General features: G+C 35.8%; 6 protein-coding genes, 1 long non-coding RNA gene and 3 pseudogenes across 7 annotated transcripts; 7 read left to right on the top strand and 3 right to left on the bottom strand.

Moving 5' to 3' along the window:
- The first annotated feature begins 3,427 nt into the window (after positions 1–3,427).
- On the top strand, positions 3,428–5,595 carry LOC143628525 (4-coumarate--CoA ligase 1-like). Its single transcript, XM_077098095.1, has 4 exons — positions 3,428–3,617; positions 3,905–4,118; positions 4,847–4,949; positions 5,432–5,595. Exons 1-4 carry the CDS (start codon positions 3,428–3,430, stop codon positions 5,549–5,551), a joined length of 627 nt encoding a protein of 208 aa, XP_076954210.1. The 3' UTR covers positions 5,552–5,595.
- Positions 5,596–8,233: 2,638 nt separating this feature from the next.
- LOC143628524 (mitogen-activated protein kinase kinase kinase 20-like) lies at positions 8,234–9,479 on the bottom strand. Its single transcript, XM_077098094.1, has one exon. The coding sequence runs from the start codon at positions 9,470–9,472 to the stop codon at positions 8,336–8,338; it is 1,137 nt and encodes a 378-aa protein (XP_076954209.1). The 5' UTR covers positions 9,473–9,479; the 3' UTR covers positions 8,234–8,335.
- Positions 9,480–36,181: 26,702 nt separating this feature from the next.
- Positions 36,182–38,423, top strand: LOC143628523 (pathogenesis-related thaumatin-like protein 3.5). Its single transcript, XM_077098093.1, has 3 exons — positions 36,182–36,272; positions 36,655–37,318; positions 38,291–38,423. The coding sequence occupies exons 1-3, from the start codon at positions 36,197–36,199 to the stop codon at positions 38,415–38,417; spliced, it is 867 nt and encodes a 288-aa protein (XP_076954208.1). The 5' UTR covers positions 36,182–36,196; the 3' UTR covers positions 38,418–38,423.
- A 30,239-nt stretch (positions 38,424–68,662) lies between these two features.
- LOC143628521 (uncharacterized) lies at positions 68,663–286,535 on the top strand. The gene is made up of 5 exons (XM_077098092.1): positions 68,663–68,670; positions 284,153–284,436; positions 285,207–285,311; positions 285,385–285,432; positions 286,236–286,535. The coding sequence occupies exons 2-5, from the start codon at positions 284,173–284,175 to the stop codon at positions 286,473–286,475; spliced, it is 657 nt and encodes a 218-aa protein (XP_076954207.1). The 5' UTR covers positions 68,663–68,670; positions 284,153–284,172; the 3' UTR covers positions 286,476–286,535.
- Positions 152,898–153,263, bottom strand: LOC143628536 (uncharacterized). The gene has a single exon (XM_077098101.1). The coding sequence runs from the start codon at positions 153,261–153,263 to the stop codon at positions 152,898–152,900; it is 366 nt and encodes a 121-aa protein (XP_076954216.1).
- LOC143628535 (receptor-like protein EIX2) lies at positions 218,183–221,230 on the top strand (annotated as a pseudogene).
- Positions 258,834–261,880, top strand: LOC143628534 (receptor-like protein EIX1; annotated as a pseudogene).
- On the top strand, positions 265,266–268,541 carry LOC143628533 (receptor-like protein EIX2; annotated as a pseudogene).
- Positions 270,665–271,214, bottom strand: LOC143628520 (uncharacterized). Its single transcript, XR_013152763.1, has 3 exons — positions 271,127–271,214; positions 270,941–271,033; positions 270,665–270,725 (listed from the first exon to the last, which is right to left on the bottom strand). It is a non-coding gene; the product is annotated as an uncharacterized LOC143628520 (long non-coding RNA).
- On the top strand, positions 274,290–279,851 carry LOC143628539 (protein NETWORKED 1A-like). The gene is made up of 3 exons (XM_077098103.1): positions 274,290–274,475; positions 276,005–278,055; positions 278,665–279,851. Exons 1-3 carry the CDS (start codon positions 274,373–274,375, stop codon positions 279,718–279,720), a joined length of 3,210 nt encoding a protein of 1,069 aa, XP_076954218.1. The 5' UTR covers positions 274,290–274,372; the 3' UTR covers positions 279,721–279,851.
- Positions 286,536–288,358: the final 1,823 nt, after the last annotated feature.

Raw genomic sequence — 288,358 nt, 5'->3', positions numbered from 1 at the left:
ATTCCAGGACACTGGAAGCATATAGGGTTCGTCTGTCTGAGGGGCATTGGGTGTGGAGGAAGGTGTTTTCTATTTTCTCAAGCCACTGGAGCATCACGGTGGCTCCTTCAAGACCTGTGAACTTTGGGGGGTTACCCGCGTTAAAGGATTTAATGTTGTAACCAGAGGTGTTGGTATTGTTTTGGCTCAAAGCTTGGGCTATTGCGGCGGCCATTTCCTGGGAACGTTGCTGTCTACGCATGCGCGAGGCTTCTCTTCTCTGAAATCGGCGAGATAGCGGAGGCATTCTATAAAAGTTTTAATTTTAGTTAATATCTTGGTTTTAGCGCAAAGTATAACCTCGAAAAGCTTGGTTTCACGGAGTCAGTTACTGTCAAAAGTTAAAGTAAAATAAATGACCCTAAATGCAGACTTAATAAAGGTAACAAATTCGAATCAAGAACCGACAATTCATGTATCACCATGACTTTCCGAATTCCCAATTTAAAATATACGAGCAACGAGTATTGGAGATTGACGATTCATGTATCACCATGACTTTTCAATCTTCAATATAAAATATACAAGAAAATGAGTATTGGAAGTTGACAATTCATGTATCACCATGACTTTTCAAGTCTCCAACCTCAGAACATAATCGTAAATGGAAATTGAAAATCAACTATTCATGTATCACCATGACTTTTCGGATTTTCAAATCCAACAAACGAGTATGTAAGTAAAATCAATAAAAATCGAAATTCAACAAAAATCGAAATATCGCGGAATAAAACATAAAATCATATACTGCGCAAGCGCGAGCATATTCATAAATAACGAGTAATTAACAATAAGCGTGCAAACATGAGATTTCTCTCATGCGCGAGAAGGGACTCTTAGGTATTCTAGGCCGTTACGTCTAACCACCTATCCTAAAGTCACGGAGCTCTGATACCAATCTGTAACACCCCGACCAAAGGCGGATTATACATCGGGGCGCCACATATTGTTTCATTACTCGTGACACTATTGGGTGTCAATATTTATTAAATACGTTCATTCGCGCACGCGCAAGGTAAACACAAGATAACAAATCATCATAAATCAATATATCATAAATCATAATATTCGAACAGTAAAAACTTGTCTTGATACATTTTAATCTAGGTCCAAAATAAAGAAACTTCCTATGTGTCCACAAGCTCCAAAACAGCTACTGCAAACCTGAACATGTGTTAAAATAAACGTCAAACACTTGCGTGTTGGTGAGAAATCAAGTTTAATATAATACATAGATAACAATAAATCTGCGCGCAACATGTGTATGTCTGGTTTTCAACAAGGGTGTAATCCGATCGGGACCAACTCTAAGATTCATAAGACTGCCAGTGCTCACAATTGAGCTCACAAACAAGACAAACTGTGCATGTGTAAACAAAAGAGAAAATCATAAACGATAGTTCTCCCGTGTTCATCTAATGGTACCATGAGAACTGCGGAATAGACCGACAAGACGGTTAATGATCCACACATACAAATAAACAGCCAAGTCTACGTCCTCAACACATGGGATACTGCGCGACTAAAGTTCATAAACAGTTTAAGACTAAGTTTGTATGAACACATGAACATCCCAAAACATTAAAAATAAAAGGGATTAGGTACGGGATTACTCACTTGATAAACGATGCGGTATAAGATAAAGCAAGAACCAACTTTAAACAAGCACAAGTTAACCTATAAATAAGATTATCGTTTTAATGATTTGTTTTAAGTCTTGATTACAAGTTAGCATAATTAATAAGTAAATTATTATATATAATATATATATTACCGGAAAAGCAGGGCAGAATAGAAAGGAAGACGGAGGCAGAGAGGAAGGCGGCAGAGAGAGCAAGGAGGAGGTTAAATTAAGTGTTTGTGTGTGATGTGTTAGGAAAAATAATATTATTATTTATAGAGAAACCCTAGGGAACACAATCCCTAGAAAAGGGGAAAAAGATCTCAAAAAGCAAAAGATTCCAAAAGCAAAAGATATCAAAAGATATGGCAGCTGCAGGGGGCAAGATAAAGCTGACAGGCTAACAGTAAAAAGGCATGGGCAGATCAGATAAAGGTACTGGTCAAGCATGGCAAAAGCAGATCTCAAAAGATAATGTCAGTCACTTTATCTGCCAACCAATGGGGTTGGTGCGCATGCTGCGCCAAAAGTGGCTTTTCAGACATAAAGCAGATTAGGTCAACAGCACAAAAGATAAGACAACACAAAAGCAACGGCTAGATTAAACAGAAGAAAACTCAAAGGGTTTAGCGCGAGAAAGCTCGAGCGCGAAGGCAGACACAGAAGGTCAAGAGAGCGCGAGCGCGAAGGCAGACAGAACCAACCTTAACGCGTCGCGGAAAGAAATACATTTCTAAGCGCGCCGCGGGAAGAATCACATTTCTTAGCGCGCCGCGGGAGGAACTAAAATTCCTAGCGCGCCGCGGGAAGAACTATAATTCTTCGCGCGTCGAGGGATGAACTACGATTCTTAGCGCGCTGCGAGAACTACAAATCCTTAGCGCGTCGCGGGAAGAACTACCGTTCTTAGCGCGCTGCGAGAAGAATTACAATTCTTAGCGCGCTGCGAGAAGAGTTCGTCTCGCGTATCGCTGAAACAGGTGGTCTTCACGCAGGATTCCTTGTAAGGGGTCTGGCGCGTGGAGCTGCGCAGACATCCTTAGGCGGGAAGGAACAAAGGACAAGCAAAGAGAGGGAAACAAGGCGGAAAGAGAGAAGGAGAGGGACGGGACGGCGGAAAGAAAGAGAGAGAAAGAGGCGGGAAGGAAAATATATATTATTAGTAAAAGTAAAATATAAGTATAAATATTAAATCATAAAAGAAAGAGATCGGGTCAGAGAAACGGGTACCTGGGTCGGATCGGGGCAGATGTTACACAGATTGTTCACGAAAACTCTACCAAACGAAAATTTGTGTCCGTATCCGTTTATTAAGGAATTGAGTTTGTCCGTGTCCGTTTGTGTCCATCCGTTGATATTGTAAACGGACGGTAGTAGGCACTGATAGACAAACGAACACTAATAGACACTAATGGACAAACGAACACTAACGGACACTAATGAACATTAATGGACAACGAACATAAACTGTTACATATTAATTCCAAAAACAAAAACAAAAAATCATAAATCCACGTAAGTTCACCAACAAATTCGAAATTACAGCACATAACATCCAAAAACACTTAACACCGGACATATAACCAAGACACAATCATATCAAAATAACACTTTAACATGTTACCGGACGTACGTTACCGAACACTATTGAACGAACTCGGCTTATATCCGTGTTCGTCCGTTAAGCTTACCGAATGCAACTTTTTTGTTCATATCTGGTTCGTTTAATAATGAGGTTGACATGAACGATCATGACAGGGTTATGGTATGACTGTGGCCGGATCAGTGATAGCCATGTGCTTATCCTTTGCTAAGGAGCCTTATGCGATCAAGTCTGGATTATGTGGCACAGTGGTTCGTAACGCCGAGATGAAGATCGTTGATCCCGAGTCATGTGTATCTCTCCCCAGAAACCAACGAGGCGAGATTTGTATCCGTGGTGATCAAATCATGAAAGGTATTTTACTTATTTGTCACATTTTTTTTCAAACTAGCAAGACGTTAGAAGCTTATAAACTATAAACATCAATTAAAAATAAAAATTACACCAGTCATTCCAACTTAAAGATTTAAATGGAGACCGATTTTACTTATGTTTATTTTTCTTTTCTATTTTTATCCATAGATAAACAACATTTTGTGAATCAATTGATTGCTACATCTTCATATGTATCCGATATGTCCTGCATATGCTAATTATGTATTATTAATTAATTATGGTTTCATGTTTAAAAATCTTTATAGGCTACCTTAATGATCTGAAAGCCACAAAAGCAACAATAGACTCGAACGGGTGGCTACACACGGGTGATATGGGGTTTATTGATGATGATGATGAGTTATTCATAGTGGATCGACTCAAGGAGTTGATTAGATACAAAGGATTTCAAGTAGCACCAGCTGAGCTTGAAGCGTTGTTACTAACTCATACCGATATTTCGGATGTTGCCGTGGTCCCGTAAGTCCATTCTACTAGTATATTGTTATGTATGTTATATACGTTGGAACTGAATTAAAATATTTTAATAAATATGATAATTAGATGTAATAAAAATGAGGGGCCGTAACATCAAATAATAAAAGTGTGATTACTAAGCTAGCTCTACCGGTACTTTTATTAAATGCCTAAAGTCCCTAACTAGCTCTCATGTAGTTAAGTAATTTAGGCATTAAGAAAACGTACTGGTAGAGTTAGTGTGGTTATTACACTTTCTTTATTCGATGAATTAGTTGATGCTAAAATTAATTAACATGTATCAACATTTAACCGATTTCAATAAACATTATTGAGTATAATTAGCAAAAGAAACATTGTTATTGTATAACATATTCACATTACTTAGCCTAAAAATACAGGGTAAACTTAATGAACATGTATCAACATTTACATGAGCTATTGTTGTATGTGTTATACTTTAAACTGAATTTTTGATGTATACGAATTTTTATAACATGTAGACTACTAGGTAAAATGTTTACCTTTTTTATATGCATTAAATTGTTGTATATATTGTTAGGTAAAATGTAATAAAAATAACGTTTACTACATTTTGAAGATAATAGATCAAATAGTTTGTTCTTCTATAAGATGTGTTGATGCGGGTTTACCATTTCTCAATAGACGATTTCAACTTAGAACATGATTTTGATTTGAATGTTGACTATATGTCTATATGTTTATCTCAGTATGGTAAATGAAGTAGCAGGAGAGGTCCCGGTTGCTTTTGTGGTGAAAAGCAACGGCTCAAGTGTGACTGAGGATGACATCAAGCAATTTGTATCCAAACAGGTAACGTATTTCAAAAACTTGATCAAATAGAGAGTTTGTGAACAATCGTTCATTTTTACTAAGCATGCATTACAAGAAATGAAAGGTATAAGTAACTAACCAACTAATTAACAATCACAATAATAAGTTATTAACAAATAAACTTAACAAAGATGCTGACGTGGCATAGCTGAGCCACGTGTTTCAACAAATTTTCACGTAAAACCTGAATAATGCATGAGTTTATATCCAAAAGAATAAAATCTTAATAATGCGTGTATTTGGAAAATTCCATATACATTGCAATCGAATTAATCACTATTAATCCCGATAATCATTAATTCCTGCCCTACCACCTAGTGAAATCTACAACAGTGGCCGTACATGACCACCTCCTTTTTCTCTTTCTCAACTTATCTTGCGAGCAATGTGTAAGTGTTTATGCGACTCTTGTACATGTATATATATCTTACCAAGATTATATACTATTTATTACATTGCAGGTGGTTTTCTACAAGAGAATTAACCGCGTATTCTTCATCGACACAATTCCAAAATCACCAGTAGGGAAAATTCTTCGCAAAGAGTTGAAAGCCAAGCTTGCAGCTGGGTTTCCAAATTAATTTTCTTTGCATACATCATAAAAGTTTTATTGCTGAATAATGTTTTTTTTGCTAGTGTGGGTAAAAAACCATAATATTCTTTTGACTTTTTTTTATGATTGTATCTCTTAAATAAATAGGTTGATACAAGTATTTGTGTTGCCTACCTACTACTTAGTATTCAACTATTAATTTCAATCTCTTGATACAAGTATTGTGCATTGCCTATTTGAGTATTTGGTATGCAACTAATAATTTCAAATCTGTGTTAATTGTTAGACAAACTTTCACCATATAAGGGTGACGAAACACAAGCGGGATGGGTGATGTGTCATTCGGTACAGGCAGGAACACCGCCCCTCCCCCACCTGGTATTGAGAAACATGATCTTGATTGGCATGTTTGTTTATGTGTCAACCGGAAAAATAAAAGGTATTTTAATATTCGATAAATTAATTTAAGATGTGTTTAGACTTAGTTTAACCGGAAAAGTGGAAAACGCCTAGTTGCCATCCAAACCCCACAACGACCTTAAGGCGAGATTCCGGCCTGATACCGTTGCAAGATTCCGGTAAAATCCTAAAAACGAAATTTTGTAAATTTTAGGAAAACTAACCTAAAGTATCCAAAAATGGCTGGCTTGGAACTAGCCTAAACATGGTTAAAGCCTAAATATAATATGTTTATGTTATGCGTTCCTTATCATAGGCTCAAACTTTTTAGGCGCCTTGGGCCTAGGCCCGTTGCTCACTCTTTGTGGCTTGAGTGTTGCTTAACCTTTAAAATCATGGACTTGTTAAATATTTAACACGAGCGTATTGTTATACAATAGAAGCTTTACATAACTGAATTGCTTTACATATTAACTAGGATATTGGCCCGTGTTACACACGGTTAAAACATATTTTAAACATTATATATATGTAGATACCATAAGAATTCTATACTGTGTTCTTTGCAAAACCACAAGATGCAGGAAAAGTATGTATTAATGGTGGAATGAGAAACTGTATAAATATACAAATTATTGAATTGCTAAAATAATAGTCATACTAAAAAAAACACAAAATCAGTTATAAATAATTAATTGTGGTCAAAATCAGTTTTTAAATTATTTGAAAGGATATAGTTGGTTATGATTATAAAAAGCATCAATTAGTGGGGTTATTATTCTAGAAAACAATAATTAGTTAATTATGTGGAAATTTTATATATGGAAATCGGATGACTTGGAAGCCTATGTGGAGAACATGTTAGTTGAAGGTCATGTAGATATCTTGTATTCTTTAATAGCATATAAGATGGCTCGTAAAGTGATTAAACGATACTTTCCAGACACAAGGACTGAAATTTAAATCCATCATAATATAAGGGTGGTTTATGAAACATTTCCGTTTTAAGTATTCATGTTAGTTTTAGGCTTTTAGATTTCGAAAGGACTAATAAGGAATGACATCTCCTGTTTGGTTAACTAAGTATATCTAGTACCACCATGTTGGATTCCTCGTATAATGTTGTTTTTGACAAACTCATGTTTTTAGGTTTGGTTTCATAACTTTCATTAAAAAGAATTTTGCTACCATGGAAGTTGACAAGAAGAATAATGTGCACCGTACTAAACCTATAATAACAATATTCATGAACAAAATAGTTGTTTGTTTATTTTTTAATGTGACAATTAAATAGATGATAATACCACGGCCAGACAACTAGGTGTGTAAAGTCAGTTGGGTTCGTTTATGAAAGATTGCTTACCCATAACCATAACCGAAAGTCGATCGGTTAACCATCAGTTATGGGTCGGTTTTAGTTAAGTTTGATTAATTGTCCAATGCGTTTTTTTTTCCTTTGTTCTAGTTGAAATTGGTTCAGTTACGTTATGTTAGTTTTGAAGCTGAAATTTGTCGGTTCCAGACTTTGTTACGGTATTCTAAGCTATGTTATAAACAGTTGCAACTTAAATATAAATGTTCAAACTTCAAAGCTAGAAATGGAAGTATAAAAGATGAAAATAAAGGTATGAAATTTGGTCACACACAAGCATACACGGTTCGGTTTCGGTTTCGGTTTCGGTTAAAGTCAGTTAACGAACACACATTAACTGTAACCATAACCGAATGGTCTGTTGCAACATAAATGTTGTCTTTGGTTAATTTTTGGTTAACAGTTCGGTTTTCTATTATGATTCGATTTTTGCTCACCCCTTCAGGCTGGTGTAACCGCCAGCCCAGCAATGATCTTGCTGGTGTATCTTCATGGTGCTGTCATGCGGATTTAATCTGTGTTTATAATAATGTGCATGCCATAAAAGCTTAGATATTTGGAAACCCATAAGTGGGTGTAATCTTATCAATTGCTTGGGGTTGAAGCAATGGGATTGTTTGATTTGGGGGCAAGGGTTTGTGTGAACAAATGTTTATACTTTATATTATAGTTGGTTACAAGTTCTTTTAAGGAATATATCTGTCAATACTCCTTACAAAGCAACACAATATTTATGTCATATCCTATCTTGCAAGACTCAATTTTCTCATTCATTCAATTACATCATGCTTCTAACAATAATAAAAGTATCAACTTTTAATTAATAACAATTATCCATGAATAAGTTTATTAAATTTCAACAATTCAACATTAATAATCTCACTAAATACAACTATGTGGTGTATGTACCATAATACAACTATTGACTCTATGACCACTTGCAAATAATGATCCCTACAACTTGTAAATGGTTAATGTTATAGAATCTCTATGCTTGTAATCTAGAATCTATACTTTCTTCTTTTCCATACCATTCACATCTCATTCGGACCACGACGATAAGTTATAGCGTGATTCTTCTGAACAAGATGACACCCACAAACCACCACCACTATCATCATCGTCGTCGTCAGAGAACGACGACGATGAAGTGATGGCATTTATGTCAAAAACCTCAATCTCATTAACATTAACATTATCCTCATCTAAACCTTCTAAAAACGGATGGTTTAGCAACATTTTAGCGGTTAACCTAAACATAACTTTTCTCGATAAACAACCCTTCAAGAAACTAACCGCGTCGTTAGACAACCCGCAATTAACAAAAGGCAAATCATTTACATCACATATCCGACTTAACACCTCGTCTACCCCCAAATCCTGACTTTCCAACCAAAGTTGTTTCCCCGTCAACATATGAAACACAATACACCCGACCGCCCAAATATCAGCAGGCGGTTCTTGAACACCTTGAATCACCGCTTCGGGCGATAAGTACAAAGGCGTACCTCTCCAATAACCATATTCATTATTATTATTATTATTATTATTATTATTATTCTTACCTACCCGTTTCGCTAACCCTAAATCCCCAATTTTAGCAATAAACCCGACATTTCTACAATCCGATACAAGCAACACATTCTCGGGTTTTAAATCACAATGAACATACCCGCGCTTATGCACATGACTCAACCCGATTAAAATCGACCTAGCATACCGTTTCACCTCAATTTCCCGCAACCCGTTATCCACACTCCTAATCCGATCCGCCAACGTCCCGCCCGACCCATACTCCAACAACAAATTATAAACCATTAACCCATTCTCCCCATCAGTAATCTCTTCCCCAAAACATTTAATCACATTCGGGCACCCGCGAATATTATCCAACACCTCTTTCTCCTTCTGGATCGAACCCGAAACCGACACCTCAGCCGATTTCACCGCCATCACACGCGGGTACAACCCGTTCCTCGGCTTCGAATTTTTCAAATTGGCAATGAACACACAACCAAAATTGCCTTTGCCAATCATGTCACCACGGAACCAAGCAACACCGTCTCCGAACCGGGTGTTTCGGGTTTTCGGAAGGTGTGATTCTTGCTGCTTAGTTCGTTTCAGTTGGTGCAAATTGCGTGCGTCAAATGAGCTTCTTTTGTTGGTGTTGGAGTTCATAATTGTGCTAATTTGAGATGGGTTTTGGATGTAATTGGAATATGGGTAATTGGGTGTAATGAATTGGGATTAATTACAATTAGGGTTAGGGTTTAGAAGAATGAAATGGGTTGATAATGATAATGATGATGGTGGTGATGATTATGGAATGAAAGTTATATAAACAAACGAATGTGTTTTTTTATTTATATATATATATATATATATATATGAATGTATATATGTGTGTATATGTATTATTTATTTAACGGAATAACGGGCAGTTGCGTTTGTAAAGTGAAAGTGACGAAATGTTAAGTTTCACGTGGAGTTTCTATATTTGGTTCCTGTAATTGAAAAACATGTATATATGTTACAAGATATTAGAAACATACATAATACATAATATTAGGTGCATTGACCGGTTTAAAATTTAAAAAATCAGTTTGGGTTGAAACAGATTTAGTTTGGTCAACTAAAGTCAAAACAGGTTCATGATCGGTTTCGGTTTGAGGTTGAAACTGGTTTCTCGACCAGGTTACGAGCGGTTTCGGTCCGGGTTTTGGCCGGTTAACCGGTCTTGGTGGAGAAAATTACGGTTCTGAACCTATGGGTTCAATTGGTTCCAAACCTCTACATAACTGGTTTCAAACTGGTTCGATTTTCGAGACAGTTCGGTTAACCTGTTTATTTGTTGATCTCTACACAATACATTTGGTTCTAACCTTCCATAAAAGAGTGTAGGTTGTTATTGAAATGATGTAAGCTATGTAGGGATGCAAATTAGTTGAGCTGTTAGCGAGCTACGTGAACACGGATTGATGAAAAATTCGAAACAGTCAAGCTTACTTTTCCAAGCTTGAGCTGGGCCCGAGCCTTAAATAAAACTCGTTTAATTATTGAGTCCATGTTGGTGCCTTGTGAGGGAATCTTGTTTGGCTCATTGAGTGTAAACGAGACTTTGTTTTTTAAGTTTTACATCTTTTAGGCTTTTATGCAATAATTTTACACCAAAAAGTTGAGCCCGAGCTGAGTTTTGGCTCTTTTAAGGTACTACACGAGCTTAAGTCTAGCATAGGCTCGTATAAGGTTTTTCTCAAAATATATAGCAATAATTAAAAAAAACGTATAAAGTTGATTGATGAATAATAAACGAGCTAAACTAAAGTTTGAAAAAATAACTCCCGAGCCGAGCTCAAACTTTAAAAGAAAAACTTGAAACAAATTGACCTCTAGTCTAATTAAGTTTGGGTTTGGCTAGTCTCATTTACACCCCTAAATCAATGTAATTTAGTATTTTTGTTATGCATTGGTTTTATTACAAAGTAATCATACCCCTAAATCCAGGTAATTTATATCTATGTCATGCATTGTAAAAAACTGCACTCAAGTTAAATTTTATTTTACATTTATTAAAAGTAAAACAGGTGTGACTCTTGGGCCAGCTACTCATCCCACCGCTTGTTGGCTCACGGCCACTCATAACCTTTGTATTATTGTTTGCTACTTTTTTTAATGTTTGTATATTGCAAAATTCAAATTCAAAAATTGATCTTTTTGAACAGGTGCTCACTATTATTACCTTGTCATCAGTCACAAATATATATATACTAGTTTTTACCCTTGTATTACGGGGTTATTTTATAATGTTTGTTTTAATATTTATTTATTTTTTAAATTTATATTTTTTTTATTGTATGAAAGTTAATAATATACTTATGGTTTGATAATAAATTGTTTTACAAATAAATGAGATGTTATAACCCGATTTAAAAGCTATATGGTTTTGATTAAACCCAAAATTCGTTTATTTTTTTTACTATAAAATTGGTTTTTTAATTATAATTAATAATAAATAATAGTTATGAAAGTTAATAATATACTTATGGTTTGATGAGACCCAAAACCAGTTTATTTTTTTTACTATAAAATTGGTTTTTTTAATTTAAATAATATATATATCTTTTTTTAAAATAAATAACATGTTAATTTTTAGTATATCCTATTTTATAGGATTTTTACATCAATAATTTGGTGAGAATAATTTTTAGTTTAATGAGATGTTATAACCCGTTTAAGGAATATCTGGGTTTGGTAAGACCCATATCCATTAATTCGGGTCAAATGCATGAGAAGCCTCCATTTAAAAATCAAGCAAATCTGGTGACTCCAAAAAAATGGAGAGCGACCACATCACGACACGTAGGATTTTTATGTTTTCGTTTATATATATTATAGATAACCCCCCAAAAAACCCAATTATGGGTTATGAAAAAATTATAGTTACAAAAAATAAAACCCAAAGAAAGGATAAATAAATTTATCTTTTTAATAAACATAAATGTATTGTTTTTTTATCTTTGTTATTATTATTGTTTAATTATTTATGCTACTTGGAGAGAAACCATATATGTTTATTGTAACTTATATACCCTTTTCATTTATTGTAACTTCGACATGATTGTTGAACCTATGAATGATTTTTAGTTTTTTACTACTTTGCTTCTATAAACTTGTCAAAAAAAAAAATTAAGACATGATTGGTTATTAAAACCTATGAATGATTTTTAGTTTTTTACTACTTTGCCTCTATACACCGGTAAAAGAAAATTAAGACATGATTGGTTTGTAAAATTTAATAAAATTAAAATAAATGTTAACTTTTTCCAAAACACAGGCGTGACTCTTTTGTCTAGTCCCACAATACTCAGCCCTCCACTTGTTGACTCGCGGATACTCTTATCACCTTTGTATTGTTGTTTGCTACAATTTTTTTTTAATGTTTGTATCATGTGAAATTTAAATTCAAAAATATTTGATCTTCTTGAACAGGGTGGTCACTACTGTCTACTCCTATTATTATTATCATTCCATAACCCATAAGTGTAGATTATGAAAAACAAACACAATTGTAGGATATGGAAAAAGACAAAGTATAGTTTATGAAAGAAAAATTATACTTGTTTAAAATGAAATCTAAAGAGTGTAGAAATGGATTATAAATATAAAATTATTGTTTTTTTATTTTGTTTTTTTTTTTGAATGAACAACTAAGTAACGCCGGGTACTCCGTACACGGCCCCCATTGGCTAAAGATAGCCCGAGCCGGCCACTAGTCCGGACGGACGGAGCCCCTAACGGTCCACCTATTGAGGGATTCACCTGTAAGGCCCCGTACCCGGTAGCCCAAACTTTATTTTTACGCATGTTACAGGATTCGTTAGTCGAGGATTTGAAAGATGAGAAGATATTAGTTTGACTCTTAAGTTATCAAAAAAAAAGCTAGTTTCTATGATGGATTGGTTTCGTTGTATTATGATATACTTCGATTTATGAAATAAATTAATTAGTTATCATGATGATTATTAATAGTGTCTTGTGAACTATCGTGCAATTGGTCGTGCCCTGACATATTCCGCCATAGGTTGGGGTGTGACAGATTGGTATTAGAGCCGAAGGCTATAGGACTATAGGATAGGTTGTTATACGTAATGACCGAGTAGCATACTTAGGGTCCCGTAAGTGCTTATCTGTACTAATTGTTTATATTTGATTGCTCGTAGCTTGCTTGTTTAATTAATTAATTAATTTATTTTTATATAATTGAAGTACACAACCCACATTACTCCAAGTACCTCACTCTCAAAATTTATTTTTAACCTTAGTTGTCATTTCAATTTGGCAAATTCCTTAATTACTCTTCTCTACTGAGGTTGATACGTAGAACGGATTATACAGTAGCTGGAATGGGGACAACACCTGCAATTCAACCCTTGAAACCAAGGCTTTAAACACAATGCATATAAATCTTCAATCAGTCGTGAGATCCGGTTGCTTTACTAGAGGTGTTTGGTGAGCTTGGTGAAACCTATTAGCCAAATCATACCACACCAAACGCTAATGAATCGACAAGGCTCAAGGTTACAATGTAATCATGTTTAATGGTAACACTCCTCTTTATAGTCGAATCCATTGTGATACATGAAAAATTCAATTTCCTTTTATAATTTTTTTTTGTGTTTGGATATTTCAACTATTCGTTTTCAAATTTTCAAATTGTTTTCATGATTTTGTTGGGATAGTCGACGGTGAATCATGGATATCTGAACGACCCATTTTCATTTTTATTATTATTTAATTGAATTTTCATTATTATTGAATTTCTTTGGTGATTCATGGTGTTCCGATTTTCGAATAAAATTTTATATTTCATTTTCCTCACAAGTGCTACAATCTTTACATAAACTTTTCTACATTAAGTATTGCTTTAAGGCAATTTTATATTTCAAGTTTTCAACCTTAGCCTCAAGTATAACTTGTTAAAATTCATGGTTCATTTGTTTTACTATGCATGTAATTCCATAAATTCACAAATCACTCCTCTATCTTATAAACGTTTGCATATCTTGTCCTTGTAGTATGTGTTTTGGTTGTTACGTTCGTGCTACTATGTTCACACCCTTAAATTTGACTAACGGAGTTTTACTATGAGGCGCGCGGCATACCACGGTTCAGCTCATTTGTTATACCAATTAATATTTAAAAATATTTAAACACCATTTAAGTCTCATCCATATATGAGAAAATGAAAGCAAAAGAAATAGTTTAAACTTTAGCAGAAGCGTACAAGTATATTATTTAAAATAATAAACCATGTACTTAAACATGCTCAACCCATCAAATGCAAAACAAATTGAAATAAAAGTCCATACAATAAGTATGACTCCAAAACTATGCAATACAACCCCGCTTCTTAGCACATCTAGCAACCTGGGTAAGTATAAATACTCAAGGGTCAACACGAGCTTGGTGAGTTCATAAGTGATAGTAAAAAGTAGTAAAAGTAGTAATATGTAGTTTTTGTTGGGTTTCTATGGAAATTTTAAACTTAGTTAACCATTTAACTAGTCATTAATTAAGGCGGAAGCGTGATAATCACAAACTTAAACATATGTATCCATATATATATATAATATATATATATATATATATATATATATATATATTACAAGTTTATATGATATGTTAATCTATGAATAACCCTTTATTCTTGTTTCAAGATTACCATTAATCTTAAGATTAGAACCCGAGACAAAAGATCAAATAATACGGGAAAAAAACTAAACTATCAAAATTGTAAAACTTACATTCTTAAACCTTTAAGAGATTGTAGTTGATGGTTGAAGAAGATGATGATGTTGATGCTAGAACTTTCAAAGGGAAGATCCTCAAACGGAAGATACCCCGAGCCTCCAACACACACCGAGCTATGTAGGGAGTTTGAACACGAGAAAAACGAGACCCGAACCTCTTCTTTTCTTGTCTTCGGCCGAACCAAAAGCAAGAGAGAAAAGGTATTGTATATTTCTTCTTACTTGAAAGTATTTTGGGGATGCTATTTAAAATGAGATCATATCTCAATCAAATCCTTTGTTAGGTCTTGGTCAAGTAAGTCTTACTCAACCTACATCAACTCTTTTTACCAACTTTGACCAAGGTGTATGGAGTGTATGTGACTCATGTTTTAAATGATATATATATTTTATACTTATAAAATATATAAACACCCCTTCTTTTATAAACTATTATATAAAAGAACACATGTTTAAATAATCATTACAATAATAATTATTTGAATAAATAAATTAACCAATTAATTTATTTAACACTTTCAAGTAATTATTCAGAAACCACCCGATTTCTGAATGTGTCGTGTTCTGTATTTGTTTTATACATCATATCTCAACAAATACATAATTGGTGTGTGTCTAACTCGTTATTGGGTATGACCCGACTTGGATCAAACACGACTAGCCACATTAACCTAATTATGTGTCTCGGGCATACGGTATTCCAACAATCTCCCACTTGCACGAGACTCATAGGAAGTTAAATGCTAATGGTGAATACCGCCTAACAACAGGTCACCATCCCTAGTGTGTTTGACTAAGTGCCATTCAATAACATCATCCCCTTCACGTCCATACTTGATATGATATAGGTAAGTCTTATCACTACATCCCTTTGTTACTAGATGTCCTGTCAAATCGAAGAGACACAGAGTGATCATTCTCTCAATGATTTAACTTAACAGGCCTTAACATCTAAACTCTCAACACATAGAGGAACAAATCCCATCTTGACTGCATACATCTCGTTGACCATCTCGTATGATATCTGAGCTCTTCTTTTACGTCATCGTGTTTACCGAAATAACAAAGAAGAGAGTCAAGTTATCAGACTTGATGAAAAACCAGATCCAATATGCATCTCAGGTCAAAGGACACAATGATACTCGCCTTTACTCAAGGATTACTTATGATTAGTTACACTAACTCCATGCAGTGATCCTTGAGAGCGGGTCAGTCCAATATTTGTATCCCCACAAATATCTATGAACTTTGGTGGCAAACCTATGCCCTATATTCATCACATGAATATCAACCAATACGGGTTCATAATAGTCTTACCTTCATACTTGTTCCCACAAGTATGATCGACTACGGACGTTTAGAATAACATAAGTCATTCATGGATTAAACATGCAAATATAGAACATAACTCATTGAATAATTAAAACATAATTAATTTTCATGAGATACCCATTACATTCGTTCTTATATAAACACTAAACACAGATTAAATCCACTCACTAGAATACCGAAGTCCTAATGCACAAACATGACCCTCATGCTTTGGCCTATCGAGGAGCTTCGTGAGTGGGTCCGCAATATTTGATCGGTATGAACTTTATGAATACATATCTTTCCCTTTTCAACTTCATCCCTTATGTAGTTGAATCTGCGCTCAATGTGCCTCGTTTTCTGATGAGCACGAGGCTCCTTGATCTGTGCAATAGCACTCCTCATTTTCACAGAATATCTCTAGGGGCTCCTAAATGGTAGAGATAATCCCTAGATCCATGATGAACTTTTTCATCCATGCAGCCTCTTGGGCTGCCATTGTAAGCGGCGATGTACTCAGATTCTGTAGTGGATAACGCGACAACATCCTGCTTCGAACTCTTCCAAGAGACAAGCGCCTCCATTCAAAATGAAGACATATCCCAGACTGTGACCGAGAATCATCTCGGTCAGTTTGGAAACTCGCATCCACGTAACCCTTTACGACGAGTTCCTCCTCACCAGACCCATATATTAAAAACATATCCTTAGTCCCTTCTAAGGTATTTTAATATATTCTTGACAGCCATCCAATGACTGTCACCTGGGTTTGTGCTGGTATCTACTCGTTATGCTTAAAGCATACGAGACGTCTGGTCTGGTGCACATCATTGCATACATAATAGATCCTATTGCCGAAGCATAAGGGAACATGTTTCATCCTATCCTGCTCTTCCTTAGAGCTAGGACTTTGGGATGAGCTTAACACGGTTCCTCTAGGAATAGGTACCAAACCTTTCTTAGAGTTTTCCATCCTGAACCTTTTTTAGGATTTTATCAATGTACGCACTTTGATTGAGTCCGATCAATTTCCTTTGTCTATCCCTATAGACCTTTATTCCCAAGATATATGTCGCTCTCTCCAAGATCCTTAATTGATAAACGACTACTTAACCACGCTTTAACGTTTTCCATACTTGGTATATCATTTCCAAATAAAAGTATATCATCGACATACAAAATAAGGAACATGATTATACTCCCACTAGCCCATTTATACACACGCCTCATCACCGTTTTGGACGAAACCAAACGCTTTGATTTCTTCATTAAAACGATTATTCCACATCCGTGATGCTTGTTTCAACCCGTAGATTGATTTCCTTAACTTACATACTTTATCAGGATTAGATGGATCGACAAAACCTTCAGGCTGAACCATATGGACATCTTCCTCAAGATATCCATTAAGAAAAGCGGTCTTGACATCCATTTGCCATATCTCATAATCAAAATGAGCTGCAATGGCAAATAATATCCTGATCGACTTAAGCATTGCGACCGGCGAGAAGGTTTCATCATAATCAATCCCTTGAGTTGCGTGAAACCTTTTGCTACAAGTCGTGCTTTGTAAGTATCTAAATTTCATGCATATCGGTCTTCTTCTTGAAGACCCACTTACATCCAACCATTTTGGAGTTAAGTGTGACATCTGCCCTGATCCGACCCGACCCAGGTACCCCGTTCTCTTGACCCGATCTCTTTCTTTTATGATTTAATATTTATTTATACTTATATTTTACTTTTAATAATAAAAATATATATTTCCTTCCCGCCTTTTTCTCTCTCTTTCTTTCCGCCGTCCCCTCCCTCTTCCTTCTCTCTTTCGCCTTCTTTTCCCTCTTGTCGCCGTCCCGCCCTTAAGCCTTGTTTCCCTCTAACTCTTTGCTTGTCCTTTGGTTCTTCCCGCCTAAGGATGTCTGCAGCTCCACGCGCCAGATCCCTTACATGGAAGCCTGCGTGAAGACATCTTGTTCCTCGCGATGCGTGAAGAGAACTCTTCTCGCAGCGCGCTAAGAATGCATGTTCTTCCCGCAATGCGCTAAGAATGTATGTTCTTCCCGCGATGCGCTTAGAATTCTAGTTCACACTAGCACGCTAAGGATGTGATTCTTCCCGCAGTGCGCTAAGGATTGTTGTGCCAGCCTTCGCGCTCGCGCACTCAGCCTTCCCGCGCTTAACCCTGTATCTTCTGTTTAAGTCTAGCCGTTTGCTTTTGTGTTGTCTTATCTTTTGAGCCGTTGACCTAACCCATCTAATGTCTGAATAGTTACTTCGGCGCAGCATGCGCACCAACCCCATTGGTTGACAGATAAAGTGACTGACATAATCTTTGAGATCTGCTTTTGCCATGCTTGACCAGTACCTTTATCTGATCCGCCCATGCTTTTTACTGTTCCCTGTCAGCTTTATCTTGCCCCCTGCAGCTGCCATATCTTTTGATATCTTTACTTTTCAGAAACTTTTTACCGTTGATATCTTTTCTTTTACTTTTTGAGATCTTTTCCCCTTTTTCTAGGGTTTGTGTCTCCTAGGGTTTTCCTATATATAATAATAATATTTCATAACACATCACACACAAACACTTAATCTCTCCTGTTCTCTTGCTCCTTGCTCTCTCTGCCGTCTTCCTCTCTGCCTCCGTCTTCCTCCCTGTTCTGCCCTGCTTTTCCGGTAATATATATATATTATATAATAATTTACTTATTAATTATGCTAACTTATTATCAAGACTTAAAACAGATCGTTAAAACAATAATCTTAATTATAGGTTAACTTTGCTTGTTTAAGAGTTGATTCTGGCTTATCTTTCACCGCTTCGTTTATCAAGTGAGTTATCTCGTATCTAATCCCTTTTTATTTTAAATGCTTTGGGATGTTCATGTGTTCATACAAAACTTGAGTCTTAAACTGTTTATGAACTTTAGTCGCGCAGTATCCCATGTGTTGAGGACGTAGACTTGGCTGTTTATTTGTATGTGTGGATCATTAACCGTATGGAACGGTCTATTCCGCAGTTTTCCATGGTACCATTAGATGAACACGGGAGAACATTCGTTTATGATTTTCTCTTTTGTTACACATGCACAGTTAGTCTTGTTTGTGAGCTCAATTGTGAGCACTGGCAGTCTTGTCTCTTAGAGTTGGTCCCGATCAGATTACACCCTTGTTGAAAACCAGACATACACATGTTGCGCGCAGATTTATTGTTATCTATGTATTGTATTAAACTTGATTTCTCACCAACACGCAAGTGTTTGACGTTTATTTTAACACATGTTTAGGTTTGCAGTAGCTGTTTTGGAGCTTGTGGACACGTAGGACGTTTTTACTTTTGGACCTAGAATTAAAATGTATCAGGACAAGTTAATGATGTTTGAATGTTATAATTTATAATATATTGATTTATGTTTGATTTATGTTCTTTATTTTCCCCGCTGCGCGTGCGTGATAAAATGTGTATTAATAAATATTGACACCAATAGTGTCACGAGTAATGAAACAATATGTGGCGCCCCGATGTATAATCCGCCTTTGGTCGGGGTGTTACAGATTGGTATCAGAGCTCGTTGACTTTAGGATAGGTGGTTAGACGTAACGGCCTAGATACCTAAGAGTCCCTTCTCGCGCATGAGAGAAATCTCATGTTTGCGCGCTTATTGTTAATTACTCGTTATTTATGAATATGCTCGCACTTGCGCAGTATATGATTTATGTTCTATTTCGCGATATTTCGATTTTGGTTGAATTTCGATTTTTATTGATTTTACTTACATATTCGTTTGTGGGATTTGAAAATCCGAAAAGTCATGGTGATACATGAATAGTTGATTTTCAATTTCCCATTTACGATTATGTTCTGAGGTTGGAGACTTGAAAAGTCATGGTGATACATGAATTGTCAACCTCCAATACTCATTTTCTTGTATATTTTATATTGAAGATTGGAAAGTCATGGTGATACATGAATCGTCAATCTCCAATACTCGTTTACTCGTATATTTTAAATTGGGAATTCGGAAAGTCATGGTGATGCATGAATTGTCGATTTCTGATTCGAATTTGTTACCTTTATTAAGTCTGCATATTGGGTCATTTATTTTACTTTAACTTTTGATAGCATCTAACTCCGTGAAACCAAGCTTTATAAAGTTATACTTTGCGATAAAACCAAGATATTAACTAAAATTAAACTTTTATAGAATGGCCTCCGCTATCTCGCCGATTTCAGAGGAGAGAAGCCTCGCGCATGCGTAGACAGCAACGTTCCCAGGAAATGGCCGCCGCAATAGCCCAAGCTTTGAGCCAAAACAATACCAACACCTCGAGTTATAACATTAAGACATTTAATGCGGGTAACCCTCCAAAGTTCACAGGTCTCGAAGGAGCACCGTGATGCTCCAGTGGCTGGAGAAGATAGAAAACACTTTCCTTCACACCCAATGCCCCTCAGACAGACGAACCCTATATGCTTCCAGTGTCCTGAATCCAGAGCGCTTACATGGTGGAATGGAGTAGCCCATGCGCGTGGCGCAGAGGCTGCTTCTAGCATGACATGGAGGAATTCAAGGAAATTCCTTACGCGAGAATTCTGCCCTCCCAACGAAGTTAAGCGCCTGGAGGAAGAATTCTGGAACTTGAAGCAATACAGCGGTGAAGCGCGCGAGTACGCGACGCGCTTCCACGAGCTAAGCTTACTGGTCCCTCACCTTGTTACCCCTTCACGCCGAGCAATCGAGAAATTCCTTGGGGGTCTCCCCATGGAAATTCAAGATTCTGTATGGGCCAGAAACCCAGTTACCCTCTCTGACGCCATTGAGTTGGCCGCTGTGCTCAGCGACAACCATGTCAGAGCAGGAACTCTGTTCCTGCGGGGAACTGAGAAGACCAAAACCACCAAAACTGTCCCTGAACCCGCAGAAACCAAACCAGAACCCTCAAACCGTAACAACCTCAAGCGCAGGCGCAAGGCCTATGCGCTTACCAACCCGCCCATTGTCCAGCAACCCGTTTACCAACCCCCAGTTTACGCGCCTAACCCACTGTCAACCTACCCAGCACCTCCTGTAGTCCATAACTATGCCTTAACCAATCCAGCACTCCCTGCCCCGCCAACTAAGAAACCTTACACAGGAAACCATCCCTTTTGCCCAACCTGTAGATTTCACCACCCAACCCAAACCCCGTGTCGACTTTGTAACCGATGTGGCCGTACTGGTCACACTGCTGAGAACTGTAGAGTCCTTCTCGCCAATCCAATTGCGCCAACACCACCAGTCTACCCGCAGAATCCACAACCAACCTACCAAAACCCACGACCCAGATCGTGCTTTAACTGCGGTGATCCCAGTCATTTCCGGAACGCGTGCCCGAGACTGCAAGTGCAAATCACACAAGCGAATCCGGTGAACCAGATTTCGAACCAAGTGACGCGTGGACGAGCTTTTAACATAACCGCGCACCAAGCGCAAGCGAATAATGACGTAGTTAATGGTACATTTTTACTTAACGGATTTTATGCTTCTGTACTTTTTGATACTGGCGCCGATCGAAGCTTTATCTCTCGCGCCTTCGAGCAGAAGCTTGCGCGACCGCGCAACGATTTAAAAGAAGATTTTTCAGTTGAATTGGCTAATGGTGAAATTATTTTAATTAACTCAGTGATTAAAGATTGTACGCTTAATCTTAACGAAAACGATTTTCTGATCGACCTCATCCCTATGCCTCTTGGAAGCTTTGATGTTATTATTGGTATGGACTGGCTCTCGCATAATCGCGCCGAAGTTATTTGCGCCAAGAAATTGATTCGCATACCTCGAGAAAATGGTGATCTTTACATTTACGGCGAAAAACCCTCCAGTGGTCTTAAACTTATGTCTTGCGCCGAAGCCCAAAGACTCATGCGGAAGAAGTGTATTGCATTTCTAGCCCATGTGGTTAAGCCTGCTGAAGAGAAGAAGCTTCGCGATATCCCTGTTGTGCGTGATTTCCCTGAAGTTTTTCCTGATGATCTTCCTGGTATCCCTCCCGCTCGTGAAGTCGAGTTCCGTATTGATCTTGTCCCTGGTGCTTCCCCCGTAGCTAAATCTCCTTATCGTCTTGCACCCGCTGAGATGCAAGAATTGGCCAGCCAACTTCAAGAGTTGACTGCTAAAGGATTCATTCGCCCTAGCTCTTCGCCCTGGGGTGCTCCGGTGTTGTTCGTTAAAAAGAAAGATGGATCGTTTCGCATGTGTATTGATTACCGCGAGTTGAACAAACTCACCATTAAAAACCGGTATCCCTTACCGCGTATTGACGACCTCTTTGATCAACTCCAAGGTGCCTCTTGTTTCTCGAAGATTGATCTCCGCTCTGGCTATCACCAGTTGCGCATCCGCGATGATGATGTTCCGAAGACTGCTTTTCGAACTCGTTATGGCCATTTTGAATTCTTGGTCATGTCCTTCGGTCTAACCAACGCACCCGCCGTTTTCATGGATCTAATGAATCGGGTGTGTAGGCCTTTCTTGGATAAATTCGTGATCGTGTTTATCGATGATGTTCTGGTGTATTCTAAGACCAAGGCCGAGCATGAGCAACATCTTCGGTTGGTGTTGCAGAAGCTTCGAACCGAGCAGCTCTATGCTAAGCTTTCCAAGTGTGAATTCTGGTCTGATGAAGTACAGTTTCTTGGTCATGTTGTAAACAAGATGGGTATTCATGTCGACCCATCCAAGATTGAAGCAATCAAGAACTGGATTACGCCATCCTCTCCTTCTGAGATCCGTTCCTTTCTAGGCTTAGCTGGTTATTACCGGCGCTTTATTTCGAACTTCTCGAATATCGCTTTGCCTTTAACAGCTCTGACGCACAAAGGTAAACCGTATATTTGGGGCTCGAAGCAAGAAGAAGCCTTTCTGACGCTCAAGCGTTTGTTGTGTAAAGCTCCTGTTCTTGCGCTACCTGAGGGTAATGATGATTTTGTCGTGTATTGCGATGCATCCAACCAAGGTCTTGGTTGTGTTCTTATGCAACGAGGCAAGGTTATCGCTTACGCATCGAGGCAACTTAAGGTTCATGAAAAGAATTATACAACTCACGACCTCGAACTTGGTGCAGTTGTTTTTGCCTTGAAGATCTGGAGACACTACCTTTATGGTACTAAGTGTATCCTCTACACTGACCATAAAAGCCTTCAGCACATCTTTGATCAGAAGGAACTTAACATGAGGCAACGCCGATGGAACGAACTCATCAGCGATTACGATTGTGAGATCCGGTATCATCCTGGTAAGGCTAATGTGGTAGCCGATGCGCTCAGCCGAAAACCCTGCCAACTTAACTGTATCTTGCCGCGCACGCATCTTCACTTTGCGCCGATTCAAAGCAACCTTGAATCGCGTATTCGTGACGCGCAGCGCGCATCCATCAGTAACGGTAACCTTCGCGCCGAGTTAGCGTGTGGCGCGGAAGCGCACTTTGTCCCTAATCTGAGTGGAATTCTCTGCTATCTTAATCGCATCTGGATTCCCTTTGATGAGAATCTTCGCGCTGATATCCTGAGTGAAGCGCACAAATCTCGGTATTCTATTCATCCTGGCGCTGATAAGATGTACAAGGATTTGCGCATAACTTATTGGTGGCCCGGTATGAAAAAGGATATTGCTGTGTTCGTAGCTAAATGCCTGACTTGTTCTAAAGTGAAAGCTGAACACCAACGCCCATCTGGTTTGCTCGAACAACCAGAAATTCCTACGTGGAAATGGGAAGGTATAGCGATGGACTTTATTACCAAGTTACCTTTGACAGCAAGCAAACATGATAGCATTTGGGTAATAGTGGATCGATTGACTAAATCTGCTCACTTTCTGCCCATTCGTGAAAACTACCGTGTTGAGCATCTCGCGCAGCTTTATGTCAAGGAAATCGTCTGCCGCCATGGTACTCCTTTGAGCATCATATCCGATCGCGATGGCCGTTTTATATCTCGCTTTTGGAAATCTCTCCAATCTGCGCTAGGAACTCGCTTGGACATGAGTACGGCATATCATCCTCAGACTGACGGTCAGTCTGAGCGAACTATTCAAACTCTTGAGGATATGCTCCGATCTTGTGTTCTTGATTTTGGAGGTAATTGGGATTCGCACCTGCCTTTGATTGAATTCTCTTATAATAACAGCTATCATTCCAGTATCGGTATGGCCCCATTTGAAGCACTTTACGGTCGTAAGTGCCGCTCCCCGATTTGTTGGAGCGAAGTGGGTGAAGCTCAAATCACAGGACCCGAACTTGTTCAAGAGACAACCGATAAAATCGCCAAGATCCGTGATCATCTGCTGACTGCCAGAAGCCGACAGAAGAGTTACGCAGATCGTAGGCGAAAGCCTCTCGAATTTCAAGTTGGTGATCTTGTTCTCCTCAAAGTGTCGCCCTGGAAAGGTGTTGTCCGCTTTGGGAAGAAGGGTAAGCTTGCTCCTCGTTATGTTGGTCCATTCAAGATTCTCGCGCGTGTGGGAAAAGTTGCCTACAGACTTGACCTGCCGCCCGCGCTCAGTAATGTGCATCCAACGTTCCATGTATCCAATCTCAAGAAGTGTTTAGCTGACGAGAACCTTCACATTTCACTCGATGAAGTTCAAGTTGATGAATCTATGCATTTCGTTGAGAAGCCTGTTGAGATTATGGATCGCGAGGTTAAGCAAACCAAGCGCAGTCGTATCCCTATCGTGAAAGTTCGTTGGGAGTCCAAGCGCGGAGCCGAGTTTACATGGGAAAGGGAAGATCAAATGAAGATCAAGTACCCGCACCTGTTCTCTGCGCAACCTACTTCGAGATAAATTTCGGGACGAAATTTCTTAAAGTAGGGGAGACTGTGACATCTGCCCTGATCCGACCCGACCCAGGTACCCGTTTCTCTGACCCGATCTCTTTCTTTTATGATTTAATATTTATTTATACTTATATTTTACTTTTAATAATAAAAATATATATTTCCTTCCCGCCTTTTTCTCTCTCTTTCTTTCCGCCGTCCCCTCCCTCTTCCTTCTCTCTTTCCGCCTTCTTTTCCCTCTTGTCGCCGTCCCGCCCTTAAGCCTTGTTTCCCTCTAACTCTTTGCTTGTCCTTTGGTTCTTCCCGCCTAAGGATGTCTGCAGCTCCACGCGCCAGACTCCTTACATGGAAGCCTGCGTGAAGACATCTTGTTCCTGCGATGCGTGAAGAGAACTCTTCTCGCAGCGCGCTAAGAATGCATGTTCTTCCCGCAATGCGCTAAGAATGTATGTTCTTCCCGCGATGCGCTTAGAATTCTAGTTCACACAGCACGCTAAGGATGTGATTCTTCCCGCAGTGCGCTAAGGATTGTTGTGCCAGCCTTCGCGCTCGCGCACTCAGCCTTCCCGCGCTTAACCCTTGTATCTTCTGTTTAAGTCTAGCCGTTTGCTTTTGTGTTGTCTTATCTTTTGAGCCGTTGACCAAACCCATCTAATGTCTGAATAGTTACTTTCGGCGCAGCATGCGCACCAACCCCATTGGTTGACAGATAAAGTGACTGACATAATCTTTTGAGATCTGCTTTTGCCATGCTTGACCAGTACCTTTATCTGATCCGCCCATGCTTTTTACTGTTCCCTGTCAGCTTTATCTTGCCCCCTGCAGCTGCCATATCTTTTGATATCTTTACTTTTCAGAACTTTTTACCGTTGATATCTTTTCTTTTACTTTTTGAGATCTTTTCCCCTTTTTCTAGGGTTTGTGTCTCCTAGGGTTTTCCTATATATAATAATAATATTTTCATAACACATCACACACAAACACTTAATCTCTCCTGTTCTCTTGCTCCTTGCTCTCTCTGCCGTCTTCCTCTCTGCCTCCGTCTTCCTCCCTGTTCTGCCCTGCTTTTCCGGTAATATATATATATCATATAATAATTTACTTATTAATTATGCTAACTTATTATCAAGACTTAAAACAGATCGTTAAAACAATAATCTTAATTATAGGTTAACTTTGCTTGTTTAAGAGTTGATTCTTGCATATCTTTCACCGCATCGTTTATCAAGTGAGTTATCTCGTATCTAATCCCTTTTTATTTTAAATGCTTTGGGATGTTCATGTGTTCATACAAAACTTGAGTCTTAAACTGTTTATGAACTTTAGTCGCGCAGTATCCCATGTGTTGAGGACGTAGACTTGGCTGTTTATTTGTATGTGTGGATCATTAACCGTATGGACGGTCTATTCCGCAGTTTTCATGGTACCATTAGATGAACACGGGAGAACATTCGTTTATGATTTTCTCTTTTGTTTACACATGCACAGTTAGTCTTGTTTGTGAGCTCAATTGTGAGCACTGGCAGTCTTGTCTCTTAGAGTTGGTCCCGATCAGATTACACCCTTGTTGAAAACCAGACATACACATGTTGCACGCAGATTTATTGTTATCTATGTATTGTATTAAACTTGATTTCTCACCAACACGCAAGTGTTTGACGTTTATTTTAACACATGTTCAGGTTTGCAGTAGCTGTTTTGGAGCTTGTGGACACGTAGGACGTTTTTACTTTTGGACCTAGAATTAAAATGTATCAGGACAAGTTAATGATGTTTGAATGTTATAATTTATAATATATTGATTTATGTTTGATTTATGTTCTTTATTTTCCCCGCTGCGCGTGCGCGATAAAATGTGTATTAATAAATATTGACACCAATAGTGTCACGAGTAATGAAACAATATGTGGCGCCCCGATGTATAATCCGCCTTTGGTCGGGGTGTTACATTAAGTGGACGATTAACCAATTCCCAAACTTGGTTATCGTGCATGGATTGCATCTCGGCGCTCATGGCTTCAAGCCACTTGTCACAATCAGGTTGTGACATAGCATCTTTGTAGGAGATCGGTTCATCCAAATCGACCAAGTAGCAATCATCCACGAGAAATCCATATTTCTTGGGAGGTCGACTAATCCTACTAGATATGCGAGCAACGTGTGTATGATCAACCATTTGATCACCTTCAACATCCTCGTGTTGAAAACTAGTATCGACCAACTGTGTATCATCCAGTGATTCTTGAACCTCTTCAAGTTCCACTCTCTTTTCACTAGGTCCTTCCATAAGGAACTTAGTTTCTAAGAAGTATCCTTTGCGTGAAATAAACACTTTTTGTTCACTAGGATCATAGAATATATATATCCTATATTATCCTTTGGGTATCCTATGAAGATACACCTGATGGATCGAGCCTCAAGCTTATTTGGGGTGTCACGTTTAACATAAACTATGCATCCCCATACCCTTAAATATGAAAAGGATGGAACCTTTCCATGCCACACTTCATAGGGTATTCGATCCACCTTTTTGGTCGGGGCCATATTCAAAATACGAGCCGCTGTAAGTAGCGCATATCCCCAAAATGATGGCGGTAGTGAGCTTCGTGCCATCATTGATCGAACCATGTCCAACAGTGTTCTATTCCTCCTCTCGGATACTCCGTTATGTTGAGGAGTTCCAGGAGGAGTGAACTGTGAAATAATTCCACAATCTCTAAGATGACATTGAAAAGCATCACTTAGGTATTCGCCTCCTCTATCGGAGCGGAGTACCTTGATTGTTCGGTCGAGCTGATTTTGTACTTCATTTTGAAATTCCTTGAACATTTCAAAGGCTTCATGTTTGTGTTTCATTAGATACACATACCCATATCGACTAAAATCGTCGGTAAAGGTAATGAAGTACCTTTCACTATTCCTACTAGTGGGCTTGAGAGGTCCGCATACATCCGTATGTATGATACCTAACAAGTCCTTAGCCCTTTCATTTGTACCTTTAAAAGGTTCTTTGGTCATCTTGCCTTGAATACAAGATTCACACTCATCAAACGAACCTTACTCATTTGTTTTCAAAAGACCATTCTTTTGGAGAGTATTTACACGATTCTTGTTTATGTGTCCAAGACGACAATGCCAAATGTAGGAATCACTCAAATCCTTTTTGAGTCTTTTAGTGGAAGTTTGATATAATGAGCTATTTGAGGTATTGTCATGAACCAATTCATAAATACCGTTGTTTGGTACAGCTTTAAAATAAAAGATACCATTAGATAATACATGCATTTCTGATTTTACAAATTTAAAGTCAAAGTTACATTGTCTAAGAAGGTGCACGGAAATAATGTTCCTAGTCAAACTAGGAGCATACAAAACATTTCTCAAAACAACTTCCAAACCACTTGGAAGCGATAAAGTGAAGTCTCCTCTAGCGACCACGTGCACCCTTGCACCGTTGCCCATGAAAAGACTCACTTCGCCCTTCTTTAAGTCTTCATTCCTTTTGAACCCCTGCAACCAATTGCAAATATGAGTTCCACATCCGGTATCCAATACCCATGTGTTAGAAGAAATAAGATTTAGCTCAATATTAATCATAAAGACATTACCCGAGGCATGCCCCGCATTCCTCTTGTCTCTTAGCTCTTTTAGGTAGACCGGGCAATTGCGTTTCCAATGTCCGGTCTCCCCACAACCAAAACAAGGATCATCCTTATGACCCCTCGGTTCCACAACCTTTTGTTTCTTTGCCATAACCGGTGATTTGCCCTTACCCTTAAGATGCACAGGAGGACCCTTTCTTTTTGCTACCTTAGCCTTAGAATTGGGTTGAGATCGATTCTTGGATTTACCTTCATTGATCGTAAACACGGGTAAAACCCTTTTACCCATGCTCGCCTCGGCTGTTTTAAGCATTGAGTGAAGTTCTCCAATGTTTTTGTCCCACCCGTTCATGTTATAATTTAACACGAAAGTGTCGAACCTTTTCGACAAAGAGTTAAGGATCAAATCCGTTGCTAACTCTTTTGAGATGGGACAATTGAGCTTGGCGAGGCGATCAATGTAACTTTTCATCTTAAGTACATAAGTTGAAACTGGTTGATTATCATCCATTCTACATGCATGCAAGGCTCGAACCGTTTCGAACCTTTCAACCCTCGATTGCTTAAGGAACATTTCCTTAAGTTGAGTAATCATGTCGTACGCATTATGGTTTTCGAAATCCTTTTGGATTTCGGGAACCATAGTCGCCAACATGAGGCATGACACTTGAATGGAATCTTCCGTGTGTTTGACCCAATTCATGTATTCGACCTCACTTCCCTCTTCCGGTTCGTTGGGGATAGGTGTTTCCAAAACATGATATAATTTTTCTTGTTTTAGAACAATCCTTAAATTTCGGAACCAATCCGAAAAGTTATTGTGGTTAAGACGGTCTTTAGCGAGAATAGATCGGAGAGATACATTTTGGACGTTAGGGTTTATGTTGTCGTCGACGTGTGCGGCCATCTGCAGAATTTTAATTAAGTTCATTTAAGTGTTTTACCTTTTTAATTATTAATACCCTTTTATATATACCAAATATAATTAATAATTAAAATCTAGAATCCAACGATAAACACGACTCCGGTTAGGTGACCTTTTTCCCATTGTCGGTTTATCAAGGTAGTTATTCATAACAATTGCAAACCCTTTTGCAACTTCTAGAGTTTATGGGACCGGTTCGAAATCATATTTCGTGTCGGCATGTTTATCCCATCAACACCTATTAGACCCCATGCTTGGGTGACCCTCTTCACATGGTTCTAATTTAAGTCGTCCTACTTGTATCAACTTGTAATATCAACATACAAACAGTTAGGTGACCTTTTTCCCATTTATATGCCAATATTACCTCAACATATTAATTTACTCTACGCGGTTAGGTGACCTTTTTCCCACTAAGAGCTTACTAATCTGTTAAGCGTTATACAAAAGGATGGTGTTTAACTTGTTATCCTTAATTTTAAAAGGGATTTTTAGTTTTAATAATTCTAGTTGTAAAACTTTAAATCATGTTCTAACATGCATTTAGTAACATGATATTTTGAAACCATTTTCAAAATTCTAATTTATAATAAAACCATTTTATTATGGGCGTGAGACGGCTAGTTAATAAATCCATTTTATTAAACTACGTGTCACGTAATTACCGATAATTATTAGAACCCGTTTTATGCTTTGTTAATTAATTCTATGTGACGAAGTTGATATCCTAATATCTAACAACCACACAATCAAACAATCAATTAACAAGCATACACAATTATACTAGACACGAGCCACTAAGTTAGACCACACTTGTTAGCCGAAACAAGTGTGTGTCTTAGGTCCGATCCTAAGGGACACACGATACATGGATGTTGTAGCTCCCACTTGATCCCGCATCCAAATGCGTCAAGCATCTTCTTCAACCCCGTTGTAATCCATTGGGCTTGAACTTGGGCCTTAGCTTCCATAAGCTTCCATTTGGGCTCAATTGGTGGGCTTAGGTCCTTTTGGGCTTGAATCCCCTTAATGGGCTTGTGAGGCCCATTATCACCATACCCGGCCCAATAAGGCCCAAACTTCCAATTTTGCAATCTTCTTTAAATTTACAAAACAAATGTCCTAATACATTTTTTCTATAAAATAAAGATATTACAAATAATCTATTTATTACATACCCATATGAATAAATAATTACAAAACTGCCCCTAATTAATTATTACAAACCGAAACTTTGAATAATTAATAACAATCACAACAAACATCCATTTGGTCTACGGCTCGGTCTAGTTTTAACAAACATAACCCGTTATGTCTTAGGAACCCGTTCCAAAACCCCTTGACCTTATCGGGCCTAGTCCAACCCAATAATTTGATTATGGGCTTCGGCCCACATGTGCAAAACACATGGGCTTCGGCCCAATAGGAAGTCTCATGGGCTTCGGCCCATTTAACCAAAAATGGGCTTCGGCCCATATCACTTTCTCCTCCTCTTTTTTTTTCGGTTAGCCCAATAACCAAAACAAGTGGGCTTCGGCCCAATATCACCCGAATTGGGCTTCGGCCCATTTACTCGGTTTTATATATATATATATATATATATATATATATATATATATATTTGAACAAAGCCAAAAAAATATAACAAGATTAAATACAAAAAATCATGCATGTTAATTTTTTGTATAAAATCTTTCAAGGGGAAAATTTAAAACCGAAAACCCGAAGCTTAGTTTCCCGTATCCCGGCTCTTGATGCCATTTGTTGGGTTTCTATGGAAATTTTAAACTTAGTTAACCATTTAACTAGTCATTAATTAAGGCGGAAGCGTGATAATCACAAACTTAAACATATGTATCCATATATATATATATATATTACAAGTTTATATGATATGTTAATCTATGAATAACCCTTTATTCTTGTTTCAAGATTACCATTAATCTTAAGATTAGAAACCCGAGACAAAAGATCAAATAATACGGGAAAAAAACTAAACTATCAAAATTGTAAAACTTACATTCTTAAACCTTTAAGAGATGTAGTTGATGGTTGAAGAAGATGATGATGTTGATGCTAGACTTTCAAAGGGAAGATCCTCAAACGGAAGATACCCCGAGCCTCCAACACACACCGAGCTATGTTAGGGAGTTTGAACACGAGAAAAACGAGACCCGAACCTCTTCTTTTCTTGTCTTCGGCCGAACCAAAAGCAAGAGAGAAAAGGTATTGTATATTTCTTCTTACTTGAAAGTATGTTGATGCTATTTAAAATGAGATCATATCTCAATCAAATCCTTGGTTAGGTCTTGGTCAAGTAAGTCTTACTCAACCTACATCAACTCTTTTTACCAACTTTGACCAAGTGTATGGAGTGTATGTGACTCATGTTTTAAATGATATATATATTTTATACCTTATAAAATATATAAACACCCCTTCTTTTATAAACTATTTTATAAAAGAACACATGTTTAAATAATCATTCCAATAATAATTATTTGAATAAATAAATTAACCAATTAATTTATTTAACACTTTCAAGTAATTATTCAGAAACCCGATTTCTGAATGTGTCGTGTTCTGTATTAGTTTTATAGATCATATCTCAACAAATACATAATTGGTGTGTGTCTAACTCGTTATTGGGTATGACCCGACTTGGATCAAACACGACTAGCCACATTAACCTAATTATGTGTCTCGGGCATACGGTATTCCAACAGTTTTAGCAGTTTGCAAACATACCAATGTAGCAAACCCATTTACAAGCTACTAGATGTTTGAACCGAAGCTGACTGTAGGCCTTCTTACTGGTTCTATCACAAACACTGGCGCATGTATGTTAGGACAAATTAAACCCGTCCAAACCCCAGTAGAGTTTTAGCAGGTAGGGTTTGTCAAACCCAGTAGTACTACTTAAATTTTCCTGTGATCTCATCCTAACGGTTCAAGGTATGTAAGGACTTTTGTGATATAGAGGGCGTCAAGTATAAACTTGTGATTTATAAGAAATTACATAAATCTAAAACGAGTCACAGTGTTTCCTCCAGAAAACCATTATATAAGTATGTATGTGTTTTCTCCCCGAAAACAAGTATATGCCAATGTTTTGTGTATTCTTCCCAAAAACAAGTAGGAAAATGTTTTGTGTTTTATCTCCAGCAAATAAGTATATGAAAATGTTTTGTGTTTTCTCTCCAGAAAACAAATAAGAAAAAGCATGAACTCACCAGGTGACGCGTGTAATGGACATTTCTCTAACCAAATGAATGCACATGACTTACCTAGTACAAGTGTTAAACTTATGATAGTGTGTTCAACGCCACATGAATTAAGACTCGCGTATGGACTCAAACAAATACACAAAATGGATCTGACGACTCGTTGGTGATAATAACTAATTTCAACTGTACCAAAAATGCCTAGCAAGTATACACACATCATATCATGGCTAATCAATCAAGCACTCCTCATACAACCTAACTTATTATCATTTAGTTCATGAGACAGGTTCTGGCATGTATAAATGGATTTAATTCACTAAGCAAAACTTAGAAATAAGTTCTACAAAATTTAGCACATTAGAGTATGTGAATTAGGTTTCTCAAACTATTTTTGTTGTATTTTTATGATGTATACAAAACTCAAAATAATTCAGTCATTGCATATAGATACAAACTGTTCAGCAGATTACACACAAAACCTATAGACTTGTTTAAAACACTAAACTAAACCAATTCAAGCAAGGCGAATTGGGTTAGAATAATAACTCAGAGTGTGAAGTTTCAGAAGTGGAACCAACCCATTTGGCTTTGTCAATATGAAGTTGTGATGTCGGGGAAATAGGTCAGAAATCAACTTTCGAAATCAGATTTGACCTTCAGTTTTAAAAAATCATAAGAACTATTAAGAACTCGTCCAAAAATTATAACCTATAACTTTCTGAAAACTAGACTCAAAGTTAAATGTCATAAAATTAAGAATCGATCAAAACCAAGCACTCTTCATCAGGTTACAAACAAAACTATAAGCGAGTTCAATTCTGTCAACAATCTGATTTCAATCAAACATTGGCGCATGTGTGCTTTAAACCATAAGCGAGTTCAATCAAACCCTAACAAACATCATATATACATAAGCCCTAATGCTCTAAATCATCAACAAACGATTTTACAACTTTACTAACATCATATTACATCCATATTACAGAAAGACCATCACATCAGGTAGTGTTTATCATCAAGAATAAAGAGAAAAGCAAGAAATCAAAACTCTAACGATTAAGCACTTACAAGAACGATTGATTGATGATATGGATTAACTCTAAGCTTCCATTCACCCACTAGAACCCGAAAAACACCCAAGAACTCAATGAAATCGCATAGAAGACGACTAGAATGGTTATGAGGCATTTAAGGTTTCAAAAATGGTTTTAAAACAATTTTTCCTATCAGCTTTGTCCCCCGCGCGTCGTGACAGCCGTGGCTAGGCACGTCGTGTAGCGCAACGCGGTTAATTTTTTTAATATTTAGTAAGATATGCATACAGATAACACATACAATCACATAACACACATACAACAATTATAATCGTATTCAGGTTTGACATTATCACCAACCGGTACAGACTGACTTGTGTGTAACTCGTTATTGACTTGTGTAAATGTTATGCATGTCGTGTAAGATAATAGAGTTTGTGTTAATGGAGTTAACGTGAAAATGTGGGGTGTCATATGCTGGAAACCAGAAGAACTCCATGAAAATAATGGCTTCCTACTTTGCCAAGAAGATGGCTACAATGCTCCCCGAACTCATGATTCGAATGCAAACCATCAATGCCACCACCACAACCGCTAATCTCAATGCTTGTTCATACAAGCAATTCACCTCTGCTAACTCACCCAAGTTTTTTAGAGAGAATGATGCTATTGTTCTCCTTCAATGGTTTGAACGCATGGAGAGCATTTTCCTCCACTGCTAATGTCTCGATGATAAGAAAACCGCGTATGCTTCAGGTGTCTTTAAATTGAGAGCCCTTACTTGGTGGAACAATGAGAAGTACTCTCATGGAGCCAAAATCACCATGGCTATGTCATGGGATGACCTCAAGGAACTTATGCTCACGAAGTTCTACCTTACAAAGGTTGGAAGGTAAATTTTGGTTACTCAAGCCAGATAGTGGCGATAATGACACTTACAATAACAGTTTCCATAAGCTTAGTCTGTTGGTTCCCACTTGGTTACTTCTCTTTCTCGTGCTATCAACAAATACATTGTCGGTCTGTCCATGCAAATTCAAGACTCCGTCTTGAGTAGTAATCTGTAAACCCTACATATTGTCATCACCCTTGTTGCTACTCTCACTGAAAACCATGTTAATACCAGGACCCTGTCGAGGAAAAACTCAAAGAAACCCACAAAAAAAAACCTTTGAGACGGCCAAGACCGAACCTCCAAAGGAGTTCAAGGATGAATCATCATCAAATCCTATCCACACCAAAAACTATCAAGCCTCGAAACGTAAGAACTATGCCCTAACCAACTCAACTCCCATACAAGCTCCCGACCCTCAAACCCAAACCAACAAGAAGCCTCACACCGGACCGTGTCATGTTCGTATGTTTTATGTTTGTATTTGTGTTTTGGACATGTGGGATCCGAATTTGACCTCAAATAAACAACCCGGTAGAACACGTACCGAACACTCGCTTAAAAACAAACTATCAGTTTTTTCGCTTAAAAATATCATATTTGGTTAATTATTCTATCTAGCTATCATTATTCTTATTTATTTATGATTTTTGGCCTCATGTTAGGGACTTTTCGTTGAGTTCGGTTGCCAGCTCATTTATCTTGTAATTCAAGTTATTTGCTATATATCACTCCATTTGCCTACTTTCAAGGTGAGTAATTCACATCCCTTTTTCATCTTTTACTTTTGAGGGTAACATGCGTGCGTATCACACACATCAAAATTTATTATATACATCTATATCTCATTAACCACAATTCGATATTATGTGTTTATGGATTTATTGCTCATCAATGACATGCTATATGGTTATATGTTTATTTTTATTGTTTGGTGGTTGAGCTATCTCATCCTCATTATTACCCCAGTAAGCTGGCTTTGTGCTAGACCAAAAGGGTCCACATCCTATTTTATTTTATATAAGTGTTATGTATCATTAGTGTTGTAATTGTTCATATTCATATACGAATTGTTTGTTTTACAATATAACTATATATATAAAACTATGATTTTCTCACCAACTTTATGTTGATGAAACTTTATTTTTACGCATGTTACAAGATTCGTTAGTTGAAGATTTGCAAGACGAGAACACATTTGTTTAACTCTAGTTTATCAAATAAAAAGCTAGTGTAAATATGGATTGTTTTCGTTGTATTGTGATGTACTTCGATTTATGAAATAAATTAATTAGTAATTTTCATGATTATTAATAGTGTCTTGTGAGTTGTGAGCTAACGTGCAATCCGTCGTTTCCCGGAATATTTCACCGTAAATTGGGATTGGACAGTTAACGCCCGCCACCATTATTGAGTTTAATATATGATAACCTTCCGCAAACCGAAACGTTAACCTCAATCATAAAAAGTTGTTCAATCCAAATATTAACCTTCAAAATCATTTATGCATTTACTTGAATTTAAATACTTTTTGTTATAACTTTCGTCAACTCTTTTTTAGCTCAAGTTACTTAATATTATCATTTAATCTCTTATGGAAGCTTAGAATCGAATCTACCAAGCTTGAGACTTGAGACAAGGGGTTAGAATTGGACATAAAGTTGTTTTGTAAACTTAAAATCATAAAGATATTCCAGTTTTATAACCACAAGCCAAACCGCTTGCATGTAGTTTACGTTTTACCCCCCTAATAATTAGCATATATCCTTTCATTTCATCTTCTCTAAACATGCTCATGACCATGGCACCACTAGTTTCAAGCTCTATGCATGTCTTCTTCCTGTGGATCTTGCTACTTTCCTCAGGTACAATCACTAAACCACATTTACAAATTTCTAACGAATTTACACAAATGCTAAATATAGGTCATGTAATTAGATCGATTACGACGTTATATGTGTCAACATGGATTGGCAACGTTTATCGGTCACACAACATGATTTAGTTGTTTGAGATCAAGTTTAACTTAAATGGTGATGATTGAATTAACCCATAAAAGTTATAAACTGATATATACTACTTTAATAATAATAATAATAATAACAATAATAATAATAATAATACCTAAGTTTCTTGTGTAAATTAGTTTTGAATAAATAGCGTAAAGTGTAAAGTATCACCTGTTAACAAATATCTTTTAAGGTTTATGGAACAGATATTTATAACCTTTAAATGCTATATTTACAGGAAATATATTGTCGGATTGTGCAAGAGTCTTCACCATAATTAACGATTGTGACGAGACAATTTGGCCCGCGATCACTCCCGGGGCGGACTTCGGTGGTGGAGGATACGCGTTGCGAGCCAAAGAATCACGGGTCCACATCGCACCCGATGGCTGGTCGGGTCGAATATGGGGTCGAACCAAGTGCAACTTCGATTCCAACGGCAATGGAACATGTCTAACCGGCCGATGTGGCTCGTCGCTCCAATGTACCGCCTCGGGTGAAACCCCAGCTACACTTGCCGAATTTACCCTCACAACATTGGAATTTTACGATGTTAGCCTTGTCGATGGCTTCAATTTACCAATGTCCGTTAGACCGGTTAATGGAAAGGGAAATTGTAGCGTTGCGGGTTGCGTGGGTGACTTACGGAAAAACTGCCCGTCAGAACTTTCGGTTAAGGCGGGTGGTAAGGTGGCCGCTTGTCGAAGCGCGTGTGATGTGTTTAATACGGATGTATATTGTTGTCGCGGTGTTTATGGAAACGCCGCGACATGCCAACCAACGTATTACTCCAAAAAGTTTAAAGAAGCATGCCCGACCTCGTATAGTTATGCTTATGATGATCCGACAAGCATTTTCACTTGTTCCGGGGCTGATTATATTATCACGTTTTGCGGAGCAAAGTATGTTTTTCTTCCTTGTTTTATTTGATATAGTTTTATTAGTCCAATTACGCAGGTTTATAACAGAAGTTTGGGTTGAAACTAGTTGTTTTTAGACTATTAGTGATCTTTTGATTGGATTAAGAAATTATAAAGAAAAGAAAACGTCACCAAAAACGGTGACCCGGTTGATGCACCGATATTGGTTGATTTAGGTTGTGAGATTTTTAATATTAGATAATGACGCATGACGGACACCTATTGGTCCATATTAAACTTTCATTTACTTTCTAACAATTAATTTCACACATGAATTGACTTTTTAGTAAGTTATCATATTTAACTTTTAAAAAAATCTAAAACACAGTTTTTTTATGAAAATTCTGATATAAATTTTATTAAAAATAGACTTATTTCAAGATATCTATGATTTTTTTAATATGGTTTCAATACTAAACTTATTATACTAAAAAATGTATTTTTATATATATTTCAAAGAATCACAAAGCATATTTATTTAATAGAAAACTGATTTATGTGGGGTTGCGAGTGGAGTAAAAAGTTGAGTTATGCTGTAGTTTATAGATTTAGATTGAAGAGAGAAAAATTAGATTTTTATTAAATGTTGTGTTGGTTTAGGTTGGGTTGGGTTGGGTTAGGAACTTAGGAATAAAGGTGGTGTAGTGTATTAGGCCCGGTTGACAAAGGAAACAATTTTTTATTTCGTTATTTATAAATAGTTAATTGGTGAAATATTGTTACCATTATTAATAATAATCTTTTCTAAAACATTTTGGAGTTTCTAAGTATTAAAATGAAAATTTACATTATGGGTAACAATAAACATTGATTTTATTAATTTGACCCGACAGTATTATAATCATATCTCACAAAGCAAGCTGACCATTCTAGTAAAAACGAGTGTAGACAAAACAAGCATTTATCTATAATTTTGTTATGCTGGTTGGACTCATGTTTTGCTTTATGTTTCAGGAACCGGACTCAATGCACGTATCACAACAACAGGTTGCATTGTAGCGGGTCCACAATGGGGTTATCAAAGAGCTTGACGTTAACTTTGATGGTCGTTCTAATAGTTTGTTTATCAATGTTGTTGTAAACATGTCGGTTTTATATATATTCTTTTATTTTGTTATCACAATAAAAATAATAAAAATATTTAAAAACTGACGTGACATGACAACGATAAACGCCACTTTTACCATTAATATTACAAGTTCTAATAGGTCAAAAGTGTTGTATGACCCTATATGACTCGTATAGCATGACGAAATTATTCACAAAAGCCCGTGTGATGTGTTATACAAGTTTGTATAATTTAGCGGCACTAAATGTGACGATGTGTTATGTCTAAAGTCATACAAACAATATGATGGTTGTATGACGTTATACGACATGTATGGCATTTGCAAACCACATACATCTATCTATTTTTACTACTAAAAAAATTGGTTTTTTTTTGACAAATGGCCACTTGCTATTGGTTCAATTCACTTTTTTCCATATATAACATCTAATAAATCAAAAATAAATTAAAAAAATCACCACCCATTTCAATTCTCTTGACCAGTTTTAATGTTATAAGTTACTATTCTACAAAGCCCGTTAACTCTCCTCAAAAAATTACTCCTCCTATTGATTAATAAAAGTCAACAAGTTTCATTCTTCACCGTCTGTTGACATCGGCCATTCCTAATACTCTTTAACCTAGAAATATATATGAATCATTCTTCACCATTTTTGCATACAGATTGCTTCACTGATCGGCCATTTCTAATATTCTTCATCAACCTCTGATTTTGTTCAGGTATGAATCATGCTGCACAATTACTGCCTACAGATTGCTTCTTTTATGTAATTCTATGGATAGATGATATAAATTGATTTTAGGGATTTAGTTTAAGTTGAATCCCGCCAACTGTTAGATGAAATGCTATGTCCGAAGTTGGTTTTTTTTATCCATAATATTATATATGGTATTTAAATATATGATTGATTATGTCTATAATTTGATTGGGTTGCATGTTATATTGATTGGTTGAAGATTAAATTTTTCAAACCATTATGTTTGTTGTGTTTTACGATCCATGTTTTTGTTAGATTTTCAAACAGGCAATCTTTCTTATTATTTTCAACTTTTCATAATATATTTTGGTAGTAATAGCCAGTTTCCTATTTTTTTCACATAAGTTTTAATAATTATGTGAAGTCAGTTTCAAATATACCATTGATTTTGGAAATGATGCCACAAATATATCGTCCTAATATAAGAATTAATTTATCACAAGCGTTTCATAATTAATTAAAATCACTAATAAGATACTTAAATACATAGCAGGAATGACTAATATGAAATCATTTCTATGACCCCCCAAGCTTATTAATAGGAAGTTTGGAACGAAATTAAAATGAATATGCATTACTGTGCCTATGCGCTATTTTTGGGCGTGGCAATAATTTAGCGATTCAAAATATGAAATACGCAATTATTTTACCATATAATTATATGCATTTGAGTTTGATTTTATAATCAACTATGACTTTTACTATTATAGGTGAAAACAAAGTGATAATAATTTAGTGATTCAAAATATGAAATGCGAAATAATTTTACTATTTAATTGTAGTCAACTATGACTACAAATGAGTGATAATAATTTTATAGTCAACTATGGCTTTTACTATTTAAGTAAAATCAAAGTGATAATAATTTAGTGATTCAAAATATGAAATGCGCAATAATTTGACCACTACAAATCAGCAATCCAATGTGTATTTTGGTCCAAAACTTTGAGCACCGCCAGAATCACTTTGTTTTTACTTAAATATGATGGTTGTTTGCATTATACATCTCAAGGCACACAAAATATACGGATAATTATATGCATTTGAGTTTGATTTTATAGTCAACTAACAATATATTTCATCCATTTTATACGTTGTATGTGTTATCATTTATTTTTCTTCTTCAAGTGTGTTATTTCAATTTTTATTATGAAAATGGGTCATTTTAGAAATGTTTCGATTTGCTTTGGCTCGGGTCAACAAGTCAATATAAAAAGGTATCCATTTCTTTCGGGTTTCAACGGGTCTTTTTAAAATCGTGTCGATTTGGTTTGGGTCATAACGTGTCAATTTTAGAAGATATCGATTTAGTTTGGGTTAAAATGGGTCATTCTCAAAACGTAACGATTTATTTTGGTCAAAGCATGTCATTTTAAAAAGCTTTCGATTTGGTTCTGGTTCTTAAATACACTTTGGGCGTGCTTTAGTTTATTAGGGTAGAAGAGTTTTCACATGAAGTGTAAAAACAGATTTCGTAGTCAATTAGTCACTATGTTTGTTAGATTGGTGTATGAATGTTTATGCTATCAATTGTGTTCCCAATCCATGAAGAAAAGAAGCCCTGATCGTTCTTGGATGCTTATCGGGAATCTTTCCTTGATACTTATTTTTTGATTTGCTTGCTTTCCAGACTAATGTTAGTGAAGTTTGTTTGTTTTGTGTTAATATTATTTTTTAAAGTTTATGAAGTTTATGTTTAAAAGTTTTAAATTTTCTTCGTAAAGCATTCTATTATGTAAAGTCATTCTTTGTAAATTTATACATTTCAATACTTTGTGTATGAATATGAATTACAATTAAAAATTATGTTGTTGTCTCAAAAAATATATTAAAAAATAACTTGTCGTTTGAAATTATATATGTATTTACTTGACGATTTCTATATTTCCGTCCGTGTCGCGCATGGGTCAGTAACCTAGTTATATATATAATGATATGGCATGCCTGCCTGTATGTAGAGTTGAGGAAGATGTATGTACAGGAATACCAATTTTAATATTGTAAAAAAACATAACGTTACTAGACATAAAGATGCATATAGCAGTCACATTATTAAGAAAATGTGGCATCCAAAGTTTTACTCGAATATCATATTGTCTTAACTAAAAGCAAGGAGAAATGTTCAAAAGAAATTGCAGCGCTTAAAAAGAAAAAAGAAAATGCAAGAGAAGAAACAATTATTTATGAAAATTGGAAAGAGAAGGTTATCTAAGTTTTCTCGACGTAGGATAAATAAACCTAATATTGTATTTTAATAATTCAAATTTTGTTTATGGCAGCAAAATGGAAAAAAGAAGGTTATCTAAATAAACCACCTACAACACATTCCAAAACATATACCTACATATCTATTCTAATAAAGTAAAATTAACGTGGACATTTGTCATATTTTGGTTAATTCTTACAATTTTTTCCCTTCAAAACTAATATACCCTAATATATGTAATAAATCAATAATGATTCACTTTCCTGTTACACTATATTTATATAATATCTATATATTTTTATAAATATAAATATTAATATATTATTTTACTAATATATTTCAAAATACTTGGTGAATTTCAAAAATCCACAACAAATCATGTTTCTCAAACGAAAATTGTTTCGGGTTTTTTGTGGAACTTAAATTTGATTTTATGGGTTAAAATTTGGTAAATAGATTGTTTGGTACAAGTTAGCTGCATTTAGGTTAAAATTTGTAACGGGTCAAAAATAAAAATTTTGAGTATTTTTAAAAGTTTAAGGATGCAAAATAGATTTATCGTCAAATTTGTTATGGATTCAAAGTATTGAATTTAAAATGTCAAAATTATGAAAGTTAGAAGTTTAAACATGATTTGTGTTTCAAATTTATTTTTAAGGGCATTTTTTGAAATAATCAAAAGGTTCGGGATTTGACAAACTTACTATTTTCCCTCAACTATTAAAATATAAGAAAATATTACGAACACTTTCGACGTGCCACCCCCATGCCTATCAATGCTTCTAACTTTTATCAAATTTGAAATATTTATGTCAACATTAATTTTTCCTTCAATGGTGATCAGAACGTTGCATGAGAAACATGTCATGCAAAACTATGCTCAAATGAATATTCACAAAATTGAATGGGTTAACATGTTATTTTTTATGTTGTCATTATGGGAAAGTCAAGAAGCCCTCTAAAACTTATCAAAATCTTTTTCATGGTGTAGCTAAGAAAAACATGGCTCTTGAAGAGCATCTATTGTTACAATTTAATGTTCTACTTTCCTTTTATGGATAGTAAATTGATAAATATATCAATAAAGGTAACCTCCTTTTGTATTTAGGCTGAGTGGTTAGAACTATTATCGTATGAGAAGTTTTATTTCCAAAATTGGTTCATAACCAAAAGTCTTTCAATTATACATATATGGCACCGAGAATGAATTTTTCAATAAAAAGAAGCATTCTCGGGTATGTTTTTGCACGGACATTTTTTTATTAAGTTCATTTAAAAAAATCATTTTGTGATATATATAAATAAAATCAATTTATATACACATTGTATAGATACAAGTATAGATGTAATACATTTTTTTCATATACGATATGCAATTATTTTTTTTACTTATAATTTTATAATTTGAATTATCCCGTGTATGACACGGGCTCTAAAATTAGTATTCTACTAAAGTAAAATAAATGCAGACACTCGTCATATTTTGATTAATTCTCACAATTTTTTTCGCGTCAAAAATAATATACCATAATATATATAATAAATCAATAATTATTCACTTTCCTTTTACATTATATTTATATAATATCTATATATTTTTATAAATATAAATATTAATATATTATTTTACTATATATTTCAAAATACTTGGTGAGTTCCAAAAATAAATAACAAATCATGTTTCTCAAATGAAAATTGTTTCGGGTTTTTTTGTGGAAGTTAAATTTGATTTTATAGATCAAAAGTTGGTAAATAGTTTGTTTGGTACAAGTTAACTACATTTAGGTCAAAATTTGTTACGGGTCAAAAATGAAAATTTTGAGTATTTTTAAAAGTTTGAGAATGCAAAATAGATTATTGTCAAATTTGTTATGGGTTCAAAGTGTTAACTTTAAAATGTCAAAAATATGAAAGTAAGAATTTTAAACATGATTCGGGTTTCAAGTTTATTTTTAAGGGCATTTTTGAAATAATCAAAAGCTTTGAGATTTGGCAAATTGACTATTTTTCCCTCAACTATTATAATTTAAGAAAAGATTGCGAACACTTTCGACATGCCACCCCCATGCTTCTAACTTTCATCAATTTTGAAATATTTATGTCAACATTAATTTTTCTTTCAATGGTGTTTAGAACATTGTATGGGAAGCATGTCATGCAAAAATATGCTCAAATGAAACAAAATATTCACAAAATTGAATGGTTAACATGTATTTTTTATGTTGTCGTTATGATAAAGTCGAGTAGCCCTCTGAAACTTATCAAAATCTTTTTTATGGTGTAGCTCAGAAAAACAAAGTTCTTGAAGAACATCCATTGCTACAATTTAATATCCTATTTTCCTTTGATGGGTGGTAAATTGATAAATATATCAATAAAGGTAACGCCTTTTTGTATTTAGCCTGAGTGGTTAGAACTACTATCGTATTAGAAGTCTTATTTTCGAAATTGGTTCATAACCAAAATTCTTTCAATTATACATATATGACACCGATAATGAATTTTTCAATAGAAAGAAGCATTCTCGGGTACGATTTTGCACGGACATTTTTTATTAAGTTTTAAAAAAATCATTTTGTGATATAAATAAAATCAATTTATGTTCACATTGTATAGATACAAGCATATATGTAATACATATTTTTTCATATACGCTATTTAATTATTTGTTTTACTTATAATTTTATAATTTGAATTATCCCATGTGTGACACGGGCTCTAAAACTAGTTAACCTAATATTGTATTTTAATATTAATAATTCAAATTTTGTTTCTAGCCCTAAATCAAACTTGAAATGTATCACAAAAGTCCTAAGCTTCAAGATATTGGTCGCCAACGAGTTTTTCACTAACGGGGATAGATTCCGTTAGTTTTTATGGCGTGGATGATTACGTGTGCGATGATGTGGACTGCTTATGTGATAAAAAATTGTTTTTAACTTACTATTAAATTTTTAACCAAAATAAACAAACCGAACCACTTAACAAAAATAATCCAACCAAACTGTTTTTTTTAACAAAAATAAACCACTTTATTAACTAAATAAATGATCCGAACCTTTTTTTTAACAAAAGTCAACGAACCGAATCACTTTTTTTTAACGAAATTCAACGAACCAAATCACATTTTTTAACGAAAATCAACAAACCGAACTACATTTTTAAGAAAGATAAAGGCAGGTCGAGAGAGTTCGGGTCAGAACACATCTCGTGTCGGAAGTGGTTCATGTTAGAGCAGTGGTGGCGGTGGTTCGTTCGTTTATTTTTGTTAGAAAAAAGTGGTTCCGTTCATTTATATTTTTAGAAAAGTTCGGCTCGTTAATTTTGTTAAAAAAAATTGGTTCAGTTCGTTTAATTTGGTTAGAAAAGTAGTTCGGTTCATCTGTTTTTGTTAAAAAAATGGTTCGGTTCGTTTATTTTGGTTAGAAATGTAGTTCGTTTATTTTTGTTAAAAAAGTGATTCAATTCTTTATTTCGTTTAGAAAAATTTAATTTTAATTTACAAAAAAAAAATACCAGATTAGTAGTCCACATCAATATTTTTGCCACCTCATCATCGTATACGTTGTAAAAAATTAACGGAATCTAACCTCGTTAATTAAAAGCTCGTTGCCGGTCAATAAGTCGAAACTTAGCACTATTCTTAAAGTTTGGTATAGCCCCAGCCAATGAAACAAAATTTAGATTATTAAAATCCAATAATCCTAACCTCAAGCATACAATTAATGGAATGATTATAAATTAATAACTTAGAGCATTCCCAACCCATCCTGTAAATATTTGTGAGACGATTTTGTAAATTATAGGACAGGGTTAATAGTGGTTGTGGGTAGAAGGCAAAGAAAAGTTAGTGATTTTTTTTATAAATTTGGGAAAAGTTTGTTTGTCCCTGTCTATTTTTTTAATATTTGCTTAAATTGGTTGTGAGTAGATGAAAGTTTTTAAGGATAAATGTATAAAAATATTATTTAATTGAACATTAGAGAAATATAATATTTTTTAGTGTAATTAAAGAAAATTGGGATAGAGGACGCGCAAGGAATGCTCTTATTTATACTATGTATAATGCTTGAGACAGTGGTAAATTAAGACACTTGATCTTAATAGCTTTACATATTTTAATGCACAATGTACATGTGTAAAAAATGGTAAACTTGTCTTTTAAACACAATTTAATTAACTTACAAGTTTGCCCTTTAATCTTTATTCGAATTATATTTTTTAAAGTCACTTTTAAACCAACCACCCCCACCACTTTTAAATGACTATAACTTTTTCATACGCTAATATTTTTGTACAAAGATTGCATCCTAAAAACAAGATTTTTATTCTCTTAAATTGAGTATGATATTATTATAGCCTTTTCAATTAAAAAAATTAATATGTTACGCAGAAGTGTTCAAGGTCGGTTTTAATGTTTTTCAAGTAAAAATGTGAGCCCAACCATTAGTAGCGAATTTTCTATTGTCGAATACTAAAACTGGACCGTTGAAATTGAAACCGAACCATTACTAAAAGGTTGATTCTAGTTTGGTTTCATGGTTTAAGCTTTAATAATAAATTTAGTTTAAAGTAATTTTAATCTAATTGTACCATCAGTTATATCTTAGCACCAACTAAATATGATGCTTATTAGAAACATAATATGAATATTGAAAATTTTTGTCACATAAAATGTAAACATTGATGAAAGACATAAGAAGAACACATATTACAGTACCGAAAAATATACTGGAATTGAGTAAATTTAAATTTGTAATAGTTAAGCTTACTTGTGTTAAAAAGACTTTGTTCATATCTAATATATATAACAAAACATATCTAATACTTAACAATTAAAAAGATTAAAATGCATTAAGCATTACAGTTTGGTCCAGTTTCATATGGAAATTTTCCGATATAAACCACAAACCAAACCGTTCACTACAATTTGAAAAAAAAAATTAGAGCAGGCCAACTGACTGAAAGTAAATGCAAAATAACCAACCGTGAAACCAAAATGATGACAGGTTTATACGTTTTCAAGATATTAAACCTATGAACATTCATAATTGTTATGTGATTTCCAAAACATGTGTTCAAACACCCGTTATATCATGCTGACACATGTCTAGTTTATGATGATAAAGCCCTAATTTTACTTAATAAAACAATTTATACATTTTCTTTTCTTGAATTTAAACTTTTTTAGCTCAATTTATTTAACACTGTCATTTAATCTATTAAATGTAAAATGCAAACTTAATAGGTACTCCTATGTTTGAACTATGGAAGCATGGAATCGAATCTACCAAACTTTGAGACAAGGGGTAACATATGGTTGTTTACTAAATTAAAAAATATAAAGACATTCCAGCTTTATAACCACAAGGCAAACCGCTTGTATTTTACATTTTTTAGGCTGTAATAATTAACATATGTCCTTTCATTTCATCCTTTGTAAACATGATCATGGATCTTGCTTCTTTCCTCACGTACAACCACTATATGGAAAAAGTCAACATCTAGCTGGTTGTACATAGGGGCGGACCCACGTAGTAGCGGCCGGATCCCATGACACCAATGTATTTTAAAAAATTCTTAGAAGCGATATATTAAATTTTTGAAGGACCCCATAAAATTTAATACTTGGACCCCATAATATTATTATTTGATCTAGTCTGGTGAAAAGTTCCTTGTTAAGCGTTAGGAATGTCTCGGTTTCAAGCCTTGCTAGGCTCCAGTTTCAATCTTTTTATGTTTTTTATTTAAAATCTACTCAATATTTGTTTAGGGTTTTAATAAACTCAAAAGTCATCCCTTATTTGTGTCCTAGCGGTAAGAGGCTTGGGTTCTCCAGTGGAGACCCAAGTTCGAATCCCACCTGTGTCATATTTGGATGAATATTGGCAATGAAGGATTTGAGCTAGGCCTTGTGCAAAGGTTATCAGTTCGAATCCTGAGCCCATCTGGGTTTTCGTCCCACCGTGTGTTACACCAAAAAGTTTTGCTCTTGTGGTGGCACAACAGCTGTCAAGTGGCAGTCGGCGGTATGGTTTCCCGATGGAACGCCCAAGCCAAACTCTGAAGCCAGCGTGAGGCCGGTTAAGACAATATAGTCTGGCCAGAGTGGGACATCGGGGTTCTCCAAATTTGAAGAGTGCGGTAGTCTAAATATAAGAAAGTCGTCGTTCTAAAAAAAAATAAACTCAAAAGTCAACACAAAGAAGGTAGAATAAGCACATCTCAACACACATCTGAAGCACGTTTTGTCTCAACCCTCAACACTCACGCCCCCAGCTAACCCTCTTAGATTGTCCGGCCAGCCCTCCGACCACCCTTCTTCCCTCTCAGCTCTGTAATTTTCTTTTCATGTAATTTCAAGGCTACTTAGTTGATTGATTTTATGTAATTATATACTTATTTTGTAATGTTTTTTTATCGTTTCGAATGAAATCGTATTTTGTGTGTTTTATTATGATATTTTTATTATGTTTCTCATCTTGACCCGACCCGAACAACGACCTACCTAAAAAATTTAAACACCAAAAAAGATGGAACCCTATTGTCAAAAAATACTGGATCCACCACTGGTTGTACAGCAAACAACTTGTTCTCACTAGTAATGTGTTTTTATCACTTGTTATTTTGTCTTCTAGTGGCTAGTTAATTTCATGTTTCTATGTTTAAGTAATGGTCATGAGTTAGTGGGTTCGTGGTGTCATTTGTTTCCTATTTATTTCCTTTTGAGTCGTAGTAATTTCGAGCAAAGTATTAGTATACGTCAATACTCTATAAAGTAGCCTTTTTCCATTTGAATGTGATTTCCAACTTTGTGTTTGACACACTATACCACATTTATAAATTATAAATTTCTGCTTAAATGTAGTTAAATGTTGAAGTTGAACATGGGTACGTAATTAGATCGATTGTGAGTTTTACATATGTGTCACCATGGATTGGTGACTACTACGTAATTAGAACGATTGTGAGTTTTAAATATGTGTCACAATAGATTGGTGACTACTACGTAATTAAAACGATTGTGAGTTTTAAATATGTGTCATTGTGAGTTTTAAATATGTGTCACAATAGATTGGTGCCTACTACGTAATTAGATCGATTGTGAGTTTTAAATACGTGTCACCAAGGATTGGTGACTACTGCCGCTCGCAAAAACATGATTATTCGTTAAGGATATGTGTGACCGCCTTTTCTAACGCAACTAGCAGGTGTTGATTCATTTGCTATTTCGAGATCAGATTTAACCTAAATGAAAATGATTAGATGAATCCATGAATATGTTCTATGTTAGGTCCATTTTTGTTTATTTAGTCTTTTGTATTGAACTTTTGTATGTATTGGGCTTTAGTTATTTACTTTGTATGTATTAGGCCCAAGGGAAACATGTAAACAAGCCCATTGGGCATTTGATAATGACATGTTTCTCATGCATGCTCCTCTATAAATAGGAAGCATGACATGAGAAATAAAAAAACCTTTTTGCCAAACTCACTAACTTCTTATACTCTTACTTTCTCTCCTCTCTCTCACTCTTCCTCATTCTCTCTTTACCCGAAATAAACTCTCAAGATCCGAGACCTCTTAGGTGACTTGGTGTGATTTCCGCTAGCACTAAGTTCGGTTGATCCAAGAAACGTTGTTAGATCCACCCGTCTCGGAACCTACAATTGGTATCAGAGCTTCGGCTCACTAGTTGAAGTTTTTGGATCACAACCTTGGGTTTTGATCTTGAGAAAAAGAAAAAGACAAAGTGCTCTTACAAAAAAAAAAAAAATACAAAAAGAATCGGTCTCAAGTTGACAATCATATCTTAGAATGTGTTCTTGGTGAAAAAAACAAGTATACTAGCTTTAGATCTTAAAGATTTGGGTTTAAAAGTGTTAAAAATCAAGGATTTGGGTTTTTAAATTGTTAAAAATTGACAAGTTAAAAATTCGCATCGCTTGGCATGAAAATCAGTGTACCAACTTTTGACCAGAACTGACAAGTTAGGTGAAAGAGATCCCTAGAAAGATTGTTTCTAGAAAACTGAACGTTTTCGCATCGCACAGATTTTTCGCTTCGCTTGAAATTGTGTTTAGCTTCGCTTCACTGTTTCGCTTCGCTTCACTGTTTCGCTTCGCTTGAAGCAGTTTCACTTCGCATTTCATAATTTCGCTTCGCATACCCTTTTTCGCTTTGCATTACTATTCATCATTTCGCTTTTCTTGGATCAAACTTTTCGCTTGGCTTGGCTTGATTTTTTCGCTTCACTTAAAGACTGTTTCGCGCGAAAAACCTGTTCTGCTTAGAATTTGAACTGTTTAAAGACTGTTTGTGTTTAAGATTGTGATAACCATGGCTAGTACTGATTCTGAGTTGTTGATGGGGTATTTGTTGTTAGAGAACCAAGTGGGAACACCTACAAAGCCTCCAAAGTATATGACCCTGGATGATAACTTTGCTGATTTCAAATGGAGGTTTATGAACTTTATCTTGTTGACTGACTCTGAGTTGATGAGATGCTTTGAAGTAGGTCCTCATGTTCCCATGATAGTCACTGCAAATGGGGAACGAGCAAAACCCATTGAAGACTTGATCAAAATGACAGAACATTAATTGAGCAAGATAAGAAGGCGTATCTCACTTTAACCGTTTGTCTTTCCAATGAAATCACTGAGACCCTATGAGAACATAGAAGTGCAAAAGGTTTGTGGGAAGCACTTGTAGATAAAGTTGAGGGAAACGCTGAAATTAGGGAAAACAAGAAGGCATTGTTGAAAGAAGAGTTCAATATGTTCAACCATCGTCAGGGTGAAGCTGTGTTGGACTTGGTTAAGAGGTTTGAAAAGATGATGGTTAGAATGAGAGCTGCCAGTGTCAACATCACAAACTCTGAAGTCAACCACAAGTTGACGAATTCTTTGCCGTATAGTTGGAGTACTAACACAATCACGATCAAGAGAACTACCAACTTGAATGCTATGACAAACACTGATTTGATTTCAACTATCAAGTCATTTGAAATGGATGAGCAAATGAGAATGAACAATCATCTGAGTTCTCTTAATCAAGCAGGGATGAGTACTGCATCAACAATGCCAATTGCTTTTATAAGCAAAACCCAGCAGAATGTGTACCCTGTGACCACTCCAAAATACTCCTCAAGTGTGCCATCACAGACTACAACATTTATTTCAACGGGAAGTCAATCCGGGTCATCTGATTCTAGCTTGTTTCAGAAAGCAGTTGATAGTGCGGTTGAACAAGCTTTGAAGGCCCAAAGAATTTCATCTTCGTCAAAGAATCAGCCAAGCAAAAGTTCAAGCTACTGTGAAGCCCTTCCAATGCTAAATGATACAAATGTAATTCTGGTTCATGCATTTCTTTCAAGTCATGAAGAATTGATGCAAGGAAAGTTGTTGCCGCCTCAATTTGAAACAGGAGATCTAAAAGATATCAATCAAAAGGATCTCGAGAAAATGGACATCAAGTACCAGATGGCTATGGCCGTGCACAGAGCCACCAACTTCATGAAGACATATGGGAAAGACATCTTCAAGGATTCTGATCGTAAGAGAATTGGTTTTGATAAGGACAAGCTTCGGTGCTACAACTGTGGTGAGATGGGTCACTTTGCAAGGGAGTGCACAAATCCTCCCAAACTAGCAAAAGACATTCGAGTGACTGAGGTGACCGATGAAGAAAACAACAAGACAGCTGGGAAGTAGCATGAAGTGCACAAGCCAAGCAGTTCAACTCCAAGAATTCGAGGTCATCCACACAAGGGCAATCAAGGATCAAACTCAAGAGCCATTGTCTCTCAAACCGAGGTCCGAATTGTGGATTGGGAAGATCAATTTCAGGAGCTAAGCAATCCTCTAAACATGGCAGGAATGGCTTTCACTTCCAACAACGAAGCGTCTTCGTCTTCAGCTGCAAGTTCTGATGCATTACTAGTAGATGAGGTAAATCACAATCTCTGTTCTGAAGCTTGCATTAATAAGGTTACATATTATAGATATCATCAGAACGAAGTTTTGAAAGAAAAAGCAAAACTTCATGAATTAAATGCTGAGTATGTAAAAGCTTAGAAGATTTATGTTGAAAAGATTAAAACTCATCATGATGATGTGGCAAATCTTAGGGTTAAAATTTTTCAAAAAGATGAAGAAGTAATTTATTATAAAAACATAGTTTCTGAATTAAAAGAAGAGATTGAGAATTTAAAACTTGATGCTTCTGATAAAAGGGAAAACGAAAAGATAGTCGAAAGATTTGAAACATCATTTGACTTATTGGAGCCCAGAGAAGTACTAAAGTTAAAGCAGGGCTGGGGTACGATTATACTAATGTACCTCCACCTTTGAATGACAACTAAACCTGTCTGCCCCACTTTAGCTATAATACTTCTCCCGAGGAGGAAATGGCATATAGGATTGGTAGAATACCAAAACCAGTGAAATTTGTTCCTGCAGCATCAAAAACTGCTGCTCCAATTCAATCATTTGATAAGTCTAACGTCAATATGTCTTGTGTAGCAGGTGATGTAATTGATGGTGATTGTGGGAAGGTTAACCAGGGTTGTAAGCAAAATGGAGAGTTAGAACCCCGTTTTGAGTCTTGTGTGGGTCTAACAAAGTCAATTAACAATCCTGTTTGTAATAAAGTTTGTGAATCTATGTTGGGAAGTCTAATGTCAGGATCAAAAGCTGTATTTTGTGAAACTTCTAGTGATGAAAGTTGTAAAGATGTTTGTAATGAAACTGAATGTTCTTCATCTGATTCAGAGTGTGAAACAATTTTTGACGAAACAATCGAAGCTAAGTTTGATGACCAGACTAGTCCTAGTTGCTCATTAATTGATCATGATATTGAGAATATGAGAAAACAAGAATCAAATTTTGAAAATGAAAAACCAAGCACTTCCTATAAATATATGCCACCTAAGAAAATCTCATTTTCTCAAAATACAAATTATTACAATAGTTCTCAATTTTATGATCAATTTGATAGTGCCTATTACTACTCTCGACAGAAACCTAGGCAATCAAATTATTTTGTAACTCATCATTCAAATGTTTACAATTATCAGTCAGATAAAGGTTATCAACATGTTAACCAGACCACATCACCCTATCCTACATATCTCAGTGATTATGATGTCTATAAATGCAACCAAAGAAAGTGTTGCTTTGTTTGTGGAAATCCTTCTCATCTTGCGAGACACTGCAAGAATTGGCACAAGCAAATAAAGGACTTAAACAGTGCGTTTGGTCAGGCATTTCCTATGGTTAAACTCAATGCTAAGAAAATGTCTAACCAAACTCACTCCACTACTAGTGAGTCGGATTTCAAGACTAAAAATGTTAAGAAAATAAAGAAACCATTTTGGCTAACCCAGAGGGAAAGAAAAAGGTTAGCAAAGGGTTCGGAAGCTGAAAAGCCAAAGAGCCCTTAAAATGTTTTCACAAAAGCCAATTCAGAGGACTTTGTTGTCAAGACCAAACCCAAGCGAAGGCAATCCAGAAAACCTTTCCAAAACCAGGGAAATCATAACTCAAGTTCCTAGAGGGATTGTTCTTCTGATTTCGATTCTCCAAAAGATTATATTTTTAGGAATCATAAAATTAAACTGGGTGATTTTTTGTTTAATTTTCCCGGGACAAGTACGTCTCGGGAAACCCTCTACTAACTTGTTGTTCATGTGTGTAGGGTCAGCCTGGAAGGCCTGTCAATAGTATTTGGTACTAGGACAGTGGCTGCACCTGACATATGACAGTAGATGAGTCCCTGTTGTTTGACATAAAACCATTCGACGGTGGACATGTCTCTTTTTCCGATGACGTAGGAGGAGAGATTACAAAACAAGGCAAGGTCTCCAATGGTACACTGACCTTTGATGAAGTCAACCTGGTCTAACAGCTCAATTACAACCTTCTCAGCGTGTCACAAATCTACGATAAGCATTACTCTACCCTTTTCACAGAAAATGTGTGTCTTATTCTTAAACTTGGTTTTAAAGTCCCTGAAGAATGGATTATGTTATGTACTCCGAGGCACAATGATGCTTACATTCTGGACATGAGAAGTAATTATTCCATGCGTGCTACTTCTTGTTTGATGTCCAAGGCCTCGGAGAATGATTCATCCTTATGGCATCGACGTTTGGGTCACGTCAACTTTCAAAACTTGAATAAGTTAGTTAAAGGTGACCATGTGAGGGGTTTGCCTGTAAAATCCTTTCATTGTGTTGAAAAATGTTTATCTTGCTCAAAATGCAAACAACACAAACTCCCTCACAGACCCAAGACTGTCAATTCCATAAGCTCCACTCTTCAACTGTTACATATGGACCTCTTCGGTCCCATTCAACCAATGGCAATAGGTCGAAAAGCCTATTGTCTGGTTATTACTGATGATTTTTCGCGTTTCAGTTGGACTTTTCTGCTAGGACACAAGGATGAGACAACTCAGTTTCTGCTCAGGTTCATCATTCTGGTTGAGAACCAAACATAAAAAGAGTGAAGTGCATAAGAAGTGATAACAGAACAGAATTCTGCAACAAAACCGTCAATGACTTCTGTCACAACAACGGAATCGTTCGTCAGTTCAGCGCACCTTACACTCCCAAACAAAATGGGGTGGCTGAAAGATGAAACCGCACATTGGTTGAAGCTGCTAGAACCATGCTGTCATACTCCAAACTTCCTTTGTTTTTCTGGGGTGAAGCTATCAATACTGCCTGCTTTACCCAGAACCGTGTGTTGCTAAATAAAAGACTGAATAAGACACCTTATGAAGTATTTTATGGAAACAAGCCAAGGGTCAATTTCTTCAGGACGTTTGAATGTCCTTGCACCATGCTCCAAACAAACGTCGCTACAAATTCCAAGTTTGCTGAAAAAGAAGATGAGTGCTACTTAGTTGGTTATTCTACTAACAAAAGTGCTTATCGCGTCTACAACAAGAAAACACGAGTGATCTTGGAATCGTAAAACATTGATTGGTAAGAATTGAACCCTACCAATGCATACACTGGTCCAAATCGGATGTTTGACTATGAAGGACTGTTCAAGCAGCTTCGAGGAATGTATGCAGCACCGGTTGTTTCTCCTGTTCCCACTGTCGTGACAACGCAAGCTCAATTTGAAGACGATCAGTCAATACTAATGCGTGCTGTTTTGAGAGACTTGGAAGATGTTCAAATAGCTGCACCTGCACCTGTACTTAATGTTCCACCCGTGGCTAACCAACCAGCCCCGGTGATTGAAGTGCAGCCTTCTGCAGTCTCTACAGAGATGCCCGTTGTTGAAGACACCACTGATTCAGATATGGATTCATACGTGTCTGCTGAAAATGTGGAAGATCATGTTGAAAATGTCCAGACTGATCAAGTAGTGGATCCTCCAGTAAAACCAAATGTAGTTGAATCTGTTCCTACACCTCCCTCTGGAAGAAAATCATAGTAATGCTGAGGAGACTGATCAAGCTAACGTGCAGAATGAACCTATTCAGAATGGAGCTTCTGGAAGCACCGACTCAACATCAGTTCCGTCCACAGTGGTGCCTTTCTATGATAACCTATGGGAAGGTCCCATTGCTCAATAACACTTGGTTGATCAAGAAGAAGGTGCAAGTGATCCTCAACCAAATGCTCCTGTCAATGTGACTACAGTCTTTTATCCCATAGAGAGTCTGACCATTCAGCTTGAGGCAACACTAGTCGAGCATGTCGACCAAATTCCATAGTTGCCAATTCATCGTCGACATCCGACTGAGAACATCATTGGAGATCCTTCCGCTGGCATTCAAACATGCAGCACCTCTGGTACTATTAACAATGTCTTTTTGCTTGTTTTATTACACCGGTAGAGCCCAAGGACTACAAAGTTGCATTAAAAGAGAATTCATGGGTTGAAGCAATGTAAAAAAAGCTGTTACAGTTCAACAAGTTGAATGTTTGGAGGCTAGTGAAGAAGCCAGAGCATAAGAAGCCAATCGGAATGAAATGGGTGTTCCGAAATAAGAAAGATGACAAGGGGGTAATCATTAGAAATAAATCCTGGCTTCTTGTGCAAGGCTTTTGGAAACGTGAAGGACTTGATTACGATGAGGTCTATGCACCGGTAGCTAGATTAGAAGCAATTCGTATCTTTCTGGCATACGCCTCGTACATGAACTTCAAAGTGTATCAAATGGATGTGAAGACTGCTTTCTTGTACGGGAAGGTAAAAGAAGAGATCTACGTCAGTTAACCTCCAGGTTTTGAAGACCTAGATCATCCTAATCTTGTTTACTGACTTGACAAGTCACTTTATGGTCTTCACCAAGCACCTCGTGCATGGTATGCCACACTGGTTGATCATTTAGTGAAGAACGGATACAAGAGAGGTATTGTCGATCAAACTCTCTTTGTCAAGAAGGTTAAGGGTGATTTGATTCTCGTTCAAGTGTATGTTGATGACATTATCTTCGGGTCCACGAATGAGGATCTGTGCAAGGAGTTTTCGAAGGTTATACAACAGCGATTTGAGATGAGTTCCTTAGGGGAGATGACATTCTTCCTGGGCTTACAAGTGAACAAAGGAAGGACGAGACTTTAATTCATCAGGAAAAGTATGTTCATGACATTGTTCAAAAATTTGGATTCAAGGACTCAACGGCCTTCATGACACCAATCGCCACGCGACCTGTTCTCGCTCCTGATCCATCGGGAAAGCCAGTCGATCAACACTTATATAGATCAATGATTGGTTTCCTGATGTATCTCACGTCAAGTAGACCGGACATCATGTTCCCTGTTTTTCAGTGTCCCAGATATCAGTCAGACCTGAGAGAATCCCACATGACGGCTGTCAAGCATATTTTCAGATACTTGAAGGGAAGACCACATTTGGGACTTTGGTATCCAAAAGAGTCATCCTTCGAACTTCATGCTTACACCGACAGTGAATATGGGGGATGCAACTTGGACAGAAAATCAACATCGGGTGGATGTCAATTCCTGGGGGACTGGTTGATTTCTTGGCAGTGCAAGAAGCAAGTTACTGTATCCACCTCCATAGCAGAAGCCGAGTACATTGCCGCATCCAGCTGCTGCTCTCAAGTGATATGGATCCAGCGTCAACTGCTGGATTACGGTTTGAATTTCTATGATACAATGATCAAATGGGATAATGAGGCTGCCGTTGCTATTGTTAAAAACCCGGTCCATCACTCAAAGACAAAGCACACTGACATCGGAATACATTTTATTCGTGATTGTTTTGATCGTAAGCTTGTCAATATAAATAGTCCATACTGATTATAACTTTGCAGATCTCTTTACCAAAGCTTTTAGTCGTGCCCGATTTTAGTTTCTCGTTGAATCGTTGGGCATGTTTTCCATTGAGTAAATTTTATCTTTTGTTTTAAAATTGTAAATATTTTTCAAATATGTCACAATTTTAGAGGGATAAAATGAGTTATCTTTAACTCACCAAAAATAAATAAATAAATAAATAAAAATAAAAATAAAAATAAAAATAAAAATAAAAAAGATTTTCAATTTACTTCAAGAAAAACCAAAATCAAGTCACTTGACTTTACAAAAAGATTTTATTTTTATATTTAATATTAATTTCATTTTTACTCCTATTTAAGAAAATTTTAAGAAAACTCTAAAAGACTTATCCCGTTTAGAGGGAGCTCCTTCGTAGAGGGAGTCAGAAATTTTAAATTTTCAATTAAGAATTGATCCGACCATGTGGAAAGTGATAGTACATTGGTATGTAATAATTCTAGCGCGTCAAAATATTAGATCAAAAGGCTACAAGGTCATTCATCGATGTGTAGATAGGCTTGACAAACAAGTAAGTGCTGGGTGATATAAACTTAAACTATTGCCGATACTAGTGGCTATACGTTATGAAGCGGTTGCATGATTCCATTAAAGTCATATCAATGAAGGAAGAAATGTAATTACACATGTCATACACAAGCCTCTCTTTACCTGATCACAGTTGTCTTATGAAATATGTGTCAATTTTTAATTTCTATTTCAGTCAAGTAAAGCCTCATAGAAAGGCAAGAAAAAGAAAACCAAAAGAGTCAAAAAAAAAAAAAAAACAAAATGAAAAATCAATAAAAAAGAGTCATTTAGGATTTTAAATTCTGCTTTATTTCTTCATTTATTTTGATTCAAGCCTTGGACTTTCTCTGTTTGTAGTCATACAAGATATGATTGTTAAGGCCTTGAATCTTCTGCTTTATTTTAACTTTTCTAGATCGAGTCAAGTGTGCAAAGCACAAAATGTCGAGTGTACAATGTACAAAGCGTCAAGTATGATAATAAGAGTACCGTGATCAACTAAGAAAGGTTTAAGTCAAGTTGAGGTTATATGTCAACACAAATTAGGCCCGAGATATGATGGAATCAGTAACATGTCTGATTAAGTGGGGACCAAATAAGTACCGTGCCAAATTGAACCTTAAATGTATCACGTTAACATCAAAACACTTGTCAAGTTAAAGAGGTGGAAAATATTTATAATCGATGATGAACTTGTGTCACAATAATATCAAAATGAAAACGCGATCTAGGGCTTTACAAATCAATATGATTCCATATTGTGATCGTTCTTAACGATATTATGTAAATTAATTAAATATCTATTTTATATTAATCCCTCTAAATAGTTACTTCTAAATTTTAAAATTTTAAAAGGCTTATTATTTTAATTTTAGTTTATTTTATTTTTAACATTATTTTTACTTTTATTTTTAAACTTTTGTTTTGTAAAATACTATGTATATAAATATTTTAATTTTATTTTATTTTTAGTTTTTAATTTTTATTTTATTTTTTTTATTTTTTATTTTTATTTTCATTTTATTTTTATTTTTAATTTTAAACAAATTTTACTTTATTCTATTTTGTTTTGCTAAAGAGATCATCCGTGCAAACGTTAACAGTTACGGACCAACAAAAGAAAATTAAGAAAAATAAACAAGTGCTTGGATTCGGTGGGTAAATGTTTTTCGGGTTTGAATATACAAATGTTTTTAAAGACTGAGGACCGAGAGTGTAATTTTCGATGAATACTCGTGATGTTTTGACCTTATCGCGAGATAGGCAGACCCTATATATGAGGACAACCTAAAATCTCTTTCACTATTGACCAACAACCTTTCATCTTATTCTCTCTCTTCCCTTTACTCTCAAACCCTAACTTTTCACTTAAACATTCAAGATCTGGCAAATCTTTATCGTTTTGATCATGATTCTAGATCCCACACCCTCAGTATAACATCATCAACATCATATCCATCTGTTCTTCTTGTTATCTGGTTCTCGTGGATCTAGACGGCGGTTGAGATGAACCGTTGGCTTGATCTATGACAAGATCTTCCAATTGATGTTGTTTTAATGATTATCACATATAGATTTGGTTTTAGTTCGTGTTTATCATCATTGTTTATTAGTTTTTAGGTTTGTTTTGCATAGTTTGTAGAACTAGGTTTTGTTCAAAGTTTTAAGGGTTCGATTAACCAAGTAAACCAAAGGGGTTTTGGTTCAAACTTTCCAGAAACTCAATTCGTGTCTAGGCGACACCCAAGGATGAAAAAGGATGAAATATTTTCCAAGTTTAGTTTTTTCGCATTCAAAGGGTTTCACTTCGCGTGCTCATGCGAAGCAAAACATCTTTCTGTTTCGCTTCGCGTGCCCATACGAAGCGAAACATCTTTCTGTTCCGCTTCGCGTGCTTATGCGAAGCGAAACATCTTTCTGTTTCGTTTCGCGTGCTCATGCGAAGCGAAATAGAGACCATGCGAAAAAGTCATACTTAGAAAATTTTTCAAACTATTGGACTGATAGCTACTGGACTGTTATGGACTGATGGACTGTTTGGACTCTTGGACTGCTATGGACTGTTAAATCTTGTATATAAAGGACTAATTAGCTTGTATATATACTGAAATCAACTTATTAACTTATTTATATATAAGTAATCAACCGTATGTAAATAACTATGTCAAATAATTTGTACATACTTAAGGACTTTGTGCATAATATAACTTATCTTGTTTAATTTTCCTTAATGATGATTCTTATGATCTAAATGAATGATTTCAGGGTCATAATCAATTTTGTGCTCTCGAGCTTCCAAAGGCCAAAGCTGACAAGGCTTTCACATCCATGGTCAAGGGGCTAAAGCAATCACCCCTCGCACATGCCATCACTGCCAACCCAGCTATTTATTCCAAATGGGTTTTGGACTTCTGGGCCTTTGCAAAGGTTGCTGATGATGCCTTGTCGATTACTACTAAAGTTGTTGGAAAGGAGTTGACTATCACAGAAGGAGATATCAGACGGGTATTACAGATCAAATATGAGCCAGATTACAAGTATGAGAAGGGAGACAGAGCCACGTTGAATGAATTTGTGACTCAGATGGGGTATGATACGGATTGGAAAAGTTTGAAGAAGAAACACCTCGCACCATACTGGAGGTTCCTATTCCACATTGTGACTCACTGCTTTGCAGATATTCGTGGAGGATTTGATAGTATGAGGGTTGACTGGGTGGGGATTATGTTTGCTTTGACCACTCGGGAGAAGTTCAACTACTCTCGGAGGATATTTTTGTGCATGATGGCGAATGTGAGGAATGACCCTACATGGCTCATGTACCCGAGGCTTGTGCAGATGCTACTAGACGATATGATGCCTGAGGTACCCAGGCCACCTCACAAGAAGGCCAAAGACAAGAAGTCACTTCCTGAGCCATATCATGTTAATGAGATCAAGTTGTCGATCTTTGGGGTATTGTTGAGCACAAAAGGCAAGGGATATCAGTACCAAGGACCAAGACCAGGTCCTAAGTTCGGTTTGTTTGAGGAAACAGAGCCTGCTGGGGATGATGCGTCTGTTGAAAGTGGAGAGATTTCTGAGCCAGAAGTTGAGGCTGAACAAGCTGACTCGTCTGATGAGCCAGCTGAAGACAGGACGAAGGCCAAGCATGATCTCAAGCGGAAGGCCACTGACACGCCTTTCGTTGGTGGTTCTTCTGGCAAAGGAAAGGCGGTTGAAGAAGAGGAAACGGAGGAGCAGCCACCCTTGAAGCGTATACGGAGACTTGGAGACTCCAAGAAGCCTCCCAAGCTCATTGTCAAGCTTCCCTCTAAAGGTAAACCTTCTGACCCACCCGTAGTTTCACCTAAGACCCTAGCCAAGACACTTAAGGACCTAGATGTAGCCAAGATCCAAATTCCCTCCTATAGAAAACCCAAAACCTGAACCAAGTCCAAAGCCAAGAAAACCAAAACCCTTTTACATAACTCACCCGACTCCTCACCTGAACCCTCACCAACAGACCAACCTATCTTAACCTTCCTACCACAAATACCACCTTCACCACCACAAGCACAAGCACAACCTACAACTCCACCCGAAAAACCAACCCAAACCGAGCCCGAGCCATCTCAAACCACAACACCACCCACACAACCTACCACTGAGCCCACATCCACCTCAATATTCACATCCTCCATATTCAGCTCACCAATACAAACTACAAGCCTTTGGAGCAAAACTGTTATCTCCTCACCACCGCCAAAACCATATCAACCACCTTTGAACCCAGACCCTACATACCTTTCTTTTCTACACCACTCATTACAACATCACCTGTTCAAACAACCTCACCTCCACCAACCCAATCCATTATCCTACCTGTACAAACAACCTCACCACCCATCCTGTCCATGACCCCACCTTCCACAGTATTCTCACCAAAATCCATCACCAAGGGGAAGTATTTGACGCCTCCAGTCTATGCTGATCCTATTCTTGATAGGATTATCGCGCTGGAGGAATCGAACACCAAAAGGGCCGAACGTGAGATTGTGCTCCTAACCTTTATCAAAGATATGAAGAAAAAGGATCTTGAAGATGAAAAAGTGAAAGGAGAATTGAAGGTAAGGGTACAGGTTTTGGAGGAGGAGAAGGAGTTAAACGAGGCTAAATTTGAAAGTCAACGCCTCCTGATAACACACTCCATACACGAATCCAGAATCAACATGTACTGATGAACCATGAATCTTCTCAAAATGATAACCTGAGGGCAGACCACTCGAGGCTTGGTGATAGAGTGGCTACACTTGAGAGGAACTTACCAGCTGCCAATGCTCTTGAAGAATGCTTAAAGAAGATGATTGAGGATGCTACAATAAAGTGGGATGTTGAGAAAGAGGCAACAAACTCCAGAGTCTCCATGTTGGAAAGTCAGTTAGCATCATCTGCCTCTCTCGATACACTGGTTGATGAAAATGCTAAATTCCGAACTACGATGGAGGCCGTTCAAGCCAAGGTCAAGGAGCATGACTGTCTAAATGAGCTGCGGGTGAAGACAAATGAGGATCTGGTGAGCAAGTATCAAGCTGCCTCTGATCTTATGGGCATGTGTGATGATGACTTTCATGGCCTGGAGGACAGACTTGATACGGTGTTCAGGAGTTGTAAAAGGTCTGGTGAGACCTCTAGGATTGGGGGATCACAACCTACCGCTGGACCAAGTGTGGCCTTGCGAGGAACTCAGGTTGTGGGACGGAGGGCGAGGCAACTGTTGGTCGGGTTGTACAACATGTTGGTCAAGCCGGTGGTGGAGTTAGTACCAGCTTGGGTCCTGAACATGTAATTCAACCTCAGGTCCAAGTTGGTGGTGGTGAAGAAGGAGATGTTGCTGACAATGAAGATGATAGTGATGATGATGAAGATGAAGACGAGGACGATAACGTCCATGACAGTTTCGATGAAGACGATAATGATGGTGATGATGATGGAGGAAATGGTGGAGACAGAGGAGCCGGTGCAGCATGAGGTGGAGGTGGAGTTAACACTCAATCACCTCTATACACTCAGGAACACGTACAAGACCCTGCCGCACATGACTCTGCAAGCAAAGTCAGAGAACACGACTCGCAGATTGACAGTATGTATAAAGAGTTGTTTCCTTATGATGATTTTGCAGGTATTATGGATGATTTCAGTCAAGCAGGGAAAAGCCTGAAGCACGTGATTACACACAATGCGGAGGAGGCAGTAGGAAAAGACTACATCAACTACTCGCCAAATCTAGACACTCCACAAGCTCAAGCTTCAGAGGCTTCTGCAACAGATCCAGTTTCCAATCCAGCTGCCGAATTGACTCAAGCAACACTGCAGAAGAAACGAAAGACTCATATCATGTCAAGTCGTGTCAGCATCCACAGCCTCAACTACTCCTATCACGACGATACTCTGATTGTGTATGCCAAATACAATCAGGAGAACGGGTGTTCGGCGATCAGAAGATTCAGTGGAGATCTCATTTACCTGACCCATCACGAGCTGAAGACTCTGCCTGAACTCGACATCAACTACCTTCGTAAAGCTCTGGGTATAGGTGAACATGAAGATTCATTGGAGGGCTGGGTCAAAACCCACTTACATCATCAATCGAAAGTTGAATACAAAGATTTTGAAGTAAATAAGGGTCGGAAGTTCAAGAACCCAAAGGATATCGATCCAGCCACCGGAGAGCCGCGAACCATGTGGAGATACAGGGCACCAAAGGACTATCACATTATATACCATGGTGAGCCTTACATTCCTAACATTCTCCCAGACTTCATTGGTTGGGAATTTGATAACATTACAGGGGAGGCCGTCATATGCTGCAAAAACATGCAAGAATTCGTATATTTGACGAGCACGAGTTAATGGGGCTGCATATAAAAGACATCAAGAAGCTATACAACTCGCCCCTGCGAACGGTCATGGACATTGGACATCAGAACACTGATCGGATAGTTGAAGCATTCAACAAGTTCGTCAGAAGACTTGTTGAACTTCCACTCTCTGAGGACGAATGGCTGGAATACGACATTGACGGATTTCAATACTAAAGACTAGAGGGAGATTGTTAGGTTCCCTTTTGTTTATTTAGTCTTTTGTATTGAACTTTTGTATGTATTGGGCTTTAGTTATTTACTTTTTATGTATTAGGCCCAAGGGAAACATGTAAACAAGCCCATTGGGCATTTGATAATGACATGTTTCTCATGCATGCTCCTCTATAAATAGGGAGCATGGCATGAGAAATAAAAAAACCTTTTTGCCAAACTCACTAACTTCTTATACTCTTACTTTCTCTCCTCTCTCTCACTCCTCCTCTTTCTCTCTCTACCCGAAATAAACTCTCAAGATCCGAGACCTCTTAGGTGACTTGGTGTGATTTCCGCTAGCACTAAGCTCGGTTGATCCAAGAAACGTTGTTAGATCCACCCGTCTCGGGACCTACATTCTACAAATTTGGGTGGAGAATATGATAAGACTAGTTAGACAACTTTATTAAAATAATAATAATAATAACAAGAAAATAAATTATGTAGTATTTAATCATTTTTTAACAAGTTTATTTTCGTTTTAAATCCTTCTTTTGAATGGGTGAACACGATAGCATTAGACCATTAGATAGTTAGTATGTAGTAGTTAACTGTAAGCGTAATTTATAATCAAATAAGCGAACTTTTACAGTACCATAAAAGGGGCGGACCTACTGCTACCATGTGGGGGTCGGTTGTGAAAAAAATAATATTTAGTTGCATGTATATGTAAAAATCCTAATCAACCTGTGTGAAATTTGGACACCGACCCCTGTAAGACATTGAAAAAGGAAGATAAAAAAAACATAGCTGAAGAAGGTAAGAAAAGAGAAGTGTGATCGTGAATATTTTTTCGGCCAACATTACCAGAGGATATAGCCGGAAAAAGTATCAAGTATATAAGGGTTTTTATTATTATTATTATTCTTTTTCTATTATGTTTATTGACAATGGAGAAAGTACAATTACCACCCTAACTATAGAGTTTCAGTCAAGTTTCTTCAATCTCTATTATATGAAACTGGTTCTCCTGTGCTTTGCAGCGGACATTTGTTTTTGTATCAGCTCAATTCAAAACGTAGATAAAAAAACATGTTGTGTGGTATCTTCAACAGTCACAAAAAGTTTACATTGTTGTATCATGCCCAATAAATCAACACATCATGGACCAAACAGGAAATTTTTATGTAATAATGGGCTAAAGTTAGAAAACATCAAAATATACTATACCAATGAGGGGCCAAACATGAAATTGTTATATAATGATAATCTAAAGTTGGAAAGCATCAAAATATACTATGTATACCAATTCATTAATGAGTGTTAAAAGGAAATGACTAATAAAACAAAAGAAATTACAAAGATGTCATGGTAATGTAGCGATTCGGTTTGCAATAATTTATAGCATAATATTGTGTTTTAATTAGGGTGGTGCTAGGGACACCAAAGTGAATTAGGAGACACCCTCGCAATACGCCTCAAATAGACTATACGCGACGGATGGAAGGGTTTTGTATTTCGTTGTCCCTTTATGTTGTACCAATCTGCCGCATATAGACATATATGTGGCGTATACGATACACGCCAACCTGTGACAATCAAATCAGACTGTAACCTCGTACCTCATACTCCTCGTATAGATCTATACACGGTGTATTGGGTCAATATTGAATTATTGAGCCTTCCATCTCCCCTCCTTTATCTCTATATATATATCACAAACAAAACACACATCACACATATACACAACACATTTATCCCATTAGAAAAAAAGCTATATTTTTGCTTGGCAATTTCATCGTAGAACCAAAAAATTGTCGTGGTTTGATCATTTATTTCAAACTCGAACGAGGAGCAGTCGGGCCATGTATATAATGATTAGTCGGAGCAGTCGGGCTTACCAAATTCGAACAAGGGTTGGTTGTATATTTATATAATATAATAGTAGTCGCTGGTTATTTTTTTACATAAGATATGTTGCCATTATATTTGTCAGGGGTATATCATATACGGTGGTAGTCACCCTTCATGGCCGGAGGATAATAACATGTTAAATACATACGAAGTCCAACCTGCAGAACAGCCTTACGGTTAGTCGTTGTACCGGTTACTGGTAGAAGGGTCGTATTATGGAACCCAGTCTTCGTACGAGCTACCGGTAGAGGGTTCGTTACAGAACCCAGTCTTTTTACCAGTTACTAGTAAAAGAGCCACCGTACCTGACACGACCAGTACCGAATGTTTATGATACCATTCAAGATGTTGACGAATCTGATGGAGAAGAAGGCGAATATGATGATGATGATGGTGGTGGTGGTTGTGGTGGTGGTGATGGTGAATACACACACAAGGCTAGTTTCGTTGGTAATGGATAATGTATGACACAATATGTTTTGTCAAACTTATTATTATTCGTTTTGTACAAACTTTAAAAATGATCTTATACTTGTTTTAGTTTTTTAATTCTCGTAATTAGATGGAGGGTTGGGCTAAGAAGAGAGGATGGGAGCGTGGTTATGTTATCGTGGTCTAACGGTTATGGAAAAAAAGCGTGGACCTTGCATGAAATCGTGGAGGGGAAACCAAACTCAAGTCCATGGTGAGGCATACCTAGAGTATTAAAGTGTTTCCCATTTAAACTCGTCGGGAGCTACAACGTGGGAGTTGATTGTTGGAAGCTGGAGGTGGTCAACGATACGCACAACCACGGTCCGGTTGTCTTTGAGGAAGTGCACGCGCCTCTAAGGAAAATGATTGACGAAGAATTTGATCTGGTTGCGACGCTACACCGGCAGGGGGTGAGGTCGAGTAAAATTAAGTCAGCCTTACGGGTTAGTTTCCCAATAACATATGTTATATTAAGGGCATATACAACGTCGTGAGGCTCATTAAAGAGGAAAATAAAATTGGTGATACCCCCTTGAAGGTCGTTAAAAATCATCTGAATTTGACTATTTAAAACGAATATTTGTAATATTTATTAACGTTTATTAAACCCAATACAGGTACTTGAAACCTTCTCCATAACAATGAATTCGTGTTTAAAACCCAGGAGAATCATCCCACCAGCAGGACGAAGGATGTTTTCTTCTGTCATCAGAAGTTGTATACAATGTGGCGTGCATTCCCAATGGTTTGGATCAAGGTATTCCACCATTCAAGAGCTTCTCCTTTGAACATCTGAGATGAATATTGGATAGCTTCCTCACCTCTAGGACCCGATTTTACCCTTTTTGTAGGTTTTGGGTCGTACCAACTTTGTCTACCCGTGCTTTACAAAGTCCGAACATCAGCTTCTCTTCCTATAACCACCCGTTTGGTCATGACTCACCAAGTTTGTGTTTTTCCTTACATCCCATAGCCCGATCTACCATTATATCAGTTTGCATGTTGAAATCGACCTTAAAACATAACCTTTTTAACCAAAACTCACCTTATGGTCTCGGGTTTGGGTTCGGTTCTGAACAACCGTGGATCTTAGAAGTTTTTCTTGTGTTGGGTGATACTAGCTCACGAAATCTCCTTGTTTCTCTTAGTTATTAGAAGAATATGAGAGGATGAGAGTTTGTGTGTGTTCTTGAGGTTGAGAGTGTTTGGGTGGAAAATAGGGTGATGGAAATGAGTGGAAGGAAGATTTTAGAGTTTATATACTCCTAGTCTAGGGCCTTAAGGGCCCATACCCATTCCCACGCCCAATCTTATATCCAAACCAATCTAATACTAACACATCAGTAGAAAAACGAAATTTCCTAGATTACTTATAAATTAAATAACGACACATATGTAATAATAAAGTTTCCTTTTATTTATTATTCTCAGAAATACGGATGTTACATGTAGAAAGGCTCATTCGCTAAGCATGCTTAGCGAGTGAGGCCCATTCGTTAAAGACTAGGGCTATTCGTTAATGTAAGAGCCGTTCGTTACTACAGTGTAACGAATGAAGGCTCATTCATTAAGCTATGCCCATTCGTTAAGGGTGTTTTGAGAATGGGAGGATATTCGCTATGGGGAAGCCTCATTCGTTAGTACTATTCTAACGAATGAGAGATCTCATTCGTTACTATAGTATAACGAATGAGACATGCCTATATATAGGCCTACCATAGAGAATTTCCTTGAGATCCGTGCCATAATTTATCCTTCTACTGTTACCATGCCGGATTTCCCTCAGACTATCATGTATATTCATCCTCATGTAATGCATTGATTAACGTATTAATGTATGAACACGATCTTGTTTGAATAGGCTAGGGGTAGTTTAGTCTTTACACTTAATGTAAAATGGCTCATTCGCTAAGCATGTTTAGTGAATGAGGTCCATTCGTCAAAGACTAGACTCATTCGTTAATGTAAGAGTCCATTCATTACTATAGTGTAACGAATGATGGCTCATTCGTTAATGTATTACTCATTCATTAACGGAGGTTAGCGAATGAGAGGCCAATCGCTAATGGAAAGGTTCATTCGTTAGTATGTCTAACGAATGAGCTCTGACGAATGTGTCTAGCCTATATATAGGTTAACTTAGTTTTCCTAGAGATCCGTGCCATAATTTATCCTCCTACTGTTACCATGCCGGATTTATGTAACACCCCAGCTAAAGCGGAAACGCCTGAGTGTGACATACAGATTGCTCAAACACACGTGACACTATTAGGTGACCATAATAACATTATTTCATTTAAATCATCATGTAACACAAGTTTATCAAATAATACAAGTTGTAAACAAATAAATAAATGAAACGATAAATTGTTCTTTGAATATCCTATAAGCATGCTATGTGTCTTCTAACCTTCATCCTTGTATCTCTATACCTGTAGCATATGTATAAAATAAAGTCAGCTATGAACATAGCTGGGGAGAATCCCATAGTTTGATATAATACGTAAAAGTCATACAATTCCATGAAACTTGTGAAATGAGCACATAAGGGTTCTTTACACTCTATGCAATGGACCTGAGTGTAAAGAGCAAACGAAGGTCATTTCCAGTTGGGGCTACCAACGTACTCGGATATGAGGTCCCTTTTCCACTCGATACAAATGGACCTGAGTGCAAAGGGGGGCGTATGATCATACTTATTGAGGCAACCACTTGAAATTCTCGTATAAAACATATAAGAAAGTAAGCACACAAGTCCATGATATAAATTGTAGTTTGTAGGCAAAAATTGTAATTCTTGATATTTGATAGGATACATATACTACCCCAAAATATGAAAACGTTTAAAAAAGGGGGCGTGAGAAACACACTTTATGAGATATTATTGATAACCGAAAGCGTCTAAAAGATTGTAACAGCGCCGAAAGCATCACAAAGCCGACTTGAATGATCCACACTAGTTAGGATAAATAATACGAGATTTTAATCGAGAATCTAACGGGATTATATATTTATAAGTTATGTTGAGGTTTTGATATTATAAAACAAGTTTTACCAATTCTGGTTATTGTATTATTATTTAAGTTAACGAAAATTGCGATTATAATATTATATTATTATTTTATAGGCGACGACTTGAAGAATAATAAGTTCGAAATTCTTGAATTAATAATTATTATTTAGAAATTTATTTAACGTATTAACGGAATGGGTTTTAATATTTTAAACGTTACGATATAGATTGTTTACGATTTTTAAATTAACGTTTTACGAGAGAGGAAGTTCAGTTTTTAAGTGAAAATGGTGAGATATAATTTTATACTTAATTTACATATTTTTTATTTAATTTAAACTGATTTTTATAATTTTATTATGATTTAAAAAGGTTTAAAATGATTTAATAATATAAAATATTTATTAAAAACATTTAATAAAATAAAGGGGTTTACCCGGTTTTCGAACCTGGGTCTGCTTGTTACAAGACCACGAAGTTAACTAGTTGAGCTAATATTCGTTTTAAGTATTGGTTTTTATTAAATATATCAATTAATAGAAAACAGGTTATATGTTATTAATATACAAAATAAAGACTGACCCGGGTTCCGAACCCGAGTCTGGCAGTTTGCACACGAGGGTTCCAACCACTGGACCAATACATCATTCAGTTTATATCACGAAAACGATTATATAAGTAAACATTCTGGATCATCTTCTTTACTCAAAACCCTAGATTATCAATTATCTTAAATGGATCCATGTACGTTTAAATTAGGCTAGGGATTTGATTTCATTGATGTTTGCGAATTAAAACCATGTAACAATTACGTCAGGTGTTTCTGGAATGTTTATGAATGATGACGACCGGAAAAACGATTGGAAAAATCTTCATTACGGCTTCTAAATGCATATTTGATGTTAATTGATGTTAAGTGTGAGTTTAGCTGTGCAAGAAGGATCTATTTATACTACGAATTGAGTCCATGACGTGTTAATTGTATTAGTTCGATTAAGCTTGATATCCAGCGATGGTTACGGGATTTAATAATGATTCTAGGTCGTTATATTACAATTAATCTATTAGTTAACGTACAATATTGAAGTCTAAAGTCGTTGGGCTAAATTAACGAGTCAAAGGGAGGGACGAAGATGGAGGGTTTGGAGATGGCCGGAGTGTAACACCCCGGCTTAAGCGGAAACGCCCGAGTGTGACGTACAGATTGCTCAAACACACGTGGCACTATTAAGTGACCATAATAACATTAATTCATTTAATAAGCCAAGTAACACAAGTTCGAAAGTAACAATACAAGTTCAAACCAAAACATAACCATAACAATAGTTCTTTTATTGAAATCCCTAAGTAATCTAAGTGTCTTCAATACTTCAACCTCTAATCACGGTACCTGTAACATATGTATAAAATATGGTCAGCTATAAATATAGCTGGTGAGTTTCCACAGTTTAAATACGTACATAAAACCTTAAAATTCATAGACATGTGATAAACGAGCAAGTAAGTCCTTTCCAGTTGGTACAACCAACGTACTTGGATAATCGCGCAAGTAAGGTCCTTTCCAATTGGTAACAACCAACGTACTTGGATAATGAGGCCCTTTTCCACTCGATACAAATGGACCAGAGTGCAAAGGGGGGCGTATAATCATACTTAATGAGGCTTCCAAATCGTGCAAGTAATATTCGTGCAAGTAATACAAGTAACACACAAGTCCATGTACGAATTGTAGTTTTGTAATAGAAGAAATAATACTTGAATCTTTATAAGGATACATATGCTACCCCAAAACATTAAAACATTAAAAAGGGGTGGTGAAAAACTCACCTTAGTAGTTGTAGTGAAAAACGAATAAGAATAACTTGAAGGCGTCAAAGGAAACCGAAGCGGTCAATCCGTACGAACTATAAATAAGAATAAACACGACTTTTAACGGCTATTCTAACGGGATTCTAAAGTTGATTAATTGCACGAATAATTTTTAGAATTTAGTTATTATTTTATAATTTTATTACGAATCTTATGGCTCTTAGATTATTATATTATTATTTATGTTTTAACGACGACTTGGTTATTAATACAATTTAAGCACTTTAATGGCGAGAAAACAAAGTTTATATGTTCGAAAAGCTTGAACTATTGTTTACAAGTCGAAAATATAATTGTTGCTTTAACAAAACGATTTTTAGAGAATTAAAGTTTACTTTGCGATTATTAAATGATTTTTAATAGCGGCTTATGAAAACGAGAAACTTGGTTTTTAAGGGTGAGATGGTGAGTTATATTTTATAGTTAATTTACGTAATTTTTATTTAATTTAAAAAGACTTTTATGATTTTTAATTGATTAAGAATTATTTAATATTAATAAACTGAATTTAATTAATACAAAAAAAAACATGACTGACCCGGGTTTCGAACCCGGGTCTTGGAGTTATAATCCTTGTTTTCAACCAGCTGCTCTAGACTGCATATTCGTTTATGGTTTAGTTCTTAATATATAAATATAATGACTGTTTCAAAGGAATTTTATTAATAATAATATTAACAGGGCCAGTTTATTAAACCAAAAAAAATGTGCGTGACCCGGGTTTCGAACCCCGGTCTCATGGTTGCGAGGAATTGAGTTTAACCAGTTGAACTAGAAGGATATTCGTTTAAGAGTTAAGAATCATTAAATATATATAATACTTCAGGTTCATCTTCTTCACATGAAGAACATAAACCCTAATAATTCAATCTCAGTTTCTGTTTCATGTGTGTTTAAATTAGTATAGGGTTTTTGTTTATTGGATCAAAACTAATCAAAAACATGTTACAATTACCTCAAAAGGTGTTGATTTCGTGAAGAACAAGAACTCGCCGGAGCCGAAGCTTTGCCGGATTATTACGACTATTGTAGAGAGAATTAGAGGGAATGAAGGTTATGAGCGAGTTGTAACAAGGCTTAGGTCCCTATTTATACAACTAATCGGAGCGTATACGCGTCAATGCATTAATGTGATTTACCCGGATTTTCCGACGACGATTACGGGGTGATTTACGCATGTTAAACGCAATTAAATAGTTGGTTAATGTTTTATATTGACGGAGAAACGCGTTTGCATATTTATTTGGTTAAAACGACGAAGTTTTGTGGTGTTTGGGTCACCTCCGGCGGCCGGAGGGTGGCCGGAAAAACGGGGGTGGGGGGGAGGCGGGTAGGGTTTTATTTTAATATAAATTGAATTAAAAATGTTACACTATTAGCCCCTGAAGTTTAAAGAACCTTTAAATGATAATATAAATATCTTTTAAGTTAAATAAAGTTTTCAAGTTTACATTTTTTAACCCTAAACTTTATAATTAAATTAAATAGTTTTCGGTTTTACGTGTTTAACCCGTACGGCTTGATTACTTTAAGGCTCGGGAATTTATAAATACTTGAATGACAACGAACATCGAATAATTAATATTAAATGTCGCGAATCACTTTATTAATATATTTAGTACATCGAAACGACCCAACGGGTCGGGTTTACAAATACGAAAACGAATCGAAAAACTGACGAATGTCACACGGAGCCATTTTCTGGTGGCTGGAAAACCGGGCCAGAAAAACGGGGTAGCGGAAAGGGTTGGGTAGGGTTTTATATAATAATAATAATAATAATAATAATAATAATAATAATAATAATAATAATAATAATAATAATAATAACAATAATAATAATAATATAATTTAAATATAGTTTCATTTAGGCCCTTGAAGTTTAATAATCTTTTCAAATCTAAAACTTAATATAAATTGCATAACGGTCCTTCAACTATGAGATGCTATTTAACCAAAATTAAATAATATATTTTGGGTATTAACCCTTGAACTTTGAAGGTGTATCCGATTTTGGATGATTACGTATTTAACCTGAAAGTTGATTAACGATAACGCTAGAGGTTTTGTAAACGAATCAATGAAATAATATTCGAATGCACATTGAACATCAAACGTTGGGAATATAAATGATGAACAAAATACATTGAACGAAAACTGAGTCGAACGTCAAACGAATCTTGGGGATTTAATAATACATCTAAATATACCTATATATATATATATCTATATATAACTATTTCAAAACAAAAAATCCGAAAATTCGAAGCGGGTCGGGTTTTCGGGTTAACGAATGTTACAATTTCCCTTAGTCCATTAATGTATTTCCTCCATAATTAATGTATTCTTCCTTTAACGTATTGATTGATCACGAACTAAACGTATTGGTGTTGCGACTAGATCCATAGGCTCATACAAGCGTTTTACAAGATGAGACGGTCGATATCATCTTAGTTTGACCCATTAACTGAATCTTTGTTGTAACGGGTTTCAAATTATGTTGTACGGTCCATTTAAATGAGACGAACCATATTATATTGAGACGGTCTGTGTAAAGTTGTGATAGGCCATCCATTTTTTTATGTTGACCCGTATAAAGAGTGGGTTGAAACAGGCCGTCACATGATTTGACGGCCCGTCTAACCTTTTGTTTTGACCAGTTAATGCTAAAAATGATTTGGACATCATTTCGACGTCCGTTTATATGTTTTGAGACTCTATGCATGATTAAGTACCTAACATAACTTCTTTGATTTACCATGCTCGAGGTTTGATCGGTAATAGCTTAAATACTGCTTAAATATAATAAACGAACTTAAACGAGTTTAGGTCTACAACTTTGATCAGAACTGCCTTACTTCACTTGTTCTTTGCTTATGAACTTCAAAATACTCGCTCAATAGTGTTTGGAATTGATTTGGGATGTTGTGTGATTAAAGGAGTCAAGCCCACCCTTCCTTTTATAGCCCAAAAAGTGTATGATGAGTCACAAAATCAAGCTGACACGTTAGAGTCGGTTTCGACATATTTTTGCTGACTTAGCTGATGAGGCGGTCCGAATAACAGGGCCGTCACAAAATTGTAGGTGGATGAGACACCTAATATAATACTAAACATATGTATTTCCCGTGTATATTTTATATATTATTTTATTAGTTTTTGATCGGTTTTATGAAGAATTTGTATACTGCTAACATATTTGTATAATGTAGGTTCCGGGACTTGATCGTGGCTAAAAAGGGCAAAAAAAGAGCTAAAACAAGCCAAAACGAGAACAGGAGGGATCATGAACGAACTGGAACGGTCAGCATCACCTATTTTTGGGACGCCGTGCCGCGCGATTACAACCCTATTTTATGGCCGCGTGGTGCCCAGACAACTTTTTTTCCAGAAAGTTCTACGAAATTGTCAGTTTTTAGGCCTTGTGCACTATATAAACACCCTTTAACCTTAAACTTGATATACCTTGCGAACCATAACCGAATTTAGAGTTTCTTGGAGTTTAGGATTGCGTGTTTTGGCGATTTTGATGTTGGGTTTTAACAAGATTATCAAAGTCATAAAATCCCAATTTTATGAAAATCGCAGTGGAAATTAGTTTTAAATCTTGTTAATTTGATATATATAAAACCTATTTTACACATGTAAAACCCAAGCCCAGATCCAAATACGAAATACATACTATCAAACACATGCATGTCACTAAAAGTCCATGCATGTTAAAGCTACCTTTCAAATCCAAGGAAGAGGAAAGAGATGATGATATGGAAGGCAAGAACTTGAATATGAAGCTCCTCAAGCTAGCATATCCCAAGCTTTCCAACAAACACCACTTGTAGCTAGGATTTAGTAACACTTGACAACTTCTCCTTGTTCTTGTTCTTGGCCGTCCAAGAGAAAGAAGAGAGGGAGAGAGTGTAGAGGATTTTTCCTCTCTTGTGTTGTGTTGTTACTTGTGTGTTGTATTGTTTTGTTAGAGAGAAAAATGAAAGAAAGAAAGACAATAAGTCTTTCAAAGTGGCACCACCCAAGTCCACCATTCACAATCCCTGCACGTCTCCACTACCTTGGAAATAATAATAAAATATTGAAGAGAGAAAGGGGGGGGGGGGCGGCCACCTCTCCCTTTCTTGTTCAAAATTTCCAAAAACTTTTGTAACATAAAACTTTTGTTATAAAATTGTTATGTAAACTTTTATAATTAAAAGTTACACAACTTAATAAACATGCAAGATTAATTATGTTTACATATTGCTATTTAACTAACTTAAATAACACTATGTAATGTTCTCTCATAAAATATAAATCATCCATATGATTTATTTATTACACAAGTACATTGTATTTAGAAACTCCTTTCTAAATAACTTAAGTGTTAATATTTATTTGTTATGATCATATCAAATATAAACAAATATTATTGGCGTTTGTCTAGCTTGTTATTGGGTATGACCTGACTTGGATCATGACGTACTAGCCACATCAATTATAATATGTGTTTGGGCATACCGAGTCCAACAATCTCCCACTTGCACAAGATACATAGAAGATTGATGCAAGTAGAAAATACCGCCTAACTACGGTTTACTACCCCTAATACGCATGACTAAGTGCCATTCAATAACATCATCCCCTTCAAGTCCCTTACTTGAAATGATTTAGGTACATCTATCATTTATCCTTTTGCCTCAGATGTCATGTCAAATCCAGAGACACAGAGTGATCATTCTCTGTTGATTTAACTTTTAGGCCTTAGACATCTCATTCTCAACGAATAAGAGGGACAAATCCCCTCTTGACTACATATGTCCCTCCCAATCACCTTGTACCATGCCTGATCTTACACTTATGTACTGTCATGATTCAGAGCAACAAATAACTAAGTCAAAGTTCAATATTCGGTGAATATCAAGACCCAATATGTATCTCAGGTCGGCGGCTACTATGATATTCTCCTTTACTCAAATTTACTTACGATCAATCATAAGGATTCCATGTAGTACATTTGAGAGCGGGTCAGTCCAATATTTATAACCCATAAATATCTATGAACCTTGGCAGCAACCCTTGCTCTATATTCATATCCCATGAATATCCACCAATCCATGTTCATAATAGTCTTACCTTCATATTTGTTCCTACAAATATGAGCAACTACGGAAATTTAGAATAAGTAATTTATTCATGGATTTAAACATGCTAAAATGGAACATAACTTAAAATGTCATATCATAAACGATAATCATATGAATGAGTCAAAATAACAATTGTTCCGATATCCAAATACAAAATTCGATCATATCCAATCACTAGAATATCGAAGTCCTAAGGCACAAGTATGACCCTCATGCCTTGGCCTTTCAAGGAGCTTCGTGAGTGCATCCGCAACGTTTTGATCGGTGTGAACTTTGCGAATACATATATTTCCTTTTTCAACTTCATCCCTTATATAGTTAAACGTCCGCTCAATGTGCCTCGTCTTTTGATGTGCACGAGGTTCCTTGATTTGAGAAATACCCTAGGTCGGCAATGAATTTTCTAATCCATGCAGCTCTTTGGGCTGCCAATGAGGCAGCGATGTATTCCGATTATGTGGTGGACAAAGCTATCACATCTTGTTTTGAGCTCTTCTAAGAGACTGCCCCACCATTCATAACGAAAACATATCCCGATTGTGATCTAGAATCATCTCGATCGGTTTGGAAACTCGCATCCGTGTAACCCTATACAACGAGTTCCTCCTCACCCGAACCGTATATTAAAAACATGTCCTTAGTCCTTCTAAGGTATTTCAATATACTTTTAACCGCCATCAAATGGCTACTTCCCAGATTATGTTAGAATCTACTTGTCATGCTTAAAGCGTATGACACATCCGGTCTAGTGCATACCATTGCATACATGATGGATCCAATAGCCGATGCGTATGGGATTCCATTCATTTTCTCTTGCTCATCCCTTGAGCTTGGACATTGAGATGCACTCAATATTGTTCCTCTTTGAATAGGTACCAAACCTTTCTTAGAGTTCTCCATCTTGAACCTTTTCAAGATTTTGTCAAAGAATGCACTTTGGTTTAAACCGATCAACCGCCTTGATCTATCCCTATAGATCTTTATTCCCAAAACATAGGCGGCTTCACCAATATCCTTGATAGAAAAACAACTTCCAAGCCATGCCTCAACATAGTAGTATGTCATCAACATACAATACTAAGAAGGTAATGATGCTCCCACTAGCTTTCTTATACACATAAGCTTCATCACCATTCTTGATGAATCCAAATTTCTTAACTTCTTCATCAAATCGATGATTCTAACTTCTAGATGCTTGTTTCAATCCATAGATTGATTTCTTTAACTTGCATACTTTGTTAGGATGTTGTGGATCGACAAAACCTTCGGGTTGAACCATATAGATATCTTCCTCAAGATGCCCATTTAGAAAAGCGGTTTTGACATCCATTTGCTATTTCTCATTGTCATAATATGCGGCTATGGCAACGATATCCTAATAGACTTTAGCATTGCTACGGGAGAAAAAGTTTCATCATAATCAACCCCTTGAGTTTGAGTGAAACCTTTTGCTACAAGTCTTGCATTATAAGTATCCAAGTTTCCATGCATATCGGTTTTCTTCTTGAAAACCCACTTACTTCCAACCGTTTTGGAATTAAAAGGTGGTACAGCCAAATCCCATACTTGGTTGTCATGCATGGATTGCATCTCTACGTTCATGGCTTCTAGCCATTTGTCACAATCGGATTGTGACATTGCATCACGGTATGTGCTGGGTTCATCCGAATCTACCACATAGCATCCATCCATGAAAAATCCATATCTTTCGGGTGGATGACTAATTCTACCGGACTTGCGAATGTTTTGTGTGTCTTAATCAACCATTTGATCATTTTCAACAACCTCTTGTTGATTGCTAGTATCAACCAAACGTGTATTGGCTTATGGTTCTCGATCCTCCTCGAGTTCCACCATTCTACTAGTACCTTCCATAAGGAACTTAGTTTCCATGAACTCGGCCTTTTGAGCAACAAATACCTTTTGCTCGGTTGGGTTGTAGAAATAATATCCCATGGAGTCCTTGGGATATCCTACAAAGATACACTTAGTGGATCGACTTTCAAGTTTTTTTGAGTGTTGTTCTTGACATAAGCCTCACAACCCCATAACTTTAAATATGATAATGATGGAACCCTTCCATTCCATATTTCAAAAGGTGTCTTGTCCACTTTCTTGATTGGGGCCATATTTAGAATACGGGTCACGGAGAGCAAAGAGAAACTGCAAAATGATAGAGGCAATGTGCTTCTAGCCATCATAGATCGAACCATATCCAATAGAGTTCGATTCCTCCTTTCGGACACACTATTATGGTGTAGTGTTCCTGGTGGAGTAAGTTGTGAGATGATCCCACAACTCCTAAGATGATCTTGGAAAGCATCACTTAGGTATTCACCTCCTCTATCCGAACGAAGTACTTTGATGGTTTTATCGAGTTGATTTTGTACTTCATTTTGGAAGACTTTGAACATTTCAAAGGCTTCATCTTTGTGTCTTAACAAGTACACATACTCATAACGACTATAATCATCGATAAAGGTAACGAAGTATCTTTCACCATTCCTTGTCATTGCCTTAAAGGGACCACATACATCTGAATGTATGATACCCAATAAGTCTTTTGCCCTTTCCTTTGTTCCACTAACGGGGTCCTCGGTCATCTTCCGTAGTAAACAAGACTCACACTAATCAAATGAATCATCTTCACTTGATTCCAAAAGACCATTCTTTTGAAGTGTATGTATGCGATCTTTATTTATGTGACCAAGTCGACAATGCCAAAGATAAGTCTTACTCAAATCCATTTTGAGTCTCTTGGTGCTTGATTGGTACAACATGCTATCAAAGGATGTGTTATCATGAACTAATTCATAAATGCCATTAGACGGCATTGCTTTAAAATAAAAGACATTATTCATGAAAACACAAATACCATTGTCCAAAAATTTAAAATCATACCCATATTGTCTTAACAAAGAAATGGAGATAATGTTCCTAGTCAAACTAGGAGCATACAAAATGTCTTTCAAAATAACTTCCAAACCATTTGGAAGCTTTAATGTGTAGTCTCCTTGGGCTTCGACAACAACCTTTGCTCCGTTGCCCATGAAGAGACTAATATCTCCTTTCTTGAATCCTTTATTTCCCTTGAACCCCTGCAATAAATTGCAAATATGAGTTCCACATCCGGTATCCAATACCCATGTGTTAGAGGAGATAAGATTAAGATCAATATGAATCATGAAATTTGTACCCGAGGTTTGCCCTGCATCCCTCTTAGCTTTCAACTCTTTTAGACAGGTTGGACAATTCCTCATCCAATGCCCAACTTCCCCACATCCAAAGCATGGATCCTCCAAGCTAACCTTTAGCTTCTTAGGTTTGGGTGGTTCCACTTTAGCCTTTCCCTTGAACTTGCCCTTGACTTGTCCCTTACCCTTGGCAACCTTTTCCTTGGGTTCTGGGTGATGCCTCTTCTTGTTGCTTCCCTCATTGATCGTGAGAATGGGTAAAACCTTTTAACCCATTCCCGACTCGGTCGTTTTGAGCATTGTGTGAAGCTCACCAATGCTCTTGTCCCACCCATTCTTATTATAATTCATAACAAATGTCTCAAACCTCTTTGTTAGCCCATTTAGGATCAAATCCATGGCCAACTCTTTTGAGATGGGACAATTAAGGCGCTCGAGACGATCAATGCGGCTTTTCATCTTAAATACATAAGATGAGACCGATTGGGTTTCTTCCATACGACATGCATGAAGCGCTCGAACCGTTTCGAAGCGTTCTACCGTAGCTTGTGTAAGGAACATTTCCTTAAGTTATGTGATCATGTCATATGCCCCATGAAGTTCAAAATCCTTCTGAATCTCGGGAATCATAGTTCCCAACATGAGGTAAGAAACTTGCACCGAATCCTCATTGTGCTTAACCCAATCTTTATGGTCTTAGACATCGTTAACACTAGGTTCACCGGGAATAGGATCCTCTAATACGTAGTATTTCTTTTCTTGCTTGAGAACGATTCTCAAGTTTTGATACCAATTCATAAAGTTGGTATAGTTTAGACGATCCTTGTCAAGAATAGATCTTAGTGATAGGTTATTTACTGGTGGAATAATAACATTTGGTGGATTGTTGATTGCGGCCATCTACAAAGATAACAAAACTCAATTTTAGTATTTTCAATCTCAATAATTTTAGTCTTTAATACCCTTTATGTCTCCAAGACAATTAATGATTAAAATCTAGAACCCAACGTTACATTCAAATAGTAGTTAGGTGACGTTTATCCTACTATTTTAATTAACAAGGTAGTCAACGTTTGACGATTGTAACCCTTTGCAACTTCTAGTTTTATGGGATCGGTTAAACATCTTATGTTTAGTCGGCATGTTTAATCCCATCAACACCATTGTACACCATGATTTAGTGACCCTATTCACATGGTTTCCAATTTAAGTCGTCTCATAATATCTGAGATGTTAGGGACCAGACCCTTATAATATCTGAGATGTTTAAGATAGAATAGCTTATGGTATACCATAGGGTGTTATGAAAGAAAGTATGTAAGTACGTATGCATGTAAATAAAGTATGTATGAAAGAAGTGATAGTAAGTAAGGTACGTATACGTATCTTCAGACACGTATGAGTAAAGATGTGAATGTAATGTATGTTAATTGATTATCTAGAACTCACTCAGCGTAGCTGACTTTTAGTATACACAACGTGGAAAATAGGTTGAGGCAGCTGGCTTGAGGAGGGACACAAGGCATGAGCTAGAGAGACTGGCATCTAGGAAGAAGTGTCATGACTGTCTTAATTAAAGTTTATTGAAAGACAATTTGTATGCTAAGACAAAAATGAATGTTTTGTAATGTGATGTTTGAAGTTTTAAATTATTCCGCAAAAGTTGTAATTAACTCTGATTTTAGAACTGTGTTAATGAGTAAATCCAACACCAAAGTAGGGTTACCGGGAACGGGGCCTTACAAGTTGGTATCAGAGCATAAGTTCGAGAGAATAAGCATCCTTCATGCTTAGACTCGAATAGAGAATGGGACTTAAGGAATAAAAGAAAGAAAGATGCCAGTCCGAGAATGCCATGTGTCACCTGAGCAAGCTTAGTAAGTTGATTGTGTTGTGTATATTAAAAGAATTAGTAAGAAAGTTAGCTTAATTTCTAGAAGTAGAATCAATTGTTGATATGTGATGTTGTGGATTGTATGATGGTTTAACTGTTATAAGTAGAACCTAGCACAAGTGGACTCACAAAGGGAAGTGTAAAGGACATGGAGAGTAACGTGATCAGCTAATCACAACTGGCCATTGTTATTACCTGTTAGCCTTACTATCCTTGTACTAAATAGTTCCTAAAGTGATGACTTTTGTGTTTTGCTATAGAATACGAATGGCGGGTTCTAAGAAGACTACGGGACAAGGAAGTCGCACAAGTCGACGTGGTAGACCACGTGTTACCCAAGTACCCCCCGAGCAACCGATTATCAAGTCTGATGGAGAGAGAAGTGTGACTGTGCGAGATGAAGGGAATCAGCTCGACCCGGCGATTCAAGCTGCTATTACTCAGGCTGTAGCTGCTACAATGCAAAATCACCAACAAGAAAATCCAACCGCAAGCCGTACAGGAACTGTCGAGAAGATTGGGGAAGGTAGTAAAAAGGATGAAGAGACTGAAGTAGAGGAGTCAAGTGAAGTTCGGTCTATGAAGGTCAATGCTGGTAAGAGGGGCCGAGGTGGGTGTAGCTACAGGTTGTTCAAAGGTTGCGACCCACCGAAGTTTTCTGGTACAGGGGATGCAATCGCTACTCTCCAATGGATAACCGCAATGGACAAGGTTATCCGAATTAGCGGTGTCGCCCCAACCAAGCAGTGGGTTTTGCTACCCAGTCATTTGGGGAAGAAGCTATGTTTTGGTGGGAGACGGTAGAGCAAAAGAAGACTGCTGCTATGATCAAAACTTTGAAGTGGGAAGATTTGAAGAAGATTGTTATGAAGAAGTTCTGTGCAGATGCCGAAGTTGAGAGGGCGGAGATGAAGTTCTTGAATTTAAAGGCGGGGAAAATGACGCATCGCGAGTACACAACTGAGTTCAATCGTATGTCCAGACTTGTCCCTGACATGGTAAACACTGAGGCAAAGAGGATCAAGTGCTACATAAGGGGACTACCAAAAAATATCCGCACCTTTGTCCGGGCTAGTAAACCTGCTACCTTTGATTCTGCTGTCGAACTTGCAGAAATGGTTTACGATGACCTGGCTGTGGATGATGTGGTGGTGGAAGAGCAGAAAGAAAAGAAGTGGGTTGCTCCTGCTAAGCGACCTGGTACTCAAGTGTGGAACCCCAAAGATAAGAAGCAGAAGGTGTGGGAGAAAAAGCCATGCAAGACTTGTGGAAAAATGCACGGTGGTGAGTGCAAGTGGGGTAAGGGTAGTGAGGTGTGCAACAAGTGTGGGAAGACCAATGGAGGGGAATGCAGGCAAGGGTCGAATGCCTGTTACAAATGTGGAAAGGTGGGGCATTACGCTAACGAATGCAACGCGAAACCCGCCTGCTACAAATGTGGAAAGATGGGTCATATGGCAAGGGAGTGCACTGAAGGTAAAGCTGGGGGAAGCGGTAAGAAAGATGCTGAGCAGGCTAGGCCAAGGACCAGAGCCTACATGTTGACACAAGAGCAAGCCAAACAAATCCCAGATGTCGTGACAAGTACATTTCTAGTAAACGGTATTTCCACTTCCGTATTGTTTGACTCAGGTGCGACCAGGAGTTTTGTAGCTACCCAGTTTTGTAAAACAGCTAAGATGAAATGTTGTCGTGTGCCTGAAAATTTTATGGTAGAGACCGCTAATGAGACCTCAGTTAAAATTATGAGATTGGTTAAAAATTGTAAGATAGAATTGGAAGGACACGAATTCCCTGCTACCCTGTATGTTTTAACCTTAGGACGATTCGATGTAGTATTGGGGATGGATTGGCTGTCTGAATTCGAAGCTCAGATAGTATACAGGAGTAGATTGGTGAAACTGAGGTCTTCGGATGGTGGTACAGTAACGGTTTATGGTGATAGAGAAAGTTCAGGGCGTAACGTCATTTCGATGATAAAAGCGGAAGGTTTGTTAAGGCGAGGATGCAATGCTTACCTGGCGTATGTTGTCAAAGCTACGGCCGAGACGAAGGAAGTGAAAGATGTTCCTGTAGTGTGTGACTACCCAGAAGTATTCCCTGAGGACCTTCCGGGGTTACCACCGGAACGAGAAGTAGAATTCCAGATAGAATTGATACTAGGAGCACCGCCCGTCACGAAAGCACCTTACCGTTTGGTGCCGTCTGAGATAAAGGAATTGATGTCCAAACTGCAAGAACTCATCGAAAAAGGTTTTATAAGGCCGAGTGTCTCTCCATGGGGCGCACCGGTGTTGTTCGTTAAAAAAGAAAGATGGAAGCATGAGGATGTGTATTGACTACAGGGAGTTGAATAAGCTTACGGTGAAGAATAGATATCCGTTGCCACAGATTGAAAACTTGTTTGATCAGCTTCAAGGTGCAAGCTGGTTCTCGCGAATAGATCTCAGAGCAGGTTATCATCAGCTGAAGGTAAAAGAGGTGGACATCCCTAAGACAGCGTTTCGGACGCGGTATAGACACTACAAGTTCCTCGTGATGTCGTTTGGTCTCACTAATGCTCCCGCATCATTCATGGATATGATGAATAGGGTATGTCGGCCGATGTTGGATAAGTCGGTTATCGTTTTCATAGACGATATCTTAATTTATTCAAAGAGCGAGGCTGACCACGCCAAGCATCTGAGAGAGGTATTAGAAGTGCTGAAAAAGGAGAAGTTGTATGCAAAGTTCTCGAAATGTGCATTTTGGTTGCGAGAGGTACAGTTTCTAGGTCACATAATCAATCCTGAGGGGATTACTGTGGACCCAGCCAAGATTGAAGCAATAAGGAATTGGAAGACTCCGCGAAACCCAGCTGAGATACGTAGCTTCTTAGGGTTAGCTGGCTATTATAGGAGATTCATTCCGGGATTCTCTAAGATAGCCGCACCATTGATAGATATGACCTGAAAGACTATGGTGTTCGATTGGGGTAGGTTCCAGGAAGAGGCGTTTGAAGAATTGAAGAAAAGACTCACTCAGGCTCCAATCCTTGTTCTGCCAGATGAAGAAGAAGATTTGGTAGTTTGCACTGATGCCTCATATCAGGGGTTAGGTTGCGTGTTGATGCAACGAGGGAAGGTCATAGCTTATGCGTCTAGGCAATTGAAAGTTCACGAATGTACGTACCCGACGCATGACCTAGAGTTATCAGCTGTGATGCATGCTCTTAAGATTTGGAGACATTACTTGTACGGTACTAAGTGTATCACAAGAGTCTGAAGTACTTCTTCGAGAAGAAAGAGCTGAATATGAGGCAGAGAAGGTGGTTAGAACTGATAAAGGATTATGACTGTGATATCAAGTATTACCCGAGAAATGCTAATGTGGTTGCTGACGCCTTGAGCCAGAAGAACGCAAAAGTTATCGCGACAGTGAAGTCTTATAAGCTGATAATCAACTCAGATTTCTTTGAAAAGATCAGCAAGGTCCAGTCGGAAGTGTTGGTAGATGAAGGGTTGATGAAGAAAGAAAGGATTTTTGGGTAGCAGAACGAGTTGAAAGACAATACTCATGGCATAAAGACCAGATTTGATCGGATGTGGATTCCTCGTCATGGGAATCTTAGAGATCGGGTACTAGACAAGGCCCATAAGTCTCGGTACTCGATTCATCCAAGATCCACCAAGATGTATCAAGACTTGAAGAAGGACTACTGGTGGCCGGGTATGAAGAATGAAGTAGTAGATTATGTCAGTAAGTGTTTAACTTGCCAACAGGTTAAGGCCGAACACCAGAAACCGTATGGAAAGATGCAGCCGTTGGAGATACCGGAATGGAAATGGGAACACATCACCATGGATTTCATAACTAAGCTACCGCGTATAGCTAGAAATCATGATACCATATGGGTGATTGTGGACCGTTTGACAAAGACTGCTCACTTTCTGCCTATACGAAAGGCTATCTCTTCAGAAACATGGGCAAACGTGTTCGTGAAGGAAGTGGTTACAAAGCATGGGGTGTCGTTATCGATTGTGTCAGACAGGGATACCCGCTTTACTTCAATATTCTGGAAGAAGTTCCACGAAGCCATGGGAACAAGACTGAACATCAGCACGGCGTATCATCCTCAAGCAGATAGGCAGTCTGAAAGGACTATCGAAACCCTTAAGGATATGCTACATGCTTGCGTGGTAGACTTTGGAGGAAGTTGGGATGATCATTTTCACTTGGCAGAATTCTCTTACAACAACAGCTATCACTCAAGTATTGGCATGCCTCCTTTCGATATGTTGTATGGTAGACGATGTAACTCCTGTTTGTTGGGGAGAAATTGGTCAAAAGGAGAATGGCAGCCTAGAAGTCATGAAAGAAACATCTTCAAGGTTTGATCAGATTAAGGCCAGAATGAAAGCTGCTCAAGATCGTCAAAAGTCTTATGCCGATAAGCGGAGACGGCCGATTGAGTTTAATGTTGGGGACCATGTGATGCTCAAAGTCTCGCCTTGGAAGGGAATCATACGTTTTAGAAAGAGGGGAAAGTTGAGTCCAAGGTACATAGGACCATTCAATATTGTGGCTCGTGTGGGCGTAGTGGCTTACAAACTTGATCTACTCGACGAGCTGGAAGGAATTCACTCTATGTTTCACGTCTCTCACTTGATAAAGTGTCTCGCTGATGATACGTCTCACGTACCTCTTCTAGACATTAAGGTAGACGAGCAGCTGAATTATGTTGAGCAACCTATTGAGATAGTTGACCGCAAGGAAAATCAGCTTCGTCGTAAGGTTATTCCCTTGGTGAAAGTGATATGGAAGCATCGTAAGGGATCGGATGCCACTTGGGAAGTTGAATAAGAGATGCACAAGTTTTACCTGCATTTGTTTAGTAGTAATAGTTAGGTTTCGGGGACGAAACCTCTTTTAAGGAGGGTAGACTTATAACATTCAACTTTTGTTAAATAATAAATAACAGAAAGTTTTGTTATTAACTGTGTGTCGTTAAGTTAGTCGTGTGTTAAGTGTTTGGATAATATTTGGATTTGGAATTGTGAGTGGGTTGTGGGGCCTATAACCCTCCTATATAAGCCCAACCCCTCCACCCTTTCACCATTTTGTTTTCTTTCACCACACACACACACTCAAACACACGCTTTCTCTCTACATTCCGGATCCAAATCCGTGCAAAAAGGAAGAACGATCCTCGTGTGTGAACGTCATCAAACACCAAGAATCACGTCCAGATCCTCGAGTTGTTTCAGATCTGAACCGAACCCGAGAATCGAAGGTCGGTTTCGACATGCAAACTGATAGAATGGTAGATCGGGATGTAAAATGTAAGAAAAACATAAACTTGGTAAGTTATAACCTCTTGGGTGCATTTTAAGCTAAAAAGGTGACGGTTGGACTATGAGAAACACGGGTATACAAAGATGGTACAACCCGAAACCCATAAAAAGGGCTAAGACGGGTTCTAAGGAAGAGTCTCGGGGTAAAATGGCTCTAAATTAACAAAATAAGGTGAATCGGGTCTATTTCGCACGAAAAGGGTTTCGCATCGCATGCCATGCGAAATCTAAGAATTTCGCATCGTATGCCATGCCAAGCGAAATGGTCCATGCGAAGCGAAATTGTCCATGCGAAGCGAAATGGCCATGCAAAGCGAAATGGGCTAAGCGAAGCGAAATTCCATGCTAAGCGAAACCCCAGCTAGGAGCTCTGCCCCTTGGACCCTGCTAAGGGCTGCCACCCCTAGACCCCGCTACCAGGGGCGCTGCCCCCGGACCTCCGTTAGTTGAGGGCTTGATTAAATTAGATGTAGGAAGTAGTAGTAATGGATAATGGACACGCGTAATGTATTGTACAGTTAGCCATGCACAACTAAGGAGGGACATTACCATTAACGGCGAGAGAAATCGACTCCAGGTGAGTTCTAGCCCCGTGTATCTGTAATGTTTCCGAGGTTGGGTGCATACTCCTATGTGGTAGATAATACACTTACTTGATTAGTAAGTTTGTGATACGTGTATGATTGTGCATTGAATGTGTTATTACATAATGATTGTATGAACGAGTATGGATACATATATACTAGAAGAGATGTAAAGTACTCACGTATGATAAATGTATGGTTATTCGAGACAGAAGGGACCAGACCCTTATAATATCTGAGATGATAGGGACCAGACCCTTATAATATCTGAGATGATAGGGACCAGACCCTCATAATATCTGAGTTGATAAGGACCAGACCCTTATAATATCTGAGATGATAGGGACTAGACCCTCATAATATCTGAGATGTTAGGGACCAGACCCTTATAATATCTGAGATGTCTAAGATAGAATAGCTTATGGTATACCATAGGGTGTTATGAAAGAAAGTATGTAAGTATGTATGCATGTAAATAAAGTATGTATGAAAGAAGTGATAGTAAGTAAGGTACGAATACGTATCTTCAGACACGTATGAGTAAAGATGTGAATGTAATGTATGTTAATTGATTATCTAGAACTCACTCAGCGTAGCTAACTTTTAGTATGCACAACATGGCAAATAGGTTGAGACAGCTGGCTTGAGGAGGGACACATGGCATGAGCTAGAGAGACTGACATCTACAAAGAAGTGTCATGACTGTCTTAATTAATGTTTATGGAAAGACAATTTGTATGCTAAGACAAAAATGAATGTTTTGTAATGTGATGTTTGAAGTTTTAAATTATTCCGCGAAAGGTTTAATTAACTCTGATTTTAGAACTGTGTTTATGAGTAAATCCAACACCAAAGTAGGGTTACCGGGAATGGGGCCTTACATAACAACAAATCTTAAAATGAGTAATGACATGTGAAACCTTTAAACATCGTAAACATTAGGAATGAAATTCTTAAGACCTAGAGTATAAATTTGAACAAAGTTAACGAAGATTTTGATGAATCGAGTTGGTTAGATGAGAAACTTATGAGATTTAAAAAGAAATTGATATAAAATTATAGCATTGCAAGTTGTGCATGTGAGATGAGATGAATTCAAATTACAAAATTAAAGTATTAAAATAAATGGTAAATAGTAATTGAAATATTAATGAAAATACGAAAATAGACGTATTCAAACAAATCATTAATAGATTAAATTGGGAAACAGATATTCCCGAATCACCGAGATAGTCTTGTTCCAAATAAATATTTAAAATTAAAGATAATATAAAGTGTGTCATTGGAGTATCCACTAGTTACGAGGGATCTTCCTATTTCCACAAAATGTAACCGACCGGTCATGTTGACCGCTTAAGGTTCCGGTCGTATGACGTTTGTTCCGCTTTGGCCTATAGGATCGAGTATTGTGGTCAGGTTATCCTCCAGGTAAGAATTAGCGTCTTACCTTGGGTTCTCGGAACCATTTTGCCAAAGCCCAACTCATAGTTCTCTCCCCCTTACTGTTACTACAAGAACATGCCATACTCCCATGCTTTAAGGTGCGGGAGTAAAAACAAAAACAAGAAATTCTTAAGGAATTCCCCAAAATAAAATCAATCTACTAAATTTATTAAATGAAGGAATTTAAAAATATTTTAAGAGTGAGGCATAGCCTCGGAATTTGTGTGTGCATAACATTAAAATAATAAAATAAATAAATAATTTAAGTATGCTGTAAACACATAATAATAAGCACATAAGGCAATCAAGTAGACCCTGATAGGGTCCTAAGCATATTACTAGCACTTTTCTGACCACCATTCTTATAACCTTCGGCTCTGATACCAATTTGTCACACCCCAACCTAAGTCAGAAATGCCGGGGTGCGAACCGTGGTTCACAACTCACAAGGTACTACCATGCAATATAAAATATGACAATATCTAATTAATTTATTTATTTCAAAATTCAAATAAAGTGCACAAGTTTCAAGATATGACAATAATAATCCAAAGTAAAGTAAAATGCAAATATCCATTGTTTTAATATCTGATGGTCTCTCTATGTGTCCTTCATTTTAGCTTTAAATCAACTAACAACCTGTATATGCGTACAAAATGATAGAGATTTGTCAACAACACATGTTGAGTGAGATAATCACCAGTTTTGACACTAAAAATAATATATAATATAAGATAGATAATAATTGCGCAAACAAAATAATGAGAGTAATAATCAATTAAACCGTAAACAAATAGTGTGTCAGTTGACCATGCCTCACGAACACGGGTTATGGCTACTATGACTACATATAACTGTGATTGTTGGTTTACCATCGCCAAGAGAATCGGGCTTTGGTTACTAAGACGGCGTATGATCATACTGACATGCTAGACTTCTGATGGACCTCTCCGAATATGATAGAATGTAAACACATAAGCAAGTAACAAATAACATTTGATTGAATACACACAATCATTCGTCTGCTAGTTTTGTATGTAATATAAAAGTACGTGTTAGTAATAGTACTAGTATGCATATGTCCCCAAAATGTTTGAAAACAGTAAATAGAGGGGAATGATATGTCTCACCTTATTGCTTAAGCAAGTGTGCGAGAAATAAGAATAAAGACACGATTAAACGAACGAACCATCATTTAACGTGCTAACTGAGATCAACTGAACATACCTGAAACTTAGAGATAATAAACTATGATTAAAACCAAGAACATAGCTGCTGGAATCGATCTAAACGGATGTCTAGAACTCCTGTTATGAGATATTTAACGTTAAGCTAGGAGGCACTGACTAGAATCCGAGCAGTGATTCGGAAGTCGGGTTTTGGTCAGTAGCCTTAAAGTATCAAGACAAAAATAAAATTCTTCTGGACCAATAGCTAATTCCGATCTATAGATAGAGGATTCAGATAGTCAAATCTTTTGACTATTATGCCCTAAAACGGGCCGGAGAGCAATTGACCGACAAAACCTCATCAGACAGTAAAATTTATTGAGGGCTTTTGTTAGTTAATAAAAACCAACGTTTTTCATGAAAACAACTTACCCAGAAAGATAAAGGAGAGATGGGAAAAGACGAGTCAAAGGGTCTTGAAACTTGAAAGTCAAACCGTAAGATGAAAGTTCTTGAAGAAACCGAGAAAAAGGGGAAAGGAATTCGAGATTATAGAGATGGTGGCTGGTATTAAAGTAATAATTTAGGGTTTAATGATATGCCTTGTTTAAATATTAAGGTTAAGGCTTGTTTATTAGGAAATAGCTCGTTTAGGAGACCGAATAATCAATTAATGACAAAATCAGGTATAATAACTTAAGGATTTCGGTTTAGACAACAAGAAAACAACGTGGGATCTGCAATAACATTTCCTGGAGTTTAAGTTTCGTTAATTTAATCAAAAATAGGAAAGAATTGGCAAAATTAGTCCCTGTAGTTCCCGAAAATACGATGTTTAGCCGTTTTAAGCGATTTTAAAAGTTTTTAAGGGCTATTTGACTTGATTGAAAGTTATGAAATTCTAAAATAAGTTAAACCAAGTTAAATACCAATAAATACAAGTTTTAAATAGTTCGAACGATCCGATTACATTCCCGAATCGGTTTAAACATAAACGAATACAAATACGAAAAATCCGAGTTGTTACAGAGAAAATGGCAAAACCTTCCTTTAGGAAGAAGTAAATACATTTTCCCTATCAATCTAAAACAAAACTTGATCAAATTTCAGTTGAAACAAATAAAAACACAAACTTTATCTAAAACCCAATAAATAAACATACCCACTTGAAAATAAGTGAAGAGCAACATACCTTAGGGCAGAAAGTAAGGTTCTTGATCCGGGTTTGTACGTCCTTAGCGTACTTAACTTTTGGATGCACTACCAGCATCGTCAATGTCATCGCGACCAAGACTCCGGCAAGGAAGACGGAACGGTGGGTCTGTAAAAGCAACAACACTGCTACAGTAGCCGATGACTACCTCAGGCTGCCTTGTTGAAACAGATTGGCGAAAACGACGAAAGTTCTGATTGAGATGGCGGTGGTGGGGGAACGAAGAGGAAGAGGTTGTGGTTGTGGTGAATGAGGAACATAATGGAAGCAGGCAGAAAGAGACATATAACATTCTCTCAAAAAGAAATAAATGATTCCAACAAAGAGTTGTCAATCAACTATGGTCAAACACATATGATGTGTGATCGAAATGAAATGGAAAATATTTATGGTATATTTTCTTATTCCGTAGCAAGTGATATCATGGAAGAAGATTATGATCCTGAACCAAAATCTGTAGATGATTGTCAAAATTGACAAGATTGGAACAAATGGAAAGATGCCATGCAAGCTTAATTAAATTCACTAAGCAATCGAAAGGTTTTTGGACCTATTGTCATAACGCCAAAGTCAATAAAGCATGTAGGATATAAATGGGTTTTTGTGAGAAAACGTAATGAGAAAAATGAAGTTACAAGATATAAAGCTAGACTTGTAGCTCAAGGTTTTTCTCAGAGGCCAGGAATTGACTATGAAGAAACGTATTCTCCTGTTATGGATGCTATTATGTTTACATATTTAATCAGCTTGGTAGTTTCTAAAAACTTAGAAATGCTTCTTATGGATGTTGTTACAGCTTACTTATAACTTGATAGTTACATTATGAAAATTCCAAAAGGATTTAAAATACCTAAAGCATTAGGCTCAAAACCTAAAGAAATGTATTACAAAGATCTTTATATGGGTTGAAACAATCTGGAAGGATGTGGTACAGTCATTTGAGTGATTATCTAATAAGCAAAGGCTATATAAATAATCTTATTTGTCCATGTGTTTTTATTAAGAAGACAACATCAGGATTTTTGATCATAGTCGTATATGTTGATGATCTAAATATAACTGGGACTCATAACAAAATCCATGAAACGATCATTCATTTAAAGAAAGAATTTGAAATGAAAGACCTTGGAAAAACCAAATATTATCTTGGCTTACAGATTGAGCACATGAATAATGGAATACTTGTCCACCAGTCGAATTATATTGACAAGCTCTTAAAACGTTTCAGTATAGATAAGGAAAATCCTTTAAGTACCCCGATGGTTGTTAGATCACTCAATGTCAACAATGATCCATTCCACCCTTGTGAAGAGAACGAGGAGGTTCTTGATCCAGAAGTACCATACCTCAGTGCAATTGGAGCGCTAATGTATCTTACTAACTGTACAAGACCTGACATTTCTTTTGCAGTTAATTTGTTGGCAACATTCAGTTCATCCCCTACTAAAAGGCATTGGAATGGCATTAAACATATTTTTCGGTATCTAAAAGGAACTGTTGATTTAGGTTTATTTTATTCTAATGACTCAAAAGAATAGTTAGTTGGTTATACAGATGCAGGTTATTTATTAGATCCCCATAAGGCAAAATCTCAAACTGGATACGTATTTAAGAATGGAGGAATTGCAATTTCGTGAGGCTCTCAGAAGCAAACACTTGTTGCAACGTACTCAAATCATGCTGAAGTCATTGCACTACATGAGGCTTCTAGAGAGTGTGTTTGATTAAGATCTATGACACAACTCATAGTATCCTCTTGTGGACTAGAAAAAGATGCAAGTCCAACACCAATCAACGAAACAATTTAGGCTGTGTCTCATAAATGAAAGAAGGATATATCAAAACTGATAAAACATAACATATACCTCCAAGATTCTTCTCATATATTCAAGACCTTATCAAAGATAAACAAGTTGAAATAAGATATGTCAATCTAGCAACAATTTAGCTGATCTATTCACAAAGGCACTCCCTACAGCGACTTTCAGGAAACATATTCATGATATTGGCATGCGACACGTACGGACAATGTAATGGTCTATAACTTGAGGGGGGGCAATTTACTGCACTCTTTTTTCCTAAGCTAAAATTTTTTCTCACTGGGTTTTCTTTAGCAAGGTTTTTAATGAGGCAATACTTCAAAGTCCTAGAATTTGAAATATGTCATCCAAGGGAGAGTGTTATAAACGTGTGGATAACATATGCATGTGCAATGCACCAAAATTTCAACTCCAAACATTGAAAATTGTATAATAAATAGTGTTTTTAACAATTGTTTTAATAGTATAAATATTTACCTATGTAACAGATGATTGATACGAACAAAAGTAAAAAAGGAAACTTTGATATCTACTCATTATCTTCTTTCTTCCTTAGAATCAAAAGATTATAACATTATAATTTATTTAAAAAAATGATTTAAAAGTTGGTGACTATTAAATCATACCAATCGTACAATTTAACTCATTCAACCGTACTACCTTCCATTTGATTTTATTAACTCGGACTGATAACATAACCATATGCCACAAACATCTATCCAAGGCTTCTATAATGTAGGTTGGACTCGGGTTTTGGTGGTGATGAGCGATGACTGATAACTGTTAACTTGTTTTGCTTTATGCTTCAGAGAAGAGAATGAATGCACGTATTGTAGAGGATCTGCGTGATGCGGTTTTTGAAGAGCTTTACTTTGATGGTCGTCTTAACACTTGTTTGTTATCGATGTTGTTTTAAACATGTCAAGTTTTATACGATCTACTCTTTAGTTGCCGACTTTTTCAATTGAAATTTATAAGGTGTTATATGTTCTTACTTTTATAATACGAGCTCTACAAGTAGAATCATTTTGTGTGTAACTTTTACAGTTTTACTAGAATAATATGGATTGAGTCCAACATAACAGTACAACAATATGAAGACAAAGGCGATGCTAAAGAATCACCAATGAAACACTATTGACACACTGGCGATAACATTTATAGATGCCGTTTGAGTTGGTGTTCGCCCAAAAACATACGGACCATATGATGTAATAGATTGCCATTGAGAAAGTTATCTAGCCAGCCCGTATGACCATTTTTCACAAGTCATGGGGTTGTATGATAACATCAGGTGGTGTACCAGTGATCGGAAATGAAGCATCAGGTGGTGTACCAGTGCACAAATCGGGTTCAACTGGAAAACCCGAACCGGTTCGAAACCGGTTTTTTCACACCGGGTTGTAAAATGGAACCGGTTCCAATCAAGAACCGGTTCGGTTCCCGACCCGAACCGATGCCCAGATATGCTAACTTTTAAGAACCGGGTAGGGTATGAACCGGAACCGGTTTTTACGTAAAAACCGGTTCCACCGGTTTTTTTTGAAATTTAAATATTGTAGCCGTTAGGAACCGGTTCCAACGGCTATATAGCCGTTTTTGACCGTTGGAACCGGTTTTTTAACTACAAATAGGTTATTTTCTTACTATAAATAGCAAGGTTTGTTTGTGTACTTGTTAAACCAATTCCAAAACTATAAAACACACTCCAAACCACAATTAACCTTAAACCGACAACAAATGGCAACTAATGATGACGTTGTTATGGTGATCGAAACAACAAGATGCCCCGATGTTGGGTTCATTACGATTTGTGTCTCATGACCGACTCACATGAGTTGGCACGTTGTAAATATTGCTCGAAGTTTCTTAAAGCAGGGTCCAACTCGACATTACGAAAACATACGAATAAGTATTGTTGAGAGAAAAGAAGGTTGGAAGCTAAAAAAACGGAAGTGGGAGAGTCGTCCGGCTCTACAACCCAAAAATAAGTATTCCCGGATTAAAACGACGGACTTTGTTTTTTATGTTTTAGTTATTATGTTTAGTATCGTTTTGTAATAGTTATTTTTTAATAATGTTTGTAATATTATTTTTTAAATAATATTTAGTTGGATGGTCGGGTAAAGGAAGGGTTTGCTAAAGGAGTAGTATTTTAGTTTGTTTTTGAGTTTGGTGGTAAAACAAGTGGCGGAAACAAGTTATATATAGGTTTGGGCATCAAAAACCGGTTCCAACGGCTATATTACCGTTGGAACCGGTTCCAACGGATCTATTGTCTCAAAAACCGGTTCCAACGGCTATATTACCGTTGGAATCGGTTCCAACGGCTAATTGGTGTCTAAAAAACCGGTTCCAACGGCTATATTACCGTTGGAACCGGTTCCAACGGCTAGTTTGACTTTTGTTTGACCCTTCAAAAAAAACCCGTCGGAACCGGTTTTTCCAGGTACGAACCGAACCGGTTCCAATTAAGAACCGGGTAGGAACCGGGTTGGAACTGATACTGACATACAGATAGGAGAACCGGGTATGATTTTCGGGTACAAAAATACCCAAACCGGGTATTGTACCAACCGGGTTGGAACTGGAACCGGTTCCGGTTCGGTTCCACCAGTTAGGTTCCGGAACCGGTTTTTTTGTGCACGTCTAATCAAGTTATTCTTTGATACACCTTCACTTAATTCCATGGCAATAACATGGACATCTAAAACCATGGATCTTATTTTCGAACTTTATGGCAGTATAATATCGTCGAATGCGTTTTAAGTGATTAATAACAGATTTCCAATCATGGTACTTTTAATCACATTATCGTTCATGTTAAGTCTCTTCAGCATATAACATCCCAAAGAACGAGTCCCCGCTTGTATAATCAAAATGCCATCATCCACTAACTTATACACCCACAATCCAAACTGCATTTGCTTCATTTTTTAAGCTTCTACTTTGTGAAGCCCGAACACGCGCGCCACTTCATTGAAGATAAAATTTTGATGCCACTAGAGCAAGAGGTCATTGGCAAAACAAAGATCAAAACTTTCACTTATATTCACGCCATCAATTAATATATATATATATATATAGGGTAAGGTCAGAATAAAAATCCAACCCACTTGAGTTGTGAAAACTCTAGAAACTCATTCTCAACCACATGTTTTTAATTAAAGATTAAATCTTGTGATCCACAATTAAAGTTAATAAAAAATATAAAAGTTTATTTACATTTTCTCTCTCCTGAAAACATATATAAAAATTACTAAAAAAATGTAAAAAAAATAGCAAAACATTTTTTTTTATGTTTTTGATGTTTTGTATTAAATGTAACAACATATATTACATGTAACAAAAAAAAAAACGATATTACATAGGATTTTCACGGGTTTTCTCAACTCAAGAGGGTTTTCAAACTATACTTCTCCTATATATATATATATAATAAAATAAAATAAAAAACTACTAGTAGCCATGCGAACCTATTACTGGGAAACGACTTATAAGCCTTGAGGCCGTGCAGATGCCCTCTACGCCAAAATTTAGGGGAAAACTATACCAAAGGGATGAAGAGGTTAGCATATAAAGCATGCACCTTTCGGTTGTGCATAAAAGTTATTTGGTTGAACAACGGCTCTCGTATGTAAGCTCTCTCCCCACGCCTCATGCCTTGTCTTTCTGACCTAAACGACTCTGAGCACCTCAAGCTTTTTAAACTAAGCTTCTAACAATTACTACAAATATAGACTTGTATGTAATGTATACGCTAATGCATCTTATAGTCATATAAAACGCTCAATCAACCATAGCAACCGTTATGTTGCCCACTCGAATCAAATCCGACCATGAATCCATCAAATACTCAGAAAAACTCATTAACACATCGGCTATGAATATAAACATTATGGTATAAACACTTTAAACAAATCAATAACAATTCTAATTTCAGGGTGTAACTGTGTACCTCTGTTTCGGTAAAGATGCAGTATCAACCTTCATCCTCTAAACCAAAACACTATAATCACTTTGTTGACCCATGTCACCATTTCAAGACCATGGTCAACACCACCACCAGAGAGCAAACTATGCTCAATGTCATCAACCGATCTACAGTAACCGGAACCGTCTATTTCGTTAGCACCATCAGAAAGCTGCTGTGAATCATCCAGTTTACCGGGCATATAACATACCTGAGAATCTAGGACATTAGTATTAGAAATACATATATCCATGTCATCATTGTCAACATGACACATAGATGCAGTGGGGTCCAGCATGTCCATAGATGCAGGTATACAAAACTGTTGCTGACTGGATACCGACTGGAAGTGTTGTAACTCGTCTTTTCGCCTGCGTTTACTGCCCGGGCCTCTTCGTCTTATCCGTTCCTTTCCTCTTAGCTTTTTGTCGACTTCATTTTGGTCCGAGTCCGTTATCTCAGGAATCATCATGGTGCCGATTTGGTCTCGTAAACATTCATGAGCTAGAAACCGGATTCGGGTCACTGCGTGCATTTGCTGATCGTCCATCCCGTGCGTTGATAGCATGTCTGCTACATTTGCTATGTCCCTCAATGCAGCATTCTGTTTTAAGTTGTAAATTTTGAACAATAATAAGAGTTTTAAAATGTATAAACTGGTGATATAAGTCCAATATTCCAAATATTTTGCATACTTAGAGGTGGTGATGTAGATCGATAAAGTTATAAATGGGCCAATTGGGTTGGGCTTTATCTCAAACGGGCCAAATAAAAAAATTAGCTAAAATGAGATAGAGTGGGAGTACAGTTAAGGGGTGTGCATGGGTCGGTTTTGGTCTCAAACCAAAAATATGGTTTTTGGGTTTTTGAAAACCATTTAATATCGGTTTTTCTGGATTTCAGCTTTGACAATGGTTTCAGTTTAACCATTTGGGCCTAGAATCTTTTGTTAATTATTAATCGATTATTACACATTTGGGCCTATAACTTTTGGGCTGCACCATTTATTAGTTCTTACAAAACACTTAAAATCAGTTTTTTTGGTTACGATTCGATTCAGTTTTTTTCGGTTTTTGGTTCATAGCAAAACCGAAACTGAACCAAAAGATCGGTTTCTACACACACATGAATAAAAAATAAATAAAATAAATCAAATCCTCAGTTTTGATTGGGTTCGGTTATTTCGGTTACTTTTTGGCTAGTTCGGCTTCATGCAGACCCCAACTACAATTTACCATGTTCATAGATCCAACTTATTATTGTGTTTACGAGTCAACCAATCCATGCAAGTAATAATCGGTCAAAATGGGTTCTTTGTAACCTACTAATATTTCTTTAACTCTTACAGAACTATTTTTAAAACAAGAAAAAAATAAATAAATCTTGCAATTAACCTAACCCACATCACAAAGTTAGCTGACTTAACCAATACCCATTTTAGCCTATTCACCCAAGTCACCAATTTGCCAGCTTGGCAAACCGTAAAGCATCTTTTAAAGTACAAAAAAAAATACAAAATAAAGTAAGTAGTCAAAGTTTATTTACCAACCATTCTTTGAAACTCAGAAGATATAGGAACAGGCCTTCCAACCAACTTTCGGGTGATTTTCAAGAACCAATGCAAGGATTGACTTTCTTCAACATCTTCATCAACATCAACAACACGAAGATGTCGATCGGACCATTCAGAAAGCTCGGTTTCCATTTTACCAGATAAGTCAACCCCGCCATCGACCCCTCGGCTCTTTCGTTCCCATTGTTGAACATCGAGTGGAATCGGTTGTTGCATGCCAAATTGCCTCAGACAACGATCTGGCAGGTGTCGTTCAGCCTTGTCAAAACATATTAACATTGTATTTGATCTTCCTAGGATAAGATTGTCCCTAATGTATTCTGGTAACTGCGCGTCACTAATGTTCATGTATGGGCACCACTCAACCTGTTACAGTAGTCAAAATGTTTTATTAAGTTGTGTTTCTTCAAAAACAAAGTATGCTATTGCGTACGCCTGTAAACGAACCAAACCTTCAGTAAACCGTTTGGCTGGAAGTCCGTTTATGTTCATTATTTAATAGTCGAACAAACATGAACCAACAGTCATAGCTCGTTCGTTCATTTATCTTAGTGAATGTTCATTTAAACTTGTTTATGTTTGTTTACGCTCACTTATGCTTGTTAGTTTACGTTCGTTAAAGTTTGTTCATTAATATACATTTATTTAAATAATTTAGGCCATTACAAATAAGCTAGTTCTAATAACATTTAGACCCCACACATTGTTGTTCACACTTAGTTTTAATTGGTTTTAGCTCAGTCTCGTTACACTCATGAACCGTTCATTTATAGTGTTAATGAGCAAAAATAGCAAGTACGTTCAATTCCTTAATGTATGAACATGAACAAGAAAATCTCGTTCGTGGTTGATTGTTTGTTTGGTTAAAGTTAAATGAACTTACACAAATACTCAATTCGATTTCGTTCGGTTCGTTTACAGACATACTATTGTGTAGAGCTAAATTTCAGCAGGTTGGGTAACGGCAATTGATTTTTTGACTTTTGTAGGACTTTAAACAAGTTAGATCAGGAATAAAAAAGTTTAACAGTTTTACAGAAAACTAGGGTCTAATATATAATAGAAAAGGTCACTTCACCAATCTAATTGTTTTAGTACAATGATTTATGAGGTTCTTATGCATTCAGAATACATTTTGGGCCACATTCTAGCTTTAACCAGTTCTACCAATTGGCCTCTTAGCTTTATTAAATTTACCCATTTGATCCATTCGAGATAATAAAAACCAATATCCACGTATTTATAAGTAAAATGGTTGAAATTGACACCTTTGGTAATGCAACAAAAGTGTAATTCTAAGGTTACAACTTACTTCAGAGGGCTTCAAAGAGTCCAATGCTTTACGATAGAAGGCTACATCCCGGTTGGTTGAGGGGCCCGTATGTTTCCCTTTCCATCTAAATACAAATGGAAACTGATCATGAATTGGATCATGATTAAGCCTCGGTCTCCCAATATTCAGGCGAAAGTAGCTCCAGCACTACAAAAAAGAAACAACTGTAAAGGAACGTTTTGAAAAACATAATTCACCTGGCGTTTGGATGTGCATTTTGAAAATGATTATGTAATATCATATAATCAGTTGTAATATCTGCAATAAAATATGTTATAGAATATAGTTTTTGGAAGCAAGTCTGTTATTTGAAGTTGTAATGATCAGATATCATTGTTAATGCTGGAAACTCTAATTACTTATATGATTAACAAATAAAATGTTACGAGGGGCCGAGAGGAGTGGGGTACCTGTAGAAGAGTCAAACAGCCACTAATGGTGCTTTGAGATCTAAGAGAAGCATTACCAAGTGCTCTATATAAGAAAGACAATGCGGCTGCACCCCATGCATACCTTCCAGCCTGGTCAAAATTTTCAAATAAAGGAAGATACATAACCGGGACCTTATTACCAGTAGTGGTAGAAAAAATCGTGCTACCAACAAGATACAAAAGATAAGCACGTGTATGTCTTTCAATTTCTTCAAGTCCAGCATTAACAGGACACCGAGAAAACGTCTCTTTCAACCAACTAAGTTTGACCATCCCACCACTCGTTGACCCGGAGTCAGGAACCCGGCCTAAATACTTCATGCAAACAGCATCACATGTAGTGTACGTTACACCTATGACGGGATCACCATCAATTGGGAGCCCGAGAAGGTAACCGACATCTTCAAGAGTTATTGACATTTCTCCTACTGTAAAATGGAAAGTGTTTGTTTCTCTTCTCCATCTTTCAACAAGAGCGGATATTAATGGATTGTCTAGACTAATTGCTGGGATTAATCTTAAGTAGCCGAATCCTGCTTTTTTAACTAACTCGATTTGTTTTGATGTTAGTGTCCATTGATCTAGCTTTGAAGTGTGTTCATGACATCTAAGCGCACCACGCTCCTGTAATTGTATAATTAACGTATTATTTTTTATAAAAACTTCATGCGTGCAAGACAGTAAAACTTTACCTGACCCTCCCAAATTGCTGAAGAAACATGCTTGTCTTGATCATACAATACAGAATCGTCAATGGGTCCAGGATTGGTTGCATAAAAGTCCATGGTCTCTAATAATAATATAAAAACTGCACAAATATATACATGAAACTAAATAAAGATTGTCAACAGTTAATAATATTTAATACATCAGTTCGTTTAATTCAGTTAAAGAAAGACTCGAGTTAGTTAACAACACAAGAACATAAATATGTAATTTTTCTAGTAAAAGGAAGATAAGTTTGAACCAAGGTGATAGATGCTTGATTTTACTCAACATCGCTTGTCAGAAAAAAATAAATAATGCCATAACAAGTGCATAATCATGCATGAAGATTTGGACTTGACAATATTTCTAGAAATACAATACACCTTAGGTTACATTAATAGTGCTCACAAGTAACTTAGAATTTATATAATTCTTATTTAGTGGTAGTTTCTATTTGACCAACAGGTAAAGTGGAAATTAGCAGGTAAAATGGGTTGGGATGAATTATGTAGATTGTTGGAGCTCGTGCATTGTTGTCATTTCCTTTTACATTCTTAGGCCAAAAAAACACAATAAATTGAAACAAATGAAACTAACTGCATAAAAATTATGGCACCCACATAGCACGGTATTGTATGCCACGTAAAACAAGATTTGTTAGTCCCTTATAACTCCTTACCTACAGACTACTAAAAATCTAGGCATGGTTCCCATTGGAGAATAGTCAATTCTTACCGCATCCCATGGCCCGATTTGACTTATACCATACAAGTATGACACCCACAACCCAAATCTCAGCCGTCATCTACCGGCCGCCACCATTACTAAAAACTTGTAAGCAGACCAATTAAAAAAACCACCATGAATAATCAGTTGCATCCAAAACCCATGTTATAATCCTTACGACCTTACCAATGCAAATCGAAAGGAATTTAGAGTGTGAAACCCTACTTAATAATTTAGATCCTATATCACAGAACGTATATTATAAGTTTATAACCTAAGGCTAATCATTTAAATATAGGCCATGGATCGGGTCGGGTTGACCAGTTAGATTTCCTGTTTTCTCTTAAACTTATGAAACAAATTATATATGTAATGGGATTGTGGAAACTATAACTTAATTACTAAAAACTATAAACACTCAGTTTGTGTCTTTGTGATTAATATGTCGTAACTATTAGGCCATAGTCATGCTTCTATTTTACTAGACATTCAGTCATATACCTTACCTAGATCCTAGATCCCAGACTAGGAAACAAAAAGATCAAAACCACCTATGCAAATAACACTTGCCGCACACACATAAATCAGATATAACTTACAGTGGCTAAGCTGCAACCACCATGACAAAGGCTTCCCAAAAGATATACACTCAGCTTAAACCAAGAAGGGTTACAAAAGATTAAGAGCTGTAACAACAATATTGAATACCTTCTAAATTAATAATTGCATAACTTGTCTAATATCTCCAACAAGCCAAAGACAGGGAACAACCTGTAGCTTGGAATGTAAGGAAAATTTTCTAGGTTTTTTTATTTTTATTTTTATTTATTTATTTTTTGGATGATTCTGAACTATTTTAGAGTCTGGTAATTGTTTTGGCAGAGCATGGCAACAAGAGATTATGGTCAGTTTACTGTTTTCCGAAAGCATTACTAGGGCTTCGGAAAGCATGTTATTTCTGATAGGGTTGGTGAGAGTGCCCTGATGGCAGAAAGGGTTTTGAGGAGCGGTTTTTTCTGTTAAGATTTGGTGAAACATAGTATGGTCTTTGGAGTGTTTTGATAAGGGATTCAAACTGCATTTTTTTCACTGAAAAAGCCACAAACTCAATCGCTAACAATTAAGAAAAGCATTCTAATGAAACTTTCGATACCACTAAATATAAAACACAAACCAACAAACTTCAAGAACTATACCCTCGTTACTTTAAATTAAAGAAACCCGCCATTCTTAAAAAGGTTGCACTATGTCCAACAATGACATAAAAACCAACTAACAACTATGCGCATAATAAAGTTTCGAGACAGATAGACACTTTTTTTTCACCCAAATTCCACCGTTTCATAAATGTTTTAACACATATCTATAAGATAAGTTATATTATACAATTCAATTTCCCCACTACTTTCAAACTAATTATTAACAAAGAAACCACCCACTATCCTACACCTCCTTAAGTCGAGTTTAGACTCGCGTAAGTTCTTGGCTTTCATGCCTTTAGCAGCAAGAAAGAACCCGTAGTCCAAATCTATATGAATTAAAATTAAACAGATTTCTCCCGGAAAAACATATGCCTAGAGATGGCTGCAAATGGTATGCTAATCAAAGTGTTCTTGTCTGTTGTCTAAGGTTGAATCTTGCTACAACTCCTTTGTTGAGGTTTTGTTTTCGGGTATGAACCTTGATCACTTTACTTACCTTTTGTTAAACACTTTCATTTTCCACCTAGAAGCATATTATTAGGGTGTTACTGTTCTTCGGTTGTTTACTCTAGGTTTTGGATTTTCTTCACTCTGAGTTTGTTCGATCTTACAAGTTACAAAAACAAACAAAGCAAAGTAAACCATAAAACTTATGGAAAATGAAACTATCTTCTCAATAATGTCAACTGTCGTCACGCCCTACAGCATACATTTTATGCTTGATAATCTCTCGTTGGTTAGTGTTCCTAGCAGAAGTGGTTCCTATTTGATTCTCTCAATATCTCCCTATAGTTTTGTGAAGTCCATCCTTCAATGATGAATGCACAACAACAACTATAACAGATAAATAGATTTTCCAATTTGAAATGAATGAAGCATAAATAAATTTTCTTTCCTTAAAAGAAAATGTTAAATGAGACTACTTGTTGAATGGACTATAATTGTTTTTTGGTTCTACAACCCACAATCACTTGGGTCAAAATCCATAATAATAATAATAATAATAATAAAAAGCAGAAATTACTTACTATAAATTAGAGAATCTGGGTCACGGCTACATTTACAATCAGTGTAAATTGGGGGTTGATGCTTGCGATTGACTCTTGATTAACAAAAACCAGTGATGATTATTCAGCCGCCGGTAGCGTTTGATGACCGGATTTTATTAAGTTAATATTAATATGTTGCCGGAAATTGAGAAGATACAAGTTATGCCTGGGGTGTGCAGTTTGATATGATAAATAATAATACCTAGAACGACATAGTTTTGATTTGATGACCATTTGGGGGAACTTGTAAATGGTCCCTCAGCTATTAATCAACTCACACTTTTGTTTCTCTTATAATGGGTCTCAATGGGTTAATTGAGAGACCATCCTTTCGAATAAGGGAAAATTCTGAATACAGTCCTTTTTAGTAGATAGAATCTGAAAATACACTTTGAAATTTTCAAGTTCTCAAAACCGTCAGCTTCAGCACATTTGGTCTGAAATTCGCCCACCACTAAATTGTTGGCACGTGTAAAGTGACTGCGCAATTCGATAGTTTTACTTTCAAATCTATCTGTCCTGGTTATTTTGGTATGAAATTCGTGTTCACATGAATTTCGTCTGACCAGACGAATTTCACATGAATTTCGTGGATCCTATCATCTTCATCTTCATCTTCTTTTTCACCTTCTTCATCTTCATCTTCTTTTTCACCTTCTTCATCTTCATCTTTATCATCTTTATCTTCGTCACATCCTCCCTTCGGCGCCGCCACCCATCTCCTTCCCCGAAGAACTCCAAGAGCTCAACCTTTTCCTGCGAGCCACCGCCATCGTCGGAAATTCATATGGATTTGACCAGCGGTGGCGGTGGCTCGCCGTAAAATGTTGAGCTCTTGGAGTTCTTTGGGGAAGGAGATAGGTGGCGGCGGCGCCGAAGGGAGGATGTGACGAAGATGAAGATGAAGATGAAGATGAAGAAGATGAAGATGAAGATGAAGAAGAAGATGAAGATAATGATGAAGATGAAGATGGTGTTTTTTTTTTTATTTCGTCTCTGAAGATGAAATTCACGTGAAATTCATCTGGTCAGACGAATTTAAAAAAAAACAAGAATTTCCATGGAGGTGATTTTCAGACCAAAGTTACCGGCGAAAATATTTGATTACAAAACTCTCTAGGCCAATTGATTTGAAGAAAAAAGCCATGTGGTAGGTAAGGTTATATACATGCATTTGTCAGAATCTCATTGGCCGGCCAAATCCATCGTTTGGATTCCAATGTCACGGGTCCGATGGTTTTGGGTGAATTATTTGGGAATTTGAAAATTTCAAAGACTGTTTTCAGATTCTCTCTCTTAAAACGGACTGATTTTCGAATTTTCCTTTCAAATAAAACGAGTTGGAGTTGTACCATGCGTCGTCGGTACGCGTGTGATCCAACATCGCTACGTGCGTAATGTGGCATCAGAAGTGTCACCAATGTCGGCACAGATGTAACTCAGTGCCGGTACACGTGCAACCTAAGGTCGATAAGCTCATCGAATAAATAACTAGTTCCGATACACACTTACCTAGGCATCAGTACGTACATAGCACAACATCAGACACGTAACTAGTGCCTGTAGAATCTCTAAAACTAATAGTTTTAATCCTTCACTCTCAAAACCGCCAAATAAAAGGAAACGGGGGAGTACACGGGAGGTAGTTAAGTTACCATCCACCTAAATTAACAACAATGAAATTAATCTAATAAGGTATTGCAAAGTTGAGAAATTACAAAGACATTGAATAAAGATTAGAGTTGAGAATGATGGATTCTCAAATATAATAATAAAATTAAGGGTCAAGTTATTTTATAAAGGGAATAAAAATGAGAATAATGAAAGGATTCGTGGCCACACAAAAACAAAAAAAAAACAATAAAAATAATTAATTAAAATAATTATAAATCAAAACAAAAAAAACTAAAATGTTTTCCCCGTGTTCCTCGTTATTTTTTAGTCATTTTCCACTAGATCTGATAAAGTATTGCAAATTTATATGGTACATCGTTATTGCATATTGGATTTAAATACTCTTAACTTAGACCATTTGGCTAAGAACACTTACAACTAAAGAAATGTTGCACACCACTCCCAACTTTCCATTTTTTTTCTGTCACTCCCAAACTAACGGGGCTCTAACTCCGTTAATATACTACTAATGTGGCTTTTTAAATAAAACTATAACAATAAATGTGGGTCCCATATAGCCACCTCATCTTCCCCGTCAACTTAACCCTAGCCACCTCCATCACCACCCACTGACCTTCACTTCCACCATTAACCTCCACCACCACCGACGTCCTTCACCACCTACAACCACCACCACCACCACTAATCTTCCATCTCCTCTAGCGCATCCATTAACCATCCCATAAAATTACAATGCTTATGTTGTTTCCTAATAGTGAGAAAGGAGTTGCAATAGAGAAATTGTAACAAAGAGAGGGAGCCAAAGCCAGAGAATGAGAAGGTTCGATGGTAGTCGGTGTGACATTCATCATTTTTAAAAACCAAAAACCCGACCCATTATAAAATTTCGACACCCTTCGGATCTTCATTTATTAATAAAATGGTGAATTGTTTTTGTATTTATGTTCATGATCTTGTTTATGTATAATTTTGTTTTATTATTTATGATGCTACAAATTTAATCCTAAGTATTATATTATCTTTTTTTCATCAATTGAGTCAATACATTTAATTGATCATAATAATTGATTAGTTAATCAATATCCATGATTTCAAACCTTATGACTAGCCTCTTGACTAGCCATCAAATTAACTCACTTTGACCTTGTTAGTACCGATTTTGAGCCTATATAAAACTCCTTCATTCTCTACAATTTCTTTGCACAACCAATTTACACTCAAAATCATCCAAGTTTGTCATTTCTCTTAAGTCTCAAGTTTAACTTTCAAACGTCAGTGGCTCAAAAATTATCTTGCTTTTCTTTTGTGATTCAATCCCCGGGTAATGTTTATTTCTTGTCATTACGCATAATGATTGTTTCCATGATGACATCACAAACGACATTCATGGAGACATATCATTCTTCGTAATTGGCTCGATTACGTTCGGTTCATGAATTTTATGTTTAAAAGTCAACTATTATTTTTACAAACTAATAATCAAGAACAAACATTTTTTTTATCATACTACTTCATCTTTTTCATATAATGTTAGGCACAAACCCGACTCAAAAACCGGGTTCGGGTCCGACCAAAAAACGAACCAACTTGTTAAACTAGCTTTCTTAATTAATTGTTCGGTTGGAACAAACCGGACTCACCTAAATTAACTAATAATTATTATAACACATATATTTTTCTAAGACTAAAGTAAATTAACTTAACAAATCAAATAACCAAAAATCTTTTTAATAAACCCAAAATACTTTTCCTTTATAAATTGTTTTGTCATAACCCGAACGTCCTTGCCAAATTATTTTTTTTACGCAACTTCTTTTTAAGCCTAGCTATTTATTTATCTAGGGCCGTTCGTTGAACCAAACTTTTTCGGTTCACTCGCTTAGAGGCATTTTTTTGCTCTTGACTCGCTTACTTAGCAAGTGAATTTTTCATAACCCCCTTTTTAATGCTTTTAATATTTTTGGGGTGTAGCATGTCACAAATTTTTATCTTGTTAGTTATGAAATTGTTTATAAACCGATTCACACATATCGTTCGTATTAATATTATTCTCGCATCTTGTTTATGAATACACGTGATATGTGCAACATGTTTACTGTTTCTATGGTGGATGTTATGCAAACGAAAACGTATACATATAGTGGGAGGGTCCAATGGGACGTATCTGTGTCGTCTAACGTAACGACTTCAGTTGTTTTCGTAAGGTGGTTCTCATTTCCCTGACTTCTACCGCTTCGGCTAAATGAATGGGAGGACGACACTATTTGATTTCATTTACATTATGTATGAATATTTATTGCAAGACGATCGTTGAATCGCGCACTATATATATATTTATACGCAAAAACTTATGAAAACTTACCAACATGTGTTGTTGACAAAATATATTGTTTTAAACGTGGTACAGGTTGATACTGAAAGTCCAGGAAGGGTCTTCAGAGTGACGTGTAAGAACATCCACGACCAGATTTACCCTACGATGCTATAAGCGGAAATCATAATAAAGTGAAAAACTCAAAAAAATCTCTTAAATCTCCTCATATTCATTGATAGTAGTGATAAGTACATTAGATATGGCAGTTTAAAGCTAAGGTACAACATGGGCCATCCCAACCAAGAGGTCAGAAGGACAAATGAACACAAAGACCAAGAAACCTATTTATTGGCACACTTGGGACTTATGCGGCGCATATGTTATGCGGCGCATAAGTTATGCGCTGCATAACTTATGCGCTCCATAAGCTATTCATTGTGTTCTAGACATTACAATCCATTCCTATCTCACATGCTATCTAGACCTTACCACACAAGACCTAAGAACTAGACATTTCATGCTCTTACAGATATGATGAAGTGTCAGGACAAGAAAACTAGTTATAGCTTAGGATTGTTTTAATGAATAATATTTGTTTCATTTAGATGTAATGTTGTTTGTCTCATTATCAAACTATTTGTGTACTTACGAAATTAAGGAATAAAATAAATATATTTCCACTAATAGTGTTACGAGCTTATGAGTGATCCGTACGTTGCACCCGGGCGTATTCCGCTTAAAGCCGAGGTGTTATAGATTGGTATCAGATCCGTAACTATTAGATAGGTTGTTAGATGTATCGGCTTGGTATAGTTATATTTTATTTTAGGGCCCCAATTGCATGTATACCCTGTGTGCTATGTGCTCGCAATTTTGTTAAAGTTCATTCATATGCTCGAATTTATATTTACAATATTTTATAACGTCGCATGTGCACATATTCACACACAAACTCCAAGGCTTATGCCTAAACAATTTTTATAATCTTTTGGATTTTAACGATTTTGTGATGTTCAAAATTAATGTTTCGATATTTTGATTTTTCGCTCTCTTTAAGATGGTTTTACGTGATGGGTATGTAGTAACTGGAAGAGGGACACACTTATTTTTTGAACCATTGACACCAAGGTTTTTAAGCCTAAGGATAAGCAATGCGTATAAATCCCAATCAGCCGTGAGACCCGGTTGCTTACCTGGAGGGTTCGGAAGGGTGCTGGAACTTATTAGGCCAAAGCATACCACACCTAACGTTATACGAACCACTACTTTAAGTTACCAAACGTGGCCATTTTCCTTTGTGAATAGAAAGTGGTTACACTCATACCATTAAAAATTGCATACAAGTCATGTTGGGTCATGCAACGTATGATTCCAAAGACTCAATTGTTTATATTGTTATTTGAATTGAAAAATTAAAAAGTCATGGTGATACATGAATAGTCAAGTTTCAATTCGTTTTATTTATTTATATATTCATTTATTATTATTGTTTGAATTGAAAATTCGAAAAGTCATGGTGATACATGAATAGTTGAATTTCAATTTGTTTTCTTTATTTAGATATTCAATTATTATTTTGGTTTAATTTACAATTCAAAAAGTCATGGTGATACATAAATAGTTTTTGTTTCAATTCGTTTTATTTATTTATTATTATGGTTTGATTGAAAAATTCAAAAAGTCAACATGAATAGTCGAGTTTCAATACGTTTTGTTTATTCAGATATTCAATTATTATTTTGGTTTAATTAAAAATTCAAAAACTTATGGTGATACATGAATAGTCGAGTTTCAATTTGTTTTCTTTATTTATATATTTATTTATTATTATGGGTTGATTGAAAATTCAAAAAGTCATGGTGATACAAGAATAGTCAAGTTTCAATTCGTTTTCTTTATTCAGATATTCAATTATTATTTTGGTTTAATTGAAAATTCGAAAAGTCATAGTGATACATGAATACTCGAGTTTCAATTCATTTTATTTTTTTAAGATACTCAATTATTATTTTGGTTTAATTAAAAATTTGAAAAGTCATGGTGATATATGAATAGTCGAGTTTCAATTTGTTTTCTTTATTCAGGTATTCAATTATTATTATGGTTTAATTGAAAATCGAAAAGTCATGGTGATACATGAATAGTCAAGTTTCAATTCGTTTTCTTTTTTTAAGATATTCAATTATTATTTTGGTTTAATTGAAATTTTGAAAAGTCATGGTGATGCACGAACACTCGATTTTCAATTCGATTTCACTGTTTTTATTAAGTTTGTATTGGGATACGAAAATCCATGGAGGTTCATGGATATTCTGATTTCAAATTTTGATATAGTTTAATTTGATTATTTATGAAATTCTTATTGAAATGCGAAAACCCATGATGGGTCATGGACATTTCAATCTCGAATTCAAATTTTGCTTCATGTGATTTTATTTATTTATTTTTATGATTTCTATGGAGTAATATTGATTTCAGGAATGCTTCATGTAGTGTTTCTTTTGGTTGGTAATACGAATTTCATATTTACGTCCCATGTTACGCGAGCTATTTCCGCCTCGCAGCATGTCTTCTCATTTTCCTCGATGTCACCCTTGAAACTTAACCCGCAAAGTGACAGCCCAGATTTTCAAACAATAGTCGTCGTGATCCTGACAATGATGATCCAAATTGAAGGGCCCTGATCCGGGCAGCCCTACTTTGGTGTTGGATTTACTTATAAACGCAATTCTAAATATCAGAGTGAATTAAAACTTTTGTGGAATAATAAAAAGTCAACCATTTCTTACAAACCATACAATACTTGTCATAAAACATCAAACATCACATGACTCTTTCTCCTTCTAATGCCAGTCTCTTCTTGAATGCCATGTATCCCTCCTCAAGCTATTTGTCTCTTTCTACTCACCTGCCTGCATACTAAAAGTCAGCTACAATGAGTGAGTTCTAGTTTAGCAAGTCACATGTTAGTCTTACTTATTTATCTTACATATTCGTATATGTGAATACCGTTCTTACCTTTGCCCCGCACTTGCTCTCTTACGTCTCACGTACATCTTGTATTACTCTTTCATATACATATAATTATTCTTACATATTCTTACATAATCATACAATTATTACTTTGTACCATTGTTACATATATATATTTACTCTTACATATTCTTACATAATGTTACAATTATTCTTACAGTCTTTCACAGATATTATAAGGGTTTGCCGCCCGACCTCTTGCATAGATATTATAAGGGTCTGCCGCCCAACCTCTTGCACAGATATTATAAGGATCTGCCGCCCGACCTCGTGCATAGATATTATAAGGGTCTGCCGCCCGACCTCGTGCACAGATATTATGCCGGTCTACTGCCTAACCTCCTGCACAGATATTATACAGGTCTGCCGCCTGACCTTTTGCATAGATATTATACGGGTATGCCGTCCGACCTCTTGCACAGATATTAAAGGTCTGTCACCCGATCTCTTGCATCGATATCATAGAGTTGTCCACTCTACTCTTGCCCATCTATTCGAAGAGCCTGCCACCTTGACTCTCACATTACATTCTTACTAGACTCTTACGATCATATTTAATTAAGCAATTTAAAACATACTCCGAGTTCTTACAAACATTCTTTCATTCTTGGCAATCATTATTCACATTCATCATATATGTGTGTGTATATATATATATACTTCTAGTCTTACGAGTATGCACACATCCCCGAAAACATTCAAAAAGAAATGGGGCTAGAACTCACCTGAAGTCGGTTTCTTTATGAGTTTATGGTCACACCTCTTCTCAGCTGGGCACGGCTAACTGCTTGACAAGTCACGGTATCAATTTTCTAGTTCTAACTATCTCTTACTTTTGGGTTAATAAGCCTTTACCTAAATACTTTATTAGAAAGGTGACCATTTCCTATATGTGAGCCAAGTTCAAACGAGTCGAATCAGACCTCTTTAATCGAATCAAGCCCCAAAAACCGTGTTTCAGTCGAGTCGGGTCCTCGTGGCTAAATTGGATTCCAACTGAGTCGAGTTCCCTCGGCTTGATTGGATTCCAGTCGAGTCGAGTCTCGTAGCTCGAATGGGTTCCAGTCGAGTCCCACTCGACTCGATTCGAAAACCCATTTTTTGAGTCCTTCCATTCCGATCACTTCCTTACATCATGATATTCCCGTTTTAACTACTATAACAAGTCTCGGGTTGTAACATCTCCATTTCCTTGCTTTACATGGCCTGAACATCACTTGTTCGTACCGTCTTAACCCAAATAACTTGTTTACTGCAAAGTTTACATTTTTCTTGCTTCACAAGACCGGTTTGTCTTATTCATTGGATCTTACAACAAACTGAAATAAAAACCAAATCTTTAATCTAAAACATACCTTTCTTGGACTTGGTTCGGTTTGGATCTTGGACCTCACGTGAATCTAGACGTGCTTTCTTGTTGTTTGATGTTTCTTGAACAAGAATCTCCTTGGTTCTCTTAGATCTTTTGGATGAATATACGAGGAAGAGGGTTTGTGTGTGTTTTCAGTGTGTGTATGGAGGCAGAAGATGGAGGATGAAAATGTTAGGGTTTTAGGGAGGTTTAGGAGTTTAAATACTCCAACCCTATGGACCTTAGGCCTGTTACCATTTTCAAGTCCATGTATTATCCTAAGCCTACCACTCAATTCCATTAGTACTTAACAAAATTAAATAACGACACACATTTAATTATAAAACTTTCTTTTATTTATTATTCTCAAAAGACGGATGTTATAAGTCTACCCTCCTCAAAAGAGGTTTCATCGCTGAAATCTAACTATTACCTAAACAAATATGGGTAAAACTTGCACATTTCCTCTTCAACTTTCCAAGTGACATCCGATCACTTACAGTGTTTCCATAACACTTTTACCAACGGAATAACCTTGCGACGCAGCTGCTTTTCTTTGCGATCAACTATCTCAACAGGCTGCTCGATGTAGTTTAACTGTTCATCCACCTTAATGCCTATTAATGGCACATGAGACGTGTCATCAGCTAGGCGTTTTCTCAAGTAAGAAACATGGAAGGTAGAATGAATTCCCTCAAATTCCTCCGGTAAATCTAGCGTGTAAGATACTTCACCCACGCGAGCTATGATCCAGAACGGTCCAATGTACCTTAAGTCAGCTTTCCCCTCTTTCTAAAATGAATGATTCCTTTCCAAGGCAAGACCTTGAGCATCACGTTGTTACCAATGTTAAACTCAATCGATCGTCGCCGCTTATCGACATAAGACTTCTGACGATCTTGAGCAACTTTCATCCTTGCCTTAATATGATCAAACCTGGAAGAGGTTTCCTGCACAACTTCTAAGCTTCCGATCTCTTTCTAATCAATTTCTCCCCAACAAAAATAAGTTCTACAACATCTACCATACAACATCTCAAACTGAGGCATACCAATACTCGAATGGTAGCTATTGTTGTAAGAGAATTCTGCCAAGTGTAAATAATCATCCCAACTTCCTCCAAAGTCTAACACACATGCACGTAGCATATATTCTCAAGGGTTTGGATAGTCCTTTCAAGCTGCCCATCTGTTTGAGGATGATACGCCATGCTGATGTTCAGTCTTGTTCACATAGCTTCATGAAACTTCTTCCGGAACCTTGAAGTGAAGCGGGTATCTCTGTCAAACACAATCGACAACAACACCCAAAGCTTTGCCACAACCTCTTTTATGAACACGTTCACTAATGTTTCTGACGAGATAGCCTCTCGTATAGGCAGGAAGTGAGCACTTTTCGTTAAATCGTCCACAATCACCCGGATGGTATCATGATTTCTAGCTGTACGTTGTAGCTTAGTTATGAAATCCATGGTGATGTGTTCCCATTTCCATTTGGGTATCTCCAATGGCTGCATCTTTCCATACGGTTTCTGGTGCTCCACTTTAACTTGCAAGCAAGTTAAGCATTTGCTGACATAATATACAACTTCATTCTTCATACACGACCACCAGTAGTCTCTCTTTAGGTCTTGATACATTTTGGTGGATCCCGGATGAATCAAGTATCGAGACTTATGAGTCTCTTCTAGGATTCTACCTCTAAGATTTCCATGGTGCATAATCCACATCCGATCGAATCTGGTCTTTACACCACGAGTGTTATCTATCAACTCACTCTGTTGCCCAAAAATTATTTCTTTTTTCATTAACCCTTTGTCCATAAGCACTTCTGACTGTACCTTGCTTATCTCTCCAAAGAAATCTGAGTTAATAATCAACTTATATGACTTCACTGTCACGATGACTTCTTCATTCTTTCAAATTAAGGCGTCAGCGGCCACACTAGCCTTTACCGGATAATACTTGATGTCATAGCCATTGTATTTAATCAATTCTAACCATCTTCTCTACCTCATATTCAACTCTTTCTGCTCGAAAAAGCATTTTAGACTCTTATGATCTGTATAAATAGTACACTTGGTACCATGCAGGTAATGACTCCAGATCTTGAGAGAATGCACCATAGCTTCTAACTCTAAGTCATGCGTCGGGTATATACTTTCGTGAACCTTCAACTACCTGGACGCATACGCTATGACCTTCCCTCGTTGCATCAACACGCAACCTAACCCACGATGCGAGACATCAGTACAAACTACTAAATCCTCATGAGTATTTTCTTCAATTATTCAAACGCTTCTACTTGGTACTTACCCCAATTAAACACTACAGTCTTTCGGGTCATATCGGTCAACGGTGCTGCTACCTTGGAGAAGCCTTCAATGAATCTCCTATAATAGCTAGCCAACCCTAAGAAACTACGTATCTCGGTTTGGTATTGCAGAGTCTTCCAATTCTTTATTGCTTCATTCTTAGCTGAGTCTATAGTAATCCCTTCATGATTAATTATGTGACCTAGAAACTGTACCTCTTGCAACCAAAATGCGCACTTGGAAAACTTAGCATACAGTTTCTCTTTCTTCAAAACTCCCAACACTTCTCTCAGATGCTCAACATGGTTAGACTCGCTTTTTGATAAACCAATATATCGTCAATGAAGACGAAAACTGATTTGTCTAACATTGGCCGACATACCCTATTCATCATGTCCAAAAATGTTGCTGGAGCATCCATTAGACCAAACAACATCACGAAGAACTCGCAGTGTCCATACCGCGTTCGAAACGTTGTCTTAGGGATGCCTGCCTCCTTTACTTTCAACTAGTGATAACCTGATCTGAGGTCTATTCGCGAGAACAAGCTAGCACTGTGTAACTGATCGAACAAATCATCAATTCAAGGCAATAGATATCTATTCTTCACCATAAGCTTATTCAGCTCCCTGTAGTCGATGCACATTCTCATGCTTCCGTTTTTCTTCTTAACAAATAACACCGGCGCGCCCAACGGGGAAACACCCGGCCTTATAAAACCTTTATCGAGAAGTTCTTGCAGTTGAGACATTAGTTCTTTCATCTAGGATAGCGCCAGATGGTATGGTGCATCCTTCGCGATGGGCTATGCTCATGGTATCAATTCTACCTGAAATTCTACCTTTCGTTCCGGTGGTAACCTAGGAAGGTCTTTAGGCAACACTTCGGGATAGTCACACACTACAGGAACATCTTTTACTTCTTTCGTCTCGGCCGTAGCTTTGACATCGAACGCCAGGTAGGCACTAAACCCTCTCCTTAACAAACTTTCGGCTTTTATCATCGAAATGACGTTAAGCCCTGAACTTTCTTTATCACCACAAACCGTCACCGTATCACCGTACAAAGACTTCAGTCTTATCAACCTACTCTTACACACCCTCTGAGCTTCGAACTTAGACAACCAATTCATCCCCAATACTACATCGAACCCACCTAAGGTCATCACATGCAGGGTAGCAGGGAACTCATGTTCCTCTAACTCTATCTTACAACTCATAAACATTCTCATAATTCTAACTGAGGTCTCACTTGCGGTCTCTACCATAAAATTTTCCGGCACACGACAACAAATCATCTTAGATGTTCTACAAAACAACGTAGCTACAAAACTCCTATTCGCACCTTAATCAAACAATACAGAAGCAAAAATACCATTTACTAGGAATGTACATGTCACAACATCAGTGATCTGCTTGGCTTGTACCTTGGTTAGCATGTAGGCTCTGGTCTTTAGCCTAGACTGGTCAGCACCTTTCTTACCATTTTCCACAGCTTCACTAGCAGTGCACTCCCTTGCCATTTGGCCAGTCTTCCCACACTTGTAACAAACAGGCTCACTATTACAATCACAGGAGTAGTGCCCTGTTTTCCCACACTTATAGCAAGTGTTCACCCCTACGCCCCACTTACACTTTCCATTGTGCATATTCCCACAAGTCTTGCACGATTTCCTTTACCACACCTTCTGTTTATTATCCTTGGGATTCCATATTTGTGTACCATGTCGCTTAGCAGGAGCAACCCACTTCTTCTCTTTCTTCTTTTCCACCACCACCTCGTCCACCGCCAAGTCATCATAAACTATTTCCCCAAGGTTGACAGCAGAATCAAAAGTACAAGGTCTACTTGTCCTAACCAGTGTGCGGACGTTCTGTGGAAGTCCTCTGATGTAACACTTAATCCTCTTTGCCTCAGTGTTCACCATATTGGCAAAAGTCGTGGCATACGATTGAACTCAGTGATGTACTCGTGGTGTGTCATATTTCCCGCCTTTAGATTTAAAAACCTCATCCCCTTTAAGTCATCACAAAACTGCTTAACCTTAGTATCAGCGGTGTGTCATCTTTCCCGCCCACTCAACCTCAGTATCAGCACAAAACCGCTTCATGACCATCTCCTTTAAGTCATCCCATCTCATAGCCTTGATCTCTGCAGTAGTCTTTTTTTGCTCAACAGTCTCCCACCAAAACGTAGCCTCATCACCAAACGACTGGGTAGCATAGCCCACCGCTTGATCGGGACGGCACTCGCTAATTTGGATAACATTGTCCATTGCGGTTATCCATTGGAAAGTAGCGATTTCATCCCCCACACTAGTTACCTTCGGTGGGTCACAACCCTTGAACGACTTGTAGTTGCACCCACCTCGGCCCCTCTTTCCATCAATAACTATCACAGACCGAACTTCACTCGACTACTTTTTCTTAGTATCATCATCCCCCTTATTAATCTCCTCTATCTTCTCAGTGGTCCTTACGTGACTCTCAGCCGACTTATCCTGTTGAAGATTCTTCATTTCAACAGCTAGCGCTTGGGCAATGGCAGCTTGAACAGTAGGGTCAAGTTGATACCCTTCGTCTCGCATAGTTACACTTATTTCATCCCCGGAGTCAGTAATCAGTCCTTCAGAGGGTAACCGTGAACACGTGACCTACCACGGCGTCCCGTGCGCCCTTCGTTTCCAGTAACTTTTCTTGCGCCAGCCATTTGAATTCTATAAGAAAACACATATGTCATCAGGAACTATTTAGTACAAGGATATTAAGGCAGCAGGTAATAATAGTGGCCAGTTGTGATTAGCTGATCACGTTACTTTCCGTGTCCTATACACTTCCCTTTGTGAGTCCACTTGTGCTAGGTTCTACTTATAACAGTTAGACAATCAACCAAACATTTCACATTATCACATATGAATAAACATTTCTATTTCTAATAATTAAACTAACTTTCTTACTCATTCTTACATTATACATGAGGTAAATGATGAATTTTACGTTTACTAAGTTTGCTTGAGTGACACGTGGGTTTCTTGGGCTGACATCTTCTTTCTTTTCTTCCTTAAGTCCCATTCTATGTTCGAGTCTAAGCATGTAGGATGCTTATTTCTTTTGAACTTATGCTTTGATAACAACTTGAAGGGCCCCGATCCCTGCAGCCCTACTTTGGTGTTGGATTTACTCATACACACAGTTCTAAATATCAGAGTGAACTAAAACGTTTTACGGAATAATAAAAAGTCAACCATTCCTTACAAACCAATACTTGTCATAAAACATCAAACATCACATGAATCTTTCTCCTTCCAATGCCAGTCTCTCCTTGAATGCCATGTGTCCCTCCTCAAGCTACTTGTCTCATTCTACTCACCTGCATGCATACTAAAAGTCAGCTACACTGAGTGAGTTCTAGGTTAACAAGTCATAGGTTAGTCTTACTAATTTATCTTACATATTCGTATCTGTAGATACCGTTCTTACCATTGCCCTACACTTGCTCTCTGACGTCTCACATACACCTGGTATTACTCTTTCATATACATATAATTATTCTTACACAGTCTTACATAATCATATAATTATTACTTTGTATCATTGTTACATATATATTCACTCTTACACATTCTTACATAATCTTACAATTATTATTACAGTCTTGCACATATATTATCAGGATCTGCTGCCCGACCTCTTGCACAGATATTATACGGGTCTGCCGCCCGACCTCTTGCACAGATATTATAAAGGTGTACCGCCCGACCTCTTACACTGATATCATAGAGTCGCCCACTTTACTCTTGCCCAGATATTAGAAGGCCCTGCCACCCTGACTCTTACATTACATTCTTACTAGAATCTTACGATCACATTTAATTAAACAATTTAAAGATACAACGAGTTATTACAAACATTCTTTCATTCTTTGCAATCATTATTCACATTCATCATATACGTATGTGTATATATACATATACACACTTCTAGTCTTATGAGTATGCTCACAGCCCCGAAAATGTTTAAAAAGAAACGGAACTAGAACTCACCTGAAGTTGGATTCTTTATGAGTTTATGGTCATACCTCTTCTCAGCTGGGCACGGCTAACTGTTTGACAAGTCACAGTATCAATTTTCTAGTTCTAACTATCTCTTACTTGTAGGTTAATAAGCCTTTACCCAAAAACTTTATTAGAAAAATGACCCTTTCCCATATTTGAGCCAAGTTCAAACGAGTCAATTCGGACCCTCTTTAATCGAATCGAGCCCCAAAAACCGTGTTTTAGTCTAGTCGGGTCCCCATGGCTCAATTGGATTCCAGTCGAGTCGAGTCTCTCAGCTCTATTGAATTCCAGTCGAGTCGAGTCTCGACTTGGTTGGATTCCATTCGAGTCCCACTCGACTCGAAAACCCGTTTTTCGAGTCCTTTCATTCCGGTCACATCCTTACGTCTTGATATGTCCATTTTAACTGCTAGAACGAGTTATGGGTTGTAACATCTCCATTTCCTTGCTTTACATGGCCCGATGTAATAACCCGGCTTAAGCGGAAATGCCTGAGTGCAACGTACATATTGTTCAAAACACATGTGACACTATTAAGTGACAATATTATAATTAATTAATTTCAACGTCAAATACACAAGTTTGAATACAAAGAATACAAGGAAATATAAATATAACTAACATTTTGTCCATTTGTTTAAATAACCTAAGTCTAGTGTCTTCATCGAGCTTCATCCTCTAATAACGGTACTTGTAGCGTATGTATAAAATAATGTCAACTAACTAAATAGTTGGTGAGTTCACACAATTTGTTATAATACGCAAAAATCATACAATTCCATGAAACTTGTGAAAAACGCAAATAAGGGTTCTTTACACTCGAATCTAGGTCCTGAGTGTAAAGAATAAACAAAGGCCCTTTCCTGTTAGGGACAACTAAAGTACTCGGATAATGAGACCCTTTTTCACTCGAAACAAATGGTCCTAAGTGCCGGGGGGGGGGGGGGAGGGCGTATGATCATACTTATTGAGGCTACCACTTGCAAGTAAGTTAGAGCAAGTAATCAAGTAACACACAAGTCTATATAGTGAATTGTAGTTTGTAAGCGAAATAATAATACTTTGAATTTGCAAGAATGCATGTGCTACCCCCAAAAGTAATAAAAGCGTTAAAAAGGGGGTGTGAGAATCTCATCTCGAAATCAAAGATAAACTTGTAATAAAAGCCGAAAGCATAATAACGAAATCGAAGCAACCGAACTTGAAGAACTATAATTAAAACAAAAACGAAAACTAATTAACGGAATCGTAATTATTAAACAATTTGGTTTTTGGATTATGCATTATTCTAATATATTTTATTAGCATTTTAATTATAATATTATATTTAACTTTACTGGCATTTTAATGGACTATTTTAATATTATTTGATTAATAAATTAACACCATTTTAAGAAATATAATATTTACGAATTACAGAATTTTAATGATAGTTGTAACTCGAAAAAAAAGATTATGTTAATGAATTATAAAGTTTAACTAAATCGATTTATAAGGTTAATGAAAAGGGATTATAATATAAAATTATTTAATTGCTCATTTATTAATATGAGAATTCTAACATTCATGGAACATCGGTTTTTAACGGAACTTTTATCTTGAAAGGGTTACGTTAGCATATATAAGTTAACTAAACGACTAAATAATAAAATATTAATCGGGTTTTACGAAGCTTATCAAATGTGAAAAAGTATTGGGTTTTTGGATGGAAGATAAAAAACTAATTTATTTAACAAAAATAATTTTATTTGATTTTAAAGTGCTTTTATTTAATTCATTAAACCTTAAATTGCTTTTTATAATAATGAAAAAATGATAAACAATTTAATCCACTATCCAGACCCGGGTTCTTTGGACCAAACCAAGGAAGTTAACCAGATGGACTAGACACAATGTTTGTTTATGGATAGAAACATATATATATATATATATATATATATATATATATTGATGTTCAAGTTCATCATCTTCTTCAAGAAGCCCTAGGATTTAATTCTGTTACTCTGGTCCATGTTTGATGAAATCATGTTAGGGGTTTTGTTAATTGGTGAAAAACGATCATAATGCATGTTTTAATTACCTGAAAGGATGCCGGATTAGTGGTGAATGACGAGATGGCCGGAACAAACTTTGACGGATTAAATTCGAGATAATAAGAGTTTATCAGAGGGTTAGATGTTTTAGACGACTTTGGTTGATGAATTAGATCCTATTTATAGGACGAATTGGAATGTTTAAGCTATAAAGATTGTTATTGCGTTTCAATGGTTTTTCTGTCCGTTCATCGGCTTTATTTGGCCATTATGAGTCGTTATAACATATTATGAACGATGGTTATGCATTGTCTTATGGTCTACAGGTTAAACGCCTTTTTAATTGAATTTTAATGTGCGTTTAATGAGGTTTAAGTGTGGGCGGAAAATCTTGTACGTTGCCGAACGGCGGCCGGTCTTGTGGTCAGAGAAACGGGGCTGACCGGGGGGGGGGGGGGTTGGGCTAGGAATTATATAAATAATATAGCTTACATGATTTTCACTTTAGCCCCCTGAACTTACTAGATATATTAAAGCAAAGTTTAAAATATAAAGTACATATTAAACCTTAATCTTTTAAGATATGTTAAAAGTTATAATAGAAGTTTAAACACTTTGATAATTTTGAATTATGCCCGTATTGTTTGCAACTCATGTAAATAAACACTTTAAAATTCTCGGAACTTCGTTAATTGAACAAGATGAGAAAAAAGAAACGAACGATAAACGTAATCTTTGTGAACACTATATTAACGATGAACATTAAACACAAATACAATGAAGCGATGAACGATTTGGTTTAATGAATACAAATACACATACAAATAAAAATGACGAATGTCACATAAAATACACAAAACGAAACTCGAGAATAAATAACAGTTACAACACATACACACACATATATATATTTATAAACAAAACCGAAAAGTTAAAATGCGTCAGGTTTTTGGGTTTGAAAAGCAAAGAATGTTACATCCGAACATCACTTGTTCGTACCGTCTTAACTGTAAGTGCATAGATTTGGTGTCCGAAGCTGTTCGAATAGGATAGGGGTAGTTTAGTCTTTACACCTAATGTATAAAAGCTCATTCGCTAAGGATTTTTAGCGAATGAGGCCTCATTCGTTAAACACTAGGGCTATTCGTTAATGTAAGAGCCCATTCGTTACTACAGTGTAACGAATGGTGGCTCATTCGTTAATGTATATCCATTCGCTAAGGTTGTTTAGCGAACGAGCTATGGAAAGACCTCATTCGTTAGTCCAGTTAACGAATGAGATGCCTCATTCATTACTACAGTTCTAACGAATGAGGCATGCCTATAAATAGGCCTTCCATAGTAGATTAGGATAGAGATATGTGCCATATTTATCCCCTGTAATATTATGCTATCGAAATTTCTCCAGGCTTATTGTATTGATCTCCATTAACGTATGAACATGACTTAACGTATTGGTATTGTGACTAGATCTTAGGCTCAATAACGTTTTCACATTAACCCAAACAACTTGTTTACTTCAAAGTTTACATTTTTCTTGCTTCACAAAACCCGATTTGCCTTATTCATTACAATAAACCACATCAAAAACCTAATCTTTAATCTAAAACATACCTTTCTTGGACTTGGTTCGGTTTGGATCTTGGACCTCACGTGAATCTAGACGTGCTTTCGTGTTGTTTGATGTTTCTTGAACAAGAATTCCTTGGTTCTTTTGGATCTTTGGGTGAATATGAGAGGAAGAGGGGCTGTGTGTGTTTTGAGTGTGTGTATGGAGGCAGAAGATGGAGGATGAAAATGTTAGATTTTTAGGGAGGTTTAAGAGTTTAAATTCTCCAAGCCTATAGACATTAGGCCCGTAACCATTTTCAAATCCATGTATTATCCTAAGCCTACCACTCAATTCCATTATTACTTAACAAAATTAAATGACGACACACATTTAATAATAAAACTTTCTTTTATTTATTATTCTCAAAAGACGGATATTACACAAATGCATCAAAACTCATCAACACCAACCACAACAACAAACGCAAACACCAAATCTATGCCCTAACTAATCTAAAACCCAACACAAACACCTAAGATATCCAAAACCAACCCAACCAAAAACCCCTACACGGAAACACAACCTTTTTATATCTCGTTTATGTGTCACCACTCAATCACCTTACAATATTGAAATGCTTCCCACGACCCATTACTCAACCATTTACCATACCTTATGTTTTACCATATGCTCATGTTGCGAGCCTACTACCATTGTAGTGACCCAAACACACCAACTATGCTCAGGAAGGCCTAACTTGTTTATTCCATGCAATACCCTAAACCGCATTCCCTGGCCACTTGAAGCTCACTTGTAGCCTTGCACCAATACTTAGTCCCTTCATACTCGTCAAACATACCTATTTTTTTTTAAACCATGTATGTTTCTCCACATTCATTTTTTTTATGAACAGCTTACACTTATATAATTTCAAATCATTAATTATTTTAAACTAATTAATTAATAAGTATTAATTGATTTTCTTTAAAAACACGTTAAGTCAAATCAAACGGTTTATATTATTATTATTATTGTTGTTGTTGTCGTCATCACTACTATTATTACTAATTACTATTATTATTATATATATTTTCAAGGCTTTATGAAATCTTTAAATAAAGTAAAATCATTTGTGTCAAACATGTCATAAGCCCATGAGGCTATTATATTATCACTATAATAGTTCTATCAAAATGAGTCATTTTATTTTGTGATCCTCTCTAAAGTTTTCATAGGACGTCGCCAAAAGGGAAACCTTTATTTTACATCAAAAATTCCATAAAGTTTTGCAAGCCTTAGCACTAATTCGTAAAGATAAATTTAACTTTGAACTATAAAAAACATCACATTTTGCAACTGATTTTGCACAAATTAGAATGAATCTTAAAATTCATTTTTCTCCCCCCCCCCCCCAGTCAACGCCAGGGAGTTTCAGTTAAGAAATCATGGCACCGCCCTCACCCTAGCCTTCATACCTCAAACTCACCCACCTTCAAGAAGACAAGCATCACAAGTTGCATTTTTTTTTAACTTCTTCTTCATGTATTTTTTTTATAATTCTATTTGGATATAGTCGAAATAATCCTATGTATCTAATTTCTTCGAAGGTTGTTCTGAAATTTATATTTGAGTTTGGATATTTACCAATTGCTGACCTATTTTCGTGCATAAACACACAAATACATGCATCATTTATCTATATAGTCGCATTGTTGAATTGGTTTACTTTTGTTACCTCATTTCATGGTCTATGACCGATTTCCCATAAACCTAATTGTTTAGTGGAAGTTGGGACTATGAACATGGTTGTGTACATAGTTATCTAATAGAAACCGTATTCCTACCTTTGGCTATCTATTACCGGTTACCTCTAAATGGATTCATTTATTTATAACCAGAACTATGGTTATAGCTATCTACTAGAAGTCACGTGTTCATTTTATATTTGCTTACATGAATTGTTTTGGTCATTTGTTTGGTTCTTTTCCCGCTCAATGTTTCATCGAACCATCTTGTTATTCTTGATCTTAATGTTTCATCAATTTGAGTCCAGTGTTTTACATTGTTACTCTCAATCTGAAAGTTTCAACTATTCACGTTGTTATTCTTAATCTTAATGTTACCTTTATTCATGTTGATACTTTATTTTATATGAAATTTTCACTTGTTTAATGTGTCATTATTGACCCCAAGAACCTAATCTATTTTGATATTTTGACAACAAAAGTGTCGTTTATGTATTTTATTCTTGAACTCAACGTTGTATCGAATTACTTGGTTATATTTTGTTAGTTCAAATCACCCAGCTATTCTCGACCCCCAATATTCCATTTATTTATTGCGATGTTCATGACCTTAATGTTTCATTCATTATTTTGTATCATTTTGTGTTACTCTAGAGTTTCGATTATTTCATTTTAATTTCAATAGTTTCGTTTATTTCGTTTTAAACCTCAATAACATCGTATATATCGTTTCAACCTTAATAACATTGTTTAGTTTGTTATAACCCAATAGCATCATTTATTTTGTTTAAACATCAATAGTTTAAGTTACTTCTTTTTACCTAATATTTTTGCGTAATCCTTGACCTCAAAGGTTTGTTTATATATTTTTTTAGTTTTGATCCTTATAGTTCATTGTTCTTGATTTTCAAGTTTTCATATAAGAATTAATTTACTTAACTTAAAACCCACACAATGGGATGAAATATGTAGACCGCCTAACTATAAAGGGAATTACGTGTCGACACGTAATTATCAAAGTACTCGCATGGAAAACATAATAAGTACGAATGTGTGGAATAACTCTGAACTTCGAATGATTTTGGGAAACGGGACAAATAATGCAGTGTGATAAGGGCATGGTGGATACACCGCTGGTACCTTCTATATATAAGTGCCCTTGCCATACAACCTATTGTGATGTTTTTCAGGTCATTCAAAGATCAATGTTATTAATTTATTTATTTATCGATTTTATTTTTCACATATATATAAACTTTTAAAACTTTTAGCAACTCCATGTAGTAGTTGTTTTTTTTTTTAATTTGATTTCGGGACAAAATTTCTAAATGTTACACCCCAACCTAAGGCAGAAATACTGGGGTGTGAACCGTTGGTTCACAGTTCACAAGGTACTATCATACAATTTAAATATGACAACATCTAATTATTTATTTATTTCAAAATTTCAATCAAGTACACGAAGTTTGGAAAATTACCAAGAATTATTATTTTCGTTTTCTTTTCCGGTTAATGTGTTTTTCTTGTCGTTACGCATAATGATTGTTTCCATGATGACAACACAAACGACATTCATGGAGACGTATCATTCTTCATAATCGGCTCGTTTACGTTCGGTTTATGAATTTTATGTTTAAAAGTCAACTATTATTTTTACAAACAAATAATCAAGAACAAACATGTTTTTTTTATCATACTACTTCATCTTTTTCAAATAATGTTAAGCACAAACCCGACTCAAAAACCGGGTTCGTGTCCGACCAAAAAACGAACCACTCGTTAAGCTAGTTTTCTTAATTAATTGTTCGGTTGGAACAAACCGGACTCACCTAAATTAACTAATAATTATTATAACCCGTTTATTTTTTCCAAGACTAAAATAAATTAACTTAGCAAATCAAATAACCAAAAACCTTTTTAATAAACTCGAAATACTTTTTCTTTATAATCTGCTTTTTCATAAACCGAACGTCCTCGCCAAATTATTTTCGTTACGTAAATTCTTTTTAAGCCTAGCTATTTATTTATTTATTTATTTATCTAGGGTCGTTCGTTGAACCGAACTTTGTCGGCTCACTCGCTTAGTGGCATTTTTGCTCTTGACTCGCTTACTTAACAAGTGAGTTTTTCATAACCCCTTTTTAATGCTTTTAATATTTTTGGGGTGTAGCATGTCACAAATTTTTATCTCGTTAATTATGAAATTGTTTACAAACCAATTAATACATATTGTTTGTGTTAATATTATTCTCACATCTTTTTTATGACTACACGTGAATTATGGGCAACATGCTTACATTTTCTATGGTGGATGTTATGCAAACGAAAACGTATACATATGTAAGGTGGCTCTCATTTCCCCGACTTCCACGGCTTCGGCTAAATGAACGGGGTGTTATAGTCGAGCGACTTAGGGTTCCGGCCTAGCAGGGGTAATCGATGACATTGATGGTTTCCATTAGGTAGTGTGAGATGTACGAGCCAGTGATGGTCAGGGATTAAAAGTAAACTGTTCTCCAACGACGAGGTTCAATGACATCAATAGGTTTCCAACATAAGTCGCCTTTGCGGGTACACAACCTGTGACGCCCTAATAAAGATTATGACTCCCAATGGTTGAAAACTACAATTCATATCCGGTGATGATGGTGGTGGAGGTTGGTGGTGGTGGAGGTCGAGCAAAGGTTCGTGGTGTTGGTGGTGATCGGTGGGTAATGATAGAGGCGGCTAGAGTTAATTTGATTGAGTAGAAGATGAGGTGGCTATGTGGGACCCACATTTATTATTATTATTATTATTATTATTATTATATTTTAAAAAAACCACATTAGCAGTAACTAACGGGGTTAGAGTCCCGTTAGTTTGAGTGTGATAGGAAAAAAAAGGTTAAAGTTGAGAGTGGTGTGTAACATTTCTTTAGTTGGAAGTGTTTCCAACCTAATAGTCAAAGTTAAAAATATTTAAACCCAATAACCTCACTTTTTTTTAGTAAACTTATTGCTCATGTATGATGGCTTATTGTTATTCTTCCACATTTTCCAATAATGTTCATTTGCATCAAATGAAAACCAAGTTTCTAAAATATAACAAAGAAAATAAAACAAACAAGATGCGCTACCTTTTTTTATTTGGAAAATTGGATGCTAATAATCCAAACTATCAACCATTGGCCATTATTAATTATAACTAACAATTTAAGTAGTGGCAATCCCAACTCTTATTTTTGTAACCCATAACAATTTAGTTTGACAAATTATTAACTCTGTTAGTTAAGTTCTTTAAATTAGTGTGAAATTACCGAAATGCCCTTGCTTAAAAGAGAAAAAAAAAATACAAATGAATTACTTGCGAACCACATGATATACTAAAATAACTAATAAAATATACATGTATTATAAACGGTGCTTTTGTTCTCATCCGTCGTCTTCCCCACCGGCTACAACCACAGTATGCAAACCCTCCCCACGGTCGGCCACCACCAAAGACAACAAACACCAAGATCCAACTCTCAAACTAAATAGGACCTTTCACGTCAGCATATGCATCATTGCATCTTTTCATTTGGAAATCTTAATTCATGTCATTAATATAATCTACCATGTGGGGTTTGAGTAAAAACAATCACAGCCGTAACGGAGACGCCGGCTGTTATCGAAGGCGTAGAATGGAAGTAGTGGTGCATGCGAACCTCCGACGAAGATAAATTCAGCGGTTGCGAATCGACGAAGGTCCGATGCGGTTATTGAGCCAGGCCGGAAGAATGCCTGTTGATGGCGGATTCTCCAGTGACATTAGGGTTCCGACGAAAGTGGTCTTTGTTGGTGGCTGGCGGGTGGGGAAGACCGACGACGGAGACGGAGAACAACGGGCACCGTTTTTATTATATACATTTGTAATTTAATTAATTATTTTAGTATATCATATGGGTCCTAACTAATTCATTTGTATTTTTTTTCCTTTTTTTAACCAAGAGCATTTGTCTAATTTCACACTAATTTAAAGCATTTAACTAAAGAAGTTAATGATTTATTAGACTAGGATTGTTATGGGTCATAAAAATGAAAGTTAAGATTACATTGATAGTGAGGATTAATAATGGCTAATGATTATTAGTTTGGATTATTAACATCCAACTTTTCTTTTTTTATTATTGTGTTATATTTTTTCGTCATTAATTGTGTCTTTTATCCTTAATATTGTGCTATATTATGATTGATATTGTGTTGTATTTTGCAATCAATTGTGTTTTTTTTATTTATAATTATGTTTTTTTTTGTTTATTCTCGTTGTCATGTCTTTTTTCTCAAGATTGTGTCTTTGTGTGTATGTGTGTGTTTTAACAAGAAAGTCGGGTGGGGGGAATATTTTAGGTTTTCATTTTTTAATTATATTTTGAGTTATTTTTTATTATTTTTATTGAATTTTTTAAGAGGGTTTTGTTAGGTCACAATCCCTTCTTACACTTCTCATTTTTGTCTCCCTTTGTATTTTAACTTTTATCATAAAATTAAAATTAACTAAAATGTTCACCAGAAATAACTTACTGAAATTAACAAAGGTAATGTATCAGTTTACTTAAAATTAATAAACTTGATCACACTATACTCTGAATGAAAATGTAGTTTTTGCACCTTGTTGATAATAGCTGTAACCTGAAATTTAAGGACCCAACATATAACAATCTATACACTTTGTTTGTGTGTGTTTGTGCGCGCGCGCGTGTGTTTTTAACAAGAAAGTCAGTGAGAAATATTTTAGTTTTTTCATTTTTAAATTTTAATTATATTTATGAATTTTTTTTTTTATTTTTCTTGAATTTTTTTAGGGGTTCTATTAAACCACAATCCCTTCTCACAATTCTCATTTTAACTCCATTTGTATTTAACTTTTATCATAAAATTAAAATTAAATTGAAATGTTCACCCTAAATAACTTACTGAAATTGACAAAGATAGCATATCAGTTTAATTAAAATTAATAAACTTTATCACAATCTACTTCGAATGAAAATGTAGTTTTTGCACCTTTTTTATAATAGTTGTAACCTGAAATTTGTGGACCCAACATATAACAATCTATACACCTTGTGTGTTTATGCGCGCGCGTGTTTTTATCAAGAAAGTCAGTTAGAAATATTTTAGTTTTTTTCATTTTTAATTATATTTATGAATTTTTTTTTATTTTTCTTGAATTTTTTAAGGTGTTTTGTTAAGCCACAATCCCTTCTCACACTTCTCATTTTTGTCTCCCTTTATATTTTAACTTATATCATAAAATTAAAGTTAACTAATATGTTTTCCCTAAATAACTTACTTAGATTAACAAAGGTAACATATCAGTTACTTAAAATTAATAAACTTGATTAAAATCTACTTTTAATAAAAATATAGTTTATGCACCTTGTTTATAATAGCAGTAACCTGAAATTTATGGACCCAACATATAACAACCTATACACCTTCGATGTGTGTGTGCGCTCGCGCGCGTGTGTTTTTAACAAGAAAGTCAGTGAGAAATATTTTAGTTTTTTCATTTTTTAATTATATTTATAAATTTTTTATTATTTTTCTTGAATTTTATAAAGGGTTTGGTTAGGCCACAATTGTTTCTCATACTTCTCATTTTTGTCTCCCTTTCTATTTTAACTTTTTTCATAAAATTAAAATTACCTAAAATGTTCACCCTAAATAACGTACTTAAATTAACAAAGGTAACATATCAGTTTACTTAAAATTAATAAACTTGATCACAATCTACTCTAAATAAAAATGTAGTTTTTGCACCTTGTTTATAATAGTTGAAACCTGAAATTTATGGACCCAACATATAACAATCTATACACCTTGTGTGACTGTGCGCGCGTGTTTTATCAAGAAAGTCAGTGAAAAATATTTTAATTTTTTTCATTTTTTAATTATATTTATGAATTTTTTTTATTATTTTTCTTGAATTTTTAAGGGGTTTTGTTAGGCCACAATCCCTTCTCACACTTCTCATTTTTGTCTCCCTTTATATTTTAACTTTTATCATAAAATTAAAATTAACTAAAATGTTCACCCTAAATAACTTACTCAAATTAACAAAGTTAACATATCATTTTACTTAAAATTAATAAACTTGATCACAATCTACTCTGATTGTAAACGTAGTTTTTGCACCTTGTTTATAATAGCTGTAACCTGAAATTTATGGACCCAACATATAACAATCTATACACCTTGTGTGTTTGTGCGTGCGTGTGCGTGTTTTTATCAGGAAATTTAGTTTGAAATATTTTAGTTTTTTTCATTTTTTAATTATATTATGAAATTTTTATTATTATTTTTCTTGAATTTTTTAAGGGGTTTTGTTAGAACACAATCTCTTCTCACACTTCTCGTTTTTGTCTCCCTTTATATTTTAACTTTTATCATAAAATTAAAATTAACTAAAATGTTCACCCTAAATTACTTACTGAAATTAACAAAGGTAACATATCATTTTACTTAAAATTAATAAACTTGATCGCAATCTACTCCGAATGAAAATGTAGTTTTTTCGCCTTGTTTATTAGTTGAAACCTGAAATTTATGGACCCAACATATAACAATCTATACACCTTGTGTGTTTATGCACGCGCGCGCGTGTTTTTATCAAGAAAGCCAGCGAGAAATATTTTAGTTTTTTTCATTTTTAATTATATTTATGGATTTTTTTTTATTATATTTTTTGAATTTTTTAAGGTGTTTTGTTAGGCCACAATCCCTTCTCACACTTCTCATTTTTGTCTCCCTTTATATTTTAACTTATATCATAAAATTAAAGTTAACTAATATGTTCTTCCTAAATAACTTACTGAGATTAACAAAGGTAACATATCAGTTACTTAAAATTAATAAACTTGATTACAATCTACTCTTAAATGAATTTATAGTTTATGCACCTTGTTTATAATATCAGTAACCTGAAATTTATGGACCCAACATATAACAACCTATACACCTTCGGTGTGTGTGTGCGTTCGCGCGCGTGTGTTTTTAACAAGAAAGTCAGGGAAAAATATTTTAGTTTTTTCATTTTTTAATTATATTTATAAATTTTTTTTATATTTTTCTTGAATTTTATATGGGGTTTGGTTAGGCCACAATCGCTTCTCATACTTTTCATTTTTGTTTCCCTTTCAATTTTAACCTTTTTCATAAAATTAAAATTACCTAAAATGTTCACCCTAAATAACTTACTGAAATTAACAAAGGTAACATATCGTTTACTTAATATTAATAAACTTGATCATAATCTACTCTGAATTAAAATGTAGTTTTTGCACTTTTTTTATATTAGTTGAAACCTGAAATTTATGGACCCAACATATAACAATCTATACACCTTGTGTGTGTGTGCGCGCGTGTTTTTATCAAGAAAGTCAGTGAGAAATATTTTAGTTTTTTTCTTTTTTAATTATATTTATGAATTTTTTTAATTATTTTTCTTGAATTTTTTAAGGGGTTTTGTTAGCCCACAATCGCTTCTCACACTTCTCATTTTTGTCTCCCTTTATATTTTAACTTTTATCATAAAATTAAATTTAACTTAAATGTTCACTCTAAATAACTTACTGAAATTAACAAAGGTAACAAATCATTTTACTTAAAATTAATAAACTTGATCACTATCTACTCAGATTGAAAATGTAGTTTTTGCACTTTGTTTATTAGTTGAAACCTGAAATTTATGGACCCAACTGTTTTGGTCAAAAATTAACAATGGTAATTTCGTAACCAAATTAGTAATTGGGACTTGGTGCTTATATGAAATGAACGTAAAAGTGCTTGAACACAAGGATTTGTTGCAAGGAAAAAACCCGTTATCCTTTGGATAACAAGAAAAAAACCCCGGGTGGTGAAAACTATCACCACCAGTTTATTAATAACAAAGGTGATTACAATTGTGGAGCTCAAGCTTGATCGTGATTACAGAGAATGCGAGTACTAGTAAGTTCTCGAGTGCTAGAGTGTGTGGTATGATCCGGTTTTGAGCTCTATTTATACAAAAATAAAAAGCTAACAATATGGCCTATATTTAAGAAAACTGCGGAATTATTCCAATTAGCCGTTAGCCCTTCAATCAGGACGTTTCCTTTCTTGTCACGCTTTATTAACTGAAAATACGAGTCTCTGGGAGATCACAATAATGATCTTTGACCTGGTAAACATAGAAAGAAGCAAAAATCGTGTTATATATATAATGTAATTAGGATACCGGTTACCTCTGAGGATACCACATCCTGGAGTAGTTCTGAATAATCTTTGTTGAGGATACTGAAAATCTGTGCTCTAAAAATTGTCCCCAAATTTTAACAGCTGTGGATATGAATTATAACTGTAAAATTTTTAAATTTTGAATTTCAAATTTCTGCATGTGCGGCGGATTTCTGTTACACGTGTCACTCATCCGTTCTTTGGGTAAACCCTAGGTCGGCTTTATATTACCCGGATAAATAATATCTCTATCCATCTTCTTCCATTGTCCAGGTAACTTTCCTTTATTCCCTCTTCTCAAATCATGAGTTCGAAGGTCCGCCCTTCCGGTATTGAGGATTTTGTATCACAGAATCTCCTTACTAGTCTAGCAAGTGAAACATGCAATTTTGGTGATGCAGACATCGCCAACTTGAGGTGTCGAGGATGTTTTCCTCCGCGAACAATTTTTAGGCCTTTTGACACCATCCTATTTTCTGACCATGTTTCAAAAACCTGGATCTGTTTTCCTTTTTTGCCATTCAAAATTGGTTTTTCCTATCCATTTCCTGCCTTTACCACCGAGTTCTTTTCAAGAACTGGTCTCAGCTATGCCCAAACCATGCCCATGGTTTGGAGGACTTTGCTTGTTTTGGAGAGACTAATCGCCGACCATGCTCTTGACTTTACTCTCTCGGAGCTTGCTTCTGTATACGACCTTCGTAGCCATGGGTCTTAAAGATATCTCCTTAAGATCAAATCTGGTCAATCTCCATTGGTCTTGAAAAACACCCAAAACAATGACCAGTGGAAGAGATAATTTTTCTTTGTTAGGAGAGATTCTCTTCCACAACCCAATACTCTTCCTTATCTCTGGGTTTCCAATAGTAGGATACTGTATCTTGAATATATACTGATATCTTTTGTGACTGATGTGTTTTTCTTTATTTTTGCAGCTTTGAAGTTCTTTGAGATCGCTCCTCCCACTGAGAAACTGAGGACAGGCTTTCATCCTTCTTTCTTATTGACGATGAGGAAAGGACGTTTCATCTTCAGTTAAGCTTTCAAGAGCCATATCCATCCTCGAGTTCCGTTATGTCTGGTAAGAAACATTTGAGATGTTAGTATCAACATTTTAAGGATTAGGGATACTAACCTGTGTATTTGTAGGCAAGTCTTCTTTTGCTTTTGCCCTTGAAGATATAGAAAGCATGGTATCCACTCGAAGCGCTATCAAGAAAGAAACCATATCCAGCTCTATCCCACGTCCAGAAGGCAGCCGAGCGAAAGGCTCTAAGAAACGGAAGAGCTAGGAGACTAGCGAATTCGTTCCCGTGCACGATGTTGATTTCCATGATGCCATGAATAAGACTCGGCAGGTATCTTCTTCATTTGTCATGATTTCTCAAATCCTGAGAATAACTTATATTGGGGATTCTTTATCCTTGTAGGGCCTCGAGTATCTTTCCTCCCGGTTTGCTGGCATGAGCCTTGAAATCCATGAAGCCCATACTCGTATCTCTGAACTGATGAAGGTTGGGGTGACAAAGGCCAGTCTTCTTGATAAGAAGACCAAAGAGCTAGATGACCTGAAACTAGAGTTGTCACTGGTCAAGAAGGAGTTGGCTCATCAGGAGGCGGAATGCTTGATAAAGGTTTATGATGCTATGGAGTGGGCGAAGAAGTCTGCTGCTGTTTCTGTATTCCAGTCCTGGCTTAAGATGGCTAAAGAGGCAAAGGATGCTGGTCTGGACACTCCTTTCTGGGATGTAGCTGGTTGGGAGAAGATACTGGCTGAGCTTGGTGGGGAGAAGGCGGAGGAAGCTGGTCCGAGTGGAGTAGAAAAGGTTGTGGAAGAGGTAGTGGATGTGGCGGCTAAGGGAGCGGTGAAGGCGATTGGTGGCGAGGTGCAATTGGGCGATGATGGCGGTAAAGAAAAAGCCTAAGCCTAATTTTTATGCTTGTGTTTGTGGTCTAATGTTGGGTTGTGATGGTTGATGAACAATTTACTTTCTCTTGTCTTGAACAATAGTATGCTTAGGATATTAGGATACATGGGTGGAGGGATCTTAACTTTCCAAGACGAAACCCATGTAATCTTAACTTTTGAACATCTGGCAGTATTTGGGTGGAGGGATCTTGGTTCTTCAAGACGAAACCCGGGTATTGCCTTTCTAATTTCCTGCACTTTATGATTAGTAATGATATAATCTTTTGGCTTTAAGTATTGTGTTCAATAACTTGTAAATTTTAGTTGGAAGATTATATGTCTTTAATTTTCTGAAATAAGTTATTTTGATGATAATGTATCCTGAAAACATGGTTCTAAAATATTTTTACCATTTTGAGAATAATGAATCTTGATTTTAAAATGTTTTACTGATTATAAGTCTTTAGAAAACATAATCAAAAGGATTATCAGGAATCGATAAAAAATATCTTAAGGATAATGTATTCTTACGCCTTGTGTGAGTTATCACAATCAAACCAGAAGATTATATTTTGAAGTATAAATCGAGTGATAAAACTAAATGTAAAGAGTACCTTTGTGGAGATCATTCATAAATCTAATGGGCTTACATGTGATGTTCCCAATCGTTGATCTTTTCAAGTATCAAGCTTCTAGGGTTTTGTAAAGTTATAAACGACTTAGTATCCTTCTTAGATTCAGTGATCTGTCAAACACAAAGTTAGATAATTCTGGCGATAAAGCCCATTAACTGGCGATTAAGCCTTTTAACTGGCGACTAGGCCTTTACTTTAGAGACATGAAAATGTCCAATCTTGAGATAATACTGGGGAAGATCCCAAACGCATGGGCATGATTATGCCAAAACTTTAGATAACACGAATGTGTTATAAACCTTAGATAATATGAAAATGTTATAAACCGTTTGTGTGACACGTCTGCCACTTATCTTAAGGATTCGGTATATAGCCAACAACAGACAGATTGTCAGCTGGTCTGGTCAGCCTGCCTCGAACTATACCCGAATCATCGTGCGCTCCAGGCGTCGTTAGAAAGGTGAAGACCTTTAAACCATTCGAGATATCCGGGATATCTTATTCGTGCGCCCCTGGAGTTCGTTGGAAAGGTTATGACATTTAAACCTTGAGGGATATCAAAGATATCATATTTTTTTGGGAGGTGATCAGCCTCTGACTGTTGTCGAGATAACATATCCTTAGGATAACTGCAAAACACTAGCTCTTGATGAGGGGTGGGTGTTAGCCTGGCTAACACCCCTCCGATGCTTAAGTCAGTAAACTTGATTTAGAGATAATAAAGTTCAAAAAATGTAAAAATAGATGAGGGAACATACCTTTATCCTGAGGATACGAACATACTAGTTAAGTATTCTAACAAAAATACGCCTTGAGGTAGATGGAATTCCAAGCTCTTGGTATAGGAACACCTTCCATAGTGATTAACCTGTAGGCCCCTTTTACTGCCTCCGAGTCTATCAGGTAAGGACCTTCCCATTTTGGAGCTAGCTTTCCCTCTGCTGGGTTAGTGGTATTCTGAAACGCTTTTCTTAATACCATGTCTCCTATTTGAAATCTTCGAATTCTGATATTCTTGTTGTAGGACTTGGCTATTCTTTGTTGGTATGCCGCCATCCTGATCCTGGCGAGATCTCTGAGTTCATCAATGGTATCCAACTCTTCGGTAAGATTTTTGTTGTTGGACTCAGTATTCTGGATGCTGGTTCTTGCTGTGGGGATCACCATCTCTGTTGGGATAACAGCTTCGACCCCAAACACCAAGGAGAAAGGTGTTTGGCCCGTTGCATTTTTTGAAGTGGTTCTATTAGCCCAAAAAACAAATGGTAGTTCTTCAGCCCATTTTCCCTTCTTGGACCCGATTTCTTCTTTAGGTTGTTGATGATGATCTTGTTACTGGATTCTGCTTGACCATTAGCCTGAGGATGTACTGGGGTTGAGGTCATCATTTTGATTCCCCGACTTTCACAAAAGTTGGTTGTTCTTCTTCCAATGAACCGTGATCCATTGTCGCAAACAATCTCAGCTGCGATACCAAACCTTGTCAAGATGTTGCGTTTGATGAATGAGATCACATCCTTTTCTTTCACTTGGACAAATGCCTCTGCTTCGATCCACTTGGAGAAGTAATCTGTCATGGCCAGCATAAAGACCTTTCTGCCAGGAGCCTTGGGTAGCTTTCCCACAATATCCATTCCACATTTCATAAATGGCCACGGGAATACGATAGGGTATAATGATTCAGCTGGTTGGTGCAGTATGTTGCTATGTCTTTGGCAAACATCACATTTCCTGAAGAAATCCATTGCATCTCTCTTCATTGTTGGCCAGAAGTATCCTATCCTTAGTATCTTTGATGCTAAGGTTCTGCCCCCAGTGTGGTTTCCACAATCACCTTCATGTATATCCTTAAGAACTTCTTGTGCTTCTTGATATTCCAAGCATCTCAAGTATGGACTTGCAAGTGATTTTCTATATAATACATTATTCAGGATAATATACTGGGTTACTTCATTCGAAAGGCTTTGGGATTTTCTCCTTCCGGAATCTCATTATCTTGAAGATATCGTATTATGGGACGGGTCCAGGATACTGGACTGTCTTCAATTTCTGAAGTGTCCATGATTTCATATTTCTCCTTTGTTGCTGGAGTCAAGATATGCACGATAGGAATCTTGACATCTCCTGGTATCTTGAGAGCTGATGCTAAATTTGCTAAGGCATCCGCTTCAGTGTTCTCTTCCCTTGGTACCTGTATTATATCAACTGTTTCAAAACACATAGCTAATTTCTTAACTATTTCTAAATACTTTGCTAGGTTTTCTGCATTCACTGCATAAGAGCCATTAAAATGGTTAGCTAATAATAAAGAATCAACATAAACTTGAAGATACCTGACCTCCATATCCTTAGCTAATTGTAAACCAGCTATTAAGGCTTCATATTCAGCCTCATTATTAGTAGCCTGAAATTCACAAGATATTGATAGAGGTATAATGTCCCCCTGTGGCGATTTTAGCAGGATACCTAGACCTGTTCCTCTTATGTTGGAGGCAACGTCAGTATGTAGGGTCCAACTTTCCTTGACCTCCAATTGCTGAACTTCTTTTTCAACTTCTTCAATTATATCCTGGCTAAAATCAGCCACAAAGTCGTCAAGTGCTTGAGACTTGATAGCCGTTCTTGGCTCATACAAGATATCATATGCGCTAAGTTTTACAGCCCACTTTGCCATCCTACCTGACATCTCTGGTTTTCTCAAAACAGCCTTAATAGGATAGTTAGTCTTTACGTGTATAGCATGAGTTTCAAAGTAATGTCTAAGTTTAGTAGAAGCCATCATAAATGCTAAAATTAATTTTTCAAGATAAGAATACCTGGATTCAGCATCTAGTAGACTTTTACTTACATAATATATCGGATGTTGTTGACCTTCATGATCCTTGACCAAGATAGCACTGATTGCACTCCCGAAACGGCTAGGTACAGGGATAATGGCTCACCATCAATCGGCTTCATCAGGAGTGGTGCTGAAGATAAGTATTCCTTCAAGGATACCAATGCCCTTTCTTGCTTCTCTCCCCATTTGAACTTTTGATTCTTCCTCAGGATATCATAGAAGTCTTTACATTTCTCTGAAGATCTTGAGATGAATCTATTGAGAGCAGCTATTCTTCCGGTCAACCTTTGGACATCTTTGACATTTCTTGGTGATTTGATATCCAGGATAGCTTTGATCTGCTTAGGGCTTGCTTCTATTCCTCTTTTGGTAACCATGTATCCCAGAAATTTTCCAACTTTGACCCCAAAGTGACACTTGGATGGATTCAACTTCATGTTGTATTCATCCAGGATATTAAATGTTGTTGCCAAGTCTCTCAGATGATCCTCGGCCTTCTTTGACTTCACCACCATGTCATCTATGTAGACTTCCATCATGTCCCCCAGTTGGTCTTTGAACATCATGTTGACTAGCCTTTGGTATGTCGCACCTGCATTTTTAAGTCCAAAAGGCATTGAAGTATAACAATATATACCTGTGGGAGTCATGAAGGCTGTGTCTTCTTGATCTGATGGTTTTATTTGAATTTGCTAAAATCCTGAGGACGCGTCCATGAAAGTTAGCAGTTCGTGGCCAGCAGTTGCATCCACCATTGAGTCAATGTGTGGGAGTGGAAATGGATCTTTTGGGCAGGCCTTATTTAGGTCCGTGAAGTCCACACACACTCTCCATTTTCCATTTTTCTTCTGGACAACAATTAGATTGGCCAACCATCTAGGATATTGGACTTCTCTTATCATATTGGTTTTGAGCAGCTTCTGCACCTCTTCTTGTATGATAGCGTTTCTCTTAGGAGCAAACTTCCATTGCTTTTGATGTACTGGCCTGAAAGATTTGTCTATACCAAGTTTATGAGTGATTATATATTAAGATATACCTGTCATATCTCCATGTTTCCAGGCAAAGGTAGAAGCTCTTTTCTTTAAAAAGGATATCAATTCCATCTCAATATCCCCAGGAATACTTGTTCCTAACAATACTTTGACTTCAGTATCATGAGGATCCAAAGATACTTCCTTTACATCCTGCTCTCTTGCTTACAAGACCTTCCCTGGTTGTTGCTGTAATTGCTATGCTTGAGTAGGCTTTGTAGTCCACTTCATTGATGAAGAATAACATTCCTTGGCATCTTGCTGATCACTTTCAATTTTGATGACTCCCTAGGGACTTGGGAGTTTCACACAGTGATGGTAGGTCGAGGATACCGCCTTCATGCTGTGGATCCAGGGCCTGCCTAAAATCACATTACAACAAGATAAAGAGTCAATAAAGCAAAACTTTTGTAGGGAGTTAGTTCCCTCAATATATATTGGAAGTTTGATTTCTCCCAAGGTGTTCTTGGTGTTGCCACTGAATCCGACAAGAACTGAGGATTTCGGGATAATCTCTGTTTTTGGGATATCCATTTTCTTCAAGGCTTCCATTTGGATAATGTTCACAGAGCTTCCTCCATCGACGAGTATCCTGCACACAAAACAGTTAGCTATACATAAAGTAATTACCAAACCGTCATGGTTGGGATCCACAAGGTCACATCTATCTTCCTCATCGAAGGATATGATTCTTTGAGTCGTCAATGTGGAAGTACAGAGAGGTCTTTCTCCGTTGTCCATTTTTGTTTCTCTGGAACGTTTCTTAGCCGCTGAATATGAGGTTCCACAGATGTCATATCCTCCCGAGATGAAGGATACCACCTTAGCTCTGGGTGGTGGAGAAGGTGCCCTTTCAGGTATCTTGACAGGATCCTGGCTTTTGTTCTTGTTTTTTCCAAATAGTTCCTTCAAGTGTCCTTTGCTGAGAAGGTGGATTCTCCTTCCGAAATGCTATACAATCATCAGTGCGATGGCTAAAGTCTTCATGGAATGCACACCATTTTGACTTGTCTTTGTTTGATCTAGGCCTCTCATTCTTCTTAGGCCATCTGGCCTTGTCACCTAAATCCTGCATGGCACAAATTACACCACCAATATCAAGGTTAAAGCAATATTCGGATATTTTAGGATATTCTTCGTCGTCTTTGTCTTCTTCCATAGCATTGATCTTGGGATTATCCTGCTTGGAATAAGGCTTCGGTCTGAAGAACTTTTGTGGAGAGTCGAACTTCCTGTTGGTAGACTCGTATTTCGGGATAACCAAGTTTCCATGAGCCTTCTTGTCATCCTCCAGCCAAATGTATCTTAGTGCCATGTTTCTGACTTCATCAGGATTCCTGCATGGAGTCATGACGAGGTCGTCATAGAAAGGAGAATCCTTCCTAAGTCCCATCTTGAAGGCTTTAACAGCAGCTACTATGTCGAGGTTGGGGATTTCCAAAGCTTCCCTGCTAAATCTGATTATGTAATCCCTTAGGGATTCATTGTTATGCTGAACAATTCTCTATAAAACACCTGTCATTTTCTCAAAAGATCTACTACAAAAAAATTGATTATTAAACAAGTTAATTAAATGAGCAAAGGAAGTGATAGTATTGGAAGGAATACTTAATAAACATTTGAGGGTCGGCCCTGTTAGTGTTGAACCAAACCCTTTACATAGACAGGCTTCTTTGATTTCTGCGGGGATAGGATTGACCTCCATCCTTTCTCTGTATTGAGCTACATGCTCCTCATCCGTAGTGCCGTCATAAAGTTTCATGTTGGGTGTTTGGAATTTCCTGGGGATCTCCACGTCGCATATGGGCCAAGTGAACCTGGATAATTTATGACTGCCTACTGGTACCTCAGCTATGAGACAGATTATCCCCGGGATACTGGAAATCATATCCTTCATTTTTTTGCAATTCCCTGGCTATATAAGGGGATATCCCCTTATCCTGCACAAATTCACGGTTAGTGTATAAATTAGGATTAAGTTAACCGTTACTGATATCTTGGTTAGGCCTCTGATATCCTGAGCCTTGACGGCCAGTTCCTCCACTGATGGTATTCTCAGGATAAGGTGATGCCTGCATAGGGATATCATCTACAATGTGAACTTCAGAGGATATCAAGGGAGACCCTGATGAGAATATGCCGGTTGGCATGGTTGAGCGAGGCTGCATGTTGATGGCTTCCGGCCTCGTTGGTTTGGGTAACTCCGAGGATACCGAAGGAAAAGTTTCCCACTATCCTGATTGCTGCTGAGTTGGAATCCTTGTTGACTGTGTCCCCAAGGATCCGGGATTCTGAAGGATAGAAGATCCAGGAGAATCAAAATCAAGGAACCTGGGCACAATTGGAGTGGCCTCCTGCCCTGGTTTCTTTTTGATTCCTTCAATCTCCTTAAATAGCCTTGAGTTGGTCTTCTCTTACTACTCCATATGCGTTTTGACCTGTTTCATCAAAGCAAAAATATCATTGTTAGATATAACGGGGTCTACCCGTGTAGAGGATCCTACGAATGGTGGAAATTTTCCTCTGGGCTGAGTATTTTTCTTTGGCGGTGGTGGAGGTACTGGGTTGACACTTGAAGAGAATGAAGGTGAATGAAATAAACGGATTTAATGGATTAAAGCACCGATAGCCCCACGGTGGGCGCCAAATTGTTTTGGTCAAAAATTGACAATGGTAATTTCGTAACCAAATTAGTAATCGGGACTTGGTGCTTATATTAAATAAACGTAATAGTGCTTGAAAACAAGGATTTGTTGCGAGGAAAAAAACCCGTTATCCTTAGGATAACAAGCAAAAAACCCCGGGTGGTGAAAACTATCACCACCAGTTTATTAATAACAAAGGTGATTACAATTGTGGAGCTCAAGCTTGATCGTGATTACAGAGAATGCGAGTACTAGTAAGTCCCGAGTGCTAGAGTGTGTGGTATGATCCAGTTTTGAGCTCTATTTATACAAAAATAAAAAGCTAACAATATGGCCTATAATTAAGGAAACTGCGGAATTATTCCAATTAGTCGTTAGCCCTTCAATCAGCACGTTTCCTTTCTTGTCACGCTTTATTAACTGAAAGTGCGAGTCTTTGGGAGATCACAATAACGATCTTTGACTGGTAAACATAGAAAGAAGCAAAAATCGTGTTATATATATAATGTAATTAAGATACCGGTTACCTCAGAGGATACAAGATCCTGGAGTAGTTCTGAATAATCTTTGCTGAATATACTGAAAAACCGTGCCCTAACACCAACAAATAACAATCTATAAACCTTGTGTGTTTGTGCGTGCGCGCGGGTGTTTTTATCAAGAAAGTTAGTGAGAAATATTTTAGTTTTTTTCATTTTTTTATTTATATTTATGAATTTTTTTTATTATTTTTCTTGAACTTTTTAAGGGGTTTTGTTACGCCACAATCCATTCTCACACTTCTCATTTTTGTCTCCCTTTGTATTTTAACTTTTATCATAAAGTTAAAATTAACTAAAATGTTCAACCTAAATAACTTACTGAAATTCACAAAGGTAACATATCAATTTATTTAAAATTAATAACCTTGATCACAATATACTCTGAATGAAAATGTAGTTTTTGCACCTTGTTTATTAGTTGAAACATGAAATTTATGGACTCAACATATAACAATCTATACCTCTTGTGTATTTGTGAGCGCGCGCGCGTGTTTTTATCAAGAAAGTCAGTGAGTAATATTTTAGTTTTTTTCATTTTTTTATTTATATTTATGAATTTTTTTTATTATTTTTCTTGAACTTTTTAAGGGGTTTTGTTACGCCACAATCCATTCTCACACTTCTCATTTTTGTCTCCCTTTGTATTTTAACTTTTATCATAAAATTAAAATTAACTAAAATGTTCACCCAAAATAACTTACTAAAATTAACAAAGGTAACATATCATTTTAATTAAAATTAATAAACTTGATCACAATCTACTCCGAATGAAAATGTAGTTTTTGCACCTTGTTTATTAGATGAAACCTGAAATTTATGGACCCAACATATAACAATCTATACACCTTGTGTGTTTGTGCGTGCGCGCACGTGTTTTTATCAAGAAAGTCAGTGAGAAATATTTTAGTTTTTTTCTTTTTTTAATTATATTTATGAATTTTTTTTATTATTTTTCTTGAATTTTTAAAGGGTTTCGTTAGGCCACAATCCCTTCTCACACTTCTCATTTTTGTCTCTCTTTGTATTTTAACTTTTATCTTAAAATTAAAATTAAATAAAATGTTCACCCTAAATTCAGGGAAAATATTTTAGTTGTTTCATTTTTTAATTATATTTATAATTTTATTTTATTATTTTTCTTGAATATTTTAAAGGGTTTTGTTAGGCCACAATCCCTTCTCACACTTATCATTTTTGTCTCCATTTATATTTTAACTTTTATCTTAAAAATAAAATTAACTTAAATGTTCACCCTACATAACTTACTGAAATTAACAAAGGTAACATATCATTTTACTTAAAATTAATAACCTCGATCACAATCAACTTTAAATGAAAATGTAGTTTTTGCACCTTGTTTATTAGTTGAAACATGAAATTTATGGACTCAACATATAACAATCTATACATCTTGTGTGTTTGTGCGCACGCGCGCGCTGTTTTTATCAAGAAAGTCAGTGAGTAATATTTTAGTTTTTTTCATTTTTTAATTATATTTATGAATTTTTTTAATTATTTTTCTTGATTTTTTTAAGGGGTTTTGTTAGGCCACAATCCCTTCTCACACTTCTCATTTTTGTCTCCCTTTATAATTGAACTTTTATCATAAAATTAAAATTAACTTAAATGTTCACCCTAAATAACTTATTGAAATTAACAAAGGTAACATATCAATTTACTTAAAATTAATAAACTTGATCACAATCTACTCCGAATGAAAATGTAGTTTTTGCACCTTGTTTATAATAGTTGAAACCTGAAATTTATGTGCCCAACATCTAACAATCTATTCAATTTGTGTGTGTGTGCTGGCGCGCGCGTGTTTTTAACAATAAAGTCAGGGAGACATATTTTAGTTTTTTTTCCTTTTTTTATCTATATTTATGACTTTTTTTTTATTTTCTTCAATTTTATAAGAGGTTTTGTTAGGCCACAATTGCTTTTCACACTTCTTATTTTTGTATCCTTTTGTATTTTAACTCTTATCAAAAAATTAAAGTTAACTTAAATGTTCACCCTAAATAACTTACTGAAAATTAACAATGATAACATATCAGTTTAGTTAAAATTAATAAATTGATCACAATCTACTATGAATGAAAATGTAGTTTTTGAACCTTGTTTATAATAGTTAAAACCTGAAATTTATGGACCCAACACATAACAATCTATACACCTAATGTGTGTGTGCGCGCGTGCGTGTTTGTAAAAATAAAGTTAGGGACAAATATTTTAGTTTTTTTCATTTTTTAATTATATTTATTAATTTTTTTATTATTTTTCTTAAATTTTTTAAGGGGTTTTGTTAGGCCACAATCCCTTCTCACGCTTCTTATTTTTGTCTCCCTTTGTATTTTAACTTTTATCATAAAGTTAAAATTAACTAAAATGTTCAACCTAAATAACTTACTGAAATTCACAAAGGTAACATATCAATTTATTTAAAATTAATAACCTTGATCACAATATACTCTGAATGAAAATGTAGTTTTTGCACCTTGTTTATTAGTTGAAACATGAAATTTATGGACTCAACATATAACAATCTATACCTCTTGTGTATTTGTGAGCGGGCGCGCGTGTTTTTATCAAGAAAGTCAGTGAGTAATATTTTAGTTTTTTTCATTTTTTAATTATATTTATGAATTTTTTTTATTATTTTTCATGAATTTTTTAAGGGGTTTTGTAAAGCCACAACCCCTTCTCACACTTCTCATTTTTGTTATCCTTTATATTTCAACTTTTATCATAAAATAAAAATTAACTAAAATGTTCACCCTAAATAACTTATTGAAATTAACAAAGGTAACACATCAGTTTACTTAAAATAATAACTTGATCACAATCTACTCCGAATGAAAATGTAGTTTTTGCACTTTCTTTATCATAGTTGAAACCTGAAATTTATGGGCCCAACATATAACAATCTATTAAACTTGTGTTTGTGTGCGAGCGCACGCGTGTTTTTAACAAGAAATTTCAATGAGAAATATTTTAGTTTTTTTCATTTTTTAATTGTATTTATGAATTTTTTTTATTATTTTCTTAAATTTTATAAGAGGTTTTGTTAGGCCACAATTGCTTCTCACACTTCTTATTTTTGTATCTCTTTGAATTTTAACTGTTATCATAAAATTAAAATTAACTAAAATGTTCATCTTAAATAACTTGCTGAAATTAACAAAGGTAATATATCAGTTTAGTTAAAATTAATATATAGATCAGTATCTATTCTAAATGAAAATGTGGTTTTTGAACCTTGTTTATAATAGTTGAAACCTGAAATTTATGGACCCAACATATAACAATCTATACATCTTGTGTGTGTGCGCGCGCGTGCGTGTTTTTAACAATAAAGTCAGGAACAAATATTTTAGTTTTTTTCATTTTTTAATTATATTTATGAATTTTTTTTATTATTTTTCATGAATTTTTTAAGGGGTTTTGTTAGGCCACAATCCTTACTCACACTTCTCATTTTTGCCTACCTTTTTAGTTTAACTTTTATCATAAAATTAAAATTAACTAAAATGTTCACCATAAATAACTTACTGAAACTAATAAAGGTAACGTATCACTTTACTTAAAATTAATAAACTTGATCACAATCTACTCTGAATAAAAATGTAGTTTTTGCACATTGTTTATAATAGCTGTAACCTGAAATTTATGGACCCAATATATAACAATCTATAAACCTTGTGTGTGTGCGCGTGCGCGTGTTTTTAAAAATAAAGTCAGGGAGAAATATTTTAGTTTTTTCATTTTTTTAATTATATTTATGAATTTTTTTATTATTTTTCTTGAATTTTTTAAGGGGTTTTGTTAGGCCACAATCCCTTCTAACACTTTCTATTTTTGTCTCCCTTTGTATTTTAACTTTTATAATAAATTAAAATTAACTAAAATGTTCATCAGAAATAACTTACAGAAGCTAACAAAGGTAACGTATCAGTTTACTTAAAATTAATAAACTTGATCACGATCTACTCTGAATGAAAATGTAGTTTTTGCACATTGTTTATAATAGCTGTAACCTGAAATTTATGGACCCAACATATAACAATCTATACACCTTGTGTGTGTGTGTGTGTGTGTGTGTGTGTGCTGGCGCACGCGTGTTTTTAATAAGAAAGTCAGGGAGAAATATTTTAGTTTTTTTCATTTTTTAATTATATTTATGAATTTTGTTTATTATATTTCTTGAATTTTTTAAGAGGTTTTGTTAGGCCACGATCCCTTCTCACACTTCTCATTTTTGTCTTTCTTTGAAATTTAACTTTTATTATAAAATTAAAATTAACTAAAATGTTCACTAGAAATAACTTACTGAAATTAACAAAGGCAACATATCAGTTTACTTAAATTTAATAAACTTGATCACAATCTACTCTGAATGAAAATGTAGTTTTTGCACCTTGTTTATAATAGTTGTAACCTGAAATTTATGGACCCAACATATAACTATCTATACACCATGTTTGTGTGTGTATGTGCGCACACGTGTTTTTTTAACAAGAAAGTTAGGGAGAAATATTTTTGTTTTTTTCAGTTTTAAATTTTAATTATATTTATGAATTTTTTTATTATTTTTCTTGAATTTTTTTTGGGGTTTTGTTAGGCCACAATCATTTCTCACAATTCTCATTTTTGTCTCCCTTTGTATTTTAACTTTTATCATAAATTAAAATTAACCGAAATGTTCACTCTAAATAATTTACTGAAATCAATAAAGGTAGCATATCAGTTTACTTAAAATTAATAAACTTGATCACAATCTACTTCTAATGAAAATGTAGTTTTTCACCTTTTTTATAATAGCTGTAACCTGAAATTTATGGACACAACATATAACAATCTATACACCTTTTGTGTGCGCGCGCGCGCGCGCGTGTGGTTTTAACAATAAATTCAGGGAAAATATTTTAGTTTTTTTCATTTTTTAATTATATTTATAATTTTTTTTTATTATTTTTCTTGAATTTTTTAAAGGGTTTTGTTAGGCCACAATCCCTTCTCACACTTATCATTTTTGTCTCCATTTATATTTTAACTTTTATCTAAAAATTAAAATTAACTAAAATGTTCACCCTAAATAACTTACTGAAATTAACAAAGATAACATCAATTTACTTAAAATTAATAACCTTGATCACAATCCACTTTGAATGAAAATGTAGTTTTTGCACCTTGTTTATTAGTTGAAACATGAAATTTATGGACTCAACATATAACAATCTATACCCCTTGTGTGTTTATGCGTGCGCGTACGCGTGTTTTTATCAAGAAATTCAGTGAGTAATATTTTAGTTTTTTTCATTTTTTAATTATATTTATGAATTTTTTTTATTATTTTTCTTGAATTTTTTAAGGGGTTTTGTTAGGCCACAATCCCTTCTCACGCTTCTCATTTTTGTCACCCTTCATATTCTAACTTTTATCATAAAATTAAAATTAACTAAAATGTTCACCCTAAATAACTTATTGAAATTAACAAAGGTAACATATCAGTTTACTTAAAATTAATAAACTTGATTATGATCTACTCCGAATGAAAATGTAGTTTTTGCTCCTTGTTTATTAGTTGAAAACTGAAATTTATGTACCCAACATATAACAATCTATACACCTTGTGTGTTTGTGCGTGCGCGCACGTGTTTTTATCAAGAAAGTTAGTGAAAAATATTTTAGTTTTTTTCTTTTTTTATTTATATTTATGAATTTTTTTTATTATTTTTCTTGAATTTTTAAAGGGTTTCGTTAGGCCACAATCCCTCCTCACACTTCTCATTTTTGTCTCTCTTTGTATTTTAACTTTTATCTTAAAATTAAAATTAACTAAAATTTTCACCCTAAATGACTTACTGAAATTAACAAAGGTAACATATCATTTTACTTAAAATTAATAAACTTGATCACAATCTACTCCGAATAAAAATGTAGTTTTTGTACCTTGTTTATTAGTTGAAACCTGAAATTTATGGACCCAACATATAACAATATATACACCTTGTGTGTTTGTGCGTACGCGCGCATGTTTTTATCAAGAAAGTTAGTGAGAAATATTTTAGTTTTTTTTCTTTTTTTAATTATATTTATGAATTTTTTTTATCATTTTTCTTGAATTTTTTAAGGGGTTTTGTTAGGCCACAATCCCTTCTCACACTTCTCATTTTTGTCTCCCTTTGTATTTTAACTTTTATCGTAAAATTAAATTAACTAAAATGTTCACTAGAAATAACTTACTGAAATTAACAAAGGTAACGTATCACTTTACTTAAAATTAATAAACTTGATCACAATCTACTCTGATTGAAAATGTGGTTTTTGCACCTTCTTTATAATAGCTGTAACCTGAAATTTATGGACCCAACATATAACAACCTATACACCTTGTGTGTGTGCGCGCGCGCTTGGTTTTAACAAGAAAGTCATGGAGAAATATTTTAGTTTTTTTTTCATTGTATGATTATATTTATGAATTTCTTTTATTATTTTTCTTGAATTTTTTAAGTGTTTTTGTTAGGCCACAATTCCTTTTCACGCTTCTTATTTTTGTTTCCCTTTGTATTTTAATTTTTATCATAAAATTAAAATTAACTAAATGTTCACCCTAAATAACTTACTAAAAGACCGAAATTAACAAAGGTAGCATATCAGTTTACTTCAAATTAATAAACCTGATCGCAATCTACTCCTAATAAAAATGTAGTTGTTACACCTTGTTTATAATAGTTGTAATATGCAATTTATGAATCTAACATATAACAATCTATACACCTTGGGTTGTTGCAATTCTGACTTTTGATTATATTATGTTACCAATATTTATCTTTCATATAACTTCTTACCTCATGTCCCAAATGAATTCAAACAATTGCAAATTGTTTACATTAACCATTTAATATAGTAACATTGATCAAAACTAATTCCCAACATAAGGATTGGCAAACCATGAGATTTGGTCCTACTTCAGAGGTGCTTTATAATACTATGGCCTTATCATGCTTATTTTCTTACCAACTCTGGCTGCCACTTCATAAGTGTTGACTAAGATCAAACTCTCAAGTTTACTAGAACAAAGGCTTGTTATAATCTCCACTATTGAAGCTTCAAGCATTACCAGCTTTGGATCGGTAACAAAGATAGTGTAATAAATTTTTGCTCCAAACATGTTTTGACCCATCACTAAACCCTAACCCACCCATTTTCCGTCTCTACTAAGATATAGTGGCAAATGACTAAAAAATGAATCAGAGACTGAGTCACATACAAATATATGCAATAAGGATGTACCATACCTTATGCACTACCTGCCATAAAAAAGTAAGAAAAAAATAAAAAACACACTCAAACCAACACAAATACTTACCTATTTACCCTCCCAAACCTTTAAAACTAAATCTAGTTGACAAATAACACATCGTAGTATAGTTGTTGAAGGCAATGTAATCGCAGCCCTTGCGCCATACTCACTTCACCGAAGAAGACGTTGTTGTTGTAGGAAAGTCATTCATAAAATAAAATAAAGGAAAATTGGAAATAAATAATCCCACCTTATCTCGAAATAGTGATCCAAACGACGTAACAATGTTTCAATTCGGGTGCTTGAATTTCCAATTAACAAAAATCAAGTCATTTGAAATACCGTTTCGAGATAAGTTTTACATCAATCGACTCATATCGTTCTTCCGGTCAAACGCCCTAAAACATCAGTTTGAAACTAGGGAAAAAACATAACGACGTTAAGTATTTTTTAACGGAGGACCAGTGAGACAAAAATAGTTAAAAGGTGGGACCGCTAGTGATTTTTAAAGTTAGGATTATTATCGGCCAATATACAAAAGGTGGGATTATTTATTTCCAATTTTCCTAAAATAAAATACAATTTATTAATAAGAATTCCAATACATGAAATAAATAAAGTAGTAAATTACATTACAAGGAAGGAAACGTTATAATATTTAAATGAGTTAAAACGAAACTTAAATGAATTAGAACAACAAATTATAAATAATAACTAACTAGGATTTTTACCCGCTCTTCGCGGCACGGGCTAGTTAAATGCAATTAGTAACTGCAAACCATTTAGCTAAACTTGCTGGAGTCCGAATTCTGTCAGAAAGTGATAGCAAAGCTTCTTAAAACTTGAGTTATGTCAAACTTTGCCCAAAAGAGGTCTTCTACAACTATACTTTTAAATCCAAAATATCATGCTATGATGGTTATTCATATTAGCACTATAGTTAATACTTGCAAATGGAAAGTTATGTCTGTGTACTATGCAATAAGAGACATGAACAAAACATAGAATTTTATCTGAAGCATCATTTTTATAATGACCAGTATGGCCCATTACCATTTTGACCCGTAATTAACATAATAGTTGAATCCAAAAATTGACTTTTCTCATATTCTCGTATTGGGTGTGTATTATGATATGTATGATTGACGGTTTTTCAAAGTATACAACAAAAGGATTTTTTATGAGAATGTAAGAACTTGTGCTAAATTATAAAGTGGGACTACATATTTCATTCAATCAGATCAGAAGCTACTGTCCTTAGTGCATAAATATTGAATTGCTATAATTACTTGTAGTAGTTGCATTACCTTCAATACTGAACCCACAGTAGAGCATAAAGATCAACTTATACCATGGACCGATGCCAACTATACAGCTAAGTAGCCAACACCTGCACTATGAAACCACTTGAGGATCCTTTTCTTCCCATGTTTGACTTATTAAAAAGTTAATGCAGTATTTAATGCATTAGTGCATTACACAATGTAATTGTATATCTTATTATCTTTTGCTTATTTTGCTACTTAAATCCCCAAACATATATCAATTATATTTGTTTACATGATTGTCCTCATCTGATACAAAATTTATATCTATTGAGAAATATGAACTTCTAAAATTTATGTCCATTTGAAGTTGACATAAGATGATACTATTAGTGATTTCAATAATCACTTTTTAAAATAACCATTGGTTTAGGCGATGATATTAACTCATAAATATTTGTTTTGATCAGTAGTTTACATAATATTAATAAGAACCCTTTGAATAGCTATAATCTAACTAATCCAGTCAACAATTAAAGCTTAAAAACAATTTAAAGAAAATAAATAGATCACCTGGTGTGCAACAGCAAGTGACCTTAACCCGTGGTCTATAAATTTATAAATGACAGCATGAACTGAACGCTATATTTCTGATTTGTTGTGTGCAAGATTCAAGATCTACACCAATTTAAAAAAAATATTAGTAACAAATTATGTGTTACACAAAAGATTAATTCTTTCACACAATATTAGGAAAAAAAAATTACAGACCTGCTTTGATGACCCTGTGCTGGCTCTGCATTTTACATTTACGATGCAAATAAGTTAAAAGTCATATGCTTATTGGTTGGATTACAACTCATTGAATACCTATCTTTGAGTTTACTGTAATCAAAATTTAAAGAGCAAACAATCAAATTTTTGTGAATTTCATTATGAATCAGTTTACTGTTCGTGAAATTGCTCATGAACAATAAAAAACACTAAGAACCCTAATTCTTCAACATAATTGGTTAGCTTATAGTCATTTGTGCTCATCCATGGTGAAGCTATAAACTAATAGTTGTGATTCATAAGCCTAATTTATGTTTAATCCACTCATTTATACTTACAAAAGTTAAGATCCTGTAAACGACTCCGATTAAACTGAACTGGCGAACGCAAGCAGCAATTGAATCAATTATTGTATGTAACGGGCCTGAAATAGCACGAACAAATTGCTATGATGAAGAATCGGTACTTAGATTAAGCAATTACAAAAACAATCTAAAGAAACAAAAACGATTATACGGGATAAAAATTTAGGTTAAAACTAACCGATTAAGAAGCAGCCATGGAGAAGAGAATCTGCAAGCGACTCGATGCACGAAAGAGTTGATAATCTAAAGCTGATGAATGGCTTGTAAGGGGCAACGGAAGGAGAAGGGGGCACGTAACCACAACGTGTCAACATTAGCACGCTACAAGAACATGCACTGTGTGCATCAAAATATGTCGGGGTAGCACAGTACCCGTATGTGAGTAGCACCGACATTCTGAATTAATATATATATATATATATATATAATAATTCGAAATAAGCAAAATGAAAAAAAGACAAAGTAAATTAGGTTGTGGCTGAGGGTTCGTGTTTAACACGGGTCCCTTATAACAAATATTGGGTTACCTCTGTAAACCCGTATGTCTCCTAGGGTATAACAACTAAAGCATTGTGTACTGCCGTGATTAACCCAGCACACCAATTATACCTTAAACGAGTATGCACAAGATCGAGAAGTTGGAAATGAGTTTGTTGAGAATATGAATAGAGATGAGAGTTGTGACTGATTTGGTGTTGTGTTGGTGTGTTGAACGTCTCACAATAATCGTTTATTTATAGAGGTACACACGTGCATGGCCGACACTTGTCACACATTCGTGCATGGCTGACACTTGTCACACATGCATTTTTGGATATGACATAAGTTACTGAAGCTTGGTGCTCATGCAAACATCTGGTCATGACTAGTTACCGAATACTTGTAACGCATGCATTCTGATGCTTATCTTTAACTGATAGCATTAGTCAAAGTGCCATATTGCGCCCATTGCCTGTGCCAGTGCGCGTCAGGTGTAACATTCGTTAATTTTAAAACCCGAAAACCCGACCCATTTTAAAATTTCGACACCTTTTGGATCTTCATTTATTAATAAAATAGTGAATTGTTTTTGTATTTATGGTCATATGTAGTTTATGTTTATAATGTTGTTTTATTATTTATGATGTTACAAGTTTAATCCTAAGTATTATATCATCTTTCTTTCAGCAATTGAGTCAAACACATTTAATTGATCATAATAATTGTTTAGTTAATCAAAATCCATGATTTCAAGCCTTATGACTAGCCTCTTAACTAGCAATCAAATTAACTCACTCTGACCGTGTTAGTAACGATTTTGAGCCTATATTAAGGTCACTCATTCTCTATAATTTCTTTGCATAACCAATTTACATTCAAAATCATCAAAGCTTGTCAATTTCTCTTAAGTCTCAAGTTTGACTTTCAAAAGTCAACGGCTCAAGAATTATTATCTTCCTTTTCTTTTGTGATTGAATCCCCGTGTAATGTTTATTTTTTTTTTGTCATTACGCATAATGATTGTTTCCATGATGACATCACAAATAACATTCATGGAGACGCATCATTCTTCGTAATCGGCTAGCTTACGTTCGGTTCATGAATTTTATGTATAAAAGTCAAATGTTATTTTTACAAAATAATAATCAAGAATAAACATTTTTTTATCATACTACATCATCCTTTTTCAAATAACGTTAGGCACAAACGGGGCTCAAAAACCGGGTTCGTGTCCAACCAAAAAACGAACCACTTGTTAAACTAGTTTTCTTAAATAATTGTTCGGTTGGGACAAATGGACTCACCTAAATTAACTAATAATTATTATAACCCATTTATTTTTCTAAGACTAAAATAAATTAACTTTTTTTTCTCGAATCTGTAAATTTTATAAACCAAAAAAACCAACACCACAAACTACCACCTCCATAAGCGGAGAGGAGACACCTAAAAAAGCTAACAAGGGAAACTACATGAACAAGAATTTACACCACTTTGAGCAATCTAATTGGCTAATTTTTTTTTATCTAAACTTGTACCAAAAATACCCACTTGACTTAATATCCCCAATCAGCTCTTCAATCTTAACTTCTTTACCTTTAAAAAACTTCTCATTTCTCGCCATCCAAATTCTCCAGCAAGCGACTATAACAATCCCATGAAAAACCTCCTTTTCCACATCGCCAAGCTCCATAGACTTATATAGATCTAATAAATCTCTTACCGTAAAACCGAAGATAGGAGGGACTTTGCACCATTGACTTATGTGGTCCCACACTACCGACGCCACTAAGCAACCGGTAGTAATGTGATCCGCCGACTCAAAGCCTACGTCGCATAAAAGGCACCGATCATCCTCCACCTGGATATTCCTCTTAACAAGTGCCATCTTAGTCGGAATTCGATTCATTTCTGCTCTTCACGCATGGATATTGCATTTAGAAGGGACCCATTTACTCCATTTCATGATGTAGTTATTGCTTATGTTACCAATATCCTCTTTACAGAACCAACCGAAAAAACCATGTCTTTATTACCAATCCATCTCCAAGAGTTCGGGCCCCCCTTTCCATGAAGCCGAGCTCATCAACTATAAGCATTTTTCCCATTCGAATCTTTCTTGTTCCGTCCTCTGATTTCTAAACCAATCCCATGTCCAACTACAATTACCCCCTTGTCGCCAAAACCGATCACTAACTTTACAAAACTTGAAATTTTCAAGTTTAAATAAGTTCGGACAAACTTCCTCTAAACTTGAGTTACCGGCCCAAACATCAATCCAGAAACTAAGTTTCTTACCATCTCCCAAATTACCTTTTATCAAATCGATCATTTTTCTACTTTCGAAATTTAGTTTATTCATGGCTTTAGCAATGTTCATCCATACACCATTGTGACCATTTTTAAACGGAACCGAACCATATCCTGTACTGTGTGCATGAATGGCCATAATGACCCGTTTCCATAATCCATCTTCCTCCGTCTTTAGTCTCCAACACCATTTTGACAATAACGAATTATTGATGTCTATAAGCCTCTAGATACCAAGCCCTCCTTTTTCTTTTAGAATAGACACCTTCTCCCATGCCACCCAATGCACTTTTCTGTTACTATTACTCCCTCCCCACAAAAATCTTTTCATGATGCTTTATAATTTCTCCACCACTTTACTTGGAACTTTAAATAAAGAGAAGTAATACACTGGTAAGCTTTCCAAAACCGATTTAATCAAAACAACCCTCCCGCCAATCGACAAGGCATTCGCTTTCCAGACCGCTAGTCGCTTCTCAAAGACATCGATAATCCCATTCCAATTATTAATCTTATTCATATTCGCTCCTACTTGAATGCCAAGATGTAAAAATGGCATAGCACCCTTCTTAAAATAAATTAACTTAACAAATCAAATAACCAAAAACCCTTTTTAATAAACCCAAAATATTTTTTCTTTATAAATTGTTTTGTCATAAACCGAGCGTCCTCACCAAACTATTTTCTTTACGCAACCTCTTTTTAAGCCAAGCCATTTATTTATCTAGGGTCGTTCGTTGAACCGAAATTTGTCTATTCACTCACTTAAAGGTATTTTTCGCTCTTGACTCGCTTACTTAACAAGTGAGTTTCCATACCCTTTGTTTCATATTTTATATTTTGGGGGTAGCATGTATACCTTATTCACTTTTATTCATGTTTTATTACCATATCTATTCAAAACACAATTCAATATATGTTTATGTGTGATTATTGTATGTTCTATGATTACGCTCTATGTGCTTGAATGCTTATTTTATGTTTGGTGGTTAGTATCTCATCCTCATCTATTCTCCTCAATTATGATCATACATTTACCCAAGTACAATGATTTTGTATAAATAGAAACGGATCCACATCTATTTAGTTGTTTACATTTTCATAAGATTTGTAATGCTCACTATTTACATATGAATTGTGATTTATCTATCTATTTATCATACCCCCCTAACTTTCAATCCCTTTGGCAATTTTATTTCAAATGTTACTCCCCTCTAACATTTTTTTCATTTTATAATACAAAATTTGTGCACTTCATTACGTAAATACACTATTTATTTTATTTATTTATTAGCAAACATTAAGAAACTTGTTTTAAAAAATGCAAACTAGCTCCAAAAGCTGTTAAAAAAACACTCTCTAAACAATCAAGACAATTATAGAAAAATGTATTGTTAAATTACCAAAAAAAATGCTTATTTTAATTAAGAAAAAAAACTGTTTTTTTCCTATTTAAAAAATAAATAAAGATTCGTTTTAAAAATATAAAAAAAACTAAAAAAGAATATTCTTAAAAATGTGTTTTGGAGGTAATAATAATAAAAGATAACAAAATGACAAAAAAGAAACTAAAAAGGTTTGAATTGTATAAATATGAAAGTAGAGTGAGGGGGTATGTTAAGTACAAATGAGATGGAGGGAGGTATATTTAGTAGCACCCATATGTAAAACTAAAACTTATGTATTCTCACCAACATTCGTGTTGACAAAATTTATGTTTATACATGCTGCAGGTACAAGTAATTGATATTGTTCAAGATTGAAGACATTAGTTTTACTATAACATCCGTATTTTGAGAATAATAAATAAAAGAAATTTTATTATTTCATGCGTGTCCTTATTAATTTTATAAAGTAACAAAGGAAATTCCGTTAATTTAATGGTGTATTAGTGTTTGATTAGGTTGGGTATGGATTTAGAAATGGGCTAGGGAATGGGTATGGGTCTTGAGGCCCAAGACTAGGAGTATATAAACTCCAAAACCACACTCTTCCTCATTTCCATCACCCTCATTTCCACCCAAACACTCTCAACCTCAAGAACACACAAACTCTCTTCCTCTCATATTCTTCTAATATCCAAGAGAAACAAGGTGATTTTGTGATCTAACATCATCAAACAACAAGAAACACGTCCAGATCCGAGCCAAACCCAAAACCGCGAGGTATGCTTCGGTTAAAAGGTTAAGTTTTGAGGTCGGTTTTGACATGCAACTTGATATAATAGTAGATTGGGCTATAAGATGAAAGAAAAATATAAACTTTACGAGCCATGAGTTAACATGTTCAATATAGGAAGAACGAGTGATGTTTTGCCTGTGTAAAAAGCAAATAGACAAAGTTGTTACAACCCAAAACCCATTAAAAGGGTAAATTGGTTCATAAGGAAGGGTCACGGAGGAAAATGGCTGGAAAATGGTAAAAAGGAAAAGGGGATTCTGATCGCACGGAAAAGAATTGCATCACACATGCATGCGATGCGATTTGTTTAGGGTCATGTGATGCGATTAGAATTCAGCATGCGATGCGACTGGTTTCGTCCATGCGATGCGACTGGTTTTGCCCATGCGATGCGACTAGTTTCGTCTATGCGATGCGATTGGTTTTGTCCATACGATGCGACTAGTTTCGTCCATGCGATGCGACTGGTTTGCATCCATACAATGCGATTCCTTTTAGCCATGCGATGCCATTGGTTTTACATGCGATCCAAATTGTTGTAAAACTTAACCCGACTCGTTTTTCTCATGAATTTTTAATAAAGGCTTATTAACGAAAATAAAATTTTTCCAAGCTGACATGGCAGCTCGACCCCAGCCAGGGGCTCTACCTCTTAGACCTTGCTAAGGGCTGCCGTCCCTAGACCCCGCTAACAGGGGTGCTGCCCTTAGACCCCCGTTAGTTGAGGGTTTCATTAACCTAGAAGTATGAATTAGTTGAAATAGATAATTGATACTCGTAACTTGTTAAACAGTTAGCCGTGCCCAGCTGAGGAGATGTGTGACCATAAACATAGAAAGAAACCGACTTCAAGTGAGTTCTAGCCCATTTTCTCTATTATGTTTTCGGGGTTGTATGCATACTCCTATGTGTTAGTTAGTACTCTTGCCTTGATTGGTAAGTGAATTCTATGTGAATGTTTTGTAAAGGTACATTGAACCATATAGAAAGAGTAACGAGTATGAACATATATATGTAAATAATAAAAAAACATGTAATGAACGTATGGTTTTATGGTGAGGAAAGTATGGTTGTATGACGAGACTTGTATGGTTGTATAGAACGAGAAGGAGGGCACCAAACCCTAATAATATCCGAGGTATGTAGGGCACCGGTCCCTAATAATATTTGATGTATGAAGGGTACCAGACCCTAATAATATCCGAGGTACGTAGGGCACCGGACCCTAATAATATCCGAGGTATGTAGGGCACCGAACCCTAATAATATCCGAGGTATGAAGGGCACCGGACCCTAATAATATCCGAGGTATGTAGGGAGAAATGCTCTTTAAAACGTAGAGTTAATATGAAAGTCATGTAAGTACGAGAGTACAAAGAAAGAAAGTATAATATATGAAAGATGAACAGGTTAAGTATACAATACGTATCTTCGGATGCGTACCTATAAGTATATGAATAAATTGTAGGTTGCCTGATTAACTAGAACTCACTCAGTGTAGCTGACTTTTAGTATGCCCGTAGGTAAATAGGTTAAAGAAGCTGACTTGAGGATGACACATGGTAGGGACTGGAAGGCTGACATCTAGAGAAGAAATATTATGAAACTTTTATGTTATGTTTAGGACAAGTTAGCTTTTGATAAGACAAGATTTTATGATTTGTAATATATTGGTTGATGTTTCACGATTCTGCGAAAAGTTTTAATTAACTCTGATTTTAGAACTGTGTTTATGAGTAAATCCAACGCCAAAGTAGGGTTCCGGGACTGGGGCCTTACATTTACCTTAGGATGTTTACTTTAAAATACAAAATTTTGATATACTTGTTATGATGATTGAATTTGTGTACTTGTTTAATGACAATGAAATTAAATAATTATTGTCGCTTTAATTAGTGTCTTTTGAGCTACTGTCCAATAAAAACGTTACACCCTGATATGTTCCGCCGCCTTTGGTTGGGGTGCGAAGTATTTGTATTAGAGCCGAAAGTTATAAGATATGTGATTAGATATAACGACCTACTAGCTTGCTTAGGGTCCTTATACGTGATGTGCCTTTACATGTTTTCACCCTGAATTATATTACTGATTGCCGTAGCTTAAATATTATTTAATGATTTGATATTATTCTTGTACACAAAAGCACACACAACTCTCAAAATCATTTTCAAAACCCTAAATGCTATTTTAAATTGGGAAATTCCTTAAGAATTCCCACCATTTTTATTTTTACTCCCCCCTTCTTGAGGATGATTTGTGTGACGAATATGTAGTAACTCTAAGAGGGACACACTTGTTCTTCGAACCCTTGACACCAAGGCTTGCGAGCCTGAGGAAATGCTATGCGTATAAATCTCAATTAACCATGAGACCCAGTTGCTTTCCTGGAGGGTTTGGCAAGGGTGTGAAACTTATTAAGCCAAAGCATATCACACCAAACGTCCACAAATCAACTAACCTCATTGTATTAAACGCGGTCATATGAAAACCGCACCCTTAAATCATAACTGAATTCACGGAGATACATGGCTATTCTACCTTATGGTTTTAGTTGAAAAAATGGGCGGGAAAAGCCATGGTGGATACATGGATACCCCCAACCATTCACCTCAATGCCCTCAAATCAATTTTAAATATGTTTATGGACAATTAATCCATGGTGATACATAGATATTTCAACGATGAGATTTTTGTTTAAAATTTTGATTTTGTTATGAATGGTTATTTTCTCATTTTGTTGGGACAATTTCATGATGATTCATGCATGTCTCAACCCTCGATTTAAGTTTTATTACTTCACTTAATTATCAATTTCATCAATGCATCAAGTTAAGGTTAATAAAATTTTCTTTTTATACCATCGTGAATTTTCACAAAACTCGAAATTTCGCATAGTTATACAATTTCTCCCAAAACCTACTAAATTTTTTTTCACTCTTCGTCTTGTAGCATGTCTTCTTCCCGCTCAACCCATCGTCACACAGGTGACTCTGGCCGTAGCATGTCGTCCCGCATTGCGAAGGGATCATGGAAGCCTTTTCAACACTCATTTCTCGGCTCTAAACCGTGAATGCTGCTACCACAACCGTAAATCTAAACCCAATTGCGTGCTCCTTCAAACAATTCACGAATTCTAACCCAACCCATTACGTTGGGACCGAGGGTGCTACCACCCTCGAGCAGATGGAAGTGTGTTCCTCCATTGTGCGCGCCCGGAAAATAAGAAACCACCTAAGCCTCAAGCGTTTTCAAACTAAGTGCCATCACTTGATGGAATAGTAAAAAATCACTCTCTTGGGGCTGAGATTGCCATGGCCTTGTCGTGGGATGAAGTCAAGAAGCTCATGCTAGAAAAATTTTTGCCCAAAATATGAACTCCGGAAGTTGGAAGAAGAGTTTACGAACTTGAAGCAAGAAGGTAGTAATAATACCACTTACAATGATCGGTTTCACGAACTAAACCTCCTCATCCAGCATATGGTCGTTCCTCTCTAGCGTGTCATCGATAAGTACATCTCGGGTTTGCCTATGCAAATCCAAGATTCCGTTCTAAGCCGTGACCCGAAAATCCTTCATGATGCCATCACTTTTGCTGGCACCCTCACCGAAAACTTCGTTAAGGTCGAGACGTTGATGCGGAAGAATTCCAAGAAGCCGAATAATAAGCCTGCACCCGAGCCCACTAATGAATCAAAGCCCCAAGCCTCTAAGCTCGAATCCATCAAGCACAACAATAACAACTCTTCCCACTACCATAATAATAAAAGAAAGATCAATTCCCAAACCTATGTGTTGGCCAATCGCATGCCCAACAAGCCCAACCCACCAAGAACCCTACACAGGACCCCACCCTTTGTGTGATACGTGTAAATTTAACCATTCGCCTAACCTCAAGTGTCGTCAATGCACTCATTGTGGTCGTTTTGGTCACCTCTTTACCACATGTCGTGAACTCAACCAACCCATGGTTTAACCTTTAACCTCACCTCTTACCCAACCACAAGCTTTACCTTATCCTCAACCGTTTACTCAAGCACCCTCAACTATTAGAGCTTGTTACAATTATTGAGATCCTAGCCATTTTCACAAGACTAACACACATGAACCAAATTCCACCCTACCCAACCCAAGCCACTCACTATCAAGCTTACCAAGCCCAAGTCTACCCAAACCACGTCACTCAAGCCCAATTCAACCAAGCCCAAGTAAATTAGCTTCAACCAATCCAAGCTCAACCCATTCAAGCAATTCAAGCCCAATCTAATCAAACTATCCAAGTCAACCAAAACCTAATAAACCAACTTCAAGTTAACCAAGCTACTCAAGGACATGCGTGTTGTATCAACGGATCCCAAGTCTAAGCCTCACCCTTCAACAAGGCATGCTACGCAAGAGACGTTTATTTTATCTAGTTCTTTTCATTTATATCTAACGTAATGACTTCATTAAATCTCAAGTTTTGTCATTTATGGTTATTTATGTTGAATTCGATTTCTCATGTATTTCTATCATGTCGTTTATTGCACTATTTATTGTTACACAATTTATTATCATAATTTAAGCGGTCTAGGTTATTTATCCGGACCATGTACATGGTGATATGAAGGGTTATCTAATAGTACTGTATTTATATAATGGACTACCTATGACCGATTTTCTACAAACGTTTTGGTTTAGAAATTGGGACTATGAACATATGTTGTACATAGTTATCTAATAGGAGCCACAAGTACAATTTTTTTCGATATTTTTAATACGTGGCACCCAAAATTCCCCAAAACTCACCCCATTCCCATAGTACTGTTTCCTCGTCTGATTCGATTTTATAATATGGATTTCAAGCGTCATCTATTATTATAATCTTTAGTCAGGTGATTCGTTTGTTGTGTGAACCTATCTATGTGGATACTTGTTCGTGAATTTTATTGCCATCTCAAGTATTTCTATACATCGAATGTGTAAATTGCTTATTTAATTTCAGAATTTCCTCCATCCTTTTTATTTCATTTTGTTGTTATTACTTTCGATGATTAACTTCAAAAATTTCGTTATACTTTTTTTCAAGGTTTATTTACTAATTATTTATGGTCATCAAATTTAACGTATTTATTTAGTTTCATTGCTCTTGATCAAATAATTCCATTTAAATATTGATTTAAAAATTTTTCTTTTACCTTGTTTCCGAATCCGCACAACGGGACAAACCATGAGCACCATGCGACAATTTAAATAATTATGAGCGCACACCTAATTATCAAAGTCCTCGCATGGAACTCATAGTGAATACGGATACAATTGTATGTCATAACTCAGAACCTAGGGTGATTTTGGGTAATGATACAAATATCGATGCGATAAGGGCATGGTGGATATGCCACTAGTACATTCTATATATAAGTGTCCTTATCATGTGTTCCGTTTGTAGCGTTATTTGGGCCACTCGAAGATCTGGGCTGTTTTTATTAAAAAAACTCTCTTGATACTTATTTTCTTTCTTTTTGTTATGGTTTTTCTATAATTTTGGGATGAAATTTTCAAAAAGGTGTGAATACTGTAGCATTCGTTAATTTTAGAATGCGAAACCAGACCCATTTAAAATTTCGACACCTTTCGGATCTTCATTTATTTATAATGGTGAATTGTTTTTGTATTTATGTTCATGATGTTGTTTATATTTATAATGTTATTTTATTATTTATGATGTTACTAATTTAATCCTAAATATTATATCATCTTTCTTTCATCAATTGAGTCAAGACATTTAATTGATCATAATAATTGATTCGTTAATCAAAATCTATGATTTCAAGCCTTCTGGCCTCTTGACTAGCCATCTAATTTACTCACTTTGACCTTGTTATTAACGATTTTGAGCCTATATAAAGGTCAGTCATTCTCTATAATTTCTTTGAACAACCAATTTACAATCAAAAACATCTAAGCTTGTCGATTTCTCTTAAGTCTCAAGTTTGATTTTCAAAAGTCAACGGCTCAAGAATTATTATCTTCTTTTAATTTTGTGATTCAATCCTCGGGTATTGTTTATTTCTTGTCATTGCGCATAACGATTGTTTCCATGATGACATCACAAAAGACATTCATGGAGACGTATCATTCTTTGTAATCGGCTCACTTACGCTGGGTTTCTGAATTTTATGTTTAAAGGCCAACTTTTATTTTTACAAACTAATAATCAAGAATAAACATTTTTTATCATACTACTTCATCTTTTTCAAATAATATTAGGCACAAACCCGACTCAAAAACCGGGTTCGTGCCTGACCAAAAAGCGAACCACTTGTTAAACTTGTTTTCTTAATTAAACCGGACTCACCTAAATTAACTAATAGTTATTAAAACCCATTTATTTTTCTACGACTAAAATAAATTAACTTAACAAATCAAATAACCAAAAAATATTTTTAATAAACCCAAAAATACTTTTTCTTTATAAATTGTTTTGTCATAAACCGAGCGTCCTCACTAAACTATTTTCTTTACGCAACCTCTTTTTAAGCCTAGCCATTTATTTATCTAGGGTCGTTCGTTGAGCCGAAATTTGTCGTTTCTCTCGTTTAAAGGCATTTTTCGCTCTTGACTCGCTTACTTAACAAGTGAGTTTGCAAACCCTTTTTTCCATCTTTTATATTTTGGGGGTAGCATGTATAGCTTATTCACTTTTACCCATGTTTTATTACCACATCTATTCAAAACACAATTCAATTTATGTTTATGTGTGATTATTGCATGCTCAATGATTACGCTCTATGTGCTTAAATGTTTATTTATGTTTGGGGGTTGGTATCTCATCCTCATCTATTCTCATCTAGTATGATCATACATTTACCCAAGTACATTGATTTTGTATCAATAGGAACATGTCCACATCTATATAGTTGTTTACATTTTCATAAGACTTTTAATGCTCACCATTTACATATGAATTGTGACTTACCTATCTATATATGTAAAACTAAAAGTTATGTATTTTCTCCAACATTCGTGTTGACAAACTCTATTTTTATACACGCTACAGGTACAAGTAATTGACATTGTTCAAGATCGAAGACATTAGTTTTTACCTTGGTATATTTACTTTAACATAAAAAATTTTGATGTACTTGTTATGATTATTGAATTTGTGTGCTTGTTTAACGATAATAAATTAAATTTTATTGTCGCTTTAATTAGTGTATTTTGAGCTACTATCCAATCATACACTACGCCCCGGCATGTTCCACCGTCTTTGGTCGGGGTGTGGCATCAGGTGCTTCACATCCTTTCTCCCGCTGAATGTGTATTTTTATACAAGAATGTAATTGCGTGCATCCTCATACTTATAAGGCACTCACAATTTTATCATTCTACCAATATGGGATAAACTCATCTGCCCATTTCACCAATATTCAAATTCAAACACGCATTTTAGAGTATCGATATCTCATTCGTCTTTATTCTTTAGACATGTTCATAATTATTTATAGGTAACAAATACCAATAAATTAATTAATTAAGCCAAAATTTTAAAATAGTTGCTTTTCAACGACTTGTAGGTTTACAACTCCATGGAAATAATATGATTTAGTGATGAGTGGGTAAAAGAATGTGTTTAATGTCCAATATCATGTGTATTAGCTATTTATATATATCGAGCATGATTATTTTGAGATCTTTTGTGATTGCAGGTGTTTGATACTTAATGGAGCTAAACAGAGCTTAATGGAAGCTATCGGGATGATACTCGAAAGTTAAAACAAAGATGAACGAGGTCAGTAGTTAAGATATGGAGGAAACATGAAGAAGACCAGACTGGCCGCAAGTTGGCTGTCAGTACCAGAATTTGTGGACCTGTATGATAAGAGAGGCCATAAGCAGGTGTGTAGATCAGACAGTTTTGGTAGAAGACCACAACTTGCGGTCCCATGACCACAACTTGCAGCCTAGTTCGTAAAAAGATGCAAAAATTGAGTTTTTGGCCACATATATAAATATAACTTTAGGGTTACAAAGGAGGGACATCCCATAGTCAATTTTGAAGGTTGGAATTACTCTTTGAGCATGTTTCTTCAATTATTCATTATTTACATCAACCATTGAAGATTCCAAGATGATCATGAGCGGCTAATTCTTTTTTGTAACCATCTTCGGACATAGGGTCGTGTTTTTAGTTGCATTTAGTTGATTTAAGCCTTTACTATGGATTCGGATTTGGTTAATCACTTGGTTAGTAAAATCTTTTTGTTTGTTTGTGTTGAATAAACAGTTTTTCACAATTGAATGTTTTGAGATTCATCAATTAATTGATTTGAGGTCATCAACATTTATGATTAAGTTCTTATCGTCATTGATGCATTTATCCCTAATAATTAAATTGATTATTTTCATCAAAACCTAAAATTGGTAATTAACTATATTGATTTTCAGCTATGCCAATTCTTCGGATTAAGTTATGATAATCAATAGAACCAATTTAGTCTTTTGATTATTTATTAACCAAACTAGTGAACATGTCTATGTGATTTCCAAATAGGTTTAATTAAGTTATCCAATCTGCTTCACAACTTAGACATTGGTTATCTTTCTTATAATTTTTATAATCTAGTCAAATCACTTTTCAAAATTACTTGGCATTGAATGTCCAAATGAAAAAGCATAAACAATGTACTTTAATTTCACTTTTCACTAATTCCATGTGAATTCAAAACCTTACTTGCCCTTGTTAGTGAAGGTAATTTTATAAATATTTTTTATTAACCTTTCGGTTAATCATACTGTTAGTTAAATATTTTTGTTTGTTTGTGTTAATTTAACAATTTTTCGCAATTGAATGTTTTGAGATTCACCCGTTAATTAATTTGAGGTCATCAAAATTTAGGAATAACTTCTTATTGTCACTGATTTGGTTATCTTTAATTATTGAATTGAGTATGTTCATAAAAACCTAAAACAGGTAATTAACTATACTGATATTCAGATGTGTCAATTGTTTGAATTAAGTTTTGATAATCAGTAGAGTTAAATATTTAGACACATGATTATTTATTAAAAAAACTAGTGAATAAGTCATGTCTATGTGATTTTCCAATAGGTTTAATTAACTTGTCCAATCTGCTTCACAACCTGAAACCTGGAGATTGGTTATCTTTGTCATAATTGTTATATAATCTAATCAAATCGATTTTCAAAATTGCTTGACAATGATTGTCTAACTCAAAAAGCATAAACAATGTACTTCAATAAAACTTTCCACTGATTTCGTGTTGATTCAACACCTTACTTACGCTTGCTAGTGAAGGTGAATTTATAAATATTTTTAATTGGCCTTTCGGCATTGATCATCTAGCTATGTGTTGATGAAGACATTAGCGAAAGAAGGGGAAAACCAGGCCGTAGGTTCCCCGTAGTGTCAAAATGGTGATTAAAGATAAGAGGTGAACTACCAAGACAATATTCGAAGGGAAAGACGACACATGTGTTGTCACACCCCAACCTAAGGTGGAAACATCGGGACGCAATTGATTGTTCACAGCACTCAAGACACTATCATACAATAATTGATGACAATATCTATCATTACTTTATTAAAATCTAAATCAAATACATGCATCATCCAAAGAAATTACATTACAAGAATATAAATAAAACATCAACAATACAATTATCTCTTTTATTTAATAATCTAAATTCCGATAACTAAATGTCTTCATCAACTTTTAATCATCCAATGTAAACACCTGCAATATGCATAAAAATAATATAGTTCGTCAACAATATGTTGGGTAAGATATATAATAATAATAAAACAAACAAACCATATGTATTAATGTGAGTAATACAATAGATATAACAAATAGGTGTCGTTTGACCATTGCCTAGCGAATCGAGATTTGGCTACTAAGACAAAATAAATACAAATAATGGTGTCGGTTGACCATTTCCTAGCAAATCGGGCTTTGACTACTAAGATGACGTATGATCATACCTAATGAGATAAACTGTGATGGACCTCTACGAAGAGATAAAATAAACAAATAATGCACCTTGCACATAACCATCAACTTGCGTACAACACAATAAGCAATACATGATTTGTGATTTAAATTGAGATTGATGTAAATAAGTGAGTTTTGGTACGCATATTGTCCCCAAAGTGAAAAATGGATAAAGGGGAAGTGACTAACTCACCTTAGCAATTAAAGCAATCAAGAGATAATAAAATAATAATAAAATAGCTGCTTATCCAAACTCAACCAAAAATCATAAAAAATTTACGGTAAATAGTTAGTATTAATAAAGTCGAACATTTAGCCGCTGGAATCGCGTCAAACTGCATTACGGTTCAAAAGATATGATTAAAAGAAGTTAAATGGGTGTTTTAAACGAACAGGGTTGGATCAGAACTGAAAGGTCGGGTCCGACACTATTGGATGTGAAATTTAATAACAAACACAAAACTCTTCTGATGCAAAAGCTAATTTTGACGGAAAGAGGTTAATTGAGAAAATACCGGTTTTTAGTCTTTAAAAACCCTAATGGGTCGGTTTACAATTGACCATCAAAACCCTTTTGATTCATGAAATTGATAGAGGGCTTTGATATATTATGATGATACAAAGGTTTTTCATTTACACAACCTACCCGGATTCACAATAGATAGAACTAGAACACGAGTTAATTGATTAAAGCTTGAACTCTGAAAAGGCAACTGTCTTGAAAAACTTGAAGAACTTGGAGAAATCAATGGTGGAGGCCAAGAGACGAATTTTATGGATGGTGGCTGAGTTTTGCAGTAGGAATTAGGGTTTAGAGAATAGTTGGTTTATATATTAAAGGCTTAAATTCATTTATTAGGCAATTAACTTGTTTAGGCAATAGAATATTCATTTAATGATAAAACATCAAATTCGTTTTTATAGAAGAGGGAATGAATATGGACATGAAACGCGGTCAATGGGGTTTTCTTGTAGCTTAATACACGCGATTTAGGCCTAAAATAACCTGATTGTGCATTAAAAATGAACCAAACAAACTAAAACTAACCAGCTACAGAAAGGTCTAAGCGTCACGCGGCTAGCATAGGTGTAACACCCCGGCTTAAGTGGAAATGCCTGAGTGTAACGTACAAATTGCTCAAACACACATGACACTATTGAGTGACGATAATATCATTAATTCATTTAAAATCTCAAGTACACAAGTTTAAGAAATGAAATACATTCAATTAGGAAAGACAACTAAATTAACTTGTCCATTATTGTTGATAACTTGGAACTAGTATCTTCATCACTTCAACTTCTAATGATTGTACCCGTAGCATGTATATAAATAAAGGGTTAACTAACAATTAGTTGGGAGAATCACACAGTTTTGATATACATACATAAAAACCATACAATTCTATGAACATGTGTAATAACGCAAGCAAGGTCCTTTCCAGTTGGTAGCAACCAACGTACTCGGATAAAAGAACAACGCAAGCAAGGTCCTTTCCAGTTGGGGACAACCAACGTACTCGGATAATCGCACATCGCATGCAAGGTCCTTTCGAGTTGGTAACAACCAACGTACTCGGATAATCACACAACGCAAGTAAGAAAATAAACACACAAGTCCATAATACGAATTGTAGTTTGAATAAAGAATAACTAAATAAACGTTTGAATATGATATACATGTTACCCCTAAAATGTAAAAGCGTTAAAAAGGGGGTGTGAGAAACTCACCTCGAAATTGAAGCGGAAATAAAGATAAAAGCCAAAATGCGTCAACGGAACTGAAACGAACAATCCTCACGAACTATAAAAGTAAATACGAAATTTAAATACTAACTAATGGGATTACAAAATTTAAATTAATAAATTTGTAGGATTTATTCTAATGTATTTTATGGGATAATATAATATTTAACTTTAATGGAAATTTTAACGAAATAAATATTATTTTAACTAATTTTTTATTAATAATTTAACACAATTATAAGAAATATAATATTTACTAATTACGGATTTTAATGATAGTTTTAACTCGAAAATGATTATGTTAACTAATTATAAAGGTTAACGAAATCGAATTATAAGGTTAACGAAAAGGAAAAATAATATAATATTATTTAAATGTTATTTTAACTAATAATGTATTATTTACCAGGAGAATTATGATATTTATGGATTACGGATTTTGTCGGAATGTTAACTTGAAAACAAGTATTTAAGCGAATTATAAAGCTAACGGAAATTTATTAACGAGTTTTTACGTAACGTTACGAATATGAAAATGTTGGGTTTTTGGGTGGAAATTGGTAAAATTAATTTAAAAATAATTTATTTAAATAAAAAAGAATTTGTTTGATTTTTAATAATTTATTGGATTTATAATGATAAGAAAATGGGTTTAAATAAAATATCAAAAAAAAGTGTTTGACTTGGGTTCGAACTCGGGTCTGCTGTTTGACACACTAGCAGCTTAACCACTAGACCAAGCTTCGAATTTTATTATAATATAGAAACAGCAATATAAATAAATTGATACAAGTTCATCTCCTACACAACCAAACCCTAGGTTTCAATTCCACAAATCGGTTCCATGTTTGATCAATTAAGGTTTTCGTTTATCGGCTCAAAACTAATCAAATGCATACTTATTACCTACAGATGTTAAGGTTTGATAGAGAACCATGGTTTGGGAAATAATAACTTGGTCGGAAGATTGCAAGTGATTGAGAGTATTTTAGATGAAATAGAAGATAGGTACAAGTTTAGTTGATGATTGGGAGCCTATTTAGGCTAGTAATTGAAACGTTATTCGTTTAATGATCATAATTGAGATTTTGAACATAATCTGGCGGTTCCCGAGGTTACGGGTCAAATTAGTACGTTATTACTCATTATTTGTTGATGATTAAAGGTCTAAAAGCGTTGTGGGTCGTTAATTGAATTAAACGGAAGTTTTGAATGCTTTAAGAGGGCTGCCATGATTTGTTAGAGTCGCCGAACGGCGGCCGAAATCATCTGCCAGGAAACCGTGGAAGGGCTGGGGGGGGATTGGCTGATAGTTTAATATAATAATAATATAATTCAAATAAAGTTACATTTTTGGTCCTTGAAGTTTCAATTGATATTAAAACTTAAATTAAACTATATTTACAATTTAAACCTCTAGCTTTGATATTGTTTTAAGATTAGAAAATTAAAAGGTAATTTACGAATTGAATGCCGAACTTTGAAACGTAATAAGAAATTAATATACTTGGATAATTTTCGTATTATACTTGAATAGTTTGCAATTTGTTTAAATCTTTACAGCTTTAAACTTTAAATCTTGTAGTTACGTTTATTGAATAAAATACAAAGAAAACGATACGAACGATAAACGTAAATCATCGTGAATATAATATTAACGATGAATAATGAAAAAGAATAAGCGTAACTCGGGTCGATTTTACAAATTCAATAAAAATCTATGACTATAAAATACCTTAAATGAAACTTGACATATATATATATATATATATATATATATATATATCTTTGTAACAAAACCAAAAATTTAAAATGGGTCGGGTTTTCGGGTTTGAAAAGTAACGAATATTACAGGACTCACAACTTTTAAAAATTTCGTCTCGAAATTAAAATAAATATAAAATTTTTAAAGAAAACAACTAATACAAGGAATTTGTTAAAAGGTTTAACAATTTTATAAATACATAATTAAATAAAATAATAATGTCGATATTTGAATGGCCTGAAAGACGTCACAAATGGGAAAATGACAAAGACACTTATATATAGGACGTACCAGCGGCGTATCCACCATGTCCTTATCATATTGCATGTGTCCCGTCTTTCAAAATCATTCCAGGTTTCATGTTATTACACACAACCGGTCTTATTATGTTTTCCATGCGAGGACTTGGATAATTACGTGTCGACCCATAATTACATTTATCGTCGGATGGTCTACATAATGGACATCCCATTGTGTGGTTTTAAGATAAAATAAACTCTTATATGAAAACTTTTTAATCAATAACAATAACTATAAGGATTGAAAAATACAAAAATATATAAACAAGTCCTTGAGGTTAAGGATAGGAGAAAATATTAGGTCCAAATAAATGAAATCGTTGAAGTTTTGAACGATATAAACAATGTTATTAAACTTATAACGAAATGAGTGAAACTTTTGAGTAGTACAAAATAATTAGAATAATGAATGAAAGACATTAAAGTCATGAACATCGAAATATTCTGACGAAACATTGAATTCGAAACTCGAAAGTAACAGAGTAATTAAATGTGACATTGAGCAAACAAAGTATAAACACGTAAATCGATAAAGCATTGGGTTCGAGAATAAGATATATAAACGAAACGTTAATTTCAAAATATCAAAATAGAGTAAGTTCTTTGAGTCAATAATGACTCGTTAAACAAATGAAGATTTCTAATAAAATATCAATGTGAATAAGGGCCACATTGAGGTCAAAATAAATAATTGCAGCTTAGAGATCAAGGTAAAATATTGGTCTCAAATTGACAAAACATCGAGAACAAAATAATTGAAACTTCGAGGTCAAAATAAGACATTGATCTCAAATTGATAAAACACTGAGATCAAGAATAAATAATTAAAACTTCAAAATCAAAGTAAAACATTTGTCTCAAATTGATAAAACATTGAGATCAAGAATAACAAAATGATCTGAATAAAACATTGAGTGGAAATAGAACCAAGCAATTAACCAAAACAATTCTTGTAAAAACTTAGCATGTACATGGTCCCAATTTCGTCTAAACAATTACGTTTATGGAAATCGGTTATAGATAGCGAGATTGGAATAACAAAAGTAAATTGATTCAAAAATTGCAAGTATGAATGATGTATGAAAATAGCTCACTAATTAACGAATAACCAATCTCAATATCAACTTCATAAACAACCTTTCAAAAAAAATTCGATACATACAATTGTTTCGATTATGTCTAAATAGAATAATATATATATATATATATATATATATATATATATATATACACATGAAGAATAAAGAAATCAAAACAAAAGGTAGCTTGCGATGCTTGTCTTCTCGAAGGTGGGTTTACGGTATGAAAGTTATTATGGGAGCGTTGGTATGATTTATTGGCGTTGACAAAGGAGGGAAAAGAAATGATTGTTGATATTCGTTTAAGTATGTGAAAAATTCGATTGTAAATAAAACGTGATGTTTTTATAACCCTTTATAATAATAATTTGCACGGGAAAAAAATATCCTTAGCTAGCGCTAAAGCTTGAAAACTTTGTAAAACTCTTAGTGTAAAAGATTTTCTGTTGGGCGGCACCCCTATGACAACATTATTGAGGATCGCCAAGTAAAATGACTCGTTGAGGATGAAATTTTTATATTGATAATGTAATAACCTCACGGCTTAGAACTTGTTTGAAGTAAAAAAAATAATTTATGGATATCATATAACCTTGAAAAAATATTATAATAATTATAGTTGTAATAATAATTAATTAAATAATAATTATAATAGTAATAATAAAGGTATTGATAGTAGTAGCAGTAGTAATAATAATAATAATAATAATAGCGATAATGATAATAATAATACTAATAGTAATAAAAATGAATCGTTTGAATTGTCGTATAGTTCTTTAAAGAAAATAAACTTGAATATACTTCGTATAACGAATATTTTATGAATATATATATTTATTAAGTGACTATTTTAAAATAATCAAGAATTTGAAATTTAAGTAAAAGGTGTTTATAAAATAAACGTGAAAAGGTACGCAAGGAAATATTGATTTATTTAAAATTTTGGTATGGTTGATGAGTTTGAAAAGATTAACCATTGATGCCAGAATATGAATAAACTTTAAGTGGACAAGGAATGCGGGGTATATAAGGTATTTCATGGTAGAAACAAGTTAGGTCTTTCAGAGTATTGCGGGTGTGTTCGGGTTACTACAATGATGGCAGACTTGAAGCAGGAGTATACGGTAAGACATATGGTTGGGATAATTGTTTGGGTAACAGCTCGTGCGAATAAATATGTGGTGTTGAGTATGTATAGTTTCGTAGCAAGAGTTGATAAGGTGACAAGTTTGGTCCCCCAAAGTTTATAAAATACCATTTTTAGCCATTTAAGTTATTTTAGAGGTTTTTAAGCATTGTTTGACGAGTCTAAAAGTTATAAGAGTATAAACTAAGTTCAACCAAGTTAAATACTAATAACTGCATCATTTTATTAATACAAAATATCATAAATACATCCCCAAATCGATTAAACAAGTATGAATACAAAGATGAAAAATCCGAGATGTCATAGTCTCCTCTACTTTCGGGAATTTTGTCCGGAAATTAGAGAAAACTAAAACAAAATTAGTATAATTATATTTGAAGAAAAAAAATTACAATTTTAACATAACATGGAACGTCGAGCAGTCGGAGCAACACTCCAAATATAAATCCTATAAGGGCACTTATATATAGGAAGTACCAACGACATATAGCGACACATCCACCATGTCCTTATCATATTATATTTGTACCGTCAGGGCCGTCTCCGAGAATTTATATACCTCGGCTGAGCCGAAATAAAAAAGACCCGTAGGGCGTAACGAGTAACGAAATATATAACATATAAGATAATTTTTTTAAACGACATAAACATTATGACAATAAAAATAACAAAAATATAGTAATAAAACCAAATACAATAATATCTAACGATTTATGCATAAACTTATACATAACACCGGCTAGAGACCTTTTCATTTCATCATCTCGTTTTCTCTTTTAATGTTTTTGAGAACCGGATAATTGTTTAGGAGGCATAATTGATTAATCATTTGCTAAAAGGCTAAAAATCAAAAACAATATGTTAATATATCAATATAAATAGATTAATAGTTTGTTTCACAATTGAACTAAATCTCTAATATTAATAAAGAATATATGTGGGTATATTACTCAAGAAAAATAGACTAAATGACTTATAGTTATACTACTGTAACTATTAACTAAATTAATAATTAAATATCCAATAGTTAAACTTAATATCCAATACATTTGTGTGACTAGTGATGGACTCTTGCTTGACTGCTTGGTGGACGGTGGACTAAAGAAGCCAAGAAGGAGGGTTGCCTACTTGCCTGGTTGGAATCTGTAGGGTTGCCTACTTTTAATCGTCCTTTTTCTTTTATTTTTTAAGTGTTTATTATTTTTTTAAGTTATTGGTTTTGGTTCAGTAGTTTGGGCCAAATAACCTAAAATATACCAAATGGACTACGTATAAAAGAAATTTGGGCCCGATAGTTTGTAAATAATCAAAATCTATTATATTACATAAGATTTATGTAATATAATATATATATACAAAAAATTTGTGCCCTGAAAAAAATGTGCCTCAACCGAGGGTGCGGCTCGCACACCTCTTTGGCTGGCCATGTGTACCGTTACCCAAAACTACCTTCGGTTCTAGCCTATGATACACAACTATATGTATTATGATTTACATGTGAGGACTTGGAAAATTACGTATGCATCTATAATTAGTTAGCTTGTCAGTGGTCCACATAATTCGTCAATTGTGTGGGTTACAAATATTTTAAAGACATAACTTTGTGAGAAGATAAAATTATTTTAACTAATTAAATATAAGAGAGTTAAAATGTTTGAAATATTTCTAATACAATAAGAGTAAATAACCAAATGGAGTAATTGAATTAATCATAACTTGTTATTATCAAAATCAAACAAGAGTCGTTATAATACGTAAATCAAAACACAAAAATAAATAAGATAAAAACAACGCAAGCAAAAAGAGTCTTTGGAGTCTTTGAGTAGCTTAGTTATGGTTGGCTTTATTCATTTGACTTAGAGCACCTTGAGGAGTTGGATTCATAAGAACTTGAGCATTCGGGGTGAATTGATTTGGGATAGCTTGAATAGGTTGGGCTTGAATGAGTTGCAAAAGTGGGGTTTGGTTGGAGTAGGCTTGGTAAACTTGAGCTTGCGGGTATGGGATTTGATAGGTTTGGGTTAATTAGGTTTATGTTTCTTGTTGTGGTGGGAAGTGTTGTTGTGGTGTGGAGTGGGTTTGGGTTCGGCCTTAACATCGGTTGAGGATTCGGTTTTGGAATTGTTAGGGGTAGGTTTAGAGTCCTTCATAGAGAAGGTTCCATTGCTAATATGGTCATCTGAGAGAGCACCGGCAAGGCCAATAGCTTCACCAATGCTAAGAGGGTCACGACAAACTACGGCATCCCGAAAAATTGTTGGTAAACCACGGATGTACTTGCGAATGGCATGGGTTATGGGTGTTATGAGGTGAGGTACTAAAAGACTGAGCTCTTTGAAGCGGTTCGAGTAAGTAGAGTTGTCACCACCTATTTGTTTAAGTTCCCAAAACTCGGTTTCAAGCCTTTATAGTTCATGTTTGGGGCAAAATTCCTTCTTCATTGATTCTTTGAGATCTTCACAAGGCATGACCATAGCAAACTCGATTCCTTGGATGGTTTTGAAAGTGTTCCACCAGTTGGGTTTTAACAAGATTATCAAAGTGATAAAACCTTACTTTTACCAAAAACGCAGCGGATAAATGTTTTAAATCTTGTTAGTTTATAGTGTATAAAACCAATTTTATACATACAAAACCCAAACCCGGATCCAAATACGAAATACATACTATCAAACACATGCATGTCACTATAAGTTCATGCATGTTAAGACTACCTTTCAAAACCAAGGAAATGTGAAAGGGATGATGAATGGTAGGCTAGAACTTCAAGATAGGAGTTCCTCAAGCTTGTATACCCTTCAAGCCTTCAAGCAAACACCTTGTAGCTAGGATTTGCACTCAAAATTTTCTTCCTCCCTTGGCTCCTCCTCTTGGCCGAAAATTAGAGAGAAAAGAGAGAGAGAGTAGAAAAATTTGTTGTTACTTGCAAAAAAATGAGAGTGAAAGAGGAAGTAAGTGTGTATCTTTTGGCACCACCCATGGCACCAATTAGAAACCTTGCATGTCTCCACTAACATTTGAAATAACAAAAAAATAATAAGAGAAAAAGAGATTCCTTCCTCGTTATTATTATTATTATTATTATTATTATTATTATTATTATTTAAACCTTCCATTTATAAATTTGTGTTATAAAACTTATTACTTATAAGTGTAACACAACATATAGGCAACATGCTAGGTAACCATTTTCACAAATTGTTATTTAATCATCTTAAATAACACTATGGAATGTTCTCTCTCAAAATATAAATCATCCATATGATTTATTCATTTCACAAGTACATTGTGTTTAGAAACCCTTTTCCAAATAACATAAGTGTCAATATTTATTTACTTAGGATCATATCATATATAAACAAATATAATTGGTGTTTGTCTAGCTTGTTATTGGGTATGACCCGACTTGGATCATAACATACTAGCCACATCAATTATAATATGTGTCTTGGGCAGATCGAGTCCAACAATCTCCCACTTGCACAAGATACATAGAAGATTGATGCAAGTAGCAAATCCTGCCTAACTACGGTTTACTACCCCTAATACGCATGACGAAGTGCCATTCAATAACATCATCCCCTTCAAGTCCCTTACTTGAAATGATTTAGGTGAATCTATCATTTATCCTTTTGCCTCAGATGTCATGTCAAATCCAGAGACATAGAGTGATCATTCTCTGTTAATTTAACTTAGCAGGCCTTAGAAATCTTACTCTTAACGAATAAGAGGGACAAATCCCCTTTTGACTACATACGTCTTTCACAATCACCTAGTACCATACATGATCTTAGACTTATGTACCGTCATGTTTCAGAGCAGCGAAGAACTAAGTCAAAGCATAATATGTATCTCAGGTCGGAGGATACTATGATATTCGCCTTTCCTCAAATTTACTTATGATCAATCACAAAGATTCCATGTAGTAACATTTGAGAGCAGGTCAGTCCAATATTTATATCCCATAAATATCTATGAACCTTGGCAGCAACCCTTGCTCTATATTCATACCTTATGAATATCCACCAATCCAAGTTCATAATAGTCTTACCTTCATATTTGCTCCCACAAATATGAGCGACTACGGACATTTAGAATAAGTAACTTATTCATGGATTTAAACATGCTAAAATGGGCATAACTCAAAATGTCATAATCATAAACCATAATCATATGAATGAGTCAAAATAACAATTGTTCTGATATCCAAATAAAAAATTCGATCATATCCAATTACTAGAATATCGAAGTCCTAAGGCACTAGTGTGACCTTCATGCTTTGGCCTTTCAAGGAGCTTCGTGAGCGGATCTGCAATGTTTTGATCGGTGTGAACTTTGTTAATACATATCTTTCCCTTTTCAACTTCATCCCTTATGTAGTTGAACCTCCGCTCAATGTGCCTCGTCTTTTGATGTGCTCGAGGTTCCTTGATTTGAGCAATCGCATCCTCGTTGTCACAAAAGATTTCTAGAGGGTCCTGAATGGTACGGACCACCCCTAGGTCGGCGATGAATTTCCTAATCCATGCAGCTTCTTGAGCTGCCAATGAGGCGGCGATGTATTCCGATTCTGTGGTGGACAAAGCTACCACATCTTGTTTCGAGCTCTTCCAAGGGACTGCCTCACCATTCATAATGAAAACATATCCCGATTGTGATCGAGAATCATCTCGATCGGTTTGGAAACTCGCATCCGTGTAACCCTTTACAACGATTTCCTCCTCACCCGACCCGTATATTAGAAACATGTCCTTAGTCCTTCTAAGGTATTTCAATATACTCTTAACCGCCATCCAATGGCTACTTCCCGGATTATGTTGGAATCTACTTGACATGCTTAAAGCGCATGCCACATCCGGTCTAGTGCATACCATTGCATACATGATGGATCCAATAGCCGATGCGTATGGGATTCCATTCATTTTCTCTTGCTCATCCTTTGAGCTTGGACATTGAGATATACTCAATATCGTTCCTCTTTGAATAGGTACCAAACCTCTCTTAGAGTTATCCATCTTGAACCTTTTCAAGATTTTGTCAATGTATGCACTTTGATTTAAACCTATCAACCGCCTTGATCTATCCTTATAGATCTTTATTCCCAAAATATAGGCGGCTTCACCAAGATCTTTGATGGAAAAACAACTTCCAAGCCATGCTTTTACACCTTCCATGATTGGAATGTCATTCCCAAATAGTAGTATGTCATCAACATACAATACTAAGAAGGTAATGATGCTCCCACTAGCTTTCTTATACACACAAGCTTCATCACCATTTTTTATGAATCCAAATTTCTTAACTTCTTTATCAAAACGGTGATTCCAACTTCAAGTTTTATGGGATCGGTTAAACATCTTATGTTTAGTTGGCATGTTTAATCCCATCAACACCATTGTATACCATGCTTCGGTGACCCTATTCACATGGTTTCCAATTTAAGTCGTCCTACTTATACACACGTGTGAGTTTACACATACAAGTGGTTAGGTAACCTTTATCCCACAAGTATGGTAAACCCACCTCAAACTCACAAGCTTCCTCCAACATGGTTAGGTGACCTTTATCCCATACCGAGTTCCCAAGTGATTCGAGTGTTGTACAAAAGGATGGTGTTCGAGTTATTTTATAAAAGGGATTTTAGTTTTTAAATTCTAGATTGGAAAACCTTTTATGTACCTTCCATTTGCATGCATTCAAATGTATGGTATTTAGTTGAAAACCCATTTTCAAAATTCCTATTAATAAAACCCATTTTATTATGAAATCATTAGACTTTAATAAAACCAATTTTATTACCTAACGATTTCTAAGGAACCAATTTTATGCTAGTTGTTGATTTTAAGTAGTTAGCAAACCATATTGCAATAACACAAACAAAAGAAAATCAACCATACAAGCATAAAACATACAACCACAAATTCATAACCATAGCCTCCTAATGTTGACTACACTTGTTGACCGAAGACAAGTGTGTCAAAAAGGCCTCTCCTAAGGGACCCATAAGAACATGAACTTGTGTCGGTGAACTCCCACTTGATCCCGCATCCAAATGCTCCAAGTGTTCACTCCGTGTTGTGGTCTCCATCTTTTACTTGGGTTTCCTTCCTTGCATCTTCTTTTACAAAATATATCCTAATACATTTTTCTAGTAAAAGAAATACATCTAACCTATTTATTATTACAAACCAAATGAATGAATAAATAGATTACAAAACCCAAATAATATTACAATCATATCGAATAAATTATCAACCACAACACAATCATACAACCAAACACAAGGCCATGGCTAGGTTATGAACATCTATTACACATCCAAATATGCAATAATCCAAGACCAAAAAATGGTTCCCCTTTCCCTCAAAAATTTCGGCCCAACCTTAACCAAACCGAAAGTTTCGGGTTTTGTCCAAACAAAGTAAACAATCATCCAAATGACCTAGTTTTTCAAGATTACCACATGCATGTAAAGTATAACCTTGAAAAACCATGGGGAAACCAAAACCCCAAAAACTTTCGGCCATATGGTAAACCCACCATAAACCCGAAAATTTTTAGGTCTAATGAAGCATGCATTCGTATAAGCGGCTCTTGATGCCATTGTTGGGTTTTAACAAGATTATCAAAGTGATAAAACCTTACTTTTACCAAAAACGCAGCGGATAAATGTTTTAAATCTTGTTAGTTTATAGTGTATAAAACCAATTTTATACATACAAAACCCAAACCCGGATCCAAATACGAAATACATACTATCAAACACATGCATGTCACTATAAGTCCATGCATGTTAAGACTACCTTTCAAAACCAAGGAAATGTGAAAGGGATGATGAATGGTAGGCTAGAACTTCAAGATAGGAGTTCCTCAAGCTTGTATACCCTTCAAGCCTTCAAGCAAACACCTTGTAGCTAGGATTTGCACTCAAAATTTTCTTCCTCCCTTGACTCCTCCTCTTGGCTGAAAATTAGAGAGAAAAGAGAGAGAGAGTAGAAACTTTTTTGTTACTTGCAAATAAATGAGAGTGAAAGAGGAAGTAAGTGTGTATCTTTTGGCACCACCCATGGCACCAATTAGAAATCTTGCATGTCTCCACTAACATTTGAAATAACAATAAAATAATAAGAGAAAGAGATTCCTTCCTTGTTATTATTATTATTATTTTTTTAAACCTTCCATATATATATTTGTGTTATAAAACTTATTACTTATAAGTGTAACACAACATATAGGCAACATGTTAGGTAACCATTTTCACATATTGTTATTTAATCACCTTAAATAACACTATGGAATGTTCTCTCTCAAAATATAAATCATCCATATGATTTATTCATTTCACAAGTACATTGTATTTAGAAACCCTTTTCCAAATAACATAAGTGTCAATATTTATTTACTTATGATCATATCATATATAAATAAATATAATTGGTGTTTGTCTAGCTTGTTATTGGGTATGACCCGACTTGGATCATAACGTACTAGCCACATCAATTATAATATATGTCTTGGGAAGACCGAGTCCAACACCACCAAGTGAGAGCCCGTTCGTCAAAGACGCTCGAGGCGAACTTAGTCCTTTTATGGCCCGGACATTCACAGTGGATGAATACGTTCTCCATCCTTTCAAACCATTGGAGAAGTTTAGTGATGTTTTTTTCTCCAAGATATTTGGGTGGTTTAGCACTAGTGAATTGCTTGTAGTTAAAGTTGTCTAGAACCGCAGATGAAGTAGAACCATTCAAGTTGAGGCTTTGGATTTGAGTCACCATAGTAGGCATTGCAGCAACCAATTCCTTGGTGATCCTTGCGGCCCAGACGGCGATCATGAGAACAAGCTAAATGACGTTGAGTGCGGCGATGGTTTCTTAGAGAAGACACTTTATGAGAACCAAAAATAAAGATTCATATGATGGGTGAAAATTCATAAGAGGGTAAGTTGTGTAACAGAAGAAGTAACATGAGATTAGTTAATACATGATGTACTAAAATGCTATTAATTAACAGTTTAGGGTGAAAATTGAAACGTGCTTAATAGTTTGAGAATAAAATAAAATAAAATAAATGAGAGAAGACACAACAAAATGATAACTATTTAAATAAATTTTGATAAATGTGCACTGAGAATTGTGCCGGATCATGGGAATTAAAATACTTTGATTAATTGAAGTAAAGTGACTAAATCAATCATGAAGTTTTGTGATTAAATAAAACCAAATAACTAAATGAATAAACAAATTTTCTTTGATGGGTTGGGCTTTCAATGAGCCTTCCATAGCATTTTATTATCCCAACTTGTTAGCATACCAAAATAAATTAGTGAGTTAGGCTTCCCATGAGATTCCCATTGCATTTTGTTGGCCCAACTAAATAGCGAATCATCAAGATAATGGAGTTAAACTGCCCATGAGCATTCCATGATATTTTAAATGGTTCAACTAAATAGTGAATTAACGAAATCAAATATGGGTAGTTGGAGGATCTCATGAACCACCACGGATGATAATGCTCCAACAAAATATCGTAATTAAAACGGATTGAGAAAATGGATAGTTGGAGTATCCATGTTTCCCCAACTAAACATTTAAAAAATAATAATAATTAAACAATTTGGAATTTCCGAATTTATCCATGAAATCACCGTGATTTCAGTTTGATAATTTAGGGAAGGTAACCGTCACATTGGTTATGTTGACAGGTTTCGGATGGTATGACGTATTTTCCGCTTTGGCCTATAGGTTTGAATACTATGTTCGATATCCTCCAGGAAGGAATAGCATCTTTCCTTTGATTCTCGGAATCGTTTTAGCAAAGTCGAATCACAGTATTCTCCCATTCCAATTACTACAAGAACCCGTCCTACCTCCTTGCCTTAAGGAGAAGGAATAAAAATAAAATCGTGGGAATTCTTAAGGAATTTCACATAAATAAAAGAATAATTAAAAACCTAGGGTTTTTGAGAAAAGATGTAGAAATTTTAAGATGTGAGGCATGGCCTCGAAGTCGTGTGTGCGTGTACATGATTAAATAATAACAAAATAAAAAAATATTAAAAGCTGTAAACAATTTTAAATATAACACATAAGGCACACGTAAGCCCGTATAGAGGTCCTAAGCATGCTACTAGGAAATTTCTAATGGTCTGTCTTATAGCATTCGACTTTGATACCAATCTGTCACGCCCCAACCTAAGACAGAAACGCTAGGGCGCAACTGATTGTTCACAGCACTCAAGACACTATCATACAATAATTGATGACAATATGTCTTCATCAACTTTTAATCATCAAATGTAAACACCTGCAATATGCGTAAAAATAATATAGTTTGTCAATAATATGTTGGGTAAGATAACCACCAATTTGATATATAATAATAATAAAACAAACAAACCATATGTGTTAATATGGGTAATATAATTGATATAAAGAATAGGTGACGTTTAACCATTTCCTAGTGAATCAGGCTTTGGCTACTAAGGAGAAATAGATACAAATAATGGTGTCAGTTGACCATTTCCTATCGAATCAGGATTTGGCTAATAAGATAGCATATGATCATACTTAATGAGATAAACTGTGATGGACCTCGCTGAAGTGATAAAATAAACAAATAATACACCTTGCACATAACAATCAACTTGCAAACAACACAATAAGCAATACATGATTTGTGATTTAAATTGAGATTTCATGTAAATAAGTGAGTTTTGGTACGCATACTGCCCCAAAGTGAAAACTGGAGAAACGAGCAGTGATTAACTCACCTTAGCAATTAAAGCAATCGAGAGATAATAAAATAATAATAATTAGCTGCTGATCCAAACTCAACCAAAAATCATAAAAAAATTACGGTAAATAATATTAATAAAATCGAACATTTAGCCAATGGAATCGTATCTAACGGCCTTACGGTTCAAAAGATATGATTAAAAGAAGTTAAACGGGTGTTTTAAATGAACAGGGTTGGATCAGAACTGAAAGGTCGGGTCCAACACTATTAGATGTGAAATTTAATAACAAACATAAACTCTTCTGAAGCAAAAGCTAATTTTGACCGGAAGAGGGTTTGATTGAGAAAATACCGGTTTTTAGTAGTTAAAAACCTTAAATGGGTCGGTTTACAGTTGACCGTTAAAACCCTTTTGATTCATGAAATTGATAGAGGGCTTTGATGTATTATGATGATACAATGGTTTTTCGTTTACACAACTTACCCGGAATCACATTAGATAGAGCTAGGACACGAGTCAAACGATTAAAACTTGAAATTTTAAAAGTCAATTATCATGAAAAGCTTGAAGATCTTGGAGAAATCAATGGTGGAGGCCAAGAGACGAATTTTATGGGTGGTGGCTGAGTTTTGTAATAGGAATTAGGGTTTAGAGAATGGTTCGTACAAATATTAAAGGCTTCAATTCATTTATTAGGCAATTAACTCATTTAGTCAATAGAATATTCGTATGATGTTGAAATCAACTTATGTAAAACATCAAATTCGTTTTTACCAAAGAGGGAATGAATATGGACATGAAACGGGGCAATTGGGGGTTTTCTTGTAGCTCAATACACGCGATTTAGGCCGAAAATAACTTGATTTTGCATTAAAAACGAACAAAACACGAACTAAAACCAACCAACTGCAGAAAGGGGCTCTAGGCATCACGTGGCCAGCATAGGGGGATCCCCGCATGGCACGGCGTGGAAGATTTATCAACAAGTTTCAAAATTGACAAGTTTGGTCCCCGAATTTATAAAATATCATTTTTAGCCTTTTTAAGTGATTTTACATGTTTTTAAGCATTGTTTGACGAGTTTAAAAGTTATGAGAGTATAAACTAAGTTCAACCAACTTAAATGCTAATAAATGCATCATTTTATTAATACAAAAGATCTGAAATGCATCCCCAAATCGAGTAACCAAGTATGAATACGAATATGAAAAATCCGAGATGTTACACATGTCCTATTTGAACCACCACCATTGTCAACGGCAAGAAGGATGATTCGCCTATCTCCCTCTAGACAACGAAACCTTTGCTGTAAGTCTTTTATCTCCCTCCAATGGTGAAGCAATGAAATCTTTTGCGAAGAATGAATGCGACCTCTCTCTTGTTTGCTATCTCTATATCCATTACAAATAAAGTGATATACGACAAGTATAAAGTGGTGCCATGCAATACGCTGTCGCATATAAAGTGATGTATTACTAAAGGCTGCCACATAATAATTTATAAAAAGTGATATAAAGCAATGTATTGCAAGAAGCTGCCAGGTGAATTATCCAACATATTTGAAATGACTACTTTACTCAGTTGTACATCATGCATGGGAAAATTTACTATTTATGAACGCTGCAATGTTGTGAGACAACCCCTTTTTGAAAATTATTAATACATATAAATATGTTTAGACTTAACTACAACACGAGCAACAAACCAATTATATATATAGTTTAGACTTTACTACAACACGAGCAACAAACCAATTATATATATATATATATTACAATTTCAAACTTTCTTAAGCTTTAGAGGTTGTACATTATGCTGCAGTATTTGTATAAATGCTTTATTTAGTTGTGTTCTCTATTGGTACCAAGTGCTTGGTGTACAACATACTTCATTTGTTTCTAAGAATTTTACACGTGTTTGTTCTCATCTTTGTGTCTTCCTCCATGGGTCCACCCAATCACCCACAATTCATAGACCCACATCATCACCAACACCAACACCAACACCAACACCAACACCAACTTTGACGACTTTTCAAACACGATTCTCTTCCGATCTCACTCCACCATTCAACCGTCGGTACCACCGTCACTTCGTCTTCGAGCTCCAGTACCACCCACCATCTTCAAACCTGCCATGGTGACCGTCGTCTTCAACTGTACGACCGCCTACTGTTGCAGGTTCCATTTAGAAACCCTAGGTGACGGTGGCTGTGTTTTATGACGCAGGGGTCCGTTAGTGAGGTTGTGGCATGTGTTGTTCCATCTAAATCTAAGTGGCGGCGGTGGTTCGGTGGCCATGAAAACCTAGAACTGATGTGGTTAGCCCTAAATATGGAATGTTTAATTCATGATGCTTTATAAAGTTATAAGTTACTGTTTGTGATGTTTTATTTGGTATTGTATGAGGATGATTGTTGTGTTTTGTGTTTTGTTGTATTGTTCTTTCCCGTTATATCTGTCCATTTATGGCCTTTATGTGGCCACTGCTGAAGCGATGACGGTTTCCGGAGATTCGGCATGCGTGTAGCTATTTTTGACCTTTTTATTTGTGTTTGTAATAGCACATGAAACGTCTTGCTAAGAACATGCGGTGTGTAGCGTCTATTGTTACGTTACACGCGGTGCACATGAGGTGTTCGATGAAATGCACGTCTGTCTGTTTGGTTTTTAGAAAGGTTGTGATGGTTTTTCTGAGCCTAGGTATGGTGCACATAAGGTGTTTAACGGAATGCTTTGACGATTGTGCTACACCTTTTGGGTTTTTTTTGGCGATGATGATGACGGACTCTTGGCGTGGTGACTGTGGTGCTTGGAAACAATCAACCACAATTGCAGCCATGAATATGATCTGAGCCTTAAGTTATGATTTCAGCCTTATGTAAACATGGGCTCATAATCCATATGAGCATACCAATTTGAATCTAAGGATCGGTGAAACCATGGAAGTAGTTTGTGGAAAAACGCGAGATGTAATTTTGGGATTATTCTTTACTAATATGTCTTCTGCATTCTACAAATATAATTGGATTTGCAACTTAAAAATGTAAGTTTGATACGTGATTATTTGCATCTGCTTAGTAAACCATTTTCATTTCTTAGTATGTAACGCATGTTTTAAAATTTCTAAAGATACTTGGTGTAATGAGAGGAATGTCGGGGCTGCTATGGGAAACATCCTAACTTTATCCATACGAGGTATATATTCTTTCCACCTGTCACTGTAATCTTTACGTATTTTATGTATATTGATTGGTTAGATTCATATTCATATATTATACAAGAAAACAAGTTGGTGAGTTTGTATTGAAAGTTACCCTTTTGTTTTAATTATTCAGGGTATTTACTTTCGGGGTCTCTTAATTCCTGAATGCCATAAGGTACTGCCAGTTGTGCAGCGTAAGGGAGAGTTGTTAGCAGATGATGATCTTTGGCTCCTTTTGAGCGGAAAGGTAAAGTGATTATGTTTTATTTAAATGGTACCATAGTGGTGTCTTTAAGATAGCGATCGTTTGGAGAAAACATTAGACACTTTGTTGCTTCATCATCCTTTTAAGTTAGTAAAACCCGTTTTTATTAACAATTTGATGGTGTGAAACATATGCATTCTAAGACAACAGTTTTAGAGATTTGGGACAACACGAATGGTGAAGTCGAGATATCTTTGACATGAACAAAATGGAAGAGATTCTTATTGTAATTTTAGCACAATTTGTTTTTGTTATTTATCTTTTAAAATTTTTGTAACCTTTTGTATGAGTCTTGGTAACAGGAACGAACGTGTCTGTTTGTATGTTGGAATCTATATAAACTTTATATTGTGTATTATGTAGCATGGTGATAGAACTAAGGTGCTTTGCAAAGTTTAGACCATTGGTCAGTTTCACGTCAGACGTTATCGCTATAGGCTGAGAACCTAAAAAGTATCATTAAAATTGTAATTTGTATATCTTTTTTCCAGCCTTACGCCCGCCCCCCCCCCCCCCCCCCCCCGCAACGTGGCGGGGCTAAATACTAGTATATTATAAATAACAACTTTTTAATCACACGCAGAGTTACTGTTTCTTCAAAATTAGCTTTGACTAGCAGTACATTGTGCTTGGAAGATTGTATTCAATCTGTCTTCTTTTATATGTACATTGTGCTTCTGTGTTTGTAACTAAAAGATCATATCATCATACACTCTAATTAGACCGCACACTTTGCTAAAAACCACCTAGAAGCTTAGAGCATGTTTGGGATTGAATTTGGAAAATGCTTATTGGTTTATTGGTGTTTTCAAAAAGCCAATATATTAAAAAGCGTTTGGCAATCAAAAAAATCTTTCTTAATTTAGTTTTTTGAAAGGGTTAAAAAGCAGTTTTTCAAAAGCCCCAAATCGGCTTTTCAAAATGGCTTTTTGAAAAAGCTAATAAACACTTTTCAAATTCAATCCCAAACATGCTCTTAGAATTATTATTATTATTCTCTCTTTGATCAATTACTCTCACTTTCACTCTCTCTCTCTTTTGTTTCAAAGATCAAATGCAATTGAACATTGACTTCTGCATAATATCGTCCCCTTGCGCCTGCAGAACCACAACCGTTTTACCTTTCGTAGAGAGAGAAAGAGTGAGAGAAAATAGTTGTTGCCCCGTTGTTGCTGGCGGCTTTCCGACCCTCTATGGAGGCGATGACGGATGGCAACCGTAGTTGTTCATATCTTCTCTGTGGCTCCGAATTGGATTGTTACCGGGTTTCATTTTAGAACCCTAGGCGACGGCGGAGACCGGTGCCGGTCACTGGCCATTTCTGTGTTGCCCTATCATTGCACTTTGTGCGGTGCCTGCTTTTGTCACTGTGATGATGGTGAGAATGTGGCTGTGATGATCATCTAAGTCTGGATTTGACTTATAACGGTTATGTTGATGAGGTTGGTCTCATCCGAGCCATCATAGTTGCCGTCTCTATATGTTGGTGATGATATACATCAAGGCTATGATGGTAGTTTAGAACCTTATCTGAGCCTCCCTTTGCTTTCGTTATGTGTTCTTGCTTTTCATGTTTGTAATTTTGGTGTTTGCTATTCTTATTTCATGTGCAATGTTTAGCCAAAGTTATTTTTGCAAATGTTGAAAGGATTATATAATTCTTCGAATTTTATGATTAATCGCAAGATTTTGATAACTTTTTTAGTTGTCAATCTGTTATGGATAACAATGCATTCGGGGTCATCATGTGTTTGTGCCATAATGAGTCGACTCAAAAACGGTTATTTTGGTATAGTGGGTGTAGGTATGGGGGTCAATGCATTTCAGGCACAAACGGATTTGGTTCCGGTTATCACATGTTCGTGCTTAATGGGTCGACTTCAGAAGCGTTATTTTGTTATTAGTATAAAAATCCTAACTAATAACCTTTGTATGTATGATTACTTGGTAGTCTATGGAAGAACATTCGGTAGTCTTATGTGTTGCTAGGTTTCATTTTGTAAACCCTACGCAATAGCGTGTTTTTCCTACTTTACGCCGCCCATCGCAACGCGGCGGGTCTAAATACTAGTTTCATTATAAATTTCAACTCAAAAAGTTTGTCACACCTTGTCTAGGTGACCAAATTTGTTGACATATATTGACCACTATGAATGAGATTTTTTCCCGAAAACTTTTATTATGTTTTGGTTGTGGTATTAGAGTTCGGTATTATAGTTTATCGAATTTTGGTACCGTACTGGTACCCAGGCAATTTTGGTCCCATCGTGTACCAGTATAGGTACCGGTGCTCTAACCGATTCAGTTTATTTTGTACTTGTGTTGGAAGTGATACCTAGCTCAGTGGAGAGTTAAAAAAACTCAAAGTGATACCAAAGCGTGTACCATACCAAAAGGACCCGTACGATCAAATTTGGGACCCAACTTCACTGAGTCTCAGTAAGGGTTCTATTGGTATGGGTGCAATATGAGTATGGTTCCAATCTCATCCCTATCCATCACAAAAACTGTTATGTTGCAAAAACAATCACCACCAATTGGGTTATAGTTTATCCCTAAAGAGAAAAAAAAGTTTGTGAAATAGCGGGTTATACAGACCAAACAAGCTATATATTGCCCAAGTAATGCTTACACCTCTTCAAATGTTTTCTAGTTATAACTAGAACTGAAGACCCATGCGTTGCGGCAAAAACGTTAAACCAAACCAAAAACAGACGTGAAAACGATGATCCAAATATAAACTTAAACCACAAAAGTCTAAAAGTTAATCAAAGAATAAATGTATAAATCCAATCATGTTTAAATGATAAGAATTGGACGCGATCAAATTCCTGTTTTAGACTTTTACTCTTTAAGTTTGCTAAAATAACACCTAACCATAACTTAAAACACAATTCAAAAATCAAAACTGAAATAATAACTAAAACAAATGGATTAAATGCGTCAAGCCGTGTAGCCAACACTTGACTTGAACCCAAGTCATTTAAGCTACACTGGTTCGTGTAACACCCTGACTGACAGCGAATTATACATCGGGGCGTAACACGATTGTTCATCATACATGACACTATTTAAAGCGAAAGTATATAACCATAGTTATTCATTTTATACCAAAAGTACATCATGTGTTTCATAAATAAACGGATAAACAACTAATAACATTTAAGTCTCTTTTTGAGATAACCTAAAGGCATCATCTACGTGGTTTCTCTTGAACAAGTCAACTAGTTGTACGTTTAGCATGCATAAAAATATTTGTCAACTAACAAGTAGTTAGTGAGTAAGCATAAGTTTTGTAATAATATATATGTAATGTAAAATCAATCATTCACGTGTTAATGTGCCAACACAAACAACATGAGTATGCAAAATAAGCAAGTAGTGAATATAATGTTGCCCACAAGTCGTCTTCACAAACATGGGGAGGTGCAAGATCTTACTCGAGTTTGATGTAATATACAATGAGAAACTGAGGCAGTAATATGAGATATTGAGCAAACAACAAATAATATAACATAAACATAAGCTAGCATGTGCACACGTATTAACATGAGCGTGAGTGGTGTTTGTGTTAAATAATCCGGTAAAAATGAGGTAAACACGTATGCATGCTACCCGAAAATAAAATAGTAAGGGGGGGGGGGGGGGGGTATTAATGCTCACATGATGAGTTGCGTACTTGAAAGATAAAAAATAGCACTTAAGCGAGTGGACCGAACAAGTTCGGTTCAATGGGTGATCCTATAAAATATAAAATTTTCTAGGTTCAATGATAGGTTCAAATGAAATAAAAGTACAAGAAAAGAAATGAAGGGTTCGGTTCGTTGTTTGTGGTGTTAAGTAAGGAAACTTGACTTTTTGACAAAATATATAATTTACTCTAACTGTTGATTTTTGGTCGTCAAATTTATTTTCTTTTGTTTTTAGTTTTTAAGAATGATTATGTTATAATAATTATTAGTCAAGTTAATTTGTTTGACTCGTTTCATAAAAAGGGGGAAACATGCCTAAAAAGTAAGAATAGTAAGTTAAGTGAGTAGTTTGGTTTTGGTTGGACACAAACTTGACATTTTATTGGGTTTGGTTCCACCATGGTAAAAATGTTGAAAAGATGTTAATAAGATAAAAGAATTTATTTATAAAAGTTGAATATCTAAAAGGTCCGAAACTTGACTGAAAAGTACATGGGTGAGCCAAGTTCGTTTTTAATGAACTAACACCTTTGTCAAAAGGTCGGTTCTAAAAGATGGAATATAACATAACATGATGGGTAAAGAAACTAGCATTTACAATTTGGTTCTAAACTAGTTGGCTTTTCAAAGGAAATTTAAGAGGAGTCATTTTCTACGGTGACAAACTAGTGTAGACTTGTTTTTCTTATTCCCCATATACAACACATTTTTTGATAAGCTAAGGTCATTACTTCACTATCTCTCTTCTCTTATCTATTTCTTTCTCTAAATCTTTATGAAGAAAGGAAGTTCTTTAAAGATTAGGAATGGTGAAAAGAGTGATCAACATATGTATTATGAAGAAGATGACAATCCAGATAGAGAAAGAGACATGTGCTTGCATGGATGATGGAGACACAAGAGGCTATCAGGTCGGTCTTTAAAAAGTCGTGTTTAATTAGGTAAAGACCAAGAACCGACCCAAAACCGAAATAATTTGAAACCTAGGACCGATGGGCAACCAAAAAAACATAAATATGGGTCAGGTTTCGGGTTTTGTTCGGGTTACCCAAAATTTGCTCACCCCTATTATTTACTTTCATAAAGCAAAGTGATGTGCTAACAACGTGGAATATCACACCAAGCTACCTTTGGTCTCGGATCTTAGAAAGTTATTTTGGTTTTCGAGTGAGAGTGAGAGACAGAGAGAGTAAGAAAGATTGAAAAAAAGGCTTTTTGTTCTCATGGCATGCTTATAGGAAGCATGCATGAGAAGTTCTTTCCATTCACATTGCCCAATGGGTTTCTTTACAAGGCCTTGGGCCCAAATACAACATAAACACAAATACAAGCCCAAAACATATATTTCAATACAAAAGACTCAACATAAACTAAACGGTTCCTAACAATCTCCCTCTAGTCTTTAGTATTGGAAGCCGTCCGTGTCGTACTCTAGAATGCCTTCCTCAGATGGTGGAATCTCAACAAGTCTCTTGACGAACTTGTTGAAAGCATCAACTATCCGGTATGTGTTTTGACGGCCAATGTCTTTAATCGTGGGCATGGGTGAGTTGTAGAGCTTTAAGATATCTTCTTTGCTAAGTCCCATTAGCTCGTACTCGTCAAATACACGAAGATCGTGCATGTTCTTGCAATGGATGACGGCTTCACCCGTTGTGTTGTCAAGCTCCCAACAAATAAAGTCTTGGAAAAGGTTTGGAGTAAATGGTTCACCATGATAGATAATGTGACTATCTTTGGGAGCCCCGTATCTCCACATCACTATCGCTTTTCTAGTAGCTGGGTCGATCTCATTTGGATTCTTGAACTTGCGACCCTTATTAACTTCAAAATCTGCATAGCCCACCTTTGCTTGATGCTTGAGATGACGCATCACCCAGCCATCCAGGTTCTCATCATAGTCACCTTCTCCCACCGCCTTTCTGAGATAGTTGACATCAAGCTCTGGTAGGGTATGTAGTTCTTTGTCGGTGAGGTATATGAGATCTCCGCTATACCTTCGAATGGCCCAACAACTGTTTTCCCGGTTGTATCTTGCATATACAATTAGTGAGTCGTCATGGTACGGGTAGTTGAGGGAGCGGGTACTGTCACGACTAGTCACAATGTGAGTCTTCCTCTTTTGCTTCTTTGGTGCCTGTGACGAGTCTTGAGCTGGATCTATCACTGGATCTACTTCAGGACCTGATGTTGCTTGAATTTGTGCAGGTGGCATGTCTGGATTTGGCGAGTAGTTGATATAGTCATCGTCTTCAACTTCCTCCGCCTAGTGTGATATGACTGGTTCCAACGTTTTCCCAGCCTCTATGAACGCATCCATCATGCCTGCAACTGTACCTGCATCATCAAACAACTCATTATATAAGTTCTGGATCCTTGAGTCGCCCTATCTCACTTTATCGGCAGGTACGTGCGCGGCAGGATCATCATGAGGTTCTTGTTCATGTGGAGGTGATTGAGTGTGACCTCTACCTCCACCTGCCGCGCCGGCCCCACCATCACCACCATCTCCACCATCATCATCACCATCATCATCGTCAAAGCTGTCGTGGACGTTATCATCCACATCTTCATCGTCTTCGTCATCCTCATCATCACTCTCATCATCTTTCTCTTCTTCTTCACCACCACCACCACCAGCTTGAGTTTGAGGTTGTTCAACGTGTGCAAGCCCCAAGCTGGTTTCAATAGCACTTCCTGCTTGGCTGACCTGTGGTGAAAGCCGACCCACAGTCGCCTCGTCCTCAGATCCAACAACCTGTTCAGCTCGCAAGGCCACGCTTGGACCTGCGGTAGGTTTTGGTTCACCTATTCTTGATGTTTGCCCAGTTCTCTTCCAACCACCAAAAACTGAATCCAAACGATCCTCCAAGGGATGAAAGTCATCATCCTGCATTCCCAATAGATTTGAAGCTGCTTGATACTTGCTCACCATGTCTTCATTAGTCTTGAGCTGTAGCTGGTTCAAACGATCCTGGGCGGCAATCTTAGCTTTGATAGCCTCAATCTCGGTTTTGAACAGTGTGTTTTCAGCAATGAGGGTACCGAGAGAGGTGGACGGTGCTAGCTGTCCCTCAAGCATATATATCCTGGAGTTGGTAGCTTCCTTCTCAACATCCCACTTTGTCATTGCGTCCTCGATCTTCTTAAACAGACGTTCTTCAAGAATAGTTGCTGATGGAAGATTCTTCTCAGGTGTCTCCACTCGATCAGCCACTTTAGTGCGTCCTCGATCTTCTTAAACAGACGTTCTTCAAGAATAGCTCTGATACCAATTGTAGGTCCCGAAACCGGATCCGACAACAAACGGTTTTGTTCTTGATAATTTTGCTCGAGACGGGTGCGGTATAAACAAACGACCGAACATAATCTAAAGATAATATAAAGTATAGGAACGATCTCGTAACCGGTACAAAAGATTAACATATTAAAACGGACCGATCCCACCCATGGTGAGCTCCCATTGGGTGGTTGTTTACACACTAGAAAACACACACTAAAACTAACAACATAAGGCTCTATTTATAGCCAAACAACTAACATTCTAGAAGCTTTCCCCATTGAAGCTTAACGTGCATCCCGAAGCTCTCGTTTCGTGTCCGGTTTTGCTCGCCGACATTAAATATTATCTTGACCATAAATATATAACGGGTTTCGTCATTTGATATCGCAAGTCACTTAAATTGGCTTTACAATCACCCCCTTGACTTATGATATCAAAAACTTTGTTGAACCATGTCATGCATCTTCACAATCAACCGATAAACCGAAGCTTCTTCAATCACCCCCTCAAGGTATGATCCACCTAATTCATTCATGAAAACGTTCTCGCTTCTTTATCCATCTCGGATCTTAAGCAATATAGGTTCAGAAGAGCTTGACGAAATACTGTGGACAACGATCAAATGACAAAGCTTATTATTTCCGTGAATGAAATTATTTAAGTAACACACCCCTAATAAATAAGTATCCTAGATACTCGTATCCCACATTTTCAGGTTGAGAGCTTAAACAATTTAATTCCCTATTAAATCCAATTTGTTTAAAATTATCACCTTAATAAATAAGCATCTCTGATGCCCGTAGCCCACGTTTTCAGGATCCAATTCTCAAATGCCTTGAACATAACATATAAATAATATGCTTTGAACACGGTCCAATAACGAAGAAAACCCAAACAAATTTGACTTTCTTCAGCTTTGGTCAACCCGAACATATAAGTATTTCTCGACCCCAAAATCATTCCAATGGCCCACAAAATTATTTTAGCTTGGTCCACTTCTAGATCTAGCCAAACATATTAGCCCAATGCAATATAGCCCAAAATAATTCAACAATGAACATGGCCCAAACAAAATGATCCAGTTTAAAGCCCAAATAAGATTAGAAACACTATCTGTACCTTATATTACATCATGTTCAACCCATATTTTAAGAGTTGAGCATCTAGGCCCATTTGAAAGAAAGTCCAACAAGCATCCATGGATATGTAGCATGACCTAGCCGCCTGTCATTGTACAAAACACTCAACCCTTTGCCGAAAAACCGCACTCCGACGTGACATCCTTCATGCGTCGCCGCCCTACTCATCCAGAGTATCCCACATCAAATCTTGTTACATCAAACACAAAAATATGTCGACATTGCCGGAGGTATGACAACAGCTCCGACTCTTCTTTGCCGGAAAATGTGATTGGTATGAAAAGGGGTTATCGGAATCTAAGGTAGCGGTAGAGTGGGTGGTGATGATGGAAGGGAGCAGCTTGCGTGGGGAAGGCAGCTGGGTTTAAAGCTGTCGCCGGTGGTGACGTCATGTTCAACTTCACCGCCAGCCACCATCGTCCATCATCACCGGCGCCAGAATATCGAGTCGGATCTTCGGCAGCAACCGGGAGCCTACTCCACAACCACCGTCAATATCTAGATCCAACAACGAGCCTACTCCCCAACCAGCAGCAACCAAACACCTTCATAAAACTTCACAAAACCCCTAAAACGAACCTCATCCAGATCTAGAAACACGAGACAAACTTCGAGCACTTTATTTCCCCAAATCTTCAAACTTTATTTCCAAACATCAAATTTTATTTTCAAAAACTTCAAGAAATTAACGTCTCAGTTCGGGTAATTGCGGAAATAGAATCCGAATATCAAGAACAAAGTTGAATCGGTTGATTCAAACCCGCTCTGATACCAATTGTAGGTCCCAAACGGGTCGGATCTAACAACGTGTCTTAGATCAACCAAACTTGGTGCTAGCGGAATATCACACCAAGCTACCTTTGGTCTCGGATCTTAGAAAGTTATTTTGGTTTTAGAGTGAGAGTGAGAGAGAGAGTAAGAAAGATTGAAAAAAAGGCCTTTTGTTCTCATAGCATGCTTCCTATTTATAGGAAGCATTCATGAGAAGTTCTTTTCATTCACATTGCCCAATAGGCTTCTTTACAAGGCCTTGGGCCCAAATACAACATAAACACAAATACAAGCCCAAAACATATATTTCAATACAAGAGACTCAACATAAACCAAACGGGTCCTAACACTTAAGTGCAGCCAATTCTTACCACATCAAAGCTGTCATATTATAGTAATACTTTCCATACCCTATTGACTTTCAACTTAACTGATCATCTCAAGATGAGTACCCATAAAATCTCATGAATTAAATAGATATATTAAGGATACTTTCAAAAAAACCTTTTAAAACCGGTTGGGCTTACCAACATATCACAAATTACGTGTATTTTTGTATTTTTAATATCTTACATACTACTAATTTTTAAAACCAATTCCCAATTTTTCTATCATTTTTCATTAGATTGCAAAAATTCTTAATTCAAGGGATGTTTTAAACATTTTCAATTTTCTCCATCCCCACACTTGAGGCAAGTCCTCAATGTTAAAGATACACAATTTTGATAAACATTTAGGAAGATAGGTTTAAAATTAAGTGTTTAACAATTTTAAATCTGGGACGTGATGGTAAAAATATTTATATAATGCGTTTAAACTTTTAATAGACAAACTAGAATTGCAATACAAAGCATGAAAATGAGAGAACCTAATATTAAATAGTGTGATCTCATCTTTGGTTTGGTGTGATTCGTCTTATCTAAAGATGTGAAAAGAACTTGCAAATCTTAAAACTGTGTAGAAGCAAGCTTCTCACATTAGTTATGCCTTATTCTTTTCAAGAGTTTGCACTTTGCTTTATTTAAGCATTGGATATCACTTACTAAATCAAATTATTTAGTTTCATAGTTGGTTTTGTTAAACGAGTGAAATGTGTTAATAGAAATCTAACTTACTTTTATAGTAATCATGGTTGCCTTTAGCGTATACAGCCCTTTAAACCCCCGGTTATATAGGGAACTACACCCACAAAGTTCAATTAAAACATAATTTATACGTACCTGAAATAACCATAGCAGCACGTTGAAATATTCCAGATTGGATGGAGCATGGTTTGTTTGAATTTTTTTTTCACTAAGAGCCATGAACACCTAGATTTTCCATGGGGTATCACCACAATTGTCTTGTGCAAAAATAGCATGCTTGAACAAACAATTAGTAATTTTCAAAACTGAAAATCAAAACAAATTCAAAATCAAAACATGAAATAAAATATGTGTTGCCTCCTGGTTAGGGTAAAGTTTTTGTTATAGTCTTTAGCCGGATCGTACCCGATATGCTCTTTATGGTGGTCATGGAGAGCTTACCTTCCTCCACCTTTCTAGCTGCAGTCTTTCAATAAGTTGGCAAATCTGTTACTATAATCTTTATTTGCCCGCACGTAGCTAACCTTCTTTGATCCTTGTTAATTTAGGCAGTTTCTTTAACTTCTTCCTTTTTGGCTCACTCTTTTTATATTGCCATTTTCTCCTTAGACACAACACAAATCTTCTTAGTCAAACCACCTTCTTCTAATGCATTTAATTCTTTTGTCTTTCTTCCATGCTCAGACCTATTAAACAAAGTACTTTTCTCTTTGGTGTTACCCTCCTAGTCATGAGAGGAACACTGGTTACTAATAGTTGACCTAGAACTTTCAGGTTTAACAAAAAGTATATGAATTTGAAAAGATATCATAATTCAACTTAGATTTCCAAAGATCATGCCAACAGTACCATTATGGTAATTGATTTGAGAGTTAGATGTTGACAAGAACAGTCTTCCCAAAATTACCCTATGTTGTTCTTCTGTTTCTAATGGTACATAATCAAGAACCAAGAAATCCTTCGAGTAATAGAAATCTCCCACCTTCACAGCTACATCAATTAACTTACCTCAAAGGCATCTGTGTCTGAAATCAGCTATCATCAAGGTGGTGCCAGCCTCTTGTAAGGGACCAAAATCATACTGATCATAGACACTACTGGGTAAAACACTAAAACTTACTCGAGAATCCAAAAGAGCCTAAGTGGCCTTAAACTCTTCAATCTAAATCGGAATTAAGGGTGCTCCCATCTCTACATTCTCTTCCATGTCAGTCTCTTCATCATCTTTAGCAATAGTGATTGCACCAAAATGAGCATTTCATTAATTTGAACTCCCCTTGCCCTTCTTCAATTTTGCCACATCACCAGCTAGCTGCCCAACCTGCGTAGGCAGATTCTTAATAGCACGTATTCGATGATCCCCCTTAATAAGTACCCTGTTGATAGGTTTGCAGCCGGTTTGATAGTACCGGTTACTGCCTTTTTGATAATTCCCTTGAAAGCTCCGGTTTAGTTGATTGCTGGGGGGTCCCATAGCTAAAACTAGGATGATTTCTAAGCTCTGGGTGATAAGTGTTAGAATTCAGGTTCCCATAACCTTGAACCTGATTCACCTCTTCATACCCACCAACTATACTAGGGAAATTATCTACTATATGCCCTAACTCCCCACAATGCCCACACATATCATATACCTGATTTTGTTGACTCTTAGTTCCTTATTGAGCAACTGTTGTTTTACCCTGGTCAGTGGTCAACCTATCATTCTCACTCAAACTAACCTCATTTACAGCTTTAACCGTTGAAAGCTTGACCTCCTTTAGGATTGAGCCTTCCTCTTTGATGTTATAGATCTTCTTTCTAAAATCTCCTAGTCTACCTATAGATCGTTGGTACTAAAAGTTCCATTGGAGATGGAATCCAACCCATTAACATCCTCAGATGCCAGCCCCTTAAAAAATGAATTAATTAATCTCCACAAGCGAATATCATGACAAGGACAATTATTTAACATCATTTTAAAATGAGTTAAAACTTCATGAAATAAGTCACTTGGTTGTTGCAAGAAATTCTTATGTTCTTTTGCGCATCACTTATCCTCTGAGTAGTGTAAAACTCATCCAAGAACTGTTGCTGCATTTACTACCATGTGCGAATGGTAGAGCTTGAAAAGATGTTAGAGCTTTATCTTCTAAAGTGAACTGAAACAACACCATCTTGGCACCGGACTAAATCATTGTCCCCCAATTGTGTTGCATCTTGCATCATATGCCCTAAGATGCATATATGGTTCTTCATTCGCCAACCTGTGATACTTTTGTAAACTCTTAATGGCTTGCGATCTGACCTCAAATGATCTACCATGGTTCAATGGAGTGACAATTGCTGATGCGTAATTGACTATGGCAGGTTTAGAATGTCTTTTAACCCCTCCACTTGGACCTATATTAAACTGCCTAGGAATCACTTCACGATGCTTTTTCCTAACTATATTCCTAGGTCTTAAGGGTATGTTCACTTGTTGTGCTGAGGTAAGGGTAGTGGTATGGGTTGTGGCATAGGGACGTATTGCTAGATTGGAACGTCTTGAAAATTGTTGTTACCCCGGTACAACTGATTAACTAGATATGGTTGTTGATATCTCTTACCAATGTGGTTTTGTACCCTCTCCAATTGCTGATTCACCCTATCATCCTCATATCTTTCAAACTCCTCATATTCCCCCTCATAATATTCTTGCCATGCATTCTCTCTAAAAGTGGGTGCTGTTTGTTTATGTAGAGGTTTTTGTTATGAAGTTGATTGGTTAAGTTGAGCATCATCTAGAATGATTCTCACATATGGTGAAAAGTTTTGGGTTATAGGTTTTTGAGTGTAAAATGGGTTATGGGTTAATGCTAATGTATAACCTTCTTGTAAACTAAAGGCTTCAGACACATTAAGTGGTGAAACGGTTGATGTTGAAACATTTGTTGTTTGTGGTGGGAGGTTTAATATTTGGTTGGTAGTGGGTGGTGGTTGGTATGAAATAACAGTTCATCTTGTGATTTGTCTGGTTACCTAAATTCTCCATTTTGCTTTAGGTGGTGCTGAGACCTCAGTTCTGTGAATGACTCTGTTTTCTCCATTTCCGGGTCAAATAGAAGTGGTGATGATTTTCCCGAACGTCTTGTATGATGCATTCTACGTAAAGGTTACCTGCACAAAACAAACAAGAAAACCCGCCTGAACAAAATAAACTAAACTAAACTAAACTAAACTAAACAAGAAAAATAAAATCTTTGGGTTTTGGAATTTTTATAAAAAAACTAAACAAAAGCAAAAACTAAAACTAAGCGCACAAATTCCCCAACAACGTCACCATTTGATCGATGTCGTTTGATCTGTCAAAAATAAGTAGTAAGTGGAAATTTGAGTAGTCTCCTTAGAGAATTGTGGTTAATTTTTGTTCAAATGATTTTTAATGATTTATAAAAAACAAATAACTCCAAAATGATTTTTTAAAAAGGATTATAATAAAAAGTAGTAATCTCCAAGTTCCAGGTTTGATAAACATTATTGATCAAGTTAATCTTGTGGAAAACCATTAAGGGTGCCTTCCTCTATGATTAATCTAGGAGTAATTGAACGACAAAACTTAAGTGGTTCTATGCAGACAACTACCAGCCAATTCAATAATATGAACAAATCAACAAAATTGAATCTTTTAAATGAAAAACCAAAATTAGATAGAACATAAACTTAAGAGGTTTCAAATCTAATACCAATAATCTAGAAAAACTATAAAAAAAATGTTTAAATCACAAACCCTACACCTAGGGAATATCACAGGTGATTTAGCCTCGCATGTTTGTCGTGGTGTCTTCAATCTCTTTAGTCAAGCTAGCTAACACGAAAGAATCGAAGGAAACTGTTGAATGTGAACCCTCCTAATTGTGTGTGCTCCAATCTACCATTTACCTCTATGCTCACAATTGCCGACCTAAAAATTTATGTATACATATACACAAAAGCTTATGGTTTTCTTGTCGGCCAAAAACCCAAAAGTGAATTCCAACTTTCTATTTCTTTTTCTTTCCATGAAGATGAGCCCACCTTTTGTTCCATATACAATTTTCTTATACTTAAATCATCAATTTTCTTTTTGTCATTCTTTATTATTATTATTATTATTATTATTATTATTATTATTATTATTATTTTTTTTTTTTTTTTTTTTTTTTCTTTTTTGTTTCCTTGAACGTAGCTACATGTTGAACTCTCAAAACTTTAGATTGCAATATTATGTGTCCACCATTTATTGTTGAAAGTCGTCTCAAACCCTTTTACATCATGTTGGCTCGTTTAAACTTTAATTACTTATACACATAAAAATAAAGTGTTCGCTTTCTGTATATAAAATCAGTTAATAAACACGATATTTTACTACTATATTAAAGCAAAACAATGTGGACACATGACAATCTTTCTAAAGTGTACACATAGGATGACACATAAGTTATTTGCAAAATTAAACCCTATTTAAATCTATTAAATTAATTTGCTACATTTATTATTATTTTAAAAATTCCTAAATTAAATTTTCATTAACTCTCATTTAATGTGATTTTCATAAATAAAAAAAACGTTTAATGTTTATTTATTTGTTACGTATTTTAAACTAATTTTTTAAATACTTTATTTCAAAATATTATTATTATAAAGATCCTTTTGATTTGCGTAAAACAACTAACATATGCCTAAACTATTAGAAGTCTCTTTTCGAGTGTGTGTACATCTAAATACCCAGAATTTGCCTTATGTAAAATTTAGTTAAACTTGGTTTGACTCTTTATTTATTTTACCATTTTAAAACCTTAAAGTTATCATTTCGTATCATTAAATAATTAATATGGAAAACCACATATGTTGTGTACAATGAGATATTTGAAGGTTTTGTGAACAATTTTTGTATTTAATCTTTTTTCAAATTTATATATGTAACTATACTATTAAAGCAAAATGATTTTTTTACATGACATCATTTTAGGGCCTCCACATAGAATAGCAAATAGATATCATGTGAGCGGTTTACTATTTTATCAAGCCAATCAATTATGCTATATTTGGAAATCTTAACAAATAAGTTATACAAATATTCTAGATGCATTAATAAATTTCGTTAAATATCCTATTAGTATGTTATAAGTTAACATTTGATTGTGTTTAAATATAATGATCTTATCATTTCTCTTAATCATACGGGTCACTATCCAATCTAACTATACTATTAAAGTAATATAATTTTTTCACATGGCATCATTTTAGGGTCCCCATATAGGATGGCACATAGATGCCATGTGAGCGGTTTCCTATTTTATCAAACCAATCAGTTATGTCATATTTGGAAATCTCAACAAATAAGTTATAGAAATATTCCTGAAGCATTAATAAATTTCGTTAAATATCTTATTAGTATGTTATAAGTTAACATTTGATTACGTTTAAATATAATGATCATAACAATTCTCTTAATCGCACTGGTCACTATCCAATATTGTATTTAATGAGGTTTTAGATATTTATGAATTGTAAAATATTGTTTATCATAATTTATATCTTATTAATTCATAAGGTATGTTATTATGTATATTATTAAATATAACTATTTTGTTGTATTTTTAAAGCTACCCGTGTATCACACGGGCTCTTCCTAGGTGACCATTATGGACACATCACTTAAACTCCCCCCCCCCCCCCCCCGTCCCCCCCCCCCCATCCTCCATCCCCACACTTAACCTTATTTCTCCATGAAAAAATTACAATGGAATCATAATCAGGAAGTGGCTTTTCAAAACATTTAGGTTAGTTGATTAATAATAGATTAACACAAAAACCATGATTGTCGGTATTTTTGTCCAATTAAACCCAACCAGTGATCTATCAAGTCCCAATTGTATTAGCATTTAGGTTTAAACAGATCATTAAATTTATGGGTTTTACACTAAAAGAATTACATGTAACATTCGTCGATTCTCAAACCCGAAACCCGTCCCATTTTAAAATTCTCATATAATTCGGATCCTCATTTATTGATTTCATGTCATTTTGATTCATTTTTTTTATAATTTATTGTTGTTGTTGTTGTTGTTATAATTATTATTATCTACATACTCATACAATCATTGACTAAGTTTTCTTCATTAATTTATTTACTTCTCATGTATGTATATTAGTTATTTTCATAGAAATTTTAAGTCTTATATTTTTGAGAATTTACTAATAGTTTTAGGCTCAGATTAATGAATTAACATTAATATCATGTCAATTTGTAAACTCAGATAAGCAATATATAGTTTATAAAATTGAATATGCACTAATATATAAGTTGATATATTCACTTTTATTTATTTATTTAAACTTATTAGTTTTAAGAATGTTTCCTCCTCATGTATCTAGACCATATTTAAGTATTTTAATATCTTCATATTTTATCTATTAAGTCAAAACTATTTAATTCTCAACAATTATTGCTTAAGACTAGCCTTTTGACTATTTCTTAAAGTTAATTCTTTTTTCCTTGTTATTAACGATTTTATGGCTATATAAACATACCTCCATCTATACTTTCCCTTGCCCAGCTCATTTCTCACTCAAAGTCTATATTGCTCTCTAGCTTATTGCATTAGTGTTAAAGTCCAAGTTTGACCAAGAAAGTCAAACCGTTCAAGTTCTTTTTCTTTATTATTCCATCCTCAGGTAATTTATTATTTTATGTACAACACATCATGTTATCACCTTATGTCGACAACCATGGTTATGCTTCACTACCGCTTGTCGGCTCGTTTAATGTTCGGTTATAAAAGTTTTATGTTAAAAAAACTAACATTTGCAAAACTAATAAAACCAAACTAAACCTTTCCAACAAGTCATTTCAAATACGTTAGACATAAACCCAACTCAAAACCGAGTTCATGTCAAACAAAAATAAACCACTCGATTAACTTGCTTGCTTAAATAATAATCGATTCGGCAACAAACCGAACTCATTAAAATTAAATAATAGATATTATAACCTATATTTTCCCAAAAACTAAAATAAATTGACTAAAAGTTAAGTAACTAACTTGTTTTTCTCTTAACCTATAAAAATAGAATAAAATTATATTTTTAACAAACTATTTATTCATGAATTTATAAACCGAACATGTCGGCCATCTTTATTCTTATCTTTCCTCAAACTCATTTTGACCCTAGTTATTTTCTTATCTAAGGTCGCTCGTTGAACCGAACTTTTTCGGTTCACTCGCTTAAGACATCTTCGCTTATTTTCTCTTTTCACGGTATTTAACAAGTGAGTTTTTCATAACTCATTTTTTACTTTTACACGTTTTGGGTGTAGCACGTTACAAACTTTTGTTTGTTATTTCATGTTTCATATTGTAAACTAAAATTCACACGCGTGTCTTGTTTGTATTTGTTTCGTATCATATTGCTTGTAAATTATATGAGTATGTGCTAGTTGTTTATTGTTTTTGTTGGTGGAAGAGACTCATACACATACTCAAACGCAAAGTTGGAGGGTCCAACGGGACGTACCTGCGCCGCCCATTTTTCAACTTTTGTTAATAAATGGCGGTATCATTATCATTATCTATACTCCAAGTAACTCGACGAACAGGGGTTCCTTAGTAGATTTGACTTATGTCAAGCGAATTGGAATATTATGTATTTACTTTTATTTTACTTTATAATTGAGACATTACATCTTGACTTTTTTAATTTTACACTTTTTTATATTATATACTTATGCAAAACTTTATGAATTCTCACCAACATTAGTATTGACAAAATATATTATTTTAAACGTGCTGCAGGTTGAAGTTTAATTTGAGGATTGAAAACTAGATAGTTGGACCATTAGGTTATTAGAAACATATCATAATGAAGTTCAAAGTTATTGTATTGTTATTTGATTAGTGTCAAATTGTGTACTTGTGATTTAATGAAATGAAGTAATTATATTTATCAAGTTAATAGTGTCATGAGCTTGTGAGCAATCTGTACGTACTGCCCCGACATATTCCGCCCCGGCATATTACGCTGAAGGTCGGGGGGTTGCATTACAGCTCCAGTACCCCATCTCAAGTATGTCAAAGCGAGGGTCAAAGCATAATCGTTCAACCTATCACTGTAACCCAAGAACTTTTGAATATGAACCTAATTACACTTGGGTGGAATTAGGATCGGTGAATGGTCAATGAAGGTCTTACGAGGGTATCCTAAGTATTATCAAACCTAGACCGCAATAGTGTGAGAACCTAGTTAGCATCCCAGAGGGTAACATGTAGGCTGTCGGCCCTTAGTGTTCCTAAAATATATTTTCTTAAACGTAGCTACATGTTGAACTCTCAAAACTTTAGGTTGCAGTATTAGGCGTCCACCATTTAATTGTTGAAAGTCGTCTCAAACCCTTTTGCATCATGTTGATTCGTTTAAACTCTAATTGCCTATTGACATAAAACTAAATAAAGTAATCGCTTTCTATATATAATAATAGTTAATTAATATGATATTGAACATTATGTAGGAAACTGTTCGCGTATAAAAATAAAACACTTTTAATAAAATGATTACAATACAAGGAATCAAACCTATCTAGGAAAACAAGTAAATTACAATATGAATAACACCGAAAAAAATCAAAATTACAATACAATTGAAATAAAATAATGCAAGAAAGGTGTAGAAGAAAAATGGTGTCGAAGTATTTGTGGCCGAGGATCGTGTTTTACACGGAGCCCTTATTGAATTTCTCAATAATCTTGTCCACATAGTGAGATTGACTTAAGATAGATGGTGGGTAGTATCAATTGGAGTTGACGCGCACCGCATGTCATCCTTATTGAATTTCTCAATAATCTTGTCCATATAGTGAGATTGACTTAAGATAAGACCATTTTGGGTTCTAGTAATTTGGAACCCCAAGAATCACGTCCTCGAGACCCAAGTCTTTCATGTCAAACCTCGATTTCAACATATCTTTTGTAGATTTAATTATAGTATCATTACTCCCGATGATAAGCATATCATCTACATAAAGACATAAAATCACATAGCCTCCCGGCGTGTCCTTCACATAGATACATTTGTCACACTCGTTTATTTTAAACCATTGTCAAGCATGACATGATCAAACTTTAAGTGCCATTGTTTTGGAGCTTGCTTAAAACCATACAATGATTTGACTAGTTTACATACTTTGCCCTCTTTCCCTGGGGCGGAGAAACCCTCGGGTTGCTCCATGTACATCTCTTCATCTAAATAGCCATTTAGAAATGCGGGTTTTACATCCATTTGGTGAATTTCCAATTTTCGTAAGGCCGTGATTGCAAGAACCAACCTTATTGAGTTTATTCGCATGACCGACGAGTAAGTATCAAAATAGTCCAGACCTTCTTTTTGTCTATACCCTTTGATCACTAACCTTGCCTTGTATTTATCAATACTTCCATCGGCTTTCATCTTCCTTTTGAATATCTAATGATATCCAAGGGGTTTACAACCTGGTGGAAGATCTACTAACTCCCAAGTATGATTTTGCAATATAGAATCTATCTTGTTCTTAATTGCTTCTTTCCATTGAGGTGATTCCGCGGAGGTAACCGCCTCGCGGTAGGTATTGGGCTCACCCTCAACCATGTAGCTCACGAAATCAGGACCGAAGGATTTTTCAATCCTTGGTCTTTTGCTTCGTCTAAGCTCACCTTCCTTAATTTCGGGTCGTTCATGTCTCTCATCATGAACAGTATCATCAATCGCTCTTGATGTACTTGCTTCATCAACCGCTCTTGATGAACTTGCATGTGTTTTCCTTAAACAGGGAAACACATTTTTAAAAAAATCGTTAGTCCTCCACTCAACAATAGTGCCTTCATGTACATTGGGATTCTCGGACTCATGTACAAGAAACCTATGCACATTACTATGGTGTGCATATCCAATGAATATGCAATCCACGGTTTAGGTCCTATCGTTAGTGCCTTTGGTGGCGGAACCGTCACATTGGCAAGGCACCCCCATACTTGAATGTATTTGTATGAAGGTTTTTTACCTTTCCATAACTCATATGGAGTCACGTCCGCTTTCTTGCGGGGTATCTTATTCAAGATATAATTGGCCTAGAGAATAGCCTCCCCCCACAAGTCATAGCTCACGCCCGAGCTAATCAACATGACATTCATCATCTCTTTCAATGTAAGGTTCTTTCGTTCCGCAATGCCATTTGATTGTGGAGAATAAGGTGGGGTACACTCATGTATTATGCCACTTTTTGCGCATATTTCCGCAAATGGTGAAACATATTCACCACCCCTATCACTTCGCAAAGTTTTTATTCTCCGTTTTTGTTGATTTTCAACCTCATCTTTATACAAGATAAACTTGTCTATTGCTTCATCCTTACTTTTAAGTAAGTATACATAGCAATACCGAGTACTATCATCAATGAACATGATGAAATACTTATTACCACCTCTTGTGGGAGTGGCTTTTAAATCGCACACATCGGTGTGGATTAAATCAAGGGGTTCGGTTATTCGTTGAACCGATTTGAAAGGCTTTCTCGTTAGTTTGGATCAACACATGTTTCGCATTTATATTTTGAATCGATTTTAAAACATGGAATGCTATTTAATTTAATTAAACGTCGAATTGAATTAAAATTTACATGTCCTAGTCTACCATGCCAAACACAAGAATTAGAATTTTGACGACTCAAGCATGTAAATAGAATTTTTGACAACAATTACATTCAATTTGAACATAGCATTGTCGGCATAGCCCTTGCCGACAAACATTCCATTTTTCGATAAAATAAATTTATCCGATTTAATCACCAAGCAAAATCCGTGCTTGTTGAGCATCCATCCTGAGACAAGATTCTTGTGAATCTCGGGAACATAGAGAACTTTGGTCAACGTGAGCTCCTTGCCGAAAGTCCACTTCAAGACCACATCGCCTTCCCCCATGATGTCCGCAGTCGCTATATTCCCCTTGTAAAGCTTCTGGTCACCCGCCGCCTTTGAAATTGTTAAAGAGTTTTTTGTCGCTGCAATCATGGGGGTTGCGCCAGTGTCAACGTACCACCCTTTGGGAGCGTCTCCCACAACATTGACTTCCTCGATGAAAGCCGCTTCCTCAGTAATCATCGCCACAAGAGGAGTGCCATCCTCGTCCACCAAATACGCGCGCTCGCGCTTCGGTTTCTTGCACTGGTTCGCCCGGTGCCCTATCTCGTTTTAGTTGTAATATGGTTCTTGGAAAGGTGGAGGTTTCTTTTTCACAGCCCCTTTCTTCACACCAAGGTCCACTTTCTCTTTTGCTTTGTTACCTTTTCCTTTACCCTTGTTTCCCCCTTTGGAGGATTGACCGTACTCGACTAAGTTAGCCTTGGCGGATACATCCACTAGGCTACCTTTTTGATCTCTCTTATTGTCTTCTTCTATCCAAAGTCAAACAATAAGATCATCAATGGTCATCTCCTTTCGCTTGTGTTTAAGATAATTCTCAAACTCAACCCAACTAGGAGGCAATTTTTCAATCATTGCTGCCACTTGAAATGTCTCACTAAGTATCATTCCCTCAGTAAAGATGTCGTGAAGTATAACTTGTAACTCTTGGACTTGACTAATTACGGTCTTGGAGTCAATCATTTTATAGTCCAAGAAACGGGCGACAACAAATTTCTTTGTTCCCGCATCCTCCGTTTTGTACTTTTTGTCTAAAGACTCCCATAATTACAACTTTGAAGGACCAAACAATGGGTTTTTCCAAGAGTTTAGCGTTAAAAAATCCGAATTGTAACCGGTTTCCGTTTCTACAAAGTCGCTACTTTGAATAAAAATGGAAAAAAAATGTTTTTTAAAAACACAACCGCGTGAAACAAAACTAGTTTGAGTCTGTCGCTTACTACGCCCTTCCTCGTCTCTGGGTGCCTAGGTATCCACCGTAAGCCTTTCCTCGTTTGAACCTCGCCCTTCATTTTAAGGCTATGCCATCCTAAGGTGCTGCTAAATTTTGAATACACGAACGGTGATTTTAAAAAAATTTGTTTTAAGATTGTAGGAAACCGTTCGCGTATAAAAATAAAAAACTTTTAATAAAATGATTACAATACAAGGAATCAAAGCTATCTAGGAAAACAAGTAAATTACAATATGAATTACACCAGAAAAAATCAAAATTACAATACAATTGAAATAAAAAAATGCAAGAAAGGTGTAGAAGAAGAATGGTGTCGAAGTCTTTGTGGCCGAGGATCGTGTTTTACACGGGGCCCTTAAAACAAATTCCGGGTCTTTCCCTGTTTTGTTTCCCAGGGTACAACGGCCTAAGCAATATGTACTGCCGGGGAGGGCTCTAGCACCCGAATAGTACCTTAAAGAAAATTATGAAGATGATCAAGAATGTTGGAATTCTTTAGGGAGAAAGTTGGAAAAAACACAAGAGATAATGTGTTATATGGTGTGTCTTTCAACCAAGGAATACCTTGGTATTTATAGTTGAAAAACCAACTCATTCACCATAACCACATGAGTTGAAACTTCAATCACCATTAACCAAAAGTTTAATTTTTTGACCAAATTAAAGGAACCATTAACCAAAACTTTAATCTTTTTACCAAATTAAAGGACATTTTAATAGCTTTGACTAATTGACTAACAGCCTTGAAGAGAGTAATTCAAAGTTTTGTTTTTCACAAAAAATTTTCCAACACATTATAGCCACATCATTTACCCCAACATCAAGTACCACATATGGGACGGTCTCAACCGATTGCCACGGTGGTAGTAAAGGAAAACAAAGGTTTTGAGTGTATGTGATTATGGGTTTTAAATTGAGGTTTGCTACTAGATTCCTTGAATGAATAGTAGTGTGATACTCAGGTTTACTTAATTTTTCAAAGTCGTAGGTGTGGTGTAAGGTTTGAGGCCATTGAGTGAATAACTCGGGTGCTTTTTAGATGAAACCCAATGAGAATAGTTCAGTAGTGTAGTCAGCAGTTTTGGTGGTGATGGTGGCGGTGTCGTGATTAGAGGTGTAAGATATGACTTTGTGTTGATTTTGGCGAGGAGGTGTCAGAAATTTTGATGAGGGTCGCGGTAAGGTTAGTGGTGATTTGGTTCAATGGTGGTTATGGTTCATGGTGGGTTAAGCTCCAAGAACAAAAGAGAAGAGAAACCGAAGATTGAACAATTTTTTATTTATTTTTCTTATTCTTTTTTTCTCAAACGAAGATTACAATTTATAGGAAAACCAAGACATAAAATTAGGGAAAACCAAACAATAAAAAAAACCAAAGTGTAGTAAGAACTCGATTTTGGTTGGATGTTTGCATAGGCGATAGTCTATTGAGAAACTGGTTTCCTAACTTGTTTGCGTTGGAAGTGAACAAAGGCGTTTGTTTGTGGATCGCTACATTACTAATGAAGGAGTTTATTTGATGAATTGTTGGTGGAAATCTCAGCTTGTATATGGTAATGCTGTTAACGAACTAATGGAATTGTTAGATTGTTTATTCTATTTCAGGTTTAAAGGAAGTCCAGACAAATGGGTATGGGGAGGAGAGATCTCGGAGGCGTATATAGTAGCAGCAATGAAAAAGCTTCTATATAAGGTTAAGCCTCCTATTCAATCTAGCATTTTGGAGTGGAATAACTGGGTTTCTTTGAATATGAACGCGGTTGCTTGGAGGGCTCTTCAGAATCGATAGTTACGGTCGAGATATGATATATGTAGTAATTGTATGGTGATGGGGAGTCGGTTGATCATATTTTCGCGTCCTATTATGTGGCGACTATGGCTTGGAAAAGTGTTAGTTTGTGGTGCAATATTTGTTTACCACAGGGTCAGTTAGAGATATCCTTCTAGTCTTCAAACAAGTTCCAAAAATCAAGCACAAGAGGAAAATGGTTCAAGCGATTATTATGGTGGCTATATGGTGCTTATGGAAGGCCTGTAACAAACTGATTTTCGAGAATAAATCTTTCAAGATTGAGAACATTTTGGAAAATATAAAGGTTCTTAGCTATTTGTGGATTAAAAATAGTGCAAAACATTCGAATTCGGATTGGGATTGATGGAAGATGTTGTATGTGTACATTTTTTGTGTTTTTGTTTGTACCCGTCCTTGCTACCTACTTTATAGGGAGGATTTTTGGTGTTGGTTCTAAGGAAGCTTGCTATTAGAAAATAAACTTAATTAATATATCAAACTTAATTAATATTTATTATCGCATTAGTATACTCATAATAGCCTCGTTTCTCAATATACAACTTCTAGATTGATTGTTTTCACGCCTAGTGATAAAGTGATGATTGATGATTTAGGTTGATTTCCTAATTATCAATACTTGTTTTATTGTCAAGTGTTGCCTTGTAAAATTTCATGGAGAGATCTGATTAATGTTGATTATGGAACAAATTTTGATACGTTTTCGGATGGATTTATCATCAAAATCTTCATTTTCGGTGTTACGTTTAAGGTGAAAATAGTTCCGATAACTTTTCCGAACAAGTATTACAAAGATTGGGTTGTGATTCATATTATTTGTGAGGTTCTTTCTCTAAAGAAGCTGGTGGAAGTCAAACGTCAACTAGTTTTGACCACCACCGTCAAAACACTAATCTCTGACCTTTCCCGCCACCAACCCGTCTCGCCACCGTCATACCCTTAGAAGTCAAAAAAATGTGTCGTCGTTCACCATGGTATGCCCTTTTCACAATCCCTAGCTTTCTTCAATTGGGTGATCCTCGAATCAACCATTTCAACCAAATCAATCATTTCCCCTTGTCGCGCGAATTTGATCGATATCACTGATCCTACGGTGGTGGAGGTGGCCGAATGAATGAAGATGGCTGGGTTTATATATATAGGGGAAAGTTAACGTACAAATGAAATTAGCGTGCTAATTGTGAAAATCAAGTAGAGAAATTATATATACAAGTAGAGTTTATATAATTACATCATAGAGTAATTACATAATTACTCTACTTTTATATATAATTACTCTACTTGATTCTCATAATTAGTACACTAATTTCATTTGTATTTGATCCAAACCATATATATATATATATATATAGGGGATGGATCTTGCGAGAATTGAAATCATAGTGAGAAGTGTGAGAAGTAAATCTTAGCCATTGATTAAGTGTAATCAACGGTACAAATGGCTTTTTTGTAATTAAAAATGGCATTGATATGGTGGTTATTAATGTGAAAGGGCAAGACCATCAAATATATTTAGGCATAAAAAAACGGATCAACTTTATGAAACCCCCCAAATAATGCCTAAATTAACTTACTTTTGAATTATTCACTTCGATTAAAAAATTATGAGTTTTATTTTTGGATTAATTTGTTAAGATTCAAGGATTCATGATGGTATGCCGTTTTCATATATTTTTTTTTCAATTAAGTTTAATATAATTTACAACATTAAATAAATGCCTACATTTGAATTATTTTTTTAACAATATTCGATCAAAAAATTAAGATTTTTATTATTGGATCAATTTGTAAAGATGTAACAACACAATGTTAACCAAACATCTCATGTGTGTACTTTTGTAGTATTAGTTTTTTTTCTTAACTGTACATGTAGGGTGTGTAGGATAAGTTTTATTTTACTGTGTAGGGTATGTAGGATAAGTTTTTTTTTTACTATGTACGGTGTCTAGGATACATTTTTTAACTGTGTAGGGTGTGTAGGATAAGGTTTTATTTTATTTTATTATTATTTTTTTACTATATAGGGCGTGTAGGATATTATTGTTAATGATTGAATGGGTAGGATAGATATGCTTACTCTGTATGGTCCGCATATGTCAATTGTTGTGTAGGATAAACATGTTTACTGTTTAGGGTATGCTAAACTAAATATGTTTACTTTGCTGGATAAAGTAGTTTTCTACATGTGTTTACGATAAGTTTTTTTACTATGTAGGGTGCATACAATAAGTTTTCTTTTAATACTGTGTAGGGTGTGTAGGATAAGTTTTTTTTTATTGCTTAGGGTGTGTAGGATATTATTGTTAACGATTGAATGTGTAGGATAGATATGTTTACTTTACATGGTTCGTATATGTCAATTGTTGTGTAGGATAAATAAGTTTATTGTGTAGGCTATGCTGAATAAATTTGTTTAAAAAAGTTAAACGTATTTATTAAAATATTACTACGTATACATTTACTTGGTTTACGATATTTGTTTTTGTAAAATGTAGGTGCGCTTGAAAATGACACGCAGAATTCAAACAACTCATGGAACATGATTATGATATTGTGCAAGAGAAATATGAAGTTATGGTAAAGAATGTTGTTGTTGTTAAAGTTAAAGAAAAAAAAAAGCTAAAAGAATGTCTAAATATGAGCAATGTGGAATTCCAAGTCCACATACAATATTACATGTATATTGTTAGTATTATTGTGATTTGTATATGGTTTAAGTTTCTGTATAATGTTAAATTGATGTGATGACAATAATAATTAATTTTCATTCAATAAGAATATTTTGCTCAATACAAATATTTGGCTTGATCTTAGTTGGTATTTTGATGTTTAAAATTGTGAACATGGTCGATGGCAATGGTGAAAACCTTTAAAATTTTATTATAAACAAATAAAAATAAATAATATGATTTGTAACCGCTTGCAATTAATAGTTACCAAAACTAACATTTGAATATATTAAATTCATACCCTTGTAGATAATTTAATGGAAAAATAAAAAGAAAAGATATGATTGGTTGTAACCACTTCTCGCACTTCTCACTGTAAGAATATTTATGAAATGAACCAATACCTATATATATATATATATATGGGAGGGATAATTTGAGAACCTTGTTGAGTTTTAAGAATTTAAGAATCTTATTCTTAACCAACATTTAATTAAATAGGTTAGATTATGTGGTTGGGATTAGATTTGATTAAAAAATTAAGTAAGAGAGAGAATAAAAATGTACATTGATTACACTAATTTAAACATCCGTTATACCTACGTAAAAAGTCGATTCGGTGCGTAAAAAATGTTGTAATTTTTCTATGTACATGTAACCTACGTTATTACGTATATGTAAAAAAAATTCAACAAAAAAAAAACTGTTACGTTGAGTTCTTTCAAGTTCTTAAAACTCAAAGTGATTATTCAAATAAATCAGCCATATATATATAAACAAAACTTTTAAAAGCTCTCTTGTTACTCCCTATATCCTCTCAAGCTACCAGATTGTTTTATTTGTAAATGGAGGCTTCTCGTGCATTTGACCCGAATTCATGGGCCATCAAACCCTGATAGCCCTTAAACGGGTTATGACATCTCACTAAATTCAAAATTAATCTCACCAAATATTTTATATGAAAATCCTATAAAAATTAGTATCTAAATTTTTTAAATTGACATTTATAATTAAGAAGCAATTTTATAGTAAAAAAATAAGCGGGTCATGGGTCTCACCAAACTCAAATAGCTTTTAAGCCAAGTTATAATATCTCATTATTTATGAAACCCTTTAATTATCAAATACTAAGTATATTATTAACATCATTATAATAAATAAAATTAAAATCCTAAAAAATATATAAATGTTAGAAACGAATGATGCTAGTTACAAAAAACAAAGAAAAGAAAATTGAGGTATTTTACTCTTTTACATGAGATGTATATTTGCATGGAAACCAAATCAATTATTAATTTTCAAATATTATTTCTAGTTTTCCCATTTTAAATATAGAAAGTTGGTTCTTTTATTCTCAATCAACGAATTATGATAACTAATAAATCAAATCTTAGAATCAGATCTCCTCTTAGTTTTAATGGGTCATAACAACTAAGAAAGAATGTGATTTATGACACATCTCTAGTATTTTTGTTTATTAATTAAGTAAGAAGCAAGATATATTAATTTTTCATCTACCAATACTATTAAATCAATAAGATTTTTACACACTTGTCTTCTTCCTATTGGCCAACTCCTATAGTTGCCATATATGCCATGCATTCTAAGGTTTTCTTGTAATTTAAATAGTTCAAAATTAAAATGTTTTTCATGTTTTGGATGGACCCGTTTGTCTTTTATTTTAACCCTATACCCTATTCGTGATAAACAACTAACCGAAATCACATTCTTTCACCCTTATCACAGCCTCCAAAAACCTATCACAACCTCCGTTTCTCTTTCAATCAACTGTCTTCTTAATCCAATCGATTAATGAAGGTATGCTTTTTGGTTTGAATTAGCGATTAGTGAAGGTATTTTTGGATAGTCAACGTCCAGATCCAATTTCCTGTCCTTTTTTGGATCGTTCAGCTTTCTTTACAAACAACGAATCTCACTTTTTTTTTTTGAATATGTGTTTCCGGTTGTCAGTTTTTTGTTCATATTATAGCATGAATTGGAACCTGTTATATGGTTTTACAACTGAATTATGTGCATGAATACAAATGTAAGCAAGCTGAGTTCACAACTTTAAGATGTTTCTCTCTCACTATCATCCACGAGTAAACGCTAGGTAACATCGATTCTATCATAGTTAAGTTATTTTCAAATTCAATGAAATATTCTTTGAAATCGGGATTTAAATTGGTACTAAAATCTTCAAAATCTCACTATAATTGTATAGTGATTTTAAATTTATATTTAATTTTAAATTATATTCATTGTTTTTATTTGTGATTTGATTTTAGAAATGAATGATTGGCTTTAATTTGAGTTTAAAAAAGAGTGCTTGATTTTTTACTTGATTTTTGGTAAATAGTAATGGCTTGATTGTGACTTTACAAAAACAAGTTTTTGTAACTTAAAATTTGAAACATAAATTCTCAAATAAGAAGTGCCAAATATTCGGGTTGTCTTTATTAATTTAATAGGAAATGCTTGAAATATGTCATTCCCAAAAATAAATGTACTTATGCTATATAGAATGATAAACATTTTTTTAATGAAAGATTAATTTACGGCTATATAGAATACTGAACTTATTTTTAATATATTTAGTCATATCTCGGTTAATATTTCAACCTTAAGGTAAGTGTTTTGAATTCATTTTGTCTGATTAGCATACTTTTGAAAGCCAACATAATAAACAATATTAAATTTGATTGTTGATAAGTTTGTTTATACTTGTGTGTCATTGATATGAAGTTTATTAGGGCTCAATTATGGTTACTGATTTTAATTATTATGAGTTTTTTGCTGAGTTTGTTGAAGTCTTTTAGTTTGATTGGTGACGAGTTTGTTTATGCGTGTTTAGCATATGAAATGCAAGTTTGTGCTCAGTTGTGTTTACTCATTTTTTTCATTGCTAAAGTTGTTTAAAAAAATGTTTTTTTTAATAAATTTGGGCCAAATCCACTATTTGATTCGAATAATGATTTAGTGATTAGAAATTTATATGATTGATAGGTTATTATTATTATTATTTACCAGTTACTGTTGCATACCTAACTGAATTTACCATTTTGTGACCTCCAACATACAACTTTCTCTACAGTTAGAAGCCATATGACAAACGAAGCAGAATGAAACAATCACTTCTTGTGGTAAGACTTCATATACAGATTAACCATTTAGGCTACATTTTACTTTTTATTCATATAAGCTCATTAAGATTTATATTAAAATCCTCTTATGACATGGTGAAGGAGAAACAACTGATTTTCACATTTGGTAGAGAAGGCTGAATTCAGTACCTTATCGTATACAGAAATAATCGGAAGATAAACAAATCGTGAATGTTTTCATTTGTAGTCTTAACAAAGTATTGTATTAGTTCTTTAAATAATGATTATTTAAATTCCTCTCTGTATATCAACAAATGCATGGAAGGAAGGAGATGAAGTTGTTTTTATTACAAGCCGACTTCAAAATAAAAATTTGGATATGGTCGGCGGAGGTGTTAAAGAAATTATTGAAAATTTCTCAAATGAGTTGTAAGGTTCCGATCCTTCATTTGACTTTTGAGAGGTTAAAAGGGAATATTGGTAATTTTTCATAATTAGCTGTTTTTTTAATTTAAGTTGGAAAGAGATTCAACATGGAAACTGCTCTTGATTCCCTGAAATTGACAGAAGTGTATGTTTGAGTTTTGAAGGTCAAATGGCAGGTGATGAGATTCAAAGTTAACAATTATTGACTTCGCATTTTGTAATTCAAGCAAACAATTTCTTTTGTTCATGTTCATTTATTTGTCCATTCGTTTAAGACCTAAACGAATAATTCACAAACGTAAATGAACATAAACAAACAAACCCAAACAAACATAAACTAACACAAATGAAGATAATTGACTAAACATAAACAAAAAAACAAACATAAGTTAGCATTAATGAACACAAGCGAACAAGTCTACTACATCACAATTTAAAGAGCCCTTTTTATTTTTTATTATCATAAATATAACTACGTATGTATTTATTAAAACTTAACGAACATAAACACACAAAAATAAACGAACAAACATAAATGAGCATAAATGAGTAAACATAAACGAATTTAAATTTGTTGGGTTGCTCTTAGGGTAATTTGTTGTAGTTTAGGCTTTATAGGCATAAACAGAATTTAAATTTGCATCAGGTGATTGGTTGGAAGATTAAGCTCAGTACGATGAGATATGCTTTTGGTGTGCTACCTGGCAATGCCTCAGAGCAATGACTGATGAAAATGTATATCTGCAAGATTTGGAGGTGAGTTACATTTTTTCATGTCTAAGGTTTTTGCATTAGGATTCATTTGTGTCCCTTTTTTATTGAGTTAAATGGGCGATCTTGGTATGGACGAGGATAGCCCATGCTTTCTTCTTTTGCTGTTCATCTATACGTACAAATGCAGGTTCCAAGTATTGATTTATACGGGTTGTTTGACAATGTTTTTTACTATGAAAGGTATTGGCTGATCTTGCTTACAACCAATCAGTTGACATCTACTTTGATTCCTTGTATCTAATTGGAGCAGGAAACAGGGTAAATATTTCTTTATATCATTAAATTTTTAAATAACACAATACTTTATGATCATATATATTTAAAAAAAGTATTTTGAAATAACATGCGTGACTAACGATATTTAAACAATATTTAATTTTGAATTAATAAGTTTATAACTTGTAGTCAACGTGTCATGATGACCTGAGTATTTTGTGCAGGTGGAAAGATGGATGATATAAATGTAATTGTTTGCGATTTGTATGATCCGTTATCTTCAATGTATTGCTTCCATGAGCAGGATCACTATACATTTCTTGTAAATCTTAGAAAATTATTTTCATTATTATTTATTGAGTTGTAAATTTCATTTTAAAGACCCAACAAGTTAGAGGGTTGACAACAAGAGATGGATACCCTCCACCTATATTTGAGGTTGAGTGTGTGTAGGTTGAGTTCGAGAGATATTAATGACCGATTTTTGGTGTTATTTCATGGTGAAGAAATCGAGTACCTAAGTTTGGATAGTGTTAGTGATGATTTCGATCCAGCTTTATAGTTATCAAATTTTCTAAACTGTTTAAAAATGTCTAGAATGCCTACCAGATTGGCTTTTAAAGTAGATATGCCAATAATGTTACTAAGGAATATTGATAAAAAGAATTACATATGTAACGGAACTAGACTTCAAGTTATTCATTTGGGTAGACGTGCTATCGAAGTCAAAGTAATTTCATGTACTATATTGGTTATCGTACTTATATTGCTCGTGGTGGTCTAGCGCCTTTAGATAAGAAACTTCTATTTAAGTTGAAGAGAAGACAGACCTTGTTTCAATTTGGTTTTCAATGACCGTTAACCGAATTCAAATGCAGTCCTAGCAAGAGTTGGAAAGAAGACAACAAATATGGTTTTACTGAAAATACTTAATAGTTTACGAATTTGTAATTTTTAAAGTTTTAAATTATATTTCCAAACAATGTACTATGACTCCTTTTTTTTAGTTTTTTTTTATAACTTTATGTTTTTATGTACTTTGTTTACATACAAATTTGAATTGCAAGTATATTAAACAGTCCTCCCAATAAACATATAACGAAAACTTTTGTCATATTAAATCATATGTGTTTAGTTGTCGATTTCTATATTTCCACCCTTGTCGTACACGGGTTAATAACCTAGTTTTTTAATACAACAATGAAAGATATATCAAAAGACAAAAGTACCTTTGATATTAGAATTAATCGATTGGAGTTAATGAATTGGATGGAAATGACAGCTTTTATAAACCATGATGACGGAAATTCTTTTTGGACGGACATAGCAAATATTACCAAATCACAAGGACTATATTGGCAATTTACTCTTCAAATGTAAAATGACATTTATTCGGTCGGTAAAACCCGAGTGTTGCAGCCTCTAATCAGTATGAATTCGGTCGGTGTGGGTCAGGTTCGTTATGCTACCAGAACTAAACCCAGAAAATAATTTCATTAAGTTAACACATCTAAAAAGAGACGCTTATTCAGCCGGTAAAACCGGGCTTTGCACAGGTAGTGCCACGACGAGTCGACGAGAATTCGGTCGACATCATTGAGGTTCGTTACGGTACTAGAATTAAACCTAGAAAATAAGTTAGTCAATTATTACATTTAAAAAAAACAAAAAGATTACACATATTTAAATAAAGAATAAAAAAGAGAATTGAAAGTTCAAAATTGTTCACCGACCACTACTTTTTAATCTATATAATATAATATAAGTTGTATTATTATTATTATTATTATTATTATTATTAATGTTAGTAATAACACAACAAACGCAAATTATTGTTAGCTTAAATGATTGAGTTGAGTTTGGTTTAAGTCTTGCTTGTGACAAAAAGAGGAGGGGGGGGGGGGGGGGGTTTCAAGGTTGAGCCAGGGTTTTCGCAAGGGTAGTCTCTAGTATTCGGGGAACATAGATGAGTCCATGACCCATTTGTGTGCAAATTAGCCATTAAAAAACATATATAAATAAATAACACAAGTATACAACAAAACACAAACCAAAAACACGTTGATGTAAAGTTTTGACGTGTGGGACATAACATATATATGATTCAGATGTTTACGATACAAAGAAAGTGAGCCTTTAAAAAAGCTTACATAAACACAAAGATCACATATATCTCTTAATGCTTATGAAAGATTCTTCATCACATTATGAAGGCTCTCACACTTCTTCCAGCTTTATCTCTTTCCTCATCTTGCCTATGCTTTCTCTTCGTTTCGATACTTTGCAACATATGTTTTTGTAATCAAAACTCAGATCCTGTTCAATGCGTACCCACAGAACGGTTGGCTCTTCTTGATCTCAAGAGCAACCTCAATGACGATGCAAACCGCCTATCTTCTTGGGTAGGAAAAGACTGTTGCAGTTGGTTAGGTGTCGTCTGCGACAATATCACCGGTCACGTACACGAGATCCACCTTCGTGGCCATTGTTATGAAGAAGACACAGAAGAAGATGAACAAATGTTAAGTGGAACCATAAGTCCATCATTGATCAAACTGTCACAACTCAGATACCTCGACTTGAGCTGCAACGATTTCGGTTTCAGCTTGATTCCAGCATTCATTGGTTATTTCCAAAATCTTATATATCTTAACCTCTCACACTCGGGATTAAGTGGGGAAATCCCTCACCAACTTGGAAATTTATCAACACTACGTGTCCTTGATCTTTATGGCAAATTTTCTCTTCATTCTAAAAACTTAGCATGGCTAAAGAATCTTAAAAGGGCTGCAATACCTGGATTTGGGTGGCACCAACCTCATAGAAGCTTCAGATTGGTTTCTGGTAGTCAGCAACCTCACTTCTTTGCTGAAGCTTCATTTTTCTTCATGTGAGTTAAATCAATTACCTAGTCATCCAACTGCAGTTAGTCTTACGTCCCTTATTTCCCTAGATCTTTCGTATAACACCTTTGACAACATGTTGCCTGGTTGGATTTTTAGCCTACGTAATTTAGCTTATTTAGATCTGACTTTTTGCTATATTAGTGGTGTAAATCCCGGAACTCATGGTGGTTTCCATAGCATCCGTTCTTTAAGGACTCTTCTTCTTTCAAGAAACACCTTTGTGAATTCTACATCTTTACTGAATGGATTGTCTAGCCTAAGTAATCTTCGGCAGCTTGATGTTAGTGGGTGTGACATTTCTTCACCGGTTGTAGGCAGCCTACAAAACTTGCCTTCGATTGAATATGTTGACGTATCCTACAATGATATTGTTGAGGAGATACCTAAATCATTAAGTAACCTTTGCAACAACATCACTATCCTTGGTCTGGGATCTAATAAATTTTCGGGTAATGTGTCGGAGCTTCTTGAAAGATTTTGTGAATGTGAGTCACCTAAACTGGAAGCATTAGATTTCAGTGATAACTATCTAGTTGGTCAACTGCCAGAAAGACTAGGGAAATTGGAAAATCTGATCGATATTGATCTTTCTTCCAATCAATTAACAGGGAGCATTCCAGATTCTTTAGGAAGTTTGCCGCTTCTTGAAACACTGGATCTTTTGCACAACAAGTTAAATGGAAGTCTTCCTGAAAGTATTGGGCGACTCAGTAAACTAGCTATTCTAAGTCTTGATCATAATTCTTTAACAGGTATTCTGACCGAAACCCACTTTGCCAATCTAACGGACTTGTCAATATTGTCTATTGAGGATAACAAGTTGGTGTTTAAGCTAAATGTTAAAAAATGGACTCCTCCTTTCCAACTCTTAACATTGCTAGCAAGTTCTTGTAGTTTAGGCCCTCAATTTCCTTCATGGATTCAGTCGCAACTAGACCTGACATGGTTGGCTGCATCAAACTCAAGCATATCAGACACCATCCCCAATTGGTTTTGGACTACAATATTCCCTAATTTAGATTACTTGAACATTTCCAACAACAAGATTCAAGGAAAGTTGGGAGATGTTACTGCTCCTAAACCACAAGCAGTACTAGATCTAAGTAACAACCGTTTACATGGTAGGTTACCTGATAATTTCAGCACAACAAAACTCCTAGATCTTTCTAGCAATATTCTCTCAGGGTCTTTAGAACAGTTCTTATGTTCGGGCATTCAAGAGCTGCGACCGTTAGAATTTCTTAATCTAGCAAACAATAACATGTCTGGTGTTATCTCAGATTGTTGGATGAATTGGAATCATCTACACGTTCTAAACCTAGAGAAAAACCAATTTTATGGTATCATCCCATCATCTCTAGGAAATATTTCTTCTTTACGATCATTGGAAATGGATTATAACAGGCTATCCGGCAGTCTACCTCCATGGTTACTAAATTCCACCAGCCTGGTAGTCATCAAACTTGCAGAAAATGAATTGATGGGAAAAATACCATCATCAATAGAGAGAAATAATACATGTCTGAGAGTTCTAAGTCTTCGTTCTAACAATTTGGAAGGTAAAGTCCCAGAAGAAATATGTCATCTTAGTTCTGTTCAGATCTTGGATCTTGCTCATAATGATCTCTCAAGGAACTTACCACATGCTTTACAAACTTTTCTGTTATATCAGGAAGTAAGATAGCAAGACCGATTGTTGTGTACGAAACTACAATAGTTAGTGCATCATTGGTGACAAAGGGTAATACTTATACGTATGGCACCATACTTTATCAAGTCACTTCACTAGACTTTTCTAGTAATAAGTTTTCAGGGTCAATTCCTGATGAACTTGTGGGACTTTCAGGCTTACGGTTCTTGAATCTGTCACACAATGCATTAACAGGACCAATTCCCAACTCGTTCAATCAAAATGGAACGCTTGAATCCTTAGATCTGTCGATGAACGATCTTGAAGGAAATATTCCTTTCAGCTTGTCACAGTAAACCTCTTTGAATTGCCTGAACATATCGTACAACAATCTTGTTGGCAGAATCCCAACAGGCCCTCAGTTTCAAACATTTGGCGAGTTGAGTTTCGTTGGAAATGCACTTTGCGGGGGTCCTCTTCCAACGTGTTTAGAAAATAATGGGGATCCCAAATCGACTACCCACGGAAATGGTGAATCTAATCACATTGATTGGATCCTAGTGATATTTACACTTGTCGGATTGGTTGTTGGTTTCTGGATCATCCTTGTCCCGTTGTTTTTAAGCAGACGATGGAGGATTGCATATTATCGTTTCCTTAAAGAAATCTGGTTCAAGCTTCAAGAATTCGTATTTCTCCTATTCCTCCGTAAGTCATGACCAGAATTTTACTTTTCTATTACGTACATTAATAGATTCTTTGTTTTAAAAGTACAAGTTATGTCTGTTTGTTCACAAAACAAGTATAATATGGAGGAATGAAAAAAGTATAGTAGAAAGTATGTAAAATATAAAATTTGCAACAATATGAACTCTATATTTCTTAATATTTCTTACTGTACATGGACTTAATATTTTATCTCAGTTACCTGTGTTAATGTTTGCTTACAGGTCTCACAAGGAGGTTTAGGATCCGATAAGAGGAAACATCACTGCGGTTACTCCAATAAATAGTGTTGCAATTTAAGTAAACTTCGCTAATAAATTAGTTTGATTTAAAGTGTAAAACTAAGTACTCTATTGTTGTATTTGTTATTGGCTATGCAGTCGAAATCGCCGATTTGATGTATTGGTTATTGGTCCCTTGGTAAAATATCGGTCAAAATATCAGCCAGAATATCGGTACCGATATCGGCGATGTTGACCGATATCCGACCAATATTTGACCGATATATCACTGAAATTCCCAATATCAATGTTTTAAGTCTCAACTATCAACTTTTAGTGTCCAATGCTATTGCTTAATGTTTTAATCAGTTCCTACTGCTTGCTACAAGTTGTTAGTGATTTGCAAGTTGTAAATGGTTAATTTGTTAACGGTAGAAGAGTATACTGAATTATTAGTTTTAAATTGCTATATATATGAATTTTATATGATATTAAAATTATCGATACCCCACCGATATACCACTGCGGTAATCAATATCTCAACAACCGGTCCTTGACTGATATATGATATTTTTCCGTGTTAACTACTTAGGTTATTAGCTTGGTTTAATTGCCACTCTACGTGCACGGTATTGGTATAGTATAGGATGGATTTTAGTTGGGAAACTATCATAACTAAAAAAAATTATATATAAAATCCAACGGCTAGTATTACCTAGGTAAAGTGGTGCAGGAACTAGGCCCAAAATGAGAATGGGGTATGTGTACCAACGGGTCGTGGTTTTACTAGGATAAATCGATATAATCATTTTAAATGAGATTGTTGGGCTGCTTTGGGCTTGCCAATGGGCCTTTTACCATTTGCGCATCTCGAGAAATTGGGTTAACTGGTTCACATGTTGTATTTTATTTGCTATCGGCCCGTGCTTAGTTGTTATTTTTTATAACGGCCACCATATTCTCTAATTTGGAGAGCCCCATTGTCCCACTTTGGTAAGACTATATTGTCTTAACCGAGATCGCGCTGGCTTTAGAGTTTGGCTTGGGCGTTCTCGTGAATACCGTCAGCTGCCATTTGACAGCCGTTGTGCCGTCACAATAGCAGAATTCTTTGGCGTAACACACGGTGGGACGAAAACCCGGGTAGGCTAGAGATTCGAAATGACAACCTTGCAAGGCCTAGCTCAAATCCTTCATTGCCAATATCAACCCAATGTGACACAAGTAAGAATCGAACTTGGGTCGCCACTAAAAACCCAATCCTTTCTATCACTAGGCCACAGGTAAAGGATTGTTAGTTGTTATTTAATATCCAATGTTGGTATTTGGAGCAGAATATAAGGTAAAATTCATAAACTTGATTAATTTTCAAAGATCAATTCATAGCAAAAAAAAATGTTGTCAAAGATCTAATACTATTTATGAGAGAACACATCTTGTTAAAAATAATACTAAGTCTATGTATAGTGGAGGGGCTACAAACTGAGGGGGATTTTTGACACGTGGCAAAAAGGCGATATATGTAGCCCCGAGGGGCGGTGTTGTAACCAAAAATCACCGCCTCCACCTATAGTTGATCGCCACGTCATCATCACCATAGCACAAGCAAGCGACATGTTTGCCCCCCCCCCCTCTTATCGTCCGGGGGCGGTGTTCTCGCCCTCATCACCCCTTGTCGCCCACATTTATAGCCCCACTACACATTACCTAATAACTCATTCATCTACGTGTCTTACCAAACAACAAAATCCACAAAATATAACCACAAACACTAAAAAGGATTTAACACCAATGAGGTGATCGGAGCCTATTCAATTTACACAACAGAGAATATAACCACACACACTAAAGAAAAATTCATGATTTCTTCCCAAAAGGAACTACAAATCACAAGTTTCATTAAATTTAAATTACCAAAGATCCACTTGTCAAGTAAAGAAAAGTGTGAAATAGATGTCATTTTAGTTTGAGGCATTTCGTCAAGCAGTTGGTGTGTATGTACAAACCATATTTTTTTGCCATAAAAAAGAGGGTATCCTTTCTTCACTCCTGCAAAACAAAACAACCCCAATTTTCAATTGTCATAAAAAATAAATCATAACAAGTGGGTTGATTAAAAATCTAAATGCATTCACACATGTATCAGGTAGTTAGTATGCATAATTTTAAAAGAATTTAGAAAGGTGAAACTATGTCCAATTGAGCCCAAAATAACAAGTTTCCACAAGAATCTTCAAAGATTTAATCAATCGTGTTAAAATACAGACTTTCCAATGCTTTTCTTATTAACTAGCTAAATGAAACGAAATGCATTATTTATAATTAGTATAAGAAAGAAGTTTGGCGCCACAAACTTTTTCCTTGGTCATATATTTTGCTATATATGAGATAGTTTCAGTTTGATAATTAAACTTTGCTTGTGGCCAGATGTTGTGTTCGGAGGTTATTGATAGTAAGCCGATTTGAGATGGCTAATTTCCCAAGATAGTGACCCTTTGAGCGGGTTAGACTCCAAAGAAATAATAGAGAGAACAAGACATTATTTTATCAATTTTCTTCTTAATGTTATGCTTAAACTTGTAATGCATTTTATAGTCTTACACTTGAAAGTAATTGACCTAAATAAAAGGTAACATGACCATAATCTAGACCACTAAACTAAGATAACTTCCCACTAACCTAAACTAAACAATTAAGTAATGAAATTCAAATAAACTAATAAGAAATTAATAAGTTGCATGGTGAGCATGGGTCTTGCACGTATCAATACTCCCGCCCTAAAAAACGGCCTTGTCCTCAAGGCCGATATTAGTTGGACCCACGGTGATCGCCATTCGTCTCGTCCGATGGCATTTGCTGATGTCGGAACAAACCCCCACAGTAGGAACCAGTCCGATTTTCTAGTGGTGTACGGATCAGTCTCTACAATGCGCCATGTGTTGGGTTTCAGTGGTGATCAGTTAAAATTTTGTTTATTCAAACTGGTTCAATAAACACGGTTAATAATAATTAATCCCATTAATTAATAATTATACGCAGCGGAAAGTATACAATTAATCAGCACCGAAACAAAACCCAATTGGATCCGATTACAGACAACACGAGTACGAGTCAAACACTTTTATAATTATAAGCTAACGATATATTTAAGTTTACCTCGGTTAATAAATAACCGGTTGAGACACCAAAGGCTAACGAACCGAGCTAGATGACACAATGAGATCAACGACCAACGGTGGCGGTGCACGATGGCAACCCGGCAGTGGTGGTTGTGTGCGGCAGTGGCTGGAGGCGCGGTCGGCGGTGGCGAACAGCGACTGGCCAGCGGCAGCAGGCGGTGGTGGCACCGGTAGGCAGCGATGGACAGGCGGGGGCGGCTGGTCAGGCGTTGGCGGTACAGCAACGGTGGTGCAGATGGCCGGCGACTAGGGTGGAGGAAGAAGGAGATGGAATTGTTAATTGGATTCAGGATGGAATTGTTAGGCTAACGAACCGAGTTAGGTGACACAACGAGATCAACGACCAACGGTGGCGGTGCACGGTGGCAACCCGGCAGCGGTGGTGGTGTGCGGCAGTGGCTGGAGGCGCGGTCGGCGGTGGCGGACAGCAACTGGTCAGCGGCAGCAGGCGGTGGTGTCATCGGCAGGCAGCGACGGACAGGCGGCGGCGGCTGGTCAGGCGTCGGTGGTGCAGCGGCGGTGGTGCAGGTGGCCGGCGACTAGGGTGGAGGAAGAAGGAGATGGAATTGTTAATTGGATTCAGGTTTAGGTTATAAAAATATCCTATATTTATATAACCTTGTTGGGCCGTAGTTTGTGGTTTATGCTTTATATATTAGGCTTAGTTGGGCTTTTGTATGTAAACCGAGATCATTTGATCTCGGTGGCCTTTAGTTTGTTTTAGGCCTAGTTGGTAGTCTATATATAGGATATGTGTTTACTATTGTCACACCCCAACCTAAGGCGGAAATGCCAGGGCGTGATCCGATTGCTCACATCTCGAAGATACTATCATAATATAAAAGTGACAATATCTAATTAATTATTTTAATTCAAATATACACACACATTTACAAACATTACAAAACAATCCAAATAAACGATTATAAACATGATTTAACGATCGTCTTCATTATAACCTATGGTATTGACTAAATATTCATACTTCAATTTAAGCAACCTGCATATGCGTAGAAAATGGAGTTTGAACACATGTTGAGTGAGATGATCACCAATTTTGACACAACAAATAATAATATTTATATATGATAGATAATTGATAAATGATAAGTGATAAATGCGCAAACCAACCATGTGATAGTAATCAATCAAATCATAACAAAACATGTATATAACCAAATCGTGCTAGTGTGCCAACGAATCATCGCCAAGTGAATCGGGCATTAATTACAATGACTAAAATAGTCGGTTTACCTTCGCCAAGCGAATCGGGCTCTGGTTACTAAGACGTCCGTATGATCATACTAATGAGAATCCAAGACTTGATAGATACAAACACACTAAAACAAATAGCAATTAACAAATAGCATTTAATTGATACAACACACAATGATCAGGTTTGCGATTGTTTGAGATATATATATGATAGAAAATATGAATAAGTACGCATATGTCCCCAAAACGTTTGAAAATAGTATATAAAAAGGGGAATGATCAAACTCACCTGATCGAATAAGCCAAAGGGGAATGTTTACGACAAGAAAGTGGAAATCACGCTCTTCGAGAATTATCGACAAAAATCCTAATTAAATAATATAATATTATGAACGAATTATAAATGGTGTAATACGTATAATGAAGTTAGGATTTCGATGTGGATTGAGTTACAATGATGATTGGTATGTTATGGATTAAGCGATTGATCTCTACGGATTATTATTATTATTATTTAATTATAAAAATCATTGTTTGTTATAAAATCGAGTTTACGTACAAGTAGTTTAAATAAATCTGAGATGAGACCTACTATAAACGTTTAAATATATAATTATCATAAAATTTATATTTTAGAATCCTTAACGAAATTCGATGGTAAAAATATAATTAATACGTTTAATACGTTTATTATGGTTTGTTTAAAACGAATAATAATAATGTGTGTGTGTGTGTGTATTTATATATATAGGGTAGAGTTATAATAAGAAGTGGAGTGTGTCTAAAAAGTGTAGGAAGTAATCTGGTGCGTTAGATTTGATGATCTGATGGTTCTGGTAAAAAGTGTGTTTTGTAAGCAGTGTGTTTTATTTTAATATTTGTTTTATAACACTTCAGGGGCATATTCGTCCAATTTGTTAGATTATATATAGAAACACTATCAATCTATTATTATTATTTTTTAATACAAATTTAAAACACAACAACAAGAATATCACAGAACTTTTAACAGTGTGTTTTGAATCAAAACATCAAAATTTTAAAAAATACCAGATTTTAATCCAAATATGAAACACAACACCAAGAATACCAAGAACTAAAACACACTAGCTTGAACATCATAACCAACATTAATGAACAAGATATATTACAGTGTGTTTTAAATCAAAATAATTTTTTAATCCAAATTGAGAACAAAACACCAAGAATATCACAAAAATATATTAGTTTGTTTTGATTCAAAATAATCAAAATTTAATAAACAAAAACACACTTAGAAATAACCAAAATCGAAATTCACTACACAAATACCAAGAACTTTCATAATCACGTCATGAACTAAATGAATATAAACATACTATGCACTAAATGAATAAAAACAACAACACAAAATTTTCTTTACATATAATAAATGAATAAAAAAATAACTTATCTAATATTTTAATTATTAAATTCAAGCCTGTGAAACCAACAATATACATAAAATACACTACCACCAAAAGAATTTATTCACAGTAAGTTCTTAGTTGAGTCTTGAACATCTCCCCTGTCTTGCAACAAAATGGTGGAAGCAAACGATGACTTGGTAGTGACGTCAATGTCAAAGGCAAACGTGTTTCCGGTCAGCGTGTGATTCACCGGTGAGCGCGAGACAGACTTCGGCTTCATTACGATTCTTCAAGTGGTGGTTATGGTTTCAGATCGACGGTGATCGTTGGCGCTGGATCGGTGTGGTGGCAGGGTCTTGTTAAACAAGGTTGTGGTTTCAAATTGAACGCCGCCGATGTGAATGCTGATATTGTTCTGAAATCGTTCAAATTGAACGAATCGGAAACCAGGTTGTAAAAAAACGCGATCTTTTTGTTGGTGGCCGAAAACGTATGGTTTGGGGTGGGGCGGCGGAGGGCGTGCTTGAAGGCTGGGTAGAGTTTTTCTTTCATTCAAGGTTTTCGTGATGGGCGGTGAATTGATATGTGCATTTATGGGAAATTGTTAGATGAGATATTTTTTGAAAATATATAAATTGTTGCTGGCCATGGACATTGTAACCAGGAAGATGGAAATTGTGATGTTTCTATTTAAATAGAGAGAATAATTAATTTTATAATTCAATTCCATGATTAAAAATAAATTATAGTTTATCATCTTGCCCTTTTATCTTACAATGAATCTAACGATTCACATTACTTCTTACACTTTTTAAGAAAAAACTACTTCTTATTCTAACATTCCTCTCTCTCTCTCTCTCTCTCTCTCTCTCTCTATATATATATATATATATATATATATATATATATATAATAAATATGAGTAAATTTATAAAAACAACTTAACAACGAGAAGCCCCAATATTAGTGTCGGGTTTTAATAAAATAATGATGTTTTATTATTAACAAATATATATATATATATATATATACAAAAACTTGTAACGAGCCTAATTGACACAAAACTTTTAGCTTTATAGTGTCGGTTAAATAAAATATTGTTTATTTCATATTTAATATTAATTATATTATATTATAAACCATTAAAACCAATTAAAAACAATAAAAACAAATAACCCAAAAAATATAGGCTGGCCGGGACTCGAACCCGCGTTTGTGGCCGGACCCATAGTTGAACACACACACACCAGCCGTCTGCGCTGGTGTGTCAGTTAGTTTAAACTTGTTAACAGATAAATATATACAGAAACAGATCAAGACCAGTTTGATTACAAAACCCTAGACCATGAAATTGATTAATCTGTTTAACGTTGGTGTAAATTGATTTAGGGTTTTTGATTAGTGATGATAGACGAGCAGGTTGCATACTTTAATTACCTTGATTGATGATGAATTCAGTGAGAATGACGACTACCGTTGCCGGTGACAAGAACCAGATCGAACAGGGGCTACGGCTAAAATTAATGCAATTAGGGTTAGGGGTTTAGATCGTCGGGTTATATAGATGGTGCAGATGCGAGGAATTGAGTTATAATTCATCCTAGGTTATATAATTGATTTATATTAAGTTGGTTATTATAATGTATCAATTACGTGTTATAGATGATCTTATTTCCTAATTCCTTGAGTCGTTTATGCCGATAATGATACGGGAAATCATAAACACGATCAAATTCTTAATTTAGAACGACAATTGTGCATCAAGTAAAGTAAACGGGTCACAGGTATGGTTAAACGGGTCTTTATCTATGGGTTACGGGTTTGGGTAAATGTGTTATAAAGATAATATGTAACAATTGCATTTTAGTCCCTGGAGAGTGGATGTGGATACAATAAAGGGTTAAAGTTTAGTTTTGGGTTAAAATTGCATATTTTCCAAAGTTAAATACATTTTAAATAAATATAATAAATAAATATAAATCGTATAATAATTTTTCGATAAACGCGATTATTTTTTGATGATAAAATTTCCTGAATATAAAACGGGTCAAGTAACGGGCTTGAATCAGTATGAGGAAAACCGAGTTGTTACAACTATTGTAGGGTTGTCCGTTCAAGTTTATCGATCACCCGTGTAAGTTTGTTAAGGGCTTAAGCACCTGACGGATCAATATACATGTGTTTTGAAGCTTATTCTTCATGTTTGTTTGTGTTTGTGTTTGTGTTGGCTTTATAGAATCGGCTTGATTAGTTTCCGCTTAATCATTGAGTTACTTAATATCACATTGAAAGACCCTTCTCGGAACTTACAATTGGTATCAGAGCATATAGACCTATTCTAGGCTCGGTTATTGGTGATATCAAGGATTCTACTGGTGATTCACGGTTGTGCTTTTGGTTGAAGATCTCTGGATCTTGAAGAACTGTTCTTCGTGTTCTTGGCTGGTGAGGAGTTGTGTTTGGAATAGATTTTGGTAATCTCATGTTTAATTTGAATCCATCATTCTCGGGATTTAGTTAAACATTCAAAGATTACCATATCTTGAACTATTCTTAGTTCTCGGTGAATCTGTTTCGGTTTTTGGGTTGATTTCAAGGGTTTTCGGGAAGATTTTAAAGTTTTCAGGAAGATTTCAAGGTTTTCGGGAGGATTTTTAAGTTCTCAGGTTGATTTCGACGTTTTTGGTCTCTCTTCCAAGTTCTCGGTTAGGGCTATTATGGATCAACCCACTGTTAGTACGTCTTCCAATGCCAATCTTCATCAAGAACTCGACTCCATCATGGGAACTAACACTCGCGTGCCCCATCTACTATCTTCAGAAGGGTTTGCTGAATGGAAGTTCAGGTTTGAGAAGTATGTGAAGGCAAAGGATGCGAAATTGTGGAGCACGTATCAGAGAGGGGTCTGATGAAGTGGAGACGAAGCCAGTTGAGTCGTATACAGATGCCGATTTTGATAAAGTTGAACAGGATGAGAAGGCTCTGGCTACTTTGACCATGGCACTTTCGCCTGAAATTGTATTGGCATTTAGAGAGTTGGACTCTTCTATAAAGCACTTTGGGAGGCTCTTATTGAAGTGTTTGAGGAAAATCAAGACATGAGGAGAAGTAGGCAGGATCTCCAAAGACAAAAATTCAACATGTTTAACTATGTGTTGGGAGAATCTCTTGAGAAACAGTTGCACCAGTTCATCTCATTGGTCATAAAGATGAGATCGGCCAATATAAGTCTCACGTCTGCTGAGATTAACAACAAGCTAGTCAACTCACTGCCATAGAACTAGGATCTGAATGTGGCTGTTATTAAGAAGACCAAGGATTTGGCCAGAATGACACTCTCTGAGGTGATAGCGATTATCAAGGCTTGTGATGTGGACGACAAGCAGCACGCAATCAATCATGCGAATACCTACAATACTGCTGGTTATAGCATGGCCTCCAACAATGCTCTAGTTTCACAAGATAGTTTCTCATTGTTCAAGTCGTCTCTGGGTCAGCCAGCTCAATCAAAGCAGTCTCAACAGACCTTCTCCATGTTCAAGTCAACTCAAAATCAACCTACTCCACAACCTACACCAGCTGCTCCTGTTTTCTTTCCACAACCGGCTCTTGCACCGAAATCTCAAACTCCTATAGCTATCTCCAGCCAGTCTCCCATTCAGATTCCTGTGATTTCTAAGGAAACACAAGAGAACATCGCATTAATGGCAGGTTTCATGAACTGCTATAATGCCTTTCTTGCTGGAGACCTGGTACAACCCGTTGTGGCCGCTGAGCTGGATCAGATACATCCTGATGATGTGGAGGAGATGGACATCTCTTGGCAAATCGCCATGGCTGTTTTTAGAGCCAAAAAGTTCACTAAAAGGATAGGCAGGAACAACTGGAATGTGCCTGCAAACTAGAAAGTAGGATTTAACAAGAGTTCTTTGAGGTGCTACAACTGTCATGAGCCGGGTCATATTGCTTGTGAGTGTACTGATCTGGCAAAAGAAGGGAATAGAGAGAGGGCGATGGTTCCAATGAATGGTATAAGAGGAGAGAATGTAGCTAGTTAGAGGTCGGGTGAGCGTGGTTTGGTGGTTCAAAACTTCTCCTGGGAGGATCAGATGACAGCACTGAACATAAGTGATCAAGTTGCAAACTTTGCTGAGGTGGATGTTGAAGAAGAGGAGAACGAAGCTGAGGAGCAGGTCAGGGATCTTCAGCATGCTTTCATGGTATTCACGTCCACCAAATCCTCTGAGGTAAGTCCTGTATTATGTTCTCAATCATGCATTGATAAAGTAGGTCTGTATAATATTCACAATAGCAACTTAATTAGGGAAATGGAGGGTGTTAAATATGAAAATTCCACACTTAAGAAACTTGAAAAGGCTTTAAAAGACAAAATAGAGGCACAGCAACAAGATTTTTTTAAACTTCAATCGGATTTTAGCACGAAGTGCTGTCACCATCTAGATGCTAGAAAGAAAATTGCTGAACTAACCGCCGAGTTAGATGCATCGAAGTTGGAAATAGCAAAGCTAACAAATAAATTCAAAAATGCTAAATTCCACTTTAAAAAGTTTGATGTCTCTAGTGCTGTTGTTGAGTCGATGATAGAAAATCAATTGAAATGGAAGGAAAATAAGGGTGTGGGTATTGGATATAACATGGTTCCCCCTCCATATAATAACAACTACACTGGACTTCCTCCTACCAAGGAGAAGAAGAAAAGGAAAAGTGTTTGCAGTATGGTAAGTCACCTGAAACTGACAAGGGCACGGTTGGTTCAGACACGGCATCTGAATCAACTTCCGGGGTGTACGATTCTAATGTGTTTACTTCATGTGCAGATGAAGTAATAGTTGAGAATTGGACCGATGAGGATGATGACTCACCCATTGATTCTACTGCTTCTTTTTAATTTGCCTTTTTTGCCTGTTTTAAACAATGATGATACTAATGTGTGTGCGGGCTCTGTTTATAAGAGCAAAGATAATTGTTTGGCTAATTTTTCTAAAACTTCAAAAGGCAGTGATCTGTCTCTTAATAAATCTGATAGACTTAAAAGTCATAATAAACATTTGTCGCCTAAATTTGTGAGAGAAAAGGGTTTTTCAATGATAAATGTGGAAGCTCAAATACTAAGTCCAAAGATGGAAAAACAAGCTCACACAACAGAGCAAGACTGGGAGTGGGCCACAACGATTTTTACGTTAAAAAGCAAACCTGTTTCAACTGTGGCATTCCCGGTCACATTGCTAGAAATTTCTCCCGTCTCCCGTATATTCCTTATTACAGACGCCATCAGAGGACTATGCCTCAAAATGCCTACAAAAACTCTCATTCTAATAAAACGAGGCATTATGAAGCAAAGCCCTCTAACGGCAATTGGAGAAGATACAAGGCTAATTAACAAGTCAATCTCTCATCAGACCAAGCCTATTGTGACTCAAAGGCGGCATGAAAACACGGTTTCAGCTCTGAGACCGAAGTGGCACTCAGAACCAAAAACGCTTAAAAGGTCAAACCCGACCGTGTTTCCTATCTGCAAACCGGAGACCAAGTCAACCACTTGTGTAAATCACAAAGTTTTCAAACCAAAATACAAATGGTTGCCCAAGTCTCCGGTAACAAAGTCCGCAACGTCTTCTGATTCAATTTTTGATTATCATGATAATATGTCATGGCAACCCATAACACGGTTGACCAAGTCAGGCTTACCCAGAACTACTATGGGCTGGGTACCCAAAAGTAACTGATCTCGCACATCGTGCAGGAACAGCTATGGAGGAATATTATCAGGCCTTGGTTTGTTGATAATGGCTGTTCCAGGCATATGACGGGGGACATATCCCAGCTGAGTGATATTCAAATCTTTAATGGTTGATATGTTTCTTTTACGGGAGGAGAGAAAGGTAAGATTACTCAAAAGGGTACTGTGAGTAATGGGTTCTTAAATTCGAAAATGTTAACTATGTTCCAGAGTTGAAGCACAATCTGCTTAGCGTGTCGCAGATTTGTGACAAGGGTTTTTCTACTCACTTTACTAACAAGGAATATTTGATTCTGAAACCTGGTATCATAATACTAGAAGAGTGGGTTCTGGTCAGATCTCAGAGAAAAGATAATGCCTACCTGATCAACATGAACAAGAACGTTCCTGATGAAATTACATGTCTGCTTTCTAAAGTGTCATAACATAATGCCATGCTTTGGCATCGTCGCATTGGTCATGCCAATGTCAAAACCCTGAACCGTCTTGTGAAAATCAGTATTGTTTGTGGCCTGCCAGTTGAAGATTTTGTGACTATCGAGAAGTGTGTGGCTTGTGCGTTAGGCAAGCATCATCAAAAAGCACACAAGCCGAAGCTTATTAATACAATTTCCAGCATCTTTCAGTTGCTTCACATGGACTTGTTCGGTTCAGTTCATGTCTTGAGTCTTTCTCGTAGTAATCATTGTCTGGTCATCACCGACGACTACTCTCGCCTCACTTGGGTGTTCTTCTTATCGAATAAAAGTGAGACTGCAGAATTGATCAAGAAGTTTGTGGTGCTTATGGAAAATCAATTGAACTTGAAGCTCAAGGGAAATACATCGAAGATATGCTGGTTAAGTTTGAGTTTCAAGATTCCAAGAGCGCGGCAACTCCTATGGCTGAAAGACCTCTTCTTTCATCAGATCCTAAAGGGAAACCCGTATATCAAACGTACTATCGATTGATGATTGGGTCCTTAATGTATCTTACTGCCAGTCGCCCTGACATCATGTTCGCAGTCTGTCAATATGCTCGTTTCCAGGCTAATCCTAAACTCTCTCATTTAATTGCTATTAAACGTATCTTTAGATATCTGTAAGGGCAACCGAAGCTCGGGCTTTGGTATCCCAAGAATTAAGAATTTGATCTGTATGCCTTTGCACAGCAGTTATGGAGGTGATGATATTGACAGGAAATCTACGTCTGCTGGATGTCAATTTTTGGGGGATCGACTCATCTCGTGGCAATGCAAGAAACAACAAACGGTGTCCACATCCACTACTGAGGCTGAATATGTTGCTGCTTCTGCCTGCTGTTCACAAGTCATCTGGATGCAACATCAATTACTGGATTACGGTTTGGAATTTCTTGACACTCCTATTTTCTGTGATAATGATGCTGCCATTGCCATTGTTAAAAACCCGGTTCGGTATTCTAAAACCAAGCACATCGATATCAAAATTCATTTCATTCGTGACTGTTACGACCTGAAGTTAATTCATCTTGAACAGGTCCACACCGATAATAATGTGGCGGACCTATTTACGAAACCGGTCGGAACAGCCAGATTCAATATGCTTGTAGGGTTTCTTAAGATGTTACGTTTTGAATACTGAGTATTTTTTAGGTTTAAATTTTGTACATAAATTTTGTTTTTGCTTGTCATAATTTCTGTACAAATTTAGGGGGAGAGAAAGAAAAAAAATACAAAAAGAGAGTGTGTGTGTGTGTGTGTGTGTGTGTGTGTGTTAATAAGAAAAAAAAATCGTTTTGTTTTGTCGCTGAAAAATATGCCGGTTACTCAGGTCAAGGAACATATCTTTATGTTTGGTCACGTTGTCAACTCTTGCCTCACGGGATAGCCATTAACCTAAGGATTAAAAGTGACCGGGGTGACAGAATATAAAAAAAAATTAAGTCTTTGGTTTAACTATTTGATTTTAGGCTCTTTTACTGAAAATTATGTCGATTACCTAAGTTTGAGGGACATATATTATTATGTGTTTGGTCCTACTATCTACCTGTAGACATATAGGATAACCATTTACCCAAAAACTGAAGGTGGCTAGGGTTATTGAATCTAAAATTGTCTTCTGAGTTATTATCTGGGAATTAGTGATATTATTATTCAGCTAAAGCTTTCTAGAAGCTTAAAATATTTTCAAATGAAAATTGACCCAACCTTTGAGAAATGATAGATAAATTGATTATGTGTGCCTAACGTGCAAAGTTATTAGGCTAAAAAAGGCTCTTGATTAGTCGTTGATGTGTATGGTAGCTTTCCATGATAAGTAAAAGTTTGAAGTGATATAAACTAAATCTGCTAAACTTATTGTGGAGAGTCATTTTGAAGATGTTTGCATGTCCCTAGATACATCTCTCCGAATGATAGGCAGAAAAGTAATTACTCAGTCATACACGAGCCTGTTAGTGTCTTTATCTCCAAACATAAAAAAAATAATTAATAATAATTTTATCTATAAATTATTATCATTCAAATATATTTTCTTAATAAGCTTAAAGAGGCACCAGGGAACTACAGGGGTGGGGCATACAAGTAAGTTCTAAACACCCTGAATGTAAGGCTTGTAAGTCCGGACGGCATGTAAGTCCAACGTTCAACCTTAAAGCTTTAAATTTTATTTTGTATAGAGAAAATTCTTTAATCAAGCACTAGGGGGTTGAAGTCAAATTGGGGTGATCTGGGGAAAGCCAAATAAGCCTTTGAGAAGAGATAAGGGGCATCGTAGGTCCATAAGTGATGTCCATATAAGATTTATGCCTAATTAAATCTAATCATATCATTGGCGCAATGAAAATCATGCTAAATTTACAAATAACTGCTATCAACTTTTTCACTATGTCACAATAATGCTAAAAATGGATCATTGTGAAAGTATCTTAATCAATATGATTTCATGTTCGGATCTTTTTTTAAAAAAGGGGGTTGCTTGTTTTAAAACAGCTAAAATTGGATCCCAAAGTATGTTAAATCTACTGAAGGCCAGATAGGTAAATTATTTTTGTTTTAGTTTAGTTTTTTATTCTAATTTTATTTTATTTTCAATTTTTATTTTTTACCTCATGTCTACTCGTGTCGAAACAAATGTCGTTAAGAAATCATTTTACTTGAATCGGGATTGTTTTTAGATCACAAAACTTTGAGAACTGCTGGTTTTGATTAGTGGGCCATTCTGTTTGGCCCAACGGACTCCACTGATGTGTGTTCTCGGCCCAAGATAGTTGTTCTCGGTCCATATATGCTCTCGGTCTATATGTGTTTACGGTAAAGATTAATATTTCTTGGAAGTTTAAAAGGCACTCATTGCACATCATTAGTCACTCTTGAAATTCACAAACACTCAAGAACTTTTCATCTTCATAAATCTTCCAAGATCTTTTGAAATCAAAAACTGTCTAATCATCCCGTACCCATCTTTTCATGTCTTAATCTAAGCTAACATGCAGAAACTCTTGAGGGAGGTAAGAAAATCTATCAAATATCTATCTTTGATTCGTGGGTATGATGTTTCGAGGTAACAGTGACTCGATGGCTCATGATTTTAGTCTGTCTTAATTTTCGGTTTTTCTTGAAGTTACTGATTGTTTTTCTAAGTTTTTGAATGATGATGCAGGTTTGGTCATCAATGGTGATTGGTAGAATGGTGAAGACGATGGGTGGTCTCCATGTATTTTTGATGGAAACTAACCGAAATCTCTTGGTAAATCAGAGAATTTCTTGGTCAACTGACATCTCAAGGAACTCTCGATCAAACTTTGACCTAGAATACATATCGTATTCAACGTTTCTGAGTCGATTGAACCTAAGAACTTCTATTATTTTCTTTAACCAATGGCATGAGTATCTACTTCTATTTGCAAGTAGCATGACTTGTGCCGGATTGTTAGCCGGCCTCAATATTTCACGAATAAAGGCACTATAAGATACTCAACCTCCAAGTGTCTCTTCTAATGCCACGGTATATATGCCGGAAGGAAGGTGTTAAGGAATGTATGCTGATCAATCAGGTTGGGAAACAGTTCCACTCCAGAAAATGATATATCAAGTGGCGGCTGGGGAAGCTGCTAAATCTGACCAAGCTCAACAGACGAAGGCTATGGATGCATGTTAAACGTCTACGGTTGATATTTTGAAGATAGCTAAGATCAAGCAATAAACCAAGGGGGAGAATGTTAGGCCGTAGTTTGTGGTTTATGCTTTGTACATTAGGCTTAGTTGGGCTTTTTGTGTGTAAACCTAGATCATTTGATCTCGTGGGCTTTAGTTTGTTTTGGGCCTAGTTGGTAGTCTATATATAGGATATGTGTTTACTATTGTAGGGTTGTCCGTTCAAGTTTATCGATCACCCGTGTAAGTTTGTTAAGGGCTTAAGCACCCGATGTATCAATATACGTGTGTTTTGAAGCTTATTCTTCGTGTTGTTTGTGTTTGTGTTGGCTTTATAGAATCGGCTTGGTGATTAGTTTCCGCCTAATCATTGAGTTACTTGATATCGCATGAAAGATCCTTCTCGGGACTTACAAACCCCTTAATTAGGTTTAACTAATTTAGTTAGTTATAAACCCAATGGGCTAATAAGTCCATGTCTTGCTCCAAAGCTCGTTCCATGTAATTTTATCTCGTTAAAGTGTCTAACTCGGTTAACTAACTTAAGCTGGTTTATGGTTCGTTACCTCACGGTGTAACTCTCACAGCTCATAACCCGGTTGGCCGTATTGACTTATCCGAACCGGTCCATAATTCCAACAGTCTCCCACTTGGACTGTTTCTGGTTAAGTTACTCAATACTGACAGCCAGCGGTGCTCTAACTACACATAGCTGCCCCCAACAGGTTATAACATTTTAAATTCATTAACCAAAACTATCTTGGAATACACCATTGCAAGATAATGAACTTATGGTAATCGTTGTCATCTATCCTTTCTGTATAAGACATCAATTGAACAATGAGACATGGATCAGGTTCAATCTCATATGGCGTTCAATCATTATAGTTCTCAATCTAGAATCAAAGTGGTCCAACCAAACACACAGTCAGCTTGGGTGAGGCCTCACACTTCACCAGTTTGAATCAACGAGGGCGCCAAGATGTCTAACTGTTACATATCATGTAAGAGTACAGAATCTCATCTTGATTACATACAACTCCCACTGAACTTCAGATTACTCCCAACCAATGCCTTTATAGCTGGCAGTTACACGACATCGGTTGACACTGATCAAAGAATAGCCTTTAGTAAACGAAAGCTCTAATATGTATCTCAGGTCTAAGGATACTAAATGAGTATACCGGTATCAAAACATCTTATGACTAAGATCCATGAAGATGATTTGATGCGAGTTACATCCAACATCATTCTTAATGAGGTCTTTGAGTTTGGAAGTCAACTCCTTGAGTCCAAAGTCAGAATAGTCTTAATTCAGAGTCGTTCCCACGAGTCTGACCGACTACGGATAATTTATAATACAATATTCATGGATTAGACGTATTAAAATCGAACACAGTTATATTATTCAACATTTGCATTTAACCATTAAATCAAAAGAGAACTTAAAAGTATAACAGTTTAAATGTTGACATATCCAAATACTAAATCAAAACAAATTACTAGCTAATCTAAGACCGATAGCATCTCTGTGATGATCATGCTTGTCCTGAGTCATCGGTTTAGTGAACGGGTCAGCTAGGGTTTGATCTGTGTCTACTTTGCTTATTATGATGTCTCCTCGTTCCATTATTTCCCGAATAAGGTGGAACTTCCTTAGAATGTGCTTGGCTCTGTGATGAGACCTAGGCTATTTGGCTTAAGCAATGGCTCCAGTGTTATTACAGATTACGTCGATAAGTTTCCAAAAACTTGAAACTAGATCGAGGTGGGCTATGAATTTCTTCATCCAAGCAGATTATGTCACAGTCATTCTGGAAGCTAGCATCAATGTAACTCCTTATAGTGATCTCTTCTTCCACTCCTTCAAACACTAACAACATGTCCTTTGTCCTTCTCAGGTATCTTAGAATGTTCTTCACAGCAGTCCAGTGGGCAATGCCAGGGTTCTGCTGAAAACGACTAGTCATGCTCAGCGCATACGAGACGTCAGGTCTAGTAACATTGCATACATGATAAAACCAATCGCTGAAGCATATGGAGTTGCTTGCATGCGCTTAGTTTCAATGTCCATTACCAAAGATTGAGATTTGTTCAACACGGTTCCTTTATCCATGGGGAGAGCTCCTTTCTTGGAGTTATCCATAGAGAAGCATGCCATTACTTTGTCTATGTATGTACTTTGACTCAGCCCTAGAAGCCTCTTAGACCTATCTCGGTATATCTTGATTCCTAGAATATAAGTAGCTTCACCAAGATTGTTCATTGCGAAACAAGAGCCCAACCAGTTCTTAACTTCCTTAAGCATAGGGATGTTGTTTACAATGATCAGTTTATCATCCATATACAGGATGAGGAATGATATAGTGCTCCCACTAGCCTTTCTGTAAACACAAGGCTCATCTTCATTTTTGATAAAACCAAACTCTTTGATTTTCTCATCAAAATAAAGATTCCAGCTGCGAGATGCCTGTTTAAATCCATAAATGGACTTATTCATTTTGCACACCCTGTTAGGATATTTAGGATCGACAAAACCTTCAGGCTGAACCACATAGACATCTTCAGAAAGATGTCCATTAAAAAAAGCAGTTTTGACATCCATTTGCCATATCTCGTAGTCATAGTACGAAGCTATGGCAAGTAATATCCTTATCGACTTAGTCATAGCAGCGGGAGAGAAGGTTTCATCATAATCAATACCCTGAGTTTGAGTAAAACCTTTCGCGACTGGCCGTGCTTTATAAGTCTGTACATTTCCATGCATGTCGGTTTTCTTCTTGAAAATCCACTTGTTCCCTACTGCCCGACTCTCAGGGGGTAGCTCAACCAAGTTCCAGACTTGATTGTCATGCATAGATTGCATCTCGGCATTCAAGGCATCTTGCCATTTCTCAAATTCTGGATCTAAGATAGCATATTTGTAATTAGTAGGTTCGTCACTTGACTCGGCTACTAAGAGGACCTCGGGACCATTAAGATGTCATAGGTATTTAGAGTTTTATACGCGAGTCCTATTACTTCTACGAACGCTTGTGTTAATGTCTGATGTATCAGCAACAACAACTTGTTGATCAGACGTTCCAAATTCCTCAGCGGTAGTTTGTGGTTTTTGAATTTCTTCAAGATCGACAATATTATCTCCAGTTCCTCGATCGAGAATTTCCTTCTCGAGAAAGTGGCCCTTCCTTTTGATAGAAATCATATTTGTATCAGGATGGAAGAAATAATATCCGCTTTGGTTATAGTATCCGACGAAAACAACCTTTACGCCGCGAGGATCGAGCTTATCATCAGATCACTAGTGACATAAGCATCACATCGCCATACTCTAAGAAAAGACAAATTGGGTTTATGCCCATGCTATATCTCATATGGGGTTTTGCTTACCTTTTTAGTTGGAGCTTGATTGACAATGCGGTCAGTGGTTAAAAGAGCAAAGCTCCAAAAGGAATGAGGCAAGTTAGTTCTACACATCATTGATCAGACCATGTTTAGCAGGGTTTGATTTCTCCTCTCGCTCGCGCCATTGTGTTGGGGTGTGCCGGGTGGACTGAACTGTGAAACAATTCCACGCTCTTTTAGATGATGTATAAATTCTGAGCTAAGATACTCTCTGCCTCGATCTAATCGAAGCATTTTAATAGTTTTCCCGAGTTGGTTTTCCACTTCATTTTGAAACTCTTTGAACTTTACAAAAGTTTCATGCTTATGTATCATAAGATAAACATAAGCATATCGACTGTAATCGTCAATAAACGAAACGAAGTATTTTTCATGATTCCTAGACATGGTTCTGAAAGGACCGCATACATCAGTATGTATAATTCCTAGCAGATCCTTTGCTCGTTCATTCTTATGAGTGAAGGAGCCTTTGGCGAGTTTGCCAGCTAAGCAGGATTCGCAGTCATCAAAAGAGTCTGGTCCTGTGGATTCAAGAATCCCTTCGGATTGGAGTCTCTTAACTCGTGCCTTACTTATGTGGCAAGTCGGCAATGCCAAAGGAATGTATTATTGATGCCAGATCTAATATGTTTAGAAAGATTATATCCATTATTGTTTATTTGAACATCAATCTCATAAATACCATTTCGAGGTTTAGCCTCAAAATAAAAGATATCATTCAAGTAGGCAGAAATAGCAATACTATTAAAAACGTACTTAAATCCTTGTTCAATTAGCAAAGAAACTAAAATAATGTTTCTGGTCAAACCAGGTGCAAACAAACAGTTATCCAAAGTAACTACAAGGCCAGACGGACAAGCAAAATGATATGTGCCCGTTGCAAGAACTGGGACTCTCTTCCCATCACCAACGATGAGTTCCATGCTGCCTTGTTTTAGCTTCTTCCAGTTTTCAGGCTCCTGCAAGACATTAATGATGTGGTAACCACATCCGGTATCAAATACCCATGTGTTGCTAGAGACAGTGAAAAGTTCAATAACGTAAATAGAAATACCTTTAGAGGAGCTTTCACCATTGGTCCTTTGCCTTTTCAGCTCAGCAAGGTAGTCTACACAGTTACGTTTCCAGTGTCCCATTTTGTTGCACCTGTAGCACTAGCGCTCCTCAGGAGGCGGCAGTGGTACCTTTGCAACACCCTTTTTAGTGTTGGTGGCAGACCTGGCAGCAACAGTAACCTTCTTCTTGCCTTTAACGTTATGACCCCGATAGTTGGGTTTAGGCTTGACGACACCAGCAGATCGAACCATAAGAACTTGATTGTTTTTAGTGGGAATATTCATCTCAGCCGTCTTAAGAATTATTCCATGAAGCTCCGGCACTGTCTTAACCCAGCCATTCATATTGAAATTCATTACGAACTGGTCGTAAGAGCTGGGAAGAGAGTTTATGATGAAATCCGCTGCCATTTCATCTGACAATGGATAATCAAGTTTCCTTAGTTGTTCGATGTACCCTTTCATCTTGACGACATGCGCACTAACAGGTGATCCCTGTGCCATTCTGCAGCTGATGTGCTATTTCATGGTGTCATAGCGTTCTTAATGGGCTTGTTTCTTGAACATGCCCTTGAGTTGCTCAAGCATCTCATAGGCACCAAAATCTTCCAAGCCTTTAGCAAGCTCATAAGACATGGTGGCTAGCATGATACAGGTGACTTCAACCGAGTCATCCATATGTTTGTCAAGAACCCTCTAGGCATCAGCAATATTGTTTTCTGGCTCGGTTGGAACAGGTCCATCGAGAACATAGTGCTTCTTTACCATCTTGAGAATAAGTCCCAAGTTGCTGTACCACTCAAGAAAGTTGGTGCCATTCAACTTTTCTTTCTCAAGGATAGCCTTGAGGGTGGATGAGGAGTTATTATCAGTAGACATCTATTTAAATAAGCAAAAATAATTTTAATTAGTATTTTCGATGTTTTAATCATATTATTAATGACCCAATAACATTAGTAAATATGAACTTGAGAATCTGGCTTTCAGTTACTAATGGCAGCTCATGTAGCATACAACATTATTAAGTGGTTTGGCAGACAGATAATGATTGCCAATTGTGAATAGAGCACAACTCTCGTTTATGAGGCCTATTAAGACAACATTTGTCTAAGTAGATACGTTTAGCCTCATCTATGCCCACCTTAGTCTCCAGTCAGTTGTAGCACGTAACAGGAGAGTAAAGTAATAGTCGCGCTGGTATAGTCACTTGTGAAAGGGCCGGATGTGTCGAGGAAACCCTTTTACCTTGAAGGGATAGGCTAGAAATCAAGTGCGGTGTTGTAGCTCCAAACACTTGAAGTTTCATAGTATACCTCAAGTGTGACTTATAGTAGGATGGCATAGACTTTTTGAATTAGGATTAATTTTAAATATTACCGAATAGAGTAAAACTCCAGTTTTACTTTATTGATCGAGACAACTTGATGAACCCTTTCTTCTCTCAGGACACTTAGTTTTATATATCCTGTTAAAACTAAGTTTTTCGCGATAATTCTAACCAATTTTAAGTTAATAGTTTAACCTATTAAGTTATTAGTTATGGAAAATTAAATTTGGTTCAATTTTACAAAACTTGATTGGTTAATTTATTTTAAAATATTTGGTATTAAGTTGGTGGTATTATAACCTATTATAATCAAGCAAGCAACCACAATAGCAAATAAGAATATGTAAATCTTAAATGGCCAAGATTAGTAATTGATCTTGCTAGGGCCTATTAGCAAGATCAATCGGGTCAAGGGGTCATAACACAAAAACAACCACAAGGATGGACTCTTGGTGCATCCCGTCATCTTTGGTAACTCCCACTGACTTCAAGAACTCCATGAGCTCATCTTCGGTTTTCCTTCGGGTCTTCTTCATTACAAAATTACACTAATACAAGTAATGAAAAACTAACCCTATTTATTACAATTTTGAACCATCAAGGTAGCCAAAAACCATAAAAATAAAACCGAAAACTAAATATAACTTTTGAACCATCCATATGGCCAATATAAAAATCATTCAACAAAACAAACAAGGTTGGGCCAGATTTACATATTCAACGAAAATTAAGTCGGGCAACAATTTTGGTCAAATAAAATAAATAAAATTTTGACCAAACTAAAATTGCTCTAATATTTTATCTAGATCAACAACGTCAACTACCTTGAAGTTTATGATGTAGAACCGGTAAATTTACCGTATTCGATTCGTCTGCTGTAACCAAGGCTCTGATACCACTGTCGGGATTCAGTGGTGATCAGTTAAAATTTTGTTTATTAAAACTGGTTCAATAAACATGGTTAAAAATAATCAATCTCATTAATTAATAATTATACGCAGCAAAACCCGATAGGATCCGGTTAGAGACAATACGAGTACGAGTCAAACACTAAATATATAATTATAAGCTAACAATATATTTAAGTTTACCTCAGTTAATAAATAACCGGTTGAGACACCAAAGGCTAACGAATCGAGCTAGGTGACACAACGAGATCAACGACCAACGGTGGCGGTGCACGGCGGCAACCCGGCAGCGGTGGTGGTGTGCGGCTGTGGCTGGAGGCGCGGTCGGCGGTGGCGGACAGCGACTAGTCAGCGGCAACAGGCGGCTGTAGCGGCTGGTCAGGTGCCAGCGGTGCAGCGACGGTGGTGCAGGTGGCCGGCGACTAGGGTGGAGGAAGAAGGAGATGGACTTGTTAATTGGATTCAGGTTTAGGTTATAAAAATATCCTGTATTTATATAACCCCTTAATTAGGTTTAACTAATTTAGTTAGTTATAAACCCAATGGGCCAATAAGTTCATGTCTTGCTCCAAAGCCCGTTCCATGTAATTTTATCTCGTTAAAGTGTCTAACCCGGTTAACTAACTTAAGTGGGTTTATGGTTCGTTATCTCACAGTGTAACTCTCACGGGTCATAACCCGGTTGGCTGTATTGACTAATTACCCGAACCGGTCCATAATTCCAACACCATGGTGGCCGCCATTCACGTTATTCTTTGGAAGTAGGTGCTTCATCAATGTTCAAGCGGTGGTGGACAGTCTCAAAAGGCTGCCATGGCTTAAACATTGATGAAGCACCTTGAATCGACGGTGGGTGTTATTCGGGATGCTTGGTTGCCCATTGAATCAAAGTCATGTTTTCCTTGAACATCATGAGAGATGCAATGGTTATCAAGTTGGATTTTAAGGGTTCATCGGTTGTCAACGCTATTTGTGGAGGTGCTGTGGCGGATGGTGGTACAAACCGGTCAAGTGGCGACCTCAATTTTGGCGGTGACTCGGCAAAAGCGAGAGGTAAGGGTGTTGGGATCCACTGTGCAGGTTTTGGTGTCGGTTTTGTTGGAACGGGAACAAAGGTTTCAAGTACCGGTGTGGTTTTTGGGGTTGGCGGTGGGACGGTTGGCGGAGGTGGTGGTTCCAATGACGGTTTAAGTTTAGAAAGGGACTTGGCTAAGGATAATAAGAGTTTGGTTTGCTCAAAGTGAGCAGCTTGGGCGTCGGCAAAGGCAGTGACGAAGGTATTCAAGGCGGAGGAGTACTCCTTCATCGCGGCCGCTTGTTCGGAGACGACATTCGCAAAGGTGGCTATGGTTTCTTTAAGTGTAGTACGGTGAGGTGTTGAAGTGGGTGGAGGAATTGGGTTCGGGAATGAAAGCACCATTGATAGTAAGCCGATTCGAGATGGCTAATCTCCCAAGATAGTGACCCTTTGAGCGGGTTAAACTCCAAAGAAATAATAGAGAGAACGAGACATTATTTTATCAATTTTCTTCATAATGTTATACTTAAACTTGCAATGCCTTTTATAGGCATACACTTGAAAGTAATTGACCTAAATAAAAGGTAACATGACCATGAACTAGACCACTAAACTAAGATAACTTCCCACTAACCTAAACTAAACAATGAAGTAATGAAATTCAAATAAACTAATAAGAAATTAATAAGTTGCATGGTGAACATGGGTCTTGCACGTATCAGTTATAGTGTTGATTGCAGTTTGATACCACGTTCAAGTGTTTGTTTTATGATTTTTGTAATGGTGTTTTTTAGGTGGGCCCTGGTCTATCGCCGTATCAATTTACTTCTAACACGTGTCTTGATAGGTGTTTCCCTTTGTATATTAATTGTGTTTCTTTTTTGTAATGTTGCATGCTTCCAAAATTCTCACTCTTCCATGGTGTTTTAGGTGAGAGCTTTCCTTCAATTTGGTTAAAGTTTGGTTGAATTCTGTGTTTTTTGCTGTTCAATGTTGTTGGGTTTTGTTTCTGTGTCTACTATGTAGTGTAGGTCTGCAATGATTATTTGTACAAACCCCTTAGAATTTGAGAAAGTTAAATCAAGAGTTCTTAATCAGACAGCTCTTTGAACTAAAAAATTGCTGTGAAGTTAAAAGACTATAAGCCACAAGTCGATTGCTGTATCATTTTGGGGGTTTTTTGAGAGCGTGAGTTCTTTGCTGTGATTTTTGTTTCTTTGTGTTTGTATTACGTCTTTTGGTTAAGCTTTTTCTAATTTCAGTAATGAGCATTTTGTGGGTGCGTCATTACATAAACTTTTCGCGCATCAGAATTGCATAAGTAGTTTACTTAAACTGGTCAAACATTATTAAAAATTAGATAAGAAATAAGATATATATTGCAGAACCTGTTTAACAGGAATTGCTTACTGATTGGATTGTCAATATAAATCAGTTGGGTTCAGTTTTCTCTTTCGGCCCATTAAGCGGTTTTCTGAAAAGATTGAATTTATAAGATAAAATGTTTTTGGAGATTCAAAAAAAAAAGTAAATTGCAGAGTCGTTTGGCAGAAACTGTAGCAGAGCCCATCTAACATTAGGTGGACAGCAGATTGATACGTGCATACTTGTTGACGAGCTGTGGTAAATCTGGGATAGCGGCTGTTGATTAAGTTAGGTCTTAAACTGATCACGTTTGCAAGTTGCCGGGACACGAGCCCGTTTAAGTATTAAAGGGTTCTTATTGAACTGTGAATTTATTTTATATGTCATAAATTAAATGGTTTGGTATTTAGGTCAAAATTTAAAACTTAAAAGACAATTTAGTATAGGATTTACTTTTGATTAAGGTATCTGTTTGTAAATACATTTCGCATTTTTAATGTTGTAGTGATTCGAGGATTCGTTTATGTTAATCAATAGTTGTGTTGTTACAGTTAACTTTGCTGTGTTAGGTGGTGTGTATAGGTGTTCAAATCCATTTATGTTAATAATGCGAATGTGACTATTTCGTCTAGACGTTCATGTTTTTATCCCTTTTTAATGTTTCAGCTTAGAATGTCTATACATTATTTACAATAAAAGGACTATTTCATGTTAATGTGTGAATAAAGACCGATTAGAATGTCTATACATTATTTACTAATGAAAAGTTTGAAACATACAATAAAAGGCCAAACTACTGCTTGCAAACATGTATAAAGAAATAATTAAAACAGATGGGAAATTTCCAATAGACATAGTGAAAAATGAAAATAAGTCAACTGTAAAGGGCAAAACCCGCAGTATGGTCAAATGTTTACAACTTTAAGCTGTTTTATTCAACCATAATAATGTCCGCTATAAACATCTAATACGAACAACACATTATAATTATTTTACAAAACGATATTATGAATGTACTAACACCAAATACTTATTTTAGATTGCATTCGATGTCTTGTGGCCATAACACCATCTGAAAATGGTAAGGAAAACAAGAAAACTTATCTTACTCTAAAAACGGCAGGTACCAGTTCAAGATTCAGCCAAAATGTTTCTCTTATTTCTTATGGGTACTAACAACCTTCCACACACAAATTCTTTCCCTTAAAATAGCAACACATCAGTTAGGGTCACACTTTGGCCTGAGATACGCAAGGTGTTTGATCAGTTGAAGGCCGAAATGCCTCTCATCACTACTGTCACATTAACATAAGTCACAAAATTCATCCGTAAGTTAATCAGCCAAACAGTTAGAATCCCTGTCACTTATCTACAATCACAAGAACAATACTGACACACTAGCAACATTCAACATGGATATGACTAATAATTAATTATGCATATGCTTAATATTCATAACCAATTAAAAAGACCTATTAGAAATAACGATGGTCTTTCAAAATAAAATAGAAATAATGATGGTGTAAAGAGAAAAGAGAAAGAGATTGAATAAAGGCCAAAAGTCAAGCTGGACTCCTTTATGTAGAGCCATTGAACCGATTTGGTTTCAACCGGTACGGTACTAAACCCGGCTTACGACCTTAATTTATTATGTTTGGCTTATTTTATTATATGGACTAATACAATATTATTGGGCTGAGGGGGTTTTGTGGAGGTAACCCTAACTGGGCTAGGCCCATTAGGGTACCATGATGGTGGCCATGAGGCTCCCTATATAAGGAGGTGGAGTTATTAAGGGTTGTTCTCAATAAGAGCCACCACCATAACCATTTTTGTGTCTGTAAACAAGAGATCTTCGAGATTTCTTAGCAGTCACCTCCACACCCCCAAAAACCATTGCAGATCTGAGCGGAGGAGAGCGAGATTTGGTTACATCATCCCGTAGAAGACGATCCGAACTATGCCTGGTACGTTTCGTGCTTCTTCATTGGCGCCATCCGTGGGACCGGCAACGAACCACACTTCTTTTTTCGTCTCGGTCCTCCGATCTGTTCATCAAATACTCTAGATCTACGATTTCTTCTTTCAGATCTGTTCTATGGAAGTCCAAAAATCCGCAGATCTGAAAATATTTCTAGATCCGGAAATATACAAGGAGAAATACCACCAAACTTTGGGGAAAACCCTTAGATCTGTGTTTTTCTAAGTGAAATATACCAGATCTAGTTATGATTTTTTCAGATCTAGGTTCGCTTGAGCAATAGTCACATTTCATATTCATAGATCTATAAATCCTTTCAGATCTGTTGGTTTTTACATAAAACCTACCTGATGTGGATATTCAAAATCTCTAAATCTATGAATATATTTTATGGTGTCATACAAAATAATAATAAAAAGTAATGAGGGCACTGTCTCATACAAGGGAACAAGATCTAAAAAGGTGACAGGAGGTCATATTGAAAGGCACGCACATGCTTTGCCTTGATTAGAGCACCAAACTATTAAGGGTTGGAAAATTGACAGAAAAATCGGTGTGCTCGCCATCCGCACTCCGGCGTCCGCATAACCCATCCGCGGTACATAGGAGCATCTTCCGCGGATAACATAAACAGCTTCAGCAAGCAAAGTTCCCGCAAGGCGTTATCAAAGCCTTGAGGGTCAACTTCAGCTTCCACAAGATAAGCTTCCGCGAGCCGTGAGCAAAGTTCCCGCGAGGCGCAATCAAAGCCTTGGGGGTCAACTTCAGATTCTGCATGCGCGCTCCCAGCGATTACTCTCCGCCATAGCGGGTTGCATGCGCGCTCCCGGCGATTACTCTCCGCCACAGCGGGTTGCATGCGCGCTCCCGGCGATTACTCTCCGCCACAGAGGGTTGCATGCGCGCTCCCGGCGATTACTCTCCGCCACAGCGGGTTGCATGCGCGCTCCCGGCGATTACTCTCCGCCATGCATGCGCGCTCCCGGCGATTACTCTCCGCCATAGCGGGTTGCATGCGCGCTCCCGGCGATTACTCTCAGCCATAGCGGCTTGCATGCGCGCTCCCGGCGATTACTCTCCGCCATGCATGCGCGCTCAACTCTCCGCCATGCATGCGCGCTCAACTCGCCGCCATGCATGCGCGCCCACGAGTCACCACTCCGCCGCCATGCATGCGCACTACCAAGGATCAAGATTCCGCTGCCATGCATACGCGCCATCGGAGATCAAGTCTCCGCTTCCATGCATGCGCAGTGCCGAGGGTCACTTACCGCGGGTCAACACCTGCGTGCCACCATGCATGCGCGCCGGCGGGTCCTCTCTCCGCCGCCATGCATGCGCAGTGCCGAGGGTTAAGACTCTATTGCCATGCATGCACGCCACCAGAGATCAAGTCTCTGCTTCCATGCATGCGCACTGCCGAGGGTCACTTAACACGGGTCTCTTATGAACGTCGCGGGTCTTTATGAACGCTAAGGGTCACTTACCGCGGGTCACATGTGTGTTCCTTAGAATAAATTCCAAACAGCTGGAGGTCACCCACACACGCATATCGGTGCTCCTCCATCACCACCGGAGCAACTAAAGTTAACAGTCGGAAAAACTCCGCCACCGCGAAAATATCCATGCTCCGCCGTGATGCATGCGGGCCCGCGAGTCATCACTCCATCGCCATGCATGCGCGCCCGCGGGAACCACCATGCGGGTTGGAAGACGACTCCACGCCTTTGGTTTTGTGTAGAAGACTCCGCCGCCTTGCATGAGCGCCCGCGGAAACCACCATGTGGGTCGTGCCTTTTGTTTTGCGCAGAAGACTTCGACACCATGCATGCGCGCCCGCGAGTCACCACTCCACCGCCATGCAAGGGCACTGCGGAGGATCAGGATTCTGCTACCATGCATGCGCGCCACCGGAGATCAAGTCTCCGCTTCCATGCATGCGCAGTGCCGAAGATCAAGACTTCGCCACCATGCATGTGCGCCCACGAGTCACCACTCCGCCGCCATGCATGCGCACTACCAAGGATCAAGATTCCGCTGCCATGCATACGCGCCATCGGAGATCAAGTCTCCGCTTCCATGCATGCACACCGTTAAGGATCACCCACCACCTCCGCCGAGGAGCCGCGCCTCTAACTTGTTAGATCCACGGAGTCCGCTTGTCTGCACCGCGCTTGATGAAAAGCAAATTTTACAAAGTATAAAATGTCCAAGAAAGTTTACATACGTGCGAAGGAAAAACCCGTTTATAACCGCAATCCGGGTATCAACACCTGCTGGTTGGCAATGCCATCAACACCTGCGGGAAGAGAAGTTAACCTCGGACTCCGGCAGGTTAAGTTATTGATGGCGTGTTAATCCCACACACGCATATCGGTGCTCCTCCATCACCACCGGAGCAACTAAAGTTAACAGTCTCGGAAAAACTCCGCCACCGCGGAAATATCCATGCTTCGCCGTGATGCATGCGCGCCCGCGAGTCATCACTCCGTCGCCATGCATGCGCGCCCGCGGAAACCACCATGCGGGTCGGAAGACGACTCCATGCCTTCGGTTTTACGCAGAAGACTCCGCCTCAATGCACGCGCGCCCGCGAGTACCCGCTCCGCCGCCATGCATGCGCATCGCGGATCAAAACCCCATGCGGGTTGGAAGACGACCCAATGCAGGTCAAAAGTAGTACAATATGAGCTTGGAAGACGACAACATTCATGGGCGCCGTGCTCCGACATAACAAACTCTGACCAAGGCGGGTCACCTGCAAGCTCCGCAGGTAAGCACCCGACCACCATTCATGTGCGCCGATGGGTTTCAACAATACGTCACCATGCATGTGAGCTAAGGATCATCGCGTCACCGTGCATGCATGCGTGTCCCGCTGATCAACTCTATGCCGCCATGCGTGCGCTTCCACAGATGAACAATCCGCCGCCATGCATGCGTGCCATGCACATGTTGCACTCCACCGACATGCTTGCGCGCCGCTGCTGATAGTGCACTACGCCTTCATACATCATGCGTGCAACCGCGGATCAACACTCCACCACCTGTGGAAGACTTCGCCACGATGCATGCATGCGCGCTCAACTCGCCGCCATGCGTGCGCGCTCAACTCCCGCCATGCATGCGCGCTCAACTCTCCGCCATGCCTGCGCGCTCAACTCTCCGCCATACGTGCGCGCTCAACTCCCGCCATGCGTGCGCGCTCAACTCGCCGCCATGCATGCGCGCTCAACTTTCCGCCATGCATGCGCGCTCAACTCTCCGCCATGCGTGCTCGCTCAACTCCCGCCATGCATGCGCGCTCAACTCCCGCCATGCATGCGCGCTCAACTCTCCGCCATGCGTGCGTGCTCAACTCCCGCGGGTGACATAAGCGCTCAGATATTCCAGCCCCGGCACAGTGCCACCATGAAACACTAACGGCGTGTCATCTGGGCACTCACGAGGATCAACTAGCAACCATAAAGAGCCGCATGCGTACTCCCACAAGTTAACTTCAGCCATCATGGATGTATCGCGGGTCTTTTCTGGCTCCCGCAGATCACGAGAGAGTTCCATAGCGGGTTGATTCGCGCCATTCCGCGTCCGTAAACAACTTTTGTGGGTTACTACCGGGGCTCGTCACGCTTCCGCATGGATGTCTTTCGTATGATGAATGAAGGTGTTTTCTTGATGTATGAGTATATAGGATTTGCATGAAATGGCACAAAAAGTGCTTATATTAATGCAAAATATATGGCTACGCGCCAAACTTAAAGGTTGGGAATCCTAATAAACCCGCTCGGCTATTTGTCGAATATTAGGTTGGGCACACCTCATAATTCGCCTAAGGATGGAAGACATCCGAATATATAGGTTGGGAATCCTAATAAACCCACTCGGCTACGCGCCGAATATTAGGTTGGGCACACCTCATAATTCGCCTAAGGATGGAAGACATCCGAATATATAGGTTGGGAATCCTTATAAACCCATACGGCCATGCACCAAACTTAAAGGTTGGGAATCCTCATAAACCCATACGGCTACACGCCATATTTAAAGGTCGGGAGCCTAATAATATCCCACATGGCCACGTGCCAAACATAAAGGTCGGGAGCCTAATAATATCCCAAACGGCCACGCGCCAAACATAAAGGTCGGGAGCCTAATAATATCCCACATGGCCACGCGCCAAACATAAAGGTCGGGAGCCTAATAATATCCCACATGGCCACGCGCCAAACATAAAGGTCGGGAGCCTAATAATATCCCAAAACGACCACGCGCCAACGTAGGTTGGGCACACCTCATAATTTGCCCGAGGATGGGAACCTTGTAATACATCCACTTTTAGTTGATATGTTTTTGCAAGTTCGGCTACGAGTCGCACAAGCACCTATGACATTATTATTTTGAAGACAAGCCGGGATAGTCATCCTGAGTAGAAGAGGCCCTTGTGGGCCAGTCATTATCATCATATTATAGCTCATAAGCCGCAACTCGAGCATGCTTCATTATTTTATAGCTCGCCCCGCGCCACTATTGTTATGATGCGTGCTATATCTTATTCATGCCAGTGCACCATTATTATCATAAGAATCACAACATGTCACCATCATGGAGAAAACCTCTCAAACTCAAAGACAATAAAGACAAGGCCGAAGAAAGGGGAAAAAACCGCCTCATATCCTAACACACCTTATGAAGTCCAGCGCTCCACCAAAACGCTTGCACGCCTAGGAGCAACACTGGACTTGGGGGGCTTGTAGGGGTATGGTACTAAACCCGGCTTACGACCTTAATTTATTATGTTTGGCTTATTTTATTATATGGACTAATACAATATTATTGGGCTGAGGGGGTTTTGTGGAGGTAACCCTAACTGGGCTAGGCCCATTAGGGTACCATGATGGTGGCCATGAGGCTCCCTATATAAGGAGGTCTCCACCTCCTTATTAAGGGTTGTTCTCAATAAGAGCCACCACCATAACTATTTTTGTGTCTGTAAACAAGAGATCCTCGAGATTTCTTAGCAGTCACCTCCACACCCCCAAAAACTGTTGGTGCATGATGTCAGTAGTTCAGTGTCGAGTGTCTGTAATCGTGTTAGTTAGATTTGAGTTTTGTATGTAAGCGAAGTTGTTAACAAGTTCGTAGAACGCGATATCTCGTGTAGATCCGGCTGGGAACCTACAAAAACCATTGCTGATCTGAGTGGAGGAGAGCGAGATTTGGTTACATCATCCCGTAGAAGACGATCCGAACTATGCCTGGTACGTTTCGTGCTTCTTCACTTAATATTCATAACCAATTAAAAAGACCTATTAGAAATAACGATGGTCTTTCAAAATAAAATAGAAATAATGATGGTGTAAAGAGAAAAGAGAGAGATTGAATAAAGGCCAAAAGTCAAGCTGGACTCCTTTATGTAGAGCCCATTGAACCGATTTGGTTTCTTGCCCTTTTACAACTAATTAGTTACACATGTTTGTGAAAAAAAAAAAAAAAAAAAAAACTAATCTTATTATAAAGAGAAAAGAGGAAGAGATTGCTGGGTTTTTATGTTTTATAGCAAATCAAGCAATTTAGTGGCTTCAGCGAGGGTGGGGAGCAATCAAAGAGTAACACATAGGATTTTATGATAGACATTTATATATATATATATGCATATATATATATATAGAATCAGGATCATGTGAGAACTTTTTGGGAATTGAAAACTATGAGAACCATTTTGGACCACAAAAAAACTCAAAAATAAAAAAATCATAAAACACAAAAATAAAAAAACTAAAAAAACCAAAGTTCTTATTTATCATCCCGGTTTCTAAAAAAACGTAAAAAAAATCTCGGTTTAGCTAAATTATACATATATTTATAATATGTACATATATGTACACACATGTTTTTTTTCTATACGCATATGTATAATTTAAGGTAAATGATATTGTACATATGTATACATTACGTAACTAGAAATTAAATAAAAGTATACATATGTGTATATGTATAATACGAATTAAAAAGAAAAAAAATCGGTTTTTTTTTTATGAAACCGGAATGAAATATAAGAATTTTACTTTTTTTACTTTTTAAAAATTTTCGTTTTTTTTTTGTTTTATAATTTTTTAAATATTTTTTTAGAGGTTTTTTTTAGTGGTTCAAAATAATTCTTAAAGTTCTCAATTTGCCAATGGTTCTTTTAGGATCCTTACCCTATATATATATATATATATATATATATATATATATATATATAAAGTTTCCATTGTTTTTAATACAATTATGAGAGTTATGTCAAAACACAAAAATACCCTTGATATAGCATAAAAAATTGAATCGAGTTAACGAATTCGATGAAAATGACAACTTTAATAAATCATGATGACGGAAATGCCCAAAAGAATCTTTTTGGACGGAATTAGCAAAAATGACTAAACCAGAAGGACTATACAAGTAGTTTACTCTTCATATGTAAAACGACATTTATTCGGTCAGTAAAACCCGAGTGTTACGACCGCTAATCAACACAAATTCGGCATGGGTCAGGTTCATCATACTACCGAAACTAAACCCAAAAAATAATTTCATGAAGTTAACATATCTAAAAAGAGACATTTATTCGACCGGTAAAACCGGGGCTTTGCATAGGTAGTGCCACGACGAGTTGCATTGCTAAGGTTCATTACAATACTAGAATTAAACCTAGAAAATAAGTTCATCAATTATCATATTAAATCTCAAAACCCACTTAATTTAACCTCAAAACTCACTTACATCTTCCCACATCTCCTACAACCACCACCACTCCACCGCCCACCATCGCCGGAAAATTTAATCGGAAAGTCGTCGAAATTTTTTTCCGGAAAAGTTTTCGCGACTTTTTTGGCCGAAAAGTTGTCGGGAAATTTTTGCCGGAAAGTCACCAAAAAATAGTCATCGCCGAAAAAAACACAATGGAAAAACATTATGAAAAAATACAATGTAAAAAAAACAAAGGAAAAACACAATAAAAAACATAATTTTATAACATAAGTGAAAAAAACATAATTTCGTAAAACACAATTATTGTGAAACACAATTTGTAAAAAAACCACTATTTATTTTATTTTTATGTAGCAATTTGGTACTCATATAAAAGATAAAAAAGAAACTCGGTATTATGGTGATTTTATTTATTTATTTAAATGTCGTATAAAAAAGTTATAGACGTTTTAAAATGATTGGGAAATTGACATGTGTCTTGTATGTAAAGAGCGAAAATTAACAAATATGCTATCCCTATTATGTCTTTCCCCTTATCTAACACTTAATTTCACTTATAAACTAATCTCATACATCAATTTCTAAAATTAATAAACTAGATTACTTCTTATCATTCCTATAAAAACCATATTTTCAATTATAACCTAGGGTTAAGTTATTTTACAAAGGCCAACAAAAATAAGAAGTGTGAGAAGCCACAATTGATTGACATGTGTCAAGTGAGGACCAAAGGTAAAAGGGTATAAAATTAATAGCACATATTCTCTCTCTTCACATACAAGTCACATGTCGGTTCCTCCATCATTTTAAAACATCTATAACTTTTTCATATAATATTAGTTTTAAAAAAAACAATATAATAACAAGCGCATTTTTATCTTTAATATGAGTATGACTTTGTTATATAAAAATTAAAAAAAAAACGTCATTGTGTCTTTTCGTCATTGTGTCTTTCTGTTTTTATTGTGTTTTTTTCATTATCATGTATTTGAAATCATAATTGTGTTTTTTTTAAATGCTAATAATACGGTTGTATGATAATAATACGTAAAGATAATGATAAAATAACAACAAATCTTACACAAGTAATAAAAAAAAACCCTAATGTCACATGTCATCTTCTAACACCTCTCTATCCTAGTGGCACTACATAAGACTTTCTAATCCCCCCACTTTTCCACATGTGAACTAATAAATAAAAGTAAATAATAAATACTCATAATAAATGCAAACTAATAATTAATAAATATTAATAATAAATATGGAATAAAAATAATATTATTGTTACTAATATTATTTGTATCATCATTATTATTACTATTATAAGTAGTCTTTTAGTAATCAACAAAGATGTATGAAAAGACAACAAAGTAGCTAAGAAAATAAGGATCGATCATCGGAATTTTATAAGTTTCTGAGTGCAAAAGTGTATTTTGTCACGGTCAATATTTTTATAATAGATTAGTTAAACTGAATTAATGGTTTTGGACAATTTGGAAAAAAACTAATTTTAGGTTATAATCATTAGCATGGGTAGTTTAGGAACACCGTTTTTTTACTGTAAAATATTGTTACTCGGTTCATTATTTGATACAGGTCGAGATGGTTTTCTAAAAGCAATTTTATTTCAAAAGAGTTAACGGGCCAAAGTGTGCTTCAACTTTCAGGTCATGACTATGGTAACAAATCTTTGGGATCATAACTTTGGTGACATATCAAAAGACTGATTTTGGAAATTTAAAATTTGATTTCGGATTAGATTCAAAGTCAATATTTTTTTTCATGATATTTTTTATTTGATAGAAGTCAAATTTCTAAAAATAACATTTCTGCATCTTGGTTTCTTTTAAACTACTAACAGGTCAAAGAAGAATTAATTTGTGTAAAAGTTTTAAGTGGTACATATGTTAGTCTATTTATGTTATATGTTAACCCACAATAATATCTCATTGTATGCATAATTTGTTTAAGTTATAAGTCGTGATATAGGCCACAAGAAAAAAAACTTTAATAATGTCTTACAAAAGTTTGAAATGATTTATCGTTCAAATGTAATTTGGGGATATGCATGTTTATTGAATATTTCATATATCTTGAGTTTTTTATTACTTACATAATTTAAAGTGTTAAACTCGTGTAATACACGGGTAGCTAAGCTAGTTATCTAATACATAAAACACAATGATGAATACATATTACACAACTACATAAAACGTAATACACAATGATAAATACATGTAACACAATGACCTGAAACGTAAAACAAAATGATGAATACATATAACACAATGACCTAAAATGTAAAACACAATGGTGAATACATATAACACAATGACCTGAAACGTAAAACATAATGGAAACTACATATTACACAATGACATGAACGTAATACACAATGATAAGTAGAAAGACAAATGATGAGCACAAAGACACAATGACAAACAAAAACGCATAATGACGTAATCTTTGTATTAATTGTTATCTTTAATATGAGTATCAATTGATAATACAACGACCATAATCTATAACACACTGCATAGAAAAACTCAATTAAAATAACACAATATAAAAAACCCACTATTTTTTTTATATAACAATATGATACTCATACCAAAGATAAAAACGATTGTTATTATGGTGAAATTTAAAAAAAAAAAATAATGTTGCATGAAAAAGCTATGGACGTTTTAAAGTGATTGGAGAATTGACATGTGTCTTGCATATGAAAAGAGAAAGTCAACAAAAGTGGGTTATTACATTTATGCCCTTCTCATCAATTTATTTTCTTAAATTAATCTCCACCATTCAAATCTAAGATCAATGGATTAGATTCCTTCTCACCCTTCTCATTTTGTTGTCTTTTTTATTTTAACTTTACCCTTATAATGTAACCCTAATTATTATTAAGTAATAATAATAGGGAAAAGTTAAAATAAAAGGGGAGACAAAAATGAGATGGGTGAGAAGGATTTGTGTCCACATAAAAAATCCTTAAAAAAATTTCAAAAAATTAATAAAAATAATCATAACTCAAAATATAAATAAAAATTAAAAAAAACAAAAATGTTTCCCTCATCATTCTCGTTCCAAAAAAAAAGCCCCCCGAAAAGACATAATGCAGAGATAAAAGACACAATGACGAAAATGAACAAAATACACAATTATAACTAAAAAGACACAATATATCACAAAATATAACACACTGTTGACTGATATAACATAATATCAAGAAAAAAAAAGACACAACGTCAAGGAAAAAAACATAATCAATAACGAAAATAAACACAAAACACAATGATAAACAAAAAGACACAATGGTCTTTTTCACTCAACATTGTGTCTTTTTCGAGTTTTTTTTTTTAAGAACGAGGAAGACGGTGGAAACATTTTTGTGTTTTTACTTTTTTTGTTTTTTTATTAAATTTTGAGTTATGCTTTTTTATTTATTTATTTTTAATTTTTTTTTGTGAAGAGTTTTTTTGTGTGACTAAATTCTTCTAATCCTTCTTATTTTTGTCTCCCTTTGTACAATAACTTGACCCAATAATAATAATCGTTACGATAATAATAACACAACAAATGCAAATGATTGCTAGCTTAAGTCAGAGTTGTCTCACATATGGTTGGTTTTTTCCGAGGGTGGTCTACGATGCTCGAGGAATAGCGATGATGAGGTGGGTCAGTGACCCGTCAGTGATTCAAATTAGCCGTTAAAATAATAAAAGTAACACAAGAAAACACAAACCAAAAACACGTTGATGTAAAGTTTCGACGTGTGGGACATAACATATATATGATTGAGAGGTTTATGATAAAAAGAAAGTGAACCTTTAAGAAAAGCTTACAGAAACACAAAGACCACATATATCTCTTCAATTCTTATGAAAGTCTGCATTCTTCATCACTATTATGAAGGCTCTCCCACTTCTTCCAGCTTTATCTCTTTCCTCAACTTGCCTATGTTTTTTCTTGGTTTCGACACTTTTCAGCATCTGTTTTTGTAATCAAAACTCAGATCCTGTTCAATGCGTACCCACGGAACGGTTGGATCTTCTTGATCTCAAGAGCAACCTCAGTGATGAAGCAAACCGTCTATCTTCTTGGGTAGGAAACGACTGTTGCAGTTGGTTAGGTGTGTTCTGCGACAATATCACTGGTCACGTACACGAGATCCACCTTCGTGGTCTTTGTGATGAACTTTCTGACACTGAAGACGAAAAAATGTTAGGTGGAACCATAAGTCCATCAGTGATCAAACTGTTACAACTCAGGTACCTCGACTTGAGCTGCAATGATTTTGGGTTTAGCTCGATTCCAGTATTCATCGGCTATTTCCAAAATCTTATATATCTTAACCTCTCATACTAGGGATTTAGTGGGGAAATCCCTCACCAAATTGGAAATCTATCAACATTGCGTGTTCTTGATCTTTATGATGAATCTTCAATAGATTTTCTATATTCTAAAAGCTTAGCGTGGCTAAACAATCTTAAAGAGCTGCAATACCTGGATATGGGTGGCACCAACCTCGCAAAAGCTTCAGATTGGTTTCCGGTAGTCAGCAACATCACTTCTTTGCTGGAGCTTCGTTTTTCTTCATGCAGGTTAAATCGATTACCTAGTCATTCAACTGCTGTTAGTCTTACGTCCCTTATATCCCTAGATCTTTCGTATAACACCTTCGACAACATGTTACCTGGCTGGATTTTTAGCCTACGTAATTTAGCTTATTTAGATCTGACTCTTTGCGATATTAGTGGTGTAAATCCTGGAACTCATGGTGGTTTTCATAGCATGCCTTCTTTAAGGACTCTTCTTCTTTCAAAAAACACCTTTGTGAATTCTTCGTCCTTACTTAATGGATTGTCTATCCTAAGTAATCTTCGACGGCTTGATGTTAGTGAGTGTGACATTTCTTCGCTAGTTGTAGGCAACCTACAAAACTTGCCTTCGATTGAATATGTTGACTTATCTTCCAATGGGATTGTTGAGAAGATACCTAAATCATTAAGTAATCTTTGCAACATCACTATCCTTGGTCTGGGATCTAACAAATTTTCCGGTAATGTGTCGGAGCTTCTTGAAAGATTTTGTGAATGTGAGTCACCTAAACTGGAAGCATTAGATTTCAGTGATAATTATCTAGTTGGTCAACTGCCAGAAAGACTAGGGAAATTGGAAAATCTGATCAATATTGATCTTTCTTCCAATCAGTTAACAGGGTCCATTCCAGATTCTTTAGGAAGTTTGTCACTTCTTGAAACACTGGATCTTTCGCACAACAAGTTAAATGGAAGTCTTCCTGAAAGTATTGGACGACTCAGTAAACTATATGATGTAAGTCTTGATAATAATTCTTTAACAGGTATTCTGACCGAAACCCACTTTGCCAACCTAACGGACTTGACAAGATTATATTGAGGATAACAAGTTGGTTTAAGCTAAATGTTAAAATCTGGGCTCCTCCTTTCCAACTCCGTACACTGATGGCAAGTTCTTGTAGTTTAGGCCCTCAATTTCCTTCATGGATTAAGTCGCAACTAGACTTGACATGGTTGGCTGCATCAAATGCAAACATATCAGACACCATCCCCAATTGGTTTTGAACTACAATATTCCCTAATTTAAGTTACTTCAACATTTCCCACAACAACATTCAAGGAAATTTGGGAGATGTTACTGCTCCTGAACCAAAAGCAGTACTAGATCTAAGTAACAACCATTTACATGGTAGGTTACCTGGTAGTTACAGCACAGCAGAAATCCTAGATCTTTCAAACAATAATCTCTCGGGATCTTTAGAACAATTCTTGTGTCCTGGCATTCAAGAACTGCGACCGTAAAATTTCTTAATCTAGCAAACAATAACATGTCAGGTATTATCTCAGATTGTTGGATGAATTGGCATCATCTTCTCATTCTAAACTAGAGAAAAACCAATTTTATGGTGTAATCCCATCATCTCTAGGAAATATTTCTTCTTTACGATCATTGGAATTGGATTATAACAAGCTGTCCGGAAAGCTACCTCCATGGTTATTAAATTCCGCCAGACTGGTAGTCATCAAGCTTGCAGAAAATGAATTAATGGGAAGCATTCCATCATCAATAGGGAGAAAGAATACACGTCTGAGAGTTCTAATTCTTCGTTCTAACAATTTGGAAGGTAAAATCCCAGAAGAAATATGTCACCTCAGTTCCGTTCAGATCTTGGATCTTGCTCATAATGATCTCTCTGGGAACTTACCAACATGCTTTACAAACTTCTCTGTTATATCTGGAAGTAAGATATCGAGACCAATTGTTGTGTACCAAACTACAATAATTACTGCATCATTGGTGACAAAGGGTATTACTTATATGTATGGCACCATACTTTATCAAGTGACTTCACTAGACTTTTCTAGTAACAAGTTTTCAGGGTCAATTCCTGATGAACTTATGGGACTTTCAGGCTTACGGTTCTTGAATCTGTCACACAATGCATTAACAGGAACAATTCCCAACTCGTTCAATCAAATGGAACGCTTGAATCATTAGATCTGTCAATGAACCATCTTGAAGGAAATATTCCTTTGAGCTTGTCACAGTTAACCTCTTTGAGTTGCTTGAACATATCGTACAACAATCTTGTTGGCAGAATCCCAACAGGCCCTCAGTTTCAAACATTTCCCGAGTTGAGTTTCATTGGAAATGCACTTTGCGGGGGTCCTCTTCCAGCATGTTTAGAAAATAACGGAGATCCCAAATCGACTACCCACGAAAATGGTGAATCTAATCGCATTGATTGGATCCTAGTGATATTTACACTTGTCGGATTGGTTGTTGGTTTCTGGATCATCCTTGTCCCGTTGTTTTTAAGCAGACAATGGAGGATTGCATATTATCGTTTCCTTAAAGAAATCTGGTTCAAGCTTCAAGAATTCGTATTTCTCCTATTCCTCCGTAAGTCATGACCAGAATTTTACTTTTCCATTACGTACATTAATACATTCTTTGCTTTAAAAGTACAAGTATGTCTATTTGTTCACAAAAACAAGTATAGTATGGAGGAATGAATAAAGTATAGTAAAAAGTATGTAAAACATAAAATTTGCACAAATATGAACTCTATATTTCATACTGTACATGGACTTTATATTTTATCTCAGTTATCCATGTTAATGTTTGCTTGCAGGTCTCACAAGGAGGTTTAGGACCCGATAAGAGGAAACATCACTACGGTTACTCCAATAAATAGTGTTGCAATTTAAGTAAACTTCGCTGATAAATTAGTTTGATTTAAAGTGTAAAACTAAGTACTCTGTTGTTGTATTTGTTATTGCTATGCGGCCGATATGATGTATCGGTTATTGGTCCCTTGGTAATATATCGGTCAAAATATCAGCTAGAATATCGGTGCCGACAATATTGGCGATGATGACCGATATATCACTGAAATTTCCGATATCAGTGTTTTAAGTCTTAACAATCTTTAAGTGTTCAATGATAGTGCTTAAAGTTTTAATCAGTTCCTACTTGCTACGATTGTTATGTGTTTTGCAAGTTCTAAATGGTTAATTTGTTAATGATAGAAGAGTATACTTAATTATTAGTTTTAAATTGCTATATATATGAATTTTACATGATATTGAAATTACTGATATACCACCGCGATAATCGATATCTTAAATATTGGTCATTGACTGATATCTGATATTTTTCCGTATTATCTGCTTAGGTTATTAGCTTGGTTTAATTGCCACTCTACGTGCATGGTATTGGTATAGTATAGGATGGATTTTAGTTGGGCTGCTATCATAACTGAAAAAAAAAATAATATATAAAATCCAGCGTCCAGTATTACCTAGGTAAAGTGGTGCAGGAACTAGCCCAAAATGAGAATGGGGTATGTGTACCAAGGGGGCGTGGTTTTACTAGGATAAGTCAATATAATCATTTTAAATGAGATTGTTGGGATGCTTTGGGCTTGCCAACGGGCCGTTTTCCAATTGCGCATGTTGAGAAATTGGGTTAACTGGTTCACATATTGGATTTTATTGCTATCGGCCCGTGTTTAGTTGCTATTTTTTTATAACGGACACCATATTCTCCAATTTGGAGAGCCTCATTGTCCCACTTTGGTAAGACTATATTGTCTTAAGTGGGCTCACGCTAGCTTTGGAGTTTGGGCTTGGGCGTTCCCCAGGAATACTATCAGCTGCTACTTGACAGTCGTTGTGCCGTCACAAGAGCAAAACTCTTTGGCATAACACACGATAGGACGAAAACCCGGATAGGTTAGGGATTCGAAATGACAACCTCGCAAGACCTAGCTCAAATCCTTCATTGCCAATATCCACCCAACGTGGCACAAGTAAGAATCAAACTTGGGTCTCTACAGAAGAACCCTATCATTCCTACCACTAGGCCACAGGTAAGGGATTATTAGTTGTTATTAATATCCAAGGTTGGAGTTTGTAGTAGAATATAAGGTAAAATTCATAAACTTGATTAATTTTCAAAGATCAATTCATAGCAACAAAACAAGTGTTGTCAAAGATCTAATACTATTTACGAGAGAACACATCTTGATAAAAAATAATACTAAGTCTATGTGTAGTGGAGGGGCTACAAACTGAGAGAGTTTTTAAAAATGTGGCAAAAAGGTGCTATATGTAGCCCAAAAATCGCCCCCTCCACCTATAGTTGATCGTCATATCATCATCACCATTTGTAGCCCCGCTACACATGGCCTAATAACTCATTCATCTACGTGTCTTACCTAACAACAAAATCCACAAAATATAACCACAAACATTAAAGGATTTAACTAGGGATGAGCTCGGTACCGGTACCGAAATGTTCGGTTCAGTACCGGTACGGTACCAGGACAGTACCAATATTTAAGGTAAAATTTGGGAAATACCGGTACCGTACAGATCCCGGAAACTCAAAACATTGGTACCGATTCGGTACCGGTACCAATCGGTACCATACCGATTTTTGCTCATCCCTAGATTTAACACCAATGATATGATTAGAGTCTATTCAATTTACACAACAGAGAATATAACTACACACACTAAAGAAAGATTCATGATTTCTTCTTCCCAAAAGGAACTACAAATCACAAGTTTCATTAAATGTAAATTGCCAAAGATCCACTTATTAAGAATAAAAAGTGTTTGGTTTGAGGCATTTCGTCTAGCAGTTCGTGTGCATCTTCAAACCATATTTTTTTGTCATAAAAAAGAGGGTACCCTTTCTTCACTCCCTGCAAAACAAAACAAACCCAAACTTCAATTGTCATAAAAAATAAACCATAACAAGTGGGTTGATTAAAAATCTAAATGCGTTCACATATGTATTCTATCAAGTAGTTATAGTTAGTATGCATAATTTCAAAACAATTTAGAAAGGTGAAACTTTGTCCAATTCAACCCAAAATAACAAGTTTCCACAAGAATCTTCAAGGATTTAATAAATCGTGTTAAAATACAGACTTTCCTATGCTTTTCTTATTAACTAGCTAAATAAAACGAAATACGTTAAATACAAAACTAAACGGATCCAAGAATTAAGCTAACAGACTAGGAGATAAGATAACTCATGTTTATCCAATACTTATATTAGATAATCATGTAACGAACTTCTACTTGATTTCCATTATATTGATGTTATGGGAAATCATATATTTTGCTAAATATTGAATATAGCTTAATCAAGGCATTAGGATTTTTAAACTTAGTTTTAAGAAGAATATATAACTTTCCTCAATTGGGTCATTATTAAGAAATATCAGTGTAAGTGCATTGTCCCTACACAGGGCCTTCTACAACTTTGACTATTTCTGTGGCGAAGAAATTTCCATTCAAACATTTAATGGAAGGAGACATGCGTACTATGCAAATTAAATGCAATATGCAGTATGGAGAAGACATACTAACTATTTTATAAACCTTAGGAAAAAAATAGGCTAATATTTTGAATGGAAGGAGACGAAAACAAAATCATAATCTCTTCTTCGTTATCTCTTTCCTCATTTGGCCTATGGTTTCTCTTGGTTTCATCACTTTGCAGCACTGTTTTTGTAATCAAATCTTAAATCATGTCCAAGGCATACCTATTGGACGATTGGCTCTTATTGATCTAAAAAACATTCTCACTGACCACGCAAACCAAACTACACGTCGATTTAATGTTTTGACGGATGGGGCATAACAAGTAAATGATTGAGAAAAAAAATTGAAGGAAAGATTAATTATAAAAGATTGAAAGACAGACCAATATATGTCTCTTCAACCCTTATGAAAGAGAAAAAAAAAACTAAACCTCTCTGCATTAATCTTCATCATTACAATGAAGACTCACACACTTGTTCCTTTATGTTTTCCCTCACATTGCCTATGGTTTCTCTTGGTTTTATCACTTTGCAGCATCTGTTTTTGTAATCAAGACTCAAATATTGTTCTATGCATACCGACAGAACGAATGGCTCTTATTTATCTCAAGAACAATTTCACTGACAATGCAAATCGTCTTTCTTCTTGGGTAGGCACAGACTGTTGCAGTTGGTCCGGTGTGGTCTGTGACAATGTCACAGGTCACGTACACGTGATCCACCTTCGTGGACCTGATGATGGACCTCATGACACCGAAGACGAACATAGTAAACCAAGAAAACAGGTGTTAGGAGGAACCATAAGTCCATCAGCAATCAAGCTGTTACAGCTCAGACACCTTGACTTCAGCTGTAACGATTTTGGTGACAACTCGATTCCAGCATTCATCGGTTCTCTTCAAAATCTTATATATCTTAACCTCTCATTCTCGGGATTCATTGGGGAAATTCCTCACCAACTTGGAAATCTCTCAACATTGCAAGTCCTTGATCTTCATGGTGAGCCTTATGATGATCTTATTTATTCTAAAAGCTTAGCATGGCTAAACAATCTTAAAGGGCTGTAATACCTGGATTTGGGTGGCACCAACCTCACGAAAGCCTCAGATTGGTTTTCGGTAGTCAGCAACCTCACTTCTTTGCTAGAGCTTCATTTTTCTTCATGTGGGTTAAATCAGTTACCTAGTAAGCCAACAGCAGTTAGCTTTGCATCCCTTGTTTTCCTAGATCTTTCAGTTAACGAATTTTACAGTGTGTTGCCTGGGTGGATTTTCAGCCTACGTAATTTAGCATATTTAGATCTTACTCTTTGCTATTTTAGTGGTTTTAATCCTAGAACTTCCGGTGCTTTCCATAACATGTCTTCTTTAAGGACTCTCCGTGTTTCAGGTAACACTTTTATTAATGCTTCGTCCTTGTTGAATGGATTGTCTAGCCTAGGTAATCTTCGTCTGCTTGATGTAAGTTACTGTGATATTTCTTCACCAATTCTTGGCAAGCTACAAAACTTGTCTTTGGTTGAATATGTTGACTTAACGAGCAATGGGATTGTTGAGGAGATACCTAAATCATTAAATAATCATTGCAACATCAAAACCCTTAATCTGAGATACAACAATTTTTTTGGAAATGTGTCGGAGCTTCTTGAAAGATTTGGTGAATGTGAGTCACCTAAACTTGAAGCATTAGATTTCAGTGGTAATTATCTAGTTGGTCAACTGCCAGAAAGACTAGGGAAATTGGAAAATCTGGTGTGGATTGATCTTTCTTCCAATCAGTTAACAGGGACCATTCCTTACTCTTTAGGAAGTTTGACACTATTGCGGACATTATGGTTCAGTAACAATCAATTCACAGGTTCAATTCCGTATACAATTGGTGGCATGTCATCCTTGTCTATCCTTGATCTATCGTACAACAAGTTGAATGGGATCATTCCGGATTCTTTGAGAAGTTTGCCACATTTGCATAGAATGTATTTTCATTCAAATCAACTCTCAGGTTCGATCCCAGATACAATTAGTAGCTTATCAAGGTTGAATGATCTGAATCTTTCGTACAACAAGTTCATTGGAACTGTTCCCGAAAGTATTGGACGACTTAATTAATTAAATACTCTAAACCTTGAACATAATTCATTAACAAGCATTCTGACCGAAAATCACTTTGCCAATTTAACGGCCTTGTTATATTTGTTAATTGGGGATAACAAGTTGGTGTTTAGGCTAAATGGGAACAACTGGATTCCGCCTTTCAAACTTATCGTGTTGAGAGCATGTTCTTGCAATTTAGGCCCTCAATTTCCTTCATGGATTCAGTACCAAGACTTAGCAGAGTTAGATGTAGCCAACACAAACATTTCAGACACCCTCCCCAATTGGTTTTGGGTTACAGTCTCTAGGGTAACTTACTTGAACATATCCCACAACAACATTCAAGGAAAGTTGGGAGATGTTACTTTTCTTGCATATGATGCAATGCTAGATCTAAGTAACAACCACTTACTTGGTAGGTTACCTGGTAATTTTAGTACATCAGAATTCCTAGATCTTTCTAACAATAATCTCTCAGGATCTTTAGAACAGTTCTTGTGTTCTAGTATTCAAGAATCGCCGTCACAATTACAATTTCTTAATCTTGCAAACAATTACATGACGGGTTTATATCAGATTGTTGGATGAATTTTCAGTCTCTAACCATTCTGAACCTAGAGAAAAACCAATTTTCTGGTATAATCCCATTATCTCTAGGAAATATTTCTTCCTTACAATCACTGGAAATGGATGATAACACGCTATCCGGAAACTTGCCTCAATGGTTACTGAATTCCACCAGCCTGGCACTCATCAGGCTTGCAGAAAATGAACTGATGGGAAAAATACCATCATCAATAGGGAGAAATAATACAAGTCTGAGAGTTCTAAGTCTCCGTTCTAACAAACTTGAAGGTGCAATCCCAGATGAAATTTGTCATCTCAGTTCTCTTCAGATCTTGGATCTTGCTCATAATAATCTATCTGGGAACCTACCGAGATGCTTCACAAACTTCTCGGTCATGTCTGGAAGTAAGATCTCAAGTCCAATTGTTCTGTTATTTATCCTAGATATTACCCCAATAATATCGTTGGTGACAAAGGGTAATACTTATACATATAGCACCATACCTTATCAGGTGACTTCATTAGATCTTTCTGATAACAAGTTTTCAGGGTCAATGCCTGATGAACTTGTCGGACTTTTGGGCTTACGGTTCCTTAATCTGTCACAATGCATTAACAGGAACAATTCCCAACTCGTTCAATCAATCTGGAAAGCTTGAATCGTTAGATCTGTCAATGAACCATCTTGAAGGAAATATTCCTTTGAGCCTATCACAGTTAACTGCTCTGAATTGGTTGAACGTGTCATACAACAATCTTGTAGGAAGAATCCAAATAGGCCCTCAGCTTCAAACATTCAACGACTCCTGTTTCACGGGAAATGCACTTTGTGGATATCCTCTTCAAGCATGTTTACAAAACAATGGAGATACCAAAGGGATTATTGATGAACCTAATGGCGTGGATCGGATCCTGGTGATACTTACACCTGTTGGATGGATTGTTGGTTTCTGGATCATCCTTGGCCCGTTGTTTTTTAGCAGAGGATGGAGGATTGCATATTATCATTTCCTTAAAGAAATCTGGTTCAAGCTTCAAGAATTCGTATTTCTCCTATTCCTCCGTAAGTTATGACCAGAATTTTACTTTTCTATTGCATACATTGATACATTCTTTGTTTTAAAAGTACAAGTTATGTCTGTTTGCTCACAAAAACATGTGTAATATATTATGAATATGGAGGAATGGTCGAAAAAGTATAGTAAAATGCATGTAAAATATAAAATTTGCAACAATATATATAAACTCTATATATCTTACTGTACATGGACCTTGTATTTTATCTCAGTTATTTGTGTTAATGTTTGCTCGCAGGTCTCACAAGGAGGTTTATAACAAGATAAGAGGAAACATCACTACGGCTACTCCAACAGCTACTGTTGGAAATTAAATAAACTTCGCTGATAAATTAATTTGAATGAAAGTGTAAAACTAAGTACTCTCTATTGTTGTTTGTAATCATTATTGTTTTCTTAGGATGTAACAATATACAGTAACTGTCTTTACACTAAAATATTTGTATGACGAAAAGTATAGAAAGATGAAAGCTTTAGTTTTAATCATAAGTAAACTTGTCTATAATCCAACCCGACGAATCCAAGAATTTTATTTTTAGCCAGTGGGTGCAAAAAATACATCAACCTAGAACGAGTCAAACCAAAATAGTTCGGGCAAAAAAATTACATTAAATAAACGTATAGAAATGTAAGCTACAAATATTATTAAACATAATAAACAAAATACGTATTACAATGACCTCCACGTGAGGTAATCCTTGTAAAACGGTTAATTACAACTTCATTGGTAACACTTACAAGTGGTTCTATTTTAGCACTTCATTCAATTAAAACTTAATTGTTCTTTTTCAAACAAAATTAAACTTGGGATTGGAAAGTTAGGCTAAAAGAATTGGGTTTGAGGCACTACAAAGAATACGGATGGGTCACTTAGAGATCATTTAGTTTAATATATTAGAAATGGAATATTGGTTTAAATAATCTCAACTATATTCTATTGACAAATAACAATCTCAACTTCACTCTTGGATAGTGACAATCCCAACTAAAGGCATTGTTTCTAACGGTCTGCATCTAATGGAGGACTAACGTGACACCCTATATTTTAACTTTAATTCCGTTAACCCAAACTCCGTTATCTTGCATGTTATGCATAACACTTAGGCGAGTAAGTAACAAGTCGCACACATGAGTCCGTCTGTATGCGTTGGTGATTAATGTCGAACCATCGGCAGCTTAAACTAGTTTGAGAATTTTTAATAATTAAAGTCTCAAACTCGGGTTTCAGCGAGCGTAAATCGGCCCGATCTTGGTATAAAACCAAGTTTGGACATCCACTCTATCTAATGTCTAACCACACGCCGTTCGGTGATTAGAGCCAACCCGCTACTCCACTACTCTAAACTCACGCCGTTCGGATCTTAGTATGCGGGTTGTGTGATAGAAGTATCGATTATAATTAAACACCCACGTCGTTCGAAATGTTTAACTAGAGCATGTGACTCAATAATAATTTTGGGTCATAGATAAACTCAATCCTTTTATCAATTATTAAAAGTGATTAAGGTTTATGATATTGATAAACTTTAATAGAAAAATTAATAACATGATCAAGTTTATTAACAATCTAATATATACCTGAATGAACCGGGTTTAAGATCATGAACCACACAAACAAACCAGTAAAACAATTCATACAACTGTTTCACATAAGTTTTGAATCAAAATTAAAATACCATAGTATTGAAAATATATTGATTTAGCCGGACACGATACGATGGCTAAACCAATTAAATGTACGAAGGTAAACATGAGAATTATAAGCTCACAAACTTGAAAAGATAAATATGCCTTTAAACCCTACCGCCGTCAAAGAGACAATCAGATGTCGAAATCCCTATCAAATATCACATGTGATTTTGTGGCAAACCTACGGGTCTTGTGTCCATCTTCAGCGCAATAAGCCTTAATCTTAAGTCCACATCTTTATAGAGTTATGATGACATCTATGACATAATAAAATACGTGGTCTTCAATTTTGAGCTAAGATATTTTCATTCCATTTTATTATTTAAACTAGTTTTTTAACCCCTCGCGTTGCGGGGAGGGGGTTGAAACCGTTATTAGAGTTTAGTTGCGGGGAGGGGGTTGAAACCGTTATTAGAGTTTAGATCTTGATGACCGAAACTCAAATCATATATCGACTCTAGAAATCTTCAAAGATAATGCTTGAGTAGTTGAGCTACATTCCTTGATATATGATCAATGAGTTTTGATTCCATTAACAAAACTTATATTTGAATTTTTGGTAAACACGGTTATGCTTAAGCCAATAAAAAAAGGAGCACTTTGAATTTATACAATATTGTTTGCTACATACAGATTATACATATACAAAGACGACTTTCATATTTGTCTTGTAGAAAGAAAAAAAAGGCTCAATAGAAATCAAATTACGAAATATATGGCCTCCGACACTGCATCTAATCGGGCTTTAAATGCAAAAAACGATCATCAAAACTCAAACCAGAACTACTATCATGTTTTTGCCTACAATAACACACAAATCATGCTTATTTTCTCGAAATATACTTAGAATGCAATTAATATAAACTAAAAAATTATAGATTCAATTGAGCTAACCTTGATTATGACATCAATAGAGATGTATACAGATTCAACCAAGGAACAAAAGCTTCACAAAGGCCCGTTACTCCTTTTCTGAGATGGCAATTTGTAAGCACGTCATTCGTCTCTAATATTTCCATTTATTTTGATTGTTGTTGGTACTGGTGGAGGTGATCGACACTTGCTGGTCTCTTTCCTTAACCCTGAAGTAGGTCTTTTATAGAAAACTATAGCTTCCAAAAAGTCGCTTCACTCTGCACGACACATTAAGAAAACATGATGTCACAACACACATTGACTAGCTTAAAACAATATATTTGTGTAAGGTATTAAGTATAAGTTTTTTACCCAATTTCTTATACATTGGGACCTTTGTTTTTGGAGAAATTTCTTGACCAGAAATGATTTGCTTGACACCAAGTAAGAGCCTTAGAATATTCCACTTAATCCAGAAAGAGGCATGTAACTAACAAAAAATTATCAAAAGTCAAAACTGTGTTAACCAAATCTCTTGTTGGCTTTTAAAAGAAGAACACCAATTAACTTACAGATAATTTTCCTGCATGGTACGATAAGATGACTTTAATGAGCATGTACACAAAAGTCACATCCATGAATGCAATTTCAACTCTATTGTGGTCATCACCCTGCATAGAGAACTAATGTAAACATATTAATGGAATCAAGCATAAATGCCAACCATATATCAAAACCTTGAATACAGTGGCTCACAATGTAACGATATTTCAACTCATGTCTTGTTTTATCCTCATAAAACTTTGCATCTTATCTCATAATGCTCACTCTGTATTCTGTAAATAATTACAATTATATGAGAACAGAGTACCTAATATCATATCTAATTAAGCATGATTTGATATAATCAATAAAACTTAATAGTCACGATAAAATTAATTTATGATGTGTCATCTCTTAGAGATGAAAAGATTAGTTTACCGAATTGACATTGTCAGCGGCGGCGACTCAAACGATGTCTGAACATGTATAAATAGACCTAATTTTGCCCGACCTCAACCCTTAATCATGCAACAGTCTATAGATACAACAATTTAACGAACAAAGAAAGAATAATTTACCAAATCAGCATTGTCTGCGGCGACCGTCGGATTGTTTAGAGAAGTCGATGCCAACACATCCCCCCACCAGACCACCGCCACCGAAGTTGAACCCAGCAACAGTCGGTGAAGGTGTAGTAGACAGAGATGTAGAATGTGGCGGTGAAGACGAAGATGAATGATGCCAACTTAACTTATCTGGATTGTGAGAGTCGTGGAATGGTGGAAGGGAAGAGAAGAACACGTGTGATAAGGAGTGAAAGATGGTGGAAATGAAGCAACTCGTTATACAACAGTTTCTGTTTGTAATTGTATATATATATATATATATATATATATATATATATATATATATATATATATATATTTTGGTACCTCGTATTCAATAACATCTAACTTGCTAGTCAAACTATTAAACAATCTTGAATTCGTTTTTTACTCACCAGTTTAATCTTGTAAGATAAAACATACTTATATTTTTATTGTGTTTTGAAAATATTATATGATTTTCTTTTACTAATTTTATCTCTATATATAGTATATAAATAATGGCTTTATCATTTGATCCATTGATATGAACTTCAAAACAAGATATAAAGAACTGATCAAGGAGAGTGCATTTTGATGATAAGATTTTGATTTGGATAGAAGCATTTTCGGTTTTCATATACAACATTGTGAATACACTAGAAAAAAATCATAGATCCGTCGCTACCTTTACGGACCTGAAACTCCAACGAGCGCGCTCCATTGATGAAAGTCTCAAAGATGTCAAACAACGCCGAACCCGTTTTTCATAGACCCATACACCTTATTTGATCCATGATACGTCTTTTCAAAATATGTTTTCTCAACCAAAAGGTCGACTGAGTCATAATCATTGGGCCATCAACTACATGTCATAATTAAATCACACAACTTAATATTAAAATGAAAAAAAAAAGAAATAATAATAGTTTTATTATCGGGATATGAAGTATGATTTTGCAACATGCCTATAATAGACACAATCATGACGTTACGTGTGCACCCTTTATATTGTAAACTATAACATTTACAGCCATTCTCTCTCTCACTACTAATCAAGAAATACTAGCCGTTGAATGAATGTGAGAGATTTTAGAGAGAGAAAGAAAGATGCAAATGGAGTTGTGATTTGCAGAGGGTATCTCACTTAACACATCAGATTCCAGAATCTCATTTCCAAGATTCTGTTATTATAAGTGTACTGTTCTTGGTTGCTCAAAATTATGCAATTTTTTATTTTTTTTTTTGAATTTTGTGAATTTTAGCATGTTCTTCATCTGGGGTGTGTTAAAATGGTGTTCTGCAAATGGTTTTTTTTTTTTAAATTTAAACCCTCTTTGTTTTTGATTTTTTATGGTTAATGCTCAATTTTGGTAAGAAATTGGAAGGGTAAGTGTGAAAATTATTGTTGGAAAGTGCTGATTTCATTCACTTTCTTGAAATAAGTTATTATAAGGTTACTGATCTTGATTGTTAAAAATTATCAAAAATTTTTATTTTTTTTCTTGAATTTTGTGATTTTTTTACTTATTCTTCATCTGGGCTTTGTTAAAATGATGTTCTGCAAATGGGTTTTTTTTAAACAAAAAAATAAAAAAAAATTCAAACCCTCTTTCTGTTTGATCCTTCATGGTTAATGTGAACATTATTGTTGGAAAGTGTTGATTTGGTTCACTTTCTTGAAGTAATTTGGCTGATTTTGGGTTTGTGATTAGGTGTGAATGATTGGGATTTGTCATTTAATTTGATGATCTTTTTTTTTTTTTTTTGAAAATGATATCTTGTCTTCTTGCTTGCTTTTGCTTGTTTCCATTTTCTTGACATTTATTCTTTTTTTCTTTCTGTTCAGATTTAAAGGGCTCAAAGTTATTCTTGTGATCTTGCTTAGTGACATTTTAATTTTTCTGCTTGATTTTGAAGGTAATTATTTCTTGTAACTCCTAATTCCACTGTTTTTAATTGTCTGTTTTAATTTAATATTTAAAGATTTTGATAATTGATAATTTTAGGTTCTTAGAGTATGAATTAAGGAGCTAAATTGCCTTTTATTAGAAAATAAATAAAAGAAAAAAGAAGAAAGAACTGATTCTTGGTTTGATCTACTTTCAGGGATTTCGAAGGTCCAAAATCAGTTAGCTTTTTTCTTCATGCTCGAGTGATGGCTAGCGCGTTAACTTCCGAGTCAAGGCGATTATATTCTTGGTGGTGGGACAGTCACATCAGCCCCAAAAACTCAAAATGGCTACAAGAAAATCTTGCTGGTATGTATGTTCTTGATGAATGATTGATTGCTAATTTTGATTATAGAAAGTTAATGAAATATAAAGCTTAATTTTGGCTCATTACTTAGCCATTGACCATTGTACCCTTGAATGTATTTGTCTTGCACTATTTAATGCAGATCATTAATACAATTAAATTTGTATTGATGGTGTATATATATTGTTATTGTCATAATTAAATTAGGCAATGGTAGTGTTTCCATAATTAGAATAGGCAAAAAAAAATATTATTTTATATAAATACAAAATATTAATAGTGATTAGGAGAAACAACTTTTTTTTATTATAAAAAGTATTGTTTTCATGAAGAAAAAATATTTTTTATTACTTAGGGCCTTAGGCAATGCATCCTTGATGCAACTTAATTTTATTTTTTTTTTAATAAAACATTATTATAGTTTTAGAAAAAAGATCTGCATTTCTGAAGAAGAAATATAACCTATGATGTAACTGTTTGCTTTTACCATTTTATTTTAACTTTGGATTCTTTAAAGCCCAATAATCCCTTTGAAACACACATTCAATGAATGCCTTTTTTATTTTGTATGGATCGAAACAGGTTAAGGCCCACCCACATGCTATTTTTTATTCAGCTTGTGAACTTCATGAATAAGTAGTATGTCTAAATGATTAAAAAACTATATTATTACTGGGGTGCTAAACGGGTCGTGATCGTACGTTCATGGGTCCAACCTGACACCGAACCCAAAAATATGAAATAAAGCTGAGAATTGTCTTAGACATACGAACCCGAGCATGATACAAGTATCTGTAGGTTGACACAAACACGCCCTGCTTAATGTGATTTTTTTTGTTTTTCACGTATTAATACTTTAAAACTTACAATTTTACAACCAAAGATGCAAATTCACATAAGGTAGCGATACCTCAATTATATATATTATATCAATATTTATTTTGAAATTTTCAACCTTTCAATTTTAGCATAAAATAATTTTGACATAAATATTCTAAAAGAACTCAAAAATAAACGAGCCAGTCCACAAACATGACCTGTTTAGCTAAGCGTGTTCGCGAGCTCGACTTGAAACTGACCCAAACTTGTGAAACTTGTGTTAAATTCGTGTGGTTTTTTCGGGTCGTGTCTAAAATACACCACTTTAATCACAAATGATGATCTTAACTTTTAGTAAACTGATTTCAGGAGATTTTATTCTTCTAAATACATTTTAGATGGTTTGTTTCCCATCTGACTATTTGGCATGTTTCGGATTTAGTTAGAATTTTTAGTTGCCACGCTAGAGATAAACGAAACCAACCAGTTTTTATAAACGGGCTATAATCGCAATCTATATATTTCATCATCTTTATGCATGAATAATTACCAGGTTTCATGAGTTCTGTCATATGCAAAATTTTACTTCACTTTTTTTGTTCTTTAACTTCTTTTATTACACACTTCTCTCATATATGACATAATAATAATAATAATAATAATAATAATAATAATAATAATAATAATAATACACATGAATGTGTGTTTGCAGACATGGATACCAAAGTCAAGTCCATGATCAAGCTCATTGAAGAAGATGCAGATTCATTCGCAAGACGGGCCGAAATGTACTACAAGAAACGCCCCGACCTCATGAAACTAGTCGAGGAGTTTTATCGAGCATATCGTGCATTAGCTGAACGATACGATTATGCCACCAGCGAGCTTCGTCACGCGCAGAAAGCTTTACAAGCGGCTTTCCCAGATCAAGAACCGTTCACTCTACCCGAATTCACTCTACCCGAAGATATATCATCATTAATCGACGCTGATGCTCAAAATGCTCAAAAGTATGAATCTTTTGATTTACAGTTGTTTGAGAAAGATGAATGTGAAGTTGAGAGATTAAAGAAGGCAGTGGCTGATCTAATTATCGAAAAAGATTCTCTTTTCCTGCAGTATCAGTTTAGTTTGGAGAAATTATCGAATGCAGATGATGAAGTTAATCGTGCTCGAGAAAGATCCCAGATTCTTGAAGAAAAAGCAAACGAAGCTGAAAAAGAAGTTCATATGTTAAAGGAAACTCTTGATTTAACCAAACGAATGAAGCATCCGGAAACGATATCCTATTTGAAGGAAAAAGTAAGTGAAATGAATAAGAAGATTGAGGTAACCGAAGAGGAAGCTAAAATGTTTTCTGATCATGCGGTTAAAGCACGAATGGAAGTCGAGAAGCTTAAAACCGATGTTTTGGAGTTAACTAACGAGAAAGAAGGTTTGCGGGTTTTATACGCAAAATGCCTCGAGAAATCACACGCATTAGAACTCGAGCTCTCGTCAGCTCGATCAGATGTTCAACGTCTCACAACTGAGATTGTAAACAGTAGTAATAAACTTAAACATGTTGAAGAGATTTGTGTCCATTTGGAGACATCAAATCAATCTTTAAAGATGGAAAACATGTTAAAAGATCAAGAATTGTTTAATAAACAAAATGAGTTAAAGAACACAAAAGTTGAATCCGCGGGGTTGAAGCAAATTAGGGAAAGACTCGAAAAGGAGGCAGCTTTGCAGTCGGGCCAGTGCACGGGTATGCAGAAAGGAATATTTGATTTGAAAGAAGAAATCGCCAAGTTGAATACTAGCTATAGTTTGTTAACGGGTCAACTAGAGTTAACTCGTTTGCATAAAGGGGTCCAGAAGAGATTAGAAGTACTCGAGAATCGGTTTATGCAATTCGAGAAGGAACAAGAATTGAAAGAACAACTTGATGAAGCTGTGATTGCTCAGTTTGAGAACTTTATATTACACAACTTAATAAAAGAAGTGGAAGAAGAAAACTATCGTTTATCGGTTGAGAACCAGAAGCATATCGAGGCGTCTAAATTAGCAGATAAACTAATATCCGAGCTAGAGACCGAAATACTCGAGCAGCAGGTTGAAGAGGAGCTTTTGTTAGTTGAAGTTGAAAACTTGAGATCAGGTGTTTATCATGTTTTTTTGTCTCTCGGGACCGAGTCAAACCCTGCAAAGATATCAGTCAAAGATATTATTAGTAACATCAAGGATTTGAAGCACTGTTTGTCAAAGGAAGAAGATGATAAGCAGCGGATATTAATCGAGAACAACATCATTTCAACTTCACTGGTTAACAAATGTGAAGCAATGAAAGATGATTTCTTGAAGGTCAAGAAAGAGAATCTTGATCTGATGAAAGCAAATGAGAGTCTTGGGTTGGAACTGGTTATGAATCTCGGGCTGGAAACCGAAAGAGAGAATGAACTTGAAATGTGGAATGCTGAGGCTGCTAAGTTTATTTTTGATATTCAAATGTCGAGCGCGCGTGAGATTGTTTTCGAAAGTAAAGTTGATGAGTTGGTTGAAGTTTGTGAGGGTCTTGAAAGTGAAAATGCTTCGAAAGATCGGGAGATTGAAGAGATGAAGCGAAAGGCGAGTGTTATGGAGAGGGAGATCGAAGGGTTAAAAGCACAGTTGCTTGCGTATAGTCCGGTTATTGGTTCGTTAAAGGAGAGTCTATCGTCTCTTGAACATAATGTGTTAAGTGTTGCAAATCTTGTTGCATCCAACAACCGAAAAACTGAGGTAATGCTCTTTTTAGGTGTCGATTGTGTAGGGTTGACGGGTTTCGTATAGGGCTGCTCAAAAAGCTCGAGGCTCGTTTGAAATCAGCTCGTTTGTAAACGAGCGGAGCCATGATAAGCTGGCTCGTCGGCTCACTTGTTTGGCTGGTTTAACTAAACTAAAGGCCAAGTTTTATATATATATAAACACAATAACACAAATTTACAACCAATTTTTAATATATATATATATATTCTGAATTATATGGTTCATAAATTATGCATTATGCATGTTAAAACTTTTATATTTTGTTTTTATATATATCAATATGTGTAAAAGATACAAAAATTAAAATATTTAAACTTTTCAAAAATATACGAGCTGGCTCGAGCTCATCATTTCAGCTTGTTAAGATAAACGAGCCGAGCCTGAACCCAACCTGGCTTGGCTCGTTTATAACCCTAGTTTGGAGTTGGCAGGCTGAATTGTAAACCCAAACACGACCTGTTTAACCCATTTATCTAAACGTGCCAAGCAACCAAAAAGCCTGAGCACAACCCGATTATTAAACCTGCAATACTTAGTTTTGGTTGGATAAAATATGTACTCATTGTTAAAAATCTAATGTAGTTCCAGAATGTGGAAGTGAAGGTTCATCCCAACCATACTCAAACCGATACTGAGTTCACACGAGTTCCAAAATCATCCGAACCAGACGGGATATCCGATCTACTCAACTTCCAAACTCGCATAGCTGCACTCGAGAAGGTAATCACGCAAGACATAAACAACACAGTCCGAAGGCGTAAAACCTCAACCATCAATACCAAACCAAATCCTGTAAAGCCACAAACCGAAGAATCCGAATCTCACAACCACCAAAAACGCCACAAACAAGAAAAGCTTCGTGAGAAACGTTATCTAACACTAGACCATCTTAACATCCCAAAAACCAAACCCGAATTTTCAGAAATAAGAGACATTCAACTCGATCAAGCATCAGGATCATCATCATCTGCAAAATCTTTTAGCAGCAGCAGAAGCCGAAGAGGATATTTAAGAAACGACGGTATGCTAATCGAGCACTTGCAAATAGCTCAAAAGATTTATGAAACCGGAAACAAGCCAAGAAAACTGCCATACGAGCCACAGATCGAAGACCCGAGTGTTTACAAATCACAACTTTCAAGTCAAGGATCCAAAAAAGGTAAGCTTTTGCAAAGACTCGCTTCGGATGCACAGAAACTTGCAAATCTTGAAACAACTGTAAAAGATCTTGCACAAAGATTGGAAGCAGGTAAAATGTCTAGAAAACAATGCGGGTTTGATTACAAGAATGTGAAAGAACAGCTGGAAAAGGCTGAACACACCATTTTAGAGCTTGTGAGCGTGAACATTGAGTCAACCGCGAGTCTTCAGAGGAGCCCATGTTTAGCAGCATGGGTTGAGCAAGACGACACGTGGAAAAGTTCGGAAAGGATCAAAACCATGCAGATGGATGTACAAAAGATGCAATGCATGTTGATGAAGCTTGATGATGAGAAGAAGAGTAAAGGGAAGAGTAGAGTGTCAGTTAGCAGGAGCCAAACGAGTGTGATTTTGCGTGATTTTATTCATCGTGGAGGGAGAAGCCGAAGGCGTCGGCTGTGTGCGTGTTTCAGAGGTGACCATCGCGTTAAAAGTTAGATTTTTAGCATCCTGGCTCGGTTATACTCGACTGCTTGCTTGTTAATTGTTTTCGTATTGTGATTCGACTACTATTTAACGACTAGTTTGTATTTATGTTTTTACCACCGTGTTTGTTTTCTAGAATATTATCTTTCAGGTTACTTTTTTTAACAGCAATTTCTAGATTTTCTAAATAGGTATACCATATACGTGCATTCTGCATGATTTGAAGCCCTAATAAAAACGTATTTTCAAGTTATCATAGCTTTTGAATTACAAGTTGGCCTTTGAATTAACAGTTTGAGATTTCAGCTTCTATTACAAATAAGTTGAGTAACAAGATATGAGATCTGAGTGAAGCTTGTGTTTAAGAGTGCATTTGACTAGTTCAATAAATGGTGCAAATACATGTGAATTACCTATAGCGAGGACATAACAAATTCTTAATAGTTATTATTAATCTAGTTCAAAACTAAAGCTTAATAATAATTATTTTAATGTTTGCATAATTACTCTAATGCTTCTTACACTTCTTATGCTAAAATTGTTTGTATTTGATCCTAACACTAATTTGATTTAGCTAAACTAATTGAAGTGTTAGTGAAACTCTACCAGTGATAACTAGGGAATGATTGTCCTTAAAACTAAGGGGGTGTTTGGGATTGCTTATTTTCCACCAACTTATAACTTATTAGCCTTTTAAAAAGTAATAAGGTGTTTGGGATTGCTTATATTGTTAGAGGAAAAGTTCCATAAGTTACACTTTTGTAACTTATTAACTTAATGAAAAATTATAATGAGGTAAAATAAGAAATCCCAAACACCCCTTTAAGTATGTCAACTACAAGATGATTTCACACTTCTCAAGTACAAAGTTTTTCACTCAATATTGCTTAAGGTCCAGTGTATTTATAGTACAATAAGGGGAATATTATGTGAGATATCTTCCAATGGATTGATGGTAGCATCTTCTTTTTAACATTCCTTGTGCTTTTGGTCATGTCATCAAAGTGGTCCCTTCTTGTAACCGTTTGTTTCTAAACTTTCTCATACATAGTTTGACTAAAACTATCCCTTTCGTTGTGTCTTTCCTCATGTAAATATGTAATGCGAAAATGCCAGAACATTGGGTGAACCAATTTGAAAAGGTGTAACAATCATCCATTGAACATTTGTCACATGGCTGAGACATTCGTAAAAAGTGGTAACCGTCAAGGGTCCCATCATAACGTTCGGTTTCCCTATTTTTACTATGATGGAACTTTGAAACAACGCTTACTTATCTTAAATTTCCTGTCATTTCTTCATATAAAACATGTATCTCCCTTTTTTCATGTTTTTCACATTTTTCTCTAATCTCTTATCTGTAACCCTCTCTTGTCATTCTTCGTTCCTTTCATATCCGCTTAAACTTTGTTATATTTCTATGCAGTTTTTCCAAATTTAAAAATACTTTACTTTCAGTAATTTTTCTTAATTATTGTTTTATTAACAAGTTATGAATCGCCTAAAAACTAACATATAATACTAACGAGTATCCAACTCATGTACCAAATGTACGATAGCTTCGAATCTAGTGACGATAGGTGAAATATATAAAAATATATATAAATGTCTAATTATATATCTATAACATCACTATCTCTCAAAAGTAAGACTACATATCACAAACTTTTGTTTGTGAGTTATAGCTGTACTATGTTTATATAATCAATATTAATAGTGGTGTTTGTGAATTTGTGCAATAAATAGTAAACTTTTTTTTATTTAAGATTGGCTACAAAATTGTTGTATTTTAAAACTAGGCCAAAAAGTTTTTCTTAAAAAAATCATATTAGTATAGCTAACAAATTTTTAATAAATCGACCACCTAACCTTTGTACTTTGAAGTCTACCTACAACACTTTTATTTGTATTTTGTTGTTTTTTTAAGTTAAATAGGCAAGAGTGTTTAATTTCTTTCGAGGTTTTGATGTAAGTTTTGTGAACCGAGCCGATACCAACATTAATACCGGTATACGTTTTTATGGATTGCAGTCCATGTAAAACATGTGTCGGTATCCTTTTAGACATATCACGATTTTATTCATTTCTCTGGGTTTCAAGCGATGTAACACATAGGGGTGTCGATTCCTGACACGGCCCGAAACCCGACATGAAAAAATATAGGTTTTTGGTTGGCTGACACGACCCGTTTTCTTAACCAGATTAACCCGAACCTGACATGTTAAAAGATGGGTTGACTTGTTAATCCGTTTAAGATTTTTAAAGAAATTAATATTTTGATCTTAGAGATAAGAAATTTTTAATTTTAAAGAGTGAACTGCGTTTTTCGTCCCTATGGTTTGTCCAAATCTATGGTTTTAATCTAATAGTTTCAAATTTGTTATTCTCGTTCATGTGGTTTCATTCCGCTTGCAATTAAACTCGAAATCACTAATCCTGTTAAGTCTGGTCGTTAAACCCATCAGCGTGTCCTTCACGTGAGGAGCAGTTTTGTTTAGGAGAAAAATGACAAAACTACCCCCACATGAAGGTGCTTGCGAATTAAGACTGATGTTTTTTTTGGGAGAAAAATAACAAAACTACGCTCACGTAAAAGACACGCTGATGGGTTTAATAACCATACTTAATGGGATTAGTGAATTTGGATTTAACTGTAAGTAAAATGAAACCATATAGATGAAAATTGCAAATTTGAAACTATTGGACCAAAACCGCAGATTTGGAAAAACCACATGGACAAAATCCTAGTTTACTCAAAGTTAAATACTTCAGTTTTTAATTGTTCTTGTATCAGTTAGCTTTTAAGAGTAAAATTAGTTTTTTTTTTAAATTACTTTTATCTACTTTTTACTTTTAATATTTTTATTTTATTAGTTCTATCTGCTTTCTCTCTGGTTATTTACATACGTTTGTTCTTATATGAACCCAAGTTTATTAATTGAGAATAAGAGCGAAATACACAAAAATAATTAGATCTGTCACAAATTATTAACAAGTTTTATACGAATAAGGGTAACTATAACCGTTTAATTTATTACTAAGTCAATAGGTATTACTCATATTCGTATATCAACGTAAAATGGGTTGATCCGAAACACAACCAGAATACAACACGAATTTAAATGCGTCGCACGAATAAATATATGGGTTGGGTTAGGGTTGAAGAATCTCAACATGCTAACCCGCCAACCTAAAACCTATCAACCCGCCAACCTGACACGATTGACACCCCTAGTAACACATTACATATACGTCGATATTCTTTTGGCATATCATAACTATATTTTTTTAGTTTTTTTTCTTTCTGGTGCTATACACTAATGAACCAAACTGACCCGACATAGACCAATTCCCGAATAACCCAAAACCCATACACTCATCCAGGTTTTGGGTACTGTATCCGTTTTTGCTCATCCCGGATTTTGATTGTAAAAACGAATTTTATTATTATTATTATTATTATTATAGCAGGACTGGTCGTTACCCATCTTGTCTAACTTTCTTTCTTTCCTTTTAGATTTTGATTGATTCATCAGGTAAAGTAATAATAATAATAATAATAATAATAATAATAATAATAATAATAATAATAATCAAGCGCCACAATTCCATCTTCTTTCCTTTTTCCATCCTTACTCAATCACACTTAACGGTTTGATTTATTTGATGAATGATTCTGTTTGTTTATTTTACCAAAACTTATATCATAATTAATTAATTGCTTTCTGTATCGTTACGTTTACGTCTTCAGTTGTTACACGATGGATGATGCGTACTTTGTGATTATTATTATCTCATTATTTGATTCCGTATTTCTTCTATATCAGTTATTATTTTTATTTTAGCCTCCTGTCCTTACACGCTGTAATTTTGCTAATTAGGGCTTTATTTGGCAGTTTCAAAGTGCTCATCTTATTTCTTGTTCTTCGTTCACTAAGGACAAACAATGTTTTATTGATTTGGCTAACCGAGAATGGTCGGTGTGGTGTTTTTTTAGCATTCTTATGTTAGTTTATTTTATGTATGAATTAATCACATACGACTCGTATATATTTTTTTGTCTTATAGTTAATGGTTTTGCTTAAATCTATATGATAAGATTAGAAAAGTCATTAAAAATCTTTAATGAGCAAACATTACCGAACACAATTGAACAAACATGGCCTTTATTTGTGTTCAATCATTTAGTTAATCGAACAAAATTCCTTGTTCATGGTCATTCATTTATTAAATGAACGCGCTGAATAGTTCACGGATAGCTCACCGAACGTTCGGTTCGTTTAGCAAGCTAGATTGATAACCTCTAAACATGGCATAGTGTATTGGTACTCTGTTATGAATACTTTATATGGAGTTTAACAAAGTTGTAACATAACTCATATCAATCTCATGTAACTTGTTTATTGTAGGTGCATTTGTGCTAATCCGTAGTTTTCTTTATAAGTTTTCATCAAGATTTGGTTAATGGGATCCGAAGGGCCTCCGTCAGTAACATTCCATGTGACAGGCTTTAAGAAATTTCATGGAGTTTCAGACAATCCCACCGAGACAATTGTTAAGAATCTGGAAAATTATTTTAAGAAGAATGGTTCACCAAAGGGAGTGAGTCTTGGTAGCTGCACGGTTCTTGAGACTGCAGGCCAGGGAGCTATTGCTCCTTTATATCAGACGTTACAATCGGCTTTGAGCAGTGACACTCAACAACTGGATTCTAACAAAGTTATTCTGGTCAGTTGCTTCTTTCTTTAATAATCTTAATATGTGATTAATTTGTTTGTTTTTTAGTAATTATTTCATATGTTAAGGTTCAGATCAATTTGCATACTGAGAAGTTAAATAAAAACAAGCAAAAGATTAAATGGTTGTATATTGGATCCTTGAGAATTGTAAACCATGCTTATTTTCACTAACAGGTTTAAGAATATTGATCATGACGTTGAAATGATGAATGACACAAGTAGAAATTTTTTAATGAACTTAGAGCTTATAGCATATCACATTAGAACAATTTGAGTTATGTTACTGTATAGAATGTAACAGTTTTTTTGTTGTTTGCTAAAAGATGAATCTATAAATCATTTCTTCAGTGCAATCATTGTTCTGAAACTAGAAATGAGGTAAAATTTCACAAATCATAATCTAGGAAAAATGATAAAAATCTATAGTAAAGTTCATATTTTTGTAGGATGGAGGGATTAGAATATATTATTTTCATCATAGTTTATATATTGTACGTGTCACTGTCATCAAACCTACCTTAAACTACCAAATTGATGCTATTTTAAAACGACCTGTTTGACCTGAACGCATTTTGCTCAGAACCCATATTGACTCGAACCTGTTCTAATCTGGGCCCGTTTTATCCCAAGCCCGCCCGACCTGGTGGTTCAGCAGACCTACTTGTATCCATATATCAGTTTTTTTTTTTTGGTAATATTGATGCCGTCTGCAATAGCATCTTCAACAAATTTCATGGCTATTTCAAAATTATATTGCAGTTACATTTTGGAGTTAATAGTGGGGCCACAAGATTTGCTATTGAGCATCAGGCTTTAAATGAAGCTACTTTTCGGTGTCCTGATGAGATGGGATGGAAGCCTCAGGTCAGTTTTAACTCGAACCATTAATGTGCTGCAGTTATATGGTCTGTAAAGCCATCTTTTTTTTTTCTTTCAGAAAGTGCCTATTATTCCTGCAGATGGTGGGATTTTAAAAGCAAGAAAGGTATGATCATATCAGTTTCTTTTACCTGAAAGAATTTACCGTCGTGATTTTTTAGGGTTTTACCACTCTCGTTTAAATGTTCTGTTTTTATTCTTAAAGCATGTTTTTTTACTTGTATGTGCGTATTATATAGAATCTTGAGATTATAATACCGCACACTATCTACATTTTTTATGGGGAAACTTCACATAATAGTAACCAAGTTTCGCTTATGTTTCACTAAAGTCGGTCAACCTTTTTTGCCTCTTCAAAGTCACTCAACTTTGATTTATTGTTCCAACTTTGTGCAATAATTGTTGCCTTGATGACATGTCTTTTTCTTGATTTCTTTATAGGGATAACTTTACAAAATAATAACCAAGTTTCCTATTTGTTCCATTAAAGTGACTCAAGTGTTATTTACTGTTCCAATCTTGCGTATTTACAAAGTTACCATTTGATGACGTGTCAAGTCACTTTTTTTTTAAATTCTTAATACTTATGTGGATTATACAAATACTGACATGTATTTTCTTTTTATCTTTTCATGCCTATGTCATTTTTTATTTATTAAATTCAAAATAATGTGGACTATGTTTTTTTTTTTTTCGAACGGGACTATGTTAGCGGGCCAAACATGTAAAATTTGAATTCTTTATTAAGGAAACGGATCAACCGAGTTAAAGTAGCCCGTGGTTTTCATTACAGCCCACTGGTTTGTTTTATTCAAAAAAATTGGATCATAGTGTTGAAGCTTACATCAAGCTAAATGTGTGAAATTTTAAATAGATGATGCCAACTTATTATTTTAATCATGTATGCAGACATTTCTTCCTGTAGATGAGATAATCAAATCCTTGGCGAAAATGGGTTATGACGTGACAACCTCTGATGATGCGGGCCGCTTTGTATGCAACTATGTATACTATCATTCCCTTCGATTTGCAGAGCAAAATGGGATAAAATCTCTGTTTGTACACGTGCCACTCTTCCAAACAATAGACGAGGATACCCAAATGCAATTTGTTGCGTCCTTGCTGGAGGTACTTGCGTCTTTATGTTAGAAACTGTTATCCACTGTTGTCTGTTTGTCTGTCTGTCTGTCTCTCTAATCCTCTATATTGTCATCTCCAAGAGGGAATTTGTGTTTTGTTTAATAATGGTGTTACTATGCGTTTCTGCATGGTTCGGAAGTTGTGAATATTTGTTTTATGTTGTCGTGGTTCATCAGTGACCTCGTTCGGGTTGTATTTGTATTTATATTTGGTCTTTTGGCGTTACACATGTAATTCATCATCACTTAAGTGATTCTGAAGCCAAAACTTATAATGTTGTATGGATTGAAAATCAAAAAAGAATCATATCATGTCTATATTTATCTCAAAAGGGATTCAAGTCATTCCGGCATACTCTCTAGATCTTACATCTTATGCGATCATCAGATATTGATAAATACGTTGTATGTAGCATGCTCTCTCATGTAAAAATTAGGTCATGAGAGTAGTTGTGTTGTGTGTTTAAAAGAAATAAAGAATCTTAAAGAAGTCTGATACGAACCTGGTCCTTTTAGATGAGGCTAATTTATAGGAGGTAAAGTAGTGGGTCAGTTTTTATCAGTTTTTTTTATTAACCGTAGAAGATTAGTATATATAGTTTCACTTTCGTTTGTAATAGGGTGGATATTATTATTATTATAAAATTAGGGTTTCTTTAACCTTGTGTTTGGAGATTTGCCATCTCGAATTGGCTAGCTGGAGATCAAGCCTATCTCGAACGTGGCTAGTTATGTTATTTTCATTACTTTAGATTTCTGGTTACTATCAAAGTCCTAGTTTGCTCATTGTGTTCCTAGTCTGTCTATAATCAAATCTGTTGTTCAATCACCAAACAGACACTTGAGTTCTTTACAGTTGTGGTTTTATTATATATACATGAAGATGTCTCCATACTAACGTAAACATACGCCATGCTTGTCTAATATGCAAATAGCTAAAAGGATTAGTGGGTTTTTTCTCGGCTTAGAATTAGAACACAACTCTCGCTTCCTTTCGTGTCATAGTGTGGTAACATGCTTCGACTATTTTCTTTTCTATCGCATTCTTGTTCTGGTTACTAGTTAGTTAAAATAATGAGAGAAAAGCGTCTTTCCAAACACTGAAGGGACTAGCATTGGATTAACGACAAGAACTTACTTGGGTATGGATGCGTGTCCTTTTTTAAGTTATGGTGACCCAACAAGGCTCAAAATAGTTACATCCTCTTTCGTCTACCCTAATCACCATCGCCGCTCCGGCCACCCCTTACTCTGCCCTAATCAATAGCACAACTCCGATCGTCTCCGGCCACACTTAATCACAAATAACAAGATTTTATCTTACTGTTTCTAAAAAAGAATGGCATTTATAAAAATTTTAGAAGATTGGAAGTTGGGTGAATATAAAGGAGGAAAAAAATTAGCATGACTGTTATACACCGAGCTAAATTAATTTTTAGAGCATTTTTCTCAATCGCTCATAAAAAACAATTATTATCATTATTCTTCCCTTTTCTTTTAGTGTTTCTGCGGGTCAGTTAAAAAATTCATAAGTGTTTCATTTTTAACAGAGATATTGGCCCCGCCTAAATATGTCAAAAATAAATAAATAAAAATAGAAAACCTCTAACCAAGTCGTGTATGACTAGACCCGAGTAGCTCTCTACACTATAGTGCATGCTCCCGAAAGAAGTTCAAACACGCCTTGAGTTTAAATGACCTGAACTCACTTTATATAAATTAAAAGTTGGAATTTATTTATATGTTGTTAGTATTGTTGCTATTAATATAGGTTTATTGAATTAAGGGCACCATTACATGAGAAAGGTCACACATTACACTCATTTTTACAAATTTATCATCTTCCGTTAAAGTGTGATAAAAGGTAGTAAGATCATCACCCGAAATACACTA

The sequence above is a fragment of the Bidens hawaiensis genome, unplaced genomic scaffold (genome assembly GCF_021521415.1).
Source record: "Bidens hawaiensis isolate Kalapana, Puna unplaced genomic scaffold, B.hawaiensis_p1.1 tig00005019_1, whole genome shotgun sequence".
In the NCBI taxonomy this organism is placed as follows: domain Eukaryota; kingdom Viridiplantae; phylum Streptophyta; class Magnoliopsida; order Asterales; family Asteraceae; genus Bidens; species Bidens hawaiensis.
The sequence above is the reverse complement of the archived record's forward strand: the minus strand, read 5'-3'. Positions and strand labels throughout refer to the sequence as shown.

Coding starts and splice junctions, on each gene's coding strand:
- LOC143628525 (XM_077098095.1), top strand. CDS start 3,428: ATGACTGTGGCCGGATCAGTGATAGCCATGTGCTTATCCTTTGCTAAG. Junction 3,618..3,904: donor TGGTGATCAAATCATGAAAG/GTATTTTACTTA, acceptor AAATCTTTATAG/GCTACCTTAATGATCTGAAA. Junction 4,119..4,846: donor TCGGATGTTGCCGTGGTCCC/GTAAGTCCATTC, acceptor TGTTTATCTCAG/TATGGTAAATGAAGTAGCAG.
- LOC143628524 (XM_077098094.1), bottom strand. CDS start 9,472: ATGAACTCCAACACCAACAAAAGAAGCTCATTTGACGCACGCAATTTG.
- LOC143628523 (XM_077098093.1), top strand. CDS start 36,197: ATGCTCATGACCATGGCACCACTAGTTTCAAGCTCTATGCATGTCTTC. Junction 36,273..36,654: donor GATCTTGCTACTTTCCTCAG/GTACAATCACTA, acceptor CTATATTTACAG/GAAATATATTGTCGGATTGT. Junction 37,319..38,290: donor ATCACGTTTTGCGGAGCAAA/GTATGTTTTTCT, acceptor TTTATGTTTCAG/GAACCGGACTCAATGCACGT.
- LOC143628536 (XM_077098101.1), bottom strand. CDS start 153,263: ATGGCACTTGTTAAGAGGAATATCCAGGTGGAGGATGATCGGTGCCTT.
- LOC143628539 (XM_077098103.1), top strand. CDS start 274,373: ATGGCTAGCGCGTTAACTTCCGAGTCAAGGCGATTATATTCTTGGTGG. Junction 274,476..276,004: donor GCTACAAGAAAATCTTGCTG/GTATGTATGTTC, acceptor GTGTGTTTGCAG/ACATGGATACCAAAGTCAAG. Junction 278,056..278,664: donor CCAACAACCGAAAAACTGAG/GTAATGCTCTTT, acceptor AATCTAATGTAG/TTCCAGAATGTGGAAGTGAA.
- LOC143628521 (XM_077098092.1), top strand. CDS start 284,173: ATGGGATCCGAAGGGCCTCCGTCAGTAACATTCCATGTGACAGGCTTT. Junction 284,437..285,206: donor ATTCTAACAAAGTTATTCTG/GTCAGTTGCTTC, acceptor ATTATATTGCAG/TTACATTTTGGAGTTAATAG. Junction 285,433..286,235: donor GGATTTTAAAAGCAAGAAAG/GTATGATCATAT, acceptor TCATGTATGCAG/ACATTTCTTCCTGTAGATGA.